At 48.6% G+C, this 268,485-nt stretch overlaps 3 protein-coding genes across 6 annotated transcripts; 1 reads left to right on the plus strand and 2 right to left on the minus strand.

Annotated features, from left to right (window-relative positions):
- Window positions 1-102,755: 102,755 nt before the first annotated feature.
- Window positions 102,756-189,306, minus strand: LOC148687417 (transcription factor COE1-like). Of its 4 annotated transcripts, XM_088660679.1 has the most exons (18): window positions 188,903-189,304; window positions 187,511-187,632; window positions 159,720-159,876; window positions 157,884-157,947; window positions 156,639-156,694; window positions 154,211-154,284; window positions 147,766-147,834; window positions 134,480-134,561; window positions 132,034-132,151; window positions 130,176-130,309; window positions 129,326-129,452; window positions 126,527-126,615; window positions 116,386-116,451; window positions 112,456-112,633; window positions 111,019-111,204; window positions 109,722-109,910; window positions 107,666-107,712; window positions 102,756-106,910 (listed from the first exon to the last, which is right to left on the minus strand). In XM_088660679.1, the coding sequence occupies exons 1-18, from the start codon at window positions 189,257-189,259 to the stop codon at window positions 106,824-106,826; spliced, it is 2,202 nt and encodes a 733-aa protein (XP_088516805.1). In that variant the 5' UTR covers window positions 189,260-189,304; the 3' UTR covers window positions 102,756-106,823. The 4 variants fall into 4 exon arrangements, with proteins under 4 accessions (XP_088516805.1, XP_088516806.1, XP_088516807.1 ...); XM_088660680.1 differs by lacking the exon at window positions 116,386-116,451 and having other exon boundaries at window positions 188,903-189,306; XM_088660681.1 differs by lacking the exon at window positions 107,666-107,712 and having other exon boundaries at window positions 188,903-189,303.
- A 10,260-nt stretch (window positions 189,307-199,566) lies between these two features.
- Window positions 199,567-215,673, minus strand: LOC118078455 (RING finger protein 145). The gene is made up of 10 exons (XM_035102330.3): window positions 214,825-215,673; window positions 212,710-212,818; window positions 211,142-211,233; window positions 210,551-210,786; window positions 209,285-209,463; window positions 208,243-208,383; window positions 206,492-206,674; window positions 204,754-204,901; window positions 202,459-202,815; window positions 199,567-201,104 (listed from the first exon to the last, which is right to left on the minus strand). Exons 1-10 carry the CDS (start codon window positions 214,994-214,996, stop codon window positions 200,322-200,324), a joined length of 2,400 nt encoding a protein of 799 aa, XP_034958221.3. The 5' UTR covers window positions 214,997-215,673; the 3' UTR covers window positions 199,567-200,321.
- A 28,157-nt stretch (window positions 215,674-243,830) lies between these two features.
- On the plus strand, window positions 243,831-245,006 carry LOC148687418 (G protein-coupled receptor 151-like). The gene has a single exon (XM_088657131.1). It carries the CDS (start codon window positions 243,831-243,833, stop codon window positions 245,004-245,006), a length of 1,176 nt encoding a protein of 391 aa, XP_088513257.1.
- The last annotated feature ends 23,479 nt before the right edge of the window (window positions 245,007-268,485 follow it).

Raw genomic sequence — 268,485 nt, forward strand, 5'->3', positions numbered from 1 at the left:
TATTTGAAGATGGCTATCATATCTCCCTCTCAGTCTCGTCTCCTCCAGGCTAAACATGCCCAACTCCTTCAACCATTCCTCAACTGGCTTAGTTTCCAGACCCTTGATCTTATTGGTTGCCCTCCTCTGGACACATTCCAGCTTGTCAATATCCTCCTCAAATTGTGGTGCCCAGAACCGGTCACAGTATTCCAGGTGGCATCTGAGCAAGGCAGAAAATAGTGGTATTATTCCTTCCTTTGACCTGGACACTAGACTTCTGTGGATGCAGCCTAGAATGGCATTCACTTTTTTTGCTGCTGCATCACCCTGTTGACTCGTGTTAAGCTTGTGGTCCACCAAGACCCCTAGATCCTTTTCACGTATGCTGCTAGTAAGCCAGGTGTCCCCCATCTTATATTTGTGCAACTGGTTCTTCCTGCCTAAGTGCAGAACCTAACACAATAATTAACACGAGAACATCCATAGCAGGGGTAGGATATGACTCAGTATTTGGTGCCAGACATTTTTGGAAATAGAGAGGCTGATCCCAAACTCTCAACAAAAACTAAGCACGTAACTTAATCCATGAGCTAGTGAAGACTAAGTTAGCTTGGCAGGAAAAATTGGCGCTGGTATGGTAAATTTAGATGTCCATTCAGGAGCGTATCCTGACAGCCTCCATAGGCCTTGCCCCAAATGGGGGTTTAAAAATGCAGACGCACACTCTCCCCCTGCTGCAAAGAGCCCATGGCACAATAGCGGATTTATCAGGGTTAGCATCACTGCAACTTTATGCAGCGTGTCTGAGAGTAAGTTCCATTAAACTCACTGGTCTCAACTTCTGCCCGCATAGGGTCTACTTGGAAAAGACACTGAGCTTTCCCTAAGGATCTTCAGTCAGCTGAAATGCACACTCTAAGCTGCTAGCGTGAAGCGGGGACCCCATCAAAGGAAAGGAAAGAAGTAGCCAGCCTCGGATTCCCTCCCTGCTAATCTTTGTATCCATGCCTGATAACCAATACCTTTGGGGGAGTTGCTGATCACACCTGAACAATACATTTTAACCCCCCCAAAATCCTGGGAACTGCAGTTTGTGAAGGGTGCTAGAAATCCAAACCCCGCGAAGCATAAACTACAGTTCCCAGGATCCTTTGTGTGATACCATGTGCTTTAACAGATGTGACCTCTGGTTCCCTATGGCTCAAAGGCATGGCTTGTATCTATCAGGATTATTGTGGGCCCAATTCTGTGGAATGCCCTCCAGGCTGAGATCAGAGACTGGTTGAATGTTGGGTGTTTGATGAGGGCTTTTTTTTTTTTAGTTCAGTAGGCATTTCAAGGACATTTATTCTTTTTTACATAACTTAAGCTTTCACCTGTGGTTTGGGTTCCTTTAAAACATCATTATTAGTTGACCGATGAATTGCTTTTTGACCATTTCTGGTAAAAATGAAAAGCAGTCCAGCAATACTGGAAACAAATAATAAATTATAATAATGCTAATCACAGTGCGGGTGGTGCTGTGGGTTAAACCATAGAGCCTAGGGCTTGCCGATCAGAAGGTTGGCGGTTCGAATCCCCGCGACGGGGTGAGCTCCCATTGCTTGGTCCCTGCTCCTGCCAACCTAGCAGTTCGAAAGCATGTCAAAGTGCAAGTAGATAAATAGGCACCGCTCCGGCGGGAAGGTTAACCGTGTTTCCGTGTGCTGCTCTGGTTCACCAGAAGCTGCTTAGTCATGCTGGCCACATGACCCGGAAGCTCCCTCGGCCTGTAAAGCGAGATGAGTGCTGCAACCCCAGAGTCATCCGCAACTGGACCTAATCGTCAGGGGTCCCTTTACCATTTTAATCACCTGCCACAACTTAAAGCCCCAATGTCATCTCCTTCACCTGTAAAGGAAGTCTAGCAATTGCACTGATAGATGACATCCCCACTCCTTCTTTTGAAAGGGCTGTGCTCCTAGGGGTGGAGGGATCAGTTCCTTTTAGTTCTCTCAGTTTCTCAATTTTTGAATTTTACATTCAGCTCTCCACACTCCTGCAGCAACCTGAGATCTTCTTCTTTTTAAATCCTCTTGAAAATTCTTCAGCATTTTAGTGCCAGTTTCTCCAGATAAACACATATTTTTTGTATGCAATTTTGGCTACAGTACACACTTCCCCAAGCAATTTCTCCCAACAGAATGCAATTTTGTACAGGAATTTCCTTAATATATATTTGTTTTCATGCACACTTTTACCTAATGCGTGGATTTTTTATTTTTATTTTTGCAAACATTGGATAACTGCCTTGTAAAATTCAGATAAGTGCGGACTTGAGTGGATGGCTGTGTTCTGCTTCCCGTTTCGTTTCAGAAACTGCAAGTTTGATCGATCAACCTTTAAATGCAAACACAATCGAATCTGCCCCCTGCCACATCCCTTGCACTCAACCTCCAGTTGATTTTTGCCTTGCAGGGAGTCGGGTCCCTTCCAAGTCCTGACCTGGCTCCCTCTCTTGCTCCTGCTTCTGCTTCCATGCAGGTAACACCAGGATGCTGCTGCAACCTCTTTCCAACCCTCCCCATGCCCAGGGAGCGGGCGATGCCGTCCTCCAAGCAGGCGCCTTCCCCAAACTTGAGCGGCTCCTGAATGTTCTCCTCCTCCTGGCGGCTCTCCATTTCCTCATCCAGATGGCCATTTATTTCTCCTGCCTCTTCCTCATCCTGCCCATGGGTTTTGTCTTCAACAACTTCATCTCTGGGTAAGTTGGAAGGGGAAGAGAGAGGGAAGCGCCTTGCCAAATGCAAGGTGGTTCTTTTAAGATGCGATTCAGAAGTAACACAAAACACAGGCGAGTGAGAAGATGAAAGGTTTCATTCTAAACAGCAAGCAATATATACACACTAAGCAAGCACTTCAATCTGTCACTCTGAAGCCCTCAAGAAGCGGCAAAGTGACTCCCCCAGGTAGCCGCAGTTTGCATGGTCCTGCGGCCGATCATTCCGTGCACGAGTTTCCTCTGAAAAGCTTGGCCTGTGTGGCTTGCCCGACTGGCTACATGCAGATTATTCATTAGCCCCACCCCCTTCCACTGCCTGACTTTCTCAAAATAGTGTCCAACATCAAAGTATGTACCCAGCACTATCACATCCTCCCAACAGGGTTCGGCAAGGTTTACCTCGCCTGGGCTGGTTCACTCCAGTGGAGATCCTTCCGTGGGCCAGATCGTGTGTGCCCCCGCAATTTCCAGTGTCTGATTTCCGGCGCCTGCACCTGCGCAGATGCGATTTTTGGCGCCTGTGCCTATTTCCAGCACCGCGGAAGCGAGTCCCCATGCCGGTTTAGCGCAGCACGCGGGACTCGCCAAGCGGGCGGCTTGGTTCGGGGGTGGCTTGTGGGCCGGTTAAACGACCCCCGTGGGCCGCTTGTGGCCCATGGGCCTTAGGTTGCCGACCCCTGGAATAGGACATTAAAGGCTGATCTTCATGCCATCAAAGAACTTAACAAGAGACAAGGAGGGGGGAAGGAACAGAGGCAGGGAGGGTAACCATGTCAGATAACTAACTCCTCGATATACAATTTATCTTCCGGAAAGATTGCCCATACAGAGAGGGAGGGAGGGTGCAGTCGTAGCCAAAGTTTGCCAGGCCATCTGGCTATGGAGACCATGGTTAGGCAAGCAGTGCCAATGGAAGCCCCCATTGGTATCATCTGAGCAAAAGCTAAACACCTAAAGAGGAATCCTAGAATCATAGTGCTCTAGAGTTGGAAGGGAAGCCCAGGGTCATCTAGTCCAACCCCCTGCTATACAGGATTCTCAGCTAAAGAGCCTCCAAGGAAGGAGAGCCTACCACCTTCTGAGCTCGTCTGTCCCAAAGCCCAACAACTCTCGCCACCAGAAAGTTCTTCCTAATGTTTAGTCGGAATCTGCAGTCTTGTAATTTGAATCAAGTGCTTTGGGCCCTCCCCTCTGGAGCAGCAGGGGAAAAAAACTTGCTCCATCCTCCATGCGGCAGCCCTTTTGATATGTGAAGATGGCTCTCATATCTCCTCTCACTCTCCTCTTCTCCAGGCTAAACATACCCAACTCCCATATCATTTCCCCCAAAGGCTTGGTTTCTAGACCTTTGATCATCTTGCTTGTCCTCCTCTGCACACCTTCCAGCTTGTCAACATCTTTCTTAAATTGTGGTGCCCAGAATTGGCACAGTAGGAAGCAGACTTAGAGCAAAGTCTGTTCTCCAGAGCTTAATTAACAGCAGGAACTCACTGCTGCAAGATGTGGGGTCTGAAAAGGATGAGTGGACTGCATTAGAGCACCTCTAGTTTCCTTTCTGCCCCCTCTCCCCCTGTCAGCTGGTACATCCACATTCAGCACATCCTGGAAGCACGCATGTCCCTGCCAGTTTATTTCATTTTTGTTGTATTTTCATTTTCATTTGCAAACTTGCATTCAATTGATATGCCTTAGAGACCTTCCTTGTGTAGGGATGTGAACAGATGCTGGGAGAAGATGTATTTAATAGCTATTTTCCTTCCTTCTTCATGTCTGTGAGTTCAGCAGAGTGCCATTCCTTTGCAACTTAAAAAGGAAGCTTAGATAGGCTAGTTTTAGCCTTTTAGTTTAAGCAATCCAGGATGCTTTAAGGCAGACTGGATTCTCCTGGTGTTCCCCACTTTTCCTCCTCTTAAAGCAACAACCACACAAGCAGTCTTGTAAAAGGTAAAACAATAACATTCACTCAGAGTTTCTGCTGCAGAATTACAGGTAGAGCAGCTTTGTCCTGGCAGGCTTAAAATGGTAATTCAGTTACAAAGATATGCTTAGGTCTAGCTTAAGACAGAGTTCTGAGCTGTAGCTCAGACTTAGCACTTGCTCTCACATTTCTGCCTTGGTGATAACCTGAAGAGCAAGAGGAGAGGATGTGCTCAGGAAGGGAAGGACAATATACCCTCCCTGCGTCAGGGCACAGTGGGAGTGTCTCTCACAAAGTTCTCTATAGCAAACTTACAGGAAAACTCTGTGAGCTTCAGTGTCTATCATGTGCCTATCTAGCAAACGTGCATTGTTGGTTTGACTGCATTTTAAATATCCCACACCTTGAGCCGCTCCCCTGTTTCAGAGTGGGTCTCTTTTGCTTCCAGCCACCTTGTACCGTGTTTTTTCTGAAAATAAGACACCGTATTATATTTATTTTTCCTCAAAAAAACACACCATGGCTTTTCAGGGGACGTCTTATTTTTTAATTAAGTATGGTACAGTTTAACCTACAGTGGTGCCTCGACTTACGAATTTAATCCGTTCCGAAGGCACCTTCGTAAGTCGAAAAATTCGTAAGTCGAAAAACGCCATTGGAAACGCGATTTCCCATAGGAATGCATTGAAAATGGAAAAATTAGTACGGTAAGTTGAAGCAACCCTATCTAAAAATTCGTAAGTCGAAAAATCCCTATCTAAAACCACCACGGGTTTTTCCGGATGTCGAGACATTCGTAAGGGCCGCGGCCATTACTCCCATTCGTAAGTCAAAAAATTCAGTTGTCGAGTCGTTTGTAAGTCGGGATACCACTGCACAAGGTTAAACTGCCTATCGCTATGGCTTATTTTCGGGGTATGGCTTATATTCCTTGAATGCTTAAAAATCCTGCTATGGCTTATTTTATGGCTACGTCTTATTTTCGGAGAAACAGGGCAAATAGTCTCACTTGCTTCTCCCTTCTGCCCGCAGGGCAAACACCATAATGGGCGCTGCATCTTCCGAGAACCTGAGGACGGGGCATGCCTTGTGCCAGGGGCCAGCGGGGGAGAGATCCCAGCAGACGTCCTTCCACCTTTACGTCCAGGGGATCGAGGATCTGGTGATGTCCTTGGCGGTCGCTTACTTCCTGGTCCGTGTTGGGCTGATCTTCTGCAACCTCATCTTCATCCTGCCCTTGATCTTCTTCCTCAGTGAAAGAAGCTGCTCTTGAGAGGAGCAACCACGAATAAAGGAAGAGCTTGGAAACATTGGTCCTGTGTAGACCCGCTCTTTGGCAGGTGGGCTGGGCTGTTGTGCTGGGAATGAGGGGCTCAGGTCCATGGGCCAGACGAGCCCCCCCCCCAAAAAACCTTTTTGCCTGGCCCACGGCACTCTCCAAAGGTCACACCCTCTTGCCAGTCTTTCACCATGCCCTCCTTGAGTGAATTTTCCTGTCTGGAACTAAGAGCCCTCCGGCAGTAAATCACACTGCTCAAAGGTGGCGTTAACTCTTTATTAGCAAAAAACAGGGTCTCTGCAGACTTGGTTGAGTGTCAGGCCTAATGAGCGCAGCCGTTCATCCCCAGTAGGTCTTGCCCCATGAACCTGAAAGTCCTCACCTGCTAACAGCTGTCTCCTCTTCTCCAGAGCTTTCCCCAAGCATTCAGAGACTACGCCTGTGCACAGCCTGCTCCTGCTCTTCCTGTTTCAGCTCTCTTCTGGTCCTGGGGGACAAGCGGAGAGGGGAGCTTGTCTCAGCAGGAGGGGGAGACCCCCGTGACTCCGCACCATCTCTGCCTCTTGGCCTCCCTCCTCCCCTGGCCTGCTCCATCTTCTGCCTCTGATTCTGGACTCTCCCAGCTCACGAAGCCCTGTTACCTCCTCAGCTTCCGACACCTCCTCATCCCAATCTTCTCCCTCTGACCTCTCATTGTCCCACCACCAGTCCCCCGGATTCTGAGCCTTCTTCCCTTGGGGGTTCCTCAGCTGGTGCCTCCCACCTCTCCTCTGCATTCAGCTGGTCCATGACAGTCCATGACACTTTCTATATTCCTCTGTTCATCTAGCCCAGTACCCGCCCCCTAATGTGGTGCCTATGAGCAACACATTGCCCTCAGGCATCTGCAAGGCCTGCTTCTAATTTTTCATTTTTTAAAAATGGTGTTCTTTGGTTTGTTTTATTGACCGAGGGCAGGGCTTCTTCTCAGCCGGAACTCAGTTCCGGCACCTCTCAGGTGGGCGCCATTGCCATTACAAGAGAACAAGAGAGGTGTTCCTGGCGAGTTCTGGCACCTCTTTTTCTAGAAATATAGCACTAGTTGCCTTTTTGGGGGTGGGGATATTGCCTGCTCTTTGTTTGCCTGTGGGTTAGAATCATAGAATCATAGAGTTGGAAGAGACCACAAGGGCCATCCAGTCCAACCCCCTGCCAAGCAGGAAACACCATCAAAGCATTCTTGACATATGCCTGTCAAGCCTCTGCTTAAAGACCTCCAAAGAAGGAGACTCCACCACACTTCTTGGTAGCAAATCCCACTGCCGAACAGCTCTTACTGTCAGGTTCTTACTGTCAGGTTCTTTTGGGTTGCATTTGTAAGTAGCCATCAATAGCCCTCTCCTCCATGAAGAAGCATTGAATTGTCCATTGTGAGAACAGGATGCTGGACTAGATGGGCCATTGGCCTGATCCAGCAGGCTCTTTTCGTGTTCTCAAGACTGAATGTCCTCCTTCCGCTGTGTATGGGCCACTAAGGTCTGTTCCTGTTGCACCTGCTGCTAGCAGCAGAGAAGCAATTGCGCTCATGTTCTGGGCTTCCCAGAGGCATCTCCACTCCCAGAGAACCCAGGCTCTCTGCTTAGAGTGACTCTTAGCTTCCAATTGGTTCCCTGTCTGATGACCTCACAGGTGGGTGGCAGCTTTGTCCTCTGCTTCACAATGGGAGCTCCCGGGGCAGGTGTGCGGTCCAGGGGCTCCCGCCAAGCAAGCAATGGTGCCTTGACCAAGATGCTGCACCTGTTGGACTCCTGGAGCTCTCTCCGGGCCACAGGTTAGCTGTGGACTGCAGGCTAAGAGGTTCGGAGCCTGGAGGTCGGAGGGCAGCCTTCTGGGTGGGAATCTGGCACCAGGAAGGTCAGCAGAGCTGCCAAGTAGCGCACTGGGGCTTCCACCCAAGGATGTGAATTGTTGCATGCCGCCCTCATCTCTGAAAGGTGAGCGACGTCCGGGGTTTCAGCAGTTACTCCTTGGAATGAAGGTCAGCGGAGACAGTGGTAGGTTTAGGATACATGGTTTTATTTTCACGTACTGACAACCTGAGCGTAAGATGGAGAGGCTCATTGCATTAACACAGATCTTGCTTCTCCATTACAGCTTTGGATCGAGCACAGAGCAAGGAGCTCTCTGTGTATCCAGCTTCCAACCAGCTCGTCTAGGTGAGGGTGTTGGTGGTAAAGGAAAAGCCCACCCTTGTGAAAGAAATACTTCCACAACTTTTAAAAAAATTCAATCTTTATTAAAATTTCAAACAAAATCATACAAATAAGATGCATACAGACAATAAAATATAAACAATAAAATATGTAGTAGGCAAAACAAACAAATGATACATACTTCTTTTTGCAGAAATCTACTAACAAATATCAAAATTTAAATCAAATAAACCTGTCTTAATGTTAATGGCTTCTATTAATTTTAGATAAATTCTTATTCAGATCGACTTCCACTCGTCATCCTCCCGGGCTGATGAATTGACTTCTTTTTGCACTGCTTTCTTTTAATTTTCATCTTGGGATCTCTACAGAATATTTGACGTAAATCCAAGTCTTTTCCAATAATCTCCGAATTTCCCCCAATTATATTTGAGCTTTTGAATACCACCCCCAATACTTCCACAACTTGGCTGTGAATGAGCTCTGGGAGGAACGGGTGGGTGAGAGAGGAGAGGAGAGACGCTTATGCCTTTTTTTCTACTACGACTTTGATGAAAACCACCCCATCCCAAGTCATAGTCCTATTGAAAATCATCTCTCCCCCCTCTCCCCATGCTATGCCTGCCATTCATTCTTTTGAAATTCCTGTGCAATTGCAAGTTGGACCTCCAAGTCCAAACGAGGGGTGCAACAAAACTGGAAGGGTGAGGGGGTTCCTTCAAAAACAGAATGGCTGAACAAATTGGTAGAATTTGCTGAATTGGCTCAAATGACAAATAGGCTGAGAGGTATTGTTAACCAAAAATTGATTCAAAAATGGGACATGTTCAAGAACTACTTAAAAATATATAACAGTAGTGTGGCTTCTTTGACAGCATTTGAATGATTTCTGTATGAATGAAAAGCTTCTAAAAATTAGTAAAGAACTTTAAGATAGTATAATTAGTATAAAGTTAAGTTTTGTACAACAGGAAAATAGAAAAGGTAAAAGAATTGGGGGTGGGGTGGGGAGTCTCGTGTATATATGTAGGAGTGTATGGTGAATTGTATTTTGAATTGACACTGTTTTGTAATCACCCCCAAAGACCATATATAAATATGTTATCTTATCAAGTAAATCCAATAAAAAAATAAAAGCAAAAAAACACACCAGGGGTGCAAACTTTGAACGACTAAATCAATCAGCCTGAGGCTTTCAGCCTGAGAAGAGCTATGCTGGCGGGGGGGGGGGGGTTATGGGAGTTGTAGTCTAAAACATGGCTGTGCTAGCCAGGACTCATGGGAGTTGTAGTCTAAAACATTCCTGCATTGCAGGAGTTGGACTAGATGACCCTTGGGGTCCCTTCCAACTCTACAGTTCTGTGGTTCTATATCAGGCACCCCCAAACTGCGGCCCTCCAGATGTTTTGGCCTACAACTCCCATGATCCCTAGCTAACAGGACCAGTGGTCAAGGATGATGGGAATTGTAGTCCAAAAACATCTGGAGGGCTGAAGTTTGGGAATGCCTGTTCTATATGGCTGTGCTGGCCAGGTCTCATGGGAGTTGTAGTCTAAAACATGGCTGTGCCGGTGTGGGGCTGATGGGTGCTGTAGTCCAAAACAATCCAGAGGATACCAGGCTAGGGAAAGCTGCCTTCATCCAGTTCACCCATGGTTCCTCTTCCCCATTCATTTCCAGGGAATACAATCCTCCCACAGCCCTGCGGACCATGGTGCTGCCTAGCAGAGGAAGAGCCTAGCGGAAGACCGCAACCATGTGCATGGCCACCTTTCTGATAGTACTCTCAACCACGTACTACTTCTTGATGACTGACCGGTTCCATTATGAGCTGATAGCCTCCACCCGGTTCCTCGGCCCCTTGGCCCACCTGCTCCTGGATGTGCTGCGCATCACCTCTGACCTAGGGCGCCACATTGTCTATTTATTCCTCTCTGGTGCCCTTGCCTTGCTGCTCTCTGTAATCTCCTCGTGGGTGCAGGAAAAGGTGCTGGAGGAGACCAAGAAAGTGGGCTCTTCCTTAGGGCCATGAAATCAGCAGGGCTTGGAAACAGCCCCGTTGCAAAACAAGACAATGCGGGAGCTTTCGATTTGCCCCTAAACACTGCAATAAACATGCCTCCCCCTGCATGGACAACTGTATGGTGTTCTTCTAGCGTTAAGTCTTGGGTTTTAACTCCGTTGACAGCTAGGAGGACCCTAGCAATTCAGATCAGGCATGTCAGGAGTATGGGCAGGAGTCAGGCTCTGGGGCCTGTAGTGCTTTGCAGGACTGGGGCCTGCCTCAGCTTGTGCTGGAGAAGCAAGGAGTGGCCACTCAGGTGAGGCCACTTGATAACTCACTGCACCTGGTGGCAGGAGCTGGGAGGGATAAAAGCTCAGCATTTCCCTTCAGCTCTTTGCCACAGCAACGCTATCCCTGCCTGGTTGCCTCTGGCCTCTTGCTCCTTGGACCCTCGCCTTTGCCGACGCCTTGATCCTCGACCCTTGGACCTCTGCCTTGCCGATGCCTTGACCCTTGACCCTTGGACCTTTGCCTTGCCGACGCCTTGCTCCTTGACTCCCAGACCTTCACTTCTGCCTTGCTCTTTGACCCTGCGACTGCCTGCTGCTGGACCCTCAACCCTGCACCTGTTCCTGCTTCTACACCACCATCTTGCCCTGGTCCTGACGTCCTCAGCCAGGGCTTCAACCGCCCGCCGACCGGACCGTGACAAGGCAGGGACGTCTCCACTGTGGGTGGGTGGAAGAGATTTAGCAGAGACCAAAGTTGGGGCTGCTAAAATGCCAAACAGCTCAGGGTGAAAAGGGATCTTGCCAGGAAAACCTGCTCTGTAATGTTGAATTGGAACTAATCAATAATTTGGGTTTCCCATGGACTGCTGTTTGTTCCGATTCAGCAGTAAAGAGCAGGTCTTCGTGCTCTGGGGCAAAAAAGAAAAAAAGTGCTTGGACAGGGAGCTTTAAAGCACAGAGCCCAAGACTGTTTAATTTCAGGGTCATGGGTTCAAGACCTATGTTGGGCAAAAGATTCCTGCCTTGCAGGGGCTTGGAATAGATGAACCTCATGGTCCCTCCCAAATCTACAATTCTCTGATCTGAGCCTAGAAACATGACAAAAATAAAAACAAAAACATGTCTGAATGAGCCTTGAAGACAGCTTTCTCTGGTCCTATGTTGGTTTAGCATTGCACCCCTCTTTGCCCAACAAATCTGAGTTGGTCTTTTTTTTTAAAAAAAATCCCATTACTAAAATTAGTCATGATGATTCAGGAGCAGATTAGTATTGGTTTCTTTGGGTGGCTCCCTCCAAAAAAAACCAAAACCCCTTCCCACTCAGAATCTTGGCTGGGTTTTCTGGCCAGAGCTGAATGAGATCCTCACCACTCCCACCACCCCCATGGACCACAAGAGAGACATACCCATGGGGACAGGTCCCAGTTCCCATCTGGACTGCTAGGCTAACTACATTAGGGTCTAGTTGGCTGTATGATGGAAGACCTCTGTGGAAGATTCTATTCCAGTAGTCACCCCTTGATGACTTTCTGAAGTTTGACCTCTACTGCTTTTTCTATTGTACTGTACTTTTCTGGTGGAGGGTCGTAGGGCATCAGGTCCCAGGTTCAATACCTGGGCATCAGGTCCCAGGTATCTTCAGGTGGGGCTGGGGACGTCACCCATCTGAAACTCTGGGAAGCTCAGAACCTGGTCAACGGAGGACAAATCTGAAGGAGAGAGCGGGGTCCAGCTTCCCAAACAGGAAGTCTTCTCCAGGGTGGCCACCTGTCCTCAGCCAAAAGTTGAGGCTTGGCGTGGGTTTGCAGGGCTGCCATTACCCAGCTAGCTGGGTTTGTGACATCAGCAGTCAAGAAACAGAGTGCCCTCCCCAGGGCAGCCACTCCCATTAGGCCGGGATGTGGTGTGGGAGACATCTCTGCCCAATGAACGGGTCAAAAATTCAGACACGAGGACGGGCCTGGGGGTAACATCTAATGCTGAGCTCAGCCTAGAAGGGAGGTAAGTTGGGGCTTTTCCTGCCCTGGGAGCCCGAAGACCATACCGTGGATCCCATTGCACATTTTTACCCCCGGTATTATGAAGGGGCAAGGCCCATTTATCCCAGTATCCTGTTCTCACAGTGGCCAACCAGATGCCCCAATGGGAAGCCTGCAAACAACACACGAGTGAAAGAGCACCCTCCTTTAGTGTCCAACAACTGGTATTTAGCGCTCAATCAGAGCAAACGTCAATTTGAATTTTCTCTGGATTGCCATTTGCTCTGTTTGAGCTTTAAAGAGCAGACTTTCACGGAGAATGCTACAGAGCAAAAAAATGAAGGGCACTTGCACACAGGGCTTTAAAGCATAGACTATGCTTGCAAAGAGCAGAGGAGAGGAAAGTGTGGCTAAACCCTGACTTGGGATCCCAGTGTCTAAAATTAGTTGTTCTTGCTGTTATTAACAAGTCAGGACAAATCACATCCTGCTGATTCCCTGTAAAGCATTCATGTGTGCATGTACATGTGTGTGTCTGGATGCACGTAAAGTGCATTATGGGTGCATAGGAGGAAGGTGCCAAACTCTCACACGTTTCTCCATCTTTCAAACACCACCTTTCTCTTTGAGTAGTCATGAAGTCTCAGTGGGAGAACATAAGAAGAGTCCAGCTGCTTGATCAGGCCAACAGCCTGTTCTCACAATGGATGCCTCTTCTGGGAAATCTGCAAGCAGGATTTGAGCCTAAGAGCCCTCTCCCCTCCTGTAGTTTCCGGCAACTGGTGCTCTGAAGTACTGCTGCCTCGGACAGGGAGTTCTAGTGTCATGAAGGAGGGAGGAAAATCTTTCTCAGCCCACTTCCTACACGCCATGCGGAATTTTATAAACTTCTATCATGTTGCCTCTTGATTTCCTTTTTTCTATTCTAAAAAGTTCCAAATGATGCAACCTTTCTTCATCAGGGAGTCTCTCCATCCCCTTGATCATTTCTGCCACTCTTTTCTGAACCTTCTCCAACTCTACAATGTCCTTTTTGAGGTGAGGCGACCAGAACTTGTGTACAGTACTCCAAATGTGGTCATGTCGCAGATTTGCACAATGGCGTTATGATCCTGGCAGTTTTTGTTTTCAGTTCTTTTCCTAAGGATCTGTAGCATGGAATTTGCCTTTTTCACTGACTAAAAAGTCTGAAATGCTGCAAGCTTTCTTCATACGGGTGTCACCCCCTTATGGTCTACTTAGTTTAGCATCCTGTTCCCACGATGGTCAAACAGCTGCCTCTAGGAAGTCCACAAGTAGGGCGTGAGCCAAATAAATCAGTATGAGCTGTTCAGCAATGGAATGGATTCCCTTGGGAGGTTGTGGACTCTCCTCCTTTAGAGGTTTTTAAGAAGAGTTTGGTTGGCCATCTGCCACGTACAATCTAGTTGAGATCCTTGCATTTCAGGGGGTTGGACTAGATGACCAGGGGGTTGGACTAGTTGAGGGTACCTTACAACTCTTCTACAATTCTATGAAATCGGTGTTCAGAGACCGATTTCCTCCAACACTAGAGACAGTATCTAGCCATCACGACTAGGAGCCCTTGGCAGCCATAGAAAATATGACTGCTTTTGGGTGGGTTGGGTAAGGTAAGGTTAGGTTTCAGAACCATGGCTGGATCCAGACACATCAAAAAAGCGTTTCAGGAAAACACATTGTAAACTTCATTATGGGAAATCAATTGGCGAAAGATGGGACTCCACGGTGCCATCTGGTGTCACAGTGTTATAACGCATATAAAACGCTTTTTCTTTACTTATGTAGCTGAGTCCTATGAGCTGACAAAGATCCGGTGCTTTAACCCACTTTAATTGGGTAAACCTACATTTCCCCTGCATCCTTGAACCCTTCCTACAGAACAGCCAGTCCAGAGACACCCTTATTCCCAGGTAATATAATACCCCAGCAGTAGTTTAAAACAGTGCCAACACTTCGTATATTAAATCCAGCAGTTATCAAAACATGACTTTAAAATAGCAGCAGTTTTCAAGCACAGAGCATTAAAACATTAATTAAAAGCAGCTTGGAGCAGAGACGTCTTCAGGGCCCATTAAAAAAACTGACAAGAGAAAGAACCAGATTCACCTGCTTAGGAGTGCTAGAAGATCGGAACTAAATGTTACATTGTTGTTGTTGTTGTTTAGTCGTTTAGTCGTGTCCGACTCTTCGTGACCCCATGGACCAGAGCACGCCAGGCACTCCTGTCTTGCACTGCCTCCCGCAGTTTGGTCAAACTCATGTTCGTAGCTTCGAGAACACTGTCCAACCATCTTGTCCTCTGTCGTCCCCTTCTCCTAGTGCCCTCAATCTTTCCCAACATCAGGGTCTTTTCCAAGGATTCTTCTCTTCTCATGAGGTGGCCAAAGTATTGGAGCCTCAGCTTCACGATCTGTCCTTCCAGGGAGCACTCAGGGCTGATTTCCTTAAGAATGGATAGGTTTGATCTTCTTGCAGTCCATGGGACTCTCAAGAGTCTCCTCCAGCACCATAATTCAAAAGCATCAATTCTTCGGCGATCAGCCTTCTTTATGGTCCAACTCTCACTTCCATACATCACTACTGGGAAAACCATAGCTTTAACTATGTTACATGCCACCCCAATATCCAAGTGGTGAGAGACTCTATGGGTTCCAGGCATTTACTCAGGGTTCTGTTTCCTTGGAATGATGGGTAGCAAGGACTGTGGTGTCTTTAGAATATATGGCTTTACTGTATTCACACATATCCACAAGGACGGGCTCTATGGGAGCTGTAACTCTGCATTACAACGGTGTCTGCAAAGGTGGCATGAAGGCTGGCAATGTTAACCATGCCATGTGGGAATCCCTTGCAGACAACCGCAGCCCCTGAGACAGACAGTCAGGTGACCAGAGGAGGAATGACCTGTGGGTTGAGCGCAGAGAGAAGAAACGGCATAGTACATCTGCATCAGCCCAACTGGATGCCGTCATCTGCCCCAGCTGCAACAAAACATGTCTCTCCCATATCAGTCTCTACAGCCACAGCAGGGGCTGTAACTCTCCAACGGCTTGGCTTTACCCCCAGAGGTACACTCCATTGTCTCCCGAGATAAGACAGGTGCCAAGAACAATGCATAGATGGAAGATCAGCACTCATACCACACTGGTCAAAATTCTCCTACCTAGCAGGTAGGAGAGTCGGAAGGTCGGCAATTTGAATCCGTGCAATGGGGTGAACGCCCGTTGCTCTGTCCCAGCTCCTGCCAACCTAGCAGTTTGAAAGCACACCAGTGAAAGTAGATAAAAAGGTATTGCTGCGGCGGAAAGGTAAATGGCGTTTCCGTGCGCTCTGGTTTCCGTCACGGTGTTCCATTGCGCCAGAAGCGGTTTAGTCATGCTGGCCACATGACCCGGAAAGCTGTCTGTGGACAAATGCTGGCTCCTTTGACCTAAAAAATGAGATGAGCGCCTCACCCCATAGTCACCTTTGACTGGACTTAATTGTCCAGGGATCATTTACCTTATACCAGGAGTCAGCAAACTTTTTCAGCAGGGGGCCGGTCCACTGTCCCTCAGACCTTGTGGGGTGCCGGACTCTGTTTTTTTTTTGGGGGGGGGGGAGGGGAAATTGAATGAATTCCTATGCTCCACAAATAACCCAGAGATGCATTTTATATAAAATGACACATTCTACTCACGTAAAAACACACTGATTCCCAGACTGTCCACGGGCTGGATTTAGAAGGTGATTGGGCCGGATCTGGCCCCCGGGCCTTAGTTTGCCTACCCATGCCTTATACCATTTACTTTACCCACTGGTTTCCGCCCCTAAAAGAAACGTTTAGGGGTACTCTCATTTTGACTCAAGAAAACCACCATTTTATAGCTCAAATCGGGGGAAATAAATATAGTAAATGGACAAAAGTACAAAGATTCACAAAATGTTTAGGGGTATGGGTACCCCTGCATCCCACCCCCTCAGCCTTGAAGGGGGGCATCATCACTTAGCTGCAGCCCTTGCAACCTGACTCATTATTTTGGGATGCTGATGAGGACACTTAAGCGGCCAGCTAAGGTCACTGACGAGGGCAGTAACCTCCATCAGATTCCAACCCACTCAGGGCACAAGACCCCAAGAACTGGGAGGGGACATCATCCAGACTGACCCCCCCCAAAAAACCCCCCCCACAACCATGCAGATTTTTAAATTTATTCAAAGTAAAGCGAGGAAACTGTGGCTCTTCCTGTTTTGTTGGACCACATTTCCCATCATCCTTGACCACTGGCCATGTGACCTGAAGCTCATGGGAGCTGGAGTCTTTCCAAAAAGATCTGGAGAGCCACAGATGCATTGCACCTGATTTAAAGGATCTCCCTCCTTCGAAACTGCCAAAGGCGGGGGGACAGGGACGAAAAGGGCTTTTAGTTCCCAAAGCACTGGAATAATCTTCCGTAAGAAATAGAAATGCAACAAAACTGATTAAGCTTGTTAAAAGAAAAGCAATTAGGACCATTCAGGAACAGAACTGAAAACAGAACTGCCAATATCATAATACCGTTATACAAATCTCTCGCGCGGTTGCATTTGGAATTCCGGTTGCCTCGCCTCAAAACTGATGTCGTAGAGTTGGGAAAAGGTTCAGAAAAGGGCAACCAAACTGATCGAGGGGATGGAGCAACTCTGCTCTATGAGGAAAGGTTGTAGCTTTGAGAACTTTTTCGTTTTATAGAAAAGGTGAGTAAGAAGAGACATGATACAAATTTATAAAATTATACATGGGTAGTGAAAAGTGTTTCTCCCTCTCTCGTGACAACAGAACTTGTGGACACGCAAAGAAGCTGAATGCTGGAAGATTCAGGACAGATAAAAGAAAGGACTTATTCATGCAGCACAAAGTTAAACTATGGAACTCCCTGCCACTGGAGGCAGTGATGGCCACCAAGTTGGGTGGTTTCAAAAAAGGTTTGGACAAATTCATGGCTATCAGTGGCTACTAGCCAGGGTGGCTATGCTCTGCCTCCACAATTGGAGGCAGAAATATTTCCAGACATCAATCTGGAAACCACAGGAGGGGAGAGGGCTCTCATGCTCGGATCCTGCTTGCTGGTTTCCCACAGGCATCTGGTCGGCCACTGTGAGAACAGGACGCTGGACCAGACAGGCCTGCTCCAACATGCTCTTCTGATGTTCTCATCTTCTTATGATCCCTGTGGAAGTCTGCTGCATTGGATACAAACCTTTTGTTTCCATAGATGGGGTGCCACCACCAGAAATACACTCTTTCCAGTCTCTACCTGCCCCAGCTCAGAAAGCAGATGCTGTCCTTTTAGGGAGACCTGGGGAGAGGAGATTCCCAGTTGCCTGCCTCCTCTCTCGGTATTTTTGAAACAGCTCAGTGAACACATAAAAAACAGGGGTTTGTGTTAGCTATTTTTCTGAGTCACGCAGAGTGATGCAGCCACTTCACCCTCGAAGCCTTAGTGATGAAGTAGAATCCACACACAAGACTTTGAAGATGACTCTTTGCTTGCAGGGTGCCAAGTGTTAACGAGCAGTTTTATTTATGCATATCAAGTCCAATGCAATGCAGTAAGAGACAGTAAGAGCTGTTCGACAGTGGAATTTGCTGCCAAGAAGTGTGGTGGAGTCTCCTTCTTTGGAGGTCTTTAAGCAGAGGCTTGACAGGCATATGTCAAGAATGCTTTGATGGTGTTTCCTGCTTGGCAGGGGTTGGACCGGATGGCCCTTGTGGTCTCTTCCAACCCTTGAGCCCAAGAGAGGGTCTTCTTGCTTCCAAAACTCCTTCATAGCAATGCATAAGTTACAAGATTCTGCAGCTGTTGCATAGGTTTTCCTCTCGCCCCCCCCAACCCCATACAATTTCTTATTTTCAGAATATATTTTCTAACCGATACAGTACAAATACTCACATTTCCTGCCTCCCCAGGGGGATCGCCATGGCTTGCCAGAAGCCCTTGGAACCTCGGCGGTCGGAGCTGTCGCCAGTGCAGCCGACTCCCTGCTTCAAAGTGGTGGCGCAGCCCAGCGGGTTCCTGGGGTCCTTCCTCAACGGCCTCAAGATGGTCCTGAGCATCATCTTGTTCCTGGGCACCTGCGCCTTCACGACCTACGTTGCCTTGCTCTGCACCGCCCTGCTGTTTGCGGCCGTCCAGGTCCTCTTCAGCACCCTCATCCCGTCGGCTCTCCTCATCCTGCAGTTCCTGCTCTCCGCCATGCTGCTCCTCTTCTGCCTGCAGTGGATGAGTGAGATCTTGTCACAGCAGTTCCACGTCCACGACCCGGTTTTGTGAGATCTTCAGGGAATACAAGCACCAAGGAGGACTGGGCTTGGCTTGGCTGTCTTTCTTCTCCCTGAGGCAGAGGGGGGTGAGGGGTGCAAGTCTGGACTGTGTGTGTGTGTGTGACCCTCCAGTCCAGAGGTGGCCAACATTTTCTCTGTTAAGGGTCTTATTCCCTCAGTGGTAGGGTGGGTCAGAGCAACAAGTCAACAACAACCCTTCCTTCCTTCCTTCCTTCCTTCCTTCCTTCCTTCCTTCCTTCCTTCCTTCCTTCCTTCCTTCCTTCCTTCCTTCCTTCCTTCCTTCCTTCCTTCCTTCCTTCCTTCCTTCTCCTCCTCCTCCTCCTCTTCCTTCCTTCCTTCCTTCCTTCCTTCCTTCCTTCCTTCCTTCCTTCCTTCCTTCCTTCCTTCCTTCCTTCCTTCCTTCCTTCCTTCCTTCCTTCCTTCCTCTCTCTCCCCCCCCGCTCTCTGCCACTGCTTCTATCTCTTTCTGCCACCTAGGGGTGCCAACTTGAATAAAATATTGGGGTGGGGGCAGGTGAGCCCCGCCCTGCACAATCAATCACATGATGCAGCACATACGCACCGTTTGAATGGCAATGCCCATCAATGGGGGGAGCTGTCCCCCTCGAATATTTTATGGGGGGCAAAGTGGTGTCAATTTCTCCTCCCTTCCCTGTAGTGAATTTGGGACCCCAGAGCTCCCCCAAAGAGGGGGAAGCTGGAAAGTGAAATTCACAAGGTCATCCACTTCAAAAGTGCAGAGATAAGCTCTCTGGTTTCCCTGGGGGGGGGTGACCCTCTCTTGTTGTTGTTTAGTCGTTTAGTCATGTCCAACTCTTCGTGACCCCATGGACCATAGCACGCCAGGCACTCCTGTCTTGCACTGCCTCCCGCAGTTTGGTCAAACTCATGTTCGTTGCTTCGAGAACACTGTCCAACCATCTCGTCCTCCGTCGTCCCCTTCTCCTTGTGCCCTCCATCTTTCCCAACATCAGGGTCTCTTAAGCATCACCAAACATGCAGGAGAAGAGGGCCCACAGAAACCCTAAAATGCACATACGCTAATAGATATCTATAGCTCCAGATGGCAACATAATTAAATAGAAATAGATAATTGGCGTTCTTTTCAGAACCATATCAGTCCAGTGGAAGAATCGACTCAGTTTGCATGCAAAAGTAATTTCAAGGCCACCCCCCCACCACCACATGGCTCTCTCTTCTGGGTCTTCAAACCTGCCTCAGGGTGGACAACTCTTCCACTGGAGCACCTGTGGGGAACTTTGGGTTTTCTGGGTGTTGCTGAACTACAACTCCCGTGATCCCTGGCTTCTTGGCTTCCTGGGGCTGATCATGGGAGTTGTCGTTCAGGCATATCTGGAGGGCTAGAGGCGCCCCACACCTGAAGGAGAAGATTCCTTTAGAACAGGGGACTGTTGTCTGTAATGCACCCATCCCTGCACCTGAGCAACATCCTTTCTCCTGGCTGATTGAATGCATCTTCCTTTTCAAAAACGGAGTCAGGGGAGCAATTCCAAAAATAGATCATGATTCACAAACAATCACTGCTGACACACACGGTGGTTGACACACACATGGAAATGGTGGTTTCTTCCACTTTGTGATGGGCCACATCACACGAACGGCCCAAAGGCAGTAATGATACTAATATATATATATATATATATATACACACACACACACACACACACACACACACACACACAGTGGTGCCTCGCTAGACGAATTTAATTCGTTCCACAGGTCTTTTCTTATAACGAAAAATTCATCTAGCAAATCCCATAGGAATGCATTGAATTTTTTTCGAATTTTTTTTTTGCCCATAGGAACGCATTAATTGAATTTCAATGCATTCCTATGGGAAACCGCGATTCGCTAGACGAATTTTTCGTAAAACGCATTCGTCTAGCGAGGCAACCTCCGCTAGAAAAAACCTTTCGTTAAGCGGAAATTTCATTAAGCAGGGCATTCGTTAAGCGAGGCACCACTGTGTATGTGTGTGTGTGTGTGTGTGTGTGTGTGTGTGTGTGTGTGTGTGTGTGTGTGTGTATATACAGTGGAACCTCGGTTTATGAACACCTCGGTTTATGAATTTTCGGTTTATGAACGCTGTGGACCCATCTGGAACGGATTAATTCATTTTCCATTACTTTCAATGGGAAAGTTTGCTTCAGTTTATGAACGCTTCAGTTTATGAACAGACTTCCGGAACCAATTACACCCATGCTTCAGTTTATGAACGCTTCAGTTTAAGTACTCCGTGGACCCGTCTGGAACGGATTAATCCACTTTCCATTACTTTCAATGGGAAAGTTTGCTTCAGTTTATGAACGCTTACTCCGCGGACCGTCTGGAACGGATTAATTCACTTTCCATTACTTTCCATGGGAAAGTTTGCTTCAGTTTATGAACGCTTCAGTTTATGAACAGACTTCCGGAACCAATTGTGTTCATAAACCGAGGTACCACTGTATATATATCATTTATTTATTCCATTTACACCCCACCCAGCCTCCCCCAAGGCAAACTGATGATAAAACAATAAATGCATTTTGAACGCTAGCCTTGTACAGATGCAGCCCAGGAAAAAATCTCAGCTTTAATGGCTCTTTGGAGAAGAAGATCTTCAGTAGGTGCTGAAATTGCAACAGTGATGTCGCCTGCCTGATATTCAAGGGGAGAGGAGTTCCAAAGGATTTGTGCCACGACACCAAAGGCACGACACCAAAGGGACCCAGGTGGCGCTGTGGGTTAAACCACAAAGCCTAGGGCTTGCTGATCAGAAGGTTGGCGGTTCGAATCCCTGTGACGGGGTGAGCTCCCGTTGCTTGGTCCCAGCTCCTGCCAACCTAGCAGTTCGAAAGCACGTCAAAGTGCAAGTAGATAAATAGGGACCGCTACAGCGGGAAGGTAAACGGCGTTTCCGTGTGCTGCTCTGGTTCGCCAGAAGCGGCTTTGTCATGCTGGCCACATGACCTGGAAGCTATACGCCGGCTCCCTTGGCCAATAATGCGAGATGAGCGCGTAACCCCAGAGTCGGTCACGACTGGGCCTAATGGTCAGGGGTCCCTTTACCTTTACCTTTACCAAAGGCTCAGTTCCTACATTGCAGGGGGACTGATCTCCTGATATGGTGGCATCAGCAGAAGGCTCTCACCTTCATTTTGGCCATGTAAGGGGTGAGATGATCTTTTATGTATTCGGCTTCCATGCTTCATGTGGCTTACAGTGGTACCTTGGTTCTCAAACACCTTGGTACTCAAGCAACTTGGAACCCAAACACTGCAAAACCAGAAGTAAATGTTCCGGTTTGCGAACATTTTTCAGAAGCCGAACGTGCTTCATTTTGAGTGTTATGCTTCTGTTTTGAGTGCCACACTTCTGTTCTGAGTGTTATGCTGAGGTCTGTCTGTTTTTGCTATTTATTTTGTGTTTTTGTTTTTGCGGCTCTTTTTGTTTTTTGTGTGTGTGTGTGGAACCCAGTTCAGCTACTGATGGATTGGTTCTGTGACTTCAGTACTGTACATTGTTTATTGCTTTCATTTTATGGATCCATGGTGTCGTCAGATAGTAAAATTCATGTTAAATTGCTGTTTCAGGGGTTGTTTTTAAAAGTCTGGAACGGATTAATCCATTTTGCATTGCTTTCTATGGGAAAGTGCACCTTGGTTTTGGAACGCTTTGGTTTTGGAACGGACTTCCGGAACGGATTAAGTTTTGAGAACCAAGGTACCACTGTACACTAAAATCAGTACATTGAACCTATCCTGGCAACCAGAGGTGCCAGCTTGCAAGGGGGGGCAATGCTGCACACATAACGTTGGGAGGAGCCAGGGCATACCTGCCAAGTTTCTGCCGGAAAAATAAGGGATCGGCAGACCGGAAGTAGTGCTGCCGCCATTTTGGAACTGGGCGTAGCATGCTCAGAAGTGACTTTCGATGCTGCTCTGCCCAGTTCCAAAATGGCCGCCACGCCGGAAGTCACGCTGCGGCCACTTTGTAACTGGGCAGAGCAGCATCGAAAGTCGCTTCTGAGCATGCTCCGCCCAGTTCCAAAATGGCCACCACACCAGAAATCGCTTCTGCGCATGTCCAGAGACTCTAGACATGGTAAGAAGAAGCCTCCCTGGCCGGTAAGTAAACCGGGAAAAAACAAAAAAAGCAGTTTTTCCAGCTGGGAACGGCTGGAAAAACGGGGGTTTCCCGGGGAATATGGGAGACTTGGCAGCTATGAGCCAGGGTGGAGCCAAGGTTTCAGAGACGTCGCTGAGCCAGATGCCGGGGAAGAGTCTGACACAGGAGATGAGAGAATGCTGTCACAGTTAGAGCAAGAATTATTTAGTTTGGCCCCGCTTCCTCCAGAGTTCCCAGCCACAGATAGACAAGCAGTCTCAGAAGGGGAGGAAACAGACGGCCTTGAGGGGGCTTGCTATGCAACCAGAAGGGAGGCAGCATGTAGAGGACTCCTCGTTTGAGGGTGGAGGAGAAGTCCACCCTCCTCTCCTCGCTCTAGGAGGGCTGAAAGGGTTAAATTACAACAGAAGTGCAAAGGGGAGGAGGGTGGGGTCTTGGCCCGCTCCGTGTTGCAGCAAGGGTGGAGATTCAGACTGAGCAACGTGCGACCAAAGGTGGGTGGCCCAGTGCTGTTCTCTGCGTGTAAATTGTAAATTAATGTACCATAAAGATGCCAGAGGCTCATTAGTTTTTATGGAAGCTTGCTCGTGTCGGCCTGAGATCCTGACACAGAAATGGCGGCTGCATGACTTCAATGGCTGGTGACTCCTCCTCCACCTCTCGGTACTGCCTCCTTCCCCTCTGTGGCAGAGGAGGAGGAGGAGCCACCCACCAGAGCTGTGCTGCAGTCGGCTCCATGCTTTACCTCCGTACTTTTTGGATTTCATCATCATCATCATCATCATCATCATCATCATCATCATCATCATCATCATTTATTATTTACACCCAGCCACTCTGGGTGGCTCCCAACAGAATTAATAATGATAATGATAATAGCGATAAAACATCAAGCACTAAAAGCCTCCCTAAACAGGGCTGCCTTCAGATGTCTTCTAAAAGTCAGATAGTTGTTTATTTCCTTGACATCTGACAGGAGGGCGTTCCACGGGGCGGGCGCCACCACCGAGAAGGCCCTCTGCCTGGTTCCCTGTAACCTTGTTTCTCACAGTGAGGGAACTGCCAGAAGGCCCTTGCCGCTGGACCTCAGTGTCCAGACAGAATGATGGGGGTGGATGTTCAGTTTCTGTTAATTGGTTCTCATGGGAAACTTACAGATTCTGGCTTCACACAATTAACTCAAGGCAGTGTCAATTTACTCTTGGCAGGAAGCCAAGGTCTGCCTGACCTGGAAACTACTCTCTCTGATTGGTTAACGACCAGCACTGAACTCTGTTATCTAGGAATGCTAGCACAGTTGCTTCTTGTTAGGTGTTAGGAGTAGAAGTGCTGTGTATATGGTTGGAGAGAGAGAGACAGAGAGGATTTATTTTGCTTTGCTTTGTATGCAGAAACTCTGCTGCTTTTATTTTCTTTTAATAAATCCTGTAAATAGTTATTCTGCGTCTAGCCAACTAGTCATTTCCACCTCAACTAGCTTCTGCGCTGTGCAGGAAAACTCTGCTACGTTTGGGCTAAAGCTACTAGAGCTATGCCTGACACTTCAAAATTCTAAGAGTGGAGACGCTCCTTCAGGTATACTGGGCTGAAGATGTTTGGGGAGGGGCATCCCCTAGCCCAAAATGAAGGGGATCCCAGAATGGGCTCAACCCCCAGGAGTTGGCGTCCCTGCTGGTAGCTAACAGGGAACCAGTGCAATTCTTTCACCAGCAAGGTAATGTGGTAGAACATCTGGAAAATAGGGACACTTAGAGGGTCTGTGAACGGGTCTCACTCTGTATAAGGCAGCTTCCTGTGCCTTTGTCCTAACTGGGTGAAGGAGCTGAGATGCTTCTACCACCTGGCCCCTCTTAGCCAGCCTCTGGGCTACCCAACCTAATTTATGACATCAGAGCCAGGTGATGTGGTCATCAGCTTGCTTGTCCCACTGGGATAATGGATCTTGCAGAGGCCACAAGAGCTGTTTGGCTGGCAAGAGCTGGAGCCCAGCCGAGAGGGGAAAGATCTGGATGAAGGAATGAAGACAGGCTGCGCGCGGGAGGACAACACCCAGGGATAGAAATGGCTCGTTCAGAAGGCAGCCGGTGAGTAGGAGGTTGCCGCAGTGCCTCTGCATGTGGGGCTCTTAGGGTGATTCTCAGTGGGCAAACCCCAACACGAGAACTCCTAGACTCTAACAGATGACTGGAGACAGATGAATGCCAACAAAGTAGAGTAGCCTAGTTTATATACAATCCCTGTATCACCTAAACAGGTGAACACGAGGCATGCTCAGAGTCCAAGGATACAGTGCAGCTAGGCCAAAATACCTCTCTTGGGTTTGCCAATCAGAAAGTTCAGCGGTTCGAATCCCCACCACAGGGTGAGCTTCCGTTGCTCTGCCCCAACTCCTGCCAACCTAGCAGTTCGAAAGCACACCAATGCAAGTAGATAAATAGGTACCACTGTGGCAGGAAGGTAAATCGCGTTTCTGTGCACTCTGGTTTCCATCACGGTGTCCCTTTGCGCCAGAAGTGGTTTAGTCCTGCTGGCCACATGACCTGGAAAGCTGTCTGTGGACAAACGCCGGCTCCTTCGGCCTGAAAGCGAGATGAGAGCCACAACCCCATAGTCGCCTTTGACTGGACTTAACCGTCCAGGGATCCTTTACCTTTTTTGTGTGATGAATGTGGCCTGGGAGAGTTTTGAGGGCTAGCTGGAGAGGGCTGCATAATGTCTATGGAAGATCCGTTCCTCGATCCAGACCAGGATTCCAGAATGCTTAGCCTGGAGGGCTGAATTCTGCCCCCTAGGACTGAGATTTCTTCTGGTTTATAATAGCCCCCAACATTCCTCTGATGAAAATAGGGATGTCCTTTTTAGCAGCAGTAGCAGCAGCAGCAGCAGCAGCAACAACAACAACAACAATATTATTTATATCCCACCCATCTGATTGGGTTCCAACATATATAAAAACATAATAAAACATTAAACATTAAAAACCTTCCCTATACAGGGCTGCCTTCAGATGTCTTCTAAAGGTTGTATAGTTACTTATCTCCTTAGACTCAGGGATCACATAACTCCAGACACTCCAACATTTCTCCAATGAAAATAGGGATGTCCTAGGTAACCTAGGGACGTGGGTGGCGCTGTGGTCTAAATCACTGAGCCTCTTGGGCTTGCTGATCAGAAGGTCGGCGGTTCGAATCCCAGTGATGGGGTGAGCTCCCGTTGCTCGGTCCCAGCTCCTGCCAACCTAGCAGTTCGAAAGCACGCCCCAAAGTGGAAGTAGAGAAATAGGTACCGCTCTGGCGGGAAGGTAAATGGCAGTTCCGTGCACTGCTCTGGTTTCGCCAGAAGCAGCTTAGTCATGCTGGCCACATGACCCGGAAAAACTGTCTACAGACAAACGCCGGCTCCCTCGGCCTGTAAAGCAAGATGAACGGCGCAACCCCAGAGTCGTTTGCGGCTGGACTTGAACTGTCAGGGGTCCTTTACCTTTTAAAGGTAACCTTGGGTATCCCAGACTGCCTCTTTATTTTTACAAGGGCTGTAGCTTAAGGGTGGATCACACACTTGCAGACAAATGCCTCCAGGTTCAATCTCTGAAAACCAAACCTGTCTGAGACCCCTGGTGATACACTGCCCTGTAGACTGAGTAGTATTCAGCTAGACCAAGCAGTGCTCTAAGGCTGCATCCTGTGTTTTAAGTGAGAAGCCACCTCTCACTGGCAGGGCACCTGCTTTCAATTTCTTTCTACTTCTTTTTTCTGCCAATTAATATGTACTGCTTTTCCCAAAATTTTAACGAATCATTGCCAAATTACATCAAATTTAATACAAGAAGTTGACTTCCCACTCTAACTGCTCTTGATCCTAGATGCATCCCTGTTTCCCCCCTATTGCTGCTCAATATCATACATTTATCTCTAATTCACAACCCATTCCTTATGTGCAACTCCCGTTATCTATCAGCTGTCGGTATATCAGTTCCCACTTGTACATTTACCAAATGATATTGTAAAGAACAAAAGAGGTTACACATCCCCCCGCCTATCTATTTTAAAACATTACTTATTATTTCCATATTAATTTTCTTTTTTTTGTCATCCTGCGTATGCAACTTATCCAAAAAATGGACTCCCTGCTCTTTGTCCTAGATTTATTCCCATTCTCTGCCCCCCCCCGGCTGCTTGATATTACAGTGGTACCTTGGTTCTCAAACGCCTTGGTACTCAAACAACTTGGAACCCAAACACTGCAAACCCGGAAGTAAGTGTTCCGGTTTGCGAATTTTTTTTGGAAGCTGAACGTGCTCCGTTTTGAGTGTGTTGCTTCCAATTTGGGCGCCCCACATCCTTTTTGAGTGTTACACTGAGGTCTATCTGTTTTAGCTATTTATTTTGCGTTTTTGTTTTAGCAACTCTCTTTTGTTTGTTTTTGTGACTGTGGAACCCAGTTCAGCTACTGATTGATGGATTGTGTGACTGCAGTACATTGCTTATTGCTTTCATTTTATGGATCCATGGTGTCGTCAGATAGTAAAATTCATGTTAAATTGTTGTTTTTAAAAGTCTGGGACAGATTCATCCATTTTGCATTACTTTCTATGGGAAAGCGCGCCTTGGTTTTGGAACGCTTTGGTTTTGGAACGGACTTCCGGAACGGATTAAGTTTGTGGACCAAAGTGCCACTGTAATTCACAATCAATTCCTTCTGTTTCATTCCCTGTCAGCTGTTGCTTTGTCAACAGATCACATACCCTTAAAGAGCAAACGAGCTCATGCCTTCCCTTCCCTCCTTTTCTGCCCCCTCTAGGCTGAATGTGTCACCCGAAGAGAAGGCCCCCCTGTCTCCGAGGTCGAAGACCTTCCTCGGCCTGCGTTCCATCGCAAACAGGATCCTGGGGGCTCTGGAGCAGACGCTGCTCATCCTGGCCGTGCTGATCTACAGCATCTTCCTGGCGGAGATCATGTTCCACGTTGTCGTCTCCCTCTCCATCCCGCTCGCCGTCCTGCACGACCGCATGGTCCCTGCTTCCCTAGTCTTCATGGAAGCCTTGGCTCCCGCCACAGAGGTCTTCTACAACGAAGTGCTTGGGGCCCTTCTGGTTTTCCTGGGTGCCTTACTGCTGCCGTTGACCGCCGGCTGCTGTCTGCACCTCTTCCTGCTCCCCAGCTATTTCAGGCTGCTGAGGCTGGCCTGGTGAGGACAGCGGTCCTGAGAATCCAGCTCAATACAAGCAACACAAACCAGCCACGTGGTCTGAGCTCCCGCTTCTCTGCTTTGGCAGGGCTTCATGTAGGGGAGGAGGGCACCTGAGGTCCTGAAGATGTGGTTGGATTCTGGGATAGGAATCGCCGTGGAATCATAGAATTAGAGCAGGGGTCCCCAAACTTAGGGCTGGATGCCCGCCGCACCGATTGCGTGGTGGGCCGGAGGGTGGGGGAGCACACGTGGAGGCGCGGGAGCGAGCGGCTGTGTGCACCCATGCACATGCGCAAACGCTATTTCTGCCACACTCCCGACCTGGAAAACGCTGAAAATAGCTTGTGCGCATGTGTAGAAGCCTCCTCCGACCTGGAAGTACACTGGAAATTATGCTTGCGCATGCGCACAAGCTATTTCCGTCGCTTTTCCGGGTCAGAAGTTGGCAGCCACGCCACACCGTGCCGGTAAGAGTGGGCGGCGGCAGCGGGGGTCCCTGGGGGACACATAAAAGAGCCTTGGGGCCGTATGTGGCCCCCGGGCCGTAGTCTTGGGACCCCTGAATTAGAGCATTGGAAGGGAACCCTGAGGATCATCTAGTCCAACCCCCTGTAATGCAGGAATATGCAGCTGCTCCACATGGGGATTGAACCTGCAAGCCTGACGCTATCAGCACCATGCTCTAGGGCAGGCATCCCCAAACTTTGGCCCTCCAGATGTTTTGGACTACAATTCCCATCTTCCCCGACCACTGGTCCTGTTAGCTAGGGATCAAGGGAGTTGTAGGCCAAAACATCTGGAGGGCTGCAGTTTGGGGGTGCCTGCTCTAGGGGGTTCGGGTATGGAGGCCCACATCCAATTCCCCATTTGTCAGACTGGATAATTCAGTTGGCTAGAGCATGGTGCGTGGTGCTGATAATGCCACCTTTGCAGGTTCTTTTTTACCACCCCCCCCCCGAATTTTCTAATTTACCTTTCAAAATATTCATTTAAGCAGCCTTAAATCAACAAGTTCCTTTCTTCTCTTTCCTTGGTTCACTTTGCATACCATACACCCCTGCATATTTTACATGAACTAAACCATTCAGTAATCCATTGTTGCTCCATCAAAACTTATTTACACGGCTGGAATTTATCTCAATGTTTTTGGCATTTTTTAATGAACACAATTTTCACCCATATATTCAGTAAACATTTTCCCAGTCTTCTTTAAACGTACATTCTTCTTGTTTCCTTATTCTATATGTTAAATCTGCAAGCTGCACATATTCCATCAGTTTAAGTTTCCGTTCTTCTGTAGTTGGGTCTTCGCTCATTTTCCATTTTGGGGCTAACAAAACACGGACTGCCGTAGTAGCGTACATAAACAGTCTTTTCTGACTGAATTTTCCTCTGAATTATCCCCAACAAAAAGGACTCTGGTTTTTTTTTCTTGGAAAGGTACTTTTTCAATTCATTATATATCATTTCCCAAGCGGGTTCAGTTTCCATCTGGGACAGCTGCATATTCCTGCGCTGAAGGGGTTAGGACTATATGATCCTCAGGGTCACTTTCAACTCTACAATTATTATTTTATGGCTTTATTCAGAAACTTAGCTGCCAAGTATCCCATTTTTTGCGGGTAACCCACGGATTTTAATCCGTTTCCCGGAGACGCGAACCTGGTTCCCCAGATTACGAGTCTACCGCTCTTAACCACTACACCACACTGGCTCTCTACTCCTCTTGCAGTGAACAGACTACACACGGCTAAATAATTTTAAACGCTTTACTTATAAATTCAAAGGTCAGATTCATACATTTATCCAAGCAGCAGCAAGGAGAACACAGGCAGAATACTTTTGGGTAGGAAATACAGCAAGATAACCTCAAACACATGCTCTGAGCTTGCAGCTTGCTTAGACACGTCTTCCGTAGTCAGTTACATGTTGTGGAGATAGGGAGAAGAGAAGGCTTCACTTCCACCCACATTGGAGAAGAGGGAGGTTGACCTAAATGAGTCTAGGAATCTCACTCCGTGGTCTTAACCCCTTCATGCACTAACTAGTACTCATACATAGTTATGTTTGACTGCAATTCCCCCAAAACAGTAGGATGGACATCCAACAATGCCTGTTGCTCAACAATGCAACAGGCTGCCTCAGAAGATAGTGGACTCTCTGTTTCATTAGGGGTCTTTACAAGCAGAGGCTGGATGCGTCTGGAATTAGGGATTAGCAGATTTCCTACAATGATCACCAGGAAACCATGCTCATATTGGGACAACATGGAATTGTATTGGCCTTTTGTGCCTCAGAATCACCCGGTTGGCTCAAGAATGCAGCCATGCTGACTTTGAATCTTCTCAGGTTGGGTGGCATCTCTCTGAAGGGCTGGCGACCCAAATGTTGCTTACCACCAAAGCCTAAACCAAGGAACACCCACGTCCAGCGGCTTTTAGCGCCATCTCAAACGGCAGTGACACTGCACTGCTGGAGTTGCCTCCCAGTGCCCTTCCTCACTTCCTGCCAGCCTGGAGTCAGCTGGGCCTTCCAATAAGACCACACCCATTTGTGACATCACCGGAAGGAAGCATGACAGGGTGACAGAGGTGCCATGCTCACACAGCCCTGGCTGGGCCAAGGCTGTTGAGGAACCATGGCAGAAGAGAGGGCTCCACTCATTTGGAAGACGGACAGAGGTCGGGCGTGAGATGGGCAAGGTGCAGATGGTCAGCAAGGAACAAGGTGGGTCCACTTCACAGCATCGGGCAAGTCTGGTTCCTCCGTGCTTAGAATCAGGAAGGATCCCTCTCTGCTGTTTGTCCTTTGCTCGCCAGCATTGCTGCCACTCCCCAGTCCCCGAGTCCTGGGACTTCACAGAGTCATAGCATTGTAGGGACTCCCAGGGGCCATCTAGTCCAACCCTCCTGCAATGCAGGAATCCCAGCTGAAGAACTCCTGACAAATGGCCACTTTCCCCTGCCGTTTAGCGCTGAATTGGAACAAATGGCAGTTGGGTGGACAAGCCCTTTCAGAAAGTTCTTCCCAATGTTGAGTTGGCTTGACTCAAAGAAATCGGGCAGGAGATGCCTTGCCCAATGCTTGTTATTATTACCTGGTTTGGGGAATCTTCTCTATCTGGCTAAATTACTGCCTGGGAGGCAGGTGCGGGGAACCTTTGGCACCTCCAGAGGTAGCTGACCCACACCTCCAGACGTTGCTAAGCTCATCTCTAAACTACAACTCTAAACACATTGGGGATGATGGGAGTTGTAGTTCAGCAACACCTGTTTGGCCAAAGTCTCCCCACACCTGCCTCAAAGGCTCTCGAGCAGAGCTACAAAATCTCTTTCCTCATAGGCTTTTAAGCAGAGGCTGGATGGCCATCTATCATGGATGCTTCAGTTGAGATTGCTGCATTGCAGGGGGTTGGGCTGGATGACCCCCGGGGTCCCTTCCAGCTCTGCAACTCTATGATTCCATGAATAATGATCAGAACGAAAAGGGAAGGCAATGAAGGACTGGAGATTTATGGCTTTTCAGTGGTGGTGATGAACCAAGGACTTACTGGAAGAGGTGTCGTGATCTGGAGTCATAGGGGGTTGAAGGCCCGCTCCTGATTCTACAGCAGGGTTCCTGATTCCAGGGTTCTAGAGCAGGGGTCAGCAACCTTTTTCAGCCATGGGCTGGTCCACCCTCCCTCAGACCATGTGGTGGGCCGGACTATATATTTTTTTGGGGGGGGGGGATGAACGAATTCCTATGCCCCACAAATAACTCAGACATGCATTTTAAACAAAAGCACACATTATCCTCATGTAAAAACACCCCACAAATAACCCAGAGATGCATTTTAAATAAAAGGACACATTCTACTCATGTAAAAACCCGCTGATTCCCGGACCGTCTGCAGGCCAGATTGAGAAGGCGATTGGGCTGCATCTGGCCCCCGGGCCTTAGGTTGCCTACCCCTGGTCTAGAGCCACCCATTCACCAAGAAAGGGGATTTTCTTTAGCTACTGAGAGAAAGCCTTCTCACCCCTTGTGCTGATGGAAGCCAATCAGAGTGAGAGGAGGTGAGTCAGCTACTGAGGATTGGCTCCTAGGGTCACTCCGGAGAAAGTGTTTGGGAAGAACATTGCTGAGTTGTTTTCCTGTATACTGCACTGAGGAACACTGAAAACACAAGGTGCTTCCATTTCAAGAAAAAAGGTGCTCACATTCTTCTGCGTATAGTGGAACCTCAAGGAAAATACAAGTCAATTAGGAAAAAAGAGATTGGAGCGCTCCAAATTGTTTGTCCATGTACATGCATGGAAAATAGTGGTTCTAGCTGAAAGGCAACATGTGGAGATCTGCAGAGATGGTTGCAATGAGTCCCTGATTGTATAATTATGAGATATGGGTACGATCCTAGAAGCTCATATAATTTTAGAAGGGGATGTGGCTTTGGCTATAAAGTAGGGACCTTTCATTCCTGAATTTGCCACTGCTCTACTGCTTATTGGTTGCAATTGTTTGGAGTCTGTAATGTCATTGCACAAGCATAGAGACTGATACAGGCCACAGGATTCAGTGTCCAGAGAATTCCAGAATCAAGGCATGCTAAAATCCTAGGTGGAATCTACACGCATATAAAAACTGTTCTGAAAATGCTTTAAATAAACAAATAAATAAATAAATATTGAATTTTCCATAAGGCTCACCATCGCCGTCTAGTGTCACATTGTATATGGCACTTAAAACACACTTGAAACGTTTTATATGCAGCTGTATAGCTGAGTCCCTGCCCTTCATTTTGTTTAGAATTTCAGGGTGGTGTCCGATCAGTTATATCACCGCAAAATGTAGCCACGACGGTAAGCTGTCTTTCCTCAAACCCACGTTTCACGCTCCCATGATCCTCCAGTCCTTTCTCTCTTCCCTCGCAGGGACGGTGCCACAGCCGAGGAGTCTCCGCAGCCATCTGCCCACCCCGAGTGAGCTCCCAGGCAGACCCTTTGGCAGAGCATGGCCTTCCGCATCACCGTGAGAGGCATCTTCCGCTGCATTCGGAAGCTTCTCTCCATTGTTTTCACGCTCCTCTTCTGCGACCTCCTCCTCCGCATAAGCTTCGTCCTCCTCTTCTTCCTCCTCCTCCCCTTCTTCATCATCTACGACCATGTGATCCCCTCCATCGTCTTGTTCGCCAGGTCGACCCGGCCCATCTTGGACACGTTCTTCGGACGGCTGCTTCCCTCGCTCTTCGCCTTTGTCCTCTCCCTGGTCCCTCCCGTCCTCATCTTCTTCTTCACAAAGAGGATCCTAATACCGGTCTCCATCAAAATCTTCCAGCTCACATGGTAAACGGCCCCCCCGGCCGAACTTCTCCGAATAAAACTGCCCAAAATTATAACCTCATGATGGATCTCCTTTCCTGTTCAGCTTGCAGGGTGCTGCGGAGGCAAAGGGAGATTTGTATATCGCCTTCCGAGCCCTGAAATGCTGGGGGTTGGATCCAAAAGGCCCCACAGCTATGAGAAGAGAGATTTGCACACTTTGAATATGCACTGCCTGGGGGTCGGGAGCTCAGGCAGAGCAACTGAAGGTGGCATGACTGGCAGGATCCCGACCCCGCACCGGGCAGCATTGGGCCGGCAGGGCACCCAAGCCAGTGTGCCCCTCCTAAGCGCCCTTCAGCTGGAAGGCATCTGGGAGGACAGCAGCTCGGGCGCCCTGCAAGCCCAGCGTCGCTTGGGGGGCTGGCATGTGCCTGCTGCATCCTTCTTGGCTGCCAGAGGCTGGCTGGGGGGGGGGGAAGGGAACGCAGTAGCTCAGGGGCATTGCGAGCCCAGCCCTGCGCCATATTTGTGAGCAGCACGCTAGGTCTTACCTTCTAAGTCCCGGACTGCAGAATCCGGGACCGGCAGCCGTGTGACACCGGAAGTTGCGTCGACGTAACTTCCGGTGTCGCTTTGCCCTTCTATGGGCACCCAAAATGGCCGCCGCCGGCTTCGAAAGTCGCTTCTACGCATGTCAGGAAGTGCGTCGACGCACCTTCCAGTGTCGCTCTGCCCATCTATGGCCACCAAAAATGGCCGACACCGGAAGTCGCGTCTATGCACTTCCGGACATGCGTAAATGCGACTTTTGAAGCCGCCGGCGGCCATTTTTGGTGCCCATAGAAGGGCAAATCAGAAAAAAATGGCTGCCGGCAGGAGAAAATAACGGAGTAAAACGGGAGATGAAGTGATACGGGGGACCACCGGGAAAAGGTAAGTAAAAACGGGGGTAGGTCACCCCGGGTGTCACCTCTGAAGGGGGTGACAAAATGCCAGGCGGCACTCACCGTGGGGCCTGCAGTACGCCCGAGCCATGCGTCTCTCCTAGGAGTGACGCAGTGGCTTGGGCGCCCACAGGCTCCAAGCTGCCCCAAACGGTCTGCCCCTTGCCTCCCCCTCAGCTGTAGGGTGGCTGAGTGGGAGCAGACAGGCAGACTCCTCAGAGGCCCCGTGGAGCGTCCTGCCCCGGCTGGCCCTGCCCCTGGGCGCAGGGCACGCACGCTGCCCCAGGCGCCCAATCAGCTTGCTCTGCTGCTGGCGCTAGGCTCTTGGGGTGCCTGGGCTTGTGTGCTACCTTGGGCTCCAGCACGCTGCCCTCAAAGGTAAATGCCGCCTGGGGCAATCTGCTCCTTCCGGACCCCCTAGCTCTGCCACCGTGAAGAACGCCTTTCTTTCATCAGTCCGAAATCTTCCAACAATCCTCCGTCATGATGTAGCAATACCCTGAGCTGCATTTGGGGAGGAAATGCTGATGCTGGCCCACCCACATCTCTGGTCCCCCCTGAAAAGGGAGCTGCTACTTCACACCCCCAGAACGCTTGCTGAGAAAAGGTCTCCAGAGGTTCTTTGCCATAAGAATGTAAGGAGTGGCTTTGTTGCGAGTCAAGACGGGCAGTGGCTCTCCAGAGATTCAGGCAGGAGGCTCTCCCCGTTCTACCTATGACCTTCAGCACGCAAAGAGAGTCTTAATCTCAGGGGGGGTGGGTTTGAGCCCCACCTCGGGAGGAAAAGGTTCCTACACCACAGGGGGTTGGACTAGATGTCCTTCAGGGTCCCTTCCAACCCGTCAATGCTGTGATTCTCAAGCTCAATCAGAGCTAACAGCAATCTGCAGAAAAGCTGAATTGCCGTTTGTGGAGCTTCAGCTTTTAAGAGTGGGTTTTCTCTTTTAAGAGTGGGTTTTCTCAGGAAAGGGACCCAGGTGGCGCTGTGGGTTAATCTGCAGAGTCTAGGGCTTGCTGATCAGAAGGTTGGCGGTTCGAATCCCTGCAACGGGGTGAGCTCCCGTTGCTCGGTCCCAGCTCCTGCCCACCTAGCAGTTCGAAAGCACGTCAAAGTGCAAGTAGATAAATAGGGACCGCTCCGGCGGGAGGGTAAACGGCGTTTCCGTGTGCTGCTCTGGTTCGCCAGAAGCAGCTTTGTCATGCTGGCCACATGACCCGGAAGCTGTCTGCGGACAAACGCCGGCTCCCTCGGCCTATAGAGCGAGATGAGCGCCGCAACCCCAGAGTCGGACGCGACTGGACCTGATGGTCAGGGGCCCCTTTACCTTTACCTTTCTCAGGAAAAGCTCCAGGGCAAAATGAATACTGTAAATGGGATTAAACCAACGTTCCGACACCGAGCTTTAAGGTGTCGTCTGTGCCTGGAAAAAGCCGGGCAAGATATTAATGTGGATAAGCCCATTGTGTTTCTCCTTCTGGCCCAAGAGGCAAGCAAGGTGCTTTCTGTGGGTGCTATTTGGCAGAGTGGCTTCCAGGGGGCAGGATGGTGCCACTTTGCAGAGTTGAGCTAAGGGCTCTCCCCAGGGCAAGGCAGGTGGTGGAAGACACCATCAACATGAGTTTGGCAGAGGAGGAGGAGGAGGAGGAGGTACGCAGCCGGCTAATGTGTCCCCTGCCAGACTCTGTGTCTGATCCGGTTACCGCTCTCTAATTGGGACCCTCCAGACTCCAGTGGTGTTTTGGATGACTTCAGAAATGGCAGGAGGGATGTCCTTGGGGAGGCTGTGCTGCGCTCCCAGGTGACCAATTTAAGCCTCCCCAAGGACGATCGGGGAACAAGAAAACAAGCCATGGAACATTTGGCAAAAGGGCCGGGCAGAGGCGAGGAGCGGATCCCTCAGCCAGAGCAAAAGTATTAGAGCAAAAGATTGTGCACAGAGCTGCACAGGGTTTGGAAAGGAAGTTGTGGGGCCTCACACTGTGGGGAGAGCATCCTCCTGCACCCCAACATGCACCCACAACACTCTTTGTGCCTAATGAAAAAGGGCTTTGCTCTGCCTGAAAGGTCCAGAGTCAGCTGCGCTTCTGAATGCCATTTGCTGGAGAAGAGAGAGAGCTCTTGTGTTCGAATCCTGCTTGCTACAGGCATGCGGCTGGCCACTGGGAGATCTGGCCACTGGTCCAGGTGGGCCACTGGCCTCATCCATCAGGCTCCTCTAATGTTCTAACCAGTGGCATTTTTCTAGAAAAAGAGGTGCTGGACCTCACCATGAAGACCTCCCTTGGTTTTTTTTAAAATAATAATGGCAATGGCACCCATCTAGTCCAGCATGCTCTTCTCAGATGCCTGTGGGAATCCTGCAAGCAGAATTCGATCATGACAGCATCTCTCCCGCCCCGTGGCCTCCAGCAAATGGTATTCAGAAGCACTGAAGCCACAGTCAGAGGCCATACCTGCCAAGTTGCTGTCAGAGAAATAAGGGACCGGGCCGGAAATAGCAGACCGGAAGTAGCCCTGACACCATTTTGGAACTGGGCGGAGCATGCTCAGAAGTGACTTTTGATGCTGCTTTGCCCAGTTCCAAAATGGCCGCCACGCCAGAAGTCGCACTGCAGCCATTTTGGAACTGGGCAGAGCAGCATCAAAAGTCGCTTCTGAGCATGCTCCGCCCAGTTCCAAAATGGCCGCCGCGCCAGAATAAACCGGGGAAAAATCCGTTTTTTCAGCTAGGAACAGCTGGAAAAACGGGGATTTCCCGGGGAAAACGGGAGACTTGGCAGCTATGTCAGAGGCAGAGCCGAGCCGTCCTGCCTGGTAGCCAGTGATAGCTCTCTCTCCTCCTCCAAGGATTTGCCCAATCTTCTTTAAAAGGCTTCTGGGTTTGTGGTGCCTCCATAATTTAACTATGCGCTGCATAGTTTATCTGTCTTGAATCTTCAGTTTGTTTGGCTGTCCATAAGTTCTAGGTGGCGCTGTGGTCTAAACCACTGAGCCTCTTGGGCTTGCCGATCAGAAGGTCGGCGGTTCGAATCCCTGCAACAGGGTGAGCTCCTGTTGCTCGGTCCCAGCTCCTGCCAACCTAGCAGTTCAAAAGCACACCAGCCCCCAAGTAGATAAATAGGTACTGTTGCGATGGGAAGGTAAATGGCATTTCCGTGCACTCTGGCACGCATCACCGTGTCCCATTGCGCTAGAAGCGGTGTAGTCATGCTGGCCACATGGCCTGGAAAGCTGTCTGTGGACAAAGCTTGAAAGCGAGATGAGCTCCGCACCGTATGGTCACCTTTGACTGGACTTTACCGTCCAGGGGTCCTTTATCTTATTTTTTTTACCTCTCCCCCTAGATGGCTTTAAAAGAAGGTTAGACAAATTCATGGAGGCGAGGGCTACTAGCCACAATGGCTCAGCTCTGCACCCAGAGGCAGAAATGCTTCTGAATACCCGTTGCTGGAAACCACAGGACGGGAGAGATGCTCTTGTGTTCGAATCCTGCTCATGGGTTTCCCCACAAGCGTCTGGTTGTCTATTGTGAGAACAGAAGGCTGGACTAGATGGGTCATGGGCCTGATCCAGCAGGCTCTTCTTACCTCTTTAACCAGGGGTTGGCAATTTTTTTTTTAGCCACGGGCTGGTCTACTGTCCCTCAGACACTTACCTTCCAAGGGCTGCCGCTGCACTTACCTTCCAAGGGCTGCCGCTGCCGCCGCTACGTCTCGTGGGTAGGCAGAGTGAGCTCTTCCGCTCTGCTCTCTGGCCCACAGAAGCACCAGGGCGGCGGTGGTGGTGGAGGGAAGCAGGACAGTCTCAAGCAGGTCGTGCGCCCTGGCGCTGAGGAGCGGAGATCGCTCCGGCGCCCTCGCCCTTGCAGGGTGCAGCATGGCTTCCGTGCGGCTTTGCCGCGCAGTGCCCTGCCTACCAGCCCGACGCCCTGGTGCCTCGCGCCACCAGGACTCTACCTAGAGCCGGCCCTGGAGGGAAGATAAGTGGTGCAAAAGGGCTGGCTCCAGAGAGGGGTTGCTTAAAATGGCGCTCAGCCAGCTCAGCCCAGCCTTCTTCCTCCTCTAGGCAGGGCGGAGAGAAGCCAGGAGGAGGGAGGGAGGAGGCGGTGTGTGTGAGGGAGAGGGGTGCGGGGAATGGAATGGTGTAGAGGGGGAAATGGCGCAGCCCGAATGAACAGAATCCCCACGCCGATCCGCGGACAGTCCGCGGGCCGGATCCTGAAGACCCCTGTCCTTAACAATATCCTCTCGCTTTCTTTCACATGCATCTCTTTGCATGTAGGCTATCCAAGAAAGCATATTCTACAGATTCCACCACACCAGCCTTTCCTCCTATGACTCTGCCCTGTCCTGTTGACGAGTCAAAAGCTTAAAAAGAAGCAAGCAAGCAAGCACCTTTGGAAATCTTATTTGCCTGAATGGTTGGTTGGCTGGCGGGGGCTGGCAGCTGGATTCGCACCAGCTTCCTGATATTGGGAACCAGAGCCATGCAGGGAGGAGGAGAGGCCCGGCGCCTGCTGCTTTTGCGTTCCCAGGACCAGGAGCATGTGCGGTGTGAAATGACTAATTAGAAGCAGTGCGCTAAGGCACCCCAGGGTCAGGGACGTGCAGGCACAAGCAATCGGCCAGCTGGAAGGTTCTCTCGGAATGGGAGGGCTAACTGTCCACTGGGGAGCCCCTTGTGAGCACATTCCACCAGCAGGAAAGGGAAAGGGGGGAGAGAGGGGTGGCTGGAGCCCTGCCAGTGGGTCGAGGAAGTGGAGAGAAGAATATGCATATGCAGGGGGCATGGAATTGCCGCAGCAGAGAGGGGAGCGCATTGCACGTATCCCAGTTTGGTGGCGCAGTCTTTGGGCTGAGCAGGTTGTCGAAAGCCTTGGCTGGCTCACAGCTCCCCGAGGGGGAATTCCTGGCAGTGGGAAGCAGGTGTACTGTCTTGGCTGGGAAAAACAAAAACAGAAGGAAAAAGCCGGATTTTGGCCTCTGATGTCTCTCCGCAAACAGAGGGGGGCAGGGAAAACCTGGCTTAGGTTACATGCGGGAAATGTCGGCTGTTGCATCCCCCCCTCCCCGCAACCTGATTATGCAAAACGGTGCCTTCTCGACTTCTCTGAACACCTGGGGGAGAGCTCTGGGCAGCTGGGCTTGACATAGCAACAAAAATGGATTTGACAAAGGAGAGATGTGGAAGGCGATGGCTTGGATCAGGTTCCCTGGGAAGGCAGGTGCAATGTTTTCAGAGCAGGTGGAGGTGGTTTTGGGAGCGAGCTCTCTCACCTCAAATCACACAGTTGTGGAATTGGGGTTGGTCTGGATGTCCTCTGGGGTGACCCTTCCAGCCCTGTGTTTTATAGAAGCAAGACTGTGTCTACAGAACAGAAGGGCTGTTCCTTTTGGATTGCAATATTCTGTGAACCAGCCTGAAATCTCCGGGTATAGGGCAGTAGGTAGGTAGGTAGGTAGGTAGGTAGGTAGATATAATAATAATAATAATAATAATAATAATAATAATAATAATAATAATATATTTGTACCCCACCCATCTGGCTGGGTTTCCCCAGCCACTATGGGCAGCTTCCAACAAAGATTTAAAATACATTAAAATGTCACACATCAAAAACTTCCCTGAACAGATAGTTTGTCCAGATAGCCCTCGACAAACCTGTTAAGTTTCCCTTCTGTGATGTAAACCTGGGAAGTAACTTGCCATGGGAACAAAACAGCTGGAGACATGAAATCATAGAATTGAGGAGTTGGAAGGGACCCTGAGGGTCATCTAGTCCAACCCCCTGCAATGCAGGAATCTCAATTGGATCATACATGGCAGGTGGCCATCCAACCTCTGCTCAAAATCCTCCAGTGAAGTAGAGCTCACTGCTTCTTGTGGGAGCCTGTCGAACAGCTCTTCCTGACAGAAATTTATTCCTGGTGTTGAGTCAGAATCTTGTTCCTTGTAACTTGAAGCCGTTGGTTCGGGTCCTACCCTCCATAGCAGCAGAAAACAAGCTTGCTCCATCCTCCATGTGACAGCCCTTCAGATATCTGAAGATGGGGTTCATGTCTCTCTTTCCCCAACTTTGGGCTGGAGGCGATGCCACTCATGAAAGTGTGTGTGTGAAAGAGAACAATACACAGGCAGTGTTGTGACCGAGTCTGAAAGAGGCCAAGAGGCCAAATTTGCTCTCTTTAACACATCAAAGACCTTGGGGTTTTCCGTGGAACAGGATATGTTGGGAGTGTTGACACTGAACCATCTTATGTTCTGCTTGTATATTACATGTAAATACCGTAAATAAAACCAAACTCACAGAAATTTGTCTCCAGTGACCTCATTCATAGAAAACCATGCCAGGCTATGTGCTGGAACCCCTAAAAACCTCTCAGTTTTCTTCTGCATGTTGTGGTTCGTTTAAGGGGTCCTTAACCAGAGGGTGACACTGCGGTCTAAACCACAGAGCCTACGGCTTGCCGATCAGAAGGTCGGTGGTTCGAATCCCTGTGATGGAGCGAGCTCCCATTGTTCTGTCCCAGCTCCTGCCCACCTAGCAGGTTGAAAGCACATCAAAGTGCAAGTAGATAAATAGGTCCTGCTCCGGCGGGAAGGTAAACGGCGTTTCCGTGCACTGCTCTGATTCGCCAGAAGCAGCTTTGTCATGCTGGCCACATTACCCGGAAGCTGTCTGCGGACAAACGCCGGCTCCCTCGGCCTATAGAGCGAGATGAGCGCCGCAACCCCAGAGTCGGACACGACTGGACCTGATGGTCAGGGGTACCTTTACCTTTACTAACCAGAGGTGTACCTAGGGTCCTTGGCAAGGAGCTGTATTGGTGCCCACCCCAGAAAAAAACAACAACTTTACTGCAGAAATTACTACAGTTTACTCGAAGTAAGTACTCGAAGCGGGAGTGAGGGAAAAGTGAGAAAGAAGGGCGGGGAAAAATTGCACACCTTTGTGCCACAGTGTGAGAAGGATTCAGAGCTTCTCCCATGTTTGATTTTGCTGTGACATCAGCAGTGCATCACCACACACATATTTGTCATCCAATCAATAGCCTGATAGGTGATTTTTGCACCCTCCCTGGGCCTGCACCCCGGGTGGGGTCTGGTTTCTCCTACCCCTAGGTAAACCTCTGTCCTTAACTTGAACACATGCCGTCATGTCTGTTTTGGGAAAGCATGCTGTAAAAAACCCAGTAACAGTCCTGTGCAATTAGATAATTGCTACCCAGAGAGCAGCACTCGACAACAACATATTTGTGTATATTATTGTGGGGCTGGACTGGATGTCCTCTGGGGATCCCTCCCAACCTTGTGGTTTTATCATTGTGAAACTGGGGTCTGCCGAAGAGGGGAGCTGCTGAACAGTCAAACCACTTTCTTCTTGTTAAGCAAACATCCCTGGCCAAGTCTGTTATGTATCCCCTTTCATAATGTAAACTCAGGCAAATACCTTGCCGTGGCAACAGCATCACTTGATTCCCCCCCCCCCCCCCAGATTCCCAGAGTGGTTACTGCCTCTTTACAAATGCTCAGTTGAAATAGTGACTTGGTGAGGGAGATGTTCGAGCATGTTATCGTCTCAGGTTGGTCACTGTTGAAGTAAATGGTAAAAACCGGACACCCCCCCCAAAAAAAACCCACCTCTCTTTCAGTTGGCAACCTTGTCTTATTTGAAAGCGAAGAGGAGAAAGATATACCAGAAAGCAGTAGTGCATGCTAAGCCATTTTGCAAGCATAATTTTGTGTGCAAATAACCTGATTTAAAATAATCGGGAAAGGTAGGCGATGGTTTTCCTCTTATTTTTCTGGCGCTTATTGGTATTGTAGGCGAAGAAAATAGTGGAAAGAGTTGGCGAGCAAATAAAATTATAGCAACCAGGAAAAAGTAGGGCACCAAGGTCCACAAAGCAGGGCATGTGCTTTCCTCTCCTCCACCCCTGCCTGGAGGGTCTCCTTTGTGAAAGAGGGTGGGATGTCATTGCAGGTACCCCTAGAGACCTGACGGGAGAGTGAGTGATTTCTGTCAATGCTGCAAATCTCCACCTTGTGCACAGCCTATATATGTGTGTGTGCATGCAAATAAGCAGTAAGCTCCGTGGTAGAACACCAGGAGGTTTTTTAATGTTTGATGCTTAATTATGTTTTTATATGTTTTGGATGCCGCCCAGGGTGGCTGGGGCAACCCGGACAGATGGTTGTGGGGTATAAATAATAAAAATTATTATTTTTATCATCTGCTTTGCCAGCAGAAGATCCCAGGTTCAACCTCTGCCACTTCCAGGTAAGGTTGAGAGAGAACCCTGGCTGAAATCCTGGAAAGTCGCTGCCAGCCAGTGTAAGCAGCTATATGGACAGCTTCCTATGTTCCTAATCATCTATCATCTGTCAGGGTTTCTATTCCTCCTCTGTGCAGTCACAAGACTGTGTTGATACATTCCAGCAAAGATTATTGGAATCATGGGAGTGGATGTTGCTGTATTCTGTTTCGGTTTGTTTGCTTTTTCTCCTTCGGACTTCTCTCAGCGAGAGGAGACCTACTTTCTTTTGTTCTGCCTAGTTCTTGGAAATAAAGTACCTTGTAGCTCACAACCCTGTCTCACTCCGCTTGTGTTTACTCTGCAAGATTTATGGAGATATGTGCCCGGTGTCAACAACAAGGCACGGGTCATAAAACGTCGGGTTCCTCCCCCGTTATGCCCGACACCCCCAGGGTCAGGGACGTCATTCCACAGAAGCCAATCCAGGGTCTGCCCTGGATACCCCACCCCCAAACCTCTCAGTGTGCGGAGACTTGAGTGTGCATAACCTTTTTTTGAGACCTGGGAATTTCAGTCTGAATTATCCCCAACAGAAAGGACTCTGTGTTTTGGGGAAAGGTATTTATAAACATTCCCCCCCAATTCATTTCCTAATACCCTTTTACAAGTCCCTATCATATAACCTCTCAATCTTCCCTTCTCCTGGTGACCCCAGATGTTTTGGTCTGCAACTCACGCTGATGGGTGATTTAGTCCAAAATGTCCAGGGGGCACCAGGTTGGAGAAAATTGCCCTACGCCATTCCTTTGTTAATTTCTTTCTTTCGTTTATATCTCAGTTTCTCCTCCAAGAAGCTCGAAGTGATGTTGCAACGAGTCTCTCCCTCATCATTTCATACCTTGCAAGGTAGCTTAGGTTGAGAGGCAGTGAGCTTCATGGCTGAGTGAGAATTTGAACCCCTGTCGCCTGGGTTCCTAGTCCAGCACTTCCCTGAGCCTGCCAGATTCCACACACCCCCACACACTTTTACTTTTTCTTTTTTCCGGATTGTGTGAAGCAGGTTTGCCAGGGAGACAATGATGCAGCTTGACAGTCCCTGCTAATTGGAGTAAATTAATTTATCTCAGGCGCAGGCTCCGTCTGCGCACGCCGGCTCCTTCCCCTGAATAAGTGATGAGCGCGCAAGCCCCGAATTAGCACTGACTTTTTAATCATTTAAAAGTTGCAATCTCTTAATTAGCAAGGGGGGCAGGGGGCAGGAGGGGCACTGGGGGAGGGAGTCTTGATGGAGGAGGAGAACTGGGGTGGGGTGGTGTTGGAGAGAAATGCCAGCTTGCATCTCTGCACCGGGGACAAGGTGGGACAGGGAGGAGGAATAAAAAGACTGGGGTTGGGGGGGGCGAGTTGCAATCTCCAAGTTGTCAACTGTCTCCAGCTTTGATTTATTAATCTTTTACAGCAGATGTTGGAAAGATAATGTTATATGGCTTGATGGCTTGTGTTGGCGGAGCGGCTAGAGGGAGCCAGGCACAGTAGGGCTGGAGAGAGAGAGAAAGGAGAGTTCACACAACCAGCTTCCTGAAATGAATTGTAGCCTGTTCACACTCCTGTGGGCAACCTGTATCTGATCTGCACCACTTCAGATACGGGGGTGGGGCGCTTTCAAAGAATAGAGTGCTTTAATGCCACAGCAAAAACAGCTAATTCTATTCTAGGCTGCATCAAGAGAAATCTCGTGTCCTGATATAAAGGGGATTCATAGTGCTATTTTTCTAGAAAAAGAGGTGCCAGAATTCACCTTGAGCGCCTCCCTTGTTCTTTTACAATGGCCACAATGGCCACCTGAGTGGTGCCAGAACTGAGTTCTGGTGCGTTCCAGTTGTGGGGGGGGGGGAAAGCCGACTCTATTCTGCCTTGGTCAGAAGATGACATCTGGAATGCTGTGTTCACATCTGGGCACCACAATTTAAGAAGGATATTGACAAGAAAGGAGAATTGGACTAAACATTAGGAAAAACTTTATGACAGTAAGAGGAATGGAGAATCTTGGAATTTGGTGGACTCTCCTTCCTTGGAGGTTTTTATGCCGTTTGATGGTCATCCGTCAGGAATTCTTTAGCTGAGATTCCTAGGAGCTCCCTTTCAACTGTACAACTCTACAATTATATAATTCTTCAACAGCGGGGAGGGAAACCCTGCCTACATAAAGTCTATTTATTAATTAAATTCATCTATTGCCCTTCGTCCGAAGATGAGGTGGGATGAAGAAGCAACTTTTAATTCAGACCCCACTTTCCCCATCTTGACCTGAGCACCATCTAGTCCAACTCTCTGCAATGCGAGAATATGTAGATGTCCCATACGGGGATCGAACCTGCTCTGCCGGTGGGATAAGATCCTTCCCCTTGGAACGGCAGAATGGGACTACGGTACCCACCTTTACCACCAGGGGGCATGCAGTACACAGCTGGTGGCCATGGCTGCCACTTTGGAGAGCGGACCCCACAGTTTAACACCACGCTGGGTGGAGAAGTCCTTTTCTTTAACCTGCCCCAAATCCAGGGTTCAGTGGGTCGTCCAAAATTCAGGGTCCCAAACAGACATCTTTTACATCACATCACACGCTCCCAACCTGAGGATCAAACAAGCACATGCTCTATAGAATCATAGAGTTGTAGAGATGGAAGGGATCCCCAAACACCATCTAGTCCATCCCTTATGATGCAGGAATCCCAGCTAAAGAATCCCAGCCGTCTAACCTCTGCTTAAAGACCTCCAATGAGTTCTTCCATTCTGCCATCGAATGGCTCTTAATCATGGGAAAGTTCTTCCTAATGTTTAGTCAGAATCTTGCTATTTGAATCTGTTGGTTGGGGTCCCACCGGGGTCCCACCCCCGGAGCAGCAGGAAGCAAGCTTTCTCCATCTTCCATGGGACAGCCCTGTAGATCCCTCTCTCCCCTTCCTTCCGAACCAGGGTGGTCCCCCTGGGTCCCCCACCATCATAGAGAATCCGTTTGACTTGATGGATGGAATCTATCAAATGTCTACCCCCCTTTTTTTCGGTGCAGGTGGCAGTTCAAGCTCCACAAAGTGCTAGAATAAGATCGACCCTAATTTGGGGGAGACAGTTCCGTTCCCAAACGGTAGAGCCGGCAGATTTCCTCCTGCCGGCTTTACGGCCCTGTGGGCTGCATTAAAGCCACGGCAGAGCACGGCAGGGGCTTGATTGGAAAAGTTTAAAATTACAGATGAGTTAATAAAAGTCTTTAGCTCCTCTCTTCCACACCCTCCCCGCCTGGTGTCTCTCCCTCGCCTGCCCCGTTGCACCAAATGGTGATAAATGTCCTCCATATGTTCCCCATAAAGGCGCAGAGTGCCACATGGCCCAGGCCGTAAGCAAATAAATTAAAGCAATTACTGCCACGGCTCGTCTGGCTTTTAACGAGCGATGAGGAGCGGGCGGGGAGAGCACCTGACACGTCCCATTTGCTGGAAATGTCAGGCGCTCCCTTCCAGAGGCAGCCAGATGCTGTGCTCCTGTTCTCCCCACAACTCAGCCCTCCTCCCCACTTTATTTACCTGTTTCGACTTTGGCCCACCTCATCCCTAAGGCTGGAGGTGGGTTGGAAGGAAACTGAGCCAAAGGAGATAGCCACATGCAATTGGCTGGGGGGGGGGGGGTTGGCAACTGGCAGCCTTGAGGCCACTCACATTTCATAGAATTGTGGAGTTGGAAGGAACCCTGAGCATCATCTAGTCCAACCCCCTGAAAGGCAGGAATCTTAACTAAAGCATCCATGACAGATAGCCATCCAACCTCTGCTTAAATACCTCCAAGGAAGGAGAGTCCACCACCTCCACTGTGAAACAGTTCCTACTGTCAGAAATGTCCTGATGCTTATTCACAATCTCCTTCCTTATGACTTGAATCCACTGATTTGGGTCCTAGCCTCTGGAGCAGGAGAAAGAAGAAGAAGAAGAAGAAGAAGAGAGTTTGGATTTGATATCCCGCTTTATCACTACCCGAAGGAGTCTCAAAGTGGCTAACAATCTCCTTTCCCCTCCCCCCCCACAACAGACACCCTGTGAGGTGGGTAGGGCTGAGAGACTTCAGAGAAGTGTGACTAGCCCAAGGTCACCCAGCAGCTGCATGTGGAGGAGCGGGGAATCTAACCCAGTTCACCAGATTACAAGCTTGCTTCATCCTTCATATAACAGACCTTTGGATTTTTGAAAAGAGCTATCCTATCTCCTCTCAGTCTCCTCTTCTCCAGGCTAAACATACCCAGTTCCCTCACTGTTTCTCATCAGACTTGGTTTCCAGACCCTTGATCATCTTGGTCTCCCTTCTCTGCACACCTTTCAGCTTGTCAACATCCTTCTTAAATTGTAGTGGCCAGAACTGAAAACAGTATTCCAGGTGTAGTCTGTCCAAGACACAATAGAGCCACCTGGGATGAACAAAGACATAGGATTCTTATCTCATTATGCATGATCAAGCTTTCTTTAGCACCTCAGCCCTTGCTTTCCCCCCCGCAGGACCTATTGCAGTCATCAGCAGTCGTTAACAGCCATCAACAGGTTTACCACTCCTATCAGCCCATCACCCATTCCCACCCACCCACCCCCACCACCCTCTGTATATACATAAGGGTCTGGCTCTTCTGTTTCAAGTGTATCTGAAGAAGTGTGCATGCACACGAAAGCTCATACCAAAATAAAAACTCAGTTGGTCTTTAACGTGCTATTGAAGGAATTTTTTAATTTTGCTTCGACTCAGACCAACACGGCTACCTAACTGTAACAAGACAGAATAGAGTGGGACTATTACTTCCCTTGATCTGGACACTATATTTCTGGTGATGCAGTCTAGAGTAACTTTTTTTGTTGTTGCTGCAAAGGATAAAAAAAAAAGGTAAAGGACCCCTGGACGGTTAAGTCCAGTCACATGTGACTAAGGGGTAGTGGCGCTCATCTCACTTCCGGATGAAGGACTGACTATACTGCTTCTGGTGCAACAGAAGACTGTGATGGAAACCAGAGAACACGGAAATGCCGTTTACCACCTTGCTGCATGATACATATTTATCTACTTGCACTTATTTTGGCATGCTTTCAAACTGCTAGGTTGGCAGAAGCTGGACAGAACAACGGGAGCTCAACCCGTTCTGGGGATTCGAACCGCCAACCTTCTGATCGACAAACCCAAGGGGCTCAGTGGTTTAGACCACAGCGCCACCTGCATCCCATTTTTGTTGCTGCATCACATTGCTGACTCATGTTAATCTTGTGGTCTTCTAAGATTCCTAGATCCTTTTTCACATGTACTGCTAGTAAGCCAGGTGTCCCCCCATCTTATATTTGTGCATCTTGTTCTTCCTGCCTAAGTGCAGAACCTGACATTTGCCCCTGTTGAAATTCATTTTGTTAGTTTGGGCCCAGTTCTCCAATCTGTTCAGGTCATCTTGAATCCCAATTCTGTCTTCTGCAGCACTAGCTACCCCTCCCAGTTTGGTGTCATCTGCAAATTGGATGAGCACCCCCTCCATTTCTTCATGCAAGTCATTTATAGAGATGTTGAACAGCAACGAGCCCAGGACATAACCCTGTGGCACCCCACTTGTCACTTTCCCCCAGGATGACAAGGAACCATTAATGAGTACTCCTTGGGTTCGGTCAGTCAACCAGCTACAAATACACCTAAGGCAGGTGTCCCCAAACTTACCCGGCTTCAGGCCGGTTCCTCCGGCACCGATTGCGCAGCGGGCTGGAGGGCGGGGGAACACGCTCCCATACACGTGTGCACTCGCTTTTTCTTGCGTGGTGCAGCGCCAAAAATGGCTTCTGCGCATGCGCAGACGTCATTTCTGGTGCACTTCCGGGGCGGGGCGGCACCAGAAATAGCTTGTGCACGTGCATTTGGGAGCGCATTTCCCTGCCCTCTGGCCCACGCATGTGCACAAGCTATTTCTGGCGCCGCGCCGACCCGGAGATGGGCAACCGCACCGTGGCACGCCGATAAGAGTGGGCAGCAGTGGGGGTCATCGGGGGCCACACAATTGGCTCGCACGGGCTGCATCTGGCCCCCGGGCTGTAGTTTGGGGACCCCTGACCTAAGGGGAAATAGAGCATAAGAGAAAAATCCCTGCTCTTATAGTCCAAAGGTCCATTTAAATAATCCAGCCTTCTGTGTCCCAAGTTGACCCATCAGAAATCCTTGAGCAGGGTGTGAAAAGAAGAGCTTTCCCCCACCCTTTCCACCTGCAATTCTGAGGTAGCGTGCCTCTGGATCTGGAGGTTATACATAGCCATTGTGGCTGATAAACATTGATAGTTCATTGTCCTGATCCAACATGGTTCTTCGTAAGCTCATGGTGGCCTCCTAGTGGCCATCAACCCGGCCTCTGTCCCTGTGCACCCTCCCAGGCATAACAACCATGGATTTCACTAGTCAAGAATTGTCAGGTCTCAGATTCTGTCGCCATCAAGACGTGTTCCCTCTCAACATGCCAAATATCCCATGTAGAACGGGAAAATAGCTGGGTGCCAAATATAGCTATCAAATCTTCAGTGAATATTTAGATTGCTTCTGAATATTCAGAGAATATCAGATGAATATTCAACATAATGGCTGGTGAGATTTTTGGGGTGCAATGCAAATCCTCCCCCCCCTCCACTGTTTTTGAATGCTGGCAGATTCGGTAGACGGACCTGCACACAACAGGAGAGGAAATGGAAAAGGCTGCGGCCTTTGTGGAGGCCAGAGAAGACCAGGTGACATGAGAGACCATTTTGTTTTCTGATGACCATCCTGTATACTCCAGTCCCTACCGAATCCTGCCGAATCCTGGTTTGTTGCTGCAGCGCAGTTGGGTGGGTGCCTGCTTTTTATTCCACACCAAAGAGCCAATGTGTGGGTCAGGACAGAAAATACAGAGACATCTCAAACATGTTCCCCTCTCTCCACCAGGAACCTGTGTTCCTACCTCAAGCATTGGCTGAAAAAGCAGTGGTTCTTTCTAGACACTCAACTGCAGTGTTCTCCGCATCATTCTAGAAAGGAAATAGATTCTAGCATCAGAGGGCACCTAAGAGGCCATCCAGGCCAACCCCACACCAGAGCCTGCAAAACAAATCCTCTTCCTATTGCATCTGCACTGCTTCAGATTTCCCCCTCTGTACCACATCAAACCACAGATTGCATCTGCCTCCATTGATGGAACCATAAAATTATACATCCTGTGCTTTTGAGCAGTTGTTGACATCCATTTGTCTCGAGACACAATGGAGTGTGCCTCTGGGGGTGAAGTCAAACTGCAGTGTTATCAGCACCAATGTGACCTTTCCAGGGTTCAAGCCTGAGCCGTGTGCATGGAGGTCCTGGGCTGCCCAGATGACAAGAACCCCCTCTCGACCTGGCTTACGGGGTCCAAAGGAAAGCAGAGCAGGGTGTTTGGTACCAGCTGGGCAAGGACCCTTAACATTTGCAAGGGATCTACTGAAAGTCACCTTCAAATCATAGGTCGCCACTATGTCTGCAGACATGTTCCATGCCTTGATGGAGGCTTCGTTGTCATTTGCATGTAAAAATCACAAAAACTCATGAAGTTCTGTGACTTGTATCCATTTTTTTAGTGGTGCTGGCAAGCTCCAGATCTTTGATTTTTACTGTGCAGTGTAATTTTAATTGGGTGATTTTTCTTAAAGGGGGGACTCCATGTAAAATCATGCACATTCAAGTAGATCTGTTGAAAATACAGATTTTACCCAAATTCCATGGGAAAGCAGAAGCAGAAGCAGAGGAGAGAGAGAGAGAGAGAGAGAGAGAGAGAGAGAGAGAGAGAGAGAGAGAGAGAGAGAGAGAGAGAGTGTTAGGGAGGTGGTGATGGTTGGGCAAAGTGACCCAGAGTGGGGAGGATAGAGGCAACTGGAGAAGGTGAAGCCGCGGGTTGGACTAAATGACCCTTGGGTCCCTTCCAGCTCTACAATTCTATGACAATTCATATTCAAAGACAGGCAAAGGTTTGTCACTCCTTTCTGACTTGTGCCCAATGCAAGACATGGTGGCCCCCCTCCTCTCCTCTCCTCTCCTCTCCTCTCCTCTCCTCTCCTCTCCTCTCCCCTTCCATTTAATGTTTAGATGCTGCTAGTGCAACAGCAGTGCCCTCTCTCTGTCTCTTCCTCCTCTCTGCATCACTCTGAGAATGGAAACGGGGTCCTTCTTCAGAGTGGAGCATTTGGGAAAAGGTAGCCCAGGATGGGGTCTGTGCTGCCGCCACTGTTTTTTCTGGGGAGAATGAAACATGCAAAAACAACTTATTGATTTAGTTGCTGCACATATATCTCACCAAGGAGCTCATGGCGTCGTACATGCCCCCCCCCTAATCCCCACAACAATCCTGTGAGGTATGTTCGGCTGAGAAGCAGTGAGAGGCCCAAAGTCACCCTATGAGCTTCATGGCCAACTGGGAATTCGAACCTGGGTCTCTCTAGTCTTAGTACGACACTCTAACCACTGCACCACACAGGCCCTCCTTCAAAGCTTGATCCCTTGCTAACAGGACCAGTGGTCAGGGATGATGGGAATTGTAGTCCAAAACATCTGGAGGGCTGAAGTTTGGGGATGCCTGGCTTAAAGGGATGATCTGCCGCAGCGTCGCTGGACATTGCCCGAGTTTGCAAGGCTCATTCAACAACAAGAAATGGAACATTTAGGATCATCTGCCCAGCATCGTGGAATACTCTGCCAAGAGAGATTCAGCGGGCGCCTCTTGTTTCAGCTTTTGAGACACCTTTCTATTCTGTCAGGCTTATGCAGGCAATTAAAAACACATCTTTCCACAATAGTGAGCTGATTTCTGATTTCAACATTTAGCATTGTTTGATTGCGTGGTTTGTTTGTTTTTGCACAACAGTTGCAAACTGCGCTGAATTTTTCAAAAATGAATAGTGATATAGATATATACGCAACAAAGAAACATTTAAAAAATTAAACATTAAAAGTATGGGTAAGGAGGGGTGGTGATGAAGGGCATAGGGAGTGATGGGGGGCACTAATTTGTTACTTCCAGCCCCCTGCTGCCTGAAGCAAATGCCTTATTTTGTCTAATGGGTGGGCTGGCCTCATAGCCACGGCCAGAGAGGGAGGCACGCACACACAAACTGCACTTTCCCCCTTGACTTGAAGGAATGTCCAGCTTAGCAAGACGAAATGAAGAGGAATATTTTGGAGCCTTGTTAGCCGAGTCGAGATAATCCAGGTGAGGCTGTTTGCGCTGCACTCCTTGGGGGGCTGGAAGATCTCTTTTTGTTTTGATGGTTGCATTTGGCTCATTAGCACCATGATGTACACACAGAGAGCCTTACCTGGAGATAACAGCTTTTCCTTGGGGGGTGGTTGGGGGTAGGGAAAACAGTAGCAAAATAGCAGAAAGTCTCTCCTGGGGAATGCCGCTCCCTCGCTTGATGTTTGGGGCAGCTACGTGAATTGCCATGGAAAGTGTTAAGTTTCTCGTGGAGTGAGGAATATTGGATCAGGCCAGTGGCATCAACTGGGGACCAGTTTGCCTACAAGATTGTCTTACTCCTCATTAGGGTGGGCGATATATCGATATATCATCCAAAACCAGTTTGGGGTGTGTGTGTGTGTGTGTGTGTGTGTGTGTATGAGGAATCGTTTTTATTTGATTTTACAAATGTAAAGTTGTAACAATACGAAATACCTATCCATATATAGAGATTTCTCTGAATCTCAAGACTTTGCACCCTCCCCTCCATGGGTCCTATTGTCAACATTTTCAACTGCTCATTATTTCATAATCTATATTTTGTATCTGCCCATATTGTCCATAGTGTTTGCTGCATTACAAGTGTTATTAGAATCCTGCTAATGTTTTCAACTGCTTACAGTGGTGGTCTCCTAAATAAATCATAAAATGTCCTATTCTTTCTTAAAGTTTTTGTCTTCTTGGTTCCTGAGCTTTCCGGTCAGTTTTGCCATTTTGGCGTAGTCCAACAGCTTAGTTTCCTGTTCCTCTCTGGTGAGGACTCTTTCTTTGGACTAGTAACATCCCTGCGGCTGTTGTTGCATACATAAAACGTCTTTTCTGCTCCTTTGGGATGTCGGTACCTCCAAATCCTAGTAAGAAAGCTTCTGGTGTTTTTGTTGTTGTTTAGTCGTTTAGTCGTGTCCGACTCTTCGTGACCCCATGGACCAGAGCACGCCAGGCACTCCTGTCTTGCACTGCCTCCCGCAGTTTGGTCAAACTCATGTCCGTAGCTTCGAGAACACTGTCCAACCATCTCATCCTCTGTCGTCCCCTTCTCCTTGTGCCCTCAATCTTTCCCAACATCAGTTGGGTGTTTTTACAAAAGTTATTTTAAACATTTTTTTCAATTCATTGTACAGCATTTCCCACAAAGTTTTTATTACCTTACACGACCACCACATATGATAAAAGTTATCTTCTTTTTCTTTACATTTCCAGCAGGTATTCGTACTTGTCTTATACATTTTTGCTAATTTACTAGGAGTCAAATACCACTGGTACATCATTTTCATATTTTCAAACTTTCTTTCAGCATGCAACATGCCGAGAATTTCAAGTCTTTCTTCCATAACCTTTCCCAATCTGAAAGCTGAATATTATGCCCCAAATCCCTTGCCCAGTGTATCATTAGGGAGTTAACCTGTTCATCTTTTGTATACCATTCCAAGAGCAATCTATACATGGAAATGTACAGTGGTCCCTCGACTTACGAACTTAATCCGTTCCGAATGCACATTCGTAGGTCGAAAAGCTCGTAAGTCGAAACGTGACTTCCCATAGGAATTTTTTTTAAAAAAAAATTCGTAAGTCGAGGAAACTGCATTAAAAAATTCATAAGTCGAGGAAACTGCATTTAAATCCGCCAACTGTTTCCGTTCGGATGTAAAAAAATTCGTGAGCGTGCGGCCATTTGCCCCGTTCGTAAGTCGAAACCTACGGATGTTGAGTCATTCGTAAACCGAGGGGCCACTGTATAGTAGTTTTGTATTGTTTTCTAACAGTTAAATAATTTTTGACCTCGCAGTGTATCGCGAATCATGATGTGTTTGCCATGCAAAAATCACAATGTGGGAAAAGCCGTGACGTCAGCCAATGTTTCTCTCTATTCCATCAGTTTTTCTCTATTCCAGAGGCAGCAAATCCCAAGAACAGGAGCCAGGAAAAATCATGGTGCAGGAAAAATGGAGAAGGAAGCCATGGCCTCTGCATCGCTCCATCCTTATTTCAGACATCGTGATATATTGGTATATTGCAATGTTTAGCTGGTGATATCTCCTTCTTCTTCTTTGGTGATCACTTGTAGCTGAGTAAGATTGTCTTCTATAAACAGTGCCTCCCCCTTTTGGGGGTGAGCAGAGTGGATCCTAAAAAGGGCTGCTCAGTCATGGATACACCTGCCGAGCTGCTCAACTGCCTCGTTCCTTGAGTCAGAACGACTGAATCTGTATCCGCTGCCCATGTGCCGGTTCATGACTAGGGGCTTCCAGATTTCACGATCCTGCCCCCGTTACCATTTGCCGATTGCCATGGGACTTTGGGGGTTTGGGTTGGGTTTTTGGAAGACGCCTGTGTGAGAATTTGTTTGATGTGTGTAGATCAGTGCACGCTGATCAACGCACAGTCTTCGCAATAGGGCTCTGTTCCGATGGCATGAAGGAGTCACGACAAACCGACAAACCGGTAGATTCCTATCTGCTGCAGCCTTCATCCTCCTTCACAGCCGTTGTAACATACCACTTGTTTATCACCCGCTTGTTCTGCCGTTGAGGACTACTTGAGTCATTCTTCGTCTAGCTCCTTCCCTTTGACCTTACCGCCTTGGGTGACCCTGCTGGGAGTACGAGATTCCCAACAGCTTCGCTCACAAGGGTCATACCGTGTTTCCCCTTTTTTAAGACACCGTCTTATAACTTTTTTTCCTCAAAAAAACACACGGTGGCTTATTTTCAGGGGGTGTCTTTTTTTTTTAAAGTGCTGGTACAACTGGGTCCCACTGGCTCAGGACACTCGGTGCTCTCTTCCGCGCACATTATAAACACCACACTCTAGCCTACTGTGCTATCCAGGTTTTACTGTCAACCAGGCTGGCAGCAGCTCTCCAGGATTTCAAACTTGGGGGTACCTGGGGGTTAAACCTGGGATCCTTCTGCATACAGAGCACAGGGTGCTCTGCCACTCTGTTATGGTCTTTTCCATTTTCTGCCTCTTCTATTTTTTCCCTTTCCCCTCCTACCCATCCTGAGTCAAGGGCTTTCCTTCTATGGAGGCTTTTAAGCAGAGGCTGGATGGCCACCTGCCTCGGAGACAGATGTGCACACAGGGGGGGGGACTTTGTGAGGTGGATTTAAACCTTGTAGGATGCCGGAGCAGGAGGTACACACGAAGCTGCCCACCGTCATGTCGGTGTAGGTAGGACCGCGTTGGTTACAGTCGAAGCACTTGCGGTTGGGCGGGAGGCTGCTCATCTCCCTCAGCAGCTTCTGGTGCTTCTCCTCCTGCTTCCATGGCTTTGGAGGCGGCCGGGTGTGTTTGCGCGTGGAGGTATAGAGGCTGCTCCCCGGGCTCTCTCACGCCGGCCGAGGAATGAGGAGGGAGGCCGTGACCCGTCCCGCTCCGAGATGCTTGTGAGGGAAGCGCGAGGGGGACGAGGCTTGGGCCCATGCCCCTGGCGCGCGCGCGCGGCTGAATAACGAGCCGAAGCGGAACCTTTTCTCTGTGGGGGGGGAGACGCGCGCGCGCAAACACACACACACACACTGAGAGAGAGACACGCACAGGGAGAGAAAGAAAGAGACACGCGCGCGCACACACACACACAGAGAGAGACGCACGGGGGAGAGAGAGAAAGAGACGCGCGCACACACACACAGAGAGAGATGGACGGGGGAGAGAGAGAGAGACGCGCGCGCACACACACACACACAGAGAGAGAGACGGGCGCACAGGGAGAGAAAGAGACGCGCGCACACAGAGAGAGAGAGACGCACGGGGGGGAGAGAGAAAGAGACGCGCGCGCACACACACACACAGAGAGACGGACGCACAGGGAGAGAAAGAAAGAGACGCGCGCGCACACACACACACACACAGAGACGGATGCACGGGGAGAGAAAGAAAGAGACGCACACAAACACACACAGAGAGAGAGAGACGCACGGGGGAGAGAGAGAGAGACGCGCGCACACACACACAGAGAGAGAGAGACGGACGCACAGGGAGAGAAAGAGACGCGCGCACACACAGAGAGCGTGCGGCTGCAGCGCTCACGAAGCAGCGCTGCACTTAGGGGAAGATGGCCAGGGAGGGGGGCTGCGGGGTCAAGGCAACGCGTGAAAGGGAGGGATGGCGAGGAAGAAGTGGGGAGTGAACTGATTGGGGCTTTAACATGCCCGCACGCGCAAAAGGGAGGCTCGGAATGTGAAGATCGGTTCTGGCTGCTTCTCTTAAAGTGCCGCAAGTAACGAGCCTCTCTCTCTTTCCTCCTGCCGCTCGTGCCCTTGGTGCTCCGTGCGGCGCTGCTTCACGCTTTGTCAGCGCTGCAGCCGCCACCGCTTCCGGGCACCGACCCAACCCCGCAGGCTTCCTCCTCCTGCCGCGGCCAGCATTGCAGGAGCTGGGTCCTGCTGGCTGGTGCTCCGTGCGGCACTGCTGCGCGCTTTATTGGCACTAAAGCAGCCACCGCCGCTTCCGGGCACTGACCCGACCCGGCAGGCTTCCTCCTCCTGTCGCGGCCGGCATGCTGGGTCCTGCTAGCTGGTGCGGAAGTATGGCTTATTTTCGGGGTATGTCTTATAGCTCTCAAATGGTTAAAAACCCTGCCATGGCTTACTTTCTGACTACGTATTAAAAAAGGGGAAACACGGTAGGAATGTGCAAGGTGATGATCCAGCGAGTGAGGAGCTGGTGAAATAGCATGATGTTGAAAACCAGATAATGCACAGCCCTCTTCCTCATGTGCCCACATAACCACTTTGATCAGCAGAGCTGGATCTACTGCAGGCGCCACATTAGCAGGAACTTGAAATTTTTGTGTGGTGACACACTTTGGAACTCCCTGCCTATTGATAGCAAGCAGGCACCTTCACTCTGCACTTTTTGATGCCTGCTAAAAATAAAAGAGAGCTGGACCATAAAGAAGGCTGATCGCCAAAGAATTGATGCTTTTGAATTATGGTGCTGGAGGAGACTTTTGAGAGTCCCATGGACTGCAAGAAGATAAAACCTATCCATTCTGAAGGAAATCAGCCCTGAGTGCTCACTAGAAGGACAGATCCTGAAACTGAGGCTCCAATACTTTGGCCACCTCATGAGAAGAGAAGACTCCCTGGAAAAGACCCTGATGTTGGGAAAGATTGAGGGCACAAGGAGAAGGGGACAACAGAGGACGAGATGGTTGGACAGTCTTCTCGAAGCTACGAACATGAGTTTGACCAAAGTGCGGGAGGCAGTGCAAGACAGGAGTGCCTGGCGTGCTATGGTCCATGGGGTCACGAAGAGTCTGACACGACTAAACGACTAAACAACAACAACAAAAATAGTCTTACTTAGACAAGCTTACTGAGATGCTTAGAAAGTCAAGTTGAATTTGAATCTGTTTTAGTATTTTATTGATTGATTGAATTTATATACCACCCTATATCCGGAGCTCTATTTTAACTTTTTGTATGTTTCAAAACACGGTTGTAATTTTTCCTCATTTTATCTTTTCACAAACGGGTTTGACATTTTTTTAAAAAACAATCAAGCGGTGTATCAGTGTTACAAAATGAAATTAATAAATAGATCCAAGTCCAAGAGCAATGCTCCCCTCCTGTGGCTTCCAGAAGCTGGCGTTCAGAAGCATTGATTTCTGAAGCAATGCACGAACCAAAACACAGGAATCCTTTGAATTTTGCATTTCTCCGAATTTTGTAACACAACTTCTCCAGTCAAGTAGTGTATGCAAAAATGCATATATTGGTGAAAATGACACCGCAAAATTGCATTTTATTGGGGGAAATTGGGTGTGCAAGTGCATTAGGTAAAATTACACGCAAAACGTGCATAATAGGTAAAAATCGCACCAGGATGCTGAATTTTCATCTAAAACATAGCCACTCTTCAGAAATCGTGCTTCTCTGAATATTGCACTGCTGTACAAAGCGATGTGTACAAATATGCATATACTTGGGTAAAGTGTGCACAGGTATGCATTGTTAGTGAAAATAACATACAGAAAGGCATTATATTACAGGGCATGGCGTGGGAAACTTTGTATTCGTGTACACATATTTTCCCCTTAGCAATTTGCTGAACATAATGTGGAGATTAAATGAGAGGGATAGAACTAAGTATGCCATCTTGTGATTCTTGGGGGGAAAGGCAGGATACAAATGAAAACAACAACAACAACAACAACAGGCATTTTTAATGCCTACATATAACCCCTTAATTACTCAAAAGTGTATAGAAAAACGTGTTTGCTAGGAGAAATGCGCACTAGATTTTTGATGAATTGTCATAAGGACAACACATTCAGTAGAGAACTGAACATAAGGTTGGAAAAATGGGGAAGTGTAACAAACAGATTCAAACAAACAAACACAATATTGTGTGTGTATTTGGGGAAAGTGAGTGCCAATATATCTAAAGCCGCCAGGGCCTGGATCCTGCAGGGGGCTCCATCCTCTTTGAAATGGAGCAATGGGGAGGGGGGGGGAGGCAAAGCACAGAGCAGCAAAGAGGATGGAAGGAGGCAGAGGAGGAGGAGGAGGAGGAGGAAGAGGGGATGGGCTGTGCGGGAGATGCAGCTGGAACTGGCCTCTTCCAGGAAAGAGGTGTCTGCTTTGGCCGGCTTTCCCGTCTGCACCTGTGCACCCCCACCCTGCAAGCCAAGTCCTTCCCAAAGAAAGGAGGAGGGGGAGATTCAGGACGGATAAAAGGAAGTCCTTTGTTAAACCATGGAAATCTTTCCCACAGGAGGCAGTGATGGTCACCAACCTGGGTGGCTATAAAGGGGGTTAGACTAATTCACGGAGGGCTACCAATGTCTACCAGCCATGAATGCTCTGCCCTGCCATCACAATGCTTCTGAATGCCAGTGGCTGGAAATCACAGGCGGTGAGAATGCTCTTGAGCTTGGATCCTGCTTGTTGGTTTCCCACAGACATCTGGTTGGCCCCTGTGAGAATAAGATGCTGGACAAGATGGGACACTGGCCTAATCCAGCAGATCCCCCTTATGCTCTTATGTTCTTAATTCCCACAGGAATCACTGAGGGTTAGATTCTGGGTTCATGGTGTCACTCCAAGTTCTCTGAGCGAGAATCGCTGGGAAATTGCCAAGAACGGGTGCCAAAATCATGTCTGTGGCAGCAGCAAAAACCAAAAGTGATTTAAGCGCAAGCCTTTCACTCTGGAAATGAACTTCCCCGCACAAGAATCCCTTGGTGGACCACAGGCTGAACATGAGTCCACAGTGTGATGCAGCAGCAGAAAAAGCCTAATGCTATTCTAGGCTGCATCAGCAAAAGTCTAGCGTCTGAATAAACAGAAGTCGTACTACTTTTCTATTCTGCCTTGGTCAGACCACACCTGGAGCCCTGTGTCCAGTTCTGGGCGCCACAATTTAAGACAGATGTTGACAAGCTGGAAGGTGTGTAGAGGAGGGCTACGAAGATGATCAAGGGTCTGGAAACCAAGCCTTATGAGGAGCGATTGAAGGAGCTGGGTATGTTTAGCTTGGGAAAAAGGGGACTGAGAGGAGATATGAGAGCCATCTTCAAGTATCTCAAGGGCGGTCACATGGAAAATGGAGCAAGCTTGTTTTTCTCTTGCTCTGGAGGGGAGGACTCGAACCCATGGCTTCAAGTTATAAGAAAGGAGATTCCAACTAAACATACAGAAGAACTTTTTTGACAGCAAGAGCTGTTTGGCAGTGGAACAGACTCCCACGAGAGGTGGTGGACTCTCCTTCCTTGGAGGTTTTTCAGCAGAGGTTGGATGGCCATCTGTCATGGATGCTCGAGCTGAGATTCCTGCATTGCAGAGGGTTGGACTAGATAACTCTTGGGGTCCCTTCCAACTTGTATGCTTCTATGTTCCATTGAAGTTCTTCCTAGTTCCCTAGAGGAACAGATTGACTTCTGAATGACCCCAGACAGCCACCCACCCTGTAAACTCCTCTGTTTGCCCTGGTAAGGATCTCCTTTGCGGGATGACAGCCCTGAGAGAGGAGGCTCCAGACTGTGGTGGAACCACCAGCATCTTCTGGTCATCCCTTGGGATGAAACTGTGTCTCTGGGAAGAGACTCAAGAGGAGGCGATGGCCTGCGTGATGGAGCAGCGCTGAAACCCAGCCCTACAACCACATTTCCGGGAGATTCCAAGGGGTGGTTATTTCTGTTTGGAGCACGTCTTTAATTACCGTGGAGGTGCAGGCGTGAGTGCCACCCGCACGAACTCTGTGCTGTGATAACACCCTCTGCCGCTGTACACACAGACAGCCTAATTAACCTTTCTTGATTAAGGCAATTATTTCCAGCACATTATCCTCTAATCTAAACATCGCAGATTTCTCCGCTGAGTGGGGCTTGAGGAGGCGGCACATGCGCAGAGGAGCCACAGGCGGGGATGGGGAGCGAGGAGGAGGAGACCTCTCTTTTGGGGCTAGCCTCCAAAACAGGCGAGAAGCAAAAGATGCTCGCCAAACTTGGCATGAAATCATGAAACCAGGATTTAACCCTCAACGACTCCTGGAGGAACATAAGAAGGGTCTTCTGGATCATCTAGTCTCACAGGGGTCAACCAAATGCCCATGGGAAACCAGCAAGCAGGATTCGAACACAAGATCTCCTGAGGTTTCCAGAAGCATCGCTGCCTCCAACTGTGGCAGCAGAGCATGGCCATTGCGGATGGTAACCATCAATAGTCTTCTTTTCCAGGAATTTGCCATTAGAAGTCAAAATTGTCTTTGAAAGTCATCCAAGTTGGTGGCCATCACTGCCTCTTGTAGCAGGGAGTTCCATAGCTTAACTATGTGTTGCATAAAGAAGTACGGTACTTTCTTTCATGTGGGGAGTCTTGTGGGGGGTGGGGAGGTCGTTTCTGGAACGAAAGGCCAGCTCCAATGAGCTTGTTCTGGAATCACTTTTGTGGGTGCCACAAACATTATTTTGCCACCTGTTTCCCAGCAATTCTTGTGGGGAAAGTTTGCTGATCTCTTTACACTAATGGTTCCCAAAACTTTTCAGGCCAACCCCACCCCCACCCCCCGCCTCAGGTCCATAAACATCCCCAGTGTGCTGTACCCTACCCTATAAGAAGCATTATTCCGAAGAGTGGTTTGCACACCCACTAAAAAAATGTAATACCATAAAATTCAAAACAGTAATGGTTTATTCAAAATCCATTTAAAGGATCTGGACACTATACTTCTGTTGCTGCAGCCTAGAATAGTGTTAGCTTTATTTGCTGCTGCATCACCCTGTTGACCCATGTTCAGCTTGTGGTCCACTAAGACCCCTAGAATCCTTTTCACATGTACTGCTCGTGAGCCAGGTGTCCCCCACCTTAAATTTGTGCACCTGATTCTTCCTGCATATTGCTTCCAGTACTTTGCTCACACCAGATTTGTGGGCAGAACATAAGGAGACCGTTGCTGGGTCAGGCCATTGTTCCATCTATTCCAGCATCCTGTTCTCTCGGTGCCCAATCAGAGGCCTGCGGGAAACCAACAAGAACTGCAGTTTGGAAGCACTGATGTGTCCAGCTGTGGAGGCAGAGCTGAGCCTCCATGAGTAGCACCCATCACAAGACTTCTTTCTCTTCTTTCCATGAATTAGTCCAGCCTGTTTTTCTTTTCTTTTTTTAATTTTTAATTTTAGAAGCGTAAAAACTATAACAATGCCAAGTAAATGTCCACATTTATACCCACATTTCTCTGAATCTCCAGGCTCCCCACCCTCCCCTCCATGGGTCCTATTGTCAACATTTTCAACTGCACATTTTTTCATAATCCATATTTTGTATCTGTCCATATTGTCCATACTGATTGTTACATTACAAGTGTTATTAAAAATCTGCTAATGTTTTCATCTGCTTGCAGTGGTCTCCTAATTAATTTTTAATTTTTTCTCATTCTTTCTTAAAGTTTTTTGTCTTCTTGGTTCCTGAGCTTTCTGGTCAGTTTTGCCATTTCGGCGTAGTCCAACAGCTTGGCTTGCCATTCCTCTCTGCTAGGGAGAGGAATCTTCTTTCCATCTCTGGGCTAGTAACATTTGTGCGGCTGTTGTCGCATATATAAAAAGTCCTTTCTGTTCCTTTGCAATGTCGGTACCTACAATTCCTAATAATAAAACTTCTGGGTTTCTTAAAACATTTTTTTCAATTCATTATATATCATTTCCCAGAATTCTTTTATCCCTTTACACGACCACCACATATGATTCAATGTACCTTCTTTTTCTTTACATTTCCAGCATTTGTACTTGTCTTATACATTTTTGCTAACTTAAAGGTAAAGGTAAAGGGACCCCTGACCATTAGGTCCAGTCGTGACCGACTCTGGGGTTGCGCGCTCATCTCGCATTATTGGCCGAGGGAGCCGGCGTATAGCTTCCAGGTCATGTGGCCAGCATGACAAAGCCGCTTCTGGCAAACCAGAGCAGCACATGGAAATGCCGTTTACCTTCCCGCTATAGCGGTTCCTATTTATCTACTTGCATTTTGACGTGCTTTCGAACTGCTAGGTTGGCAGGAGCTGGGACCAAGCAACGGGAGCTCACCCCGTCACAGGGATTCGAACCGCCGACCTTCTGATCAGCAAGCCCTAGGTTCAGTGGTTTAACCACAGCGCCACCTGGGTCCCTTTGCTAACTTACTAGGAGTCAATTACCAACAGCACATCATTTTCATATACCACATTTTCCGTATATAACACGTCCCCATGTATAAAAAGGTAAAGGACCCCTGACAGTTAAGTCTAGTCGCGAACGATTCTGGGGTTGCAGTGCTCATCTCGCTTTACTGGCCGAGGGAGCCGGCATTTGTCTGCAGACAGTTTTTCCGGGTCATGTGGCCAGCATGACTAAGCCGCTTCTGGCAAAACTAGACCAGCGCACAGAAATGTCGTTTACCTTCCCGCTGGAGTGGTACCTATTTATCTACTTGCACTTTGATGTGCTTTTGAACTGCTAGGTTGGAAGGACCCCATGTATAAGACGATCCCTATTTTTTTGGACTGTAACAAAAAATTGGGGAGGAATTGCCCAAAGTTGTTGAGCTTTTTTGTGGGGTAGGTCACTTGACGCAACCACAACCGATTGCACGCACACCTCACCACTGCTGTAAATTGCCCGCCCAATTGCCACAGTCACAGCCAATCAACAGCAGGCCTTGCTGCAGCAACCAATCACATGCCCAAACACCGCTGCCAACCTCCTGTTGGCTTCTCTGCCACCAATTGCCCGTCCCCCCTTTGCTATTCATTAATAAGATGACTCACAATTTATGCCTATTATTTCTAAGGGGAAAATATTGCCTTATACACAGAAAAATATGGTAGTATTTTCTCAGCAACATGCTGAGAATTTCAAATCAGTTTTCCATAACCTTTCCCAATCTAAAAGTTGAATATCGTGCCTCAGATCCATCACCTAGTGTACATGTGAAAAGGATCTAGGAGTCTTGGTAGACCGCAAACTTGACATGAGTCAACAGTGTGATGCAGCAGCTTAAAAAGCCAATGCAATTCTGGGATGCATCAATAGGAGTATAGCATCTAGATCAAGGGAAGTAATAGTACCACTGTATTCTGCTCTGGTCAGACCTCACCTGGAGTACTGTGTCCAGTTCTGGGCACCACAGTTCAAGAAGGATACTGACAAGCTGGAACGTGTCCAGAAGAGGGCAACCAAAATGGTCAAAGGCCTGGAAATGATGCCTTATGAGGAACGGCTTAGGGAGCTGGGTATGTTTAGCCTGGAGAAGAGAAGGCTAAGGGGTGATATGATAGCCATGTTCAAATATATAAAAGGATGTCATATAGAGGAGGGAGAAAGGTTGTTTTCTGCTGCTCCAGAGAAGCGGACACGGAGCAATGGATTCAAACTACAAGAAAGAAGATTCCACCTTTCCTAAACATTAGGAAGAACTTCCTGACAGTAAGAGCTGTTCGGCAGTGGAATTTGCTACCAAGGAGTGTGGTGGAGTCTCCTTCTTTGGAGGTCTTTAAGCAGAGGCTTGACAGGCATATGTCAAGAATGCTTTGATGGTGTTTCCTGCTTGGCAGGGGGTTGGACTGGATGGCCCTTGTGGTCTCTTCTAGCTCTATGATTCTATGTCCAGCCCTCTCTTCAAGCCACCCAGCTTGGTGATTACCGCTGCCTCCTGCAGGAGGGAGTTCCACCATTCCACTATGTGCTGCATGAAGAAGAGCCATTTCTGCGCAGGCCTCTCTGAAGCCAGGAGCCTGGGGCAGGCGACATCCAGCTGCCGTCCCCCTTTGCTTTGATTCCCAAGGTGAGGGAGGCGGAGCTTCTGCCCCTCTTATGGGGGAGCTCCGATTAATATTCATGAGCCGAAAGGCAGATGTTCTCAGCATCTGGGCCATGTCAGGATGCTGTCAACACATTGTTAGCATGAGCGGCGCTTTCCGCACACCCCTCGCTTGGTTACGGGGTGCAAATGCAATTTTCATGTTTATCTTACAACATTTGGCACTCACCAGCCTTGCCTCTGGGCCCCCCCTCCTATCCCCTTTCCCCACACGGTCCTAAGCACCCGGTTGTTGTAGGGAAGATCTAGAATGGCTTTTTTTAAAAAAATAATTATTTTTATTAGTTTTTCAGAAAGAAATACAAAATAGAAATAGAAAAACACACAAGAAATAGAAAAAATACAACAAAAACAAATAACAAAGAATAAAAAAGAACAAAAATTCAATTTTCCTGAGACTGGTTCATGGAAGACTTTAAACTTTGGGTCTGGGGGGAAGAAAGGGCAAATCGGCTTCTTGTAGCTATGGAATATCGACATGTGCATGTTTGTTTGTTTTTGGTGTTGTTTAACTTCAGCTTGCAGGGCGATTGGCAATAAACAGCCAGTATCAGAAGAAACACCTGCTGGTGGTGTGTTGATGCCTCTCTTGATATTTTTGGAAATCGTGCGTCTATCTCTCACTTCCTATGCTAGCACACGAGCTTGGCAGAGACAACAGGGGAAGATTCCCTGCCAAATCGCACCATTAGAGAATCTGAGGTTGGAATGTGATTAAGATTCTGCCGCTGTTTTGTGTGTGTGTGTGTGTGTGTGTGTGTGTGTGTGGTGGTTGACAAAGACATCGAACCCGGCACTTCTGAATCCTGCTCTGAAGATCAGAACCATTCTCAAAATTGACTGTGTTTTCTGCCAGTTCAGCCTATTGTTGTACGTTTCCTATTAGCTTTCTTTAGGGTTTCTTCGTGACCCCATGGACCATAGCACGCCAGGCACTCCTGTCTTCCACTGCCTCCCGCAGTTTGGTCAAACTCATGTTCGTAGCTTCAAGAACATTGTCCATCCATCTCTGTTGTCCCCTTCTCCTAGTGCCCTCAGTCTTTCCCAACATCAGGGTCTCTTCCAGGGAGTCTTCTCTTCTCATGAGGTGGCCAAAGTATTAGTTAATACTTTGTGTTAGTTAGAAGAGTGTTAGTTAAGTGTATTGTGTATTAAGATTTAGTTAAGTGTTATTATGGTATTGAATTTTTAAGATTTAATTAGAATAGAATTATATTTTGAGATAAGTATAAGAGATTTATTGTATTGATAAGGTATTAAGAGCATTAATAGGTTTAGATAATCATTAAAAAGACTGGAATCAAGATTTGGAAAGTACTAAGGAAGTGATTTAAAGAAACGTAGTTGGGAGGGAATGGAGGAAGTCGACAAAGATACGTGATATAAGATTGATTGGAAATAGTTTTGTTTTTGTTGTAATGTTGATATTTTGTTACGTTGTGTATGTATTGTGATTTTTTTGTTCTGTTTTTCTATGTTGTATTGTAAAAATCAATAAATATATATTTTTTAAAAACAAAAGCAAAAAGGACTCTGTTGTTGGGTATTTTTGGAAACGTGATTCTAATTTTTTCCCCCAATTCATTATAAATTATTTCCCAATACTCTTTTCCCCTTTTTGCCTAATCCTTTTTAAAAAGCCATCCAGGTTGGTAGCCATCCCTGCCTCCTGCAGAAGGGAGTTCCATCACTTAAGGATGCGCTGCGCAAAGAAGTCCTTTCTTTTCCCCCTGTCCTAATAAAATCCCTCCCACAGGCTTTGCATATCACGGCTGCTGAAGCAGCTCTGCAACAGCACACTTGCCCGCTCGGCTCATGACGTTTATCTCGTTGTTTTAATGCAGCCCAAACCAAGCGCACAGCCTTGTGTCGTCTCCCAGATCTGGGAGTTTGACCTTGACGTGGGCTTGCTGGAGCGTGGCTCATTTTTAGGAGCCGTCTCTCCTGCCCTTCATAGTTTTGCCTGCCTCTCCATCTCTCTCTTTCTCTGTGCATTTTACCACCCCACCCCCTCGGATTATTCTGCCAGGGAGCAAGAACATCTTGAGCACGGAGTGCTGCTTTCGGAGCCCAGATGGTGCGCGAGGCTGGCGCATGCTAACACCTTGTGTGTCGAAGCTGTGGAATTCATTTCCCAAACTGCTGGCTCTGCGCATTAATTGGGCCTCCTGTTCACCTTGCGCTCGGGATGGGTTAAGCTTGCCTGAGCTCCCCCTCCGAGGAGAAAGAATTGAGTTTGGCCTGAGCGGTTCTGAATTTCAAATGGGGAGGTTTGAGGGCTCCCGGCTGCTGGAAAAGCAATGCCTCTCTTCTGGAAATCTTCTAGACATTGTGTGGTATTAGTAAGAACATAAGAGGAGATCAGAGGGACCCAGGTGGCGCTGTGGTTAAACCACTGAGCCTAGGGCTTGCTGACCAAAAGGTCGGCGGTTCGAATCCCTGTGACGGGGTGAGCTCCCGTTTCTTGGTCCCAGCTCCTGCCAACCTAGCAGTTCGAAAGCACGTCAAAATGCAAGTAGATAAATAGGAACCACTACAGCGGGAAGGTAAACGCCGTTTCCATGTGCTGCTCTGGTTTGCCAGAAGCGGCTTTGTCATGCTAGCCACATGACCTGGAAGCTATACGCCGGCTCCCTCGGCCAATAATGTGAGATGAGCGCGCAACCCCAGAGTTGGTCACGACTGGACGTAATGGTCAGGGGTCCCTTTACCTTTAAGAGGAGATTGGTGGATCAGGCCAATGCCCCCCCCCCAGTGCAGCACTGGGTTGCGTATGTAGACCCTTTAACCACCCCCAAATAAATTCAGAAAAGACTCAAAAAAGGTCCTCCTTTTCCCTGCAGATTGTCTATCAGTGAGGACTACTCACAATGCCTGCGTTCTCCTTCCACTGTCAGAAGCACCAGGGCTCTGAATATTATTTATTCCAGGCCAGGTTCCAGCATTTAAACACAACATTAAACAAACAATTTAGAACTTGCAGCTATAAAACTGTGTGTCGTAAAAGCAAGCACCTCAAGGGACTCAGTTGGTAGAGCGTGAGAAGTCACCTAACCTGCACTTCTTGAACCACTGGGATAGCTTAGTCCAGGGGTGGGAAACTCCCAAGAGTCTGAGATCTACTCACAGAGTTAAAAACTGGCGGTGATCTACCTCCTTTTGGGGGGTTCAGGTCACAGTTGTTGAGCTTCTTTTAGGGAGGAAGAAAGTCACATTTTTAGGGGGTGCAGGGCAAAAATGTTGAGCTTTTTTTAGGGGAGCCAAAGTTGTTGAGCTTCTTTGGGGGGAGCCAGTGATCTGCCAGTGATCTACCACGGACGTCCAGTGATCTACCGGTAGATCACAATCTACCTGTTGGACATGCCTGGCTTAGTCAGTACAGCATGAGGCTTTTAATCCCAGGGTTTTGGGTTCAAGTCCAATAATAATAATAATAATAATAATAATAATAATTTATTATTATTATTATTATTATTATTATTAATACCCCGCCCATCTGGCTGGGTTTCCCCAGCCACTCTGGGCAGCTTCCAACAGAAAAATAAAACACAGTGATCTATTAAACATCAAAAGCCTCCCTAAACGGCTGCCTTCAGATGTCTTCTAAAAGTCTGGTAGTTGTTTTTCTCTTTGACATCTGATGGGAGGGTGTTCCACAGGGCGGGCGCCACTACCGAGAAGGCCCTCTGTCTATTTGGGCAAAATATTCCTGCATTGGAGGGGGTTGGACTAGATGACTCTTGTGGTTCCTTCCAATCCTACGATTCTATGATTCTATGAAAAGCAGCCAGGGCAAAGAAAGAAGATTCCACCTAAACATTAGGAAGAACTTCCTGGCAGTAAGAGCTGTTTGACAGTGGGATTTGCTGCCAAGGAGTGTGGTGGGGTCTCCTTCTTTGGAGGTCTTTAAGCAGAGGCTTGACAGCCATCTGTCAGGAATGCTTTGATGGTGTTTCCTGCTTGGCAGGGGGTTGGACTGGATGGCCCTTGTGGTCTCTTCCAACTCTATGATTCTATCAAAGAGCTGTGTCTCTACCATCCTCTGGGGTGGTGAAAGTCAGCCAGATGGGCAGGGTATAAATAATGATGATGATGATGATGATGATGATGTGCAGTGAAGGTGCCAGGTGCATTTCTCTCTCTCTCCCTCTCTCTCATTACATTTTTTGTTTTACAATTTAAAGTACTCATTTTTACATCCTTAAGGTATCAATGACTTCCCTTCTTCTCTTTCCATGGTTACACATCATAAATCGCTTCATATTTTACACACACTATACCATTCAGTATTCCATTATTGCATCCATCAAAACTTATTTACACTGTTGAATTTATCTTAACGCTGCCAGCGTTTTCAGCTGTACACAGCTATTTCCCATATCTTCAATAAACGTTTCCCAGTCCTCTCTAAACCTATCTTCTTCTTGTTCTCTTATTCTATATGCTAAGTCCGCAAGCCGCGCACATTCTGTCAACTTAAGTTGCAACTCGTCTTCGGTTGGGATCTCACTCGTTTTCCATTTGGGGGCTAACAAAACACGGGCCACAGTGGTGGCCTACATAAATAACCAGGTGCATCTCTGTGGGGAAGGAGTCCCACACAGCTCAGGGGGCCGCCACAGAGAAGGCACTCTCTCCCTGGGCCACCACCTCCTGAGCCTCTGAGGGTGGAAGAACTACTAAGAGGTGCCCCCTCTACTGGTCTCAGCACCAGAGATGGTCTGTAGGCAACGAGGGGGTCTTTTAAGTATTGAGGCCGGGGTAGCAGTTGCTGAGAGTCCTGCTTGGCAGGGGGTTGGACTGGATGGCCCTTGTGGTCTCTTCCAACTCTATGATTCTAGTTATGAAGCAGTGCTTCACGACAGGATTTCTGTAATGGGCTTCTGGTTGGCCACTGTGAGACTGAGCAGGATGCTGGACCAGGTGGTTCCCACCCCGGCCTGATCCAGCAGTTGTGTTCTTCTTCTTATGACCAGTCCCTGCTTTGCTGTCACCCCCCGGGTCTTCTCTAAACCCGCACCTGCTGCATTTCAAGGTTTCCCCCTAAATTCAGCTCGCTCCCCGGAGCTTCCCAGCTCGAAGTGGCTGCTGTGGTTGAATCAATTCCTCAGGATCTGACAATTAACACCCCGGGAGGGGCACCAGCGGGAGGAATAAACACACCCCCCCACACACTTCAGACTTAATTGCTCCGCGGTACCTGCTGTGCACACCTGGTAAATGATGGGCTACTTTCAGGATGGGGCTTTTGGCAATCTGCTCCATCCCTGCTCCCAGCCCCTTTTACTTCCATCAGACAGGTTTGCTATGCTCGGAAAAGGCCTCTCCTTCCTTCCTTCCTTCCTTCCTTCCTTCCTTCCTTCCTTCCTTCCTTCCTTTCCCTTTCTCGTCTTCCCTGAGCGGTGAGAAATATAATACCCCAGGCAGATACCCGGTAGCTGAGTTGCAAGTAGCGTATTATAATTCACACACTGTGGAAGAGAAATCGCACGAGGGGTGTTGCTACAAGTGAGTGATCACAAGAGCAGAAGAACAGAATAAGTGCCTACTGGATCAGGCCAGAGGCCCATCTAATCCAGCAGCAACCCTGGTCAACCGCATGCCCCAATGGGAAACCCACGAGCAGGATTCGAACACAAGACCAACGCTCTCCCATCCTGCATTTTCCAGCAAGTGGTCTTTGGAAGCCTTGCTGCCTCCGACTGTGGAGGCAGGGCAGAGAGATCAACAGTAGCCATCAATAGCTCTCTCCTCCTCCACGAATTTGTCTCATCCTCTTTTAAAGCCATCTAGGTTTGTGACAGTTGGTGCCAAAAGACACACTACAGGCTCACAGTGTGCCAGGAGCTGTCCAATAAACCGTAGTCTCTTTACAAGTTTAAAGCATTCTTAGGCAGACTTTTCATTCTCTGGTTCGGGATCCCCTCCCCCACCAAGTTATTTCTTACTGATTTTTGGTGCCATTGTAAAAGCAGAGGCAACTTAAAATACGAAAGGCATAACAAAAAACGAAGGCAAAATCAGTAAAATAATGAGACATCAGAAAGGAATTTCTGCACAGAAACAAAACCCACTTGCTATTTTAATTGGGTAAGTACAGTCATACAGACCAGCACTCCCCCCCCCCCCCCAACTTAGTATAGAACCAGGGGCGTAGTGTGAGGGGTGCCAGAAGGGCCGGGCCCCCAGGTGCGGATTTTCGAAGGCGCATGAAGTAGGTGCCCCCTGGCAGTGTTGGTGGTAAGGGCTGGGGTGCCACAGCCAGCTCCTTCCCCCTCCGCGCCCAGCACACACTCACCCCTTTGGCAAATGCTGTTTGTTCATGCAACACCACTATATAGAACACTGTACAAACATATATTTCAAAGAGGCATTGTCCTTGCCGCAACTTCAGCGTAGAGCCATCTTGGAAAGTCCTTTTTTATATACAAAAGGAGTCAAATAAAACCTAAATATTATTTTCTGTTGTATAAGTCTTAATTTAAAGGTCCATCAATAGCTTTGGTATTGAGCAGTGCTTTCCTTCCCCCCCCCCAAAAAAAGTTTAGCAGTACTCTAATTTTGACTTTTTATAGTTCAAATCTGGAAAAATAAATACAGTAAATGGGCAAAAGTACAAAGATTCACAACATGTTGAGGGGTATGCGTACCCCTGCATACCCCCCAGAAAAGAAGCAGTGGTATTGAGGCTAAAACATTTTCCCACGGTCTGGGTAATATTGAACGTTCTAATTCTTTATTCCACTCCTTTCTCAGAGTCTGCAAATTGAACTTATTGATTGTAAATAAATATCTATACAAAGTAATCACAGGCTTTTTCATTTCCAAACGAGTTATCCAATTTCTCCAGTATCTTGGGTGTCTCAGAAACAGAAAATGCTGCTGGCCCAAACAAACCTGTTTGGAGATATTGTAACTGGATAGATTGCCATTGGGCCAAATCTGATAGATGACATTTTGTCTTAAAAGAGCAGAAGTATAAAATTCATCTTCCTAATCTATCCGTTGGTCCAAAGCAGGCATAGGCAAACTCGCCCCTCCAGATGTTTTGGGACTACAATTCCCATCATCCTTGACCACTGGTCCTGTTAGCTAGGGATCATGGGAGTTGTAGTCCCAAAACGTCTGGAGGGCCGAGTTTGCCTATGCCTGGTCCAAAGTTGGAGAGCTGCTGCCAGCCAGTGTAGACAGCACTGAGCTAGATGGACCAATGGCCTGACTGGGTAGGAGCAATTTTCTTTATTCATATGTTCCAAAAAGAGGGCCGGATTTGGCCTGGCGGCTGGTAGCTGCTGACCCCCTATTCTAAACCCCCTAAATGGACCATAACGGAGAATATTGTGAAGGAAAACCAGTGACTTGAAAACGTTGCTTCTCCAAAATGATTTAAAAGCTAGCAGATGCACGGTGGTGGAAAACCTAAATATGGTACCTTAAGCAGGCACAGATGGAGCGTGAGCCAGGGAGAGTAAACAGGAGTTGTTTCCTGCTAGCTGAGTTTTGCAAAAGAGCCCGTCTTTGCTGTAATAGAGAAGATCTCCCTGGGGTTGTGAGTTGCTAAGCTGGGTGCAAGGCAGCTTGAGTTATGAGCTGGGGCGAGAGTTAAATAAACACCAAGCTGCAAGCTGCAGGCAGGTTAATGGAGAAGGCGACAAGTTTCTGAATGTGGAAGCCGGGGGTGTTTTCTTGGGCTCCAGAGGCTTAGAAAACCAGCCAGGTGGCTTTTATGGGAAGATCAGATTTAAGGGGACTCAGATCAGAATTGGAGTCAAAGGATCCGTTGAGCAAAGAGCTGCTGTCTTGAGAACGTGTGGTCTGGCCTGGGTGGAAAACACAGTCCACCACAGCACCATAACGCTGTGCGGAGATTTCAGTGCGCTGTTTTAAGAAAGCGATGGAGATGCACCCATATTTACCCCCTGGGGAGAAACCACGAAAGAAATGGCTTTAATTGCATTCCTATCCCAGCTTCCTCTCTCTCCAAGGAGAGGCAATACATGGTTCTCCCCCTCCTTTACCCTCCACAACAACCCTGCGAGGTAGGTTAGGCTGAGAGGCAGTGACAGGCAGTGAGCTTGGGGGCCAAGTGGGGATGTGAACCCTGTTCTCCAAGGTCCTGGTCCATTGCTCTAACCCAGGCTTCCTCGACCTCCGCCCTCCTGATGTTTTGAGACTACAGTTCCCATCATCCCTGACCACTGGTTCTGCTAGCTAGGGATCATGGGAGTTGTAGGCCAAAAACATCTGGAGGGCCGAGGTTGAGGAAGCCTGCTCTAACCCATGGGTAGGCACACTAAGGTAAGGCCCAGGGGCCGGATCTGACCCAATTGCCTTCTAAATCCGGCCTGGGGACGGTCCAGGAATCAGCATGTTTTTACATGAGTAGAATGTGTCCTTTTATTTAAAATGCACCTCTGGGTTATTGGCTCCCAGTACGTTTCTGAGCACAATTCAAAGTGTTGGTGCTGACCTTTAAAGCCCTAAATGGCCTCGGTCCAGTATACCTGAAGGAGCATCTCCACCTCCATCGTTCTGCCCAGACACTGAGGTCCAGTGCAGAGGGCCTTCTGGCGGTTCCCTCGCTGCAAGAAGCCAAGTTGCAGGGACCCAGGCAGAGGGCCTTCTTGGTAGTGGCGCCCACGATGTCAAAGAGAAAAACAGCTACCAGATTTTTAGAAGACATCTGAAGGCAGCCCTGTTTAGGGAGGCTTTTAATGTTTAATCGATTATTTTGTTTTATTTTATTTCTCTGTTGGAAGCCGCCCAGAGTGGCTGGGGAAACCCAGCCAGATGAGTGGGGTATAAATAATAAATTATTATTATTATTATTTGTGGGGCATAGGAATTCATTCATTTCCACCCCTTCAAAATATAGTCCAGCCCCCCACAAGGTCTGAGGGACAGTGGACAAACCTGCTGAAAAGGTTTGCTGACCCCTGCACCACTATACCACACGGGCTCTGAGAAGACTGGCTAGAAGCTGTTGTGGATATTTAAGCCACCCATTGAAATTCGGCGTTAGAAAATGTGGAAAGTTGGCTTTCTGGGCGCGGCAGTCCCTGAGAAGATAAGCACTGAGCAAGGATCACTTTTTAAAAAGAAGGAAGGGATGTATTTCCAGCAAGAAAACACACAAGCGGGAATAATCAGATGTAGAAATATAGGATGAGGGGACACCTGACTTGCCAGTTTTACATGCGAAAAGGATCTGGGGGTCTCGGTGGACTGCAAGCTGAGCATGAGTCAACAGTGTGATGCTGCAGCAAAACAAAAACAAAAACAAAACTAATGCTATTCTAGGCTGCATCAACAGAAGCCTAGTGTCCAGGTCAAAGAAAGGAATAGTCCCACTCTATTCTGCCTTGGTCAGATCACACCTGGAATACTGTGTCCATTTCTGGGCACCACAGGTTTCCAATATGCTCACTATATCAGTGGTGTCTTCTAAGTCCAAACAGTCCAGTTCACCCATCTTGGCTCAAAGGTTCTAGCATTAGTGCCTAAACACTTGCATACTACCTCCCTCATTAAGGGACATTGGCACCTGCATTTTATATTTGTCCTTATATTTGTGACCTGGGCACACACAGTGCCTACTTCTTTGCCAACCCCACTTAAATTTCCATTCATTCGTTCATTGTTTTAAATTGTTCATCATCATTTTAAAGCTGCTTTTAACATTGCATTGCTGTCGTGTCCTGCTCTGGGACCCCCGCGGAGAGGGACTGGTTGTTAAACCGCCTTGGGAACTGTAGCTCTGGGAGGACAAGGCAACTCTTGGCACCCCTAGCAAACTATACCTCCCAGAATCTTTTGGCGGAAGGTGCGACTGCTTAAAGTAGTGCTTTAAATGCACGGTGTGAATGTGGCCTAGGTCTTGACAGGCAGCATCGGGGAGCTGGCTCAAGATAGAGACAGCCTAGAGAGGAAACTGAAACAGGTGCAGGGAGGCAGCGGAAGCCATTGTGTCTCATGTGCCTGGTCGTAAAATCCTCATTGGCTGAAACGAGGCAGGAGGAGGAACGGCTGCTAAGTGACTCCATCGCTTATCCTTGATTGCTCGCGGATGAGCAGCCGATGTTTTCTCGATGGACATTAATGTCTGGAAGATGTTTCTCTAATGGCCCATTACCGATAATGGTTGGGACCTGCCCTGCACTCTGGCGGGGGGGGGATGGCGGGGAGATGGCCTGGAGAATCGCGTTGCCGCCAGAAATGGAGAAACAGCCCTGAGTTTTGCAGGGCAATAACACAAGTGATCAAGGGCACTGGGCAATCCCTCTATGAGGAAGAGCTGAAGCGTTTAATACTTTTCAGCTTAGAGAAAAGGCTGAGCAACACATGACATGATGGAAGTTTGGTGCAGGAGATGACTCCTGATGGCTCCTAGCCGCGATTTCTACACTCTGCCTCCATGGTTGGAGGCAACAATGTTTCTGAATCCTGCCCTCCTCCTGAATTGCTGCAAACCACAGGAGGGGAGAGGACTCTGGTTCTGAAGAGAGGGGTTTGCCAATTGTGTTATTGAGCTAGATCTGATCCTATAGTTTGCATTGCCCCCCCCATATTCCTCCTAAAATGCTTCTTGAAGTGCTTTCCTTTGCCTCTGTGCATTTCAGTGCTACTGTGTCAAAGTGTAATGAAAACATTCAACAGCTAGACAGGATGGCCTTGCCAGAGAGCACAAGGTTTGCAATCTGCATCAGGAGATGCTCAAGGTCTATACCAGCAGTCTGACGCAAAAAGCAGGCAAGATAGATAGGAATTCAAGCCCCCACTCAAGGCTGAGTGAGTAGCTACCGGGATAGCATGAGTCAGCATGTGTTTATGCACAGGACCGGACACGGATATTCCTTATATGTACTTGTGACCCCCTTGCGTGTGCACATTTACAGAGGAGGGGGAAAGGAGCCCAAGAAGTGTATAAGAAGCTTTGCAAATTTGTGTTTCTTTGCTCTTGTCGTGAGGCTTAACCACCAAGAGTCTCTTAATTAATTAAGAATTAAACTCTTTCTCTGGATTCAATCCCCGGTGTCATTATTGGCTATCTCTGTCCTGCCTGGGCGCAACTTAAGGACCCTTATCAGCAAATAAGGCTACAGTTCCCGGATCCTGCTTGCTGGTTTCCCATAACGGGCATCTGGTGAACTGCTGTGAGAAGAGGATGTTGGACCAGATGGGCCATTGGCCTGATCCAGCAGGCGCTTCTTGCATTCTCAAGAAAACATTCCTCCCAACTTACCTCACAAAAGTTGGGAGGAATGTTTTTGCCACAAAACTCAAAAACCTCATCAGGAGGGCTTTAAACTGACTTATGTGGGGGAGGGAGACAGTGGTCCTGAAGGTAGGAGTCTATCAAATGCTGAAGATGATCATCCAAATGTCAAGGACCAAATGGAGCAAGCAGCATGCAGACCTAGTGGTGGGACGAAAATATCCTTAAATAAGAGACATGGGGGAATGATCAACGGTCTTCAATGTCTGTATACTAATGCACAGAGCATGGGAAATAAACAAGATGAACTTGAGCTCTTGGTACAGCAAACTAAATATGACATAATAGGCATCACTGAAACCTGGTGGGATGAGTCTCATGACTGGAATGTAGTAATAGAGGGATACAATCTATTTAAGAGAAATAGACCAAACAGGAAAGGAGGAGGAGTAGCTTTATATGTTAGGGATATGTATACCTGTGAAGAGATCCAGGATTTAAAACTTCAAAGCCAAATTGAGAGTATCTGGGTCAAAATTAAGGGAGAGAAAAACAACAGTGATCTCATTGTGGGAGTTTACTATAGATCCCCAAGCCAAACTGAGGACACAGATGATGCCTTCCTGGAACAGATGGCCAAGCATTCCAAAGGAAGTGAGATAGTAGTAATGGGGGATTTCAACTATCCTGATATTTGTTGGATGTCAAACTCAGCCAAGAGCATAAGGTCGAACAGATTCCTCACTGGCCTTGCAGACAACTTCATTGTCCAGAAAGTGGGAGAAGCAACAAGAGGATCAGCCATTTTAGATCTGGTCCTAACCAATAGTGATGACTTGGTTAGTGGGGTAGAAGTGGCAGGATCATTAGGTGGGAGTGACCATGCTCTTCTGGAGTTTATTATCCAGCGGAAAGGAGCAACCAAGCATACTAAGGTCCAAATTCTAGACTTTAAGAAAGCCGACTTCAGAAAACTTAGGGAAACGCTGGGTGAAATCCCATGGACAGTAATACTAAAAGGGAAGGGAGTTCATGATGGTTGGGAGTTTGTTAAAAGGGAGATATTAAAAGCACAACTTCAGGCAATACCAATGAGACGGAAACATGGAAGGTGCCTAAAGAAGCCAGGCTGGCTATCTAAAGAACTTTTGACTGAGTTAAGATTTAAAAGGGATATGTACAAAAAATGGAAAAGGGGGGAAATCTCCAGAGAGGAATTCAAACATATAGCCAGCACGTGTAGAGACAAAGTCAGAAAAGCTAAAGCACAGAATGAACTCAGGCTCGCCAGAGAGGTTAAAAGCAACAAAAAGGGCTTTTATGGGTATGTCCGTAGCAAAAGGAAAAACAAGGAAACAGTGGGGTCACTCAGAGGAGAAGATGGTGAAATGCAAACAGGGGACAGAGAAAGGGCAGAACTCCTCAATGCCTTCTTTGCCTCAGTCTTCTCCAAGAAAGAAAACAACGCCCGACCTGAAGAATATGGAGCAGATGATTCAGCAGGGGAAACACAGCCCAGAATAAGTAAGGAGGTAGTACAAGAATACTTGGCTAGTTTAGATGTATTCAAGTCTCCAGGGCCAGATGAACTACATCCAAGAGTATTAAAAGAACTGGCAGAGGTGATTTCAGAACCACTGGCAATAATCTTTGAAAATTCCTGGAGAACAGGCGAAGTTCCAGCAGACTGGAGGAGGGCAAATGTTGTCCCTATTTTCAAAAAGGGGAAAAGAGAGGACCCAAACAATTACCGCCCAGTCAGCCTGACATCAATACCAGGAAAGATTCTAGAGCAGATCATTAAGCAAACAGTCTGTGAGCACCTAGAAAGAAACTCTGTGATCACTAAAAGTCAGCATGGGTTCCTGAAAAATAAGTCATGTCAGACTAATCTGATCTCATTTTTTGACAGAATTACAAGCCTGGTAGATGAAGGGAACGCTGTGGATGTAGCCTATCTTGATTTCAGCAAGGCCTTTGACAAGGTGCCCCATGATATTCTTGTAAAGAAGCTGGTAAAATGTGGGCTAGACAATGCTACCATTCAGTGGATTTGTAGCTGGATTACTGACCGAACCCAAAGGGTGCTCATCAATGGCTCCTCCTCATCCTGGAGAGTAGTGACTAGTGGGGTGCCACAGGGTTCTGTCTTGGGCCCAGTCTTGTTCAACATCTTTATCAATGACTTGGATGATGGGCTTGAGGGAATCCTGAGCAAGTTTGCAGATGACACCAAGTTGGGAGGGGTGGCTAACACCCCAGAGGACAGGATCACACTTCAGAATGACCTTAACAGATTAGACAACTGGGCCAAAGCAAACAAGATGAATTTTAACAAGGAGAAATGTAAAGTACTACACTTGGGCAAAAAAAATGAAAGGCACAAATACAGGATGGGAGACACCTGGCTTGAGAGCAGTACATGTGAAAAGGATCTAGGAGTTTTGGTTGACCACAAACTTGACATGAGTCAGCAGTGTGATGCAGCAGCTAAAAAAGCCAATGCAATTCTGGGCTGCATCAATAGGAGTATAGCATCTAGATCAAGGGAAGTAATAGTACCACTGTATTCTGCTCTGGTCAGACCTCACCTGGAGTATTGTGTCCAGTTCTGGGCACCACAGTTCAAGAAGGATACTGATAAGCTGGAACGTGTCCAGAAGAGGGCAACCAAAATGGTCAAAGGCCTGGAAACGATGCCTTATGAGGAACGGCTTAGGGAGCTGGGTATGTTTAGCCTGGAGAAGAGAAGGTTAAGGGGTGATATGATAACCATGTTCAAATATATAAAAGGATGTCATATAAAGGAGGGAGAAAGGTTGTTTTCTGCTGCTCCAGAGAAGCGGACACGGAGCAACGGATTCAAACTACAAGAAAGAAAATTCCACCTAAACATTAGGAAGAACTTCCTGACAGTAAGAGCTGTTCGGCAGTGGAATTTGCTGCCAAGGAGTGTGGTGGAGTCTCCTTCTTTGGAGGTCTTTAAGCAGAGGCTTGACAGCCATCTGTCAGGAATGCTTTGATGGTGTTTCCTGCTTGGCAGGGGGTTGGACTGGATGGCCCTTGGGGTCTCTTCCAACTCTATGATTCTATGATTCTATGATTCTAAGATTATAACATTCCGAATGCCAAGTGCTGCAAGCCACAGGAGGGGAGAGGCCTCTGGTTCCTAGATCCCACTTGTGGGTTTCTCACAATTGGCATCTGGCAGGCCACTGTGAGAACAAGATGTTGGACTCGATGGGTCATTGGCTTGATGCAGAAGATCTCTTTTGATGTTCTTATGTTGCAAATAATCAGATGTTTCCAAAGGAACCCCTGAACTCTGATCCCAGGGGAACCAAACTCCATAGTGCTGTTGCCCCTGAAACTTCCCACCACAACACGTCCACCTACAATTGATGTGCCGTGGTTCTTCTTCCTCTCTCCCTTTTGCATTAGCAACAATCGCAGAGAGGTTTAAATGGGCTTTTAGTGCTAAGATACCCTGAACGCTTCTCCAGCAAGCACCCTGCCCAACCTTTTCTCGTAAGGGGAAGGAGATTCCCAGGGTGCTTCTGCAACCCCCCCAGAGGCAAGCGTTGCTTCCCTCCCAAGCCAGTTCATGGCCTGTGATGGATATGAGGTGCAGTTCAAAGTAGGAAGAGGCTGACAACGGCCACAAGAAATGTATTTGCACAAGAAATCGGCAACCAGGGCTGTCTCAAGCACCTTTGGCGCCCTGGCGCCGTGGTGCGATGGATCCCTCCTCCGCCCCCCGCTGCCCCATTTTCCAGCATGGCGGGCGGGCGGGCTCAGCGCGCAGCGCGGTCGCCGAGGGCGCTGCTGCGCGACGGGCGGGCGGGCTTGCTGTGCGGTGGAGTGGCCGGCGGGCCGGCAGGCACGGCTGCGTGGCGCCCCCCCTGGTGGGCTGGCGCCGTGGCGCCCTGCGCCACCCAGCCTAGCCGTAGAGCCGGCCCTGTCGGCAACCTGTCCTGGACAAGCTGTACTCCCTCTGAAAGTGTGGGCACCCAGTCTGGGATTTCTTCCGTATCACCTCTCTGTCTTCCCTTCACCAAGCTAAACATACCCAGCTCCTTCAACCGTTCCTCATCAGGCTTGGTTTCCAGACCCTTGAGCATCGCCCTAAACTGTACACCTTCCATCTTGTCCACGTCATTCTTAAATCGTGGTGCCCAGAATTGGACACAGGACTCCAGGTGTAGTCTGACCAAGGCAGAAGAGAGAAGTAGTATGACTTCCTTTGATCTGGACGCTAGACTTCTGTTATAGACATAGCGACTACATTGTTCTCATCCTCTAGCTGGGAACACATGTTACTCCATAGAGGGCGGTGAGGCTCATGTGCTGACAAGGTGTAGGCATCCCCGGGGAAAACCACTGCCCACCACAACCCCACACAGCCCCTCCAGAGCACAATCTGGGCCGCCATCCTATAAACCTGACATTGCCTGCAAGGCAATCACAACTCCATTTTGCTGCCCCCTTGGTCTAGTCCACAGATGTTTTTGATATCCCCATAAATCATATTTATACAAGCCTACACACTCTTGTGTGTATGTAAGCGCATTATATGTGTATATATAAAAGGACAGATGCATTTATTCCCCCGGGGAGGTCAGCAGAATTTATGAAGGGAAACAGCCACAGGCCTAGCTTTCTTTTTCGTGCCTTTTAAATAATAACAACAACAATAATAATACTGTAGAGTTCTTTTGGGCTTTTCTCAGGGTGTCTGTGTATTGGAGAGGAGGAGAAGGGGTGGATTTGCTTGGATGCTGTTTTTCAATTTGGGGGGGGGGGAATGGCAGGAACAAATCCCAGTTTGAATCCCTATGTTTATTCGACCTTGACATGGATTTTGACTGCTGGGGAGGAGCCAGCAAGAAGCCCCACTGCGCAAATCCCTTTAAAACTGAGTTCCAGATTTTAAAAAATGCCCTCGACAAATGTGTATCTTCTTCTTCTTCTTCTTCTTCTTCTTCTTCTTCTTCTTCTTCTTCTTCTTCTTCTTCCTCTTCCTCTTCCTCTTCTTCTTCTTCTTCTTCTTCTTCTTCTTCTTCTTCTTCTTCTTCTTCACCCCAAATCCCCTAGATGCACCCAAGTTGAAGGATTTGAAATGCGAGTTCAATCAGGACTACAGATTGGCAAATCCGTCCATTTTGATTTCTTCTACTTCCTCAGTTTTTCAGTCATTAGTTCAGTTTCCCACATTACCTTATGAGTTTGCCATTTTTTATGTGCTCGTGAAAATTCACCATCATTTTAGCACCAATTTCTCAGAATATTCACATTTTTCTTCTCTGCAATTTTGCCTAATACACACATTTCGGCAAGCAATTTCCCCCAATATAAGTCATTTTAAAAGAATGTGATTGCCACTAATCTGTATATTTCATGCACGCATTACTCTGCTGTATTTAGTTTGCTTGATACTGTTTTTTAACGCTTTATCTTAAATTGTTGTGACTGACTCTGGCAACTTTACACCTGGATGTACATTTCCAAAATATAAGATAAAAAACAAATAAAATAAAACCTACATACAGCAACAGTATTTTGTGTTGTGCAGGCTCCTATTTGTTATGTGCAAATGGCTTTAGATACCTATTGTTGTTCTTGTTGTTTAGTTGTTTAGTCGTGTCTGACTCTTCTTGACCCCATGGACCAGAGCACGCCAGGCACTCCTGTCTTCCACTGCCTCCCACAGCTTGGTCAAACTCATGTTCGTAGCTTCGAGAACACTGTCCAACCATCTCGTCCTCTGTCGTCCCCTTCTCCTAGTGCCCTCCATCTTTCCCAACATCAGGGTCTTTTCCAGGGAGTCTTCTCTTCTCATGAGGTGGCCAAAGTATTGGAGCCTCAGCTTCAGGATCTGTCCTTCCAGTGAGCACTCGGGGCTGATTTCCTTTCTAGGCGAACAGAACGGAATCTCCTATTCTTAGACAGGGATCAGGAAAGCTAAGTCCCCCAAGCTAGTTTAAATGCCAGAACTCACCAACCAAGTACAAAGGGAATTTGAGGCATGATTCCTCTACCCAACCATGCATTTCTGACTAGAGGTGGGATTTTAAAACTGAACGCAGAACTCCTCATCTGCACGTTCAAAGGCTGCAGCTGAAAAAGCCAGCAGCTATTTGAATTCACGCAGATCCTTCTATCATCTCCAATACTTCTCCATACTCTCCAAGTGTCCCGGTTTTTCAGGGAAAGTCCCGGAATTACATAAGCTATCCAGGCTTCTGATCTGATCCCACAATGTCCCTATTTTCCCTGCCAGCGCTGCTGCCACCAAGCTTGGAGAGTAGGTTGGTGCTTGTTCGGAGCAGCAGTGGCTGAGAAGGAGCATCCGGCTATGGCCTCTCCAAGGCTGCCGCCGCTGGCCTCCTCCCTTGGGCAGATTGTAGCATCTGCTGGAGAGCAGGAGAGGAGGAGGGCAGGCTGCTGACACAAGGCCCGGCCCCCTTTGACACACTGGCTCCGGGGGTCAGGCAGAGGGAATGGAGCAGAGTGCAAGAAGTCTCGTTTTTTAAGAAAAGGAGAAAAAGAAATGCTTTGTGGAGAGCCAGTGTGGTGTAGTGGTTAAGAGCGGTAGACTCGTAATCTGGGGAACCGGGTTCGCGTCTCCGCTCCTCCACATGCAACTGCTGGGTGACCTTGGGCTAGTCACACTTCTCTGAAGTCTCTCAGCCCCACTCACCTCACAGAGTGTTTGTTGTGGGGGAGGAAGGGAAAGGAGAATGTTAGCCGCTTTGAGACTCCTTCAGGTAGTGATAAAGCGGGATATCAAATCCAAACTCCTCCTCCTCCTCTTCTTCTTCTTCTTCTTCTTCTTCTTCTTCTTCTTCTTCTTCTTCTTCTTCTTCTTCTTCTTCTTCTTCTTCTTCTTCTTCTTCTTCTTCTTCGTGCATCCTTGTCTAATCTTGCCCCTTTCTAAAATGCATTTGTTGGCATGTGCTTTTCTTTTAGTAAATCAAAATGAAATGAAATTGGGATTAATGGGTTTTCGCAGTTCTGGAGGAGTGAGAAATATCCCTATTAATAATATTAACAACAACAACAACAACAACAACAACAACAACAACAACAACAACAGAATTTATATACCGCCCTATACCCGGGAGTCTCAAAGCAGTTCACAGAATAAAATCAAGATCTCAAACCACAAAATATCAAATACAAATAAAATCAACAACCCAATAGCTGCCCCTCCCCCAAATCCACATGTTAAAAGGGCATAGGATGTAAATCAGATCAACTAAAGGCCTGGTGAAAAGGAACGTTTTTGCTTGGCACGTAAAGGTGTATAACAGGGGTCAGCAACCTAAGGCTCATTGGCCGGAAGTGGCCTGCGGAGTTTGTTTGACTGGCCCACGAGCCACCCCCGAAACAATCCGCCCACTTGCAGGCTGCACTAAACCGGCACAGCGTGGCACAGGGACTTGCTTCCACGGCTCCGAAAATCACGTCTACACAGACGCAGAATATTGCTGGCGCGCACGCGATCCGACCCACGGAGGGATCATTTCCGCGGGACTGATCCAGCCCAGGCAAGGTAAACCTTGCTGACCCCTGGTGTATAATGAAGGCGTATTTTCATCTGAGGAATGTTGGAGGGTCTGCGTCTCTGCACTTCTGGGGCGTTCGCGTTTGTGTGTGTGTGCACAATTGGATACATCTGGGGATACAAGGATGTAGTGTACAAGCACGCACCCGCACACACACACACATTTTAACCGCAAATGGAAGCTTCGGAAGGAACCAAGCCATATTTACAGCCCAGAATGAAACCTGCAGCTGCAAGGCTATTAGCAGGACAGAGAACTGGAGGAGGCGGGAGGGGAGGGGAGGCCCAATGAGACCCTAAAAAATGAAGCCAGTTGGAACAGACTCAGCTCATTCCCCAGCAGCTGACTGTTGAAATGTGAACCCCCCCCTCCCACCGATTCCTTCCTCTCCCATCTCCTGGATTTAGCAATCTCCGCTCAAGGTTGCTGCCTGCAAACTCCCCCCCCCCCCACTCCACCCATGGCGAAACAGCACAACGGCTTTGAGAAGACTTTACAAAATTTGCACAGAGAAATGGCTTACAATTTTCAGAATATGCCCCGTTTCTTGAGCTCAGGGAAATGCTTTACCCCGAGTCAGACCATTGGTTCCATCTAGTGCAGTGATGCCCACACTGGCTGGCAGCAACTCTCTAAGGTTTCAGACAGGTGACATTCTTTGTCCTACCTGGAGGTGCCAAAGATTGAACCTGGGAGCTCCTCCTGCAAGGGAGATGTTCTGCCACCAAGCTACAACTCTTGCCCTATTTACTGGTTAAGTCTCCTTACTTCATTCCTTATACTTAGCATCAGTGGCATGCAGTGAAATTTTTCGTAGGGGAACATTTAGGGCCAGAGGCGCCAGCTTGTGATGGCGATGGGCAGAAGACAAGGTTATGCACGTGACATTGCATGTGTGAGCATCATGCCTTCCTCCCAAAGCCAGACAGAAGCTTCCTGGGCTTTATGTAATACTCTAATTTACTGGGAACATTTAGGGGGCTAGCCTAGTTCCCCTAGTTCACTGACCGCACGTCACTGCTTAGCATTTATACTTAGAGCTTATCCACACTTACCTTTCCAGGTATGGTCCTTGCTTCAAAGCTCCATGTCCAAGCACCCTCCCCCCCCCCCACCAGAGCCTTCCCCATGAAAACACACTCTTTTAAGCTAAATCTGAACAAATAGCAAATGGGAAACTCGAATTGCCTTGGGTTTTCCTCCTGCTTCAGCTTTAAAGAGCGGGTTTTCACAGGGCAAAACAAAAAAGGGTGTTTGGAAATGGAGGTTTAAAGTGCAGGCCTGTGTCTGGAAAGAGCGGGGCAAAAGTTAAGAGAGGATAAGAGCTTAGCAAGGCAGCGTGGTACAGTGGTTAATGTGACAGACTTGGACCTGGGAGACCAAATTCCCCTCTCAGCTATGAAGCTCACTGGGTGTGACCTTCGGCCAGTCACTGTCTTTCAACCTAACCTACTTCACAGGGTTGTTGTGGCATTTAAATGAGCAGGAGGAGGCCCAAGTACGCCACAGTGAGCTCCTTGATTCAATCAATCAGTTTTGTATGTTCAAAGCCCCTCAGGTGAACTTTTCAGTTTGTAATGTTTGCAACATCCCTGTCAGGATTTTGGGAATTATTTTAGATTCAGGTAGGTAGCTGTGTTGGTCTGACACAGCCAAAAATGAAAAAAAATGAAAAAATTGTCCAGTAGCACCTTAGAGACCAACTAAGTTTGTTCTTGGTACAGTATAAGCTTCTGTGTGCATGCAAACTTCTTCAGATACACTGAAACAGAAGTCACCAGACCCTTATATATAGCGGGAGGGTGGGCTTAAGACCAGGTCTCGCCATAGTTTTCATTTTGATGTCTGACATTTATGGACATAAATCTGACATCAGGAATCACAAGACAGAGAAGCCAGTAGGAGAACACTTCAGTCTCCCATGACATTCAATACAGGATCTCAAAACAGCTGTCTTATTACAAAAGAATTTCAGAAACAGGCTTGAAAGAGAAGTTGCTGAATTACAATTTATCACTAAACTGAAAACTATGGAGACACCTGGTCTTAATAGAGATACTGGATTCCTGTCTCATTACATATGCTAATCATCTGCATACTATCCCTTGCTTTTCCCTGTAGGACTAATTGCAGTCGTTAACAGTCGTCAACAGGTTTACCATACCCATTGAGTCAATCACCCATCTCTCACTACCCTCCTGAGAAAAAACCCCACCTTCCCACTATATATAAGGTCTGGTGTCTTCTGTTTCAGTGTATCTGAAGAAGTGTGCATGCACACGGAAGCTTATACCAAGAACAAACTTAGTTGGTCTCTAAGGTGCTACTGGAATTTTTTTAAAAAAACAAATTATATTGGAAATTATTATTATTTGGCAGTTTTTGGTATAAATAAATGACCTCCTGGTGAGGGGTCAGGCTTGATGAGATGAAGGTGGTCAATAAACATGATCACCCATCTCGACTTAAACTAATGTCTATCCATTCATTATAACGATTACTTCCAAATTTGCATCAACATCTATGAATTAGCATATGGAAATGTCATGCAAATGCACACCCTTTTGGGTTCTCTTTTTTGGGTGGCAATGCATCTTTAGGAACGCGCCTAATGGCTACAGGTGTGTGTGCTTGTGTTGTTATGCATACTTTCCAGGAATGTAGGACCAATGTCCAGAGCTCCTATAATCCCAGAAGCCAAACCTGTCAATGATGCATGCATTTCCCAGAGTCTCACTAGCGCCTTCTCATCTGAGAAACTACCATGTTTTGAGAGGTGTCTTTCTAAAGCAGCTTGTGATCTGAAGGGCAGCCTGCCCAGCCGCAGGGCAAAATGAAGCTGGCAATTGTCTCAGGACATGGATGAAGGCAGCCAGGTTAGGACAGGAAGATGGATCTAGGTCGTGAAGCACAACGCACTGCAGAGGTCCCATTGAAATAAATCCCAGCTGACATTCAAACACACGCCTTCCTTTGTGGGGTCAATTTACTCATGTTGTGCAATTTCTCCAGAATCAAGTTCTATGAAACATGGCTGTGCACAGCACTGATTGGCTTGGTCTTGGGCCATCAAGAGCTGACTTCTGCTAAACTTTGCAGCTTGCCTTTGCGGTTCGAGGACCCGCCCCCCGCGAGAAATGAAGACACAGTGACACACGGATTTGAGTTAATGGGTAAAATAAGGCCACAACTTTATTGGTTAGAGCAAGTGAGAGGAATTGGCTTAGGCATTGGACACCCTAGCAAGCATGACCCCACCCCGAGGGAGGAGCTTGTTGATGCAAATACAACTGAAAGCTCCCCCTGGTGTCACCGGGGGTCGTGCCATGGCCCTAGCCTCAGCAGGGCATTGGATGGGATCCACGATCGCTGGATCCCTTAAGGGGATACCCCTATAAGAGGAGGGTTGGATGACAGCCACAACCAGTCCTCAAACACACCAGACAGCTCCATATTCCAATGCCTAACCGCCAAATACCGAAGGAAGTTGTGATGAATTGTTATGAGGTAGGCAAAAAAACCAAGAGGCCGGTGCCAATTAGCCAAATGGATAAAAAAACTCCTACCAGGCCCCTTGGGCAACCAAGGCAACCAACCGAAGTCCATAGCAAGGTCAAAGCACACACACAAAGGGAAGACCTAAAGGGAGGGTGGGCGGGAGATCCCTCGGGATGCAGCAGGATAAGGAGGATTCCCCTGCTGCCACGCAGATTTAAATGTCCGTAAAGCCCGCCCCCAGGCCGGCCCTATTGGCCAGCCAGAGGCTTGGCGCGACAGCAGGGATTGGCTGCAGCAGGGGGCTGATACACGCCCCCCTGCTTGCCGCGAGGAGCATGTCCCGCCAGCAAAGTCTCCCCTCGTGGAGGAGGAGAGATCTTCCTTTGCAAAAATAAAATCAAGGAACAAATGTATATACTAATGTTTTCAAGCAGTGCTTAAAGCCACCTATCGCCTTTTTAAGTAACACCAACTAGTCTGCTGGAAGCACAGGGGATAGAACAGGGCACTCAGTCAACTCAATTAGTATTTGAATTGTCTTTCTGTTGCAGTGTGAAGACTGGGGAAAGCCCAGCTCAGTCCATGGGTGAAATAACCACGTGAGCTCTGTTGTTATCACACATTCATGCTTGTTGGGGGAAGAATTGTGGTAAGGCAATGCAATGCAATCCTGAGGGTGGTCAGTATTGCAGGGGTGTTGTTTGCCTCAGCGAGGTGGTCAGCTGACCCAAGCAAGCCTCACATGACTCAGCCAGAGAGGGTCACCTGCCCTGGAGGTGCAAATGCGTTTGCTGGGAATTGTGAGACCCAAGACTTGACACATCTGCCGGACAGAGCTTTCCAGCAAGGGAGCATTGTGCGAATTGGGTACAGATCCGTTTCTCAGCCCACTGCACAGTGGCTGCTTCATTGAGTCCAAGAGATTGGAGAGCTAATACAAAACTGACGAAGATTAAGCCCGAGAGTCTTTGACCTTCTGCGGCCAATTTAAGATGACCAAATAAAAGGGATCTACTGATCAGTCCTGTTTCTCCTAACAATTCTGGAGCCAAATATATGAGCCTTTTCTTCCCCTGCAGACAAACAGTTTTCTTTGGGGGTTTCAAGGGGTCTCGCCTCCCTCCTTCTCCCCAACATCCAGAAGCCCAAAATGGTCTGTGATGTGTGTGCATTTTTTTTAATAGAAAAAACCCAGCAACCTTTCAAGCCGGTGAGCTGATGAAATACGAGCATGAGATCCAAGAAGGAAAATAAAATTCAGCAAGGCGGCGGGGGGGGGGGGGAGGGAAGCAAGGGGAAGATTTTATGGCCCCCCCACCCCACCCTTGTAGGCTGGGCTGCTAAAAAGCTCAGCCAGGTTCCCCTCCTTTAAAATGCTTTTAGCAACTGCCTTTACGGGCCTCCGAAGTGACGTGAAACAGGAGAAACTCTAAACAGATGGGCCTATAAAAAGCATCCAGTTTTGGTTGTCAGATATAATGGCACTCCCGGACACAGTTTCCTAAAATGCACACACATGTACATTATCTCACAGTTATGTGTGTGCGCACGCATGCCTTCACATGAATGATCAATCTTCTGCAGCGTCCTGTTCTCACAGTCTCCAACCAGATGCCTGTGGGAAGCCCACGAGCAGGATTCGAACACAAGATCACTCTCCCTTCCTGCGATTTCCAGCAGCTGGTATTCGGAGGCATCATTAGCCCTCTCCTCCTCCACAAACTAGTCCAATCCTCTTTTGAAGCCGTCCAGGTTGGGGGCCACCGCTGCCTCCTGAGGCAGGGAGTTCCATCGGTTAACTGCATGACGGAGGGGGTGTGATCATTTGGTCACCCCAGAATCAGCCCCTGGACTCTCCGCTTCAGGTCAAAGGGCTGCTGGCTACCCCGAAAGAGCAGTCTCAAGCCACATCAGACACCCCCGAGCTGCACCAGTCGATGGGCTATCTCAAGGAAAAGTAATGGAAGCAACAGGAACATCACACCCCCAAGAGACACCCTCAGTCACGGGTTCAATCAGGAACTACCTCCTCTGCCAGAGGTTTCCGAGCAGAAAGTGAATGGCCACCTGCCAGGTATGCTTTAGCTGTGAGTCCTGCATTGCCGGGGTTGGGCTCATAGCTGCCAAGTTATCCCTTTTTTACAGGGATTTTCCCTTATGCTGAATAGGCTTCCTCGCGAGAAAAGGGAAAACTTGGCAGCTATGGTTGGGCTAGATCAGGCTTCCTCAAACTCGGCCCTCCAGATGTTTTGAGACTACAGTTCCCATCAACCCTGACCACTGGTCCTGCTAGCTAGGGATCATGGGAGTTGTAGGCCAAAACATCTGGAGGGCAGAGGTTGAGGAAGCCCGGGCTAGTCAGTATTTCCCAACCTTGTGCCTCCAGCTGTTTTCAGACTACAATTCCCATCATTCCTGACCACTGGTCTTGCTAGCTAGGGATGATGGGAGTTGTAGTCCCAAAACATCTGGAGGCACAAGGTTGGGAAACACTGGGCTAGATGATCCTCAGGGGTCCCTCTACAATTCCATGATTCGAGTTGACCTGCTGCTTTTCCTGCATTCATGCATCCTTCCCCAAGGACTCACACACATACACACACTCATACTTTTTATGGGCCTGCCTGGCTCTGAGCCTTCCCGTCATTTATGGGCTTCTCACTCTCCCAACCCGAGTGCCTGCAGCTCATTTATTTTTACAAGCTGCTTAGCTCCATTCCGGGCTTTTTTCAAGCCACACGCCTGGCTCAGTTTCCCTCGTCCCTCCTGCGTGTCACCCTGGCACCTTGCCGCCACTAGCTAGATAAGAACAGCCCCCTTCCCAATCTGACCAGTTTTCTCACCCCATCATGCAGTTGCTGCCGCCTCCCGAATTTCCGCTTAACCCCGGATCGTGCCAAAACGACTGCCCCACCCTGATCACAGTTGGATCACAGACCTACCCGTGGGTGGGCCCATCTCCCCTCGGTGTCGAATCAGAGCCAGTAGAAATTTACAGGCAATGCCCTTCAATGCCCTTGAGGACTGTTCAACGAAGTTTAACGCAGCTCAGAGTTCAATAGCGCCATATGAGAGAGAGGAGCGTGGTTGTGGGCTGCATATTTACATTGTTTTAGGTGGTAAAGGACATAGGTGAGAGCCAAGGTGATTTTCATATTGAGGTGACGTGTGATATTATAATTATATAACACATCAAGCGATCAGCAGAGGGCAGCCCTTTCTGGAAACAAACAGGCATTTTCATACACATGTGGCAGCCATGTGTAGGGATCATTATGAAAGGAACTGAAAATAAAAACCCACTGATCCATTGGTCTGATCCAGCAGGTCTCTTCTTAAGCCAAGGGCCCATCTAGTCCAGCATCCTGTTCTCACAGTGGCTGGCCTGATGCCTAGGAAACCTGCAAGCAGAGGTCAAGCGCCAAAAGGGCACCTTAGATGGATTCTGAAGGAGCATCTCCACCTCCATTGTACACTGAGGTCCAGCTCTGAGGGTCTTCTGGCAATTTCCTTGCTGCGAGACATGAGGTTACAGAGAACCACGCAGAGGGCCTTCTTGGTAGTGGCACCCTCCCATCAGATGTCAAGGAAATAAACAACTAACTGACTTTTAGAAGACATCTGAAGGCAGAGAAGTTTTTAATGTTTGATGTCTTGCTCTCTTTTAATGTGTTGGAAACCACCCAGAGTGGCCAGGGCAACCCAGTCAGGTGGGCGGCATATAAACATCACCATCATCATCACTACAATTGCCAATAATTGGCCAAAAGACCGATACTGCTGCATTGAAAAGATCCATTTATTCAATGGATTGATGACCTGAGCGGATTGCTTATAGACGTAGACTTTGCATGTACAAATATTATGAAATTTGGAACTCATTGATGCAAAACATTGTAGGTTAAAATGATACTAATATATTGGAAATAACTATGTATCTCTTTGGATAGTATTAGATCAGTATATATGGAATTGCAACTGCTATAGAGATGTACTATACAGTACCCTAAAAAACCCCAAAAGCAATAAAAGCAGGATTCGAACACAAGAGCAACACTCTCTCCTCTTGCGGTTTCCAGAAACTGGTCTTCAGAAGCATTGCTGCCTTCAACTGTGGAAGCAGAGCAGAGACATCCTGGCTAGTAGCCATCCATAGCCCTCTCTTCCTCCATGAATTTGCCTAATCCTCTTTTAAAGCCATCTAGGTTGGTGGCCATCATTACTCCCTGTGGGAGGGAGTTCCATAGGCTGACTACGCGTTGTGTGAAACAGCACAGCCGGAAGTAGCTGTTCATTTTCAAAAAGGGCAGGTTTTCACACACCTGGGTAATAGCTCAAACCCTGTGCCATCAGATTTCTGGGCACCACAGTTCAAGAAGGATACTGACAAGCTGGAATGTGTCCAGAAGAGGGCAACCAAAATGGTCAAAGGCCTGGAAACGATGCCTTATGAGGAACGGCTTAGGGAGCTGGGTATGTTTAGCCTGGAGAAGAGAAGGTTAAGGGGTGATATGATAGACATGTTCAAATATATCAAAGGATGTCATATAGAGGAGGGAGAAAGATTGTTTTCTGCTGCTCCAGAGAAGCGGACACGGAGCAATGGATTCAAACTGCAAGAAAGAATATGCCACCTAAACATTAGGAAGAACTTCCTGACAGTAAGAGCTGTTCGGCAGTGGAATTTGATGCCAAGGAGTGTGGCGGACTCTCCTTCTTTGGAGGTCTTTAAGCAGAGGCTTGACAGGCATATGTCAAGAATGCTTTGATGGTGTTTCCTGCTCGGCAGGGGGTTGGACCGGATGGCCCTTGTGGTCTCTTCCAACTCTATGATTCTATGAGATCAATGGACAGATCTGACAGCTACCGATCACAAGTGCCAGTGAAGAGCACAGGAGTTGCAAGGAATTATGGGGCACGCCTCCCAGACTGCGGCAGTTGGGGCAGCTACATGCCTTGGCTGGGACCTGTAAACCTTTTTTTTTTTTAAAGAAAAACTTTATTTCAATTATACAACGATACAAAATAGACAAAGCAAAATCAAATAAACAATTAACAAATTAACAAATCAATAAATAAATTGGCAAAATAACAAATAACAAATTAACAAAATTAACAAAATAAAGAAATTAGCATAATATAAAGAAATTAACATAACATAACCTATCTTAGTCCGAACCTTGACTCAAACCATAATTTCGATATTTCAAATAAGACTTAAGTAGTAAAGGAACGAGGATAGAGCTAAAATACTTACTTATAATACATAAAATACACAAAAAAAAGAAAATAAAAATACAGCAAAATACTTCCTACTATTCATGCATCGCTTTCCTTCTTTCTTTCCCTCTGTTCTTGCTTTAACTTACTTCTCACTCTTTATTTCATTAATTACATCATTATATCTAATAAATTTCCTGCTTCTTTTTCAATTTAGACAAATCACCAAATCAATATTAAATTTTTCTTTTTTGAAATACTCCTCTACACCTTTCCATTCAATCATATATTTTTGTTTGGGGATGTTTCTAATTACCGCGGTCATTTTGGCCAAATTCATAAACTCTACTAATTTTTCCTGCCATTCATAGATTGATGGTACTTTCCCTCCTTTCCAATTTCTGGCTATAAGTAATCTAGCTGCTACAATTGCATACAACAATACATTCTTTTTCTCTTCTGGGATGTTATTCGGGACCATATTCAATAGGAATAATTCAGGTTTTTTTTCAAACGTTAATTTCAGCATCTTTTTCAATTTTTCATAAACATTGTTCCAAAACTTCCGAATTTCATCGCATTCCCACCAGCAGTGGTAATAGGTGCCAATTTCCTTATTACATTTCCAGCATATGTTGGAATTCTTTTTGCAAATTTTCGCAATTTTGGCTGGTGTTATGTGCCATCTGTAAAACAACTTTAATATATTTTCTTTTATACTTGAGCACGCCGTGAATCTCGTCCCTTCCTTCCACATTTTTTCCCATTGGCAGCTATATATGGGCCTTCCTATATCTTGGGCCCATCTCACCATTGTAACCTTTACCACCTCATCCTTAAGTTCCCATTCGAGAAGGTAATTGTATAATTTAGACATTGCCTTATCCCCATTTCCCAATAATAATTCTTGCAACTTTGATTTATTCCCCAGAAAGCCAATTTTCTTATGTTTTTCGAAAATACTTTGAATTTGATTATAATGTAGCCAGCTTGTACACTCCTGTTTTATCTGTTGGTATGATTTTAACTTTATTTGTTCTCCATTTTTTTCCAGAATGTCTGAGTAAGTCGGCCAGGTTTTTCGTCTGCTGTCTTTGATCATCATGGTCATTTCTATTGGAGATGCCCACCAGGGCGTTTTCGGCTCCAGAATGTTTTTGTGTTGGGCCCATATTTTTAATAAAGATTTCTTGAAAACATGATTTGTTATTTCTTTATATCCCCCTTTCCTTTCTTCTAATAAAGAGAATAAGAGAAAGACCAGATGGAGGCTAGATGAGGGGATCCTTAATGATGAAGAATTTGTAAGTAAGGTTAAGAACTCGATAAAAGAATTTTTCCAAATAAACAAGACGGGAGAAGTAGGGGTGGAAGTAATGTGGGACGCTAGCAAAGCCTTTATACGAGGTTTATATATACAACAGAAAAATAAAATAAAGAGGCAACGGGAAAACAACCAAAATATGATAAAAAAGAAAATTGAAGAAAAGGAAAAAGAATTGGCAAAAAACCCTAAAGATTCAAAAATAGTATCTGAGCTTAAAATTTTACAAACGGAATTATCGATGTTATTGGGACAAGAAATTGAAAAGAAAATTAAGTGAGCCAAACAAAAAACCTTTGAGATGGGAGGAAGAGTAAGCAAAATGCTGGCGTGGCAGCTGAAAAAGAAACAAGATGAAAGAATAATCACAAATATTAGGATGGATGGGAAAAATTGGGCAAAGAAAGAGGATATAAATAAGTGTTTTATTAAATATTACGAAAAATTATATAAGGGAGACCAAATTGATAGGGAGGACATAGATAAATATATTGCAGGCCACAAATTAGACAAATTAGATAATAAAGAAAAAGAATTATTAGATAAACCAATTTCATTGCAGGAAGTATATGGAACCATAGGCAATTTAAAATTGGGGAAATCTCCGGGTACGGATGGCCTCACTAGCCAACATTATAAATTGTTTAAGGAAGAGTTAGGAGAAGTGTATGTTGAATTAGTAAATAAAATAATGGAAAAAGAAATTATACCCAAATCGTGGCAAGAAGCCTTTATAACCCTCATACCAAAAGGAGATAAGAAATTAGACCAAGTTGAAAATTTTAGACCCATCTCCTTGCTAAATATTGACTACAAAATATTCGCAGGAATTATGGCTAGTAGATTAAAAGTTGTATTGAATAGGTTGATAGGAAGTGAACAACAGGGTTTTCTCCCTAGAAGAAAAATGAACAACAATGTCAGGATTTTGGTAAATTTGATAGAGTATTTAGATTGGAACCCCGGTCGGGAAACTGCCCTGATATTCCTAGATGCCGAGAAGGCTTTCGATAACGTGAATTGGGACTTTATGAAAAGGACGGTGAGAGAATTGGGCATAGAAGGAAATTTTTTTAAAGGCATAAACACAATATATCAAAAGCAAAAAGGAATATTGATTGTAAACGGGGACATCTCCGGAGAGATAGAGATATCGAGGGGCACTCGGCAAGGGTGTCCGCTTTCGCCACTCTTATTCATTTTGACAATTGAAAGTCTGCTAAAAGAGATAAAAGAAGATAAAAAGATTAAAGGAATAAAAGTAGGAGAAAATACCTATAAAGCACGAGCCTTTGCAGACGATGTGGTCATAATATTGGAGGATCCCCTAGAAAATATACATTATTTGAAAGAAATCTTGAATAATTATGGAAAAATATCGGGCTTTAAAATAAATAAGGGGAAAACCAAAATCATTACAAAAAATTTAAGGGAAAAAGATAAGAAGGAATTAGAGGAGAAAACAGGATGGGAAATAGCGAGAAAGGTCAAATATTTAGGAATTGAAATAACAGCTAAAAATGTAAATTTGTTTGAAAATAATTATGAAAAGAAATGGAAAGAAATAGAAAAAGATTTAGAAAGGTGGAGCAATTTGCATCTGACCCTGTCCGCGAGAATAGCGGCAATCAAAATGACAATATTGCCTAAATTATTGTTCCTATTTCAGATGCTACCAATTATTGATAGGAAGGAATGTTTTGAGAAATGGAGGAAAAGCCTAAGTAAATTTATATGGGGAAAAAACACACCAAGGATACAGTATAGATTATTAACGGATACAAAAGATAGAGGTGGATGGGGAGTACCGGACCTAAAACTGTATTATGATGCTGCGGGCTTGTGCTGGATAAAAGATTGGGTTGAATTGAGAAACAAAGAAATTCTAGATCTAGAGGGTTTCAATAATGTGGGGCTGGCATAATTATTTATTAGGGGACCTGTAAACCTTTTGGAGCGGGGAGTATGCACCCCTCAGAGTCATCTATGTCACCAGATGCTGCAGACATTGCAGGAGATCCAGCGTGATGTGGTGGTTAGAGTGCGGATTAGGACCATGGGTTCAAATCCACACTCGGGGCATGAAGCTCACTGGGTGTTACTGGGGCCAGTCTCAGCCTAGCCTCCCTCACAGGGTTGCTGAGGGGATTGAATGAGGAGGGGGAGAACCTTGCTACCTTGCGCTCCTTAGAGATAAGGTGAGATATGCATGCAATAAATGAAAAATAAAACTTTCATCCTTCAGAACTTACATCCTCTTGCAATTTTGTACGTGTGTAGAAGAGATAGAGATAGAGATAGACACCTGCTTTTGGACCTGGCCCCACCCACTTTAGGCTCTGGCCCCACCCACTTTAGGCTCTGGCCCCACCCACCATCAGATGCAGGCCCTGATTGGTTCAGCAGCCTTTTGCAGCAGAAGTTTCTCCATCCCTGCTGCAAACAGAGTGTGAGGCCGTCTTTTGACACCCCTGCTTGGTCTCAGAATCTGTTTCAAGCAACCTTCCAGATCCTGGTTGTCCCCTCCAAATGTTTCAGCCTACAACTCAACCAGAGTTGTAGTCCTAAACATCTGAATAGCACCAGTCTGGTTTAAATAGCCAAGTCCGTCTCTCAGTTCTCACCACTGCTTAATTTAAGTCTGGGTTTTGTGGTCAGCGTTGTAAAGTTTCTACAGGGAAGCCACTTCTACGGAGGACTGGCTCGGGTGAGAATATTGCAATCATCATGGAGGCTGGGATGTGGGAGGAGTCAATTCAGGGTATCTCCCTCCCACTGCAGCCAAAATATTGGCAAAAGCATCTTCTCAAGCCATGACCAATTACTGTGTCCTATTTGTCAACGTAGGAGAACGCAGACATGCAACCATCAATCTTGACTTTTTGCATGCTGTTTGTATATATTAAATTCCCATATGGTACATTCCAATTTTATTTTATTTTTTGAGGGGGAGACTTGCCTCCTTGCAAAACCTTAGCTCTGAGGTCTCTTGCCACTCAGGTTGCACAGTCTGTAGAGCACGAGACTCTTAATCTCAGGGTTGTGGGTTCAAGCCCCACATTGGGCAAAAGATTCCTGCGTGGCACAGGGTTGGACTAGATGACCCTCATGGTCCCTTCCAACTCTACAGCTCTATGAGTTGGCTTCAATGTGCAAAAGAGCTGAGGTCTTGCAAAGGTGAATTTGATGACAAGGCCCAGATTCAGAGTTTGTGGGAGAGCTGAACTGTCTTACCAAGTGCTTTTCTGTGATCTATGACAACAAGGCTTCCTTGGAATGCTTCCCTTCGTAGTTGGTGACATTGCATGACAGGTGTCAAGCACGCTCTCATGTCCCCAAATCACTGATGAGTCAGTGTGATACAGTAGCAAGGAAAGCTAATGCAATTATAGCCTGCATGAAGAGAAGTCCACCGTCCAGAACAAGGGAAGTAATAGTCCCATGCTATTCTGTCTTGGTCAGACCACACCTTAAATTGTGGTGACCAGAACTGGACACAGGACTCCAATTTAAGGAGAATATTCACAAGCTGGAATGTGTGGAAAGGAGAACAACCAAGATGATCAAGTGTTTGGAAACCAAGCCTCAGGAGGAACAATTGAGGGAGTTGGGGATGTTTAGCCTGGAAAAGACAAGACTGAGGGGAGATATGAGAGCCATCTTTAGATTTCTCAATGTCTGTCCCGGGGAAGATGGAGCAAGCTTGTTTTCTGCTGCTCCAGAGGGCAGGACCCGAACCAATGGATTTGACGACAATAAAGCAGAATCCAACTAGACATTAGGAAGAACTTTCTGACAGCACGAGCTGCTTGAAAGTGGAATGGAATATCTTGCAAGGTGGTGGACTCTCCTTCCTTGGAGGCTTTTAAGCAGAGGTTGGATGGCCATCTGTCAGGGAATTTTAGCTGTGATTCCTTCATTGTAGGGGTTGGGCTAGATGTCTATTGAGGGTCCCTTCCTGCTCTGCAATTCTACAATTCTATCCATGAGCAGGAACATCCCCTGAGCACATGCACTCACTTACAAACATGGGATCCAATCTTGCAAGCTGGGAAAAAAGACATTTCCAAGCCCCACTGGCCCTGTGCTACCCTCCGCCCCTGTCCTAGCCACACGAGGTGTTTTCTGGCTCTGTTGTTGTGGCCAAGAATGACGTCTCCATCTGTCGACTGGAAACCGCTCTGCCAAGGCACTTTTACTGCTGAAGCAGAGCCAGGGACACACCAGCTGTGAAAACACAGCTAAGGTGGCAGGAGGAAGCAGCCTCCTCTTCCTGGCTTGCCCCCTTACTCTGGATGGCTTGAAAAGAGGATTGGACAAATTCCTGGAGGAGGATATTATTATTATTATTATTATTATTATTATTATTACCCCACCCATCTGGCTGGGTTTCCCCCACCACTCTGGGCGGCTTCCAACAAATAGCAAAATACATTAAAATATCAGAGATTAAAAACTTCCCTAAACAGGGCTGCCTTTAGGTGTTTTCTAAATGTCAGGTAGTTGTTTATCTCCTTGACCTCCGATGGGAGGGCGTTCCACAGGGCGGGCGCCACTACTGAAAAGGCCCTCTGCGTGGTTCCCTGTAACGTGGCTTCTCGTAGCGAGGGAACCGCCAGAAGACCCTTGGCGCTGGATCTCAGTGTCTGGGCTAAACGATGGGGGTGGAGACGCTCCTTCAGGTATACTGGACTGAGGCCATTTAGGGCTTTAAAGGTCAGCACTAACACTTTGAATTGTGCTCGGAAATGTACTGGGAGCCAATGAAGGTCTTTCAGGACCGCTGTTATGTGGTCCTGGTGGCCACTCCCAGTCACCAGTCTAGCTGCCGCATTCTGGATTAATTGCAGTTTCCGGGTCACCTTCAAAGGTAGCCCCACGTAGAGCACATTGCAGTAGTCCAAGCGGGAGATAACTAGAGCATGCACCACTCTGGCGAGACAGTCTGCAGGCAGGTAGGATCTCAGCCTGCGTACCAGATGGAGCTGATAGACAGCTGCCCTGGACACAGAATTAACCTGCGCCTCCATGGACAGCTGTGAGTCCAAAATGACTCCCAGGCTGCGCACCTGGTCCTTCAGGGGCACAGTGACCCCATTCAGGACCAGGGAGTCCCCCACAGCCGGCCGCCTCCTGTCCCCCCAAAACAGTACTTCTGTCTTGTCAGGATTCAACCTCAATCTGTTAGCCGCCATCCATCCTCCAACTGCTTACAGGTTGGAGGACTCACACAGGACCTTCACTGGTTCTGATTTAAAAGAGAGGTAGAGCTGGGTGTCATCTGCATACTGATGGACACCCAGCCCAAACCCCCTGATGATCTCTCCCAGTGGCTGCATGTAGATGTTAAAAAGCCTGGGGGAGAGGACAGAACCCTGAGGCACCCCACAAGTGAGAGCCCAGGGGTCCGAACACTCATCCCCCACCACCACTTTCTGATAGATTAGCCAGGAAGGCTCTGCCCTGCCTCCACGGTTGGGAGGCAGCAAGGCTTCTGAATAACGCTTGCTGGAAGCTGCAGGAGGGGAGAGTGTTGCTCCTGTGTTCGGATCCTGTTTGCCGGTTTCTGTTTGGGGCATCTGCTTGGTCACTGTGAGAACAGGATGCTGGACAAGAGCAGCCATTGCATACCCTCCAACATTTCTGTGATGAAAATTTGTTTAGTCGTGTCCGACTCTTCGTGACCCCATGGACCAAAGCACGCCAGGCACTCCTGTGATGAAAATAGGGACGTCCTATTCATGACCTGGAAGCTATACGCCAGCTCCCTCGGCCAATAATGCGAGATGAGTGCGCAATCCCAGAGTCGGTCACGACTGGACCTGATGGTCAGGGGTCTCTTTACCTTTTTATTCCTTAATAATATTATTTTACTATTTATGTGAGGGACCCAGGTGGCGCTGTGCGTTAAACCACTGAGCCTAGGGCTTGCTGACCAAAAGGTCGGTGGTTCGAATCCCTGTGATGGGGTGAGCTCCCGTTGCTTGGTCCCAGCTCCTGCCAACCTAGCAGTTTGAAAGCACGTCAAAATGCAAGTAGATAAATAGGAACCGCTACAGCGGGAAGGTAAACGGCGTTTCCATGTGCTGCTCTGGTTCGCCAGAAGCGGCTTTGTCATGCTGGCCACATGACCTGGAAGCTATACACCGGCTCCCTCGGCCAATAATGCGAGATGAGCGCGCAACCCCAGAGTCGGTCACGACTGGACCTAATGGTCAGGGGTCCCTTTACCTTTACCTATACTATTTATACCCCACCCATGTGACTGGCTTGCCCCAGCCACTCTGGGCACCTTCCAAGATATATAAAAACATTTAAAAACTTCCCTATGCAGGGCTGCCTTCAGATGGCTTGGGGAGTTGCATAACTCCATACCCTCCAACATTTCTCCAGTAGAAAACAGGGACATCCTAAGGAAAAGACCCTGATGTTGGGAAAGATGGAGGGCACTAGGAGAAGGGGACGACAGAGGACGAGATGGCTGGACAGTGTTCTCGAAGCTACGAACATGAATCTGACCAAACTGCGGGAGGCAGTGGAAGACAGGAGTGCCTGGCGTGCTCTGGTCCATGGGGTCACGAAGAGTCGGACATGACTAAACGACTAAACAACAACAAAAGGAAAAGCGGGAGATTCTGGAATCAAATCAGAAACCAGAACTGGAAAATAGGGACACTTGGAGGGTCTGGCCTGATCCAGCAGGCTCTTCTGATATTCTTCTGACTTTCCCCCCACCCACAAGAAATAGCCTTCCTAACCTGCCGCCCCTGCAAGTGTTTTGAACTACAATTCCCATCAGCTCCAGGTTGATGGGAGCTGCAGTCCAGGCACCAGGTTGGTAAAGTCTGCCATAAGACTTCTTGAACCTTTCCTTTGTGCCAGCATCACACAGCGTAACTGAGGCCCAGGTCCCCCTCCAATTCTGTGCAATGATGGCAATGGCTTCCTCGACCATTGGCTACCCCCACTGTGCTCCCTGGACCCCACCCAGCTGGCAGGCTCCTCCGCCAGGCCCGTTTCGCGGCTGGATCTTCTCTCTCGCTCTCTGGACCTCTCCCACACCCACTCCATCTCGTGGCTTCTCTGCTGCCCTTCTGGAACCTTCCAATTGGCTGAGCCCAGGCCTCGACCTCAGCTCAAGCAGGACATGCCTTTGTCTACACACACACACGTAGTAAATTACTTCCAGTCACCACCCTCTGCTTCTCGGACTCGTGTGGGTGTGCTGGGAACATGCATCAGCTGCCAAGCATCCGCAACCGTTCTGTAGAATTGCTGGGTAGGGGAATGACCCAGCTGGGTTGCCAACTTTTTAAGCAGCCCGTGCTCCTGTGCCTTTAACAGAGGATCGATGTGCAGACTTTCTCAGGTAATCATGTCTCTCTCCTCGTTGTGGAAACTTTACCTGCTGTGTGTGTGTGTGATAACATTGCTGTTAAACACGCATACTGTTCCCACCTCCCTTGTCATTTGTCAATCCTAGAGTCAGCAGGTTGGTGGCTGAAGAACTGGGCTCAAGTCTGCACCTGATTCTGCTTTTGGAAGGTGGTGGACTCTCCTTCACCGGAGAGGTTTTCAATTCACTGGAGGGTTTTAAACAGAGTTTGGATAGCCATTGGTCAAGGCTCCTTTAGTTGCGATTCCTGCATTGCAGGCAGTTTGACTAATGTTCCCACGGGGAACTTTCCCCACTCTACAATTCCACGAGTCCAAAGACATTCGTTGTCCCAGCCTACAAATCACGACAGGCAAGCGGGACTTAAACCAGATTAGATTGAGAATTGGAAGAAGGGGGTATATATTTGCATATTCCCAAGGTCTGAACAGGATAGTTATTGCTTCCGGCACTAAGAGACACGGCCCTCCACTTCAGAGAGCAGAAGATTTGGCTTGGGCCCCGATTTGGCACTACAGAAAACAGCCCACTTCAGTCCAAAGCACTTTAGAGGCTGCTGGACTGAGCTCAGGGTCTGAGTTCACTTTGGGGGAAAGTGGGGCAAATCCTCATTTGCCACAATTGGCTGTTGGGAAATCAGAATCTTTCTTTCTTTCTTTCTTTCTTTCTTTCTTTCTTTCTTTCTTTCTTTCTTTCTTTCTTTCTTTCTTTCTTTCTTTCTTTCTTTCTTTCTTTCTTTCTTTCTGTTCAGTAAGAAGTGGATGAAATTTACAAGCATAGGGACCACTCTGTAATGGATTAAGTCTGCCAAGTGGTGTAGCAGTTTTTGTGTTGGGCACCTTTACAGTTTTATATAGATGGGATTTGCAGGCATACTAGATGCCTCTGAGAGTTGGTTGGCTCCTGCCAAATTTCAGAATAAATGCAGCGATCTTTTTGCACCAGGGCAGCCTTTACAGTTTTAGGGGAGGTTACAGAGTAATCAATCATTGTCCCCCAGCAATTTTGTGGGTTGAACAGCAGACATAAGAGAGGTGCCCCTAGGCAAGGAACCTGCCAAATAGCAGGTGCATCAGTTCCATTTCTTGTGCTATGCGTCTTTAAAGTTTATTCCTTTCTCTCTCTTTATAGGCGGTGGGCTGAGAGAACTATAAGGGCACCCATTGCTCCCCACCGCCAAAAGGACAAAGAATAGGAAACTCCAGATAAAACAATTCCCTCTGATTAAAAACTAGACCTGTCAAATCACAGTGCGGCTCTCCCTCCCCTTTCTCCTGAAGTTTTGCTTATATGGTGAGCTTAAGAGACATTAGCTCAGTTTTAGCAGACGCTTGCCGCTGGCGTGGGTTTTGTGTGTGTCCGAGTTGCCGAGGCACTTTGGGGACTCTCCGGTTTGACTTCACCCAGAAATAAAACCCCATAATCTCTCTGAAGCTCCTGTTCTGGCTCAGGTTTCATCCCAAGCCAATGCACACCCTCATTTTCTAGTCAACTTGGAATATTTAGAGTTATATGGAAATGTTCCTTTGGGGGTGGGATATAGCGCAGATGTAGTACATCTGCTTTAAATGCAAAGTGGTAAATTCATCTGACAGGGGAGCAGGCCGTCTTGCCCATTGGGTCTACTGGTGCAGTGCGCCAGGGCGCTGGGCACTCAGGGGCGCCCCAGCAAGTGGGGGAGCTGCGCGGCGGCCTCCCTTTTCCCTCCTGCACGCCCGCCAGCTGCACCGTTCAGGGGAGAGCAGGGAGGTAAGCGAGCGGAACAGGGGCACTACGACCCTAATCCGCCCTGCAGCGCCAGAGTCATCCCTCATCCCGGCGCTGCGTTTCATTGGTAGAGGCAACGCCACACGGCAGCTTCCATCTTATATTCAGTGGCTGTGCAGGCACTGAAGCCCTCGCATTGCATTGTCCGCCCCAACTAATGGAGAGACCTGGTCATAACGGGGCCGCTCTGTTACATTTCCCATTTGGTGAAGCACCAGCAAACATGTTTGGACCTCCTATGTACTTTTTGGACCTCGTTGTGGCCAGGGCACAGCAGGTGATCCCTCCCGGAGGTGAGTTCCCATCCCTGCACTCTGACTCGGAGCCGTGCAGGCCAGAGGGAAAGGGGGGAGGCGCCATAATTTATTTTGCACCATGGCGCTGGATACCCTTAAGACGGCCCTGCAGGGGAGGGCGTGCACTTTCAAGGCACCCTGGCATTGGAGCCAACTCCTAGGGGGCAGAAGGGTCTTCAGCCCCCCAGTAAAATATTTTAGGGGACCAGAGCACCCCCCCAAAAAAGTTGATGTACATTTCCATTCAAATAGTGTGTGTGTGTCGCATCATATGATCAATTATGCAGGGTGGGGCCTATTTAGGCCTCCCCAATATTTGATTCAAGTTGGCACCCCTGCCCTTCGGCTCCTCCTGTACAGGATGTGTGTATTCCAGCACACAGATTGTGAAACTTGTGGGGCTGCTGGGGGTTGTAGTTCAAAACACCTGGGAGGCAACAGGTGGGCAGAGGCTGCAGTAATTCCTGCCTCCTCCTCTAAAGAAATACAACTTGAAACAGTATTTAAGGGAGGAAAGTGGCGGTGGGGTGAGGATAAGGACCACTCTGACCTTTCAACTTGAGAGGTTGGGGAAGCAGGCCCATGTCCTAAGAAATGAAAGTCGTAGTTGATTTACATGTGCTTACATTGAAAAACAGTGCAGCCGGGCATTTATCAACATTGCTATTGTACAACAGCCGTCACAGGACACACAACGGACAATGTAGAAAATAAAATTAAAAATTAAAAACAATAATAAAAAAGTACAAAGGAAACATGAAACAGGAGAAGGATTCTCCGTACGACAAAGATAAATACATAGAGAGTGAACAAGCCCCCGGCAAGGGGGTGGTTTGCAAGCCCAGCATCCGGGGCTTTTCTTTCCCCATAATCTTTATTTACAAAAGTTCGATCCCCTCCTTCCCACTTGGAAATAATGCTAGAAAAATAACTGCGGGAGGCCAAGAGAAGATTTGCCTGACAAGCCAGGGGCACGAGGCAGCAGGATGTTCCCCAGTGACAGCTCCGTTGGCACAAACACAGTGCCTCGTTTTGAGTGGGGCTCAGACCGGAGAACGCTCTGCTGGAACCCGCCCCCATTTTTTAAAACTCTAATTCTCTTTTTACAAAAAAAGAGAGGAGTGCGTGTAAAAACAACAACACAGGACTGTATTTCTGTTGCTTTAAAAAAAAGAAAGGCGTTTTGTTTTTGTAAAAAAAGATATGCAAAAAACAGTGTACCGGCATTTCATATGGGCTCGAGATTGCTTGAAAAGAAAACGAAGGAGAAAAAAATGTGAAACTGGAGCGAAGCCCTGGTGAAGGCCACTTTCCGAACATGGAAAGGCACGTCCCGAAATCGTCGTGGCTGCCGAGGGGGAAAGGGACCGACAGCTGCAACAAGTATCTGGCTGGATTATGAAGGAAGAGCCCCCCGCCTCCAGGTTCCTTGCCTCTCTCCTCTTTGCCTGCCATTTTGAGACACCCCCCCCCCCGAGCCGCTGTGAGCAAATTTAGACAGCATCCAGCATGCCGGTGTGAGTTTTCCAAGGGCCTTAGCATGGAAAGAACATGGTGGCGCCCAGTTTTCCAGGAGAGCTGCTTTGGGTGCCGAACCAAGTTGGGTGGGCACCCCTGTTTGCCTTGTAATGCCAGTGCAGCGGGGCGGGAAGAATCAGTTCATGGGATGAGAAGGTGCTTAGCTCTTCGTCCGACGCTTGCTTATTCTCCCCTCGGAAAAAAGGCTCCCCGCTAAAAGTTGGGCGCAATCCCTGATATCTTGTTCCTTTCCGTCCAGGTCTGAAACTGAAAACCGGCCCATCGGGGTGGAAGCATTTGTGGGGGTTCTGCAGAGGAGTTCCCACACCCTCAAGCACCCCTTGACCTCCCCTCCAAAATCCCCCAGCATTTTTAGCAAATCTGGGATCAGGGGAGTGTTTGCTGAGGCAATGCCAAATTCTCGATTTCTGTCCTGTCCACAGGGAAGTACAGGAGCACATTCCTTCAAAAGGCTTGGCATCTAGTCTACTCTTTAAACCGGTTTAATAGCCATTCCCTCTCCCCAGGGACCAGCAGTTCTCTGAGGAGAGGCTGGGAAATCTCAATACAGAGTATCTACAATGGTACCTCTACTTACGAATAACTCTACTTACGGATGTTTCTACTTACGAATGGAGCTCCGTCCGCCATCTTGGATGCGGTTTACATAGGATTTTTTCTACTTACAAATTTTTAGATAGGGTTGCTTCTACTTACGAATTTTTTCTACCAATGCATTCCTATGGGATTCGACTTACAATTTTTTTCGACTTACAAATGTGTGTTCGGAACGCATTAAATTAGTAAGTAGAGGTACCACTGTACTATGTTTCCCCTCAACAATCTAAAATTCCCATGATTCCTTAGGGGAACACAGATAAGACAAGCCGGTAGAAGTTTATACCATAGATTTTGGTTGCGGCCACACCATAAATTTAAATCCCTCTTATACCACTTTAGAGAATCATGGCTTCCCTCCCAAAGAATCCAGAGAACTGTAGTTTATCCAGGGTTTCCTTACCACCCTCCGTGCCCGTAACAAACTACAGTTCCCAGGAATATTTTTTGGGGGGAAGGCACGACTTTCCACGGGCACCAGGGCTATCCTATCACCTTCTCTGCTCCTGGGGGAAGAAAGCAGGCTCTGGGTTATCAGGGGAGGGGTCATAGCTGCCAAGTTTTCCCTTTTCTCGCGAGGAAGCCTATTCAGCACAAGGGAAAATCCCTTAAAAAAGGGATAACTTGGCAGCTATGGGAGGGGTATTCTGGGGTATTGCAGGGGGTTGGACTAGATGACCCTCGGGTCCCTTCCAACTCTACAATTCTATGACAGGTTGGGGGTGGGTCCCCTTTGGGGAGACATTCACATGGACTGTGAGTCCGGGGCTTGGAGAGACGATGCCTGGGCTCTTCCTCCAAGAAACATCTACACTGCCTACTCCCTCCTCACTTTCTGCTCCTACAGGGCTGTCTCTTAAGTAGTAGGCCAGGTGGGAAAATGCTTCCCGTGCGATGGGACTTCTCTGTCGCAGATTCGATGCGTCGATGTGGCAAGCCACAAACTGCGCCACTACTCCAGAGATACTGTGGCTGACTGGTTGGGCCTTGACTCAGGGCCAGGGCACCTGCCTTGCATGTAGAAGGTCCTATCTCCCACCTGCGGCATCTGCAAGGGAGGAACCCTTGCGTGAAGCCCTGGAAGCCCCTGCCAGTAAGTATCAATGATGCTGAGCCAGGTGTGTCTATGCTCTCTCTTGGTACATGGCAACTTCCTACCAGCAACTGGATCCCAGGGGAGGTGGGACCAGAGTGGGGTCCTGCTGTGTGATCCTCCTGATCCACGACCTTGCTAAACCTTAGAGCTCTGAGCCTGCCCTCCTGCACCAGAAAGCCGGCCGGTATGGGACATTTGCCGCTTCTGTTGTCCCCACAAAGGCTCCTGCCATTCACCCGGCCCAAGAGAACGTCAGTTTAGAAGGATTTGGCCTGTCGAGCCCTTTCTGGTTTCAGGAATCGGGAGACAGCGGCCCTTCCTGCCTCGATGGGGCGAGGCGGAAGACAGCGAAGGAACAACTCTCTCTGGGGGATTCGTGGGTGGGCATTTCAACATCTGGAATGCCTGGGAAGAAGATGAGCAACACATGGCCAAGATCTGGGCGGAAGGGAGCAGGGGGGAGTTGCCAGGGTTCTTCACATGTGTCCAGTTAGATGGGGCTGCTTGGCCCCAAGACCCACAGATTAAGACACGTGTGAAGAGGAGGCTGGCTTAGCAGTTGTGGTTGGCAATGGATGGACCTCTCGGGCGATGCGGCGGAGCGGTGAGCCCGAAAGGCTTTGCCGTGACCTTTGCCCACAGCAAAGTTCTCCAGCCCACACGTTTTTTTCTGTGCTGGGGGACTGATAGGGCCTGCGCTTGTGAGTCATTTTTGCAAGGTGGGGGTTTAAAAAAAAGGGAAAGGCAGCGTCGCCGTTTGGAATGCCGGCTCTCTTCCCCCTCGCCGGAAAGCAATCTCCGCTTTGACTAGGGGGCGTAAAGTGAACCAGCTTGCTTTCCAGGAGCAGAGATGGAAACCTCCCGAAGCAGAGGGAAGACCACCCCCTCCTTGCCAAATCATTTCCTGGGGTCCACGGCCAAGGCCACGGGAGCGACAATTTAAGAAGAATAGTGAGAAAGGAGTATCCAGGAGTCCTGGTGTGCAAGGCTGACGCTCAGGGTCCAGCTTCCAAAGGGAGACCCTCTCCGGCTAAGACTGGAGAACACTCCGCTCTTTGCTGGGAGAAAATCTACCTGAGGGGGGGAACCCAGGTGGGGGGGGACGGGGCGGGGCGGGTGGGCTTTGCTTACGATTCTTTAACCAAAGCTGCAAGGAATGGTGCAGGAGGGTGGGGTAAAGGACACCCCAAAGGAAGGGTGGCAGTGCTGAAACCCCCTCAAACACGTCTCCCTAAAAATGGTATCCTCGCCCCCAGTTTGTGGCTGGGCATCTCCTGGTAGCAGATGAATGAGCATCACTTCCCAGTGCTTGCTCTGCTGCACTGCAGCCTCCCACCAGAAGGGGGAGCCTCCTTGAAATCCCGCAGCCGGGTCGGAAGGAGCTGGGGGGTGGGGAGGCGTGTGCTCCAGGAACCCACACCCTTCCAAGTCCAAGGGTCTGAGTTAGCTCCAGTCTGTTGGTCCCTCCTTCCAGTTCAGCCCATCCTCCGTTTCCTGATCACATGGGCGGAACGATGAGGCCCGACAACGCTGGAAAGCAAAGGAGAGAAGGGTCATGTTCTGCGGAGGGGGGCAGCCACGTCATCAGCTTAGCCAAGTTGTAGGCAAAGGGCGAGGAGCCTGCAGCCCTCCCAGGCAGCGTGGTGTAGTGGTCAGAGTGTTGGACTGGGAGACCAGTGAGCTCAGCCATGAAGCTCACTGGGTGTGACTTTGGGGGGCAGACACTGCCTCTCATCCTAGCCTACCTCACAGGGTCGTTGTGCACATAAAACAGAGAAGGGAAAAACCATGTGCGGTAAGCCTGCAACGGATCTGTGCATGTACGCTAGGCAAAATAAAAATAAGTAGAGGGCAGGCATCAAGGAAAAAATATTTCGGCAATCCCAACCGCCCTTGCGCCCAATGTGTTTTGACTATGAGGGGTTTTGGCTTCTGGCACGATCCCGGGAACATAGCCCCAGTGGGATATAATGATAGATAAATGTTGGACTCCAGTTCCCATCATTCCCAGTCAATAGTCAAGCATGAGGAGGGTTGTAGTCCTGCAGTCTTGGTGACGCCAGCAGGTCCCTCACCCCCAATGTGACCTCTATGTACACAGAGCCTTCTTACATGTCTGGAATTGCCTCTGCCAACCTGGTGCCCTCCTGATGGGAGTTGGAGTCCAACAGTATCCAGAGGGCGCTAGGTGGGTGAAGACCTGGTGCCGTAGACCCTTTGGGGGTTTGGGCAGCATCTGAGACGCGGTCTGAAGGCAGACGACCTTGTAGCAAGGGGCAACTTACCATGGCATGCATCTGACCAGGTGGCAAAGCCAGCCGTCTGCATCGTCCTGCCAAGTGAGGAGGAGAATTTTACCACTTTCCGATCTCCCACCTCCCCGGTTTGAACGGTGGCTGTCAGAGGAGAGGAGAGATCTTCCTTTGTGCCTGTCAAACCAGGCGGGCAGGAGATCCCTCTACTGAACTCTACTGAGCATGTGCAACAGCTCGTGAGTCCCGCGTCAAACCATAGGAGCCACCACCTCAAAGGCCCTGCTGGAAACCTCAGGCCAAGGCAGTTGCTTACGGAGGAGAATTTCTGCCGCAATCTCAACAATCTGACTTGACGGCAGATCTCCTAAAAGCCAAAGCTGCTGGTTTGATAATCATAGGTGGTAAGGGTTAAGTGGACTTGCTTCTTTCAACATGAAATCAATGTTTTCTGGGCTGGTTCTTTGGGGAGAATGTAGCAGAAAGCGTGTGGTGGCAGAGGCCCCTGGTAAGTGGGTCCTACCCTTTGGCGAGCAAAAAGAGTGGGCCCACCTCGCAAGGTCGCTGTTAAGGAGCCGCACTTGTTCACGGCAAGAGGAGCAGAAAAAAGAGGGGGTGGGGAGGCCAACAGAGCAAGGCGCGAGAACGAGAGAAGAGACATACTGTGTGATTAGGAATAAGCCAGTCCTTGCAGCGACCGAGACGGAGTGTGGAACTTGTCTGCCGAATCCTCAAAGGTTTGGTCTGGTTGGCAGGACCCAGCAAGCAGTGGTGCAGGGCGAGCAAAGGACAGAGAGGCGGAAGCGAAAGCAAGCGAGAGAAGGAAAACGATGGGGGGGGGGAATGAAAGAAAGCAAAGAATGAAAGGCGGTTAAGGAAGAGGAAAGTTTGCAGCCAAGGCTGACCTCAGAAGCAACTGCTGCTGGGTAAAAGGGGCCTGATCCCAGGAACACCCACCCACCCAATTTCTACAGGATTCCTCCTGTACGGGGTCAGGAAGGCAGTTAGGGGAACCCCTTGCTAGCATCTCTCCCAAGTCCCCAGGGAAGATGTTGGTCAAGAGCAGGCATCCCCAAACTTCGGCCCTCCAGATGTTTTGCCCTACAATTCCCATCATCCCTGACCACTGGTCCTGTTAGCTAGGGATCACCCGAAGGAGGTGATACACCACATCCAGGCTGCGTAGCATAGCAGTTAGAGCGTTGGACCTGGACCCAGACCTAGGAGGCCAGGGTTCAAATCTTCACTCTGCCACAAAACCCGCTGGGTGACCCTGGGCCAGCCACAGTGGCCTAACCCACCTTGCAGGGTTGGCGTGAGGATAAAATGCGGAGAGGATGAACCCACATTGGAGGAAAGGTGGGACAGAAATGCAATCAACAAACTGTTTCTCCCTTTCTCGTTAACTTGCGGACAACCAGTGAAGCTGAAGGTTGGAAGAAGATTCAGGGAAGGATATGAGAAAGTTAGCCTATGGAGTTAACCTGTGGAACTCCCGCCCACAGGAAGCGGTGACGGCCACCAACTTGGATGGCTTTAAAAGAGGATTGGACAAATTCATGGAAGAGGCGAAGGCTACCAATGCCTTCTAACCAGGATGGCTCTGCTCTGCTTCCATGCTCAGAGGCAGCGATGCTGCTAAATCCCTGTTGCTGGGAGCCACAGGAGGGGAGAGGGCTCTGGTGTTCAGATCCTGCTTGCGGACTTTCACACACTTCTGGTTGGCCACTGTGAGAACAGGAAACTGGACTAGGTGGGCCCCTGGGCTGATCCAGCAGCTTCTTCGAACGCTCTCCCTTCGTTCATGCCTCCTACCCGCTTCCCAAATCGCCTCCAGAGGGTTGGGGGAAAACCCAGAACAGATTTAGAGGGGAGGGAAGTCTGTTGCAGAAGTGCAAATCCTTGCGCTGAGGAGACGAGCGAGCAGGGCACATCGTTGCTGCCACCACCACACAGCAAAGTGTGGCCACCTCACCCTCCCTGCCACATCCCACCCCTTTCCCGCTGCCCTGGCTGCCTCTGTGACTTGTGCCCCTTCGTGCCCCAGCTGCCACCAAAGGAGACGGACCACGAGGACCGGCCAGCTCACCCTGCAGAGTGTTCCCGTTGGCACTGGTGCAGGTAGGGGGCGGGGAGGCTTGCGGCCGCACCACGGGGGCAAAGGCGCTTTTCTGCTTGACGGCGGAGATCATGTTGACGGGAGAGAAGGAGAAGACGCCTCCCGGGGTGGAGGAGCTGGCGATGGATGAGGCCCCCAGGGGCGGGCTGGAGGGCATGACTGGCGTGGAAAGAAGGACAGGGGTTAGCCGGCAGCGGGAGTGAGCTGGGGTGAGGGGAGCTGGGTCCCCACCGAACTGTATTTTGTGTTTTTTATATTGTGAACCCACGACACGAAAACACAGTCGTACCTTGGTTTTTGAACAGAATGCATTCTGGAAGTCCGTTTGACTTCCGAAACATTCGGAAACCAAGACGCGGCTTCCGGTTGGCTTCCAATTGCGCAGGCGCACCAGAAACAATAGCGGAAGCCACATCGGACGTTCGGCTTAAAAAAAAAAAAAGTTCAGAAACTGGAACACTCCCTTCTAGTATTTGATTGTTCAGGAGCCGAAATGTATGAGTGCCAAGGCATTCGACAATCTAGGTATGTATCTGAAGAAGTGTGCATGCACATGAAAGCTCATACCAATAACAAACTTAGTTGGTCTCTAAGGTGCTCCTGGAAGGAATTTTTTAAATTTTGTTTCGATTACGGCAGACCAACACAGCTACCTACCTGCAAGTAGAACCAGGTACGACTGTACATATTAAAAATAGGAACACAAAACAAACCATAAACCCTCGTCTGTGCACATGATCATTATTATTTATTAAGTTTGCAGGGGGTTGGCCTAAATGACCCTCGCGGTCCCTTCCAATTCTACAGTTCTATGATTCTATGAACCAATGCGCAGGAACTGAAACATAGCTACCGTTCAAAATTCGGCACTTCTCCGAATTTTGCAACTCAGTTCTCCAATGAAGTAATGTGTGTAGATTTCTGGGTTGGCTTGTCTAAACAAAAATGTTTTTAGCTGGTGCTGGGAAGAGTACAGTGGTATCAAACTGACACTAAAAGTCTGATGAATTTTCACAAATTGCTGCAAAAATGTGGAGAACTGGATTCAGGATTGGAAAAGTGAGAAACTGAGAAATCAGAGACAGGGATTCGTCTATCCTCGGACCTCACCCGGGAGTTCCCAGGCCTACGCGTTCCCAAGTTCAGCTTCTCCTACCATGAGGGCTAGTCTCTTAGCCTTCTTAAAATGGAGCTGCGATTCTCAGGTAAGGGAAGCTCTGCCCAGGCACCCCCAACCCACCCTTCCGCAAAGGCGGCAGACACTTACTGGCGTAGGGGGAGTTGGCCGTGGAGCCATTGAGGAAGCTGGGGGACCCCGGGACCCCCAGGCTGGTCATGGCAGTCCCCGCATAGCCGTTCATGCTGGACGTGATGGTGTTGTAGTTGCTCTGCTGCGGGGTGGAGCTGGGGACATAGCCTCGTGGCGAGACACTGCTCGTGTTGCGAGTGTACCCTGGAAGGCAGGGCAGGAAGTTATATAGTTGCTCAGTTTACTAAATATCTTAAGATGTCTTTCCTTCCTCCCTCCCTCCCTTCCTTCCTTCCTTCCTTCCATCCATCCATCCATCCATCCATCTATCCTTCTCTTCTCTTTTTCTCCCTCCCTCCCTCTCCTCCCTCTCCTTCCTTCCTTCCTTCCTTCCTTCCTTCCTTCCTTCCTTCCTTCCTTCCTTCCTTCCTTCCTTCCTTCCTTCCTTCCTTCCTTCCTTCTCTCCCCCTTCATTCCTTCCTATCTTCCCCCTTCCCCCTCTCCCTTCCTCTCCTCCCCCTCCCTTCTATCTTTCTCTCCTCTCTCCCTTCATTCCTTCCTATCTATCTTTCTCTCCCCTCCCTCTTTCTCTCCCTTCCTCTCCTTCCTTCCTTCCTTCCTTTTCTTCCCCCCTCTTTCCCTCCCTCCCTCCCTTCCTTCCTTCTATCCTCTTCCCCCTTCTCCCTTCCTCTCCTCTCTCCCTCCCTTCTTTCTCTCCTCTCTCCCTTCATTCCTTCCTATCTATCTTTCTCTCCCCTCCCTCTTCCTCTCCCTTCCTCTCCTTCCTTCCTTCCTTCCTTCCTTGACTCGCAATGTTAGATTCAGGTATACAACAATGAAACCAACAGAGATTGGAGGGGGGCATCTGCCAGGGATTCCTGCATAGCAGGGGGTTGGGCGAGATGAACTTTGGGGGTCCCTTCCAACTCCACAGTTTTTGTTGTTGTTGTTGCAAACAACAAGTTCCATAAAATAAGAAACATACCACCACTATAAAGAGATGAAATAATCAGGAACGATGATTAGAATAAGGCAGTTAGATATAGATATAGATAGATAATGATCCCCTCACACCCCATCAAAAGCCTGGGAGTGCCATAACCTGCTGCTGAAGAGGTGATAATGGCAGCCTTGCTAGGGCGACTGTGGGTCGTAGGCAATAATAATAATCATAATAATAACAACAACAACTTCCTGGAAGTGGCAGGGATTGAACCTGGGACCTTCTGCTTGCAAAGCAGAAAATAACCATCACCATCACCATCATTATTTTTTATTTGTACCCTGCCCATCTGACTGGGTTGCCCCTGGTATAGAAACATAGTAAAACATGAAAAGGCCACCCCTTTGTTGCCACCATCTCTGAGATTTATCTTGTGGAAGGGGGACCTCTGATGCTCACTCCCAGGAGGGGTCACGCGAGAGCCGCAGGGAAGACGGCCAGCCGTTTCCTACCTTGCTCTGAGCCCTGGGTGGATTCGCTGATGTTGACAGCCAGCTGGCTCCCAAAGGAGTTGACATTCATCATGCCCGAGTGGGCATGGTTCCCGGTCAGCGAGGTCAACTGGTTGGGGTTGCGGGGGACGCTGTACAAAGCCTCGGCAATGTCTGCTGCTCGCTTCAGAATGATGTCCTGGGAGAGAGGGGAGAGAACACAGACATCTGCAATCCGACCGATGGAATAATTCTATTAATTAATTTTGCAAATAAGTCCATGTATGAACACCATCACTGCCGTGGTTTCAGTTTCACTTGGTTTGAACGCAAGCTGCCATGGCTGTGCCCATTGGGAGTAGGTACGGCAGAAGGCTGGGAGCTCAACAGCAGGGGGCGCCAGAGGCAACTGATTGTCAGAGAATCATAGAGTTGGAAGGGACCCCCAAAGCTCATAGAATCATAAAACTGTAGAGTTGGAAGGGACCCCAAGGGTCATCTAGCCCAACCCCCTACAATGCAGGAATGTCAACAAAAGAATAACTGACAGAAGGCCCCCCAACCTCTACTTAAAAACCTGCAAGGGAAGAGAGTCCACAACCTCCTGTGGGATACCTTTCCACTGTCTATCAACCCCAACTGTCAGAAAATTCTTTCTGGTGCCTAGTTGGAATCTTATTTCTTGTTGTTGAATGCATTGGTTTGGGACCTGCCCTCTGGAACAGAAGAAAAGAAGCTTGTTCTACCTTTCCTGCGACAGCCCTTAAGATCTATGAAGCCCCCAAGTCACATCCCAATCCCTTCTTCTCCAGGCTAAACATACCCACCTCCCTCAAGCCTTCTTCCTAAGGTTTGGTTTCCAGAGCCGTGACCATCTTGGTCGCCCTCCTCTGCAGACCTGCAAGCTAGTCAATATCCTCTTTAAGCTGTGCTGCCCAGAACTGGACACAGGGCTTGAGGTGGGGTCTGACCAAGGCAGAATGACCCCAAGGATCAACCCCCTGCAATGCAGGAATCACAGCTCAAGAATCCCTGGCAGATGGCCATCCAACCTCTGCTTAAAAAGGGAAGTAGAGACCGCCATCTTCATTCTAGTTTCGCCTTCCTCCTCCTCCTCCTCCTCCTCCTCCTGGCTGACATCTATACCGGGCAACACCCGGGTTTCCCTGCCTGCTTCTGAGAGAGGTTCAGCATCCTTCAGGATTGGATCAGCTCCCCATTTGTTCCTGCTCCGAGAGTAACATGTAGCCCGGCCCGGGTTTCCCCTGGGGGAGCAGGCGGAGAGCTGAGGCCTGCCATTTTGTTTGCGAGCGGGGGAAGATTTATGCCCTGGGAAGGGAAGAGCGACGAGGGACTTGGAGGAGGAAAACAAGGCCCCATCGCGGAGTCAAACGCCTCCCAGCCGATGGCTTGACCCGACGCCTCCACGAGCCCAAAGCAATATCCGTGCAGGTGGTGCTAACCGCTACTGAGCTGTGAAAGCACCGGCTGGGCCCAGTTACGGGGGTGCGGGAAGGATTGAGCCCGTGACTTAACGGCCCTGGAATTCCTAATGACGAACAGATGTGGGGCTGGAGAGCCAGGCCCTCGTATGGGGCCCAGCTAGCTGGATGCAAGGTTGGGGGTGGGGTAGAGGTAACAAACAAGGTCTGGGACATGGAAGCAATTACTGGCAGCAGGACCGAGAGAGGGACGTAAAAACGGCCCGGATGACCGGGGTCCCTGGAACGCCGCTCTGAAAAAACATCCCCCGCCAAATCCACCGACCTGCGCAAGATACAAACATGTGTGCTGCTGCTTCTGCAGCGTCAACAATATTTTGATGCCTCTCCCACCCTGCTCCACAGCTCCCAGGGCGGGTTGCGGCAATTAGAGAGAAAAATACAGTTGTTAAAAGAAAATGCTTTCCAGAAGGGACAAGAAGAGGGCTGGGTCACGGAAACACACCTCTCAAGGATCACAAGAAAGGAAACTACCGCCGTAAAGGTGGTAGACACACCTGGGAGGGGAGGGGCGCGCGTGAACCTCACTGGTGGCCGAGGGCTTGGCCAGGGACCCCCATGTGGAATGGGGTCGAGATGCGCGAGTCGTAAAGGGTCCGCATTGATATATAGCACTTTTGGGTGCCCCAAGAGCTTACAGAACCGTAGAATTGTACAGTCATGGGTGCTTTTTCCTGCATTGCTCAGGGTTGGACTAGACGGCCCTTGGGGTGCCCTCCAACTCTAGAGTTCTATGGTTCTGTGAGCTGGACCCCTGGCGTCATCTAGTCCAACCCCACGCACTGAAGGAATCGTTTGCTCAAAGTGGGCCTCGAACCCACGGCCCTGAGATTAAGAGGCTCATGGCTTGCTGGGTACTATTTCAGCTGTCCTTACAACAATCCTATGAAGCAGGCTATTCTATGCACAAGGATATTGAGGAGGAGGGAGCAGTGGGCTCACGTCATTAGGACAGGTAGAAAAAGATGCTTCTTCATGTAGCACATAGTTAAAACTGTGGAACTCCTTCCCACAGGAGGCAGAGATGGCCTCCGGCCTTGATCAGGACACTAGACTTCTGTGGATGCAGCCTAGAATAGCATTAGCTTTTTTTGCTGCCGCATCACACCGTTGATTCGTCTTCAGCTTGTGACGTCCACTAAGACCCCCAGATTCTTTTCACATGTATTACAGGCAAGCCAGGTGCCCCCCATTTTACACTGGTGCGGTTGGTCCTTCCTGCCCAAGTGCAGAAAGAGTTGGTGTTGAGATTCCTGCATTGCAGGGGGTTGGACTAGATGACCCTCAGGACCCCTCCCAATTCTACCTTTCTCTGATTCCTCGACTGAGTTGAATGGACCATTGGCTTGACTCCGCATAAGGCTGTCATCGAAGAAGTCCCACAATGCACCAGAGTGACGATACGCTGGGCACCCTGGGTCATTGTGGGAAAATGTAAAAGGCGACACTCAGGACCCACTGATATAGGAGGGGGTCCTGCTTGTCTAGACGCCCTCCGGAGGGGGGGGGGAACCCTGACTCCCACACCAACAGTGCTCTGGCTCAAGGGGAAAACACACACCTTTGGGTTAGGAAAGAAGGCAACAGTGTGTGTGTGTGTGTGTGTGTGTCTGGTGACGGGAGAGGATTCTGTGGCTGGATCCAGAGACGTCAAAAAAGCATTTCAGGAAAACGCGTTGTAAACTTTATAATGGGAAATCACATTGGTGAAAGATGGGACTCTACAGCGCCATCTGGTGTCCCCATTCTTTACTTATGAGTCCTGATTACAGGTAGGTAGCCGTGTTGGTCTGAGTCGAAGCAAAATAAAAAAAATCCTTCAGTAGCACCTTAAAGACCAACTAAGTTTTAATTTTGGTATGAGCTTTCGTGTGCATGCACACTTCGTCAGATACACTGAAACAGAATCAACCAGACCCTTATTTATATTCAGAGGGTGGGGGGGTGGGAATGGGTGATGGGCTGTTAGAAGTGGTGAACCTGTTGATGGCTGTTAACGACTGCTGATGACTGCAAATGGTCCTGCCGGGGGGGGGGGGAAGCAAGGCACAAAAGAAAGCCACGGAGCCACCAGGGATGAACAGAGATATAGGATTCTTATGCATGATCTAGCTTTCTTTTGTGCCTTGCTCCCCCCCCCCCCCCGCAGGACCATTTGCAGTCATCAGCAGTCGTTAACAGCCATCAACAGGTTCACCACTCCTATCAGCCCATCACGCATTCCCACCCCCACCCCCCCACCCTCTGAATATAAATAAGGGTCTGGTTGAATCTGTTTCAGTGTATCTGACGAAGTGTGCATGCACACGAAAGCTCATACCAAAATAAAAACTTAGTTGGTCTTTAAGGTGCTACTGAAGGAATTTTTTTATTATGAGTCCTGAGTTGCACAGCCCTTCAGACATGGCTGGCTTGATCTGACCCCAAGAGGAGCCTGACTGAGGCCTACCTGGTTGTTGTGCGGCATCCCATATAACGCTTCCACCAGGTCAGCCGCCCTCTTGAGTAGCACTTCCTGTGGGGAGGGAAACAAAGGAGAGGCTGATGGCAGGCCCTCTTGGAGAGCAAACCTTAATGCAATCGCCCTGCAAGAGTTATACCTTTCGATGTTTATTCATTTGTTCACTATTATTATCATTTCAAGCAAATGTGCTATTTACAACCAACCTGATACAGGTGTAAAGGTAAAGGGACCCCTGACCATTAGGTCCAGTCGTGACCGACTCTGGGGTTGCGCGCTCATCTCGCATTATTGGCCGAGGGAGCCGGCGTATAGTTTCCAGGTCATGTGGCCAGCATGACAAAGCCGCTTCTGGCAAACTAGAGCAGCACACGGAAACGCCGTTGACCTTCCCGCTGTAGCGGTTCCTATTTATCTACTTGCATTTTGATGTGCTTTCGAACTGCTAGGTTGGCAGGAGCTGGGACCAAGCAACGGGAGCTCACCCCGTCACAGGGATTCGAACCGCCGACCTTCTGCTCAGCAAGCCCTAGGCTCAGTGGTTTAGCCCACAGTGCCACCTGGGTCTCAAGCAAATGTGCTATTTACAACCAACCTGATACAGGTGTACGTACACATAAAACATGGGCCTTGCCCAACGATGCCAGCCCCTGGTGTTTTCACTAGCAGTTCCCCAAAACTGACAGTATTGGGAAGGCATATTTTATTATTTTTGGCGTTGCTGAAAATGTCTGTGAGCTCTGAGGGCTCATAATTCGGGAGCTGGTCTAAAGCAAAGCCTCACATGAGAAAACACAATAGATTGCAAAAATGTGGTGGGCATGTTTTGAGGTAAAAGACTTTTGGGAAATGATTTATAATGAATTAAGGAAAATGTTTAAAAATACATTTGTTAAGAAACCAGAAGCCTTTCTATTATGGTTAATAGGTGAAGAACTACCAAGACAAGACAAAAAACTTTTTATGTATGCAATGGCAGCAGCGAGAATGTTACTAGCCTAAAAATGGAAAGAAGAATTACCAGCGAAGGAAGAATGGCAGACGAAATTGATGTAATATGATGAAATGGTGAAACTGACGGGGAAGATCAGAAACCAATAGGATCAAGTATTTGTTAGAGACTGGAGTAAATTCGTAGTTTACTTTAAAAACCACTGTAAACAGTTAAAATCATTGATAGCGTTGTAATGACATTTGTAATGTGAAATTGATTATGATAATTGGGGATAAACAATAGTTGGATAAAGTAAAAGATGCAGAAAACGTAAACTTTTAATATAAGAACCCATAGGAGGGAGGGGAGGAATGTTTGAATTGGTTAGAGATAAAGTGTATATAAAAAATGTGAAAATCTAATTAAAAAATGTTTAAAAAAGAAGAAGAGAAAACACATTTAGTGCAGTGGCCCTTGCCTTCCCGAGCCTCTTGGAACATTGCAACCACATAATGCTCTTCTCTATTAGGAGTAACCTGTGGCTGGGATCAAAGGGCACTTCATGTCTCTGCAGATTTCCACTAGAAGGCGACAACCGTCCATACAATCAACTGTATCTTCTGCAGGCAAAAACACCCACACCCACACACACATACACACATACACACCAAGCTAGCAGCTTATTTCTTGGTGGCTCCTTAAACATTCCCCACATGATAGCTCTGAGCAGACCACCTGCACGCAAAACGTATTTGCATATCCCATTGCAGGGATCACCAACTTTTGGGATCTTGTGGGCATATCTGGAATTCTGACACAGAGCTGCGGACACTAAGGCACTTCTCCTGCACCCACTCTGGATCACACGAGACAGAGAAAACACATGCATGCACCACCCACATAAACTCTTTGCATTTCTAAGGAGGGAAAGCCGTATCTTTTGGGATTTGCATGATTTGACATGGGGGGGGGGAGAACCCCAACCACTAACAAATAAAAAGTTTACATTGGGAGACTGTGCGGTAAAAAAAGATTACAGAGCTGGTGCTTGCCAGCACTACAAGCAGATTGCTCTTCGTTGGGCAAATAATTCCTGCATTGTAGGGGGTTGGACTGTCATGCTGGGCACATGACCCGGAAGCTGTCTGCGGACAAACGCCGGCTCCCTTGGCCTATAGAGCGAGATGAGCACTGCAACCCCAGAGTCATCTGTGACTGGACCTAACGGTCAGGGGTACCTTTACCTTTACCTTTAGGGGGTTGGACTAGATGACCATTGGGCTCTCTTCCAATGCTACAATTCTATGATGATCCAAGACACTGCTCCTTGTTGATCTCTCTCTCTCTCCTGCTCTCTTCCTTGGATGACAACAAAGCTGGCAACAAATCACAGAATGCATCTCTGGACAGAGAGATGACCTATGGTTTGATGGTGGTTTTGAAGAGATCCCTTGAGAGCATTAAGGGTCTACCTTGGGTTAAGCAACTGCTGCTGAACCTCTTTCAAAGCGTCTTCTAATGTGTGACGTATACGGATGCGTCTATGATGAAAGCAAGGCCGAGAGCACCTGCCATCTTCCTATTTTTTGGTCCTGGGGACTCTCCTTCTTATAACTTTGCAGTATGATTGCATCTTAGGTGAGTGCTCCGAGGCTTCCACATATATGCACCAACCCCGTGCGAAAAACCCTTACCCTTCCAGAGCTGGTGTATTGAGCAGGACTTGCCCGGCAAACAAGGCCAAGAGCTTAAAAGCTTTCTAGACCTGCTCAGCGTGCCTTGGGTCTGTTTGAGTTCCACGATATCTCGCAGGGCCGCCGCCCCCCCAGGCTTCCAGAACTGGTGCACCCAGAGGACCTTGCCCAGCAGAGCAAGCCAGAGAGCTTAAAAGCTCTTTTCGAGCCGAGAAAATGTTGCAAGCATTTAATTTGCACAATTTCAACCGGCCAGCCTTACACAACGCAAAGCTGAGACTGCACAAGCTAAAGGACCATGAGATGCGGCCATACTGTATTACCCAAAGCTCCCAAGGCGACTTATGCAGCAAACCAATAAATATTTAACTATTTTAAACTAGGGGTGGCTACCCCCGCTTGTGTTGCTCACGAACTCCCTCCCTTCACAGTCCTCCCACTTCCTCTGACAGCTCCATCAAACTTGGGGTTCCCATCCCCTGCCTTGTCCGTGCAAACCCAAGACTGTGAGAAGGCAGTATAAATCCTTCAGTGGGGTCTGTGTGATGCTAGCCTTATGCTTCTATGTCTATAGGAAGAAAGAGGACCACGATAACTGTAGGCTCTATGCCTTGTACACCACCTAGCAAGCTTCCAAGATTTCCAAACTTGTCATGTTGGTCACACACTTTTTATGCATGCATCATTTCGCGACACAGTAAAATTCAGTTTTGCTAGCAAAGCAGAGGTTAAACTACCCCCCTTTCCAGTCCTGGAATGTGCGCAAGGAGTGTTCGTGCAACACCTCTACAGACTGCAGCCAACACACTAATGCGTTGCGACACACAGTTCGGAAAGCTCTTTGTGAAACAGCAGCACAAAAATATTTAATTGCAGTATTTAATTGGTTGCAGTCCTAAGAATCTGGAGGGCAGCGGGTTGGCGAAGGCTGTCTTTTCGAGCCTCTGATTTCAGTTGCATCTCAGGGAGAGGTCCTTGCTCTGCTCCTTAACCTGCCCCCTGGCCTTCCCCTCCCCTCCCCCACCCCCCCCAGCCCACCACCAATGATGACGGCTCTAGACTGTACATCAGGATCTCAAGGCTATTGGATTGCTGTCAAGCTAAGTGCCGGCAATCAGAAGTTCTTGCTCTTCTGTCTTCTGCAATATCTCCCCGATCAATACGGTAATGGAGCGGAGGGGGGGGAGGCTTGGGGCTGGCGGGGGGTTGGGGGGAGAGACTGCAGGCCGCTTTGCACACATTTAGCTCCCGTTAAGGGGATATAAAACACCCAGTTATTTCTGGACCAAATCAGCAAAGGGGGGGCAGGAGGACAACAGCAGCTAGGTGGCCCCTCAAAGTCACGCAGTGCCCCCAAACCAAAAAGACTTCTGCAACCTGGTGGAATTTCAGAATGCTAAAAATGTAGGGATGAGCAGCATGAGACCTTTTACCAGCTGAATCCATGAACAGGGCTCAACTGAAACTAGCTCAGCTGGATAACTGGACTGTGGTGCTGATAACACCAACGTTGTAAGTTCGATCCCCGCATGGGACAGCTATGTATTCCTGCATTGCAGGGGGTTGGGCTAGATGATCCTCCGGGTCCCTTCCCATTCTATGATTCTATAATTCTGGAGGGCTGGATTTGGCTCTGGGCCTGAGGTTCCTCATGCCTGACATAAACACACACATCCACATCACGACTGACACACTATCAATTCTGGTCAGACAGGTCTTGCAGGATTTTTTTAAAAAAACAACCTGTCAAACCTGTTTGGCCAGCCTACTTCTTCCAACTAAAAATAATAATAGTGATAATAATAAAAATATATTATTTATATGCTGCCCATGTGACTGGGTTTCCCCAGCCACTCTGGGTGGCACCCAACAAAATAGTAAAAACGCAATAAAACATTTGACCATTAAAAACTTCCCTGTACGGGGCTGCCTTCAGATGTCTTCTAAAAGATACATAATTATCAATCTCCTTGACATCTGATGGGAGGGCGTTCCACAGGGCGGGCGCCATCACCGAAAAGGCCCTCTGCCTGGTTCCCTGTAACCTCGCTTCTCGCAGTGAGGGAACTGCCAGAAGACCTTCGGAGCTGGACCTCAGAGTCCGGGCTGAATGATGGGGGTGGAGACGCTCCTTCAGGTTTACAGGGCCAAGGCCATTTAGAGCTTTCAAGGTCAGCAACAGTACTCTGAATTGTGCTCAGAAACATACTGGGAGCCAGTGTAGACCTTTAGGACTGGTGCTATTTGGTCTTGGCGGCCACTTCCAGTCACCAGTTTGGCACCTACATTCCAGGTTAAGTTGTACAGTAGTTAGTTTCTGATTCAACTTGAAAGGTAGCCACAGGTAGAGCCCATTGAATTCTCTAAGAACTCTGCTGTGTCCTCTTCCAGCCTGCATTCCTGCAGCCAGGACACAGTTAAGCTTGCACGCACATGCACACAGACACACACAATTAGCATGTATACCTGTTGTCAGTTCTGCATGATGCATGGGGCGAAGGGCAGGGTGGGGGGCCTGCGATGCTGAGAAAGGAGGAAGGGTCTGTTTCATCATAGCCTGGACACGACAGGTAGCTTAACTATGATGAATGGCTGGACCAGACTAGCGACCGCCTTGAAGTCTTTGCGAAGGGAGAGAGAAATCAGTGGATACAGAGATTCACTGTCACAATTAATAAACCTCTCCCCGGGGGGTGAGGGTCTTCTGCTAAGGCTCACGCCGGCATCTAGGGAACTTCTTTGCAAGGCCCTGCATGCTTCAGCAACGTGTCCAAACTTACTGGAGACGGGAGGGCTGTCAACCTTTTAAACCACCTGCTACATCTCTGCAGGTGGAGGTATTTAAAGAAAGCCTCTCCTGCTAATTTCTGCAGTTTGAGCTGTGCTTAAAAGCATAGGGGCAGGCCAGGCTGCTTTTGTCCCTTCGGGGTGGAATTTCACTGATTGAGGGCAGGAATTCCTGGGTTTAACACGTATCAGCGGCTGCTTGCCATGATGCCCAAGTTCTGCTCCTTCCCAACCTGACGGGGAGATGCTGGGCATCGAACTTGGGACCCGTTGCATGAAAAGAAAGTGCGTCACCCCCAAACTGCAGCGTAAGAACGTAAGAAGAGGTTTTCTGGATCAGGCCTGTGGTCCATCAGTTCCAGCATCATCTTCTCCCAGGGGCCAACCAGATGCTTGTGTGGAACCTGCAAGCAGGATTCGAACACAAGATCCCTCTCCCCTCCTGTGGTTTCCAGCAATTGGCATTCAGAAGCATCACTACTTCTGGATGAAGTGAATATTGCTTTTATATAGCAGACAGATGAAGATTTGGAAGTTCTTTACGTTCTAACTTTCTCTTTTAACTTCTTCTTCTTCTTCTTCTTCTTCTTCTTCTTCTTCTTCTTCTTCTTCTTCTTCTTCTTCTTCTTCTTCTTCTTCATCTTCATCTTCATCTTCTTCCTCCTCCCCTTCCTTCCTTCCTTCCTTCCTTCCTTCCTTCCTTCCTTCCTTCCTTCCTTCCTTCCTTCCTTCCTTCCTTCCTCCCTCCCTCCCTCCCTCCCTCCCTCCCTCCCTCCCTCCCTCCCTCCCTCTCTCTCTCTCTCTCTTCCCCCTTCTTGTGTTTCTATTGTAACTAGATAAAAATCTTGGTTTGATTTGAAAAAGTGGGAAAGATAGTAAGCTTGGTATTTTCTCTCAAAACCTGAAAAGAATTTATTTTTAAAAACGGAAGCATCCTTGCCTCCAATGTGGAGTCAGAGTAGAGCCATTGTGGCTAGTAGCCTTTGAAAGTCTCCCCCACAAATCTGTCCAATTTGTAAAGCGATCTTAGTTGGAGGTCATTACTACCTTCTGAGGCAGGGAGTTCCACAGTTTATTTATTTATTTGTTGCTGTTTAGTCGTTTAGTCGTGTCCGACTCTTCGTGACCCCATGGACCATAGCACGCCAGGCACTCCTGTCATGCACTGCCTCCTGCAGTTTGGTCAAACTCATGTTCGTAGCTTCGAGAACACTGTCCAACCATCTTGTCCTCTGACGTCCCCTTCTCCTAGTGCCCTCAATCTTTCCCAACATCAGGGTCTTTTCCAAGGATTCTTCTCTTCTCATGAGGTGGCCAAAGTATTGGAGCCTCAGCTTCAGGATCTGTCCTTCCAGCGAACACTCGGGGCTAACTTCCTTCAGAATGGATAGGTTTGATCTTCTAGCAGTCCATGGGACTCTCAAGAGTCTCCTCCAGCACCATAATTCAAAAGCATCAATTCTTCGGCGATCAGCCTTCTTTATGGTCCAGCTCTCACTTCCATACATCACTACTGGGAAAACCATAGCTTTAACTATACGGACCTTTGTCGGCAAGGTGATGTCTCTGCTTTTTAAGATGCTATTTATTTATTACCAGTATTTTTTTGTTACATTTCTATACTGCCCTTCATTCGAGGATCATAGGGCAGCTTACAATATAAAACTGTAACTTTGTGCCATGTGAATATTCCGTAGTCTCACTTCCCCTTTGCCTGTTGATGGGCCTGAGGATCACCTTCTGGACAAGCAAAAGAAGTGATTTATTTACACCCCACCCCATAATTAACTTATGGGATTCCTTACCATGAAATGTGCTTAATCGCAATGAACATCAGGCTGACACCTGCAGAGCTGGCCTTAAGGCAACCTGCTTAAAACACACCTGGTGGGTGATCTAGCCATATCTGATATCTTAAGCTTATCCAATGCATTTTTTTTTGTTTTACGAACATAATTTTACAGATCTCTGAATGAAACAACTAGGGCAGACTTTGCAAAGCTGGTGCTCGCTCAGATGTTTCGGACTACAGGTGGTGTGACAGAAGGGCACAATATTATGCTTGGCATGGGCAGAGTGGATGGAGAAAAATATTTCTTCCTCTCTCTTGTAACGTTAGGACAGGCACCCCCCAAACTGCGGCCCTCCAGATGTTTTGGCCTACAACTCCCATGATCCCTAGCTAACAGGACCAGTGGCCGGGGAAGATGGGAATTGTAGTCCAAAACATCTGGAGGGCCGAAGTTTGGGGATGTCTGCGTTAGGACATCCAACGAATATTCAGGGCAGATAAAAGGAAGCACACAGTTAAACTATGGAACTCCTTGCCACAGGAGTAATTCATGGAGGAGGAGAGGACTATCAATGGCAACCAGCCAGGATAGCTATGCTCTTCCTCCACTTCTGAACACCAGTTGCTGGAAACCACAGGAGGAGAGAGTGCACTTGAGTTCAAATCCAGCTTGCGGCATTCCCCCTGGTTGGCAACTGTGATAAAAGGACGCTTCTTATGTTCTTACACGCCTTGGTTGGAAGCACTCACAAACATCTCAATTCTTAAGAGGAGAATGTTGGAGAAGATGGACTACTGGTCCCAAGCTGCAGAGCAATTGCCACGTCCCCTTACACAGAATCCAGTTCCCCAGCGTGCCACGGCCACGGAAGCAGTGCTGCGCCATGCGCTCCGCCACCAAAGGGAGGCCTGCGTGCAGCAACGCGGCCACAGCAGCGGGAGCGATTGCCGCGTCCCTGTCAGCCCATGATAAATGGCTCCAATTTGGAGGCCGGTTCCCGCTGTCACTCTCCATCCAAAGGCCCTCCCTCTCGCCGCCAGCTGTTCTCTGCCCAGAGGCATTAGCTACGCTTTGGAGACGACAGCAGGAGCGGGTGGAACAAAGGAGCACCCTGTCTCCGGCAGGCGCAAGACTAATCGAGGGGACTGCGTGCCGGTTGTGTCGGGGAGGTGCACGGTGGCTCGCTGACGCACGCTAGTGATGCACTCCCCGTCTGATGCTGTGGGTCTCTTATTGCTCCGGTGCCAGGGGGTGGGGAGATGTGTGGTCCCCAGAGTCGGCTGGGCTGTAGGAGGCCGAGACCCACGCAGCCCAGCGCTCTGCTTCCGAGAGAGGGCAGGGAAGCAGAGCGTCAAGGAGCAGACCATCGCCCCAGGATCTGGTTCTTGGCGGCACACAGAGGCTCCCTTTTGGCTTATAGCCCTCGGCAGACCTTCTCTCCATGATCTCCCCTAGCCTCCGAACAAGTTGGCAACCTACGCTGGAAGTGCCACCGATATATTGCATTTGTTTGCCATGCGCGGCACCACAGCAACATAGGAAGCTGCCTTCCCTGAATCAGACTTACTGGTCCACCCGGCTTAGTTTTGTCTACTCTGACCGGCAGCAGCTCTCCACGGTTTCAGGCAGCGAGTGTCTCCCAGCCCTAGCTGGAGATATTGAGGGTTGTACCTTCTTCCTGCAAGGAAGATGCTCTCGTACTGAGTTACAGCCCTCCCCCCCCCATATTGCCTTACCCTAAATATATATCAACTCGACCACTTCGATTGGCCTCGTTGCAGGTGTCTCAAAACTCATGTTTTTAAGAACACAATCTTTTCGTGTGGCAGCTTCTATCCTTCTATCCTTCGGAACTCCCTGCCTCTTGATATCAGGCAGGTGCCTACACTGTATTCTTTTTGGTGCCTGCTAAAAATATTTCTGTTTAGACAAGCCTACCCAGATGCTTAGAAAGTTGGCACAAGTTTTAGTCCGTTTTTAGCCTACTGCTTTAATAAAAACCCCAAACATTTCAACAATGCAGGAGGTTGGACTAGATGACCCTCAGTGTCCCTTCCAACTCTACAATTCCACAATTCTATGACTTGCATTATTGCTCATGACTCGTATTGATAAATTTTCCGTTTTATCTTTCTTTGAGGTGTCTTATTTAAACGATCAAGCAAGCGGTGTATATATTTTATGAAATAAATAAATAGGCTGCAATGCAGCCACTTTGTAATAAGCGGTTCCCATTGCTAGGGCGGAAAGCAGGGAGCCCCATAGTAGGCGGAGCCCCATAGTAGGCAGAGCCAAATGCAACGACAGGCAGAGAGAACGTTCAAACCATGCATTTGAAGCAGTACCACCTTAAACAGCCATGGTTTCCCTGCAAAAAAAGTTCTGGGAACTGCAGTTTGTCAAGGGTGCTGAGAGTCGTTAGGAGATCCCCTATTCCCTTCGCAGAGCTACAATTCCCAGAGTTCCCTCGGAAAAGGGACTGACAGTTAAACCACTCTGAAAATTGTGGTTCTGGGAGCTGAACAGAGGTCTCCTAGCGACTCTTAACAAACTACAGCTCCCAGAATCCTTTGGGGGAGACCCTGAATGCTTAAAGTGGTATGGTACAGCTTCAAATTCTAGTTTTGCCCCCATTCTCCTCCCTGCTGGTTTCTAAAACGGCAACGCTGAGACCTGAATGAGGTCCGACACATTTCTTCCCAGCCCATATACAGATATAGGATGGGGTGGGGGCTGGGGGACATCAGGACACTACATTTTATTCATTACAAAGCTTAAGACCAAAGCACCAGAGCTTGGCTGTCCTCTGTTTAAACATTCTTGACTTGAGCTGACTTGCCAGCAGATCTCTTGGAAAGCTTGCCATGGCTGCCTCATCTGCCACAAGGCAGTACATCCAAATGCCTTGTGAGGTTCCCTACCTTGGGCAAACGCTCAGGGTCTCCGGGGTGCCGTGGAATCACCTTCTGCAAGCGCAGGAAGCCGTAGTCGATGGTTGGCTCATTCAAGGCTGCAGGCGGAAAGAGCGAGCGGGTTAGAATCCAGTGAATTAGGGTCATTGTTGAGAGACAGAGTGGCCAGAGCTGTGTGGCTTCTCCCGTAAATTTGTGCACCTCTAAGCTGAATTTCGGATACCAAATCCCACCCACTGAGGGCTTTCCTCTAGACACTGTTCTCTCCAGACATATTCTAAACCTATTTTAAAGCCAACGTTTCCTCCTGTGGGAGGGAGTTCCGTAGCTTAACTACACGCTGGGCGAAGGAGTCGTTCTTTTGGTCTGTGCTGAACCTGCTGGCTTTCAACCGCATATGATGTCCACCAAGCCCCAGTATCACAATAAGGGGAGAAAAACAACTCCCTATCCCCCTTCTCTCTCTCAAAAAGGTACTTCTTCACACACCCATCCTTTCATTTTATTTAAAGCATCTTCACCCTTTAACAGAAAAAGAGGCTTCCTTGTAGTCTAAATGACACCACACAAAAGGAAAAGGAATGAGGAGGGAGGAGGAAAAATGGCAAACAGGCGCTAGTTCTTAGTTATGTAGTTCCTGTAATGACCAGCTGGAACAGAAAGAATTCAAGGAGAGGAAGAGAGCTGAAATGGTGGAGGGAGCAGGACCTCTGAATACCAGTTGCTGGAAACCGCAGGAGGGGGTTGGACTAGATGACCCTCAGGGTCCCTTCAAACTCTACGGTTCTATGATTCTAACCTCCTCCAATGTAGGAATAGCCTGCGGGGAAAGTTCCAAAAACACACCTTCAACCTGCCCTCATACAAGATGCCTTCTGCGACAATACTGGCTAAGGAACAGCCAGAATCTGCCCACAAGAACATAAGGAGAACGTTGCTGGAACAGCCCAAGTGCCCACCTGGTCCAGCCTCTCACAGTGGCTTGTGGGACACCCGCGAGCAGGATTCGAACACAAGAGCCCTCTGGGATCCAGAAGCATTGCTGCCTCCTACCTTGGAGGCACAGAAATAGCCATCAAGCCACCATTGGTCCTCACCTTTAGGAGCCAGGCAAAAACACCCCTCTTTTCCCAGGCCTTTGTCTAATTAAACAATCTATGGCCTCTCTCTCTCTCTCTCTCTCTCTCTCTCTCTCTCTCTCTCTCTCTCTCTCTCTCTCTCTCTCTCTCTCTCTCTCTCTCTCTCTCTCTCACTGTTTGCATTTGTATCTCTGGCATGTATCTATGTCGAAACAAAATTTAAAAATTCCTTCCAGTAGCACCTTAGAGAACAACTAAGTTTGTCATTGGTATGAGCTTTTGTGTGCATGCACACTTCTTCAGATACCGTAACACGAAAGCTCATACCAATGACAAACTTAGTTGGTCTCTAAGGTGCCACTGGAAGGAATTTTTTTAATTTTGTTTCGACTACAGCAGACCAACACGGCTACCTACCTGTAACACGTATCTATGTGTTTTTATATTGCAAACAGCCCTGTGATCCTCGGAGAAAGAGAGGCAGAGAAATTTAACAAATAACAACATTGATATGAATAATCATAAATGATCTCTTCTCCACCCTTTCCGCTCTCCTCCTCTTTCGACCCCCCCCCCCATCTCCAAGGCAGAGAGAGTCAGGGATTCCACCCCCCCTCCAATAACCTGTCTATCAGCCAGAAGGCACATACTCCCTCCCTCCCTCCCCCTTTAAACCTCCCCCCTCCGAGATTGGCGCGCTTCATTACTGAACCAAGATGAAGATAGATTGCCTGATTTAGCGTAAACATATGCTGCAATTCCAGTTCTGGGCAGCGTTCGTGCAGGAGTAATTGGTATTGATTTTCTCCCTGCTCCCCCCCACCCCTGGAAGGCCTTTCACAGGCCAGAGCACACGGGATTATCCATGCAATGAGGGGGGTAGGTGGGTGGGACAACACACAGGCACACACACACACACAGAGAGATGTGGCCACAGGGTTGTGCTTTGGGAGACAGGGGAAGACGGGCCGGATCAGGGTCTTGACAGCTCCACCGTTCTGAATTTCACGCGGGGGCTCAGATGCATGAAGGGCAAGGCCATCGTCCCAGAGGCGGGTGTATGTGTGTGTGTGATTTATACGCCTGGCCCTGCCGTTGGGGAACCGGTATAAAGAAAAGTTCCTGCTGGCTCAGGAAATTGGACTACCAGCATCCTGCTCTTACAGTGGCCAGGCAGGTGCCTCTTCTGGGAAACCCACAAGCAGGATTCGAACACAAGAGCCACTCTACCTCATAGCTGCCAAGTTTTCCCTTTTCTCGCGAGGAAGCCTATTCAGCATAAGGGAAAATCCCTTAAAATAAGGGATAACTTGGCAGCTATGCTCTACCTACCTGCGGTTTCCAGCAACCGGTATTCAGAAGCATCGCCGCCTCCGACTGTGGAGGCAGAGCAGAGCCATAGCGGCTAGTAGTCAAACCCCAGCCCTCTCCTCCTCCATGAATTTGTCCAATCCTCTTTTAAAGCCACCTGCGTTCGTGGCCATCGCTGCCTCCTGTGGCAGAGAGTTCCATAGTTCAACTATGCAAAGGCGGACTTTCTTTGATCTCTCCCAAAGTTGCACTGACCTCTCGCAGCCCACCCAAGGAGATCAGATGAGTACCGTCATTTCACAGCAGAGCCAGGAGTTCCAAAGGCCACGTAGGACCGTGAGCTGTCTGGGCAGAAAAGCCAATACCCCCCCCCCCTGCACCGTCTCCCCACAAAAGTAGACACCCCCCCCCCACTCACCAGTGTAAACAAAGCGTCCTGGCGCTCCTTTGCAGAACTGCTTTGATTTGTAGGAGAGGGTCACCTCCACCACCCCAGGGATGTGCCTCGGCGGAGTCTGCACACGGATTGCATGCGGTGTGATGAGCTGTTAAGAGAGGTGGGCAGACATATAAAAGCATAACAAAGAGCCAATGGCAAATTGAGACCAGTGTCTTGTTCTCACAGATCATTCTGGTGACCCCTTCCTGCCTGAACTTTTACGGAGCTCTGGGGCTGCCGCTGACGATTGCAAGGGGTTAGACTAGATGACCCTTGGGTCCCTTCCAACAATTCTATTATTCTAAGATTCTATCTTCAGGCCAGAAGGCTGGTCCTTTAAGAGCCATCCACAAGGCGTCAGACCTGTAGCTCAGCAGAAGAGCATCTGCCTTGGGTTCAAGTCCCCAGAGATCCCTTGCCTGCAACCCTGGAGAACTACAGCTGCCAGTCAGAGAAGACAATACTGAGCCAGGTGGGCCAGACAGTGGTCTGGCTCTGGATAAGTCAGTGTGCTTCTTTCCCCTGTGGGATCTGGCACCAGACCAGAACACCCTTCCTGAGCGGGCATGACTTTCTTGTCCCCCCACCCCATAATTCTTGAAACAGCCCCTTTTCATCAGTTACGTTGCCCACCACAGCTGTGCAACCAGCCGCAGAGGCCTCTCTATGTTGCAAACCTCCATTGTTTCGCTGCCAGCTTGAACTGTCATGGCTCCCTGCAAAGAACCCTGGGAGTTGCAGTTTGCGGAGGCTGCTCGGAATTCTCCGTTTTTCGGGGAACGATTGGCGAACCAAGTTTCAAGTCCTCAGCGTGCACCCAGAGACTCACCTCGCTCCACACCAGCATGGTGCCAAAGACCACCTGCAGCCCATCGAAAAAGTTGTCCCCGATCACGATGACGGTGGCGCCGCCCGTCGTCCAGCCTTCGCTGGGACTGATGGCTTTGATGCAGGGGGTGGCAGCTTCAGGCAAGGAGGGGGGAGAGACAAGGCAGAGAGTCAGCAACCGGGGTGACTGGAAGAAGAGGAGGTGCAGGTCATCGTAACAAGGGAAAGTGGGCAGTGATGTGGGGTACAGAGGAGGGCAAACGGGGGTGGGGAGCAGTGCCTGTTGGAGGGAAGGAAAAACAGGCATTGCAGGGGGTTGGACTAGATGACCCTCAGGGTTCCCTTCTAACTCTACAGTTCTATGGTTCCAGGTTTCCGAGCCCATGAGGATTATAGAGAATCATAGGCTGTGAAAGCCCCAAGAGAAAGTTGGTCCTTCTTCATAGAATCGTAGAATTGGAAGGCACGCCAAGGGTCATCTAGTCCAACCCCAAATCATTTGCCCACAGAAAATAATAATAATAATAATAATAATAATAATAATAATAATAATAATATTTTATTTATACCCCACCCATCTGGCTGGTTTCCCCCAGCCACTCTGGGCGGCTTCCAACAAAATATTAAAATAAAATAGTTGTTGTTGTCATCCATCTGTCTCAAGCAGGGGTCGGCAAAGTTTTTGTGGCTTGGGCCAGTTCACAGTCCCACAGCCGCCGCAAACGCTATTTCCAGCACTCCTTCCGGCGTGGAGGAGGTGTGCGCAGCTTCCCATTGGCTGCAGGAGCATCCTGCAGCCAATGGGAAGCCGGCCAGCGTCGTGAAAGGCGGTCCCAGCTCTGCTCTGCGCCAGTTTAGCGCGGCACACGGGATCCGCCCAAGTGGGTGGCGGGGGTCCATGGGCCTTAGGTTGCCGACCCCTGGTCTCGAGAGTCAATTGAATGTGCCTCTGGGGGTGAAGTCAAACCAGCGCATTAGCAGCATCAAAGGGACCTCCTCAGGGCGCAAGTCTCGGCAGCGTGCATGGGGGAACCTAGGCTGCCCAGACGATAAGACCCCCCCTCTCCACTGATGGGTTCTAATGAAAAACAGAGTGATAGGCACCAGCTTCAGGGGCGTAGCCAGGATGAAAATTAGGGGGGGCAAGGGGCGGCGGCAAGAGGCAGGGCCAAGGGGAGGGGGAGGGGCCACAGCGGAACAAGGAAAGCTCCCTTCTCCCTTGCCAGCTTTCCCTCCCCCCACCCTGGCGATTGCGGAGGGGGAGGAGGGAGTCGGAGCAGCCCGAAATCGGGCTGCTCCGATCCCCTCCTCCCCCTCCTGGAACGGCAGGGGCGAGGGGGCACCAGGATCAGCCCGAAATCGGGCTGCTCCGACTCCCTCCCCCCTCTGCGATCGGCAGGGGCGAGGGGGCGCCAGGATCAGCCCGAAATCGGGCTGCTCTGATCCCCTCCTCCCCCTCTGCGATCGCCGGGGCGGGTGGAGGGAAAGCCCCAGAGCCGCGCAAAGCGGTTGCCTAGCTTTCCCTCCACCCACCCCACAGCCAGCCAGGGAGAAGGGAGACGGCACCGGGCGGGCAGCGGGGCAGGCTGGCCAGCGGCCCTGCTTCTAGGGGGGGCAATTGCCCCCTCCTGCCCCCCTTGCCTACGCCCATGACCAGCTTGGCTGCAGGAGTTGCCAGAAGGAGGCATACAAGGCGCCGTAGAAAACAATATACAGAGATGTGCAGTGATCATTGCAACGCGTTGATGTACAACTGCGAGGTTCTTTCGCCAACCTAGAATCTGTGATAAGGTCTGGCTACGATAATCATGAATGGGACCTGCCCGCCTGAGTTTGCCACTGCACTGCTCCACACAGACCTTCAGAGGGGTCCAGCCTCCTTGCCCGCCTCCCGTGCTTGGAGTTGTTGTGCACAAACATGTTATCAGACACCGCCAGGACGTGGCCATCCACATTGACTGTCGTCGACACCACAACCTAAAGGGGAAGAGAGATTAGGGGTTTGCCAAGGAGGAGGAGGAGGAGACATCTAGACTCCACCAAAACAGCAATTTCCTGGTCTTCAGAAGGTAGGAAAACAGGCTAGACAACCATTGGGGTCATTCCATCAGCGAGAGGGCACCGTCCAGGACTATAGGGTGACGCCTGCCCGTCCTGCCCCGCCGAGCATCTCTGATGCAATTTGTCACAGCCAGATTTGCCCCTTGATGCCTTTCAGCTGCTTGGCTGCACAAAGAAATAAGGCAGAAGGCCAGCTGCCAATTTGCACACTGGCAGGTGCGCAGCCTGGGGTCATTTTGGACTCACAGCTGTCCATGGAGACGCAGGTCAATTCTGTGTTCAGGGCAGCTGTCTACCAGCTCCATTTGGTACGCAGGCTGAGACCCTCCCTGCCCGCAGACTGTCTCACCAGAGTGGTGCATGCTCTAGTTATCTCCCGCTTGGACTACTGCAATGCGCTCTACGTGGGGCCACCTTTGAAGGTGACCCAGAAACTACAACTAATCCAGGATGTGGCAGCCAGACTGGTGACTGGGAGTGGCCGCCGAGACCATATAACACCGGTCCTGAAAGTTTTATATTGGCTCGCAGGACATTTCCGAGCACAATTCAAAGTGTTGGTGCTGACCTTTAAAGCCCTAAATGGCCTCAACCCAGTATACCTGAAGGAGTGTCTCTGCCCCCATTGCTCAGCCTGGAAACTGAGGTCCAGCTCCAAGGGTCTTCTGCTGGTTCCCTCACTGCAAGAAGCTAGAGAACCAGGCAGAGGGCCTTCTTGGTAGTGGCGCCCGCCCTGTGAAACGCCCTCCCATCAGATGTCAAGGAGATAAGCAACTATCTGACTTTTAGAAGACATCTGAAGGCAGCCCTGTACAAGGAAACACTTTTTAAATGTTTTATTATGTTTTTATATGTCTTGGAAGCCGCCCAGAGTGGCTTGGGCAACGCAACCAGATGGGCGGTGTATAAATGATGAAATTATTATTATTTCTTTGATGAGTTTCTTTAAAGAAGTTTTAAAATGTTAATTGGGGTCTGGCTATTGCAGGGGTATGTGTGGAATCACACATAAACTGTGTTTCTGCAGAGGGATGGAGAATCTAGAACATTTTAAAGTCATCTGCCTGGATTTTTAACTTCCTATGCTTCGGACGTAAGGCGCTCAACATTCAATATCCATGCCAGCTTGGGAAGCATAGATGCCTGGGCTTATATTTCTTTTTCCTACTATTCGTTGTGTGTTTGTTTGCTTGCTGTATATGGCATGATGCAATACCCCGCTAGCACACGTTTGGTCTGTGAATAATGCCAGCAAATGGGAGCCCAGCCCACGCCAGAGACATCAGCAGGACCCAGAGGGGCCACGCTGTCTGTAGGGGCAAGAAGGGGCTCCCTGGGCATCAACCGGCTCTGGCTGGCTGGGGGGCTTCATCATCAGGTTCCTCTCCTAACGATATGGTAATTGTGACATTTTTACATGATTAGCAGCCATTCCAATTTGCATAGCAGCGCGGGTGCCTGGGAGCGGCAGGAGCAGACGAGAGCACACCCACCTTGATGAGGAAAGGGGAAGGAGCAGCAGCAGCAACCGCTATCGTTACAGGCGAGAGGTGAGTGTGAGCCATGCTTGGTAGCAGAGGCGGATTTAGGCAAGCGAGACCGACTCGCTCGCACTGGGTGCTGAGACCAGAGGGCATCGCAGGGGGGATTGCAACAATGACAAACAATGGAAGGCAAGAGGTAAGGGGGCACCGAATTTTGGTGTCGCACAGGGCGCTGCTGAAGTTTTACAGCTCAAATTTCAGTTGAAATTCCTGCATTGCAGTGGGTTGGACTGGATGACCCTTGGGGGTCCCTTCCAACTCTATGACTCAGAGTCCGCTCTAGGTAATGGCGGAAGCCAGCAAGCCACAAGAACGCCAGTCCCCACCTTAACACTGTGACCCTGGTTGCAAATTGTTTCCCGAGCCCAACTCAAGGTGCTCCCTTTGACGTTCGAAGCCCTAAGGCTTGGGGACCCGGTCATCTGCAAGAAAGCCTTCTCCCATATCAACCAGCCCATGACTGAAGCTCAGTGGGACTCCCGAGGGCCCCCTTGCTGGGGAAGGGCCTTTTCAGTGATGGCTCCTTGTGTGTGGAACTCCCTCCCGACCAAGGTGTGTCTCTGGCCAGCTCACTGTAGCATCTTTCTCAGTGGCTGTTTGGAGGTGGGGAGAGCAGATCGCTCCTGCTGCGGTTTTTGTCAGGAAAGAAGAGAGATGGTACGAAGGTAGCAGGTGAAAGGGAAAATGAGGTGCGTCTCACCTGGAAGCGGCGCATGTCTCGGGGGTTCCCTGCATTCTTCAGGCAATTCTGGTTGCATTTGAGGAAGAACTTGAGGAAAAATCTAGGAGGAAGAGGAAAAAAAGAGGGCATTGCACTTACCCAGAGAGAAGCCATTGCTCTGGCTCTCCTCGGTGGTCAAGTCAGAGATTGTGTCTGCTGGGCCCCCTTGGGGCTGGTAGGGCAGAAAGCAAGGAGCCCAACAGCAGGGGGCACCAGAGCCAATGTCGGGCAGAGCCAACCCGGCTGAGTTCTACAAGCGCAAGACCGTAGAAAGAGCAGGTGGGCAGAGCCAACCTCTGAACTGGCTGTAAGTAAGAAAGCCAGCAGGCTGAGGTTGGCAGGGCACTGCCCAATATGCCCCGATGGACGAGGTTTCATGGTGGCCACCAGATTCCGAGCCCTGCTTCCTTGCCTGATGGTTTGGCTTAGGTGCTCTGGGCAACTTGGCTGCAGAGAAGTTCAAGAAAGTTGATTTAAAAATAAATAAATAAGAAAGCAACAGTATCCAAGCACCTTCTCTGGTCAAACCAGTCTGGACTGTGGCCGGCGCCTGTCCGAACACCTTCCCCAGCACCCTCGTTCACCCACCCCCAATCCTTGCCTAAACGGATCACGCAACCTTTGCCTCCCTTCCTCCCACGCGCCTGGTGGCCGTGCTGGCCCTTTAAGGCAGCCCTGAAGTGCACCCTTCTCTGCTTAAGAGGGTATTGATTGGAAACTGATCCCCGGCTGCCTCCGAGGCAGCTAATGGGCTTCATTGCTGCAGAGAACGATCAATCAGGGAATACAAACCCTGGAGATATCTGAGCCCAGGAGGGGGGGGTCGGTGGCGCAGAAGGCAGGGAGTGTGGGGCAAGGGAGCCCAGCGCTGGATGCAGGTCCGAGCCATGGCTGCAGACGCCCAGCTCCTTCCAGGAGATGCAGAGTCACCCCAAATTGCCACTGGGGTGCGTGTTATAATGTCCTGCTTTCTGTGCCTTTCGTAGCAGCCTGAGAATTGCTCGCTTTACTTCTGTCTGCTGGGCTGCTGTTCAAGGCAAGAGAGTTTTTAAAGCAGAGGGTGGATGGCCGTCCGTCAAAGGTGCTTTAGCTGAAATTCCTACATTGGGCAGGGTTGGAATGGATAACCCTCGGGGTCCTTAGCGGTTAAAGTCTGACATCAGCCACACCCTCACGGTAATAATAATAATAATAATAATAATAATAATAATAATAATAATAATAATAATATATTATTTGTACCCCGCCCATCTGGGTTTCCCCAGCCACTATGGGCAGCTTCCAACAAAGATTAAAAATACATTAAAATGTCACGCATTAAAAACTTCCCTAAACAGGGCTGCCTTCAGGTGTCTTCTAAATGTCAGATAGTTGTTTATCTCCTTGACCTCCGATGGGAGGGCGTTCCACAGGGCGGGTGCCACCACTGAGAAGGCCCTCTGCCTGGTTCCCTGTAACCTCACTTCTCGCAGGGAGGGAACCGCCAGAAGGTCCTTGGCGCTGGACCTCAGTGTCTGGGCAGAACCCCAAGGAGTCCTGGGAGCTGTAGTTTGTTAAGGGTGCTGGGAATGCTAACGGCCTGAGGGGCAAACCACAGTTCCCAGGATTCTTTGGAAGAAGCTGACTGGTTTTGGGCTTCTGTCGGCAACGCCAGGAGAAGTGATTCCAAGAGGCATGTCCAAAGATCACAGGGAGCCCTGGAAAGTGGACTGGGTTCATCCTCTGCAATGGCTTGCCAGACACTCCGTGGATCGCGAAGTGTTGATTGTTTGCCAGGATACTGACAAGCCGGAAGGTGTGCCGAAGATGACGGCTGAGGGAGGATCCGGGGTCCCGAAACCAAGCCTTATGAGGAGTGGTTGAGGGAACTGGGTATGTTTAGCTGGGATAAGAAGGGACTCAGGGGGGATACGACAGCCATCTTCACATATTCAAAGGGTTGTCACATGGAAGATGGAGCAAGCTGGTTTTCTGCTGCTCCAGAGAAGAGGATCTGAACCAGTGCATTCAATCGACAAGGAAGGAGATCCCGACTAAACTTTCTGATGCTGAGAACTGTTTGACAGTGGAACGGACTACCGCAGAAGGTGGTGAACTCTCCTTGGCTGGAGGTTCTGAGGTTGGGTGGCCACCTGCCAGGGATTCAGTAGCTGTGATTCCTGCATTGCAGGGGGTTGGACTAGATGACCCTTGGAACCCCTTCCAACTCTACAATTTACAATTCCGCAATCTTTTGAAAAGGACCGGGGAAGAGGGGAGGAAGAGAGAGTTGGGCCGAGGGGAGAAGGAGCAGCTGAGAAAAAAATCCTGAAAAGATGGATGGAAGTCAGAGAGTACGATTCCTTCCCCAACCACATTCCGGGCTGATGAAATATTTAGGATGCTTGTTTAGGGTCCTATAATTGTCATCCTAGCATCAATAATTAAGGAGCGGCAGCCGTGCCTGCTCTGGAGAGGACCGGGAAGGCTGGGAAGAGAGGAAAAGCCAGCTCTAACCACACACACACACACACACACACACACACACACTGCCCAATCGTTGCTTTGCAGAACAACTTAGGCTGGAAATTTAATGGCAATGAATGCAATAGTAGGGTTTTGGGTTGTTTTTTTTTTTTAAGGAGCAGAGGAATCTGCCTTATACTGTCCACCTAGCTCAGTAACATACCCTTCAGCATTTCTCCAGTGAAAATTTGTTGTTGTTTAGTCGTTTAGTCATGTCTGACTCTTCGTGACCCCATGGACCAGAGCATGCCAGGCACTCCTGTCTTCCACTGCCTCCTGCAGTTTGGTCAGACTCATGTTGGTAGCTTCGAGAACACTGTCCAACCATCTCATCCTCTGTCGTCCCCTTCTCCTTGTGCCCACCATCTTTCCCAACACCAGGGTCTTTTCCAGGGAGTCTTCTTTTCTCATGAGGTGGCCAAAGTATTGGAGCCTCAGCTTCAGGATCTGTCCTTCCAGTGAGCACTCAGGGCTGATTTCCTTCAGAATGGATAGGTTTGATCTTCTTGCAGTCCATGGGACTCTCAAGAGTCTCCTCCAGCACCACAATTCAAAAGCATCAATTCTTCGGCTACCAGCCTTCTTTATGGTCCAGCTCTCATTTCCATACATCACCACTGGGAAAAGCATAGCTTTAACTATACGGACCTTTGTCGGCAAGGTGATGTCTCTGCTTTTTAAGATGCTGTCTAGGTTTGTCATTGCTTTTCTCCCAAGAAGCAGGCGTCTTTTAATTTCGTGACTGCTGTCACCATCTGCAGTGATCATGGAGCCCAAGAAAGTAAAATCTTTCACTGCCTCCATTTCTTCCTCTTCTATTTGCCAGGAGGTGATGGGACCAGTGGCCATGATCTTAGTTTTTTTGATGTTGAGCTTCAGACCATATTTTGCGCTCTCCTCTTTCACCTTCATTAAAAGGTTCTTTAATTCCTCCTCACTTTCTGCCATCAACGTTGTGTCATCTGCATATCTTTGGTTGTTGATATTTCTTCTGGCAATCTTAATTCCGGTTTGGGATTCATCAAGTCCAGCCTTTAGCATGATGAATTCTGCATATAAGTTAAATAAGCAGGGAGACAATATACAGCCTTGTCATACTCCTTTCCCAATTTTCAACCAATCAGTTGTTCCATATCCAGTTCTAACTGTAGCTTCTTGTCCCACATAGAGATTTCTCAGGAGACAGATGAGGTGATCAGGCACTCCCATTTCTTTAAGAACTTGCCATAGTTTGCTGTGGTCGACACAGTCAAAGGCTTTTGCATAGTCAATGAAGCAGAAGTAGACGTTTTTCTGGAACTCTCTAGCTTTCTCCATAATCCAGTGCATGTTTGCAATTTGGTCTCTGGTTCCTCTGCCCCTTCAAAATCCAGCTTGCACTTCTGGGAGTTCTCGGTCCACATACTGTACTGCTTAAGCCTGCCTTGTAGAATTTTAAGTATAACTTTGCTAGCGTGTGAAATGAGCGCAATTGTGCGGTAGTTGGAGCATTCTTTGGCGCTGCCCTTCTTTGGGATTGGAATGTAGACTGATCTTCTCCAATCCTCTCCATTGCTGAGTTTTCCAAACTTGCTGGCATATTGGGTATAGCACCTTAACAGCATCATCTTTTAAAATGTTAAATAGTTCAGCTGGAATATCATCACTTCCACTGGCCTTGTTATTAGCAATGCTTTCTAAGGCCCATTTGACTTCACTCTCCAAGATGTCTGGCTCAAGGTCAGCAACCACACTACCTGGGATATACAAGACCTCCATATCTTTCTGGTATAATTCCTCTGTGTATTCTTGCCACCTCTTCTTGATGTCTTCTGCTTCTGTTAGGTCCTTACCACTTTTGTCCTTCATTATGGTAATCTTTGTATGAAAAGTTCCTTTCATATCTCCAACTTTCTTGAACAGATCTCTTGTTTTTCCCATTCTATTGTTTTCCTCTATTTCTTTGCATTGCTCGTTTAAGAAGGCCCTCTTGTATCTCCTTGCTAATTTTTGGAAGTCTGCCTTCAATTTCCTGTATCTTTCACTATCTCCCTCGCATTTTGCCTGCCTTCTCTCCCCCGCTATTTGTAAGACCTCATTGGACTGCCACTTTGCTTTCTTGGATTTCCTTTTCATTGGGATGGTTTTCGTTGCTGCCTCCTGTATAATGTTACGAGCCTCCATCCATAGTTCTTCAGGCACTCTGTCCACCAAATCTAAATCCTTAAACCTGTTCCTCACTTCCACTGTGTATTCATAAGGGATTTGATTCAGATTGTATCTTACTGGCCCAGTGGTTTTTCCTACTTTCTTCAGTTTAAGCTGGAATTTTGCTATAAGAAGTTAATGATCTGAGCCACAGTCAGCTCCAGGTCTTGTTTTTGCTGGCTGTATAGAGCCAGTGAAAATAGGGATGTCCTAATAATAATAATAAAGGTAAAGGGACCCCTGACCATTAGGTCCAGTCATGACCGACTCTGGGGTTGCGCGCTCATCTCGCATTATTGGCCGAGGGAGCCGGCGTATAGCTTCCAGGTCATGTGGCCAGCATGACAAAGCCGCTTCTGGCAAACCAGAGCAGCACATGGAAACGCCGTTTACCTTCCCGCTGTAGCGGTTCCTATTTACCGTGTTTCTCATATTATAAGACATGTCTTATATTTATTTTTTCCTCAAAAAAACACACTATGGCTTATTTTCAAGGGATGTCTTATTTTTTCGCTCCTCCTCCTGCTGCGGCCGGCATTGCTGCTGCGCCTATCACTATGTCTTATTTTCGGGGTATGGCTTATATTCCTTGAATGCTTAAAATCCTGCTATGGCTTATTTTATGGGTATGTCTTAAAATATGAGAAACAGGGTATCTACTTGCATTTTGACGTGCTTTCGAACTGCTAGGTTGGCAGGAGCTGGGACCGAGCAACGGGAGCTCACCCCGTCACAGGGATTCGAACCGCTGACCTTCTGACCTTCTGATCTGATTAACCACAGCGCCACCTGGGTCCCAATAATAATAATAATAATAATAATAATAATAATAATAATAATAAATAATCCTCTTTGTGGGGACTGCCCTTTGCATTTTTGGCAGGGAAACAAATGCATTTGGTTTGAAATATTTTTCCAAATGTTAAGCTCTTATCGCCTTGCATGTTTTTACAAGTTGCCTTGCTGGCATCTGAATTTTGTCACCGTGTGTTATTCTTTTCATCCAAAGGCAGCAAATAAACAAACAGTACACCACAACACCGCAGTCCAGTTGTGTATGTGTTTGTGTGTTTTGCCTGTGGGCCCACTGTCAGAATCCCCCCCCCCCCCGGAAAAGTCAGCAGCTTCATTTTTGACTTTGCGCATCTGTTCAAACTGTGTGCTCCAGGCATGTGCCCTCATGTGCCAAGTTCTTTTTCTTGATGCGACATTGGCCTAACCTTGCTTGGCCACCCGTTATTCCTGCACACGCTTCCGCTTGACGCGGACATAGGTTCAGAGGCACCACCGCCTCCATGAGGACTAGTTGCTTCTCAAGTACAGAGGAGCTGGATTAAGTTGAAAGCCTTTGCTGATGATTTAGTAATTACTGTACAAAAAGGACCTGAAAAAATTCTCTCCCTAAGGTGATAGAGAAAATTCAAGAATTTGGGGAAGTGGCAGGATTTAAATTAAATAGAAATAAAACTAAATTATTAGTTAAAAATCTAAACAAAGAAGAGAGAAAAAAGATTTGGTGCAAAGTATTGCGATAGAAATTCATTAAAAAGTAAAATATTTAGGGATATGGTTAACAAGAAGAAATATAAATGTGTATAAAGACAATTATGAAAAAGTATGGTGTGAGATAAAAAGGAATCTAGAAATATAGGGTAGAATGAACCTTTCCCTGCTAGGGAGAATTACGGTAATAAAAATGAATGTGCTGCCGAAAATGCTCTTTCTTTTCCAGACAGTCCCAGTAATGGGTAAAGATGACTGCCTCAAAAGATGGCAAAAGGATATTTCCAAATTTGTCCGGGGGGGGGGGGAGGCCTAGGATAAAACATAAGATACTTACAGATGCAAAAGAAAGAGGAGGCTTCGCCCTCCCAGACCTTAAATTATATTACGAAGCGGCATGTTTGGTTTGGATTAGGGACTGGATAAAACTGGAAAAGAAAGAAGCATTGGATTTGGAGGGACATGACAACAGATATGGATGGCATTCATATCTATGGTATGGGAAAGGGAAAATACATAAAGGATTCTATAACCATACTAGCAAACCCAGCCACGCATTGCTGTGGCTCATCCCTGTGACTCATCCCCCGTCCCGTCCCGTCCCGCCCCATGACCCATCCTGCACCCAACCCAGGCGAGCCCCCACCTGTACCTGGCCATGCATTGCCGTGGCTTAGTCAGGGTCCCCGTTTCCCAGTACAGGGGGAGGATGTGACCCACCCCGACCCCTGTCTGTCCCTCCCCCCCCATATTGAGGATTTGTCATTTGGGGAGGGTCTGTGTGGGTCCCCCGGTGGATCCCGGTGAGGTAGGAGGTAGGGGGCTGTTGGTAATGTTGGGGAGGGTCTCCCATTTCTCCCATGGTGGAGGTGTTTTCAGAGTGTGGCCTGGTGAGGGGACCGGGCCTGGTTCCCGGGGTAGTGCGGTCTCTGGGGTGGGCTGGCACCCGGGCGGCCTGGATGTCGCTGGGTTGCCTGGATCTCGATGGGGTGGGCAGTGAGTTAGTAGGGGGAGGGGGCGGGATTACGGCCCTATTGCTGTACAATGGCATCTATTCCTTTGATGTCCACTGGAGGGCGCTATGGTTTTTTTTACACCAATTCAGGTTTTTACCTGCCATAGGTGTGACATCTGTCCAATCTAAGGGCATACAAACACTCTCATATTCGCATGTGACGTTGTAGCCAAATTTGAACGCGATCGGGCAAGCGGTTTCGGAGAAAAGTGGACTTTAACAAACATGGACCTTCTACATTTTTTATATGTATAGATAATAATAATAATTAGGAAATCATCAATGAGAGTGTGGGAAAGATACAAGGATCTAATAGAAGGAAATGCTGCATGGATTGCAGCACCTGCAGGAAGTTCGCCCAGGTGATCCATTAGGGACACCCCCCCCTCTTTCTGTTTAAATAAAAAAAACTCTGCACTGAGCCTAATGGAAACACATGGTCCTTGTTTTTCAATATTATTTGTTCAGAAAAACCAAACCTTTGGAGTTTAATCGCAGGAACGAAATCTCGGGGAAAAGGAGAGGTGCAGACTTAAGTCTCAGGTAGGCTGGAGTTCCCGCTTTGCTTGCAGGTGGTAATCAAGGGAAGGAAGACATGCAGAAAGGTGGAGGAGATGGATAGATATATTTGGAGAGATAGGGGGGTACCCCCTCCCCCTATGGCAAGATTGACAGGGAGCCAGCAGAGCCCCCCTCCCTGCTTCTGCCATGCCCACTGCCCTCCCCTCTGGTGCCACTGACTTCAACTGAGAGACAAGAGAAGAGAAATAATAAAAATAAACAGACGTCGTCGGACGCCTTCACCTCCTTTAGCGGCAACGGCGCACAGAGGCCCGCGGAGTTAAAAATAAAGACAATGTGCATACATTAGCATCCATAATGCACAACTCTCCCCATTTAATATGCAAATTCCCAGCAACGCTGCCGAACACCTTCTGTTCCGAGCGCATAAATTTGAATTTGCAATTAGAATAATCTTGTATAATTAATGAAAAGCGTCAATTTTAGCTCCTAAGTAATTTGATTAACATGTTGATAGGGCACTTATCGGGCTCTCTAAACCAGAGGGGCTGGGCTCTCAGGAAGGAGAGGAAGGGGAAAACGGAGAGAGAGACAGAGAGGGGGGGGGAAGAGGGAGGGAGGGATGAGAGGGGAAAGGTAGGGGGCCAAGGAGAGCCCCCATCTTCCCCTGGAACCGAAGGAATGCAAGGTTACAGAAACTGCTGGGAAGGATGGAGGCATGCATGGGAGTCAGAGAGACAGACGATATGATTTAAGAACATAACCAGGGCTTTTTTTTTCCAGCCAGAGCTCAGCTCCAGCACTTCTCAGGGGGGCCATTCTAAGAGAACAAGGTCCTTGGTGAGCTCCAGCAGGTCTTTGTCTAGAAAAATAACACTGCCTAAGACGAGCCTGCTGGATCAGGCCAATGGCCCATCTAACCCAGCATCCTGCTCTCACAGTGGCCAACCAGATGCCAGTGCGAAACCAGCAAGCAGGATCCGAGCGCAAAGAGCAGCACTCTCCCTTCCTGCGGTTTCCAGCAACTGGAATTGAGAAACATTTCTGCCTCCAACTGTGGAGGCAGAGGAAAGCCATGCAGGCTAGTAGCCTTTGACAGCCCTCTGCTCCTTGAATAGTCTTTAAAAACCATCTCAGTTGGTGGTCATCGGTGCTTCCTGCGGGAGCTAGTTCCATAGTTTAGCTCTTCACTGTGTGAGGAAGGACTCCCTCTTCTGAATCTCCCAAGCTTCAGCCTGATTGGATGCCCATGAGCTCCAGTGTTATAAAAGAGGGAGGAAAATCTTCATCTACTTTCCCCATGCCATGGCCACCTCTGGTCTACATGGCCTTCTGATCAGACACCTACCCAGTTGTGTGAGCTGATCTACCCAAACTTTACTTCTTGGAGTTGTTGTTTTTTGTCCTGTCCAGAGTGCAGACGGTAGCTTGTGTGTGTGTGTGCTTGTGTGTGTGCTTGTGTCTGTGTGCGATCTGGCTGAAGGAGAAGCTGAAAGATCGGAGCACACAATGGCTGCCGGCCAGACAGACCGTAATAGCTTTGATTCTTCCCCTCCTAATCTCCCCGCTGCCTTGTCAATCCCCATTCTTCTCTGTCGCCTGCCGGCTGTCTCCCGGGTGGCTTGAGTGACAGGCAGCCATCCCAAGGCACCGGGCCCCTCTCGCCGCAGCACTGATGCTATCGCGGGCGGACAAAAGCTGAGGAAATGTCAGTGCATTATCGAGGCACCCTGACCGCCACCAGGATGCAACAAAATGGGAGGACCGTTTTCCCCCATTGGCCCATTGTGCAATTGATGGAGAAAGTGACTTCCTTACACACACACACACACACACACACACACACACACACACACAGAGAGAGAGAGAGAGAGAGAGAGAGAGAGAGAGAGAGAGAGAGAGAGAGAGTATCTTCTTCTAAATGTCTTCTCTCTGTTGGGCCATCGGAATATTGGAGATGGCCTTGCTCCCTTGGCCCATTGTGCAATTGACGGAGAAAGTGACTTCCTTACACACACCCAATCTTCTTTCCAACGAAGAGAGGGCAAAACAGACAAACATTTTCTCCCCGAGTCAGGAGGGTGGTTTGTTGTCTAGGTTCAGGGGATACACAGGCCCAGCTAGAAATGATCCCCAAATTTCCCAGGTATTCTCTAGAAGCTCAGAAGGTTAGTCTACAATGGGGAGAGATCAGGCCCCTCGACTCTTGCGCAGAAGGGAATAGCATTAAATATATATTTGAGGGCGTCTGGCAAGCAAATGGGCCTCCTCTGAATTTTGCCCCTCAAACTGGAATGGCTTTCCCTCAGGGGGTTGTGAATGGCAAGAGTTGTTTGAGAGTGGAACGGTCTCCCTCGGAAGGTGGTGGACTCTCCTTCCTTGGAGGTTTTTAAGCAGAGGTTGGATGGATATCTGTCATGGGTGCTTGAGCTGAGATTCCTGCATTGCAGGGGGTTGGACTAGATGACCCTTGGGGTCCCTTCCAGCTCTACAAATCTATGATTCCAAATGATTGTTCTGTGGATAGAGGAGACTGCGAGCCTCAGTACTCCTGCAGTCCTTGCATGGCAGGGGGTTGGACTAGAGGACCCTTGGGGTCCCCTCCGACCCAACAACTCTAGGATTGATGTGACCCAGAGGCCCAAGCCCCTCTTGATGTGGCCAGGGGGACTGGGAACAATGCTAACAGTGGCTTCCCCAGCAACACAACGCATACACAGTAGTGTCTCGTGCCCCACAGTTCCCTGCTTCTCTATGCATGCACAGTAAAGCCGGGGGGGGGGGCAACATAATCTGCTCCAGGTGTTTATTTACAGCATTTTCACCTTAACATTTGTATACCACCCTTCATCCAAAGATCTCAGGGCGGCTCACAGCACAAAAGGGCAGTTTGCAGCATCTCCTATCATCCTCCACCACTGGCCATATTTAGAAGGGGCTGATGCGAGTTGGGAGACCAACAACAACAACAACATAATTTTTTATACCCCACCCATCTGGCTGGGTTTCCCCAGCCACTCTGGGCAGCTTCCAGCACATATAAGAAGACGTTGAACACACAGAGCTGCCTTCAGATGTCTTCTGGAGGGTACCCAGTTGCTTACCCCTGCAGTACTACCTTGTTCCCCAGGGTTCCTTGCTTCTTCAGGTGCACCACGTTCACACATTGCAGGGGGTTGGACTAGATGACCCCTCATGACCCTTTTCCAACTCTACAGTCCTAGAATTCTAGGATCCAGCTTAGTGTAGATGATACCCCCTAGGGATACTCTAGGGAACCCCCTCCCTAGAGAAGCCGGACTGACTCCATCCTTGCTGTGCTGGCAGGTGGAGTCCGTTTTATTCCAACAATTCAAAGTGTTGGTGCCGACCTTTAAAGCCCTAAATGGCCTTGGCCCAGTATGCCTGAAGGAGCGTCTCCACCCCCATCATCCAGCCCAGAGGGCCTTCTGGCGGTTCCCTCACTGCGAGAAGCCAAGTTACAGGGAACCAGGCAGAGGGCCTTCTCGGAAGTGGCACCCACCCTGTGGAATGCCCTCCCATCGGATGTTAAAGAGATAAACAACTATCTGACACCCCCTCCCCCTGCAAACACTAAACTCTCGTTTTGATAACTGCAGCTGTGTCTTTCTAAGGCGATAGATGTGCCTATCTTTGTCAGCAAATTTCTGTGATTGCTGTTAGGAAAGACAGAAACCAATCAAAGGCAAAAGATAGATACCCCAAACTGTTCCGGAGACCACCTGAATGGAGCATGCAGGTCACAGTTTGAGATCCTCTAATATGAGTTTACTATTTCAGCACAGGGAGTTGGGAATAAGATGATGGCGGCCATGGCCGGTGCTAGGGTTTTGTGCGCCCTAGGCGCCAATCATATTTCAAACATGAGTATATATGAGTAGGCATATATAGGATTGCACTGTAAGCCGGCCCTTCTCTCACTTTCCTGGGAGTAAGTCCCATTGGACTCAGTGAGATTTACTTCTGAGTAGAAATACTTGAACACACGTTTGCTTTTTTAAAAATTGTGGGTCTGACTTTTGAGTAGACATGCAGGAGATTGCATCCGCGTCAGCGACCCGATAGCAAACACCTACGTGCGGCATCTCTCCATCCTACGCAAGCTAATTTTGGGGAAAGCCCCCCCCCCCATTTCTACGGGGCGCCTCTCCCGCCGGCCCTTTCTGCCTGCGGCTGTGCTGAGCCGGCCCCGCACATGAGGTGGCGCTTCAAGGCCCTGTCTGGCAGCCGTCAGGGGCTGGGAGGCGACAGAGCCGAAACGCCGCTCTTGTGCTCAGGAGCAGCAGCGGCATTGGCGGAGAGGCGGCTTCTAAGGTCCTTAGAGCGAGTTGCGACGGCGGCAGCGCCCGCGGGAGCCTCGCTTTGTCGCCAAGATGCCGGCTGTGTCGAAGGGGGACGGGATGCGCGAGCTGGCTGTCTTCATCTCCGACATCAGGAATTGTAAGCGCGGCAGCCCCGGACGAGGCAGGCCAGTGCCCCCTCCATTTTGGCGCCCTAGGCAACTGCCTAGTTCGCCTTAATGGACGCGCCGGCCCTGATGGCGGCAGTGCCTGGACTCACAGACAAAGGAGTGCACACAAGTTTGGCAAACCTAGAGCATGGGGCAGGCTGCCTGTTAGCACATTGGGGTGTGTGTGTGTCTTGGACAGTATGTGTGGCTGTGTGTATCCCATGCCTCTCTGTCTGTACCAAGCAAGCACCAAAACTCAGCATCTGCTGCAGAAGACAACCTCGTGAAAACAAGAAGAGTCAGCCAGCTTTTGCGTCTCACAGAAAGCACAAACATACCAAGGGCCTAGTCCTCAAGGTTAACAGAGGCGTGAATGGAAACCTCCGGCCAACGCCTGCTAAAAACACGAGAATCCCGAAGGGGGGCAAGGACACCTTCCAAAGGCCCTGTGACAATAACTGAAGCTTCCTTATGCACCAAGTCAGAAGAGTGGTTTTCCGAGCGAGCTGGGGGCAGCTGAGATCTTTGTCACCGCAGAGGCTGCAATTCGAACCCAGGGCTTTCTGCATGCCCAACAGCGGCTCTGCAGTTGAGACACAACCCTGCTCTCTTTTACCCAGAAGGAGGTTCAGAGGCTCCACGTTGCAGTTCTCAAACCCCACTGCCCCAAATCTGAATGGGGCAATTGAATCAGCTCTGAGCCTTATGCATTCCAGCAGATCTGTAACCAAGCAGGTTCCTGTAATGCAGAGCTCATCCACACAACTTTTGCTCTGTACTTTCTAAGCATAGGTTTGCCTGGTCCGTGTCCAGTTGCTTTGTTGGGGTTTTTTCTTTCCCCAGGAAAATGTGCTCTTTAGGGCTAAATCGCAATAAAGTGAATTTCCAGTTTTCCGCAGATTGCTCTGGTTCAGTGGTAAAGAGCAGAGAAAGCGCCAAGGCGAAAAAAGAATGAAAGAAAAAGCGCTCAGACTGGGAGCTTTAAAGTGTAGATGAGCATTCAATGCAATGCAATACTGCAGTTCTACTGCAAAAATCCTGGGGAGTTCTGCAGCTTCTTACCTGTCGATGATGACGGGGTCAGAGGGTGTCTCGTTGCGGTTCCCACAGCTTTTCTTATCGCAGCAACGGCTGTAAGAGCAAAAGGGGGTGATCAGAAAAGAGCAGAGACCCTGAGCAGCATCCGGGATGTTGCTCAGAAAAGGGCGGCCAAAATGGCCAAGGGGACAGGGCAACTCAGGTGAGCAAAGAGGGAAATGAGAGAGGGACATACAAAATTATACATGGCCCCCCCGGGAAATATAGAGGTTTTTCTCCCTCTCTCCTAACACTGGACGTCACAGAATCTGGATTTTGGATAATCCCAAAAGGAAGGACTTCTTCATGCAGTGTAGCGTTAAACTATGGAACTCACTGCCACAGGAGAAAGTGATAGGCATCTGGTTAGCCCCTGTGAGAACAGGATGCTGGACTCGATGAGCAACCAGGCTTTTATCTTCACAATGTTGCTCCCCCTAATTGATATGAGACCCCAAGCACACCCCAACTCCTTCTGCACTGAGGCAGCATTACGCAGGCATCAAAAGCTGAGAGGCAATGTGGTGCAGTGGTTAGAGTGGCGGGCTAGGACCTGGGAGACAAGGGTTCAAATCCCCGCTCGGCCTTGAAGCTCACTGGACCTGCTAACTCGCCCGCAGCCTAATCTACCTCATCGCTTCTGGCGCAATGGGTCACCGTGACCCAAACCAGAGCGCAGGGAAACACAGTTTACCTTCCTGCTGCAGCGGTTCCTATTTATCTACTTGCACTGGTGTGCTTTCGAACTTCTGGGTTGGCAGGAGCTGGGACAGAGCAACGGAAGGTCACTCCATTGCGGGGATTTGAACCACCGACCTTCTGATTGGCCAGCCCAAGAGGCTCCGTGGTTTAGACCACAGCGCCACCTGCGTCCCCAGAAGAGAAAGGAGAGAGCAAAACTGAGCTCAGAAGCGACGGCCTGACTGCTGGATCAGGGCATATATGGCCCACCGAGTCCACCATCCTGTTCTCACAGTGACCAACCAGATGCCTGCAGGAAACTCGCAAGCAGGATCCAAGCACAAGAGAAATGCTCTCCCCTCCTGTGGCTTCCAGCAACTGGGACTGCCTCCGACTACATTCCACACCAACACCCCCATTTCACAGCAAGTAGAAAAATAGCAATGCTTCTGAGTTGACACTTGCTGGAAAGCACAGGAGGGGGCAGAGTGCGCTTGTGGTTGGATCCTGCTTGCAGCTTTCCCCTTGGGAAATTGGACCAGATGGGCCATTGGCCTGAGTCTTTAAGCAGAGGCTTGACAGGCATATGTCAAGAATGCTTTGATGGTGTTTCCTGCTTGGCAGGGGGTTGGACTGGATGGCCCTTGTCGTCTCTTCCAACTCTACGATTCTATGATTCAGCAAGACTTTTCTCTATGCTCCATGCAATTGCGCTAGGATTTAAATTCACGGCTCAGACACGGTTCTGTCGAGGACTGCATTTGGATCGGGAGCCCCATCCGAGTGAAATAAAAGAAATCAACTCAAACCAGCCACACTTTCCGTTCGCACATCCAGCTGACGCGAGAGCATGGGTCACATTCAGCAGCTTTATGTGAGCCATGAAATCAACAACTGCATGCTCTTTCACACAAGAGGCGTGCAAGTATGCTCAGTGTGATGTGTGAACAAGCCTCAAGTGGGCACAAAGCAAGCCTAGAGGAAGCGGGCTTACTCGCCTGTGTGAACTGTGCCACAGAGCACTCAAAAATCGGAAATAGCGTCAGGGCGGAATTTCAGATCCCTCTTAAAAGGTCCGGGGGAAACCCGGACGTATAGCAACCAATGTTTTGTTTCTTTGTCTAATTTCCTTTAGAAATTGCTCAAAAACTTTATTTTAGAGCAAAAGTTTGGCCAATAAAAGCTCTCTTGTGTCCAGATTTTCACTTTTTGAAATATGACAACCCTAAAATAGAAAAAAAATTTTTTTAGAAAAATAAATAAATAAAGTTTGTTCTGGGTATAAGCTTTCTTGTGCATCCACACTTCTGAAGAAGTGTGCATGCACACGAAAGCTTATACCCAGAACAAACTTAGTTGGTCTCTAAGGTGCTACTGGACAATTTTTTAATATTTTAAATTAATTTCGACTGCGTCAGACCAACACGGGTACCTACCTGAATCTAAAGTAGACAGTTTGGATGATCTTTATGCCTGGGAGTGAGATAAACGAGGGGACTACCTAGTACTGGAGGTTTAAAAGTAGAGCTTGGTTGGCCAGCTGGCAGGGATTCTTTAGCTGTGATTGCAGGGGGTTGGAAGAGATGAGCTTTGGGGTGCCCTGCAACACTACAATTCTAATGTTCTGCAATCCTTCCTTTTGACTGTCCTGAATCACCCTGCTTTCAGCTTCATGGGTTATCCCCAAGCTCCAGTGTCATGAGAGAGGGGGAACGCCTTTTCTGTCCCCTTTCTCTCAAAAGAAAGTCCTTCTTTACGCAGCGTGTGGTTGAACTTTGGAACTCACTGCCACAGGAGAAAACTGATTACCAACAAGTCGAATGGCTTTAAAAGAGGGTGAGGCAAATGCACAGCGGAGAGGCCTATTGATGGCTATGGCTCTGCTCTGCCTCCACAATTCGAGACAGCAATGCTTCTGAATGCCAGCTGCTGGAAACTGCAGGAGGGGAGAGTTGATCTTGTGCTTGAATCCTGCTTGCGGGTTTCCCACAAGCATCTGCTTGGTCACTGTGAGAACAGGATGCTGGCCATCCCGCCCCCCCCCCCGGTGCCCGTGAGTTCCATACTTCTGACTATGCGCTGCAGCTAGAAGTCTTTTCTTTTGTCCGCCCAACCCCCCAGCTCTCAGCTTCCTCGGATGGCCCGGAGTTCTAGTCTTACGAGATCAGATTCCAATTTTCTTTTAATGATTCCGCCAGGTACCGCCACTCACGTTAAATATAATTAATAACTTGGTCTGATAAACAACCAAGGGCTCTATTCTGCACCCCGCAGGGGAGCCACCATCCCACCCGCCGCTTACACAAACAAATCCGAGGGCGTCTCAGCCAAGACGCTTCGCCCTCCACCCTCCACCCCCCACCCCAGATATTCCCCACCCGCCCCTGCCATCTATTCCCTCAACCCCCAAGATCATTAGCAAGGTTCCTGGAGATCAATTAGCCATGAAAGTTGGCTCGGAGGCAGGCGCACTAATTTGCACAAACACTGAGCCCTGAGTGTCGTAAACAAGGCAGGCGTTAATGGGGCACCAGGGAACTTGGCAGAGCCGGGTGAAAAGATCCCAGCCTCCTTCTTAAGCAGAAGTTGGATGGGCATCTGTCATGGATGCTTCAGCTGAGATTCCTGAATTGCATGGGGTTGGACTAGATGGCCCTTGGGGGTCCCTTCCAACTCTATGATTCTAAGATCCCCTGGCTCGTCCCATGGGCCTGCTACATCCCAGTGCTAACTGCGAGCCAGTGTAGAGTTCCGGTTGAGGGTCTAGGGGAGACCAGGGTTTGAATTCCCTGCTCGGCCATGAATGAAGCTCATATTGTCTCTTGGCCTAAAACAGGGGTCAGCAAACTTTTTCAGCAGGGGGCCAGTCCACTGTCCCTCAGACCTTGTGGGGGGCTGGACTATATTCTGAAAAGAAAAAAAAATGAACAAATTCCTATGCCCCACAAATAACCCAGAGATGCATTTTAAATAAAAGGGCACATTCTACTCGTGTAAAAACACGCTGATTCCCGGACTGTCCACAGGCCGGATTTAGAAGGCGATTGGGCTGGATCCGGCCCCCGGACCTTAGTTTGCCTACCCATGGCCTAAAACCTACCTTGCAAGGCAGTTGTGTGGATAAAATGAGGGAGAGGGGAGCAGTGCGTACGCCACCTGAAGCTCCTCAGGATAAAAAAGGGGGGGGTGCAAAAGAGTAAGAGTTGTTCGAGAGCTGAACGGTCTCCCTCAAGATATTGTGGACTCTCCATCCCTGGAGGCTTTTAAGCAGAGGTTGGATGGCCATCTGCCATGGATGCTTCAGTTGGGATTCTTGCATTGCAGGGGGTTGGACTAGAGGACCCTTGGGGTCCCTTCCAACTCGACACATCTATGATTCCATGAAATGCAACAAATAAATAAGTAGGAGCTGTGGGGTGTTGCCTGGCTAGGTGGCCCAGTGGAGTTTACAGGCAGGTGACTGGAAAGCCACTTCTCAGAGGGGGTCATAGAATCATAGAATTGTAGAGTGGGAAGGGATCCCGAGGGTCCTCTAGTCCAGCCCCCTGCAATGCAGGAATCTCAGCTAGCGAATTCTTCACTGTTCGCCATCCAAACTCTGTTTAAAGATCTCTAAGGAAGGAGAGTCCACCACCTTCCGAGGAAGACCATTCCATTGTCAAACAGTCCTTACTGCCAGAAATTCTTCCTAATGTTTAGCCCAAATCTCTTTTCTTGCAATTTGAATCCATTCGTTTGGATCCTCCCTTCTGGGGCAGCAGCAAACAAGCTCGCTCCATCTTCCCTTTGACAGCCTGTCAGGCATTTGACTCTCCTCTCCATCTCCTCTTCTCCAGGTTAAACACATCCAACTCCCTTAACCTCATAAGGCTTAGTTTCTAGACCCTGGATAATCTCAGTCGCCTTCCTCTGCATATGTTCCAGCTTTTCAACACCCTTCTTAAAATGGGGTGCCCAGAACTGGACACGGGACTCCAGGTGGGGGTCTGGCCCAGGCAGACTAGACTAGTACTATTCCATTCCAGCCTGTGTCAAATTGGCTGCCTCTGGGCCAAGCTGGATGTCTGTTTCTAAGTTGGGGTGGGGAGCCTGAATGCGGCCCCCCAGGTCTCCGGATGTGGCTCTCGGCTCTCTCCCCAGACACACTGCTTCGCCCTAGGCCACACACCCTTCACTGGCCCTCCATGGCACCATGCAGAGAACTATGTGGTTTTTGTTTACAGGCACCACAAGCTCAGTTCCCAAGCTCAGATCCTCAGTTGGGACCAAACTCTGCGCAGCCAATCAAATTCAGCAGCACTGAGGGCAGATGAGGCCTTCGTGTATCATTTCAAGCTGCAGGTGGGCAATTAAATTTGGATGCTCTGTAGAAATCGCTGCACATTCAAAGCTAGCTGCACCTCAGGGAGAAAACCGGGTTTGGCTTGTCTCCCTTGCATGTTAGCTTTCTGCATGCGAGGAGTTCCCAAACATTCCAGGCTGAAGTGCTAGCTAGAGCCAGGGTGGTGTAATGACTAGCGTGTTAGACTAAGAGCTGGGAGAGCAGTGTTCGAATCCCGACTCGGCCATGAAGCTCACTGGGTGACCTTGGAGTCAGTCACCATCTCTCAGCCTAACCTACCTCACAGGGTTGTTGAGAGGATGAAATGGGACGAGAACCATGAACACCACCTTAAGATCATTGAAAAATAAAGGTGGTATCTATATGCAATAAAGAAATTAATAATAACAGAGCCCATTTCATGTGGCTTGGCTCCCAATTACACATCAACGACTTATTTATACGTATTTATTTATGCATAGAGTCTGCCCTTCACTATATGGCCCTAGGCTGTAAAACAATATATGCAATTAAAACCCCCCACATAATATAAAAATAAATAGCCTGGGCTCTATCATGACTCCTCACTTGGGATTCAATCACATATTGAGCTTGCAAATTCAGGTTGCAGAGTTGCAGGTTGCAGAGTTGTGCAACAAGAACCAGTGTGGCCTAGTGGTTAAGAGTGTTGGACCAGGACCTGGGAGACCAGGGTTCGAATCCCGACTTGGCCATGAAGCTCACTGGGTGACCTTGGGGGCCAGTCATTGCCTCCCTGCCTAACCTACCTCACAGGGTTGTTGTGAGGATTAAATGAGGAGGGGGAGAACCATGTACTTGAGCTCCTTGAACAAAAACAGTGGGATATAAATGCAACAGCGAATTAAAATAATTTCAAAAACCGCTTCCCCAAAAGGCCAGACTATTTGAGATAGGGAAGGGGATGGGAAAATGCACCGGAAAATGTGGGATCCCTCTAGGTTTGACGGAGCATCATTTAGCCTCCCCGCAAGCAAACCAGAATGAATATTCGTGGCAAAGCCAACCTCGTCTAACCTCCCTGCGAACAAACCAGGATGAACACTCTGTAAACGGGTTGTCTTGAAGGGTGTTGATCTGGGATGGTTTTTATTCACCTTTCCAAACTCTAATGCCCTTTTGAGATGGGGTGACCAGCCCTGTAGACCTTGCTCCCAATACGCTGGTAGAATGAATGCAGAAAGAAAGAGGGAGGGAGGGAGGGAGGGAGGGAGGGAGGGAGGGAGGGAGGGAGGGAGGGAGGGAGGGAAGGAAGGAAGGAAGGAAGGAAGGAAGGAAGGAAGGAAGGAAGGAAGGAAGGAAGGAAGGAAGGAAGGAAGGAAGGAAGGAAGGAAGGAAGGAAGGAAGGATTCCCCCCACTGCTCCAGGAGAGAGCTGAGCCAGGCTCACCTGCACATGATTTCATGTGTCAGCAGCACACGGCACATCTCTGGATTCTTGTCTTGTCCTTCATAGATGATTGCCTGGAAAACAGAGGGGGGCGAAGAGGGGAAGTGTTAAGGAGAGGAACAACCTAGAAAAACTCAACACCCAGATGCTACAGCACTCCAGGCTCTTTTCATGGGCCAAGGGCAGAGGGCATAACTTTTTAGCCTTGTGTTTAATCCCCCCCTTGATTATCTTATGTGCAAATCATCATGGGACGGTGGTTTAGAAGGCGATTAATGAACCGATGACAATGCTAATTATGAAAATGATGTATGCCATGGAGAAGGTAGATAAAGTTTTTCTCCCTCTCCCCTAACGCTAGAACTCGTGGACACCCAAGGAAGCTGAATGTTGGGGGTACGGGATAGATAAAAGAAAGTCCTCCTTAACGCTGTTGTTAAACTGTGGAACTCCCTCCCACAGGAAGCAGTGATGGCCACCAACTTGGATAGCTTTAAAAGAGGATTGGACAAATTCATGGAGGAGGAGAGGGCTATCCGTGGCTACTAGCCAAGAGGGCCATGCTCTGCCTCCACAGTTGGCAGAGGGCTCTTGTGTTCGAATTCTGCTTTTGGGCTTCCCATTAGAGGCCATTCTGAGAACATGATGCTGGACTTAGAGGCCTGATCCAGCAGGCTCTTCTTGTGTCCTTAGATTATGATGGCAATCATGGTAGCTGCAGAAGAACAAAAAGGAAGCTCTGCCGCTTCCCCAAATCACACATGTGGAACCTCTGTACACATTTTGGGCACGGAAAGGAGAAATGCAAGGCACTTAAGCCTCATCTCTGCTCAGTGGAAGTCTTATTATCCAGAAGCTCCTTTGGCTTCTGAAGGTAGCCTTCAATGCCACACTAAGGAGATTGTTCCATCAATGCAAGCATTTATCTTCCCAGGTGGAACAATCTCAGCATGCCAGCAAAGGGGCAGCCAGTGTGGTGTCCTGCAGGTGTAGCTGGTGCTACGACTCCCTGGCCATGCGCCATGCTGGGTGGGGCTGCTGGGAGTTGCATGCTGCCGCCCAGCAAGCCTGGGCTTCCTCCTCCTCTGTTTGGCCTCAGCAGAGAGCCCTGGAGAAGGAGCGTGTGTTTGCAGGTGCTAAGCAGGTGCTAAGCAGCAGAGGCTCCCAGCCCATTAGCACCAGAGTTAACAAAGCCTCCCTGCCTAATGGTGTTGATTAATGATGGTGAAGCTTAATGAAGCATCTCCCAGTTTGGGATTTGCCTCCCATGGGCTCCCCCCTCAGGAGGGGAGGGATGGAAGCACACCAACTTTTATGCTGATTTTGTTCCTGGGACAAAACTGAGATCCACCTATCACATCTTCCTCAAGTCCTTTCTTTCTTTCTTTCTTTCTTTCTTTCTTTCTTTCTTTCTTTCTTTCTTTCTTTCTTTCTTTCTTTCTTTCTCTTCCTTCCTTCCTTCCTTCCTTCCTTCCTTCCTTCCTTCCTTCCTTCCTTCCTTCCTTCCTTCCCTCCCTCCCTCCCTCCCAATATTTCTCTCTCCTTTCTCCTTCCTTCCTTCCTTCCTTTCTCTCCTCTCTCTCTCTCCCCCTCCCTCCCTTCCTATCTTTTCTCTCCTTTCTCTTTCTCTCCCTTCCTCTCCTCCCTCCCTCCCCTCCCTCCCTCCCTCCCTTTCTCTTCCTTCCTTCCTTCCTTCCTTCCTTCCTTCCTTCCTTCCTTCCTTCCTTCCTTCCTTCCTATTTATCTCTCTCCTCTCTCTCTTTCTCTCTTTCTCTCTTTCTCTCTTTCTCTCTTTCTCTCTTTCTCTCTTTCTTTCTCTCCCTTCCTTCCTTCCTTCCTTCCTTCCTTCCTTCCTTCCTTCCTTCTCATAGAACTATAGAGCTGGAAGGGACTCCCAAGAGTCTTCTAGTCCACCCCCTGCAATGCAGGAATCTCAGCTCAAGCATCCATGACAGATGGCCATCCAACCTCTGCTTAGAAACCTCCAAGGAAGGAGAGTCCACCACATCTCATGGGAGTCTGTTCCACTGTCGGACAGCTCTTGCTGTCAGAAATTCCTTCCTGATGCTTAGTTGGAATCTCCTTTCTTGTAACTTGAAGCCTTGGGTTTGAGTCCTTCCCCCCAGAGCAAGAGAAAACAAGCTTGTTCCATCTTCCACGAGATATTTCAAGATGGCTCTCATACCTCCTCTTGGTCTCCTCTTCTCCAGGCTAAACACAACCAGCTCCCTCCTAAGGCTTGATTGTGCCCCATCCTGTTGAGCCACCCAAGGACCCTGTTCCTAGCATGGGAGGTGTGGCTGTTTGAGGTGACCCCCCCGCTTCCCATCATATACTTGCGCTTGCCCCCACCCAAAAACGCTCTGTCCCTTTCCACGAGAGCAGGCATGCAGGGACACCCTCCCACACTTTCACCGGAGGCTGTTACCTGCTTGGACATGGAATCGATGAGCCGCACATAGAGGTCTTGCTCCGTCCGAAGTCCTGCAAGGCAAGGAAGAAAAGCGAGAGGAACATTGGTCTCTTCCGTTCTGGAACTTCCTATCCCCTGGCTCAAAATCACAGAGGCCCTCCGCTTTCAAAATGGTGGCGCAGGGACGATGCCAGTCCCAAAATTGGGGGGGGGGAAGAGGTGGCAGAGTTTGGCACAACCAGCCGACAACTCTGTCGTGGTGCAGCAGTTAGAGTGTCGGACGAGGACCTGGAAGACCAGGGTTCGAATTCCCGCTCGGCCATGAATGGGAGACCTTGGGCCCAGCTGCTACCCCTCAGCTCCCTCACGGGGTTATTTTTGGGGTTCAATGAGGAGAGAGGACAACTGCCTTGAGCTCCTTGGAGGGGGAAAAAGGAGTGATATGGTATAGGAACACAATGGAAATAAAATAAAAATAAACTACTTGCATCCATCTGCAATGATGATTATCCAATTGTGATTCTTTTCTAATGATGTGAGCCAGTGTGGGCTGAGCCTTGGATTGGGACCTGGGAGACTCTGAAAAGCCTAAACTTGGAGCTCGCATGATGGCTGATGGGAATTGTAGTCCAAGCCCACCTGGAGGACCCCTGGTTAGTGCAGTGAATGGATGCAGCGAATTTGTTGGAGCAAAGAGGGCTGCTTTTTGCATGCCTACATCTCCATGCTCTGCATGATGGGAGTTGTAGTCAGGGATGATTCCTGGGTCCAATTCAGGGTGCTAAACACATGAGGCCCCAAATACCCGAGAGACACCCCTCTCCTTTCCTAAAGCCCCTCTCGGGTACTAAGATCGGCAGGGGGAGCCCTGCCGAGGCTGGGGGGGGTGGCCGTGGGGGGGAGAGGGTCTCTCTGTGGTGGCCCCTAATCACAGCTTCTGGAAGATGCTGAAGAGGCAGCTCTTTTCTCTGGCTTCAGACACTCCTGTTTTGGAATTTGTAAGTTGTTTTACCCTGATTTTTTTTATGAATTAAACAAACATTGTGCTTTATTATCAATTTTGTTTTTTAACTGCTGTCACCCTCCCTGGGATCTTAGGGTGAAGGGCAGGTAATAATAATATTCAGAATTGTATTTTGAGACATATGCAGGGCATCAAGCGGAGGAAGGCTAGTTTTAATCGTTTTAAGACATCTGCTTTCTGGGTCCCCCTGAAAAACGCCATGCAAACATCGCGAATTAGCCAGCAATGCTCCTTACCGTTACTGTACAAAAGCTGTAACCGGTAGTGGATGCCATTGTTGGTTTTCTCTCCAGTCTGCTCCTGAAAGAAAAGGATAAAATGTTATTTTGAAAACACACGCCATATCTTAAGACTCTCTGCCATCTTGCACTAGCGAGACCCGGGTTCAAATCATCTGCCAGCCGTGAGACCCCTGACTTTTTGCCTAACCTACATCACAGGATTGATGGGAGGATAAAGTTTGGAGGCAAACAATGAAAGGTTCCTTGGAGAAAAGGCAGGATCAAAATATGATGAACCAATGCTAGGATAAGCTCAGTTGGCAGAGCATGAGACTCTTAATCTCAGGGTTATGGGTTTGAGACCCACGCTGGGGGAAAAGATTCATGCATTGCAGGGCGTTGGACTAGATGATCCTCGTGTTCCCTTCCAACTCTACAATTCTCTGAGTCTATGAAATATTTGAAGAATATTGAGAGATCTACATTGGCTCCCAGTACGTTTCCGAGCACAGTTCAAAGTGTTGGTGCTGACCTTTAAAGCCCTAAACGGCCTCAGTCCTGTATACCTGAAGGAGCGTCTCCACCCCCATCGTTTAGCCCAGACACTGAGGTCCAGCGCCGAAGGCCTTCTGACGGTTCCCTCACTGCGAGAAGCAAAGCTACAGGGAACCAGGCAGAGGGCCTTCTCAGTAGTGGCACCCACCCTGTGGAGTGCCCTCCCATCAGATGTCAAAGAGATAAACAATTCTACCTGACATGTAGAAAATACCTAAAGGCAGCCCTGTTTAGGGAAGTTTTTAATCTGTGATATTTTAATGTATTTTAATGTGTGTTGGAAGCCGCCCAGAGTGGCGGGGGAGACCCGGACAGATGGGCGGGGTATAAATAATAAATTATTATTATTATTATTATTATTATTATTATTATTATTATTATTATTATTAAAGAAAAACAATTTAGTTTTACATTCGTCTCACCATCAGAAGTCAATTTTTGAGAATATGCAAAGCAGTTAGCACACATTATCTCAGGGGTCCTTCACAACAACCCTGAAAGGTGGGTTGGGAAGTTTTTAACATTTAGGGAAGTTTTTAATGTTGGATGTTTTGTTGTGTATTCAAATATTCTGTTGGGAGCCGCCCAGAGTGGCTGGGGAGGCCCGGCCAGCAGGTGGGTGGGGTATGAGTAATAAATAATAATAATAATAATAATAATAATAATAATAATAATTGGTCCTGTTATTCCCAAATTGCATAGGGGTGGGCGGAGAGACTAAGATAGCCAGGCCATCACCACAGCAGGGGTGAGGTTCAAACAGAAGGCTTGCTGATTTTGAACCAGGGACTGGGCAAGCTGAAATTCCCACTTCTATAGACGTCCTCAGCGCTACAGCTGTCCCCCACACTGCGCCAGGTCTAGAGCCACAACACCCCATCCAATGGAAGATGCCCATGGCCCTGGGGGCCGCCATCTTGGTTTCTGGAAAGGCCCCAGAAGTCAACTTCCATTGTATGGCAGGGGTGAGCATGAGTGGGGGAGGGACACGGTTCACAGAATCATAGAACCGTAGAGTTGAAAGGGACCTCAAGGGTCAACTAGTCCAGCCCCCTGCAATAAAGGAATCTCAGCTCAAGCATCATGATAGATGGCCGTCCAACCTCTGCTTAAAAACCTCCGAGGAAGGAGAGCCCGCAACCTTCCAAGGGAATAACAGAATCATAGTTGGAGTCCGTTCCATGGTTGCCGCCATCTTGGATATGATGCCTCATATCTGACCCCTTGAGGAGTTTTTTTGTGGGGGTGGGTGGGTGGGAAGAGAGGAGCAACAGCGCAACCCAATTGGCTCCATACCCTGTCCTTCTCCACGAAGTCGATGAAAGACGTCCTCTCGATCTCCACAGGCTGGCCGTGCCGGTCATACATGGCCAGGACGAAGTGGAAAAAGTTTGATTTCCTGAGGTTGGACGGAGGCTGCTTCTCGAAATGGGCCCGAGCCAGCCCAACGCCACTGCGAGGGAGAGGCAGAAAGGAGAAGTCGGTCAGGAGAGGCGAAAACTCCAACCAGAAGCCCTCTTCCCTTGCACCAGCCACCCACAAGCCTAAACGAAAGGGAGAGCAGGATATAGCGGTATCTATGCCAGCCTTCGCCAACTTGGTGCCCCCCGGACCTTGGGCCAGTCGAAGCTTTTCTGCCTAGTCTACCACGTAGGGTTGTTGTTGCGAGGAGGGGGAGAGACACGCAATGCCACCTTGAGCTCCTTGGACGAATAGGTGGGGTAGAAACACAATAAAGAAATAAAGAAATCTGGTTTTTTTAATGAATGAATGAATGAATGAATATTTATTGTGGATGATTTCATTGAAGTGTCGTAGTAATACAGTGATTCTCAAACTTTTTTTTCCCTCTGGGGCACGCAGATAAAAAATTGCTCGTAAATGTTATTTATGTATGCCACTACTGTGGCCCGTGTTTCGTTAGCCCCAAAATGGAAAACAAGCGAGATCCCAACCGAAGAAGAATGGCAACTAAAACTGACAGAATATGCTCAGCTTACGGACTAAGAATAAGAAAACAAGAAGAAGATACGTTTAGAGAAGACTGGAAAACGTTTATTGAATATATGGGAAATAAATCCGTACAGCTGAAAACGCTGCCAGCGTTAAGATAAATTCAACAGTGTAAATAAGTTTTGACAGATACAATAATGGAATACTGAATGGTTCAGTTTGTGTAAAATATGCAGGGACTTATGATATGTAAAATGAACCACGGAAAGAAAAGAAGGGAAGTCATGATATTTTAAGGGTGTTTAAATGAGTATTCTAAGTTGTAAAACAGAAAATTTAATAAAAATTATAAAAAAAATAAAATACAAATTGCTCGTGGCACACCAAATTTCTTAACTGATAAGAAATACGTTGGCAAACACAGCTAGGATGGTCCCCGGTTTTGCTCTCCTTTCGAAAAGACAGCTACCCATATTCTGCAAATAAAATAAAATAGAGACTAAACTATACCAGACTGAAATGTTTAGCTGTCCTTGAAATTGTCCTTGCAACCCTCTCCTGCCCCACCCTTGGAGATCCACTGTGATGGATGGGGAAGATGAAACCCGACCCGCCAAATATCGTTCCTGGGCACACTTGATAAAAGGATGCCACCTGTTGGCTTGTTCTGCCAAGTGCAGGAAGCTCTGTCCCTTGGGAACAGAATCTCAGCCCCAGTTCACACGGGCAAAGGGGAGGTTAAGGGTTTCTATCACGTTTTCTCGTCCTCCCAATGCACGGCAGGCAGAAGTCCAACAGGTGCAGCCACCTCCTGCCACTCCTCCCCCAGGCTGAAACAGATACGCCAGACGTCTCTGCTGGAGGCATGGCTGCCACGTGACGGGGGCAAACGGTGAAGGGGTGGGGGGGGGTGTCTGCCGGGCCAGGTAGCCTGGTTCTGCCCACTGTGGTGCGGGAGCTCGGCTGCCGGTTGAGCCGGGCACTGCCAAATATCGCAACCTTGAGACACCCAGGCCCTGGATGAATTAAGGTGTCACCAGTGAATGACCCATGGGGTCACGAAGAGTCGGACACGACTAAACGACTAAACAACAACAACAGTGAATGCACCCCACACATACCGTGTTTCTCCAAAAATAAGACACCGTCTTATATTTATTTTTCCTCAAAAAAACACACGGTGGCTTATTTTCAGGGGCTGTCTTATTTATTTTTTTAAATTAAGTATGGTACAGTTTAACCTAGGGACCCAGGTGGCGCTGTGGTTAAACCACTGAGCCTAGGGCTTGCTGATCAGAAGGTCGGCGGTTCGAATCCCTGTGACGGGTTGAGCTCCCGTTGCTTGGTCCCAGCTCCTGCCAACCTAGCAGTTCGAAAGCACGTCAAAATGCAAGTAGATAAATAGGAACCGCTCCAGCGGGAAGGTAAACGGTGTTTCCATGTGCTGCTCTGGCAGAAGCGTCTTTGTCATGCTGGCCACATGACCTGGAAGCTGTACGCCGGCTCCCTCGGCCAATAATGCGAGATGAGCGCGCAACCCCAGAGTCGGTCACGACTGGACCTAATGGTCAGGGGTCCCTTTACCTTTACAGTTTAACCTACAAGGTTAAACTGCCTATCACTATGGCTTATTTTCGGGGTATGGCTTATTTTAGGAGAAACACGGTAGAAGGAGAAACTTCTTACCCCCCCCTCTGAATTCAACCACACGTTTGACTGGCGCCTCCTTTTGGCCACGCAGTGCAACTGTAGGCACCTCTGGGTAGGTGCATTCCTGAAGGTGAACGAAACACGCACGTTTGTGGCATTGTAACTGCAACGTTTAATTCGTGTGCATGGAAAGTGAAGGAGGCTCTGGGAACTCAGGCCTTGAGAGGCAGTGGGTGGCACCTCCTAGGAGCGGCACCTCGTAGGGATAGAAGGTGGAGCCTATTATTAAATGCGTATGACACCCTTCATCTCAAGGTCACAGAGCGGTTTGCAAAATAAAAATGCAACATGCATGACATTAAAAGAAACCAGTGCATCCTCTCCACACATTTAAAAGGCCATAGATTGTTCAACGAGCCCAAGGCCTGGGTGAATGGGAATGTTTTCGCCGGGCGCTTAAAGATCTGCAATGGTGGTGCCAGGCGAGCCTCCCTGGGGAGAGCATTCCACAAATAGGGAGCCACCACAGAAAAGGCACTGCCAACCTCTGGACCTCTCAGGGGCCTCAGGTGGTGATCGCAGGGTGTGGGTCAGTTCCTAAGGGGAGGCCCTTGAGGTAGAACACTTCCCCCAACTGGCCTACAACTCCCACCAGTCCTCCTCTGTAGAAGAGATCCTTATTAGATCCTACCTTCATGGGAATCCTATCTTCATGGGAATCCCCTTTCTTGTCATTTGAATTATCTGGTTTGGGTCCTGCCTACCGGAGAAGCTAAAAATCAAGCTTGCTCCATCTTCTCTGGGGCAGCCCTTCAGATAACTGAAGAAGCTTAGGGGCAGATCTGCTTTTTTTTTCGAAAAAATGGGAATTCTATACCCTTGGGGGCCTCAGCAGAAAAGTCCCTGGCTCTGGGGGAAAGTATCTCGACCTCCAAAAAGGATGGTAACCGCAATAGAGGCCCATTGGCCTTTCGCAAGGGATCACTGCTCACAGTACAGAATGTGCTCCCTGGGAGACTCAGGATGAAGGCAACAAAAGCTTAGGACCAGTGCAGAAACAGCTGGCAAGCAGCACAGCAGTTTTTGAATAGACGGCAGTGACGAAGCCCAACTTCCACGAGAGCTTGCTGCCAAGATAAATTCTGAGAGACTGCTTTCGTGGACCAAGAGCCTGGTATGGCTGATTTAGCATTCAGATACCCTACGCCTGTCCAACTGGCTCCGTGCATGCTAATCTATTATATATTTTGGAAAGATGTTTGTTTGCAAGGCAGATGGGCACTTCATAAGATATCGCAACCAAATTTTGCATGACGGTAAGAGCTGTTCAACCGTGGAACAGGCTACCTGTGAAGACAGTGGACTCTCCTTCATTGGAGAGTGGCCACGGCCATCTGCCAGGCTATGATTACTGCCTTCATCTGACGCCTTTATCTGCCACACCTGCAATAAAACATGTCTCTCCGATATCAATCTCTACAGCCACAGCAGGCGCTGTAACTCTCCAATGGTCTGACTTTACCCCCAATGACGCACTCTTCCATTGTCTCTCGAGACAGACAGATGCCAACAAAAGTAAGATTCCTTCATTGCAGGGGGTTGGACTAGATGACCTCTGGAGTGCCTTCCAACTCTTCAATTCCATGCTTCCTGAGATTGAGAAGCGGGTTTTTACCTGCTTGGATGCCACTTAGCTTCAAGACAGCAGGCTGATCCTTTCAAAACAGCGCTGATTTTAACGACAAATTTCAAAACTCCTTGTTTTTTTGTTTTTGTTTCTTAGACTTCCCAAGCAATGCCAAGTATGTGGCTGCTGGTGCATTTATAAGCAAGACCCTAAAACTGAGCTCTGTTCTTACATACTGAGTGGGCACATTTTTAAACCTGAACATATCCCATTCGAAACAAAATAAAAAAATCCTTCTCTAAGGTGCTACTGGAAGGATTTTTTTTATTTTGTTTTGACTGTGTCAGACCAATATGGCTTCCTACCTGTAACTAAATCCCATTGGGACTGGAAATAGTTTTCGCACAAGCTCAGCATTAAAGCACATTGCAAACCAATATCAAATAATCCAGTCAATGGCTCTCGTATTAGTGATCTCACTCTCTGAACTCAATCCAGCGGGGATGAAGTTCTACCTCTCTTTTAAATCAGAACCAGTGAAGGGAGAGTGTCTGGAGGCGGTTAGAGGATGGATGGCGGCTAACAGATTGAGGTTGAATCCTGACAAGACAGAAGTAGTTTTTGGGGGGACAAGGTGCGGGCAGCAGTGGAGGTCTCCTGAATGACCAGGTGCGCAGCCTGGGAGTCATTTTGGACTCACAGCTGTCCATGGAGGCGCAGGTCAGTTCTGTGCCCAAGGCAGCTGTCTACCAGCTCCATCTGGTACATAGGCTGAGACCCTACCTGCCCGCGGACTGTCTCACCAGAGTGGTGCATGCTCTAGTTATCTCCCGCTTGGACTAGTGCAATGCGCTCTACGTGGGGCTACCTTTGAAGGTGACTACAACTAATCCAGAATGCGGCAGCTAGACTGGTGACTGGGAGCGGCTGCCAAGACCATATAACACGGGTCCTGAAATATCTTTATTGGCTCCCAGTGCATTTCTGAGCACAATTCAAAGTGTTGGTGCTGACCTTTAAAGCTCTAAACGGCCTCAGCCCAGTATACCTGAAGGAGCGTCTCCACCTCCATCGTTCAGCCCGGACACTGAGGTCCAGCTCCGAGGGCCTTCTGGCAGTTCCCTCACTGCAAGAAGTGAGGTTACAGGGAACCATGCAGAGGGCTTTCTTGGTAGTGGCACCCGCCCTGTGGAACGCCCTTCCACCAAATGTCAAATAAATAAACAACTACCTGACTTTCAGAAGACATCTGAAGGAAGCCCTGTACAATACAGGGAAGTTTTCATTGGTTGATGTTTTATTGTGTTTTTAATACAGTATTTTGCTGGGAGCCGCCCAGAGTGGCTGGGGAAACCCAGCCAGATGGGCGAGGTATAAATAATAAAATTATTATTATTATTTTACAACCCCTTTATATCAGTGGAAAAGATCTGAGCATTTGCCAAACAATACAACCCAAATCAGTGGAGCAATGAAGTGCTGCCCTCTTGCAAGATTGAGCTATATATTGTAAGTGAACGTTGTTATAAAAGCAGAAGAGGAGAAGGTGTCGCCTACGACAATACCGCAAAAGAAACGACATGCATAGAATCACAGAATAATTGTGGAGTTTGAAGAGACCCCCGAGGCTCATCTAGTCCAACCCCCTGCAATGCAGTAATGTAAACTGGGATGTAGACTTCAGCCCCACACATCAGCACCCTGCATGTGTGCGTTAAAACTGATCAGCTGGTCCCCTTGGAAGTAGCCTTCCGCAAACCTGGCACCCTGCATGCTTCTCTGGAGCCGATGGGAGTTGTAGTCCAAAAAGTATTTGGAGGGTGAGGAGTGTCTTAAGAGGTTGTGGGTCCCACCTTTGTGCAGCTGTCTCTCTAGTGCCCGGAATACAAACCAACTTGCAATAAATGTGCCTCAGAAAAAGAGAAGCGAGATCAGAGATTGTCAGGCCGTGTGCTGTTGTCTGCCAGGCCACTTTTCAAATCAACTGTCAGAGGTTGCGGTGAAGTGGGGAGTTGGGTGGAAGAGAAGGACAGTGAGCCTGAAAGTCTCTATAGTGTCTGCAGAAAGCAGTCGGCTGACATTCATCCGAGAGGGCAGCATCTTAGGAAATCGCCTTCCTTTTTCCTTCACACTCGACTCCTGCAGCTGAAAAACCCTTTCGAGAAAAAGGAACGTTCTCTTTGGGATTCCCCCCCCCCCAAATTCCTTCTCATAGAACACCAAGACAGCAAAAGGTGTTAAGAGGAGAACCATGCTGGGAATATTGGGGAGGTTTTTCTATTTTTGGTATAAGCTGCCTTAGACAGAATCAGACCATTGGCTCCATCTAGCTTAGCAATGTCTACACTGAGTGGCAGCAGTTTCCCCAGCCACACCTAGACTGAAGGGGATTGAACCGGGGGGGGGGGGTCCTCTTGTAGGCAAGGAAGGTGGTCAGTCCCCCCTTCTGCCACGCTTAGACAGGCACAGAGTCCGCAACAAACTGTTACGCGGAAGCCAACTTTCCATTTCCATTTTTGTATTTTGCATTTTGACGTTGTGCACTGCCCTGTGATCTTTGGATAAAGGGCGGTATCCCAATTTAACAAATAATAATAACGACTTCTAAGACTCTGCGTCTCCAAAACACTGAGAGCAATTTCCAATCAAGCCTAGAAAGAAAAGTGTCGGCTTTACTAGGAAAAAAGGGGGAAAGAATACGAGCTACCCCCCCCTTTTATATAATTTAACTCAAAATGCTCTGTTTTGAAGAGGCTACTGCGCAGCCTGTCTTGCACTTTGAATGCTGAATTTTGTTTCACCGCTTAGAGCGGTGATGACTTTGGAAGGAAACAAGCTCTCTCCTGGGAGACCTTCAGCTCAACGCTCAGACTAGCTTGTAATAAAACCTGGCATGCCGTGTAGCATGGGCTTTCTCACTCTTATCAACGCTGATGTTGCACAGGAAGAATATATATAAAAAGGCCTAGCAGAGGCCCTGACACGGGGCCCTTTGTGCCACACAGGAGCCCTCTGGACCTGGCCTGGGAATCCACACTCAGAACAAGCCCTATGCTTTGCTCACAGACGGTGTGGAGTACCTCCTGACTTTGGAAACAGCTAAAATGGGAAGATCCCACTGCACGCTTAGAATCATAGAAATGCAGAGTTGGAAGGGATCCCCAAGGGTCATCGAGTCCAACCCCCTGAAATGCAGGAATCTCAACTAAAGCATCCATGACAGATGGCCATGCAACTTCTGCCTCTAAAAACCTCCAAGGAAGGAGAGTCCGCCACCTTCCGAGGGAGACCGTTCCGCTGTCAAACAGCTCTTGCCATCCACAACCTCCCAAGGGAAGACTGTTCCAGTTTGAGGGGCAAAATTTAGAAGAAGCCCATTTGGCTGCCAGCAGCCCTCAAATATATATTTAATGCTATCCCCTTATGCCCAAGAGTCGAGAGGCCTGATTTCTCTCCACTCTAGACTAACGCTCTGAGCTTCTAGAGACTATCTAAGAAATCTGGGGCTCATTTCTAGCTGGGCCTGTGCACCCCCTGAACCTAGACAACAAACCACCCTCCTGACTCGTGGAGAAAATGTTTGTCTGTCTTGCCCTCTCTTCCTTGGAAAGAAGATTGGGTGTGTGTAAGGAAGTCACTTTCTCCGCCAATTGCACAATGGGCCAAGGGAGCAACTTGGCTGTCTCCAATATTCCGATGGCCCAACAGAGAGAAGACATTTATGGCTCCGGATTTCAAGTGGGCGCAGTAGCAACTATTGCACACGGTTGTGGCAACAGTTGCCACCTTTCCTGCCAGAGCTTCCTGTGCCTTGATCATTAGTGTGTCAGGCAGCAATTCAACAGGCATTGCTTTCCCTGCAGCAGAATTCCCTGGCAGAATTTCTGCCTGCCACACAGCTATGAAAAAGAACAGGAATCCTACTAGGATGGCAGAGTCGATTTACACATTCCAGAAGCGCTTGCGGACTGGATCTTCCCCTGGTGCTTCAGAATTTAAAGTGAGTCTAGGGGAAGAGTGGGATTATGTGCGTTCTAGATGTAACCCCCTGCATCGCTTCTCCAGCCAAAATTGTCCCCGGAAGCACCTATCAAATTTCTGAGGCAACGCAACAGTCTTAGGTGCCTTTACTTAGTGCTGAAGCCAACTTAAGTTCAGAGTAAACGGAATTTGCACCTTATTCTCTCCCAGGCAGAATTGCCAGAGTTCTTGACCTGCCCCTTTGCATATCACATCAGCTTGATCGGCAGCTGTTAACAAACGGTCTTATTTAATCTCCATGAGAATCAAGCTGCTGTTAAATGCAAGCCAGGTTGTTGTTGTTGTTGTTGTTGTTGTCCTTCCTTTAATGCTTTAAAAAAAATCAGTTGGCAACTTTAGATCCTGGTTTTGATTTATTGGGGGGGAAGCCCTCTAAGAGCTTTGGCCCTGACTCGAGATGGGGATGAAAAATTAACTCAGTTTGCATTTAAGGGTCTAATTCGCACTTTCAGAACAGCAGGAAGAATGAAACACAGCCTCTTTCTCTCTCTCTCTTTTTGGAAATCTACTGAATTTTGTTCTGAATTTTGCAATGCAACCTTCCCTGGCCACAAAATGCACATACCAGTACTGTAGTTAAGTATACATAATAAAAAATTCCTTCCAGTAGCACCTTAGAGACCAACTATGTCATTGGTATGAGCTTTTGTGTGCATGCACACTTCTTATCTGAAGGTATCTGAAGAAGTGTGCATGCACACAAAAGCTCATACCAATGACAAACTAAGTTGGTCATTACAGTATATGAAAATTATATGAAAATGATGTACCAGTGGTATTTGACTCCTTGTAAGGTGGCAAAAATCAATAGGACAAGTTCAAATACCTGCTGGAAATATAAAGAAAAAGAAGGTACCTTTTATCGTATGTGGTGGACTTGTAAAGTAATAAAAAGCTTTCTGGGAGATGATCTATAATGAAATGGGGGGGAAAATGCCAACATTCCAAAGGATCAGAAAAGACTTTTTATGTACGGAACAACAGCCCCCCCCCCTGGATGCTACTAGTCCAGAGATGGAAAGAAGACAAGGCCCCTACCAGAGAGGAATGGCAAACCAAGCTGATGGACTATGCCAAAATGGCAAAACTGACTGGAAAACTCAGGAACCAAGAGGACAATTTTTTTTACAAAAGAATGGGGAAAACGTATGAGTTATCTAAGAGACCATTGTAAGCAGATGGAAACACTGGCAGTATTTTGATTTCATCTGTAGTTTAACAATTACCATGGATAATATGGTTTGACACAAAAATTGGAGTATGGATGAATATGCAGTACAGTATTAAATGTTCAAAATGGGACCCCATGGAGGGGGTGGAAGTCCTGAGATTCGGAAGACTCTCTTTATATGGATATGCCTCTTGACTCTTTGTTTATAACTTTGTATTTGTAAAACCAATAAAAGTTATTTCAAAAGAGAGAGAGAAAGAAGCCAGGACTTTCTGGATGCAAAGCACCAGCTCTGGCCCTTGCTTGTCAGAGCAAGTCTTCTGACACCAAGGCAGATGACTGCTTCATTTAGCTTAGTCTTGTCAACACTGATGGTCAGCTTCTGTCCAGGTTTTGAACCCAGGAAGCTTTCATGTTCATTTTTTTGATTTTTTTTGCAGATTTATAAAACATTTTGGCAGTCACCGACACAGTGCGTAGCCAGACCAAAGTAAGATCATCATTATTTTACTCACACACTCAGTAAACTGAAAGAAATAAAAACTATTTCTACAGTTGTGCAATTACAGTAGTTTTCCTTAAGCTGGCTGAGTCGGAAGCTACAGAAGAAGCTACAATTCCACCACAGCTCCAAAGGCATGACATTTCACACCATTCATTAGAGTTTGAATTAACTAGTTACTAAAAACCAAACAAAGAGTTAAACCTATCTCTACAGAAGAAGCAGCGTTAGAAATTTGCCAGGCGCATTTTGCACCTGGCTATCGGCCGCTTGCAACCAAGTGAAGATGCCCGGGTGTCAGGATAGCGCCAGCTGTCTCCACCACCTGGAGTTGCATGCCTGGGGGACCCTCTTGACTGTTTTCACACACTAAAAATGCATCCTGTAGAATTCTATCCATTATATTTTATCTGCACAATCAGAATTCAGGAACACAAAGGGTGCACCTTGGTTCTCGGACTTAATTTGCTCGAAACCATTCAAAAGCCAAGGCGTGGCTTCCAATTGGCTGCAGGAACTTCCTGCACTCAAGCAGAAACCACACAGACATTCGGCTTCCAAAAAACGTTCAACACTTACTTCCGGGTTTGCGGCATTCGGGAGCCGATTTGTCCGGGAGCCAAGCCGTTCGAGTACCAAGGTACCACTGTATTGAAAAATACAACTTTCGAGCCATCTGGCTCAAGGGCGTACCCAGGATCAAAACGGGGGGGGCAAGGGGGGCCAAGGCACGGGAGGGGAGGGGCCACAAAGTGGGAACGTGGGCAGGGCTACGGAGAACGATGATGATGGTGATGTAAGAATAAAAATGAAAATAATAAAAATAACTTCTCCTCGCAGCGCCTGGCTCTCCTTCTAGATCTCGGCCTGGCCTCCTCCTCCTCCTCCCTGCCCGGCGCCTTCCTCCTCGAGAGGAAGCCCTCCTGGGGGCGGCAAGCGGCCTTCTCCGCCGATAGAGGCGGCGCGGAAGTGAGCACTGAGGTGGCAGAGGCAGAGGCGGCTGGCAGGCCGCTCTCCCTTCTCCCTCTGCCGGGGCGTCAGGCTTGGGGCCTCCTCTTCTGGGATGCAGCAGCGGCCCCGGGCAGCCGTGGCGTCGGCCCGGGCATGAGTGACGTGGTGGAGCGGACGCTGAGCGCCTTGGCTGGCTTGTTGGGGCAGCACAAGCTGGGGGCTGGGCTGGGCGGCGGCGGGGAACCCGGTCGGAGCTCGGCCACCTCTCGGGAAGCTGGAGGGCGCGGTGCGGCAGGTGAGACCGCGAAACTCGCACTCTGCCGGGCTGTGCTCCGCCTCTGCCCACCAGCCCCGCCGGCAGCGCTGCTCTCGCCCACGGCTGCGCCGGCCCTGCTTCTGGGGGGGCAGCTACCCCCCCTGCCCCGCGCTGGGTACGCCCATGATCTGGCTCCAAAATAACAACTTGACATTCTATTGAGGCGGCCGTAACCATTTGGCACCTAGCTTATATATCTGAGTTTCTAACAGTGAGAAGCAGTAGCAAACACTTGGTCAACACAGAGACTGGTGCTCCTCTGTAAAAAAACAGCATCTTCGCCCTAGATGACCCTTGGGACCCCTTTTGACTCTACAATTATATGATTCTAGGACTCTTTTATATCCTTCAGAGAAGGAAAGGGCAAATTACAGACCAGAGGGAGGTTGGATCTCAGAGCTAAGGGTCCTTTTTTTATTTTCTGAAGCTGAAACGGAATGATAATATCCAAAACGGCATTTCTTCCCAGTAACAACTGGCTGCTATTGCCTGTAATTTCAAACACACTACCAGCGAGTAAATCCCGACTTCTGCTCTGAGGTCGCAAAGTCTGCTTGCTTAAGATGCCAGCTATCTTGCACTTTCTCCAGTATCCGAAGAAGGCAGCGACAGGGGTTTTGGGCAATATGCAAATTTATTTAAATTTAATCAATCAGATAAAAGGCAGATGATTAATCAACGATGCACTCTGCCACTGGTCCTAATTTTACACATTGTGGGATTTATTTAAAAAATAAAAACCCAGTTTATTAGCACTGACATAAACACATGACCATCCTCTGCTAAGATCGGCACCCAGCGGCCCAAGTTAGAAAACCCACCCGGGTGTCAAAAAAAGTGCGATTTTCTGGGAACTTCCCTCCTGGATTTCTGTGCTCCAAGCAACCTTTCGGCTCTAAAAATACCCCGTGAAAGAAAAAAGAGCTTGTGCAGGTTCCCCGCTGATTGAAGGATCAGTTTTGACAAGCAGCTCCTTCGCTCTCTCTCTCTCCCCCCCCCCAGCCCCATCTTCAAGAATCTCTTCCATACAGCTGAAAAAGTCTCTTTTGCTGCAGCATTTCAATCAGAGAAATGCAGGGAGAGGGGGCCCAGCCCTCGTTTAAAAACAAGAGGCAAATTTCCTTCCCAACCTTCAGCCCACAGACAGAAAGTAAGACAATCTCTCTTTCCCCTTCAGCATAATCTGCTAGGTAAATTACTCTTCCACCCACTGACTCTTCCTAGGCTGCTCTCTGGGTGTCCGTTTAGCTAAAAAGCAGGGTGGGAGCAGAGAGAGGGAGAGATTTGTAAGTTATATAGATAACTTGGGGAGGGGGGGAATCAAGGGAAATATCGCCTGCTTCTTGTTTAGGACCCAGTTCCCTGGGTGTAAAAAGTGGGTCTCCCGGTACCTCCCTCCCCCCCCCCCCGTGGACCCATCACACCCCTACCCTCAACAAATGTGTGTCCCTTCTCCTTAATTTTCCCCTACCCTAATTATCTGAGCAGCCCCATGTGGAAGGGGCTAGGAATCACGTTAGAATCGTAGAGTTTGAAAGGTACCCCCAGAGATCATCTAGCTCAACCCCATGCAGTGCAGGAATCATGGTTAAATAATCCTCTGAAAGGCAGCCATTGGTTTCCCATTATGCCGCTGCTGGCCACTGGGTATATTTGGAAGGGGCCCCGGTGAAGGAAGAGGGCGTTTGATGAGTTATGTCAGAGCTCAGCCCTGCCTCGCCCTCGAACCTGGGGTCTACTCAGATGAGAGGCAAGGACAGCCAGAGCCGCTGGTATATTTCCACCCAGCCAGTGGCTCCCGGGGAGTCATCAGACCTAGACATCCCTGCCCCAGGACTCGAGGTCCCCACACTAGCTGCCTGGGCTCCTGGCTGGCTCTCAGAAGCCCACCCCCCCAAATGGGCTACAGCCTACAGCAGGCATCCCCAAACTGCAGCCCTCCAGATGTTTTGGCCTACAACTCCCATGATCCCTAGCTAACAGGACCAGTGGTCGGGGAAGATGGGAATTGTAGTCTAAAACATATGGAGGGCCGAAGTTTGGGGATGCCTGGCCTACAGGATCAGAAGAAATGGAAAGACAGGGGTCTCTCAGTTAATATGGATTTTACAACCCTGGTCCCATCCACTGACCAGGGGACTAAGGGACACTCAGTTGTGTGGGGCTAGGTGTCAATTTGATGTTTCATTACAAAACATCTGGAGGACACCGGGATAGCAAAGAATGCGTTATGACAAACTGCGCTGCAAGCTGCCTAGGGAATTGCTCAACTGAAAGGCAGAGTTTAAATCCCCAGAAACAAATAAGCAAGCCCATAAGGAATGGTTAGAAAAGGGGAGCTGACAGAATCTTAGATCTTTGCCGTATGCAAACACTGAAATGGTTTGCTTAGCTTCGTACAGCAAGGTAAGTCTCAAAAGTTCAGCAGCACCAAATTTGTTAGCAGCTGGAAGGAGGGTCTTTGCCAAACAGTGGGGAGCACGGGCAAAGCAGGAACGGCTGTGAAAAATGTGGAAATGCAAAATCTCAAATGAAAAGTGCAATTCTAAGAGGAGTTCGGCATATTCTTACGATTTACATAACAGCGCAGCTTTCTGTCACAGATGCCTGGAGGGGGGGGGGAGTTGAGTACACTTCAAGGGCCTGGAATATTTATGTATTATATTTCGCGTCTAAGGATGTTGTGGGCGTTGCCTTCTGAGAGTTCTGCGATTTGAAACTCCTCGGCATAAATGCAGATGCTTAAATAAACGCTGTTTGAAAGCTATTTGAACGCCTGCAGCTCGTGACGTAGAAACCACTTTCCACGTATGGATGCACGAATATGGATGGTTTTCTCTGTGAATAAATGAAGTCTCTGATGCACTGATGGTCCATTTCTGCAGACAAGCGTCAGGGGGAAATAAAAAGGAATATCAGTTTCGTTTCATTGTTGATTCCTTTAAAAGGGTTACAGATAGCTGCTGAAATAAAGGCAGAGAGGTGGATATAATCATAGAATCATAGAATCCTAGAGTTGGAAGAGACCACAAGGGCCATCCAGTCCAACCCCCTGCTGAGCAGGAAACGCCACCAAAGCATTCTTGACATATGCCTGTCAAGCCTCTGCTTAAAGACCTCCAAAGAAGGAGACTCCACCACATTTCTTGGTAGCAAATTCCACTGCCGAACAGCTCTTACTGTCAGGAAGTTCTTCCTAATGTTTAGGTGGAATCTTCTTTCTTGTAGTTTGAATCCATTGCTCCGTGTCCGCTTCTCTGGAGCAGCAGAAAACAACCTTTCTCCCTCCTCTATATGACATCCTTTTATATATTTGAACATGGCTATCATATCACCCCTTATATAAACAGAGGAGCTCATATTTTGCAAATTGCACATTTCAGGATCAATCTCTAGGTATTATTATTATTATTATTATTATTATTATTATTATTATTATTACTCTGTCTTTTTTCCAGGCCAGGACTCAAAACAACACACAAAAAGCTAAAACATATAAAAGTTTTAAAAGGAGTTTAATGGAATTAAAACAATATTTTTCAAATGCTTTTTTAAAAAGAGGTAAGGATGGGAGAGACTCCTGTTTGAAAGCCCGAGGAGCTGCTGGCAGTCAGAGTAGGTAATACTAGATGATCTGATCAGTAAAGGAGAATTTCCTACGAAGGGATGTAGTCGAGTGGAAAAGCACATCCTTTGCATGCCAAAGGTCCCACCTTAGACACCTCTGGGTCTAAGTTAGGGTCTACCTGTAACACAGTTACAAGGCATCAGTAAAACAATCACCTTCCATAAAACACTCTTAACGGGGCGCTACTTCCACCGAAATAGTCACAGTTGGGCAAAGACTTCTGCTCGTGCAACAGAATTTCTCTTCTCTCTGCTAGCCCCGCACTGCCATCTAAAACTTGCTTTAGTTGGCCCTGTTGTTGCATGAGGGGCACCTCACAAAAACAAGTGTTGGATCAGCAACACAAGGCAGAAACTTTGACACAGGCAGACCCACAGGCTCCAGGGAGCTGAGTTCAAATTCTGGAAAAACAACAACCCTGTTGGGGGGGGGGAAGAGGAGGAAGGGAAGTTCTGTTGTGCAAATCGGTCTCTGCATGAATGGGAGGGTTTTGTTGAGAAACACCCCAACCTGCTTACTGAGCATTCCTTCTGGTTTGTTCGGGGAGGTTAGCCGATGTCGCCTCTAGCAATCGCCAACCTGTACATTTCAGTGTGTTTTTCTGTCACTTTCCTTACAGCAAACGGTCCTATTTTGGGGGTGGGGTGGTGGGGAAGAAGTGATTATGTTCTTCAAGGGCACCAAATCCACTTTAATGGCACAAGCTATATTTGCTGGTGTGCAACTGCATCCACGCCCCTGTAATAATGCCCATTAAGACACTTTACAGTTTCCATCTGTAAATAAAGTAATGGATCTCTCGGATATTCTGTATACACACACACACACATGAACAATACCCAAGAGCCATTACTTTATTTACGGATGGAAATTTCCAAGAGCTTTAATAGATAATACTATGTTAATATTATTGTTGGCCTTGGATTTCTTTGGGTCAAGGACACAATGGGAAACGAACATCTTGAACCCTGAATCCTTCTGACTGGCTTCATGGGGCCAGGGAGGCGGAATTAAACAATGACCCTGGGGGAAATCTCCACAGGACTAAGACGGGAGATCAGCAGGGTGACAAAACGGCAGAAATCCAATCCTGATTTTATCGGGAGTCAGAGATTTGGGGCTGCTGGATTTATGGCAATCTCAGATTTTGTCTTTTAAAAGCCAGAAGCAGCAGGAAGTTGAAAGAGAGAGAGAGAGAGAGAGAGAGAAGAGAGAGAGAGAGAGAGAGAGAGAGAGAGAGAGAGAGAGAGAGAGAGAGAGAAATAACATTTCCGAATAACCATAAAGTCTCTGGAACTGCAGGGGTTTTTATAGGGGGGGTGCGAGCAGGGGGGTGGGGTGCGGAGACCCTAGCAAATACTTGGTATAAATCTCCGAAGATGCCATCTAAAACTTGTTTTATTTGGTCCTGTTGTTGCATGAGGGGCACCTCACAAAAACAAGTGTTGTATCAGCAACACAAGGCAGAAACTTTGACACAGGCGGACCCACAGGCTCCAGGGAGCTGAGTTCAAATTCTACAGTTGGAGGGGGAAGCTAAAACTCTGCATGCAGCAAAGCCAGTATAATCCCACTGGGATGGATCAAGTGTGCAGGATTCCAGCCCCAGTTGCTAACCCTCCACTGCCCCTCTCTGTGGCATCGTTCACACATTACATTCAACGAGTGCACAATCTGAGGACCGGTGTGCGCAATGATTGAGCTGCACATTCACCCATCTATTCGCAAGCTACGTTCGACGAGTGTGCCGCCTGTGTGCCTGTGTGTACACTCAGGTGAGCCACACAAATCAAGAGGTGTACAACAAATACTTGTACATGTGAGGAGACACCTTGTACCTGTGTCAGGAACAGCATGTGAAAGAACCTATTCTCTATTCAAAAGGGGTACAGCCAGTTTTAGAAACTCCCCAGGCGTGTTTTGCAACTGGCACGGGTCTAATTGCGACCATTTGGTGATTGCTGGATGCCAGGTTGGCAACTGGCATCTCTATCTGGCTAGCCCAGGCACCCCCAAACTTGGCCCGCCAGATGTTTCAGGACTACAACTCCCATCATCCCTTGCTAACAGGACCAGTGTTCAGGGGTGATGGAAGTTGTAGTCCCAAAACATCTGGAGGGCCGAGTTTGCCTATGCCTGGGCTAGCTCTGCCAGCTTCCTTAAGGAGGTAAGCTGAGTAGCTTATTTATGGCATTTATATCCCAGCTTTTTCTCCACGGAGCGCACGGTTCAGAGCTGGGTTGAGAACTTTGAGAACTTAAAGAGGGAAAGTCACCTTATCCAGGGACAAAGAGGGAAAGACACCTTATCCTGTCCACAGATATATTCCCACCTCTTTTTCTTAATGGTGGCATGGACCATTCACAACGTAGGAATATTCTTCACAACTGTGAGCAGGACAACGGGGAGCGGCTAAGCAAAGGCAAGCCGCAACAATTCACCATAACGTCGTTCGCTGCCGCTGCTCAGGCTGCACAGAAAAAGCATTTGGGTTCCAGAAATCCATTCTGATTGTGCAGATAAAAAAATATAACAGATAGAATTCCACAGGGTGGGGTATTAGTGTGCAAAAACAGTCGGGATCCACTGGCACGCACCTCCAGATGATGGAGATGTCAGGCACCACCCTGGCACCCTGGGACCTTGGTTGCAAGTGGCCGGGAGCCAGCTACCAAATGCGCTTGCCTAATTTCGAACACTGGTTAGGAAATGTAGTCCAAAGCGGCTGGATTGGGGAGGGCTGCCTCAGGCTGTGCCTTGAGAAAGAGTTAAGCCTCCAGAAACTCTCTGAGTCTGCAGTTCTTCATCTCTCTCCCTCCACCCCAACCTCCCGGCCAAGCAAACACACCTGCATTCAATTCCATTCCCGTTCCCCCCAAACCTTGCCACTGCTGCTCTCTGTGTTCGAGGCAGAAGGAAGGAAGGAGGGGGGAGGAGGAGGAGGAGGAGGAGAGAGGGAGGGTGGAAAAAACACCAGGATGCTGGTAATGACTGCGCTCGCCGAGCCTCCGAGGCTGGCGAGGCAGCGCCCATCAATTATTAAAGAAAATTGGAGCATTTCCTAGCAAACCAGAGCATCGCACAGCCTTTACAGGAAAACCAACTCTTCCATGCGCTGGGCCGCCAGGAACCCAGCTGGGGGACGGCGCAGAAATCAGCCTCGCTCCATTAGGGTCAACGAAATCGAAGCCCCCCCCTCCCCACCCCCACCTCTCGCACTCTCTCTCCCCTTGGGGTCACCGAGGCCCCCACCCTGAGCTGCTGGGTGAATGGGCAGCGGCAGCGGCACCCATTGGACACAGGAAAGCCCCCAATGGCTCTCTCTCTGGTGACAATGGGTGTTCTCGTTTCGTAAGGCCGGCCTTGCCGTCGGGGAACCCGCGCAAGAGTCCCAGGGCGCATCGTGGTCAACTGGGGTGGCGTTCTCCCCAGCTCTCTCCTCCCTTCTGCCGCCTCCTCCTTCCTTTCCTCTTTCGGGGGAGGGGGGGTTTCTTCAACAACTATTGTGAGAGGAGAGAATTTAAGGGAGAACAACATATTCATCCAACATCCAACATACCATCTCAGGACTATTTAATTGCTCATCTTCTAGCATTGTGTATGCCATCAAATGCCAACGGTGCCCTTCAGCTCTCTATATGGGACAAACAGGCCAAACCCTACGCCAAAGGATAAATGGACATAAATCTGACATCAGGAATCACAAGACAGAGAAACCAGTAGGAGAACACTTCAGTCTCCCAGGACATTCTATACAAGATCTCAAAGTAGCTGTCTTATTACAAAAGAATTTCAGAAATAGACTGGAAAGAGAAGTTGCTGAATTGCAACTTATTACCAAACTTAAAACCATGGAGAGACCTGGTCTGAATAGAGACATTGGATTCTTATCTCATTATACATGATAAAGCTATCTTTAGCCATCTCACCCCTTGCTTTTTCCTGTAAGACCAATTGCAGTCGTTAACAGTCGTCAACGAGTTTCCACACCTATCAGTCAAACACCCATTCCCACCACCCTTCTGAGTAATACCCCTCCCCACCCTCTCACAATATATAAGGATCTGGTGACTTCTGTTTCGGTGTATCTGAAGAAGTGTGCATGCACACGAAAGCTCATACCAATGACAAACTTAGTTGGTCTCTAAGGTGCTACTGGAAGTAATTTATTTATTTTTGTTTCGGCTACAGCAGACCAACACGGCTACCTACCTGTAACATATTCACAGGACAGGTAAGAAGAAGTCCTTCATGCAGCGCAGTTAAACTGTGGAACTCCCTCCCACAGGGAGTAATGATGGCCACCATCCTAGATGGCTTTAAAAGAGGAATAGGCAAATTCATGGAGGAAGAGAGGGCTATGGATGGCTGCTAGCCAGGATGGCTATGTTCTGCCCCGGTCGGAGACAGTAATGCCAGTAAAGATAATAATGGGAACAAGATGGCACGCCCAACCCCTGAGAACACACCTATGTGCATAACAAGTCCTCTGCTATTATCATTCATTCATTCATTCATTCATTCATATATATCCCACCCACTCTGGGCAACACTCACCATGAACTTCAATGAAAGGGCCGCAGCCTTGTAAACAACCGGTCACCGACGGTGATCGCAGATCATATCCAGGTAACCAAGCAGGGCAGCGTAACAAAAGTTGGTTGCTCTATTGTAAAGGTGCAGGACGGGACTTACGGTCATTGCAAAGGGTTAGGGCGAGAGTGGCCTCAGTCCCCAGCTTCTGAACTGGCCGCCGTGGCTGTCCGTACTACCAAAGGATTCACCAAGAGATTTCTGCACATAGCCCTCTCCTGTTAAAGGCACAGGTTGGGCTGGTGAGCCTATGGCTAATATAAGTGCCCTTGTCCATGGACATCAGAGCCTCCATATCTGCAAGGGAACATAAGAAGAGCCTGCTGGATCAGGCCAAAGGCCCATCCTGTTCTCAGTGGCCGGCAAGTTGCCTGGAGGAAACCAGCAAGCAGGATCTGAGCACAAAAGCATCTCTCCCCTCTTGTGGTTTCCAGCAACTGGGTCTCAGAAGCATCCTTGCCTCCAACTGTGAAGGCAGAACAGAGCCACTGTGGCTCATACTCATCAGTAGCCATTTTCTCCATGAATTTGTCCAATCCTTTTTTTAAAAAATTACTCCAGGTTGGTGGACATCACCCCTCCTGTGGCAGCGAGTTCCGTAGCTTAACCATGCGCTGTGTGAAGAAGGACTTTCTTTTATCTCTCCTGAACCTCCCGCTCCCATTTCACTTAACGCCCACGAGTTCTAGTCCTAGGAGAGAGGGAGAAAAACCTTTCTTTACCCGCTTTCCCTGTGCCATGACATAATCTTACAAGCTCCTATCACCAGTAGACCTGAAGGAGCATCTCCACCCCCATCGTTCTGCCTGGACACTGAGGTCCAGCACCGAGGGCCTTCTGGCGGTTCCCTCACTGCGAGAAGAGAAGTTACAAGGAACCAGGCAGAGGGCCTTCTCGGTAGTGGCGCCCACCCTGTGAAACGCCCTCCCACCAAATGTCAAGGAAATAAACAACTATCGGACTTTCAGAAGACATCTGAAGGCAGCCCTGTTTAGGGAAGCTTTTAATATTTGATGAATCATTGTATTTTAATATTCTGCTGGAAGCCTCCCAGAGTGGCTGGGGGGACCCAGCCAGATGCCCGGGGTATAATTATTATTATTATTACGTTGCCCCTTACTTGCCTTTTCTCCAAATAGAAAAATCCAAAATGCTGTAACTCCATTGCCTTGATCATTAAGGTGCATAGGCATCTCAAGGCAGCTCTGTTTAGGGAAGCTTTTAATGTTTGATTTCTGTATTTTAATGTTTTGTTGGAAGCCGCCCAGAGTGGCTGGGGGAACCCGGCCAGATGGGTGGGGTATAAATAATAAATTATAGGTGGGGTTAAAGCCGTTTTGGAAAGACTGCTAGACTGTCCAGAAATGTAGGCTGGAGATTTTGAGGATGGAAAAACTGGCGAGCCCCTGGGATAATCTCCTGGAAGCAGCAGGTGTAGGCACAGAGCCTCGCTGAGTTCAAAACAATAGGCCAGGTGAATTGTGCTCATTGTGGGATTCCTTGACTAGCACCTCACACCTGGGGCTGGAGAATAATATCCTCCTACAAGTAGGCTGCACACCCCAACTTTAAATAATTACAGCACACCTGCAACTGACGTGCATGTAACTTGTGCACATTCAGCTTTATGCACATGGAATTTTTTTATTTTTTTAAAAAAAATTAAAAATTAAAAGGGGTCAGCCTTTAAGAGTCTGGCAATTCCACCTACTAGTGAACCTAGTGCGCTTTGACTATATGCAATTTTGGGTAGGCGAGATCCCCGGGAAGTAACCCCCACATAAGTTGCAGGCTTACCGGATTTTTTAATATTATTAAATGCAAGAGTTTATTACGAAGTTAAAGCAGCAATCCAGTAGGAAATATGAAATAAAATAAAGGGGGAGTAAACCTCCTGAGAATGTTCTTTATGAGGTAATGGCTGTGAACCCCGGTTTGTTTGTTTTTTTTTTTTTTGGTACTACCTCCCTCCCCCCATCCCATGGATTTTATTTGATATTTCCAATCAGATTCATACTTTAATTTCATGAATACCTTGGGGTTTTTTGTGTGTGATGGGAATCCCCAGGATGCCATTTTGTTCTGGCGCCCACTAGAGTTTAAGAAAGTAATGGGCACTGACAGCTCATTTTTTGTTAATTTTGTTCTTCTTTAAAAAATAAAAGAAAAAAACACTGCTCAGTGCTAACATTATGTTGTCAAAGAATATCATAGAATCATAGAGTTGGAAGGGACCATGAGGGTCATCTAGTCCAAGCCCCTGCAATGAAGGAATCTTTTGCCCAATGTGGGGCTCAAATCCATGACCCTGAGTCGCAGGCCGTACCGACTGAGCTATCCCAGTTTAATATTTTTCGGAGCGCAGATGAACGAGAAAGTTAAAAACCTGTGACTCTATCCATGGCTACGAGCCAGGATGGCTGCCTACCACCTTCAGAACCAGAGGTAGCAGATGTTGCCCAGACATGGCAGAATCATAGAATTGTGGCGTTGGAAGGGGGGTCCCCAGAGCCATCTAGGCCAGCCCCCTGCAAGGCAGGAATCTCAGCTAAAGCATCCTAGACAGATGGCCACCTCCAAGGGAGGGGAGGCTGCAAGGGAGAAACTAGAACCCTTTCCCCCATCACTCCTCTGGGTTGAATGACTACAATTTGCCCCACTGCCCCATATGATATTAGTAACTTGGAGGCAGGCCTGGAGCAGCCTTCTTTCATCCAGCACCCCCACTGGCTATTTTGGAACTACAACTCCCATCACCCCTAGTTTGCACAGCCTAATGGGAATTGTAGTGGAGCACATCCGGAGGGCACCAGGCTGGCCTAGAGAGGGTTAACTGCAAAAGCGCACTGCATAGTCAGGTCTTACGCATTTGACGCTCAATCTCACAGCCTCTACAAATGTGGTGCACACAGGGTGTTTTCGAACGATGCAATTGTGTGTTTTTGTAAATACTTTGTTGAAGTTGTCAGTTGTTGCTTTCATTTTTGGTACACCCCTTAGAGATATTTTAAACATATTTTGTGGTGTGGGAATTGAATAACCCAATCAAATCATATAACAGCAAACCTAAAAAGAACGAGCACGTTCGTTCTGAAAATGAGGCCAGCCAACAACCAGCAGTGCCATCGCATGAAAGAAAAGTGACGAGCGGCAGAAAACATATAGTGGGATCTCCTGCAGCAAGGAGTTCCACAGAGAAAGGGCTGCGTTCTACACATCATTTCACAGAGAATAGGAAGTACTGCAGAGCATCATCAGCTGGTATTCAGGGAGGAATATATGGGAGAAGGCATAAAACCCTGTTGGGGCTTTAAAAGTTAACGCCAGAACCTTGAATTCGGCCTGGATGCAAACAGCAATCGATACGGACGATCCAAACGCGGGCTTGCAGTTTGCACATATCAATAAGTAGCCGGCAATAGTCGGAGCCTTCTGATCTGTCTCCAAGGGCAGCCCTGCAAAAAGCAGGGCTGCAGTAATCTGATCCTCCAAACTGAACAGTCGCGATTGAAAATCCATGAGAGCTTTTCAACAAATCGATGCGTCTCTCTCTCTCTCTCTCTCTCTCTCTCTCTCTCTCTCTCTCTCTCTCTCTCTCTCTCTCAGCAGAGGGGGTGAGAGCGAAATGTGGGAGCAAGAAAGGAAAATGGTTGGCTATCGTTCTCTGGCTACCGGAACGGAGAAGAGAGTTCTGGGGGACTCAACGATCAAGTCAAGCATTAATTCCATCACTGGTGGAGGGATTGGAAATTAAGTGTGAACCGATCAAGAGAAGCTCAAGCTCAAGAAAAGGAAAACAGGAAACCAAGATTTGAGGAATATCTGCACCAAAGTGGACCGATCTTCCAGGTGTTTAACCTCCTACTACGAAGAAAACCAGCAAGAATGATGGTTGAGAGGTTGGAGACCCCTCCCCCCTCTCCCTTCCCTACCAGCAACTGGTATTATTAGCCTCTAAAATATTATTTACCTCTATTAAAAAAAACCCTTCCAAAACAAGCACATACACCCCTGAAATCTCACCCCTTTGCCCATGACCAAGTTCAAGATTTTTGCTCTGCTGATCAGCAAAGAGGACGTTTTCTCTGGGGGAAAGTTACAGAGTTCAGACCTGCACATTCAATCCAGGTTGAGAGCTGCAGGCAAAGGAGAGGGATGGGAAGAGATTTGTCCATCATCCTTCCCGACATCTGGCCACATCTGCTGCCCAAGGTAAACGGGGTGCCAGCGTTGCCTTTGGCTGGATCCTGAAGTCAGCCTCTTTATCCCCACATACATTTTTTTTTTTTACAAAGCTTCCTTCTCTGTTTTGCACGGGGTAAGGCCTATTTTCCCATAATTTCGGAAGCGCTTGGAAAGTCTCAGAAACCGCCACACTTGCCAAAAGGTAACAGCCACCATCCATTGTGCTATTAAGTCAAAATATTGGGACTTGGGCCACTTTTAGGCTGGATTTGCTTGAACCGTCTGTGCAAATATTCCCGACATCGTCCCCTCCCTTGCAGCCCAGATTACCCAAGGTGCTTAATGAAAATCTGATTCATTTGCATCCGACACGATTCTGCAGCTGAACACAAACTTTCCTCAGGTGGGCTGAATTCTCTCTGCTTTCAACGTGCAACCCGACTCCTGCACGACTCAGACCACTTTCTTTTTTAAACAACTCCCCACCCACCCACCTAAATGCTCATCCTGGTGTCTATGATGAAGTCCTTCCCACTGATTTACAGACTATTAGTTCTGAATGTCCTTTTAAAATCAACGAGATTTTGTTCAAGCAGGTAGGTTCAGGACTACGGTGCAATTGACTTAACTGATCAGACTGATGGCAGCAGAACAGGCTGGCCAGTGCCTGCTTGTCTGGGAAGAATTCAACGCAGTGCAAAGCTTCCCCCCCCCCCAACTAGGCCCCATGAAGAGCCTGCTGGATCAGACCAATGACCCATCTGGCACAGCATTCTGTTCTCCCAGTGGCCAACCAGATGCCTGTGGGAAACCTGCAAGCAGGATTCGAACACAAGAGCCCTCTCCCCTCCTGCAATTTCCAGCAACTGGGATTCAAAAGCATTACTGCCTCCAAGCATGAACCACTATGGCTACTAGCCATCCATAGCTCTCTCTTCCACCATGAATTTGTCTAATCCTCTTTGAAAGCCCTCCAGGTTGGTGGCCATCACTGCCTCCTGTGTCAGGGAGTTCCATAGTTTAACTGTTTCAGAAGTATAGGGGAACCCCCAGAATAAACTTGGCGGGCGGGAGACAGGGACAACGTTCCATTGTCCACAGAGAAATACTGACAGAGCATTCATTTTGGCACTGCTCTGAGTACAACCGTTTGCTTCTTTTAGGCCCGTGCACCGCTTATGAGTTTTTGAAACGCCAAGCAGAATATAAATGCTTCCAAATAAACAAAAATGGTAAATTAACTCATGGCAAAGTTTGCCTAATGAAGGTAGAGTGGTGAACTCTTGGAACCGCAGCTTTCAGAATTTCTCATGAACAAAGATTCAGAATCAGGAGGCATTATAAAGAATCAGCGCTGGAAATTAGGAGAAAATGCAAGCAACCAGCTGACACCAGAACAAGATAAGTCAACACAACAGGGGTGGCAGGAGCCTCTGAGCCCCCCTGGCAAATACATTCCATGTCATTCTTTACAGCTTTGACACAGTCAGACGAAACAGACCTAAAGCTGCCGTGCTCTGACTTCTGGCATCTGGCCCTAGGAATGGCAGTGCGCTTACTCGCTGTTTGCATATGTTCTATATCTTTTGATGTTATATAAACCTCAGCTAATGCTGGGGTCCGGCATAGATGAACACAAACACAGAAAAGGAACGGAGCAGAGAGGGGTGGGACGGGTAGATGACATCAGCCCTCGCCAACCTGGCGCCCTCCAAATATTTCTGGACTACAACAACTGCCATCAGCCCCAGCCAGCAGGGGGAACTGTAGCCCAAAACATCAGGAGGGTGCCAGGCTGGTAAATATACTACGTATTGCGCTAAGTGTGGTTTATTCCTTTGGAAGAAGATAATGGCAGAACGGAGGGGTGGTGATAGGACTGGGAAGGATGCGACAGGAAAACAGTTGCATGGAATAGGCAGGACTGCAAGGAAGATAGAATATCTCGATGTAGTTTACGGTTAAAAAAAGAAAGTGTTTCTCATTCTTTCCTGGAGATTGCCACAAAACAACAACAACATCAACAATCTAGTGCAAATTCTTTCTGGGTGAAATCAGCCTGAATGGTTCATGCAAAAACAAGGGGAACATTTTGGGTTTTTTTAAAATGCTGATCCTTGTTCTATCAAGGGATCTTGTCTGCGTCTCCCACACTGCCTTTCCTCAGATATTCCAGTTTTGCTTAACCATTTGAGGCAACCTGCTCAGTCCAGAGAGATAATGAAGAAATGCAATATCTTGTTAGGGGGCCCTGGATAAAGGGGGGTGAACACGCTCCCCAACTTAATAAAGCTTCACTGCCTCTTCTTACGTCTAATTATCGTATCAGGTTATCATCTCTTCTTGGGTCATTAGGAAAAAAGCCTACTCACAAATCTGATCCAGACTCAGCTAATCACGACGATTTTTAGCTGCGCGAAATCTCACGGCAAGACCTAATTCAACGCAGATCCAAACACTTATTTCTTGCAAGCTACTACAAAGCTGCCTACGTCTCTGTTTGGGGCATTCTACCAAACACACACACACACACACACACACACACAACAACAACAACAACAACCCCAAAGAGGATGGAAGGCCCGAGGGCTGGACTCAACGGCGGAGAAACTGAGGCAGCAAACCAGTCACTTTCCGCCAGCTTCTAGCCTACACACTGTGTTCTGGGGAAAATAAAAAACTGTGATAGAATTACAAAGTACAACTGGGCATGATCCACTAGAAGGTTCTGCTCCAGAGAACATCTGGGTGGATTGTGCCATTTTACACTGAAAACAGAGGAATGATCAACATTAAAGACAGCGACGCTGCCCCATGCAGACTCAAGCCAGCTAGCACAAAATTATTTCTTCAGAGCTCTCCTGGTCTTTCCCAGATGCTGCCTGAAATCCTTTTCAGCAGAGACGCCCACGTTTGCACCTTCTGCACTCCAAGCATGTGCTCTGCCACTAAAATATTCAACATTTATTTGGGGGCCTGGGGTGCACTAGGGACCAGGCAGGCCCAGCACAGCTGCACAGGCCATTTAAAGCTTGTGGCATTGGCATTTCCAGAGAAACAAATAAATCTAAAAAGTGTGTCGCAAAACCCTTTACTAGGGCACAACTCTCAGGTCATATAGCCAAAGAAGGTGACTTGGGTCAGCGATGCATGGGACCCAGCTAGAAGGTTTGCAAACTCCGGGAGACAACAGGCTGACAACAATAAATTCAGTTGGAAATTGCAGGTGAATGATAGATATACTAGAGAAATGAGGGGGGTGAGTTGTATCCCTGCTACATGGCTAGTTATGCAACCTAACTCTTACTTCCTTTGTTTAAGCAACCTCAAGTAAATGTCAAGCAAGATCAGATGTCAAAGGTCAGGGAACATTTGAGATCGATAGAAAATCAATTCAAATCAAAAAGAAGCAAACTCCCGGAGCCATTGAGCCCAGGGAGAAATGATTCATACATCCCGCTTATCGACCAACAGGAATAATTGTAAAAGATAGAAAGGAATGGTGGGGGTGAGAGAGGAGTTTGCGATGTGAAGCAATTCTGTATGGGAGCAGCAAATTAAAGCATACTTGGCGGGAGGGGAGAGGAATGATAAAATTAGAGCCACAGTTGGTGTTGGTGTTTTAAAACCAAAACAAAAACACAACCTACTATTATCTGTTTAAGAAATTTGCAAGCAGAATTGAGAACTTGCATCCTTGGCATCAGTCTAACTTTCTTCCAACGTTGTTTTGCTTCTCCACCCCAAAGTGTTAATTTCAGAAACACTTTCCGACAGCTTGACAACAAGAAATATAAAACCAGTTTCAGGGTATGTGTGTGTGTGTTTGTAGTCATATAAATGTTATCTGACACCTCCCGTCAGTTCCAACCTAAACTGTTTTTGATTCTGCTGAAAGATCCATCTGAAAAGAGTTATATTCATGAAAGTTCCAATGAGTTATAGCAAAACTTTAAGAGCAACAACAAAGGGGAAATCAAGGCACATGTCTTTCTTCCTCTCTTACTTAGCATTAGGAATGATGGTGTTTTACCGGGAGATTTAGCAGGGGGAATGATGGAGGCCTTATGCCCTCCCAAAAAACTAAATAATTACAATTGCAATTCTGAAATACCCCCTTCCTTTAAGCAGCCCCCGCCCCCAAGACGTAGCCCTAGGAAATCATCAGCAAATAAATCAACGACACGCTTTGCCCGTCAAACAGGAGAACTGGAATAACATGCGCCAGTCATCAGAGACATCGAAAGAAAAAATAAAGAAGAACGAACACCTTTCCTGTCCAAAACTCCTTCTGCAGGAGAACCCAGTAAATTCTTGGCAAATTTCAAAAGAGACAGGTATTGGGGATGGGGAAGAGAGAGAGAGAGAACTATTGAAAGAAGGAGTTTGGGTTGATCTGGGGGAGTTTTTCTTCCTCTCTTTTTTTTGGGGGGGGAGTGGAATTTGCTGCAAGCCTTCTGCAGGCCCTACCTTTGAGCTGCGGTGTTGGCGTCCAGAATGCCAGTCCCGTGCATCCAAGACCTCACAGCCGACAGCCCACCACCGGTCAAAGGCTCTTCCTTCATGGTCAGCCCACCTCTGGGGAGACCCTCCTGGATGGAGAACATCAAAACAGCCTTTTAAGGGTCCTAGGTGTGCACGGCAGGGTGTGCAGAGTGGGTGGGGAATAGGTCTTCTCGCTAAAACAATCCCAACCCCCCAACCCCCAGTCAGGGAGGGCTTCCACCAAAGAAAGTTTGGGGCTCCCCTGCCTACTTTCTTTGTTGGAAATTCCTCCCCAAACTTAGGGTGGGGTGGGGTGGCAAACCCCTAGAATTCCCCTCAAAGCAAAACAGAAAGAGGGGATCTCTTCAGAAAACCAAAATCCAACGGCTTCCAAAGTGGATTCAGGGATAGAGTCTAGCCGCTCAGCCACCTGCTCCTGAGCAGCTAGCAAAACCACGAGGTGTTGGGGTGACAATCCAAAGGCGGAGTATTTTGGACCGGTTTGTTTGTTTCCAAGTGACTGGGGAGGGTGGTTCTTGTTGGGCGGGGGGTGGGACTGGCTGTGTGTAAGGGGGGGGGGAGAACAGCAGCCAAGCAGCTGGGAGGGGAGGGTTGTGCAGGAGGGGGGGGAGAGAGAAAGGGATGGAGGGAATCAGAGCAGAGGAGGAGAGCCAGAGAGAGAAGCCCCGGTGGGAGAGGAGGAGGGGGGAGGGGGAGGTAGCGAAAGGGGGGAGGAGGAGGGGAGAGAGAGAGAGGGCTGGAAGGAGGGATGAGAGAGAGAGAGAGAGAGAGAGAGAGAGAGAGAGAGAGAGAGAGAGAGAGAGAGAGAGAGAGAGAGAGAGAGAGAGAGGGGAATAAAGGAGTGGCTGGAGGGATGGAGAGAGGGGGGGTCAGGGCAACCGGAGGAGGCGCAGAGAGGACCAGAGCAAAGGAGAGGGAGAGAGAGATAGAGAGAGAGAATAGAGGGATGGAGGCAGGATGCCGAGGTGAGGAGGCGGAGGGAGGGATGGAGAGGGCAGGGCACCGGATGGGTGGGTGGGTGGTCGGGCGGGGAGGAGTTCAGAGGCCGGACGAGCGCCCAGCGGGCCGGATCAAGAGCAGAAGCCAAGAAGTGATGGCGAGAGGGGACGGGACGGGACGGGTGGCCGTCCCGGGATGCGGAGAAAGTTCAGGGGCGCACCGGGGGAGGGAGGTGAGTGGGGCAGCGGTGCGCGCTCCGTATCAGGGCCTCTGGGGACACAGAATGGGGGGCGTGGGGGAAGAGACAGTGAACGGCGGTTTTGGGGTATGGAGGACAGTTGGCACTTTCTGGGACGCCCCCTCTGGAGAGAGCCCACCCACCCACCCCCCAGGACTGGAGCCCCCGAGGGGCTTTACCGAGGGCGCAGGCGGGTGGGAGCGCGGGCCACCGCCGCCGCCGCCTGCGGAGCCCCCATTCGCGGGCAGCAGCAGCAGGAGGAGCCTCCGGCGAGGGTCCCCGGGGAGCAGCCCAGTGGCGGCGGCGGCGGCTGGAGCAGCGGCTGCTCTCGTGCGCCTCCTGCGCCGCCGCCTGCGCCGCCCGGCCTGGGCTCCCGCCTCGTCGCCCTCGTCGTCGTCGTCCTCGCCGTCCGGCAGCAGCACCATCAGCACGGCCAGCCAGTGCGGCACGGGCCCGGCGGACGGGGACTCCAGGCGCAGGGGGACGACGGGGCTACCTCCACCGTCTCCGCCTCCGGCCGGGCCGAGCCGGGCCATACCGCCTCCCTCCGCCTCCCCAGGGAGGGAGGAAGAGGAGGAGGAGGGGAGGGGGCTGGAGCCACCGGGCCGGGCAGGCTGACATCATCCGGGGAGGAGCGGACTCCGGGGGGACGGACGGACGGAGGGGGAGGAGGCGGCGGCGGAGGAGGACGATGGCCGCGGGCGGGGGGCGCGCAGCGGGCGATGACGGGGAGCAGCTTCCCCCCATCTGAGAGTGGCCCCCAAGATCGACACCCCAGCGCGCGCCCCGAAATCCTCTGCAGGGCGCACTGCCTCCGGGAACCTCCGCCTATGTCCCCCCCTCCCCCAAAGAGATGCCTCTCTCTAAACCCCACAGATGTCACCTCAGCCACCACCATCCCCCCAAGTGGCCCCCAAGATCAAGCCCCCAGCGAACCCCTGGAATCCTCTGCAAGGGCGCACTGCCTCCGGGACCTCCCCATATGTCGCCCCCCCCATCCAAAACTAGATGTGCCTCTCTCTAAACCCCACGGATTTCAACCCCCTCCCCCTCAAAAACATGTGGAAAGTGGAAAAAGCCTCTCTCGCCCTAGATTTTCTCTCCCCCACGGCAGGCGTTTGGGTACCTGCTCCCCAAAAGGTCCCCAGGATTGCCTCCTTGTGCGAAAGAGGAGTTTTTGGTCCCCACTTCAGGGTCTGAGAGCAGATTCTCCCATCTGGACACCAGCCCTGTAGAGGAGTCTTTCGACCAGGATTCACTCAGCACCACAAGCGTGTCACCCTAAGTCGCCCCCTGCCCTGAGCTCTGTTCCACGTGTTCCCCCACCCACCCACTCTCGGGTACCAACTTGAATAAAATATTTGGGGGGGGGGGCAGGTAAGCACTGTCCCGCATAATCTGTCACAAGACGTGGCTCACACACACCATTTGAATGGCAATGCCCAGCAACTTTGGGGGAGGGGCTGGTCCCCTAATATATTTTATTTTGTGTGTGTGTGTGTCTGAAGGGGACTCAGCCCCTAGGAGTTGGCTCCTATGCACCCACCCAGGAACAGGCCCCAATAGCCCTGCAAATAGGCTTTGCTGCAACCAGATTCTGCACTCCACCCTGACCTGTTTAATGCAACCCCATCGAGCCTGCGTGTTAATGTTCACAAGTGACATTGGGGCACCTTTTAGCATGGAGTTAGGGTGTAAACGTGGTTAAAGTGGGACATGAAAGCTGATGGCACCTGCTTTTTTAATTACCTTTATATCCCACCTTTCCTGCAAGGAACTCGAGGCTGCGTACATCAATTCTCCGCACTCCTTTTTATCTTTGCAACAGCGCTGCGAGGGTAGGCAAGGCTAGGCTGAGAGAGAGAGAAAAAAAACTGGCCCGAGATCACCTGGTGAGCTTCATGATTGATTGGGGACTAGATCCCTTGTGTCCCAGGCCCTAGACTGAGACACCAACCACTACCCCACACTAGTTCCTTCTTCACCTCTTCAGTCCTGACACAGAATCACAGAAAAGACCTTAGAGCTCATCTAGTCCAACCCCGTTCAGCGTGGAATCTGCAGTCCGATTTGCAGCAGGCAGCAGCAGCAGCATCTCTGGCAGATGGATGCCCAGCCTTTGCGTCAAAAGCAGGTGACATTCTGCATATGGGAGGCGAAGCCTGTGAGTTAGACCGGAACCAGGGAGACCGGGGTTCAAATCCCCGCTAGGTGACATTGGGTTAGCATCTGTCTCTCAATCTAGTCTTCCTCGCAGGATTGTTGTGAGGATAAAATGGGGATATTATGTATGCCAGAGTGGGCTCTTTGGAAAGGTGGGCTGTAAGTGAATAGAATAAAATGTTGTACATAAGAACAGCCCTGCAGGATCCGGCCAGTCGCCCATCTAGTCCAGCATCCTGTTCTCACAGTTGTCAGCTAGATGCCCTAATGGAAGCAGGTTTCGAACACAAGAGCCCTCTCCTGTCCTGCCGTTTCCAGCAACCAGCATTCAGAAGCATCGCTGCCTCTGACTGTGGAGGCAGAAGCGTGAGGATGAGCTCACACACAAACGTTTACTTTGGTATCCAGAGATAGTATGGGGACCATACGGGCCATCTAAAACAATGCAGGAATCTTTCGCACAATGTGGGGCTTGAACCTAAAACCCTGAGTCTCATGTTCTCTACCAACTAAGCCGATTGCACAACCATGGTTAAACTGTGGAATCATAGAATCGTAGAGCTGGAAGAGACCACAAGGGCCATCCAGTCCAACCCCCTGCCGAGCAGGAAACACCATCAAAGCATTCTTGACATATGCCTGTCAAGCCTCTGCTTAAAGACCTCCAAAGAAGGAGACTCCACCACACTCCTTGGTAGCAAATTCCACTGCCGAACAGCTCTTACTGTCAGGAAGTTCTTCCTAATGTTGAGGTGGAATCTTCTTTCTTGTAGTTTGAATCCATTGCTCCGTGTCCACTTCTCTGGAGCAGCAGAAAACAACCTTTCTCCCTCCTCTATATGACATCCTTTTATATATTTGAACATGGCTATCATATCACCCCTTAACCTTCTCTTCTCCAGGCTAAACATACCCAGCTCCCTAAGCCGTTCCTCATAAGGCATCGTTTCCAGGCCTTTGACCATTTTCGTTGCCCTCAGGAGGCATTGATGGCCCCCAACCTGGATGGCTTTAAAAGAGGATTGGACAAATTCATGGAGGAGAGGGATATTGATGGCTACTAGCCAGGAGAGCTGGGACACAGGTGGCGCTGTGGGTTAAACCACAGAGCCTAGGGCTTGCCGATCAGAAGGTCGGCAGTTCGAATCCCCGCGACGCGGTGAGCTCCCGTTCCTCGGTCCCAGCTCCTGCCCACCTAGCAGCTTGAAAGCACGACAAAGTGCAAGTAGATAAATAGGTACCGCTCCAGCAGGAAGGTAAACGGTGTTTCCATGCGCTGCTCTGGTTCGCCAGAAGTGGCTTTGTCATCCTGGTCACATGACCCGGAAGCTGTACGCCAGCTCCCTCAGCCTATAGAGTGATATGAGCGCCGCAACTCCAGAGGTGGTCACGACTGGACCTAATGGTCAGGGGTCCCTTTACCTTTACCTAGCCAGGAGGGCTATGCTCTGCCTCCACAGTTGGGGGCTTGTTGCTGGAAACAATGGCAGGGGACCATGCTCTTGTGTTCAAATACCACTTGCTGGTTTCCCACAGGCACTGTGAAAAGAGGATGTTGGACCAACTGGTCCCTTGGCCTGATCCAGCAGCCTGTTGTTATGTTCTTAATGCTTTTCAGCAGAGAGCAATTCTGCACGTCGTGATGAGCCACCGAAAGACGAGATGTCGAGTGATCTCGTGTGAATACGATCTGTGGGAATGCCCCCTGGGAAGACCACCATCCAACTCTGGGCTTTGGCACAAGTTAACTGTCTTTGATGGCTGGTGACGGCTAGCTGTTGAGCATGCCACACAGCTTCCATAAAAGCTTGGGAGGGGGATAAGACAGGTGGATGGGAAATGTGGTTGTATTTTATAGGTACACAGTGGAATAATTCTTCCATCTCTTTGCAGCTGGGTAGCAAGAAGCATTCGTGCTGCTGGTCTTGATGAAACTGGCATTGCTTTTTAAGAGACTGTCCCTGTTTGTGTGGATGCCTGCCTGCTCTCTGTGTACCTTTGTAAATAAAGAGATCTTACCAGAAAAAACTCGTGGCCCAATCCAAAAAGGTAGCCCCAGATATGTCCTGCGACACACACACACACACACACACACACACACACACACACACACACACACAACTGCACAATTGCAGTTGCACATGCAATCAAACCCCAGACAGCAGGTTTAAGATATCAAGGACTTCCCTTCTTCTCTTTCCATGGTTCATTTTGCATATCATAAACCCCTGCATATTTTACAAAAACTATACCATTCAGTATTCCATTATTACATCCATCAAAACTTATTTACACCACTGAATTTATCTTAACGCTGCCAGCGTTTGTTCAGCTGTACGGATTTATTTCCCATATATTCAATAAACGTTTTCCAATCTTCTCTAAATGTATCTTCTTCTTGTTCTCTTATTCTATATGTTAAGTCCGCAAGTTGCACATATCCTGTCAACTTAAGTTGCCATTCCTCTTTGGTTGGGACCTCGCTCGTTTTCCATTTTTGGGCTAACAAAACACGGGCGCAGTAGTGGCATACATAAATAACCATTTATTTATTTTTTGACACCTGGGAATTTCAGTCTGAATTACCCTATCTCCAACAGAAAGGACACTGGCTTTTTGGGAAAGTACTTCTCACCTGGAAGGCAGAACCTTCTCACATGCTCTTCCAGGCCTGACGCCCCCCCCCCCCAAGATCTCTGTGTGAGTACCAAGGACTCCTTAGCTAAGCAGCTCACAGTTCCAGCCCAGCTACCATGCAGCACGGGGCAAATTTTCACAGAGTGTGCTGGATGCAAAATACAGGCTGGGCTCAGAATGTAGCTCCCTGGTAATCTCAGCTGCCAATGAAAAGTAAAATGAAAAGCAAATCTCTGTCCCCCTTTGGCTTCAAAGATTTGCAGAGGATAGAATATCCTGGGTGGTTTGTTGCTTTTCCCTGTGGGTGGTACCTGAATAAATTATGCAAATGAGGAGAAATCTTGCAAACTCACAGTAGCCACACAAACCTTAAAACGAGGGGTGCAACAAAGAGACTTGTGAAGACCAACAGATTGAGGGCTGCAATCCTAGACTCACTTACCTGGGAGCAAGTGCCACTGAAGTCAATGGGCGTAACTTCTGGTTTCTTCCGGCAGAAGAGGTCTTCGATTGGGCTAGAGCAGGTGCCCAAACTTTTTTCAGAGGGCCAGATTTGATGACATGAACATACGTGAGGGCCAGCAGAAGTTGTTGAACGTTATGTAGGATTGTAGTTTTTTTTTAAAAAAAACGATTTTAGCCCAAAGTTGTTGTACCCCACAGTTGGACATATACTGCCATGGGGGTGGGGGTGGGGTTAAATCGACCTGCAGGGGGCCAGATTAGGCCCCCGAAATGGGCTTTGGACAAGCCTGGGCTAGAGAAACCAGCTTCACTGGACGCATGAAACGTCTACCAAACTGGGGAGGTGTTTTTATACCTCAAGTGTGGAAGCGAGCAAGATAAATATTTTTGGTTTACAAAAGCAAAGTTAAAAAACTGCTTGCCCTTTCGGTCTTGCATTATAAAGCAACAGTATTTTTCTTCGTTGCTGTGTATGCAATAGTTTTAATATAGCTACCCAGACAATAAAGATGTGTTCTCTGCTGCCCTTGGAGGGCAGCACATCAGTTACAGGAGAGCAGATTTTGGCTGAACATTATCCAAAATGTCTTGACTGAAAGAGCAGTTCAGCAATGGAACCAACCCAGATTCCGTTATATGATCCTACTGTTCACCTTCGGTCCACCGCATCAAACCTGTTAGCCTTCCAATGTGCCATTTTTTCATAGAATCATAGAGTTGGAAGAGACCACAAGGGCCATCCAGTCCAACCCCCTGCCAAGCAGGAAACACCATCAAAGCATTATTGACATATGGCTGTCAAGCCTCTGCTTAAAGACCTCCAAAGGAGGAGACTCCACCACACTCCTTGGTAGCAAATTCCACGGCCGAACAGCTCTTACTGTCAGGAAGTTCTTCCTAATGTTTCTTTCTTGTAGTTTGAATCCATTGCTCCATGTCCACTTCTCTGGAGCAGCAGAAAACAACCTTTCTCCCTCCTCTATATGACATCCTTTTATATATTTGAACATGGCTATCATATCACCCCTTAACCTTCTCTTCTCCAGGCTAAACATACCCAGCTCCCTAAGCTGTTCCTCATAAGGCATTGTTTCCAGGCCTTTGACCATTTTAGTTGCCCTCTTCTGGACACATTCCAGCTTGTCAGTATCCTTCTTGAATCCTTCTTTCTTGGTCAGTCTTGCTGCAGTAGACACTGTCAGTAGACACTGTCATTTTCCAGGTAAGAAAAATGAGGGTTTTTTTTCCCATTCTTGACCTAACCCCTTCAGAGCCAAGGCTACTGATTGTGGATGAGGAACAGTTGAAGGAACTGGGTATGTTTAGCCTGGAAAAGAGGAGACTGAGAGGAGATATGATAGCCATCTTCAAATATCTCATGGAAGATGGAGCAAGCTTATTTTCTCCTGCTCTGGAGGGAAGGACTCAAACTCATGGCTTCAAGTTACAAGGAGATGCCAACTTAACATCAGGAAGAATTTTCTGGTGCTAAGAGCTGTTTGAAAGTGGAATGGACCCTCCTTCCTTGGAGGTTTTTAAACAGAGGTTGGATGGCCATTTGTCATTGATGCTTTTGTTGAGATTCCTGCATTGCAGGGGGTTAGACTAGATGACTCTCAGGGTCCCTTCTAACTCTACAGTTCTAGGATTCTGTGATTTTAGACATCAGGAAGTCTCCCTGCCCGCAACCTGCTGGGCAGGGAGGAGAGACCAGGAGTGTCAGAGAGGGGAGGAGAGAGAGAGAGGACCTTCCCATTTGGCTCTGACCCCCACCCACTACCAGATTCGTTCTCACCCACCACCAGCTTGCAGCCAGACAGCGTATTACACATCCCTACGAGAGGAATGTGGGACACACAGAAAAAAGTCGGTCCGCCACCCCCCCCATGAAACATGGGTGCTAATTCCCTGTTCATGCACCCAAACATGGAGGAGTGAATATGTTAAGGGGTGGCCGGGGAAGAGCGAGATCATTGCTGGGAAGAGCCAAGCTGAGATGGGAGATAATGGAAACCCCTTTTACTGGGTACGGACCCATTTGGGCATTTTATCCTAGCGGAAATAACAGCACCTGTATCCCACAAGGCCATTAGCGGATGGGAGAGAAGTGGGCCTAGATGGGGGGTGGGAAGGCGCCGCGGGAAAGAGCTTCTTCCCCCATGGGATAGGAACCTCCTGCTTTCGATCTCAGGACCCGTGGGGCACCAAAGCACTGCCCTCTCCTCCCACCCCACTAGGGATCCATCTGCAGAGCACCATTCGTAAGAAGGGCCCTGCAGCCGGGTCATGCAAAAGAGCCGAAGAAGAGGCTGCTGCTGGATCAGGCCAATGGCTCTTCAAGTCCAACGTCTTGCCACCCAGATGATGAGGATGGTGATGATGCCCCAAATGGAAACCCATAGACAGGATTCGAGCACCAGTGCCCCCTCCTCTCCTGCAGTTTCCAGCAACTGGTAGAGTAATAGAATCATAGAATTGTAGAGTTGGAGGGACCGAGGGTCATCTAGTCCAACCCGCTGCAATCTCAGGAATCTAAGCTAAAGCATCCCTGACAGATGGCCACTCCACCTCTTCTTAAAAACCTCCAAGGAAGGAGAGTCCGTAACCTCCAGAGGGAGAGCGTTTCACTGTTGAACAGCTCTTAACATCAGGAAAAAACTTTCTGATGCCAAGTCGGAATCTCCTTCTTTGCAACTTGAAGCCGCAGGTTCGAGTCCTACCTCCCAGAGCAGGAGAAAACAAGGTTGTTCTCTCTTCCTCGTGACAGCCCTTGGGATGGCCCAATCCTCTTTTAAAGCCATCCCAAGTTGTAGTTACAGGTAGGTAGTCGTGTTGGTCTGACGTGGTCGAAACAAAATAAAAAGAATTCCTTCCAGTAGCACCTAGAGACCAACTAAGTTTGTCATTGGTATGAGCTTTCGTGTTACGGTATCTGAAGAAGTGTGCATGCACATGAAAGCTCATACCAATGACAAACTTAGTTGGTCTCTAAGGTGCTACTGGAAGGAATTCTTTTTATTTTGTTTCATCCAAGTTTGTTTCATCCAACATCTGAGACCCAAAATTGAGAAAGGTTGTTCCAGACTGTTGGGGAGTCCAGCAATTCCAGGACAACAGGTTAAGGGGTTCATTTTTATTTCCTTTATGCTTTCTGCATTCCATTTTCTTCATTTTGTGCTTAAACTCGGAACGCATTTTTCTACACTAACCGCCCAGTACTAGTGTCAGACGTGGAAGAACATAGGCTTGTTGCCCCACCTAGTGGCAAGAAGTTGCAATTAGCGACCGAAATCTCATGCAGTATCTCCCTTCTTCCCTAAAATAAAGAGCACAGCGTGCAAAATGGGGCCACCCCCAGATAAGATTTGGGTCTGCACTGGAGGAAACCTTCAGCTATGCAGAAAAATACAATGCAGGTCTGAGTACTTTTAAGAGAGGGAACCTCCCCCCCCCCCAAACATATGAAATCGGAGGAAGCACATCTTATTCTGGGAACAGCTGTGAGCCCTGAACAGGGAACCAGGCAGAGGGCCTTCTCAGTGGTGGCACCCACCCTGTGGAACGCCCTCCCGCCAGATGTCAAAGAAATAAACAACTACCTGACTTTTAGAAGACACCTGAAGGCAGCATGTTTTGGGAAGTTTTTAATGTCTGATGTTTTATTGTATTTTTAATATTTTGTTGGAAGATTCCCAGAGCGGCTGGGGAGGCCCGGCAAGATGGGCGAGGTATAAGTAATATATTATTATTATTATTATTATTATTATTATTATTATTATTATTATTATTATTACAGGAATCTTAGGACACTTTCCTTTTATTTTTTTAAAGTACGTTTGTAATGCATAAGGCTGCGAAGATCGACTTTGAAACCTGGCATACCTCAGAAGCCAAAGGACAGGACAACAGCCCTCCCCTTAACTAACCAAACCAGAACAGATGAGTGCAAATTCGTAAGAATGAATAACGTTTTCTTGACGTTGCAGAATTCAGGTGTGTGTCTGGCTCTTAGCAGAACACAGCTTTTAATTTTAAGGAGGGCAGAAACACTTGATACCTGCAAGGGCACAGGCTGCCTCAGGAAGCTGTGTCATTGCTTTCTCGGCCGGTTTCCAAGAGGCACTTAAACTGGCAATCATCTATGAAGGTTACAGGCAGGATAACAGGGGAGGCGTCCTCCCAAACGTGGAAGCTCGATGGGCTCCATGAAAAGGGATGGGGAACCTTCAAATGCTGTTGGCCAGCATAGCCAAAGGTCAGGGGGGATGATGATGGTTGTAGTAGTCCAACATCATTAGAGGAAGCTCTCCATCTCTCATCTAAACAGAACTTGCTGAGGCTCCAGAAACCACCTTCGACAACCTGCTTCCCAGCATCTATAACTTACAACTGTGCTATTAAACCCCTAGAGCTTTGAAAAATTAAGCATGCTTGGGGCTTGACATTTAATTGTATTCCCTCGGGGCTCTGTGTCTTCCTTAAATAAAACCTTGTTTACAAATGCATCAAAATAATAGAGGGTTATTTTTTTTAAAAGGGGGTGAAAGAAACAGCACAGAAACGATCTTGTTGCTACCTATTTGTTTGTGGAGGGTTCTGCCCCCTTCCCAAAATTCATTTTCTACCAGCAGCTCACAGCTGTCTATGGAGTCACAGATCAATCCGGGGTCCAGGGCGGCTGTCTACCGGCTCCATCTGGTATGCTGGCTGAGACCCCACCTGCCTGCAGATTGTCTGGCCAGAGTGGTGCATGCTCTAGTTATCTCCCGCTTGGACTACTGCAATGCGCTCTATGTGGGGCTACCTTTGAAGGTGACTCGGAGATTACAACTAATCCAGAATGCAGCGGCCAGACTGGTGACTGGGAGTGGCCGCAGGGACCCTATAACACTGGTTTTAAAGGATCTACAGGTACATTGGCTTCCAGGACATTTCCGAGCACAATTCAAAGTTTTGGTGCTGACCTTTAAAGACCTAAATGGCCTCGGTCCAGCAGACCTGAAGGAGCGTCTCCACCCACATCGTCCAGCCTGGACACTGAGGTCCAGCGCCAAGGGCCTTCTGGCAGTTCCCTCACTGCAAGAAGTGAGGCGACAGGGAACCAGGCAGAGGGCCTTCTTGGTGGTGGCGCCTGCCCTGTGGAACACCCTCCCATCAGATGTCAAGGAAATAAACAACTACCTGACTTTCAGGAGACAGCCCTGTATAGAGAATTTTAAAAACGTTTGATGTTTTACTGTCTGCTGAAAGCCACCCAGAGTGGCTGCGGCAACCCAGCCAGAAGGGTGGCATATAAATAATAAAATTATTATTATTATTTTTTTTTAAGGAAGCATCATTTTGCTTCTGAGATTGGGCAGGTATGGCGCAGGTATATCGGAGACTGCAAGTGCATCTCTGCCCTTGTCCTTCAGCTGCTTCACTCTGAGCCATTTTCCCTAGACCGGAAATCCAGTCGGATGGGGTGGTGGTTGAAATAACAACATTATTATTAGCAATTACTCTGTGGGGGTGAGGGGGGGTTATTTCTCGCTGCCCCCCTTTCTTTTGCAGAACTGCACACAACCAGCTCACGCCACCCGTTTGATTTGTTTATTTAACTTGCAAGCAAAGGTCTCCTGCTGTCCACAGCTGCTTGACTCACCTGCTCTTCGATGTAATTACCTCTACGCAAAAAAAGATAAAAACGGTCAATGACGAGACGGGACACCAAAGCCACAAAGGTTTGCTGGTGGCCCAGATCCACGGAAGGGGCTCCCTGGCTCATCAAACATTCTAGGCCGACCCAGGGGAAAACCTGCAAGGACCCGTCGCTTGGGCAGAAGTCCACACCTTCCCCGTTTCACTAACTTGCCAGAGATTATAGGCAGGAAGCAGCTGGGATGCATTGGAAGGGGGCAGACACAGAGACCCTGCAGCCATTTTGGAACGAGGCTGCCGCCATCTTGGATAACAGTATTCGCCTCCGAATCTGCGATCCTGCCGGGTCATGTCTCCGTGTTGCGGCCAGCGCTGGAACCTTTAAACTATGGCAGTGGCCAGTGTTTGGGGCAAGGCCCTTGCGCCTCTGGTTAGAAAAATAAGACACATGGCATCACCTTGCTGGTTTAGAAGGTCTAGCCTGCAGAGCGGAAGTCCTTCAGCACTCCTGAGAGGAGAGGGGGGACTTGAGTCCCCCCGGCTCCAGATAAAGCGCTCTTCGCTAGACGCAGCGCAGACTGTGCTTGCTCTAACTTGGCTGTGGTGGCCTGCTTCCCTGGGTGTAGGAGAAGCTGCTCGGCGCATCGGCTTCCCAGGCTATGGAAAAGGGAAACAGCACGTGACAGCAAAGAGCTAGGGAGGGGAGAAGGCGGTGGAAAGACCAGCACCGAGCTCAGCTTTGCCATCGAAATGGACCGTCGGGCCAAGGCTCCCCCCGCTGGCGTCACCCTGCTGTGGGAGCTTCCTGGCCGAGATCTCCACTGTGTCCTCTGCTGCCGCAAGAGGGGAGGCCGCCACTGGGCTTGGGGGCTCCTCCTCCAGGCAACCCTCAGCTGGGATTCCCAGAGCAGCTGAGAGCCAAGGACAGCCGTTTCCTGGTTTGCTGGGTAAGTCAGGCTCTCTCCCCAGAGAGACGCACCCAGGAACATCCCGCTCTGGGGCCATGGGCTCTCCGGAGCTGCGGCACCAGTCCCCTGGCGGCACTTTGGGAGGGGGAAGATCCAGCGCTTGGCTGCCATTTCCTGCGGAGGTGGGCATGCCCAGGTCCCTCTGGGGTGCATCATATCCGGGAACGCTCTCCCCCACCTCTCCTGAGACGCTGAATGTCTGCTGGCCTTCCCCAGCTAGGCGTCCAGAGTTGGTGCTTTGTTGTTCTGTCCCACCAGCTTCACCGGCCTCCGCAGTCCTGTTTCCACCAGGGCGCACCGCGCAGTCGAGAACAACGGGCTCTGCGCTTCCAGAAGCCTCCTCCCTCCCCGCCACGGGCTCCGCCTGTCGTGCGTGATCCTCCGCGCGGGCAGAGAGCCTGACCTGCTGGTGGCAGAGGGGGCATGTGTCCTGCACGAAGAACCACTTGCGCAAGCAGCCGTCGTGGAAGAAGTGGCCGCACGGGACGACGACGGCCAGGGTCATCTCCTGAAAGGGGGCAGAATGAGGCAGTTAGCAGGGAAGAGCCTGGAGGGGCAACGGGCAGCGCGGCCCTGAGGCAGAGCACCTGCTGTGCATGCAGAACTTCCCTGGCATCACCGGTTAAAATATAGCGGGTGGTATATGTGCGTCACCTCACAGTATATGGGAAAACTTGCCACAGGTAATTCTCAGCCTCGAGTCCTTCTGCCTCCTTCCAAAGCTAGAAAAACTAGGCTGTCAGGGAATGGACTAAGGAGGAATGGTGGGAACCGCCGCCCCCCCCCCTCTGAACCTTTCCAGGAACAGGAGGACAGTATAGATTTACAACAGCGGTTTGCAGAAGGTCACAGCTCAGAGGCTGCAGAGGGGAGAAGCTGGGAAATATTGGGAGAGGAGTGGCAGGAAGAAACAGCACCAGGGGAGACAGCCAACAGACTCAATGTCTTTAGAAAGCATTCCTAGCTGGCCCCTTCTCCCAGGACACAGTGTGCATTGAGTGTAGTAGAACAGAAAGCTCAGAGGCAGAAAGCTCAGATCAGCCGATGCAGGTATGACGTATAACAGGAGAGACGGAGGGGGTGGGACTTTACCCGGAGCAATGCCATTACCTGAGAGAGACGGCATTTCTATGTTCTCTGTGTGAATATTGAATAAAATACTCAGTAAGAACTCTTCTTGTTTATCTGCTTCTTGGCTGCCACCATGGGAGGGATCGGATTCCCTGAAGCCTAATACAGTGGTACCTCTACTTACGAATTTAATGCGTTCCGAACGCACATTCGTAAGTCGAAAAAAATGTAAGTCGAATCCCATAGGAATGCATTGGGAGAAAAAATTCCTAAGTCGAAGCGAAGCAACCCTATCTAAAAATTCGTAAGTAGAAAAAATCCTATCTAAACCGCATCCAAGATGGCGGACGGAGCTCCATTCGTAAGTAGAAACATTCGTAAGTAGAGTTATTCGTAAGTAGAGGTACCACTGTAAAGGCTTTGAGAAGGAGGAGGGAGGACTCTGCCAGAGCCTTGTCCCTCCTTCCCAAAGCCCAGCATCTCGTTTACCCAGCTTTGGGAAGGCAGCGCGAGGGCTGGTGGGCATCAAATGTTGTTGAGGATCTGCCAAAAAAGGCCTCAAGGGCCACGTTGGACCACCTGCTATGGTGGAAACTGTGTTGGCTACCCACAAGTTAGTGGGATAGCTTAAAGCAGCACTCCTCAACCTGGTCCGGTATTGACCCCAGATTGAGGAAGGCCCTAACCCAAGTCAGCCCCCTCAACTATAAATGAACCGGGGGGGATGGGGACGGGGACAGACGATCCAGAAGAGGGAACCTTGGGGGGGGTTGCAGCTCACTGGTGTTTACCTGGAAGCAAATGGCGCAGACGTCATTGTGGTCCGAGAGTTGCCTGCTGGTGGCCCTTGGCAGCAAGCTGATCTTCTTGGCCGCCTCTCGGCGGAGCAGGAAGCTTCTCCACCCCGAGTGGGCCCTTAGCCAGACGTTGAAGTAGCAGTGGATGATGATGACGGAGGCCCCCAGCCAGCTCCACTCGCCAAAGATGGACTCCCAGGTTCCGTAGGCCACGACACAGACAGCCACCAGGAACTCCAGGACGCGGCTGATGGCGTTGATGTAGTAGACGATCTCGTCCATCTTCTCCATCGGGGTGTCCTGGAAGAGCTCAATCATGAACAGGGTGTAGATGAAAAGGGTCCCCATCACCTGAAAGGAGGAGGAGGAGGAGGAGGAGGACCGTTGGTTTCTCCAGCCAAAGCTGAAGGCCCCAGAGGTCTAGATTGGATCGAGCCCAGAGCCCATTCGCCAGCAACCGATGGCTACTAGCTGCAAGTAATAATCAAAAATAAATAAGAATGAAAATGTGCACCCCACCACCGAGACCATTCCATTGTAACTATCCAACCTCCCAAAATTTCAACACCTCTCGCGATGGTTTGACCCCCTTTACGTTTGAGCAGAACAAATTCTACAAACACCCTCCATATCTCCTCAAAATCACTTCTCCTGCGTATTCCCCATCTTACCTTAGTGGTCCATGGTAATATATCATTAATAGCTATATCCCACACCTCTTTATACCATTCTTCCATTTTATATTCTGCTTGCCCCTTCCACTTCCTAGCTATAATAATCCATGCAGCTGCCAATAAATTTGTGAGCAAGTCCTTCATAGCCTGCGAACCTTCCACTCCATCGTAAATTCAAAATAATGTTACCTCTGGAGTTTCGGTCAGTTTTAACCCAGTGATTTCTGTTATCTCCTTAAACAACCTTTGCTCCCTCCCCCCCAAATGGTACATATTTACACTCCCACCACATGTGAACATAACCCCCAGTTTCCTGGCATCCCCTCCAACATAACACCGAATATTCCTTGTTCATTTGATTTAGAATCATAGAGTTGGAAGAGACCACAAGGGCCATCCAGTCCAACCCCCTGCCAAGCAGGAAACACCATCAAAGCAATCTTGACATATGCCTGTCAAGCCTCTGCTTAAAGACCTCTAAAGAAGGACACTCCTCCTTTAGATTTAATCTGACTGCTGCTAAATACCATCTCCAAACTAATTTATAATAATTTTCTTTTATTCTTATGCCACTTGGGATGCCCTAGCAAGCTCATCAGCAGGGCGCTACGGAGAAAGTCCCCCTTCGATTCTTCCCCGCATCTGGAAAGCAAAGGTATACTGCCTCTATACAGAGGGGCAATGATGCTCGCCTGGCACCACCATTAAAGGCCAAGCAAAAATATTCCTCTTCGGCCATTAATTAATCTATGGCCTCAGGGGCCCCACCACGCGGGACGTAACGTGGCGCTGGCAGCGTAGTGGCGCTTCCTAGGTTTCGTAGGGGTTCGGAGGTCACGTCTGAGGCCTCCGATACAACTTCCAGTTTCTACCGGAAGTCGCTTCTGAGGCTTCGCAGGGCCTCGGACGTTGTCTGGGAGCTCGGGTCGTGCCCCCGATGTGACTTCCGATAGAAACCGGAAGTCCCGTCGGATCCCTGCATTGTGGGTTCTGAGCACCCACCCCCAAAATTTGTGGGGGCCCTGGATGCCCCCACTAGAATTGGCACCTATGTATGGCCTGTTAAGTGTGTTTGGGGACAACGACTATGTATGGCCTATTATTTTATTATTATGCTCTCCATCAACCACCCACCACCCAGTGGCAGAGCTTCATGCTCCAGCACCGGGGGTTGGAGAGCAGGTGGAGGCAGGGCTGGCACGGGTCCTGGGGGCCAGTGCGGGGACAGCCGCAATGGCATCCAACTGGGATCGTGCTGTTGGGGGTGGCGCGCTCCCCCCCTCCTCTTCCTCCGCCAGTGCCACCACCCCATAAAAACTTAATCCACAGCAGCAAAACCAGACGCCTTTATCTGCCCCAGTTGCAACGGAACATGTCTCTCCTGCATCAGAGCAGGCGCTATAATTCTCCAATGCTTTGACTTCACCCCCCAAAAGGCGCACTCCTTTGTGGTCTCCCGGGACAGACGGATGCCAGCCGCCGTTACTGTTCTACACGGTATTTGGACTGTATTTTTTTTTAAGGGAAACCGTTGCGAGCACAGGTGCCCTTGTGGGAAAGGTGTGCCAGAAATAAACCAGCTCCAGCTATGGGCAAAGAAAGGGATCAAGTGTACCTGCAGGGAGGTCAGCATGCAGCTGGAGACGAGGATCAGGAGCCAGAAGTCCATGTGGAAGAAGTGAGCGATCTTGTATGCCATGAAGCCCGGGAAGACCAGGAGGAAGAGGCACATGCTGATCCCCCGGAAGTGCTTCCAGAAACTCCTGAAACAACACAGCCGGACAGCTCAGTCGATGGAGCTGAGCCCAGGGGGTTGGACTAGATGACTCTAGGGGTCCCTTCCAACTCTACGGTTCTGCGATTCTAAGAGATGGAGGGGCAGTTTGAGAGGCCCACGAAGGCTGCTGCAAAGTCCATCCCTATCAGCCACTGCCTTGGATGGACCCGGGGCCTGGCTCAGCAGAAGGCAGCTTCCTATTTCAATCTCCCAGATTTAGAACACAATTGTACCTTGGAAGTGAAACGGAATCCGTTCTGGAAGTCCGTTCGACTTCCAAAACATTCGGAAACCAAAGCGTGGCTTCTGACTGGCTGCAGGAAAACTCCTGCAGCCAATCAGAAGCTGCGGAAGCCCCGTCGGACGTTCGGCTTCCAAGAGTACGTTTGAAAACCGGAACACTCACTTCCGGGTTTCGATCGTTCGGGAACCGATTTGTTCGAGAACCAAGGCGTTCGAGATCCAAGGTACAACTGTAATGAGGAACAGTACTTTACATTAGGGCAGGGCTGTAGCTCAGCGGTAGAGCATCTCCAAGGTAGCACGGTAGAAAGACTCAGGCCTGGAACCCTGGAGAGCTGCTGCCAGTCAGAGCAGGCAATAGTGAGCTAGATGAGCCAATGGTCTGACTCTGCATAAGTCAGCTTCCTATGGAGACTGTGTGAATGGGGCTTGATGAAAGTTTTCAACTTTCAAATTCCCCAAAATGAGGGGTGCTAAAAAGTCGTACCATGACTTGGGACTTCAAAAGGTATTTCGGCTAAATTTATATAATTCAGTTTCGCTTGGTACATAAAAGGAGTGTAAAGTTGCACAGGAATGATTTTAAAATGATGCCAAGGACATCAATTATTACTGTTGTTGTTATTGCTACTGTTGTTATTGTTGTTGTTGTTTAGCGTTACCTGACATTTTCAGAAGGCAAAATTAAAATCCTTTGGTTTTCTCAAAGCAGTTTATGTGCTTTTTCATCAAATGCAGACTTACCAAGCTAAATCTACACAGCCAAAAGCATATTTTTAAGACTGAAGAAATTTGCAAAAAAACAAGCTTCACCCTTAAAATGACGCATACTGCTATACAACAATTAAAAATACTTATATATTCAAGTGTCGTCGTCCCCTTACGAACATACACGTTACATGATGTGTGGGAAAATGCTTTTTGAGATATCAAGCCCCATTGAGAATATGGGCCAGGCTGTACATTCTTCCAGATCTGCCTTCCCCAAACTGGTGCCCCCCCCCCCGGGCAAATCTTCTGGACTACAGCTGCTTTCAGGCCCAGCCACCAATTGCCACGTCCTATTTTTGCTCTCTAAGTTGTGGTGGCCACTTTGTGTTAGGCCACACACCCCTCTGCCGTGGCCGCCATTTTGTGACTGGCGCCAACGGCACTTCTTCAAGCTTCTGTATTGGCCCCAAAATGTTGGCGGCTCCTTTCTGAGCGCCCCTCGACAGTGAGGCCGGGCTTGTGTGTGGAGAATGCCCCCCCCCAGGCTACACGGATTCATAACGAGGGCGCGGACCGCGCCCCCTGTTCCCATGCATCCGCGCAAAGGAGAGGCCGCTGTCACCTGTTCCGCGTAGCCCCCAGGCCCAACACGATGGGGTCGGCTATTTCGATCATGGACTGCAGGGTAGACGTCGCCACGATGAAGAGGATGATGCTGAGGAGGAAAGTTCTTTCCAGGAGCTGCAACCCAAGCAGGCCGGTCTGGAGGGCAAGGAGCAGCAAGGTCACACCCTCTGTCACACCCCTGAAACAAGGAGGAAAGTATGCAGATGTATATTGGATTTTCCCCCTGTGGGGTGGTTCCAAAAAAAGGGGAAAAAAGAATGGGGAGAGAAAATCTTCACAAGGCAGTGCACCTCTCTAAACTTAGCGGGTGGGGTGGTGTTGTTTTTTAAAAAATGCTCTCTTGTTCTGGATAAATTTGGGGACATTTGGTGGCTCCCTGGCTGTGGAACACTCTCCCCAGGGAGGCCATTACATATTTTTAGGCGCCAGGCAAAAACATTCCTCTTTTTCTGGGGATGATCCAGACAGAAATTCCCAGGTGTCAAAAAAGGTTATTTATGTATGCTACAACTGTTTCGTTAGCCCCCAAATGGAAAACGAGCGAGGTCCCAACTAAAGAAGAATGGCAGCTTAAGATGACAGAATATGCGCCGCTTACGGACTTAACATATAGAAGAAGAAGAGTTTGGATTTGATATCCTTCTTTATCACTACCCGAAGGAGTCTCAAAGCAGCTAACATTCTCCTTTCCCTTCCTCGCCTACAACAGACACCCTGTGAGGTGAGTGGGGCTGAGAGACTTCAGAGAAGAGTGTCTAGCCCAAGGTCACCCAGCAGCTGCATGTGGAGGAGCAGGGAATCGAACCCGGTTCACCAGATTGTGAGTCCACTGCTCTTAATCACCACACCACACTGGTGTAAGTGAATAAGAAAACAAGAAGAAAATACGTTTAAAGAAGGTTGGATAATGTTGATTATATGGGAGAAAATTGTGTATACTTGAAAACGTGGGCAGCATTAAGATAAATCCAATGGTGTAAATAAGTTTTGATGGATGTAATAATGGAATACTGAATGGTTTAGTTTATGTAAAATATGCCAGGATTTATGTTATGCAAAATGAACCATGGAAAGAGAAGAAGGGAAGTCATTGATACTTTCTTCTTCTTTGGCGATCACTCGTAGCCGAGTAAGATTGTCTTCCATAAATACGGTTTTAACAATGGGTCTGTAAGTGACTGTGGAGGCCAATTCTGGATCCGCACGTCCTTCCCCAGTGGGGAGATTGGTTTCCGGGCGGGAGTTGGTCACGGTGTGGATTTGCCAAGTGTGCCTTCCTCTTAGCACGTTTCTCCCTTGCGTCCTGTGTTTGAGTGTCTTCAAAGTCCACAAGACCTTTGGTAAAGGCTGTTCTCCAACTGGAGCGCTCGCAAGCCAGTGTTTATACTACATTTTTTTTAGATTTGCCTTGAGACGGTCTTTAAACCTCTTTTTTTAAACCATTGATACTTAAGGTTGTTTAAATGAATACTCTAAAATGTAAAACAGAAAATTTTATAAAAATTATAGAAAAAAACAAAACATTCCTCTTTTCCCAGGCCTTGGGTTGATTAACATCCAATACCCTTTTAAGTCCGTCTGTCTGTCCCTCTCTCTCTCTCTCTCTCTCTCTCTCTCTCTCTCTCTCTCTCTCTCTCTCTGTGTGTGTGTGTGTGTTTTTTGGATGAAGGGCGGTGTGCAAACTTAACAAATAAAACAAAGTGAGTATTAGAGGATCTAGGCAGCTGCTCTTTCGAGCTCTCTCACCTGTGCATCACATTGCCGTCCTGAAAAGCGCTGTAACCTGCCAGGTAGAACTTGCAGAGTTTGAGGAGGCCCAGGGCCAGGTAGGAGACAGTGAAGGTGAGACCAATGAGGGTGTACGGGGTGCTGCAACATTCGGCCACACTGCGGAGAGGGGAAACATTAAGAAGCCTCCAGGATCAGACCAAGCTGAGGCCGTCGAGCCCAGTATCCTGTTTCCTAGAGTGGCCAAACAGGGACATGGAGGAAAAAGCCCTTCTCCAGCCACTGAGACTCAGGAGGCCACTGACTGCATCAAGGGTTCGCCGAGAGATTTATCCTTTAAGCATCATGCTTGCTTTCAAGCTAGCGGCTATCGCTCTGCCATAAGGCAGCAAATTCTGCACTGCAGGAAGGCTCTGCGATCTTAGAATGAATATAAATTTAATAAACAATGATAATAATCAATAATTATCTGGTCCAGCATCCTGTTCTCACAGTGAAGAAGAAACACACAGAATAATAGAACTGTAGAGCTGGAAGGGACCCCCAAGGGTCACCTAGTCCAACCCCTTGCAATGCAGGAATCCTTTTCCCCAACGTGGGCAAAATGTTACCATGTTCCAAGAGCCTTTTCCACTCCTCCTGGCTCAACACAGCAATGGACATAGCCGAGGGGCCAAGCCCTCCAGGGAGGACGCCACGTCAAATGTTGGAAGCCACCTTCAACTATCTGAAGGGCTTTTCCCATGGGGGATGGAACAAGCTTGTTTTCTGCTGTAGAACCCAAACCAGTGGATTTGAATGACAAGGAAGGAGATTTGCAATAAAAACTCGGAAGAGCTGTTGGACAGTTGAATGGGCTCCCCTGGAAAGTGGTGGGCTCTCTTTCTTTGGAGGTTTCCAAGACGTTGGAGGACCATCTGCTGGGGCTGCCTTGGCTGCGATCCCTGCATTGCAAGGGGTTGGGCTGGATGACCCTTGGAGATCCCTTCCAACGCTACAGTTCGACGACTCTGTGGAAAGTTGCTGCTCACTTCCCCTCCCCGACCCACCACCTTTCTACCTGCTGAGGAAGATGAAGACCAGCCCTTGCTGGGGCAAAGGGTTGCCAGAGGAGGAGGAAGCCAGGGCATAGATCTGCAGAGTGAACAGTGCCAGCCAGAAGACCAGGAACAAGAGCGGGACAGCCAGCTGCCTCCAAAGGGACATCCCCAGCGCCACCAGGCGATACACCTCCAGCACCTGGGGACAAAAAAGGGAGTCCAAAGAGAACCGCGAATTAGAATTGGAGGGGGCTGTTTGCCGGGGGCCCTTCCTGTCCATGAAGAATTTTGGATAACATCCGAGCCAGACACTCATGCAATTCTCCAGGATACTGGAGCATGGGATTGGGACGCCAAGCAAGAGCCCACTGGAATAATAATAATAATAATAATAATAATAATAATAATAATAATTTATTATTTCTACCCCCAGCCATCTGGCTGGGTTTCCCCAGCCACTCTACAGAAGAGTTGGGTGCTTGCTTGGATTCCTGATAGGCGGGGCAGCGATTCCGACTGAACTTCAAGGAGATCTTTCTGACACTTAAGAGTTGTTTGGCAGTGGAACTGTCCCCTTGCAGGATTTTAAGCAGAGGTTGGGTGGCCACCTGTAAGGAAAGCTTTGGTTGAAATTCCCGCAATGTTGAAGGCAGATGAGTCCCTTCCAGCTCTACAATTCTATGAGATAGCTGGACCCAATGGTCTGACGTTCTTAGGTATTCTAGGCGGCTTCCTTAGGACTGCACTATAAGGTAAAGGTAAAGGGCCGCTGGAGGGTTAAGTCCAGTCAAAGGTGACTATGGGGTTGTGGTGCTCATTTTGCTTTCAGGCTGAGGGAGTCCTGGCCAGATGGTCGGGGTATAAGTAATAAATTATTATAATAATATTATTATTATTGTCCACAGACTGCTTCCCGGGTCATGTGGCCAGCAAGACTAAACTGCTTCTGGCGCAACGGAACATTGTAACAGAAACCAGAGGGCACGGAAACACCATTTACCTTCCCACCACAGTGGTACCTCTTTATCTCCTTGTACTGGCATGCTTTCGAACTGCTAGGTTGGCAGGAGCTAGGACCGAGCAACGGGAGCTCACTCTGTCATTGGGATTCGAACCGCCAACCTTCCAATCGGCAAGCCCAAGAGGCTCAGTGGTTTAGACCACAGCGCCACCCGTATCCTTTCACTGAACTATGGAGGACAGGTACGCACAAGGACGAGTTGGCAGGGAGCAGCGGCCAACCAGAAACTGCTATGATTCGAAGGAGCGATCCTCTTGGACCTCACCTGAGCAACTTCCCGGCAGGCAACCATTGCCCATTGGAGAGGAACCGCCAGGCAGGAAGCCGCGACGTAAAGAGCCCCCATCGCGGTGAGAGCTGTGGCGAAGCTGTTCACGGCAGGCAAGGCCCGAAGCGGGAGGCAGCACAGTCGAGCGGCCAGAGGGAGGAGCGGAGCCCCGAAGAGCCATACCCGCTTGGTCTTCAGCAGGAGGGCGCAGAGGGTGGCAACGATGACTTGACCTAGGCAGGAAAGGAGGAGAGAAGCAGGGGGTCAGGGGGTGTCCCAAATGCAGGAAGGCAGGACAAGTAGCAAAGGAGCTGATAACTCGAAGAACGCCACCTCCTTGTCTGGATGTAGGACGGAGAAGAGTTTGCGAGTGTGTGTCAAAACCAGACCACAGCACAATGGTAAAATGCACGTCCAATGCTCTGCCCCCTTTTGCCTCTGGCTCCGCCCCCTGGCCCCTGGCAGGCTGCCCAGTCGGAAATGTGGCCCTCGGGTTAAAAAAAAGTCCCCACCTTTTCTGCGTATAAGCAGATCAAAGAGCAATGGAAGGGAATGAAGACGCTTGCGCCCGCCCACCCCGTTCCTCACCTGTGAGTGCTGTGGCGAAGTGGCTAAGTGCCACGGGGTCGTTGTACACGGCGCCATGGAATTCCTGCTCCATCTGGTGGCGGATGTAGTCTCTGGAATGGGAGCCGGCAAGACGGTTTGTAATGCCAAGGAGGGCGTAAGCACAAGGAGGTACCAGGCAGGAACTAGCTCTCTGTTTCTTAATAAAAAACCTTGGTAGCTCTTCCTACGACAGTTCCCCTGCCCTCTCTTTCTCCAGCAACCAAGGCCCCATTCACACATGCCGTTTCTTCAATTTTGCAAACTCTGGGCTTGTTTCAACTCCCACCAACAGCAGAGATGGCCGGCCAGGTGTGGGGCTAGGTATCTGAGCTGGATCTGACGGCAAAGGCCGGCAAAGTCCAGGCCAGAAATTTGCAACTAAGATGCATTTTGTCACAAATATTAGAGGCATTACTCAATCCTTGGCAAGCTGGCAACGAGGCTCCATTTTTCTGCTGCTCCCAGTGCCCAGAGCTAAGAGTATCCTGCGATTCTGCAACTGAACTACGTGATTACAGAAATGGGAACCTAGCATAGGGACTCAGCTTCTGGAGTCTCCCATTTTTACTTAAAAGCAAGTTTCAAGTCTTTAGGACTGCAGAGTGTCCACTGCTTGGGGCGGCGGCTTCAGAGCGTAGCCTCTTTCTTTGCTTTCCCCATGAACAACAGAAGCACAACGGTATGCAAAAACAGACCCAAGTGAAGGCTCTCTTTGCATAATTTAGACAGGCTGCAGAATACAGCTTCTCTCAATGCGGAATTTTAAACCCTTCCTTTTGGAGCCAGGCATACGTAAACTCCTGCAATGATATTAATCCCAGCGGCCCACCATGATTTTTCCTGACCCAGCCACTCTGGGAGGCTTTCAGCATTTTTTTTTAAAAAAACACACAATAAAACACCAAACATTAAAAACGTCCCTATACAGAGCTGCCTTCAGATGTCTCCTAGAAGTCAGATAGTTGTTTATTCCCTTGACATCTGATGGGAGGGCGTTCCACAGGGCGGGCGCCACCACCGAGAAGGCCCTCTGCCTGGTTCCCTGTAACCTCCCTTCTCGCAGGGAGGGAACCGCCACAAGGCCCTCGGAGCTGGATCTCAGTGTCCGGGCAGAACAATGGGTGTGGAGATGCTCCTTCAGGTCTACTGGGCTGAGGCCGTTTAGGGATTTTAAAGGTCAGCACCAACACTTTGGATTGTGCTCAGAAACATACTTCCAAGGTTTGACATTGGTCTTGGCAGGTGGAAAGCACCACTGGAAACTCCCACCTGCTCCTAGCCCTAGCAGCCCCCCAAAATGTAGCTGCACTTTGCAAAAGATGTAAAAATGGCAATGACCCACCCATCAGCTCCTGTTAGAGGACCAGAAGGGTACAGCACTCCTAGCTCCTTTTGAGAATGCCGTTGCCAGGAACTTTTTTTGAGAGAGCAGAGCCTGCTCCACACCACCTGCTTCCCCCCCCATGACCTCAAGCCCTTCCTTTCTGGCAAGTCAACTCTATGATCCACCGCTTCCAGTTCGCAGAAGGAGGCAACCGAGTCCTTACCGGGCCGTCTGGTGGCTCACATACAGCAGCAACGCTGTCAGGATGTAGAGATACAACTTCACAAGCATTCGGACTGGGAGCAGCAAAACAACCACACAAACCAAGTGACCTAAAACAATGAGGAAGAGGAGAGAGAAGACAACATTTTAAACACTCTTATGTCCACCTGTTTAGTTTTGCAGGAAAGCCCTTAGCTGCCCTCCTAGCTGTCTTCTGTCAAATGTTCAAGAGTCAGGCTGTTGTACCAAACACTTGCCTGAACCCCTCTCCAAACCTGTGAATATTCCACCTGGCCATGATTGCAATTGAACAAACTGAACAACAATGTTGAAAATCAGATATATATACAGTATCTCTAATCGCCAAATGGCACTTTAAACCTAGGTTATGGTCAGCACAATGGAATTTCTAGGCGTCATCCCCGCCCCCTGCCCCCACAAAGTTTGTTGTTGCTGCTTTATATTTATATACCAAAGCAGTTTATAACACATTTTAAAAATACAGTAAAACAAATTCATGCTCCAAGGAAATATTTCATATCCTTCCCCAAGTGACATTCTGCTTTCGCCAGTTGCCAACCTAGCACCCAGAGATCTCCCAGTGGTCGCAATTGGGTCCCTGCCAGTTGCAAAACGCACCTGGCGCCTGGCTAATTTCTAACTGCTTACGACATCAGAAAACATGCAGCAACAAGCAGAGGAAACTTAAAATACCAGCTGATGGGGACTTAGAAAGGCCAGGGGAATGAGATTGTCTGCAAAGGTCCCACTGGAGAGAAGAGGCATAAAAAACTCTGTACACATAACTTTGCAATGATTGTATAGCGAAAAATGTCAGTCTCAGCAGAACATTAATCCAGTCAAAATTGCAACACACCATTTTTTCCACATCTGCAAACATGTTTTCAAATCCACAAGCCTGTCCTAGATTGTTCCATAGTATCATAAACCTATACCATTTATTAAGACGCGTAACAGATTATCATCTTCTCATTGCTTTCTATATAAGTAATGATTTTTGATCACTGCCACATCCCCAGCGTTTAGTTTTGTTTTTTTAAAAAGCTGAAGGTACATTTGTGACTTTCCAAACTTCTGGCAATAAAAACTTACAACGGCTAGCAACGTGAGCTGAATTATCTCTGATTAAATACATTCCAGCAGACAGACAGACCTCTGGAGCAGCCAGAATTTATAACCTGCTACAGGCATCAATGTCTTCAGCGGACATAATTTATTCCAGGATGTATACTTTCACTTTTTTGTGTATGTGTGCATGAACATTTGAGTATATACACAGATCCTGGAGCACCCAGAAGAGTAATATGCAAAAATGTCCTCAGTTTACATAACTTATTCCAGGTTGCATGATTTCATTTGTGTGAGTGAGTGGAAATTTTTTAGTTACTTTGATGCAGAATCCGGAAGCTTGATTTTAAATACAACATGTTGACAGCTTGGGGCAGAAAGCAGATTGGGATTTACTGGTACCGGTATATCAATGGATTATTTGCAGTAGTTTGGCACATGTTTCTGACACCCAGTTCCTCAGCACTGCTATCGGCAAGGCGGCTTTTATCCCCTGATCTGCAATAACTCAGTGGTATTATTATGAATAATAATAATTGAATTTATAACCCACTCTTTTACTTCAAAACAACATATATGCTTCACCTTTTCCTCATTAAATCCCCACAACAACCCTGTGAGGTAGGCTAGGCTGAAAGGCACCAAGGTCACCCAGTGTCGAGTGGGGATTCGAACCCTGGTCTCCCAGGCCCTGGTCCGATACACTGACCAGTACACCACACTGCCTCTTAGGCTTGTAGATTTATACTGGCACATGCAGGTCTTCTCACGGTACAGAAGATAACAGAAGACGACTGGTAATTGGTTCAATAACTCCCCGCCAAAATAATTTTTTCGGTTCAGGCTGGTGGGATTTGTTGCGAAAACAAAGCCGACTCCAGAAGCCTGAAACCTACCCACAGCGCCGGGCACTCTGCACATGCTCAAGCAAGGCGGCGTCAAGACCACAAGTGACGCAACAACCATTGCGGCGACTTCATCCCACTCCCCAGGAGAGTCTCCCACCTGCCTGGCCTGCATCCCTCACCTGCGTAATAGGCGTTCCACAGGTGATGTCGCCACAGGTAGGTCCCCTCTGTCCTCCTCGGGTGCAGCAGCAGCTCGGCTAAGGCTTGCACATCCCACCTGTAGAGCAGGTCCAGCAGGGCGATGCTGGGCACGCGGAGCGCCACGTTGGCCACCTCTTCCAGTCTGGGCATGGCTGCTCCGAATTAAGGACCACCCCCCCCCCAAAAAACCCCAACTCCAACAGGGACCTGAGGCTCTGCTCCCGAGGTCTTCCCTTACCGGTCTAGCAGAGCCCGGGGGGAGGGGTCTCTCTCCCTCCCCTCCCCCTCAGGCCTCCTTCCAGGTGGGTGGTCTCGGGGGAAGGGCAGCGGCCGGAATAAGAGAGGCAGGGGAAGGCAGGAGGGAAGTTGGAACGGGGACAGGGAGGGAGGGGGCGAAATCTCTTTTTTGGGGGGGGGGTTAAGAAGAGGGGCGTCCACAATTGGGAGGGGGGCAGCTCAAGGGGTGGGGGGGGGAAATGAGATGGGGGAAGGGTGCCAGGGGGTGGGGTGGGAGGTGTCAGGCTTTGGGGGAAGAAGCAGGAGTTGGGGGGGGGACAAGACTCCCCCCCCCTCAAGGAAAGTTAAGGGGAGCTGGGTTTGGGTCAAATAATTCTCGAGGGGGGGGAGGCAAGTTCAGAGAAAGGGGGTGGGGGAGGGAAAGAGTGAGCACTTGGGGGGGGGCTGCGAAAGAAGGCGCGAGGGGGTCGGGTTTCCTTCCGGGGGGGCAGCCCCAGTAATGGGGTACGGGGCCCCTCAAGTCTGGGGACCCTCCCCCACCGAAGAGGGGGAGCAGGAAAATCCTCCTCTCCAGGTCAAGCGACGCCCCCCCCCTTGCCACCGCCGTACTTTCACTTTCCCTCATGCCCCGCCCCTTGCCCCTTGCCCCTCCCCTAGTGAAGGCTCGGCGGCCATCTTGGCTCCGGGCGCGCCCTTCCTCCCTGCCGCCCCGCGGGAGCCACGTGTCGCTCCAGGGCTAGGGACGCTAGCGCGCCTGAAGGCCGCGCCGCCATTTTTGGTGAGGGCGCCCGCTTTTTCCCCCTCTTCCCGTTAGGTACAAAGCAGTGCAACTTCGACCGACCCGAAGAGGCATCACTTCCGGTTCCCATTCGTGTCTCCATCATGCCACTCACCCCCTCCATGTGCGGGGCAAGGACAGTGGGAATGTAGCACAGGGAACCCTGCTGCGGGGATATAAATATGAATTGCAATAGAGGGAAATTATCTGCACCAGTGTATTAGGGCATGGTGAAATCAAGCAGGCAGTCGGCCTGCAATGCTAGCAGTGGCCTACTACGCAGGGCTGTTGTAAGCCATCCTGTCTCAGCTACATCCTGCTGATCTGCAACAAACTTAGTTGGTCTCTAAGGTGCTCTGGGCAATTTTTCTTATGTATTGCAACATGTAGGTTAAGGATTGGGTTGGTGTTGCGGGGCAGTTTTTCTTCTGCAATCGGTGCTGTCTGTGGGCATCTTTTCTCGCTGGAAGTGGAAATCCTGCCAGTTATCGAAGGTTGGCTGCCTTTTGGTAAAAATGCATGTCTAGGGTTTCCAGACTCAATAGCGGACAGGACTTCTGTGCTTTTAATTGCCCTGCTCTCTTTTGAGTCTGGAAACCTTAAAGAGAAACCAGCAGACCCTTTGCTTGGAAATTAAACAAAGGGCCTGCTGGTTTCTCTTTAAGGTTTCCAGACTCAAAAGAGAGCGGGGCAATTAAAGGCACAGAAGTCCTGTCCTCTATTGAGTCTGGCAACCCTATGCATGTCCCCCACTCCCCGGCCAAAGGGGAAAAATAATCCCTAACCTTGGAAGATCTTCAAATCTTAGTTCTGGATGATTTAAAATCAAGCCTCTGTTATTCTTGCTGAGATGCAGTTATTTCTCCTCTGAACCATTTAAAAGACGTGGTTGTTGGGCTTCACGTCAGACACCCTTTGGAAATGACTTTTAAACAGCCTTTGGGAATAGTCCCAGCAAAGCCTTGGTTCCCTTCACGTGGATCAACTTAACATCGATGGCAGGAGAATTATTTCCTCTGGGGCCAAAAGTGAACTTTAAAAGCCCAGCAGACAAATGAGAGGTCCCTGCCCGGAGGAGCTTACAGTCTGGAATTTGACATAGAGGAAGGCAGAACAAGATGGTGGCTGAATGCTAGCAAAGATAGGATTGTTGGTGGGCTTCCATTCTGAAGCCATTCTTGCTTTTAAAACGGTTGCTTCTGTTTATACTGTACTGTATATATTTTAAGACGAGGAAGAATTCGAGGAATCAGCATGGCTTCGTTTCGCCAGCAGGAGGCGCCAAACTCCAGAAAATTCCTGGTGTGTCAGAAAGGAGCGAAGAAGATTCACTTCTCTGTGTGTGAGACGGTGAAACTCCAAATCACACTGGGCCAATTTCACAGCTGAACTGACTCAAGAGGCTTGCATTGCAACATGAGCAACACATTTTTCTTCCCACGTTCTCCTCCTCCTCCAATTATTATTAATTATTATTAATATTTTCCTTGTCTTTATTATGAAATGTGGTATTTAAATTTAATAATAATAATAATAATAATAATAATAATAATAATAAATTTAACTGTTATTATTGCTATAGTTTCGCTTCCCCCCCAGAAACAGGACTCGAGGAATCTCACAAAGAAAGAGTTTTGTAGACTTCTATCACATTGTCTTTTCTCTAAAATGTCCTGAAGTCTGCAGGGGATTTGCTCCAACCCCTCGATTGTTTTGACTGCCCTTTTCAGAACCTCTTCCACCTCTACGATATCTGTGAGGGACAGGGGCTATCTCGAAGTCCCTCCCCTCCTGAGTTCCAGCCCAGCCCAAAGCTCCAGCTCAAGTGGGGAAACAGGAAGTGGTGTCCAAGGCTCTAGCAGTGTAGAGGAGCCATCGTCCCAGGTGGGACAGGAAGGAGGAAGAAAGGGGGGCAGACCCATCCCCCCAACTCCGGAATTGCGCAAAAAGCGTAGGGGAAAGAGGATGGGTCTCCCCAGGTTGTTATGCTGGCGAAAGACGCGCCAAACGCCATTCGGAGGTACTGATTCAAGCTGAGAAGATGTGTCTCTGTAAATAGCTCTACCTTTAGCACTGTAAATACGCAGCACCAATAAAAAGATAAAATGCAGAGCGGTGTAGAGTCGTTACTCTGAAGTAGCCCCATTCGGCCACTGTGACAATATCCTTTTGGAGGTGAGGCGTCCAGAACGGTACACAGATTGCCAAAGGAGGCCTCGCCACCAAACCCTCCAACATTCCTCAGGTGAAAATTGGGGCATTCCTCACTCCTTCTCAGCTGACCCTCCAACAGGACTCAGCACACACACTCTCCACCCTGAGAAAACACCTTAATCCTGATTTCATTTTATTTTACTGTTTGGTAGATCTACAAAAAGAAAAACCCACACCGATAAGTAAATTTTAGGAAGGGGAAAGAGATGAGACAGGGATGCACAAAGCCTTTCCCCCCTTTTAAGTCAAGACTCCTTGCTCTTGGCTCGGCCCCTCAGAGCCGGCGTCTCACACGGGACTGGCCCTTGGTGGCAGCAGCTGCTTCCCCTTGCCCACTCTCCAGCATCCGCTACGAAGCCAATAAAGACTTAATTTATTGATTGTATTAATTTTCCCCCACTTTTCTTTTTCTGTCATTACTGTACATACATCTCGTATCAATTACATTCATGTTACATCACTTCTTCCCTCCCTTCCTGGGCTTCCCCCAACTTCCACTTCTGGTTTGTTTCCCTCTTGTTACATACTGCTGTTTCTTAAAAGTCTACTATATCATTTCTTGGATTGTTTTAAATGTTGCTTGTTAATAAAGATGTGGATGTTTATTTAAATCATCCCATCAAGTCTATAGTCTTCTTTTGTTTCTGCAAATATGTTATAAATGGTTCCCACTCTTTTTCAAAGTCACTGCTGTCTTTTTCTTGAAGTCTGTTCATCAATTTTGCCAGTTCTGCATAGTTCATCCATTTAGGATTCAATTTGGGATTCATCCAGTCCCTGTTGTCTTTGTCCATGGAGTTTGAGACAACAGGGACTGGATGAATCCCAAATTGCTGGATTATGGAGAAAGCTAGAGAGTTCCAGAAAAACGTCTACTTCTGCTTCATTGACTATGCAAAAGCCTTTGACTGTGTCGACCACAGCAAACTTTGGCAAGTTCTTAAAGAAATGGGAGTGCCTGATCACCTCATCTGTCTCCTGAGAAATCTCTATGTGGGACAAGAAGCTACAGTTAGAACTGGATATGGAACAACTGATTGGTTCAAAATTGGGAAAGGAGTACGACAAGGTTGTATATTGTCTCCCTGCTTATTTAACTTATATGCAGAATTCATCATGCGAAAGGCTGGACTAGATGAATCCCAAACCGGAATTAAGATTGCCGGAAGAAATATCAACAACCTCAGATATGCAGATGACACAACCTTGATGGCAGAAAGCGAGGAGGAATTAAAGAACCTTTTAATGAGGGTGAAAGAGGAGAACGCAAAATATGGTCTGAAGCTCAACATCAAAAAAACCAAGATCATGGCCACTGGTCCCATCACCTCCTGGCAAATAGAAGGGGAAGAAATGGAGGCAGTGAGAGATTTTACTTTCTTGGGCTCCTTGATCACTGCAGATGGTGACAGCAGTCACGAAATTAAAAGACGCCTGCTTCTTGGGAGAAAAGCAATGACAAACCTAGACAGCATCTTAAAAAGCAGAGACATCACCTTGCCGACAAAGGTCCGTATAGTTAAAGCTATGGTTTTCCCAGTAGTGATGTATGGAAGTGAGAGCTGGACCATAAAGAAGGCTGATCGCCGAAGAATTGATGCTTTTGAATTATGGTGCTGGAGGAGACTCTTGAGAGTCCCATGGACTGCTAGAAGATCAAACCTATCCATTCTTAAGGAAATCAGCCCTGAGTGCTCCCTGGAAGGACAGATCGTGAAGCTGAGGCTCCAATACTTTGGCCACCTCATGAGAAGAGAAGAATCCTTGGAAAAGACCCTGATGTTGGGAAAGATTGAGGGCACTAGGAGAAGGGGACGACAGAGGACAAGATGGTTGGACAGTGTTCTCGAAGCTACGAACATGAGTTTGACCAAACTACGGGAGGCAGTGCAAGACAGGAGTGCCTGGCGTGCTATGGTCCATGGGGTCACGAAGAGTCGGACACGACTAAACGACTAAACAACAACAACCAGTCCAGCCTTTTGCATGGTGAATTCTGCATATAAGTTAAATAAGCAGGGAGACAATATACAACCTTGTGGTACTCCTTTCCCAATTTTGAACCAACCAGTTATTCCATATCCAGTTCTAACTGTAGCTTCTTTTTTTTCAAATAATTTTTATTCATTTTCCAATATTCACAAAAATAAAATCACAAAACAAAAACAAAACAAAAAGAAAACATGAAAAAGAAAAACATAACAGTTCTTACATTTTTTAACTTAACATTGTTGACTTCCTCAATTCTCCCCACACTGGGCCCATTTTACAATCTCAATTAAGCAATTTTCATTTTGTATCTTAAATCATATCTTGTATCTTTTCTGTTGTGAGCCGCCCAGAGTGGCTGGGGAAGCCCAGCCAGATGGGCAGGGTATTAATAATAATAATAATAATTCCTAACACATTTTATCATTATCTCTCAACTATTCTATTCTGAAAAACTTCCACTATCCTCCACCACTAATTAATCAATTAAACCAAATCAAAAATTATTTTCCCATCCTCTATCTTTTATTTCTCCCCTTAGCTTCCAAGATGTTTCAGCAAGTTCCATAGGTCATTCCAGTTTCGGACCATCTAAAACAATCAAAAAGTAACACCCATTATTACTCCTCCCCCCACTCCCACCCTGTCCCTTGCTATCCACCCTTCTTCCTTGGTCATACCCTGCTGCTTCCCCAATTCTTTAAATGTTACAAAACACCATCCAACTGCTTTCCCACTTTTTAGCCCTTTCACAATTTTTCTTTCCCTTAAACTCTGGCCCCAGTATGGATTCCACCCTCCCTCTCTCACTGGGAGAGCATTATTCCATAACTAGTGGAATTCAGCCCGTTTAAAAACGGGCGCTAGAGCGCGTGTCTCGGCAGAAGCTGGGGCCACGGCGCCGCCTCCTCGGCCAGGACACCATAGGCGCCGCTGGGAGAAGGAGAGGTGTCGGGGATCAGGCAGCCAAGGGGCGGAAAGGAGGCGGCGGTGGGTGGATCCCAGGGCCAGCAAGCCTACTCCTCCTCTTCCAGCAGCCAGCCAGAGGCTATGGCGACGCCCGTGAGGAGCCGCGAGGGGCGGCCGGAGCTGCCGGGAGATGGGAGGAGGGGGTCCCACCATTGTCACGCTCCTGCTGCTGCTGGAGGAGGAGGAGGAGGAGGAGGAGGAGGAGGAGGAGGAAGGAAGGAGCCCGGAGCTCGAGGCGGCCTCCCCGGCGGCCCCCTCGGCTCGACGCCCGCCGCCTCCTCAGCTGCACATGGCAGCGGTGACTCTGCCGCTTTCCCGGTGTCTCTGCCGCTTCCCCGGTGTCTCCGGCCCGAGTCCTGGCGCCGCTGCCTGGCCCGAAGGAGCCTCCGCCGGGGCGAAGGCAAGCGAGGCGCTGAGTGGCGGCTCTCTTTCCCCGGCGCCGCTTCCTGCCTTTGCCCCTGGCCCAAGAGGTGGCAGTTCCTGGCGGCTGCTTGCCGTCATGTCCCACCAGACCGGCATCCAAGGTACTGAGCCCCTTGGTCTGCTGGTCGTAGGGGGGGGGGGAAGGGGGCTAAAGCAGCCTCCTCCTCCTCCTCGCTCTTTAGCGCAAGCACACTGAGGCGCTTGTCCAGCCGGGAGCGGCAGTTGGCAGAGGGGGGGGGGGAGAGCGTGTGTGTGTGTGTGTACGTCGTCTCTGCTGTCCAATCCCTGTGTCCCTGGGGCCCATGCGCAGTACCCCAGGGACACACGGGACAGCTTGGACGCAGGGACAACTTGGACTTTATTATATAGGATGGTTCTTCTTTAAAAGCTCTTGAAATCAAACATGAATCTTGTTCCCCCCCTCTCACTGGGGGAACAAGGACTAGTGGTTGTAGGTCTTTCTTGTCTAAATTCTCAGTTGGGAGTAATCCTTCTTCATTTTCCACACAGTTCTGAATTATTCTTTTCATTTTTGCAATCTGTATTGTGTTCTGATACACGTCACATCTTAAATCCTCAATAAATTCCAGAAGTGTCCCTATACCTGTGGGTATAGAGTGGTATATAAATAATAATAATAATAATAATAAGAAGAAGAAGAAGAAGATGCGCAAGGGAGGAGTCTGGCAGCGGCAGCCATGGAAAGGCCATAGGATGCTCTCTTGCAGCTGCCATGGGTGCTCAGGACAATCACTGGCTCATCCTCCTTCCCCTGGTGGGGAAAATAGGGACATATGGGATCAGATCAGAAGCCAAGATAGCTTTCATAATTACAGGACTATCCCTGGAACGTTGGGACACTTGGAGGGCATGCATGACAGGTTTGTACAACGGCATTATGATGCTGACCGTTTTATTTCTGATTCCTTTCCTAAGGGTCCCTGGCAAACAGTTTCAAACAGCTAGCTAGCTGCAACAGTTTCCGAGAGAGAGAGAGAGAGAAACGGACAGAAAGACAGACAGACAAAAGCAGACAGACAGACAAAAGCGCCACACGGTTTCTCTCTGCAGGGCTGAGGTCGAAAGTCCAGTTCACTTCCACTCACTGAAAAAGCAGGAGGAAGGAAAAGCAAAACCTAGCAGCGACGTGCACACTGGGGTGACCCCTCTGTGACCCCGAGAATTAAACCAGGTCTCCCTTGACTGAGCTTCACTGTTGCAATCCATCAGCTCTGGCATCTTGTGAAAAGACAGCCCGAAAGCAATTAACAAGCCTGCAAAGCGGGCAGAGGCTGAGACAAGGGGGCTCAACGCGGGAGGGTGGGGTGCATTGCTTATGACCATCACACTGGCAACTTGAGAGGGAGCTTGCATCTCGGTGGCCTTTCAAACTGCTGACTTTGGGGAGCTGTTGCCTACCTCGAAGGGCCGTGGCTCAGAGGCAGAACATCCGTTTCGCACACAGAAGGTCCCGAAAAGCATCTCCAGGACCAATGCTCTTGACTCAAGATCCACCAGCTTCCTTTGTAGTGATGGTAGCCTTCCTCCCATAAATTGCAAAGGGGGTGCGTTTCCAGGGGGTGGCAGCTGAGGGGTGGAACTCAGGCTGAAGCGGTGGGACTCAGGCTGCACCGAATCGAAATCTGTTCCACAGTCATAGCTATTTCATTCAATTTTGCTTTAAAGTTTTAATTGATGCCAGGAGGCAGTGTGGTGCAGTGGTTAGAGTGTTGGACTAGTACCTGGGAGGCCAGGGTTCAAATCCCCACTTGGGGCTTTTGAGAAGCATCAGAGAGAACTGGGTATGTTTAGCCTGGGGAAGAGAAGCATAGCTGCCAAGTTATCCCTTTTTTTAAGGGAAATTCCCTTATGCTGAATAGGCTTCCTCGTGAGAAAAGGGAAAACTTGGCAGCTATGAAGAGAAGGCTAAGATAGCCACCAAATATCTGAAGGGCTGCCCCATGGAAGTTAGAGCAAGGAGAATGCAAATGAGAAAGGTGATTCTGACTAAGCATTAGGAAGAACTTTCTGGTGGTAAGAAAAATAGAACCATAGAATTGGAAGGGACCACAAGGGTCATCTAGTCCAACCCCCTGCAAGACGGGAATATTTTGCCCAACACAGGGCTTGAATCCATGACCCTGAGATTAAGAGTCTTGTGCTTTACCAACTGAGCTAAAGAGCTGTTCGACAGTGGAACAGATTCACCTCAGAAGGTGGTAGGCTCCCCTTCTTTGGAGGTTTGTAAGCAGAGGTTGGCTGGCCACCTATCATGAAGGCTTTAGTTGAGAATCCTGCACTGCAGGGGGTTGGACTAGATAATCCTATGGTGTATGTTCCATCTCTGAAATTCTGAAATTCTATGAGTATGGACAGTACTTGGTGGGCAGCTTCCGGTGTTCCTTTTAGAAGTCGCCATGTACATCGCTGCTTTCGTTATCGTTCAACAAACTGCCTTCGCCTGTGCGATAGAAGCCAAGAGACCACCTGTGCTATGGTGCATTCCTGCCACCTTGGGCCTAGTAGTTTGACTTGCAATCCCACCCCAGCATCGGCTGCCCAAGACTCTTTGCAGAGTGAGAGTGAGAGGTGCGCACGTTGCATTCTGCTGGCCGGGCGTTTGAAACGTCACCCCGTTTCCCCTCCATGCCAATGGCCTTATCGGTTTACGGCTAATTACTCATGGCGCCGAGGTGCTAAGCAGAGCAGCCGGTGGGACAACGAAGGACCTGACGCAATTGCTGTACCCTTTGGCGTGGGGCTCAATCAGGTACCTGCTACCACAAAACCTATTCCCAAGATCCTCCACGACGGTTGAGCATTCATCTTGACTTATCATAGAATCACAGAACCACGGTTGCAAGGGATCCCAAGGGTCATCTGGTCCAACCCACTGGAATGCAGGAATCGCAACCAAAGAATCCCTGACTGATGGCCAACCAGCCAATGGCTCAGAATTGCAATACCTCAAGGACTGCCTCTCCCCATATGAACAAACCCGGGGGCTGTGATCATCCTCTGAGGCCCTTCTTCGTGTGCCTTCTCCATGAGAGGTCCAGAGTGTGGCAACATGAGAACAGGGCCTTTTCTGCACTGGCTCCCCATTTGTGGGATGCTCTCCCCAGAGAGGCTTGCCTGGCGCCTTCATTATACATCTTTAGGCTCCAGGTGAAAACATTCCTCTCAGGGCTTTTTTTAAAGAAAAAAAAGGTGCCGGTCCTCTCTGTGAAGTTGTTATAGTAAGTGCCACACTTTTAACATTTGGGGGGGGGAAAGGTGCTAGTACTGCGTACCCCTGGTTCTTCTTCAACCAGCCCTTTGGCTGATTAATATTCTGTTGCCTTTTAATTGTGTTGTATGTGGAGTGTGTAATATTTCCTTTTGTTTACATTCTAACTATTCATTTGTGCTTCTACCCTGTATTTTTATTTGAAAAGTTAAAAGGTAAAGAACCCCTGGATGGTTAAGTCCAATCAAAGGCGACTATGGGGTTGCAGCGCTCATTTCACTTTCAGGCCAAGGGAGCTGGCGTTTGTCCACAGACAGCTTTCTGGGTCATGTGGCCAGCAGGACTAAGCCGCTTCTGACGCAACAGGACACCATGACGGAAACCAGAGTGCACGGAAACGCCGTTTACCTTCCTGCCACAACGGTACCTATTTATTTATTTGCACTGGCATGCTGTTAGGTCGCCAGGAGCTGGGATGAAGCAACAGGAGCTCACCCCATTGTGGGGATTTGAACTGCCGACCTTCTGCTTGGCAAGCCCAAGAGGCTCAGTGGTTTAGACCACAATGCCACCCGTGTCCCTAATATTTTTGTTATGAGGATGGGGAAGGAGAAGGAGTAAAGAGAAAGGATTATGGGGTGGTCTCCAACGATCCTGTTCCACCAGCAGAGATTTCTGCTTGTGGACTGGAGCTCCCGCTTCCTCTCCTCTGCACCCCCAACCCTCAAAATCCACCTTGGAGGGCTGGAGGAGCCACTGGGGCAGATTTGGTGTGTGTGTGTACAGGGGAGAGGATGAGCCAACCTGTTGCAGAGCATTGAATACAACCCTTTGCATGTGGCGCTATGGACTTGGAGTTGAGTGTGAACCATCTTTCCAGGCACCCCCCAGCAAGATCTCAGTGACTCTGGCTGTAAAAGATCCAGGATTTCGTCACCCGACCCCACCCCTACCCATCTTTCCCCCATCTACCTCTTTGTCCCTTTTCTCAACAAATGAAACTGATTTGTAAAAATGTTACAAGAGAAACATTGCACATATTTTTGTAAATCAAGAAAATCTTTAATAATTAAAAAAAAAAGATCCAGGTTTTGCAAGAGTATCGGAACTGGTAGGCAAGAATTTTGGCCAGCTGCAGTTCCATGTTAAACTGCTCCTTATCAGTAAATGATCCACAAAGGTAGGAAGAGACTGACCCTTTTGTCCTTTTCCAACCTGCAATCTGCCCCACAGGTCCAGAGAGAGAGCCGATAAACCTTTGCTTACCAGCTGAAGGAAACAAAGGACTGGGCTTGCCATGCCCTCCTTGCAAGCTTCCCAGAAGCCTCTGCTTTGCCGCTGTTGGGAAATGGATGTTGGACCCGACAGAGCTTAGGTCTAATCCAGCCAGGCTCTTCCTCTTAGGTTCTTAATTAGATTGATTGTTCCATGTCAACACAGCTGGCACCTTCCCAGTGGGAACCAGCTGAGGCAGAGAAATGGAAAGAAGTTTTGGGTTTTTTTTTTCCTGAAGTGAGAAAGTTAGCCAGGAAATGTTGGGTCGAGCAGGATCAATGGCTCTCGCACCCACTTTCCCTATTCTTCTGACTTCATACTGACTTTTTCAGACAAGGCAGGAGGGATTCATTACAGCCTTTCTTGTTGTTCATTTCATAGAATTGCAGAAGCATAGAGCTGGAAGGTGTGGGATGTAATCCTTTGGAGCAGTCAAGTACAACATTTCCTGTTTGCCTACAGTGAACATGCAGGGGAATGTTGGTCCAGCCAGTTGAACTTCCTGTTACACCTGACCTAGAGCATCCTTCCTTTTGCATGCAACCAGGTAGGTGGGCATGACCCTTCCAGACCTAACAAAAGTTCCAGTCACTCAGCCATCTCCCTCTTTTTTCTTTTTTTCTTTTTACTCCTTTTGCCTCCTGGACTGCACAGGAATATACCCATATGGGGTGGTAAATCCACTCCTTCTACTTATTTGTAACTTCAAGCCTAAAGCCTGCCTTCAGGGACCACACTGTGCTCTGATCATGAGTAAACCTCTTATTTTCACTTATGAACAAGACTGTTGTTTATTCTTTTAGGAGGGAATCAAGGGGTCTTAGCCAGAATAATAGAACTTAAAGAGATTCAAACGAATCTAGCAACTACCTTCCTGCTGTGTAAAGAGGTGAATGTACTCTGCTGTATGAATAAACTCACTAGCATGAGTTAGGAAGGATCATATTTAATCAATATATCCTCTCCTGCTACCCACAACATTCCCACAGAAGGGAGTCCAGGGGTCATATAGACCAACAACCCCCTGCAATGCAGGAAATTTTTTTTTTAAGGGGGTGGGCATCCAGGGGAAAAGTCTTTGGCAAGCCCGTCTGTCATTGAACCCAATGTGTTTTGACTATCCACGGTTCTTGCTTTTAGTGCTGCTATCCCTGGGATGTAACCCCCTCGTAAGTTGAGAGTCACCTGTATTCAAAAGCTTTGCTTCCTCCAGCCGTGGAAGCAGAGAATAGCCATCATGGCTAGTATGCAAAAGATGCAGAAGTGAAATTTGCAATGTGTAAAGCTGTCTTCAGAAGCAGCGATGATTTTGAGGGGTGCGGGCATTTGTAGGAAATTTCCCTTTCCCTTTACCCTTCTCTCCAGGGGTCCTCTAAATCCCATTATTCCTAGGGAGGGTTCTGGGGCCTTTCTGAGCCCAAGACGATACAGCAGCAGCCAGAATCCCATCCCAGGGGGAGAGGAGAGGCCCTGCTAATTTGAATTCCCCTCCACACTCTCCTTCCCTGGGGCAGCTCTGTCTGCTAAACACGGGACAAAAGGTTTTGCTACCGGGCAGCTATTCAATCAGTGCCAACCTCCCCGAGTCCCCGGGCTCACAATTAACAATCCTTTCTAAGGAGTCCCATTGTTCTACTAGTGCAGTCAAAAGCATGAAAAACTGGGTGGGGGTTTTTGCAGTAGAGGGGGAATCAAAAGCTGCAAGGTTTCTTTCTGGGGTTTAGGGGCTCCCTTCAGGCCCAAGGCAAAGGGGGAGAAAAAAGGAGAGCGAGAGAAACTGGGGGAGAAATCAGACAGGGCAAGGTGTTTTCTTGTTTGTGTGCATGGGTGCCTGCCTTGGAGCCGGTCCTACCATTGGGCAGTGTGAGGAGGAAGCAGATGCTGGCCCAGCAGCAGTAGCGGGAAGGTAGCAGCCCTGAAGTGCTAGAGGACAGAGCTCTTTGTGTGATGCAACCTTTCCTAATGAAAAAGAACATAAAAATAGCCCTGCTTGGTCAGGCCAGTGGCCTGTCCTACCTCAGCATAGAATCACTGAATTGTGGAGTTGGAAGGGACCCCAACGGTCATCTAGTCCAACCCCCTGAAATACAGGAATCTTATCTAAAACATCCATGACAATCCAGCGTCTGCTTACAAACCTCCAGGGAAGAAGAGCCTGCAGCCTCCCGAAGGAGTCCGTCCCACTGTCAAAGAGCTCTTACTGTCAGAAAATTCAGAATCTCCCTTCATGTAACTTGAAGCCATAGGTTTGTATCTTTTTTATTTTATAATATTTTTATTGACTTTACATAATAAAGAAAAACATACACAACATATTATCCCCCTTCTTCTAACCCCCCCTCCACGAACCCCCTCCTGCCATGAGAGAGTCCCATGAAAAGTGGGCAGTCGAAGGTGGTCCATTTTATAGTTGGGTTTGTCCCCACCCCACCCTCCTTCCCCCCAGAACCCCTCCCTGCCACCAAGAGAGATGCAGGCAAGTGTCCACCCAACTATCTATCTAAACATACATTATTGATTTTACATAATAAAGAAAAACATATAAACTACAATACAAAAACAAATAAAATACAATACAAAACAAATATACACAACACAACACTAACAAATTTTTTATAGCTCTTCATTTTTCATGAACATTGTTTTATAGGCTTCCCCTACCTCCCCCCTTTTCCGATTTTCATTTTTGAATCTCATTTAGCAGTTTTCTTATCATTATCCACATTCTATTTGCAAATTTTTCAACCTTAAATTTGGCATACTATCCATCTTTCTTGTTAATTTCTCCTTTATTATCATTGCACCCTCTCCTTCCCCCGTCCCCCAGGGCCCCCCCTGCCACGAGAAGTCCTTAGAGGAAAAAGGGAAGGAGGTGGTGGTTCTTTTTCTAGTTGAATCCTTCCCCCCTCCTCGTCTTCCCCGCCCCAGAAGCCTTGCACACTGTTTTTCTTATGGGTTTTCTGTTCCTCAAACCAATCTTGTTTCTCCCCCCCCCAAGGGGGGGGCGTAATCCAAATCCAGGCTTGGTCTTTTTCCTCTTGTACTTCCTGAAAGAGGAGTTCTTGTTCTTTCATGATATTATCATTCAGTTCAAGTACTTTATTATCTTCTTTCACTATTTCCTTGCTTGGGTCCTCTTTCTGTAGAACTTGGTTCAATTCTTTCAGTTGCTCTTCAGTCTTACACATTCCAATTTTGATTTCCCATAAGAGTTTCAGAACTTTGTCTTGGAATCCAGGTGCATAATCCTTTGTTGACATTTTCAGGGCTTTCCAAGGACAGAGTGGCGCTTGAAAAACAGGAAGTGGTTACAAATAGCTACTCTTCCAAATACTCCATACTGGATCCATCCAAATCTTGTTACATTGATTTACAGTTATTTCCAACAGGCTGCAACAGTTCCCCCCTTTTTAAACTGTCCAATTCTTCAACTTTGCTTCAGTTCAGCCTCCTGTTATTAACATAAAAGTCTCTAAAAATCCATTCCTTCCCTCCCTTTATGACGTCACCATAGGCTTACTGTTCTGTCCTGGTTGCCGATTTCAGGCTAGGAAAAGGCTCTTCCGTCTTCAATTAACTCAGATTTACAGGGACTTTTCTGTAGGGGTGACTTTCTAGGGAACTATTGAAGGGAATCAGGTATTCATAATTATGTGTGCTGTGGGAGGATGTCTGAGCTTCGTGGCTCCCTTGATTGACTTCTGCTGCCTGAATTATGAAATTCCTGGTCTTGGACATAGGTTTCTGGGATGGTTACTGACTCCATTGCTTTCTACCTTGCAAGCACGTTTCAGGCTGGTTTTCAAGAAACAGGCATCTGTTGCCATTTGTTTCCTGCCTGGCTGTAAAACATTTGGTGTCTTTGACCAAAAGGGCATTCTGCATTCCTCTCTGGCAACATCCTCCCAAAGTGTCTTTGATGTAGATCTACTATCTTTCACAGGTTTCTGTGTGTGTTTACTGCTTTTACAATTTCCTGCCTCTGCTCCTGTTCACATGCTTTGTAGCGTTAATCAGGGGAATGTGAGAAGGGGGTAGGATTTCAGGATAGTCTCTGTTAATTATTCACTGTACTAGAATCTTATTGGAGCATTTGAATCTTGGTGTCACCTTAATTATAATAAAAATGGCCTGGAGAGGAAGGGGGGGAGATTCATTTTTTTTCCTTCTCTCTCTCAGGCTACTTGCTGGTCAAGAGCTCTGTTCCTTTGTCTTATTTCCAATGTGGTTTTGCCACACTTTTCCAGTCTTAAACATTTCTCCCCCTTTGCCCTGCCTCTGGGGGAGAATATTTAGTCAGTCCTTGGAAGTATTCAAATAATAAACTTCCTTTCCCCGGCACCGGGTGTTTTTTCCCCTTAACTGCTTCCTACTTCAATCAGTGAGGGGAGATCGGCTTCCGTTCTTTAAATCTCCCTCCCGTTCCAAATTTAAAACTCCAAATGAGACCTTTTGACCCTTTTACTCACAGTCTTTTTTCAAATCATTCTTTGGAAGTATCCAGCGCTCTCCGCTTCCATTTTCAGAGCTTCCCTCCATGAGGGTAACGATGTTGCTCAAAGATGGCCCCCGCGACTGCAACCCTTCTCGCTCCGGAGCTCTTTTAGAGCCTACCGGAGAGTTGGGGAGTCTGGAATGGGGCACTCCCGAGCTATCTTCGTCCACGGAATGCTCGATCTGGAGCTCTTTGGGGCGCAGTGTCGCTCTCGCTGCTCTCTCCCCCCCTCGCAAAGTCGGGCTGCCTAGGAGCTCGAGGCAAACCCCACCGGACGGCGCTGGCGCTGGACCGGAAGCCGACATAGGTTTGTATCCTACCCTTCTGGAGCAGGAGAAAACAAGCTTGTTCCCTCTTCCCACATGGGAAGGGCGGGTTCACATTTCTGTCTCAGTGATGTCTACGCTGGCTTGGTTTTGCTCGCAGCATGGAAGATGGCAGGATCCCCAAGGACGTGCTCTGCGGGGAGCTGGCTTCAGGCACCAGGCCCGTTGGCAGACCAACTCTGCATTGCAAAGATGTCTGCAAACATGGCATAGAGGCTGGCAAAATCAACCCCACTATCCCTTGCAGACAACTGCAGTGCCTGAAGACAGACAGGTCGTGCATCCGTAGCAGTGACCAGAGGAGAAATGACCGCTGGAAGGAGCACAGAGGGAAGAAACGCCTTGGAGCATCTGCAGCAGCACAAGCAGATGCCTTCATCTGCCCTGGCTGCAACAAAACATGTCTCTCCCCTATTGGTCTCTGCAGCCACAGCAGGCGCTGCAACCTTCCAATGGTTTGACTTTACCCCGAAGGCACACTCCTCCATTGTCCCCTGAGACAAGCAGGTGCCAACAACAACAACACTCTCAGGACTGAATTGGGTTGGTGGACACTACAAAGCACCCCTCCCCCCAGGAAATAGTTATAGGACCGTGAGAAAAAGGAGTTACTTTCCAAATGAAGCAAATTGACTCTTCTCTACTGCACACCAGCCAACATCTAGACTCTCCAATGACAGAGACTGAAACACCTTCTTCCCATGGCCTGGAAGCCATCAGACCTCTCTCCCTGCACGCACACACGCACACACACACGCACACACACTAGTCGTGCGAGAAGGGAGTTAAGCAGCTGCAGTTTGCATGGCTGGAAGCCATCAGACCTCTCTCCCTGCACACACACACACACACAAATTAGTCGTGCGAGAAGGGAGTTAAGCAGCTGCAGTTTGCATGGCTATGAAGGGAGACAGGAAAAACTGGCATCCTCGGCAACAGAGGAAGGTCCCCAGAGACAGCTTGTCTCAGTTGGAGCCACCATGCGGAGCTAATTTCTGTCTGCAAGCCGGAGTGGGGAGAAAATTTAACGCTGACCTGTATTGCAGCCTGGCCTCTAGGATGGCGACAAGCAGTCTGTAGTGAGATGGATTGGGTAGCAAAGATGGCTGTTTAACTGGAGAGAGTGAGGGGGGGGGCACACCCCAGTAGCTCAGGAGCAGAGCATGCAGAAAGTTGGAGTTTAAGTCCATCTCCAGTTAGGGCTGGGAGGTCCTTGTCTGAAACCCTGGAGAGCTGCTGCCAGTCAGTGCACACAGTGCTGAGCTAAATGGCCCAATAGTTTGGCTCAGTATAAGCAGCTATGTTCCCAAGCAAATCCATTCTGAAGCAGAAAGAGCTGGAGTATCTTAAGATAGCACAGCTGGAGGAGGGGACCCTCATTCCTTGCCCATTTTAAGGACCCCCACTTTCAGCAGTGAGTTGTCTTTCCCCTGCTCTTCCTTTAGCAGAATTCTTGTTGTTAATTCAAGCAGCAACCACAGCTCAGCATTAGAGAAACCACCACACAAAGCACTCCAAGGCACTTAGTTGCTGTCCACTTAGCTCCAATGCATGGAAGGGACCTGTGACTCCTAAAGTGGTGCAAATGACTGCCAGAGAGCACAGGGGGAGCCAAAGGATCTTAACTAGTGTGCAGAGCATACCCACCCACCCCTGTCAGGGATTATTGCGACTACTCCTGAGTAACGACCTTCCACATACTTGTCTTTCAAAAGTCTTTATTAGTGCACATTATTTACAGTGTAGTGAGCTGTCGGTTTCATGTCTTCTCATTCCGAATCAGAATCCAGCACTGCCCCCTTCCGCGATTTGGACCAACATAAAAGCCTCGGGACAGCGAATCTCCTCCCCTTTCTCCTCCTTCTCAATTCCGGAGTCGGGGGGGGGGGAGGGTCTGCGTTCTGCCTGTGTCCTCTCCTCTCTTTCCCTCTCCCTCTCTTCCTGCCTGTGGTGCAGGAGCTCCTGGATGTTGCCAGAGGTCTGGCACTCCCTTTCCGTCTCCTTGGAGATGGGCTGCTTCTGATGGGGGGGGGCTGTTCTCTATAAGCCCTTCCCCTCACACATCCCCCCCCAAAATCCCCTTAATGACTGCAGGAATATGAGGCATGGTGTCTATGCAGGTTTCAGTCCTTGCACCTTTCCCTCTCCTGCTGATCCTCACGGGCAACTTTCGGTTGCACCTGCGCAAGTTGCTCCTGGCTCCTGTTGCCATGGAGATTTTGGCAGGCAGTCTTGAACACAAGACGGGTGCCTTTCTCTCTCCCTGTATATCCTGGGAGACGCTTCACAACATCTGGGCAAGGACTGGAGGAGAAAAGCAGGGGCAAGGCTGCCCACAGCTTGTGGGCAAAGAACAAAAAGGCAGGTCTTAGGTGCCACAGAGCTTGTGTCGCATGGATGACATGGGCTGGCAACATTAACCCCACTGTTTATTGGGATCCCTTGCAGATGACTGCAGTGCACGGTAGGGAGGCAGGCAGGCAGGTCATGCACCCACAGCAGTGAGCAGAGGAGGAATGACTGCTGGGAGGAGCTCAGGGAGAAGACATGCCTGGTGTATCTGCAGCAGCACAACCGGACGCCTTCATCTGCCCCAGCTGCAACAAAACATGTCTCTCCCATATTGGTCTCTACAGCCACAGCAGGCGCTGTAATAACTCTCCAACGCTTGACTTCACCCCCAAAGGTGCACTCCTCTGTTGTCTCCCGAGACAGACGGATGCCAGCAAGTTAATGCAACTTATTAGCCGTCAGATATCTGACTTTGCAGCAAGTGGGGAGAGCCAGTGTGTGGGGTGGGGGTGGGGGTGGTAAGAGCACTGAAGTGGGATCTGGGAGACCAGGTGTGTTGAGATTCCTTCATTGCAAGGGGAAGAGGAGATAACCCCCAGGGCCCCTTCCAATTCCACAGTTCTACAAAATCTATGCTTCTGTGAACACCCTTCTCCCAAGCAAGGAGTTTTGTGGTACTCAAAGGCTTGCAGAAGTTAAGTACCCAACAGTGTGTGTGTGTGTGTGTGTGTGTGTGTGTGTGTGTGTGTGTGTGTGTGTGTGTGTGTGCAGATAGAGCTAGGTTAATGAATTTCATCTTTTCTTCTTTGTATTTCCTGGGAATCTTCACCAGATGCTCTTTGCCTCTAAGAGTGATCTCCCTCCCTCCCTCCCTCCCTCTCTCTCTGTATTCCTCTCCCTTTCAAGGTAAATCAACCCACACATTAAGATGTCAAGTTTCTACAGATTAATAAAATGATTTTTGATGTTTGAAAAGCTCCTCTGCCGCCCCCCCCCAATTTACCTGTGAATTACTGTTCTCAAGGCATCTGCCCCCAGAGCTTCTCAATAAGAGTAATCAAAGGACTTGATTGAGCTTTGGAATTTGCCTGTCAGAGCCAGATGCCCTGGAACGAGGTGTGTGGCTCCGCCAGAAGGATGCCACAGGGACCTTGCCTTGCCTTCATGGAAAGACTCTGTATTTTGCAAAGGTGTCAGTGCAATGTGTGTGGCAGTTGTAAGTCAGTCTGACAAGAGTCAATTTTCCATCAATTATACTTTGTTGTTATTTTTGTTTTTCAGTGATCTTGCATTCCCACACACCAAACCAGGGAGGATAGCTTCCACTCAGACTGCTTCTGTTGTTTTTAATCAGACATGTCTATTAATTTTTTGATTATGCTCTCCAACCCCCGCCCACTGCTTTGTGGATTCTCTTGACGTGCTCTATTTTAAATGTGATTTTATATTCAGGGACACCTGCGGTTTGAACCCCCCCCCTAATTTTAAATTGAAGTATATCTTTCCATGATCTGTTTATCCTGGGGTGCTGGATATAGAAGGAACCTCATTTTGGGGTTTGTTTTATTTATAGCCCATGATACTTTGAGAAATTAAGGAGGGCGACTCAGAATATCTGCTCCTCTAACCAGTTTTTAGAGACCCAGGGTAATGTAGTATAGTGGTTAGAGTGTTGTTGGAGTAGCACTTGAGAGGCTTGAGGTTAGATCCTCTTCCCCCTGTGCCACTGGCTGATTGTGGGGCATCAACCTCGTAGCTTAATCTACCCCACAAGGTTGCTGTGGGGATAGAAATGGGGTATGTGTGTGTTGCAGTTTATCACTCTGAGTTCTTTGATGGAAGGATGGGATATGCATTTCATCAACACTTTGATGGACAAAATATGATCTATAACGAAATTTTAAAAATGTTTAAGATAAAGGTAAAGGGACCCCTGACCATTAGGTCCAGTTGTGACCGACTCTGGGGTTGCGTGCTCATCTCGCATTATTGGCCGAGGGAGCCGGCGTACAGCTTCCAGGTCATGTGGCCAGCATGACAAAGACGCTTCTGGCGAACCAGAGCAGCACATGGAAACACCGTTTACCTTCCCGCCGGAGCGGTTCCTATTAACATAACCTTTGTTAAAAGACCAGAAGCTTTTTTATTAGGCATTTCAGGTCAAGATTTGCCAAAAGAGAAGAAGAAACTTTTCATGTATGCTACAACTGTGGCTGGGATACTCCTAGCCCAAAGATGCAAAAGCGACGAAATACCAACCAAAGAAGAATGGAGAGAAAAATTGGTGGAATATGCTGAAATGGCGAAGCTAACAGGAAGACTTTAAAAAAGATTGGGAACCATTTATGTTGTATCTACAGAAACAATGTAAAAAATGGACTCACTAGCAGGGTTTGAGTAAACACTTACAACTAACAAAGCAAAATTATAAAGATGATGTTAAAATTGTGAGAGTATAACAGTATTTAATTTAAATAACTTAAGATCAAGATATAAAGCAAGCAGGAGAAAATATGTTAAAAACCAGAAGAGGAAATTGAGGGAAGTCTGGGGTGGGGGTGGGGTGGGAATTATACTATTTTTTGTTCTATGATATGTTGCTATTATGATAAAAATGTAAAATTCAACAAAATGATTTTTTTAAAAAAACCACTTTGATGAACAAAGTTATGGGACACTAGGGTTGCCCAACTCCAGGAGCTACTGAGGGCTTAAAATTGGGCACTAGTGAATGATACTCAAAAAAACCATGCTAGCCAGATATCAGAAAGGCCACCTCCTTCCCTACAAACCCTTTAGGGTGCTGAGATTGGCACAGGGGATCCCTTTCATAGTTCCTCCTGTGGGGAATAATGATGCAGCCAAAATAAAAAGTCACGTGTTGCTAGACAAGCAAAGGGTTAGGACATATGGAGTTCCGCGCTAAATTCCTAAAGAGGGCACTCTGTGAGGTCACATGCCCTGTTTGCCCTGGTTGGTAAATTAAGAAAAGCAAAACAATCCTCACTACACCCTCCCTGTTCAGAACTGGAGAGAGGGGGTGCTTGTTTTGTGCTCTCCTGAGCACAGACTCCATTTTGATCTCCAATCCGTAATCTAAAAGTGGATTCTGCCTGAGTTATTTTCCCTGCTGCTTACTCCTGAATCAAGTCCAAAGCTTTATGTAAGTAAAAACTATTTTTATTCTTACACTACAGACTTCTGTGTTCTTTTTCTGTTTAGAGGGATAAAAAACACCCTGGGGAATTACTGATAAGGTTAAGTAACCTTGCCTCAGAAGTTTTCACATTTTATACTGTGAAGGGATTGTCATTTTAAACTCTGCTAACTAGACATTATTCTCACACAAGTGAATGAGAGGAAGGATAAAGAATAAACAATATTGTATCCTGCTCTCCAAATCCACCCAACATCTCCACCTTCAGAAGTAGAAAGCCTTCCCTGGGGTGGCTTCTAAGCTTTGGAACTTCCTCCCCACAGAGGTGCACCCGGCACCTTCACCATAAAACTTTTGCAGAGAGCTGAAAATGCACCTCTTTATCCTGGCTTTTGACACTTGGAATCATAGAATTGTAGAGTTGGGAGCCGAAGTGTCAGCTAGTCCAACCCCCTGCAATGCAGGAATCTCAACTGAAGCATCCATGACATCTAACTGCGGCTTTAAAACCTCCAAGGAAGGAGAGCCTGCAACCTCCCGAGGGAGTCTTTTCCACCTGCGAACGGCTCTTATTGTCAGAAAGGTCTTAGAATCGTAGAGTTGGAAGAGACCACAAGGGCCATCCAGTCCAACCCCCTGCCAAGCAGGAAACACCATCAAAGCATTCTTGGCATATGCCTGTCAAGCCTCTGCTTAAAGACCTCCAAAGAAGGAGACTCCACCACACTCCTTGGTAGCAAATTCCACTGCCGAACAGCTCTCACTGTTAGGATGTTCTTCCTAATGCTTAGGTGGAATCTTCTTTCTTGTAGTTTGAATAATAATAATAATAATAATAATAATAATAATAATAATAATAATAATAATAATATATTTACACCCCGCCCATCTGGCTGGGCCTCCCCAGCCAATCCATTGCTCTGTGTCCACTTCTCTGGAGCAGCAGAAAAGAACCTTTCTTCCTCCTCTATATGACATCCTTTTATATATTTGAACATGGCTATCATATCGACCCTTAACCTTCTCTTCTCCAGGCTAAACATACCCAGCTCCCTAAGCCGTTCCTCATAAGACATCGTTTCCAGGCCTTTGACCATTTTGGTTGCCCTCCTCTGGACACGTTCCAGCTTGTCAGTATCCTTCTTGAACTGTGGTGCCCAGAACTGGACACAGTACTCCAGGTGAGGTCTGACCAGAGCAGAATACAGTGGTACTATTATGTCCCTTGATCTAGATGCTATACTCCTATTGATGCAGCCCAGAATTGCATTGACTTTTTTAGCTGCTGCATCACACTGCTGACTCATGTCAAGTTTGTGGTCTACCAGGACTCCTAGAGCCTTTTCACATGTACTGCTCTCAAGCCAGGTGTCTCCCATCCTGTATTTGTGCCTTTCTCTCTCTTTTTTTTTTTTTGCCCAAGTGCAGTACTTTACATTTCTCCTTGTTAAAATTCAACTTGTTTGCTTTGGCCCAGTTGTCTAATCTGTTAAGGTCATTCTGAAGTGTGATCCTGTCCTCTGGGATATTAGCCACCCCTCCCAATTTGGTGTCATCTGCAAACTTACTCAGGATGCCCTCAAGGTCTTCCTGAAGTTTAGTCAGTTTAGTCAGTTTAGTTTGGGTTTCAGGGCCCACCTTATTTTTATGGTTGTAGGTTCAGTTAAACTGTTTTTAATGTTGCGTTTTAATGTTGTGACCTGCCATGGGATCTTAGGGTGGTGGGTGGGCAATAAATAGATAGATGATAGATAGATAGATAGATGATAGATAGATAGATAGATAGATAGATAGATAGATAGATAGATGCTGTAAGTGATCTCTTGGTCTTTATTGCAGCTTGTAAAACAGTGAATGAAATGCCCCCCAAACCTCAGGCTTTTATATACATTATTTGCACAATGAGTCCCATCTGATTGGCTGATTCTGCTTCCCTCCTGGAGCTTGATTGGTCTTTTCCTGCAGGCCATCTCTCCCTTAGACCAAACTCAATCCCAGCAGTTTCATAAACTTTTCCACCTCCTTTCTTCAAGACTCTCTAATTTCAAGAGGACTCATTTGAGTCAAGAGCCTCTTTCCTCAAAGGAAGTCAGGTGGTTGCCTTTGGCTCACCTGGTCATTTTCTTCAATGGGCAGGGCTCCTCCCCTCCCCGAACACCACCACATCACTCCCAGCATGAGTTCATAATGATAATTGTTTTCATTTTTATTTCAGCTCATTGAGGGGAAGGGGTTTAATTGGAAAAAAAATTGAGGTGAGTCACTCCTCCCAGGGGTGTTTCAAATTCACAGGACACTCTGTGTGCATGTAAACACTCAACAGTTCGGAATCTGTCTCCTCCTCTTCCTCTCACCACCTCCGGTGCCAACAAAGCGCTTTGATTAAGAAAGATGACAGGCAATCAAGATGAGGTTAGTAAGTCACCTTAACACTGAGCAGTGGTGGCATTGCTAACAAAGATTGGTGGGGAGGGGGAGGAAGAGAAGTGGGCCAAGACTGTTTCCCTGGGTGAATTGCTCCTCATTTAGCAACTGCCCCTTGCTGACCTCTCTACCTGGGCTGGTTTGTCGCAGGAAGGATATTTCCTCATTCCACTTTCCTTCTCCGCTTGAAGCTAACTCTGATTTCACTTCTGCTAAAGAGGTACGACTGGTGGCACCGTTTAGGGGAGGACTTTGGGGGGCAGGGGCTGAGGGCCCCATTCAGCTGAATGATCAGGAGGTCCCCAGTTGCAGCCAGACTGCCTTGCCGCATTTTGAAGCAAGTGGCATAATGCACATTATTATCTAAAGATAACCTAAGTAGAACCCAGGGGCCCATCTAGTCCAGCGTCTCTTGTCCTAAACCTGCCTCTGCCAAAAGGAATCCTCCTCTTAGATAGTGACCCTGTGTGGTTCCCTCCTTTTCATCTACAATGCAGCTTGGCTCACTGGCTTGAGTAATCTGGAGTGGCCTCTTTGGCACGTGCCTCAAATGTGACATAGAATGCATGGGCTCACCTAAAAGTGGGGTGCTGATGTGTGAGTGGACATTATTTGTGGGGCGCAGCTGGATATGATCAAGATATTTTGTGCAACAGATGCACACGACACGACACCAAATTTTGCTCCTTGTTAGAAAAACAAACTGGCCTTTGATGAAATCTCATTTTATTTATTAACATTCCTCACTGCGTGTGTGTGTGTGTGTGAATCATCCTTGAAAGCAAACACCAACAGGCAGCTTGTTGACTTCGCATCTTCTTTATTCAAAAGCTGGAGGGAGCCAGTTTCCTCTCCAAGCCTTCTGTCGCCGGCTTGTGCCAGTTTGTTTTTGAGTTCGGAATCCAGGACTTCCTTTTCAATAAACAGCAGGAGACAAGATTGCAAAGCGCTCACAAAAGAGGTTGTTACTAAAGGGAGTGTGAACAAAGGAATTTGGTGTCAGTTAATGCGACTTGCATTCTTCTGGGAAAGATGCATTTCGGCTGACGTTGGAATCCCTGCCCCACAACAGTCCCAAAGTTCTGCGCTTTCTTTTGTTTATCTGCCTGCAAGTATTAGGCAGATTTCATGCCACACACTTCTCATGAGATACATAAAAATGTCGACTTTGAGGATGGCTCAGTGAGCAGAGCATGAGACATTTAATATTAGGGTTGTGGGTTCGTGCCCCATGTTGGGCGAAGACCTCTAATATTTTGATTCTCTTTTGAAAGAGTGAGACACTCATTCACTGATTAACAATAACAACAACAATTTCATTATTTATACCCTGCCCATCTGGGTACCTCAAACACAGACATCAGCTTTGATTTGGCTAATAATAATAATAATAATAATAATAATAATAATAATAATAATAATCTTTATTCGCATTAGCCAAAGGCCATAGCAACAATTAGATGGTACAGTGGGTACAGAAACAGATTTGATAAAAGCATAAATTAAAATCCTGAATTATCAATCAGTTGATTTGGCTTGTTGTGTTTACAACAGACCTGTAAAGCAGGCCATTTTTAGCCTCATGTTACTGATAGGAAGCTGGGGCTGAGAATCACTTGCTTGGTGCTGCACCATGACCCCATGGTAGCAGTGGGATAAAAGGTAAAGGACCCCTGACAGTTAAGTCCAGTCATGAACGACTCTGGGGTTGTGGTGCTCATCTCGCTTTACTGGCCGAGGGAGCTGATGTTTGTCTGCAGGCGGTTTGTCCAGGTCATGTGGCCAGCATGACTAATCTGCTTCTGGCGAAACCAGAGCAGCACACGGAAATGCCGTTTACCTTCCTGCTGTAGCGGTACCTATTTATCTACTTGCACTTTGAAGTGCTTTCGAACTGCTAGGTTGGCAGGAGCTGGGACCGAGCAACGGGAGCTCACCCTGTCACAGGGATTTGAACCGCCGACTTTCCAATCGGCAAGCCCTAGGCTCTGTGGTTTAGACCACAGTGCCACCTGCGTCCCAGCAGTGGGATAAGTCCCTTATTATTCCAGCCACACACCACACTCCCACCCCTGCCCGACAATATGGATGCAATGAAACTAATCTATCTTATGTGGTCGTTGAAAAGATAATTGGCATTATTCAGGTGGAGTCCTTTGAGCACTCAGAAAATGAGATGGAAATGATTATGATCCCCCCCCCCCAGTTCACAGAGGAAGCCCCCCCCCCAACAGCAAAGACAGCAAGAAAGTTCAAGGGAGAGAGAGAGTGAGAAGGGGTGTCCAAGGGACAATGCAGGTTTTACATTTGCATTTCGGAATACATCCCTACTGAAAAAGAAAAAGAAAAAAGGAAGTTTTTAGCAGTGGTTCTCATGGGTGTGGCAAGAGAGGGCAGCAAGAGTGGCGGGAACATTCAAGGGTGATCAAATAAACATTTAAACATTTCAGTGCGGTGTAGTATAGTATGGTATCATTTATTTATTTATTGCAGAATATGGCTATATCTCTTTTCAAAATGAGTGCAAGAGCATTGGCTATTGTTCTATAGTTCTCCACAACATATTGTTGTGAACAGGGATTTTCAACTCCGACAAATATGAAAGATCAGACGAGAGAAAGGCTTCTTTCTGTTGATGGGGTGATAGAATTTGTTTGTCTCAAATTACACCTAATATCAATGAGATTACATGGCAAAAGCCAGATCACACCTTTCATTGAGTTTGTATACATAATTAAAGTATATGTGTAAAAGGCTCATTTATAAAATTATATGTTGGGAATCATTCATTATTTTTTATAGCTGCATTGTTTTATCCTTTCTGGATGTCCCATGATCATATTATAAAGTGGCTGTGTTTTAATGTTATGAATCAAGCACTGCTAGGAGATCTTTATTTTTTTGTTTTCCAATGTACAGTATTTCTTATCAATGAAAAATTCAGTGTGGCACAAGCAAATTTTTATTCTGAAAGTGTGGCCCAGAGAAAAAAGTTTGAGAACCACAGGTTTATAGTGCAGGGTGGGAAATAGAATGTCAAAGACAGGTACATGGGGGAATATTACAAAACTACGAATGCTGCACATATCTTACATTCATTTTATTTTTTGAAAAATATTCCTGCTTTACAGGTGAATTAGCAAATATTGGTCCATCTGGCTTAGTAGTATCCACAGTGACTGCTAGCCTAGCAGTTCTCCAGGATTTTATGTGGAGAGTCTTTCCACCCCTACCTGGGATTGCTGGGGATGCAACCTGTCCCTGAGCTATGTGTGTACTTTCCCTTGAAATTCTGAGTTGCTTGAAAGGGCTTACAAACAAAGCACAAAAACCAAGAGCAACAGCAACATCCCAAAGAGCAGCACTAACAACCAATCTATTAAGCACCTCGCTTCAAATGGAATGACTTCAGTTGCCAGTAGAATACAGATAAAGTGGAATAGAGCCTTACTTCTTGGGGCAGGGAGTTACCACACACACACACACACACACACACACGGTGCAACCACAGGAAAAGCCCTCTCTTGAGATGTCAACAAACCAGCCTCAGGCAATGGCACACAGCAGAGGGGGTGCAACAGCTGATCGGAATGGGAGGGCACAATCACGTAAGCAGTAAAAAGGCTTGGCCCCAATAGAGTACCCCTTTCCCTATTGAACAACAGTGGGGAGACATTTTCAATCTGAGGAAGCATCCAGGGATCACATGCCAGTGGATGCAGTCCAGGGACAGACACAGCCCAGAGGTTTCTATGTGGACTGCATAGAACCACAGAATTGTAGAGTTGGAGGTGGCACACAGGGTCAACTAGTTGTTACCCCTGCATTTCTGGAATCCAGGCAAGCAAGAGGCAGCCCCACAATTTAAAGACACGCTACATTGGGGGGGGGGCTGAAGCAGAAGGAAGCATGGAGCAGGAGCAGTGTGGGGTGGGGCCTGGAGAGAAGTCAAACCTGGGGTCCTGTAAGGGAGACCTGGGGGCCACATTTGACCCCTGGGTATGAAGTTACCTATGCTTACACTCGAACTCAGTTGCACATGGGTTTGAGCCCCATGTTGAGCAAAAGATTCCTGCATTGCAGCTAATTGGACTAGATGACCGCCGGTTCCGTTCCAACTCTATAACCCTATGATTTTTTGACTCTATCAATTTGCTGTATGCAGAGTCAGACCATTGGTGCTTTTAGCACAGTATGTTCTACACTAACTGTCAGAGGCTATCCAGTGTTTCAGGCCAGGAGTCTTTTCCAGCAGTACCTGGAGATGCCAAGCATTGAAGCTTATACTTCCCTTATGCAAAGAGAATGCTCCACCGCTGAACTAAGGCAGGCTATCCCTTAGCTGCTGGTTTGTTTGTTTTTTAATAATTATTATTCTTAAGGCTGACGGGGACTTGATTAATAATTGGGGACACCACAGAGCAGCCCCTTGTGTGTTTCATAAAGAACCAGCCTGCTTTAATCTCCTTACAAAAGAGTGGGCGTGACAGGCATTCCAATCACTGCACGGGAAGACGAACGCTAACGCTGGAATTCCAGCACCATGCTTCGTGGACAGCTCCGCGGCTCTTCACAGCGCACCAGAGAGTGATTGCTCTTTTTTAATTGCTGAGATTCCAGACAGGGGAAAGTGCGTGTGTGAGAGAGGGCAAGACTTGTTACTCTGCGCTTCTTTGGCCTCTTCTTTTTTTCTTTTAAAAACCCACTCACTCATTCAGAACCCAGGAACTCAAAAAGACCAGGGGTCGCGGAGCTGCTTTTCCTGCCCTTTGGAGTCACGGGACGCCATTGGAAGAGGAAGCGCTACAGGCGTGCCTCTCACTTTCCTCCGATCTCTCCGTCCTTTGCTCACCTGCCCAGGTGCGCCTGACCCGTTTCTCCCTCCTGCAGCTCTTCCGGGTCGCACACTCTGGTGGGTGGCTTCTTTCCCCGGAGTAGGGGGTTTGGGAGGAAATATTAGCAACTACTCTGTTCCAGCTACCACCGTCAAGAGCTCCGGATTCCCTGTCGAGAAGGTTTGGCGTAGTCCTCTCCCCTCTCCACCTCCCCCCACTCCCCGAGAGAGAGTTGACAGCAACCCTTCTCCATCCACCCACTCAACCCAACACGCCTTCTCCCTTCGCTTTTCTTCCGACGCCACTGCGCGGATCTCGCCGCGGAGGAACCTTTCAGCACCATGAACAGTTCCCAAGCCGTCTTCTTCGCCGGGGGACCCCAGGGGTGGCGGGCTGGAAGCGCGGTCCTTCCCCTCCTGCTGGCGGGGTTGTGCCTGGCGAGCTTGGCAGGGAACCTGCTCCTCTTGGCGGTCCTCATCCACGAGCTCCGAAGAGGGAAGATCTCGCCAGCCAACGCCTTGGTGCTCAACCTGTGCTCGGCCGACCTGATCCTGGTCGTCTGCTGCCTCCCCACGCGCATCGCCACCTACTCGCGGCGCTCCTGGGTCTTCGGCGGCTTCGTCTGCAAAGCGACGGACTGGCTCTTCCACGGCTGCCTGGTGGCCAAAAGCCTCACCTGGGCGGCGGTGGGGCAAGCCAGGCACAAGCATGTGCTCTCCTCCTCCTCCTCCTCTTCTCCATCTTCTTCCAAGTGCCTGGGCTTGAGCTGGCGGCGTTTGGCAGGGCTCCTAGCCTCGGTTTGGATGGCGGCGCTGCTCCTGCCTCTGCCGCACCTGCTCTTCACCTACCTGGAGGCCGGCGGCGCCCCGAGCGGGCTCCTCTACTGCGTCTTCCAGAGCCCCCCCTACGCCGCCAACTTCATGGACGTCTTCAGTAAGGTCTACCCCCTGATCGCCTACCTGGCGCCCGCGGGCTTCACCTTCTCTTGCTACTGGAGGGCTCTGCGCGTCCAGAGAGGGGGCAGGCGGAAGCGACTGGCCAAGCCCGGAAGCCCTCAGAGCAAGAGGGTGACCTGGGTGCTCCTGAGCCTCACCCTCCTCTTCCAGGCCACGTGGCTGCCGGCCTGGGTGGCTTGGCTGTGGGAGAGGCACAGCGCAGGGGGGCCCCAGCCGCCCCCGGCTTTGATTTTCGCCGCTGAAGTCCTGCTCTTTCTTGATGGCGCCCTCAACCCAGGTGTCTTTTTGGCCACCTCCGGGGAATTCCGGGAAGGGCTGAGGAGCCTCCGGAGGGGGCTGAGCTGCAGGGGAGATGGAGCCCGGAGGCCCAGGAGGGCCAAGCCCGGCAGCGAGGAGACCCCCCAGTCTTTGCAGGACCTGAAGGAGGAGGAGGACGGGGAAGCGGTGGCGGCGCAGGAGAAAGTTCTGCCCGACGTGGAGCACTTTTGGAAGGACCGGAGGAATACTGTCGCCGGGGAAGAGAGCGACCCGGTCCCCTGGGAGCACCAGAGTGATCCTTGAAAAAGGGAAGGGGAAGGGAGAGCCGCTTTTCTCCGGTTTGTAGGACTTGTTGCTGCTGCTGTTTCTCGCCACCTCCCGTTGTTTCCAAGTCCGCCCACCCCCCATTTTCAAAAAGCAAACGGGCAGGTAGCTTCCTTAAAGGAGGCGGAATCATTGCATTCCAACACTTTGGTTCTGCTTTCCACCTTAAGTGATTTTTAAAAATTAAAAAAATGCCTGAACCACCGCTTTAATTTGATCTTTTCTAACCCCCCCCTTTCCCTCTTGAAATGGGCACATTCTGACACCCCCTGAAAATTGATTGATTGATTGGATATATAGCTCACCTTTCCTCCAAGGAGCCCAAGATGGCATGCATAGTTTTTCTCCCCATTTTATCCTCACAACAGTCTTGTGAGGTAGGTCAGGGTGAGAGTGTGTGACTGGTCCATGACCCCCCAGTGAACTTCATGACTGAATGGGGATTTGAACCCTGGTCTCCCAGGTGCTACTAACCTGACACACTAACGAGGAGACCATATTGGAGAGAGAGAGAGAGAGAGAGAGAGAGAGAGAGAGAGAGAGAGAGAAGAACTTCTGCGGTGACATTAAAAGTAGAAGCTGCATTGTTGTCCTGAGTTTTAATCTCTCTTCAACCATGAATCACCCACTCTTCTTTCTTTCTTTCTTTCTTTCTTTCTTTCTTTCTTTCTTTCTTTCTTTCTTTCTTTCTTTCTTTCTTTCTCTCTCTCTCTCTCTCTCTCTCTCTCTCTCTCTCTCTCTCCCACCCCATGGCTAATTATGGCTTGCGGGTGCAGTGTGTATGTTAAACCCCCAGTGTTGTGACCCTGATCCACATCTGATATTCCCCTTACTCGCAGTCATATGGCAGGATCAGTCATGAATTTTCACCTCACCTTGTGTCTGGCCCTCACTAGGGGGCCTTTGGCGAGATAGTCTCCCCCCCCCCCCTTTCATGCATGCACACACACAAACACGAGCCAGCTCCTAGGAGCCGAGGTCCCTTCAGCCCCCCCCCCCAATAAAATATTTGAGGAGGCCACCACTGCCCCAAAGTCGATGGGCATTGCCATTCAAATGGAGTTTGTGTGCTGCATCTTGTGATAGATTATGCTGGCCGGGGCTTACCTGCCCCCACATATTTTATTCAAGTTGGCACCCCTTCTCTCTCTCTCTCTCTCTCTCTCTCTCTCTCTCTCTCTCTCTCTCTCTCTCTGTGTGTGTGTGTGTGTGTGTGTCACTCGCTCACTCAAACCCCACAATATGGAACATGGGACTATTATTTCTGCTATTGGCCTACCTTACAGGGACTGTCTCAAGGGTTGCCACATAATGAGAAATACTTTCAGACACTGCAAAGCACCCCATAAGCGCTCCATGTTATCTATATCCCCCAAATTCCACCTTACTCCCTTTTTGAGTGGCGTGTCCTCCGAAACCAAATTGCTGACTGAAATATACTCGGAGTCGAGAGTGAATTTCATGCTCTTTATTCAGCTCATATTCATCAAGGAGAAGAAGAGAAGACGAATGGCTCTTTTCCCAAAACCATCTGCTTATATACATTATTTACACAATGGGCCTTGCGTGATTGGCTACTTCAGGGCTACACCTGTGGGCCAATTATATTGTGGATTGACTTCTGCCTGCAGCCTGATTGGCTGCTCCTACAGGCCAATCAGGTAGCAGATTCACTTCTGCCAGCCGCCTGATTGGCTGCTCCCGCAGGCCAATCAGGTTGCGGATTCACTTCCACCTGGAGTTGGATTGGGTAGCTCCCGCTGATTCTGAATCCTATTGTTCTAGGATTCAGCTCAGTACATAACACCCCTCCCCTCTAAGTTCCAGTCCTGCCCGGGAAGTTGCATTCGTAGTCCCCAAGGTCTGCTGGCCGCCTCCGTGTGCGTTGTGGCCTGGGGTGTTCCTTGGTCAGGGGTTCTGGTTCTGGCTCGTGTTCCGAGGCTGCTGGCTGTGCCGGGGCTGTCTGGTCTGGCGCCACTGAACCACTAGGTTGTGACTCTGGTTCCGGTGTCCTTCCAGCCTCGGGGCGCCCCTCTGTGCCTACTGCTTCTGCTTCCCCTGCCCACCCCTCTCGCTCTACAGGCCTCACTGCCCTGCTGTCCCCTTGGGACCCCTCTGTCCCGCTCTCCTCCCGGGTTCCTCCTGGGAATCGCCGCCGTAGCTGGTCGCAGTGGCGGCGCCAACATTGCCCCCCTTCCGTTAGTACCTCGTACGACACGGGACCGGTCACCTTGGTGACTGTGGCGGGTACCCATGCTGGGCCTGCCCCAAAATTCTTTGCATACACTGGGTCCTGGGCCACAAATGTCCGGGGGTTCCTGCCTTTCCCCACCACTACCTCATCCTGAGCTCTGTCGGGGTGAAGTCGGTCCAGTCTAGTTGCAAGGCGCCGGCCCATGAGTAGTTCAGCTGGGCTCCGGCCCGTCGTTGTGCTTGGGGTGCTGTGCTGTGCTAGAAGAAATGCGGCAAGGCGGTATTCCCAGTCCCCTTGTGTTATGCGGCGGAGGCTGTCCTTGGTGGTCCGCACCATGCGCTCCGCTTGGCCATTGGTGGCAGGGTGGAATGGTGCTGAGCGGATGTGGCGGATGGCGTTCTGCGCTGTGAAGGTCTGGAACTCCTCTGACGTGAATGCGGTTCCATTGTCCGAGACGAGGGTGTCAGGGAGCCCGTGGGTTGCAAACAGCTTACGTAGTACCCGGATGGCTGCCGCCGTAGAAGTGGACGGTACCAGTGCGACCTCCAGCCATTTGGTGTAGGAATCCACCACTATGAAGAATGTTTTTCCCTGGAAGGGGCCAGCGAAGTCCACGTGCAAGCGTGACCATGGATGTCGGGCGGACTCCCAGGGCTGGACTGGGGCCCTTGGGGGATCCGGGCGGGATTCTTGGCAGGTCTGGCAGTGTTGGACCCAGGCCTCTATCTCTCTGTCAATCCCCGGCCACCACACATAACTCCTGGCAAGGGCCTTCATCCTCACTACCCCTGGGTGTGTCTCGTGTAGGGCTGTGAGGACCCTTTTGCGGAGGGGCTGGGGAACAACAACCCTGCTTCCCCATAACAGGCACCCCTTGTGGGCCGACAGTTCATGTTTGCGGTTTGTGTAGCCAGCGAATTCTGGCCCGGGGCTGCTGCTGGGCCATCCTCGCCACACCCAGTCCAGGACCCGGGAGATGACCCTATCTTTTGTGGAATGGTGCGCAACTTCTTGTGCCTGAATGGGTCGGTCGGGAAGCAGCTCCAGGGTCATAACCTCTTGCGCAGGCGCTGGGTCGGGGCCTGTTTCTGGTAGTGGTAGCCTGCTGAGTGCGTCTGCGTGGCCCATCGCCTTCCCAGGGCGGTGGATTAGTGCATACTGGTAGCCGGCAAGGAAAATTGACCACCTGAGGACACGTGGAGACAACACTTGGGGGGTCTGCTTCTCGGGGGCAAACAGGCCAAGCAACGGCTTGTGGTCAGTCACTATGGTAAAGGGCCGCCCGTACAAGAAATCATGGAATTTTTTTACGCCCTTCACGATTGCCAGACCCTCCTTGTCAATCTGTGAGTAGTTTCGTTCGTCTGCAGCAAGCGTCTGGGAGAAGTATGCCACCGGCACCTCTCTTCCATCCGGGAGTTGGTGTCCCAGGACAGCGCCGATGCCATAGGGAGAGGCGTCGCATGCCAGCACCACTGGCAGCCTCTCGTCGAAGTGTGCCAAGACCGAGTTCGAGACGAGCAAGTCCTTGACTGCCTGGAATGCGGCCCTTTGTCGCTGGCCCCACACCCAAGGGGCCCTTTTATCTAGGAGTCTGTGTAGGGGCTCCGCTACCGCTGCCTTATGGGGAAGGAAGGCATGGTAAAAGTTCAATAGTCCCAAGAATGACTGAAGTTCGGGCTTGCTCTTGGGCGCTGGGGCCTCACAAATGGCCCGTACCTTGTCACCGGTTGGATGGACCCCTTCTGCGTCCACCTTAAATCCCAGAAAGTCCACCTGCGGCACTCCCAGTAAACACTTTTCCCGCTTCACCTTGAGGCCCGCCGTCTGGAAACGGTGCAGGACGGAGCGGAGGCGGTCCTCAAATTCCTCTGGTGTGGGCCCGGCGATCAGTACATCATCGAAGAAGGGGGTGACGCCAGGAATCCCTTTAAGGAGAGAGTCCATTAGATTCTGGAATATGCCTGGTGCCACGCTAACGCCAAATTGCAGCCGCTTAACTCTGAATGCCCCTCTGTGCGTCACAATCGTCTGAGCCTCTGCTGTGGCTTCGTCCACAGGCAACTGTTGATACGCTTGGGCCAAGTCCAGTTTGCCAAAGATTTTTGACCCAGCCAGGGTGGCGAGGACATGGCTGACCACTGGCACTGGGTATGCATGGGCCGTGAGAGCCTTGTTTATGGTGCATTTGTAGTCTGCACAGATGCGGACCGAACCGTTAGGCTTGACGGGTGTGACAATTGGAGTTTCCCAGGGGGCGTTGGGCACCGGCTCCAGCACTCCTTGCTCCACGAGCCGGTCCAATTCCTCGTCTATGCGGGGTTTCAGGGCGAACGGGACCCGGCGGGCCTTGTGCCTGATGGGTCGTACAGCGGGGTCTAGCTGTAGGGCAATGGGGGGTCCTGTATATCGTCCCAATGCCCCATCGAAAACCCCTGGAAACTCTTTGCATATGGCGTCCACGTCCACTTGTAAGCTAGTGCGGTTCACCCCGGTAACGGCTAGCCCCAGAGGTCCAAACCATGCCAGTCCCAGTAAGCTAACGTAGGGGCCCTTAACTACCAGCAAGTCCAATTGTTGCTTTCGCCCTCGATATTGCACCCTGAAGGTCCCCACCCCCATAGTAGGGACCTTACGTTTCTGGAAGTCCCGGAGGGTGAATGGGGCCGGCCTTAGTTTGGGACCCCCATTAGGGCACAGTTCCCTTAATGTTCGGGCCGAGATTATGGATAGAGTTGAACCCGTGTCCAGCTCCATGCGGCATGGGGCTCCCTCTATCTGTACCTCTATATAAATTTTCTCTGTGCTGGGATGGGGCAACTGGAATACCTGGTAGTCCGTGATCTCCGTCGAGTTGCCTTGGTGCATGGTGCCGTGTGACCTGGGGCTCCTGGGTCGGTCATCTGATGCTTGTCGACGGGTGAGTCGAGCCCGACACACCCGGGCGATGTGTCCCAATTTTCTGCACTGCCTGCACTCTGCGTTGCGGAAACGACAGGTCCTCCTCTCGTGGTTCTCCCCGCAGCTTGCACAGTTCCCTCCTTCTCGTCGAGGCTGCTGTGGTGTGTGTGCTGCTTGAGTGCGCCGCTGTACTCGGTGTACTTCCTCCCTGTCAGATTCGGATTCGTCGGTGAGGTCTTCGTGGTAGACCCTCGGTTGGGATGGCTGGGCCGGTCGCGCCTCTTGCGTTGACCTCTCGGCGGCTTCGGTTGCCAGGGCTTCCTCCAGAGCAATCTGGAACGTGAGGTCTTTTTTGGCGTAGAGGCGTCGTTGCAACATCTCGTCCCTCAGGCCACCGACGAGGCGGTCACGAAGCATGTTCTCCAACTCTGAGAAGTTGCATAACCGGGCGGCTTGGCGGAGGGAGGTCACAAACCCAGTTATGGTTTCCCCCGGGGCTTGCCGCTTTGCATAGAAGGCATTTCGGCAAGCTACCACCGAGGGCTGTGGTGAAAAGTGCTCCTTCAGCCGTTCCATTATTGTTTTGTAAGAGACGGTAGCGACATCTCTAGGTGCAAGGAGAGCCCGGGCGATTTCAAACGTCTCCTCTCCACAGACGCTGAAGAATGTCGCCCTCTTCATGGCATCGTTGGTGACTTCTTTCGCTTGCAGGAGGAAGTTGAAACGGGCGGCGTACCCTTCCCAGTCTCCTGATGCTGGTTTGAATGGCAAGAAGCTGCTGTCGGTTGCCATTCTGGGTTCCTTGGGTCCTGGAGCTGAAGCCTGGATGCACGGTGCGATGCAGCGGTGCAGCAGGTGGCGGTGCTGCGGTGCAGTGCGTGGTGGCGGTCAGCTCAGCAGGATCCCACCTTCGTCGCCAGTGAAATATACTCGGAGTCGAGAGTGAATTTCATGCTCTTTATTCAGCTCATATTCATCAAGGAGAAGAAGAGAAGACGAATGGCTCTTTTCCCAAAACCATCTGCTTATATACATTATTTACACAATGGGCCTTGCGTGATTGGCTACTTCAGGGCTACACCTGTGGGCCAATTATATTGTGGATTGACTTCTGCCTGCAGCCTGATTGGCTGCTCCTACAGGCCAATCAGGTAGCAGATTCACTTCTGCCAGCCGCCTGATTGGCTGCTCCCGCAGGCCAATCAGGTTGCGGATTCACTTCCACCTGGAGTTGGATTGGGTAGCTCCCGCTGATTCTGAATCCTATTGTTCTAGGATTCAGCTCAGTACATAACACTGACACTCGCTTGTTGGAAGATGACCCTGTTCCTCTTCCCATTGACAAATTATCCCCAGTGAGATAGGGAGGCCCATGGCATCCTAATGTGTTGCCTCTAGTAGCCTCCCACCCCTAACAAAGCAAAACAAGCCCCAACTTGGGTTCAAATCCTATGTTGGGCAAAAAAATTATGCATTGCAAGGGGTTGGACTAGATAACTCTTGTGGTCCCCTTCCAACTCTACAATGCTATGATTCTATGCTCAAGTCTCTCTCTCTCTCTCTCTCTCTCTCTCTCTCTCTCTCTCTCTCTCTCTCTCTCACACACACACACACACACACACAAACATTTTCTGCTTTTCATCCCTATCTCTTCCCAGGTGAATGTTAAGTGTATGTGCTGAAAAAAGAGAAACCTGGAGAAAGGTTATCTGGTGCTTGTAGATAGGGGGTGTGGTGGTGGGGAAAGGAATGTTATATCTAAATCCCCCCCCAAAAGAAAGTATTGCAAAAGAGGCTTCTATCTTTATTGTTTGTTTTGCTGTCAATAGTAATGGTGGCTTTTAAGCAGTGAGTGACTGTCCCTCTCATAAGAAAGACACCCACGTATATGGTCTCAGATACTTCATTTTATGTATGTTATACCTTCTAGGAATGGCTCCAAGTTTATGGAAAGGGGGGGTGGGGTGTATCCTGCACCATCCATGAGCTTTTCTGTTTAGGTAACTTACAGCTTAATAAACAAGAACCATCATTCTTTGCTAGAAGGAATCACCATGTTAAAATATTCTTCATTGTTGAATTTTGGGGGTATGGCAGTAACTCTCTCTCTCTCTCTCTCATTCTCTCTCTCTCTCTCATTCTCTCTCTCTCTCTCTCTCTCTCTCTCTCTCTCTCTCTCTCTCTCTCACACACACACACACACACACACACACACACGGCTTTAAAAACAGAGACCCAAATCCATCAGTATTGTGCCAAAACCAAGATTGCAAGACATATCAAGAGGGCTCTCAGCTAGTATGTGAAATGTCTGGTTCCAGGACCCCTATGTCTTTTCCCTTTTGTAGTGTGTTGGCTTGCAGGACAAGGAGATGGCCCATGTTAGCTATCCAGAGATGGTGCAGAATATTACTCCAGAGCAAGACTTGGGAGCCTTTTTCACCCCAAGGGCCCCATTGCCTTCTGAGAAACCCCTACGAGGGCCTCATGGTTGATGAGGTCAGAGGCCAAAAGTGGGTGGAGCAGCAAGTGCATTTATCCTCCACCCAGACAAGTGGGAATTCAAGGGCACATTGCAGTTGGTGAAAAAACACTTGAGGTGTAAAGCAGGGGCGCTGAGAGGTGTGGCCTGGAGAGGGGGGGTGGAGGCCTTTGAAAGTTCTAAGGGCCAGAGGACAATATTTGGTCCCCGAGTCTGAGGTTCTCTACCCCTGCTCCAGAGAGAAGCAAGATGCTCTCTCCCACAGATATAAGAGGAACACGTAAGCACTCGATTTTAGAGCTCAAAGGGTCATTGAGCTCCCTGTCCAATCATAATCATAATCATTTATTATTTATACCCTGCCCATCTGGCTGGGCCTCCCCAGCCACTCTGGGTGGCTTCCAACAGAATATTAAAATACAATAATCTATTAAACATTCAAAGCTTCCCTAAACAGGGCTGTCCAATGTAGGAATTTGCAGGGAAAGCACTGCTGACTGTTGGTTGTCCACTAATGGAGAGCCCACCAGAGAGGGAACCCCCCCCATTTTCTCTCTGTAAAGTTCATAACTTTCATAGAATTGTAGAGTTGGAAAGATCCCTGAGGGTCATCTAGTCCAACCCCCTGCAATGCAAGAATGACAGCTAAAGAATCCCTGATAGGTGGCCATCCAACCTCTGCTTTAAAATCTCCAAGGAAGGAGAGCCCACCACCTTCTGAGAGTGTCATTTCCACCGTCAAACAGCTCTTACCGCCAGAAAGTTCTTCCTGATGTGCCGACAGAATCTCCTTTCTTGCAAGCCTGCAACCCTGCCATCGTCCCTCCTCCCGCAAGCAGGAGGAAACAAGCTTGCTCCATCTTCCACGTGACAGCACTTTAGCGTTTGGAAGATGGCTTCTATCAGTATCTCCTCTCAGTGTCCTCTTCTTCAGGCTGAACACACCCAACTCCCGCAACCGTTCCCCATAATGCTGTTTCCATTCCCTGGCTTTCCTTTTTCCCCCTGTGCAGCACAAACTTATGTTGCTGGAGGAGACTCTTGAGAGTCCCATGGACTGCAAGGAGATCAAACCTATCCATTCTGAAGGAAATCAGCCCTGAGTGCTCACTGGAAGGACAGATCGTGAAGCTGAGGCGCCAATACTTTGGCTACCTCATGAGAAGAGAAGACTCCCTGGAAAAGACCCTGATGTTGGGAAAGATGTTGGGAGGGCACAAGGGGAAGGGGACCAACAGAGGACTAGATGGTTGGACAGTGTTCTCAAAGCCGCCAACATGACTCTGACCAAACTGTGGTAGGCAGAGGTGATTGGTGGCTGCGGCAAGGCCTGCTGGCCATTGGCTGTGGCTGCAGCAGTTGGGTAGGTGATTGGCAGCTCATGAGAAGAGAAGACTCCCTGGAAAAGACCCTGATGTTGGGAAAGATGGAGGGCACAAGGAGAATGGGGCGACAGAGGACGAGATGGTTGGACAGTGTTCTCAAAGCCACCAACATGAGTCTGACCAAACTGTGGGAGGCAGTGGAAGACAGGAGTGCCTGGCGTGCTCTGGTCCATGGGGTCACGAAGAGTCGGACACGACTAAACAACAACAAACAACAAACAACAACAACAAACATGTTAATTTACTTGGCAATAAGTTGCACATTTGCTCTCATTTTACGTGTGCCTGGGATTGCAGCCTTAATTAGAGAAGGGCTTTAGACAGGTGTTGTTTCTGCAGGACCCTCAAACAATCACAACCGCTGTACAGAAGTTCCACCAACTGCCCACCCCCTGTCCTCCATGGGGGGAACGGCTGATTTAAAGAAAGGGGTGAAAGGAAGAAACCCCCTCTCCCATTGACAGTAGGTGTTTATTTGGAAAAAGAGAGGCATACTTCAATTGGAGAAGGACAATTCCTTGGGAATTAAGTTACCATGAAGAATGCAATGGATTGTGTTGGCTAAACGTGCTTTTTTGGCTTAAATAAAAACATAGAGAATAAACAAGAGGTGTTGGACCTGAGATGGTGTTGTGTTGTTTTTTTTAAAAAAACAAACAAACAGCAGCAGCAACACAGTAAACTACATACTGTAGTTTGAAAGAAAATCTATGAGATGCCATATATCCCTAAACGTCCTCGGTCTTGTATACCTGAAGGAGCGTCTCCACCCCCACCATTCAGCCCGGACACTGAGATCCAGCACCGAGGGCCTTCTGGCAGTTCCCTCATTGCGAGAAGTGAGGCTACAGGGAACCAGACAGAGGGCCTTCTCGGTAGTGGCACCCGCCCTGTGGAACGCCCTCCCAGCAGATGTCAAGGCAATAAGTAACTATTTCACTTTTAGAAGACAACTGAAGGCGGCCCTGTTTAGGGTAGTTTTAAACGTTTGAGGCTGTACTGTTTTTAATATTCAGTTGGAAGCCGCCCAGAGTGGCTGGGGAAACCGAGCCAGATGGGTGGGGTATAAATTATTATTATTATTATTATTATTATTATTATTATTATTATTATTATATCTACACCAGGCTTTGCAAACCTGGTGCCCTCCAAATGTTCAGACTACAACTCCCAGTTGTCTGGAGCAGGTGGGGGTTGCAGTTAAAAACATTTTGAGGTCACCAGGTTAGCAACGACTGATCCAGACACACGTACAGAGGTGGTCATACACTGGAAGGCTGTGACTCAGGACCTGCTATGCAGGCCAAAGTTGCCAGGTTCAAGCTTGGCATATACAGGTACGACTGGGGATGTCGCTTGTCTGAAACCCCAAGCCACCAAAGTGGCCAACTGGACAAAGTGACTCCTCCATCAAGAAAGGTTGCAGCTTTGGGGGCAGGTTTTAGTTTAAAGAAAAGGCAAGTAAGACGTGACATGATGGAAGTTTAGAATTTCATGCAGGGAATGGAGAAAGTGGCCGGGTAAAAGTTGTTCTTCCTCTCTGATAACACTAGAGCTCGTGGATATTTGATGAAGCTGGATGTCAAAGGATTCAGGACAAATAAAATGGAGTCCTTCTTCCCACAGTGCAAAACTAAACTATGGAACTCACTCCCACAGGAGTCAGAGATGGCCACCACATAGCTGCCAAGTTTTCACTTTTCTCGCGAGGAAACCTATTCAGCATAAGGGAAAATCCCTGTAAAAAAGGGATAACTTGGCAGCTATGGGCCACCAACTTGGATGGCTTTGAAAGAGAAATGGACTAATTCAGGCATCCCCAATCTGCGGCCCTCCAGATGTTTTGGCCTACAACTCCCATGATCCCAGTGGTCAGGGATGATGGGAATTGTAGTCCAAAACATCCGGAAGGCCCAAGTTTGGGGATGCCTGGACTAATTCATGGAGAAGAAGGCTATGTCAGCTACTAGCCAGGATGGCTTTGCTCTCCCATCACAGTTGGAGGCAGAGATGCTTCTGAATGCCATTTGCTGGAAACAACAGGAGAGGACGATTCTTTTTGTGCTTGCACCTGTTTGGCCACTGTCTGTGAGAACAGGATGCTGGACTATATGAGTCACTGCCCTGATCCAGCAGGCTCTTCTCATGTTCTTCTTACTGATGGGAGTTGTAGTCACTGCCGGATTTACGTATAAGCTAAACAAGCTATAGCTTAGGGCCCTGCTCTCTTGGGGGCCTCCCAAAAACTAAAGGAAAAAAAACCTGGAAGTACATTTCCAAAATATAAGATGAAAAACAAATAACATAAAACCCACATACAGCAACAGTGTTTTGTGTTGTGGAGGCTCCTATTTGTTATGTGCAAATGGCTTTAGATACCTATTAGGTCCATAAATTACCATGTAGCATATATTCAATGCAGCTGGACATATAAGGGGCCCCATTACCTTCAGTAGCTTACGGCCTCATCAAAGCTAAATCTGGCCCTGGTTGTAGTCCAACAATATTTGGAGGGCCACAGGTTCCCTGCCCCTTAACTTTGCTCTGACCCACCAAGGCAGTTCTTGCATCCTTGTTCCAGAAAGAGACCATAGACAGCACCATTGCAAGCTATGTGAGTCCATGACAGTACATAACTTCCCCTCCTCCCTCTCTCTTGGCCTTTGTTCTTTATCAGACTCCCACCTCCCTTCAAACTAAGGCTGGCTTTTGGTCTGGGGAACTGAAAAGGAAAGGGGGGGGGAATCCATTCAACAATAAACTAATACAGAATAAAGCTTTGCAATCTTTTAAGCCCTTTTGATAATTTGTCCTCAGTCACATGAGATCAGAGAAGAATGCCAGCCAGCTTGGTTGGGCCTTTCTTGTTTTGTCAGCTTAAATGCTGTCAGAATTCATAATCATGCCAGGGAATTATATGGGGGCCATCTCTGCAAATACCCCCAAGCTATTTATAGAGGTAAGCGATGTTAAGCACACCAGTCAGATGGCGAAACTGACCTGTGGCCCAGGCGCATGAAAATGGAGAAGGCGGAGAGCCAGCAGTGATCGAACCTCCTCCCTGGATGAGAAAGCCGACCGGAGAATGGCTCAAGGAAGCATTGTAGTCTAGGGGGAGAAGACTGTGGGCTTGGGGTGGATAGGGGAGCAGACAGATTTCAAAAATCCAAGTGGATACCTCAAAAGGAAAGGAGAAGGTGCAACTGTTTGCCCTCTCAGAAAAAACACAAGAAGAGCCAGCTGGATCAGGCCAATGACCCATTTACAGTAGTCCATTATCCCATTCCTACAGTAGCACACCATAAAATTGTAAAGTTGGAAGGGACCCCAAGGATCAGCCAGGCCAACCCCCTGCAAAGCAGGAATCTCAGCTAAAGCATCCATGGCAGATGGCCATCCAACCTCTGCTTAAAAACCTCCAAGGAAGGAGAGTCCACCACCTCCCTAGGATGTCTGTTTCACTGTCGAACAGCTCTTACTGTCAGACAGTTCTGTCTGATGTTTGGGACCAAACAATGGGACGTTCTGGCATCCAATCAGAAGCTGAGGTGGCTTCTGTAGTTTTGGGATGTCCTGCTTAAAGCGAGACGGTTGAGGGGTGTGACACCACACTAGATCTCATTAATAGAATCACCGAAATCAGTTGTTGTTCATTGTCATAATCACAATCACTACAATTAATTAATTAAAAAGGGATGACTGTTACAACAGCAATGTCACACTTCTCCTCTGTAAAGCACCATGAAAGCTAGCTGCTGATTGATGGGTGACAGCAAAACGTGATACCTCAATGCCTCCCCCATTTCCAGCTCTGGAAAGCTCTCCCTCATTTGAAAATGAAAGTGCTCAAGTGGGCCTGACTTAACAAGCTTCCAGCTTGACTTGTCTCTTGCAGGTGGCACTTTTGCCCAAGGCCTGTCAGTTATCGGAGCCTCCCCACTTCGTAAAGGCAGATCTAAGGCAGCCTATTATGTGGCATAACCCCACCCCCCGTCTTACTTACAGCTTTGAACTCTACATGCTTCATTGGAGACCGAAGAAGAATGGAGAGGCCCAGGCGAAGGCATTGCAGAAGTTTTGCATTTCTCCAAAGGCTTCTGCAAGGCAGAGCTGGAAAAGTTAAGAAACTCTGTTTCTGGTGTGGCTAAGAGTTTTAGCTCTGCTTGCCAATGAAAGAGGCAAGAGGGAAAGGGAAAAGGAGGGGGGGAGGAACGAGGGATGGGAGAGATACATTCTGTGAACCATCTTGAGACCCCCCAGATATAGGGCAGTATATAAATTCTAATGATGATGATGATGATGACGACGACTTGCTAGATCCTGCAAGACGACGATGTCCTCAGCTGGTCCAAAACACAGCAGTTAGGTAACTGGTTGGGGTTCCATTTAGAACTCATCATTTTGAAACAGCTGCATTGGTTGCCAGTTTATTATTATTACTATTTATTAAATTTATTAGTTGCTTTCTTCTTCAAGCGACTTACAAACACACACACACACACACACACACACACACACACACACAGCAAGAGGAAATGTCTATATTACAAAGACCCCACCCAGTCATAGAAAGTGAAAAGATCTGGTTAAAAAAGAATGCTTTTTCCTGGTGCCTGAAGATATGCAATGATGGCGCCAGACAAGCATCCCGCTGGTGAGTGCCGGATCTGAGACTGTGCGAGTGGTGCGTGCACACTGGGTGCTGAGCCAAGGGGGCACCAGCTCAAAGCCTGGTAGGCAAGGCACTGGGTTTTGGGAAGAAGACGTGAGCCTTTGGCAGGGTCCTGGAGTCCCACTTCTCCTTCCTAAAGCCTAGTTAGCACTTTCCCAGCTTTGGGAAAGAGGTGCCATGGCTTCTGGACCCTGCCAGTGCCTTCACACCTCCTTCGCAAAGCAGATTTTTAAAAAATATATTTATTGGTTTTATAAAACTGAAAACACATATAAAATACAAAGAATCACATAAAACACAAAAATACAAAAAGAAAAAGCGAACCATATTTATCATTTCATATGTTCTGACATTGTTGACTTCCTCATGTCCCTCCTAACTGCATTTCATTGTGTATCATCCTTAGTAATTTCTATATCATACTTCAAATCTTCTTATTTTTACCTTGACTAACATATCTCACCTCTTATTACTTCCTTAACAAACATTTCATTTTTTAAAAATATGTTTTATTAATTTTGTAACAAATACAAAAAGAACATGGTACAGAAAACACAAAAATACAAAAAACTTAAGAGAAAAAAAAGACAAGATTAAAAAGCGAAAACCATGGGGAAAAAACAGAAAAACAATTCTTTAACCTTTAGTCCAATATAAGATAAGATACTTAACAAACATTTCAATTCTTATTTAACACGTATCTAAATCTTAATATACTACAATAACTCTACAAATCCTCCTCTACAACTGCCCATACCTCTTCCTGTGTCTGGAGCGAGGCACCATATTGCCTACATGGGCAATGACACTCGCACCCTGAATGCTAGTAAGAGAGGGAATGGCGATTGATTTGACCTGTGAAAGCCTACTTCATCTTGACATGGATGATATCTTTAAAAGTAACGTGTGAATGATGTACACTTAAGTCAATAAGTAAGCTGTGCAAATGAAGATCTGCTTCCCAGGGAGATCTCAGAGAAGGGGCCACTCATCAGGGCTTTGGCTCACTGGAGAAGCCATTTATGTAACCCTCTTGTTGAACCTGTAGAGACTTTGGACAAACAGCTTCTACTCTGCTTTGGAGAATGGGCCTGACTAGGAAGCTGAGGTGGTCAGGCATCTTGCAAAGATGGGTTGTCCCCCAAAGCTGGTCAGGGGTGTCTTACCCATAGAGGCTAGTGGTGCGGGGCACAGGGGCACCAAGTTCTGGAGGGCGCCAGGGAAGAGGCAGAGGCTGGTCGCAGTGCCTCCCTGCATCAGCTCACGGCCTTTGCCCACCTCCACCATGCAGCGCCATCTGCCGTGGCTGCCACGGCACGAAGCGGTCACCTGAGCTGGGAGGTGCCACGTCCAGCCTCCGCCTCTTCCCTGTTGGAGGAGCTGCCCTCCAGCCCCTGCCCGCCTCCTCCAGCCCTGCCAACAGCACCGTCCTCCCTAAAAAAAACTCTGGGAAATGTGGGGTGGTGGTGGTGTGCGTGCCGGAGGGAGCTTTGCGCCATGGAACTGGATATGCTTAAGACGGCCCTGAAGCTGGTGGTACCAAAATGGGTGCTTTGCTCCAGATCGGCTACTACAGTGGTACCTTGGTTCTCAAACTTAATCCATTCTGGGAGTCCGTTCAATTCCCAGAACTGTTGAAAAACCAAGGTGCAGCTTCCAATTGTCTGCAGGAGCTTCCTGCACTCAAGCAGAAGCTTCGTCGGACACCCAGCTTCTGAAAAACGTTCACAAACCAGAAGATTTACTTCTGAGTTTGAGGCAGGTGCCAGGCAAAAACGTTCCTTTTTTCCTTTTAATCAGGCCTTTGGTTGACCTGATCGACATCCTATACCCTTTTAAAATGTGGCCTTTTTTGGGATGTGTGTGTGTTACTGGGTTAATGTTTTTATTTTTATTTTATATATTGTGATCTTTTCTGTGAACCGCCCTGAGACCTCTGGGTATAGGGCAGTATATAAGTTCAATAAATAAATAAGTAAATCAAGGGAGAGGAAAACACCAAATGCAAATCAGTGCAAACATGTTGGGGCGAAAAATCTTAACCACATAACTGATTGTGGGGTCTGAAGAGGTTTTAACGGACCAGGAATGGGACCTTGGGATTGTGGTGCTCAATGAAGATGTCGACCCTGTGTGCAGCAGCTGGGGGTGGGGGTGGGGAGGTGAATTCCATGCTGGGAATCATTGGGAAAGGAACTGAAAAGATAAGTGACAATAACATAGTGCCATTATATGAACCTATGGTATTTATTTATTTATTTTATTTTGAAATTTTCTATACGGCTTTATATTTTAAAGAAAAATCTCAAAGCGGTTTACAGCATATTAAATTAATAAAACATAAATAAAACAATCTGAGGAAAGTCAAATATAGAGTATACAGTCAAAGCAACATAAAACTAAAATATTATCTTAAAGATTCCAAAATAAAACATTACAAAGGAGGTCAGCTACAGAATACATATTTAACATGTTGTTGTTTAGTCGTTTAGTCGTGTCCGACTCTTCGTGACCCCATGGACCATAGCACGGCAGGCACTCCTGTCTTCCACTGCCTCCCGCAGTTTGGTCAAACTCATGATGGTAGCTTCGAGAACAATGACCAGCCATCTCGTCCTCTGTCGTCCCCTTCTCCTTGTGCCCTCCATCTTTCAGTGGAAAAGTCTTTTTTTCCAGACTAAGAACAGCCTTGGGAGGATGTGAGTTTAAGTGGATAAATGGTGGGAGCCTGTAATGGCTTTGTAATTGTCCTTCTTGAGACCATTTTTTACTGAAGGTGTAGGAACTCCATGAGGGGGTGGGGAGGAGGAAGTAGGGAAGGAATGACACACACACACCCCGGCTGAATTTCACTCAATATTGCCCACCCCAGTCACAGTCTCCAGGTTATCCACTGCTTAGTCCAGTTTTCAGAGTTTTTGAAAGGCAAGTGTTAATGTCATGTCATGTAGGAGCAATAATAAAGTATGGATGAATGAGGTGCTATTGTTTCTGTGAGGGATGATCTATGTGCTTTTATTTATTTCTTTGATTTATATACAGTCATACCTCGGGTTACAGACGCTTCAGGTTGCATCTTTTCAGGTTGCGTCCCGCGCCAAACACGGAAGTACCCGAATGGGTTACTTCCAGGTTTCAGCCCTCGCGCATGTGCAGAAGCACTAAATCACACTTTGACATGCGCAGAAGCGCTGAATCGCAACCCGCGCATGCGCATACAGGGCACTGCGGGTTGCTAACGCTGCGGGTTGCGAACGTGCCTCCCGCACAGATCACGTTATATAGCGTCCACTGTACTGCTATATACCCAGAGGTCTTGGGGCAGTTCACAGAACAAAATCAAAATATAAAACCACAATATATATATAATCAAAATAAAAACAACGACCCAATAACACCCTCCTCCCAAAAAACAACCACTTTTTAAAAGGGTCAACGAATCAGATCATGTCCAACCCCCTGCAATGCAGGAATCATATAGCCCAGGGGTCAGCAAACTTTTTCAGCAGGGGGCCGGTCTACTGTTCCTCAGACCTTATGGTGGGCCGGGCTATAGTTTGGAGAAAAATATGAATGAATTCCTATGCCTCACAAATAACCCAGAGATGCATTTTAAATAATAGGATACGTTCTACTCATGTGAAAAATATGAATGAATTCCTATGCCCCACAAATAACCCAGACAGGGCAGTCTCGAGCAGGTCGCGCGCCCTGGTGCTGAGGGGCGGAGATCGCTCCGGCGCCCCCGCCCTCGCAGGGTGCAGCATGGTTTCCGCGTGGTTTCGCCACGCGGCGCCCAGCCTACCGGCCCGGTGCCCTAGCATACCGACCCACCGGAGGTCTACCTAGAGCCAGCCCTGAACCCAGAGATGCATTTTAAATAAAAGGATACATTCTACTCATGTGAAAACATGCTGATTCCTGGGCCATCCACGGGCCGGATTTAGAAGGTGATTGGGTCGCATCCGGTCCCCAGGCCTTAGTTTAGTGACCCCTGTTATAGCCCATGCTGGGGCTTGAACCCATGGCCCTGAGATTAAGAGTTCCATGCTCTATCGACTGAGCTGGTCAATTAATTTTCATTCGGGTATTTAGTGAGACATAAGAAAATAGAAAGAGCCTGACTGGATCTTGCTAAGGGCTCAGCCCTCAGTCTAGTATTTTGGTTCCCATGGTAGCCCATTGGATGCCTCTGGGAAGCCTATTGGAGGAGTGTAAAGGCAATAGCCTTCCACTGTTGTTTTCTTCCACCCCACCCCTCTGATCATAAAGCAAAACAAGTAGCCATTGATAGACCCAATTCTACGTCCTCTTCAAAGTTGTCTAAGCCAGTGACAACTTATGATGGCCTTCCTTGGCATGTGCCCACTCAGAGGGAGCGACTCTGATCTGGCAAGAGTCTCCCCTCTAGGCTGAAATGACATGAAGTGTACTCAATAAATAAGCTGATTTATTTATATATTCATGTCACAGTGGCCGGAGTGGGCTACTTCAGAGTAACGACTCTACACAGCTCTGTATTTTATCTTTTTATTGGTGCTGCGTATTTACAGTGCTAAAGGCAGTACTATTTACAGAGACACATCTTATCCGCTTGAATCAGAACCTCCGAATGGCGTTTGGCGCGTCTTTCTCCAACATAACAGCTTGGGGAGACCCATCCTCTTCCCCCTACGTTTTCTGCGCAATTCCGGAGTTGGGGGGACAGGTCTGCCCCCCTTGCTTCCCCCTTCCTGTCTCACCTGGGACGCTGGCTCCGCTACCCTGTCTGAGCCTCGGACCCCACTTCCTGCTTCCCCACTTGAGGCGGAACTCTCCCTGCTTTCCCCTGCGCTCGGGGATGGGCTGGAACTCAGGAGGGGAGGGACTTCGCGATATCCCCTGTCCCTCACAATTCATATTTAATTCTATACTGTATTTGTACTCGTTTGTCATCACACTGGTGACTTCACATGCTCCAGGATGAGGGAAGTGGCAGATACAGACAGGAAGCGGGGCAAGTGAGCAGAGCATCCAGTGAGCAAGGCGAGCTTGTCACTGTTGGGCAAGGAAGAGGGGTGATGGGGAGAGGTGAGCACCTTACTGTTGTTGTTACTTCCATAAGACCCCCCAGGCCTAGCCCATGAGTAGGGCTGTAAGAAGGCAGCAATCTCCACCCTTTCCTGTGTCCTTCACAATCAGTACTATTTCTGTTCTGCTGCAGTTCAGCTTCTACCAAATGCTATGTTATTAAACTCACTGTCTGCAATTTAGTTCAAGTTTCTTAACTTATTCAACTTGGAAGACTATTTACATAACTTGTGTTCATTTCAGAATCAAAACAGTGGAAAGGGGCAATTTGTTATGTGTCATTTGAGGGGGGAAACAATAATTATATGAAAGAATGCATATCGTGTTCATTTGACCAATTTCTGTTCCCAAATCCTGACCACAGACGAGCATACGAACTCCAGCAATTTCTGCTTTCCCTCCCATTTTTGCTGGAATTATCCAACATGAGCCACATTTCCCAATGTGGCTCTTTTCCTTTCCTTTCTCTCAGAGTTTTTGCTTCCATCCCCCAATGATGGGCAGGCAAAACACTGGATTCTGCTGCAGCTCTAGAGCTGGTAAAGGCAACTCTCTCTTCCATCAAATAATTGCAAATCAGAATGACGTTGCCGCTTCTCCAAAAGAACCTGAGAGCTTAACCGGCTCTTGATCCAGGATGAAAAATCCATCAGTCATATTAAATAGGGGAGCTCGCGGCCCCCTTTTCCTGGCTGAACATTTGCAGATGGAAACTGCTGTGACCCTCAGGAGAAGGGACTTGGGAAAGCCCATAGAAGACATGGGGGAAGTGCTGGGGGAGAGGCCCTGCTTGATGCTGGCCTGCTAGCCCGCTCCTATGTGTGAGGTCATGCATGGATTCTGAGGCTCTGCCATGCAAGCTTGGAGTTTGGAACAGATGTGTGCACAAAGCATCTGCCACCTTGACTGTGGGATATTTAAAACGCCGTCAAACCAACAATTCGTGTTTTGGAGATAGTAAATAATAATAATAATAATAATAATAATAATAATAATAATAATAATAATAATTTGTACCCCGCCCATCTGACTGAGTCTCCCCAGCCACTCTGGGCGGCTCCCAATTGAATATTAAAATAATACCGCATTAGCACAATTACAAAAGTCACAAACAATACATAAACCACATCAAAAAATACACAACCAAATGGAAAACCATTTCCACATAAATCAAAATCTGAAACTAAGAATACAGCCTTAATACAGTTTAAAATGACATAGGTAAAAAATAACAGGAATTTAAACAAAAAACAAAACTAAACGGAGCCCTCTCTGCCCAGCAGCGGTGGCGGCGGTAGTCCTAGAGCCCACCAGGCCCCGCCCTAGGCCAGGTGGTGAGTGGCAGGACTGGGGCCTTCAGGTGCTGAGCAGCGGAGTCCTCCTGGCTGGGCACGTGATAGGCACATGATAGGAGCTGAAGCTTGCAGAGTTTTCTTGTAAGTTTGCTAGAGAGAACTCTGTGAAAGGCACTCCTTCTGGGCCCTGACCGGCAGAGGGCATAGCTATATATATTATCTTCTCTGCCTGAACAAAGCTGCTGTATCTGTTGTTCTTCAACAAGTATTCAGAGAGAGTAAATGTGTGTGTGTGTGTGTGTGTGTGTGTGTGTGTGTGTGTGTTTTACATTTTACAAGACTGTTGGTGTGGTTGTTCTTTTAAGAGGGAGAAAAGGGGGAAACACCAGGAGAATCCAGTCTGCCTTAAAGCATCCTGGATTACTTAAACTAAAAGAGTAAAACGAACCCACGGTATTTAAGCTTCCCTTTTAAAGGATGACACTCTTCTGAACTCAAAATGTGAGGGAGGAAGGATAATATCTAACAAATATATCCTCTCCTATCATCTATTCACATCCCGAAATTGATGACCTTGGCTTCCGTCACTCCTTCTCTATAAAACCCAATTGGCAGCAATCTGTCAGACTAGAAGCCTAACCAGCATGGCATGGCAGGGCAGGGCTTTGATGATGGGAGTGGTTGTGTTTCCTCAGCACCTCCCATCAAGAGACAAAGTCAGCAGGCTACCATCTGAGAGGGAACAAATCTGTTTACGGGCTCTGGTACCATCTTTGTGCCTTCCAACAGCAGTATGAACTGGGACTGATGCAGAAATCACACAAGTTGCTTATACTGTAAGAGACCCACGTGGATTAATGGGTTCCAATACTGCCTTGTTTTACAAAAGAGGTAAAGGGATCAACAATGTATACATCCCCAAAACATTGCTTTCTCCAACCACAAATCCTTTCCTGGTAATAAAATATTCTGAGGTATTCACCTCACTCATTGTCCTCAGAATGATCAGAGATCGCCTGAGATTTAATTAATAAAGAAAATGTAGGGAATAAGAGGCAAGCTTAACATTGCATTTAATGAACTATAGGTGTAACTTTGATATTTTTATATAGGGAGACTATGACACTCTTATGACACCAGAGTAGCTTTAGCTGTAACCATGCTGAGTTGTAAGAAATAAGCTATGTATCAAAAGGAACATGACATTATCTTATCATCTTATCATATCTTATCTTTTGGCATTCTCTTTATTGTAATAGTGAAGATGGAGTTAATTAGTCCCCCAGTGGGGGATCCTCTGATCATGATTTCTTTTTTCTATCCTTCCTCATAAGGCTCACCTTCGAAATCAAGCGTGTAATAGAGAGAAAAGTAACTATTGCCTCACACTGACCCCAAATTCCATTGTTTCCCTGGAATCTGGACATAACATCTCCTCTTGTATACTATCAAGAATTTTACACTTACTTCACCTATCAAATGTAGATGTATTTGCACCCGAACCTCAATGTTTTAAACCTCTAAGTATCCAGAATCCCACACAACCGCAGGTATAAAAACTGCACTCATCTGGAGGCGGGTTTCCCCCCCAAATAATATTTATTCATTTTATAAAGAGAAAGCAAAAATACAAAATACAAAAAAGCAAAAAAGACAAAAAGACAAAAAGATAAAAACTTAAAATAAAATAAAAAACAAAACAATAACAACAATCTTTCTTTATACTTAACATTGTAGACTTCCTCAATTCCCCCCTCAGTGGGTCCATTTTTAACTCCATCTTAAGCAATTTTCATATTATATCTTAAATCATTATATCTTAAATCATTTATACATTTCCATCTTCCTCAATTTGTTTAACATTTCTTCTTCTTCTTCATTTTCTCTCAATTATTCCTAATCAATAAAATCAATTATTCCTAACCTATAATTAATTTCCCAATCATCTATCTTCTATTTCACCACTTAGCCTAAAATTAATTCCCAAAAATATCAATGAATTCAAACATTGCCTCTTCTATCCTAATAACATTTAAACACTTACATCTACTTCAGCCCCCCCTCCCCCGGACTTGGAGTCTCCCAGATGGCACAGACAGTTCCATAAATCAATCCAGTTTCGGACTATCTTAATCAGTCAGAAAGTAACATCCAATATTACTCCTCACTCCACTCCCACTCTGTCGCCACCTAGTCAGGTGTTACTGTGTCTACTGGCATCTTGCTCGTCTCAAATTTCATGGGCTCAGCCAGGGTTGTAAAGCAGGAAATGGCACAGTTTAGATCTCCATTCTTCAGAAACAAAAGTTATGTCCAAAGTGGATACAATTTAGCATTTTGAATTCTTGTTCATACATTTATACTTTCATATGCATTTATGAAGAGAACATTTGGCATTCACTGTCATATATTTTATGATCTCTTCACTTCTGACAGTTCACAACCTCAAAAAGGTAAAGACATGCCGTCCTTTTATGACATCATAATGGCGGCTCTCTGATCCCTCCAGGATCCCAATTCCGGCCTACAGGGAAGCTTTCCCCAGTCCAAAATGTGTCTTTTACAGGGATTTTTCTTCAGGACAACCCTTCTCCCCTTTACCCTACTTCAAGGGGAGAATTTAGGTACAATCTTTGGGAATTTGAAACTCCCTGTCAATCTTTCCCACTTCAGGTAAATTAACTGCTTCACTCAGTAGGGGAGACTGACTTCCGTTTTTAAATCTCCTCCCGTGACCAATTCCTTCAAATTTATAATTTTAAAAATTTATCAAGCCTTTTCCTTTACTCACGGTGACCAAATGTTCTCCAATGTTCTTATTTTGTGAAGAATCCACAGCTCAAAAGTTCGCCGGTGTGGAGCTTCACGCAATGAAGGCAGCGATTGGACTCAGGCACCCCCATCTGCACTCCGCTCGCTCTCGGAACTCTTAATAGAGGAGCAGAGGAGTCGTTTTGGGGTGCAGTGAAGTCCCCACGTCCTCAGAAAGCTCAATCTGAGGTTCTTCTGGGGGGCCGCAGCGCTCTTGTGGCTCCCCCCTTCACCGCGCCAGAAATTCCCAGAGCTCAGGAATTTCTCGCCGATCGGCAATGGCGGTAGACCAGAATTCAGCCTGAAGGTGGGGTTTTCTCGCCTGTTGCAGCTGTAATAAGGGAACATAACTTACAGCTGCTTTGCTTTTCCTTACATTTGCTTGCCAGTTTCCCAGCTTTCCGACCACTTTCCGAACAGAGCAGATCGTTCGTATGAAAGCTCGATCATTATATAAATGCCCTGTTGTAAGTGGGTACAGTAGGCCTGCAACTAATGTGATTGCAGCTCTGCGTGGGTGGTGAGAAAATACTGTATTTTTCCGTTTATAAGAAGACCCTTATTTTTTTTAACCCAAAATTAAGAAATTAAGTTGTTTAGCTTTTTTGGGGTGTGGGGGAGGTCACTTCCATCAATTGCTCACCGCAC

This window comes from Zootoca vivipara, chromosome Z1, assembly GCF_965207765.1.
Source record: "Zootoca vivipara chromosome Z1, rZooViv2.hap1.1, whole genome shotgun sequence".
In the NCBI taxonomy this organism is placed as follows: Eukaryota; Metazoa; Chordata; class Lepidosauria; order Squamata; family Lacertidae; genus Zootoca; species Zootoca vivipara.

Excerpts from the sequence above, each read along its gene's own strand:
- LOC148687417 (XM_088660679.1), bottom strand. The coding sequence starts at position 189,259 with ATGGCCCGGCTCGGCCCGGCCGGAGGCGGAGACGGTGGAGGTAGCCCC. Across the intron at positions 130,310-132,033 it reads GAGGCTGGACCCCTCTGAAG|CTGCCACCCCCTGCATCAAA; the intron begins GTCTGTGTGGAG and ends CCTTGCCTGAAG. Across the intron at positions 112,634-116,385 it reads GGATGCCGCACAACAACCAG|GACATCATTCTGAAGCGAGC; the intron begins GTAGGCCTCAGT and ends CCTCTCTCCCAG.
- LOC118078455 (XM_035102330.3), bottom strand. The coding sequence starts at position 214,996 with ATGCCCAGACTGGAAGAGGTGGCCAACGTGGCGCTCCGCGTGCCCAGC. Across the intron at positions 211,234-212,709 it reads GTGAGCCACCAGACGGCCCG|AGACTACATCCGCCACCAGA; the intron begins GTAAGGACTCGG and ends CTCCCATTCCAG. Across the intron at positions 210,787-211,141 it reads CTTCGCCACAGCACTCACAG|GTCAAGTCATCGTTGCCACC; the intron begins GTGAGGAACGGG and ends TTTCCTGCCTAG.
- LOC148687418 (XM_088657131.1), top strand. The coding sequence starts at position 243,831 with ATGAACAGTTCCCAAGCCGTCTTCTTCGCCGGGGGACCCCAGGGGTGG.